The sequence below is a fragment of the Stigmatopora nigra genome, chromosome 16 (assembly GCF_051989575.1).
Source record: "Stigmatopora nigra isolate UIUO_SnigA chromosome 16, RoL_Snig_1.1, whole genome shotgun sequence".
In the NCBI taxonomy this organism is placed as follows: Eukaryota; Metazoa; Chordata; class Actinopteri; order Syngnathiformes; family Syngnathidae; genus Stigmatopora; species Stigmatopora nigra.
The window spans coordinates 8,896,296-9,140,088 of NC_135523.1; the positions used below are offsets into that span (position 1 = coordinate 8,896,296).

Below are 243,793 nucleotides of genomic sequence, written 5' to 3' on the forward strand. Positions count from 1 at the left end.
TTTGGATTAAATGTCACACATTAGCATGTGAACTTTTAAATGAGCTTGTTTGCTCTCAGTGGGGTGGGGCATGTAAATACCCATTTTAAGTGTGGAATGTGGTTTGCAAAGCAGGGATTTGCGTGGATGACAGGAAATAGGAAGAACTATGCTACTCTACCAATTAGGTCATGTCATTCTGATGGCTGATAATTGATAGGCACTGTCAAAGTAGTTCTTGTCTGAAAGTTTTCTACCCGATCTGGACGCAATAATCAGTATATAAAACTTTATGAATGAGATTTGAAATGATCTGTATCAACTAGAATTAGTAACAATTCTGATTGCCGCCTCATATCGGGAAACAAACGTTTCTGATATACTGGATGTTTCCAAAATAATGTGGCAAATTAGCAAATGCTATATTAAAAATAAAAACCTTATGTTGTACATACCTTCAAGATGAATCCCCAGGCCGCTTCCGCCATAGTTGGCTGGGATAGGCTCCGGTATCCCCCTTGACCCCTGTGAGGATAATTGGTATGGTAATGAATTTCTTTTCACAATTATTTTTTTTCCATATTTTATTCATTTTTTTACATTTTTGGGAATCTTTTTGGAGCCTAACCCTAACCCTTTTCTTTAAAGAGAATGCGCAGATGCCGGTTTCAACCAGTCAAGAATGTATTTAAAAACAATTCAAATATTGTGACAAGTTCATAGTCCTATTCATAATCGTTTCTTTATATCAAACTTTGCTTGAAAGAAAACAATATGGACTGCATATAGCGAACTCTGCATAGGTATATATGAATATCTGAGCCAAAAACAGTATTTTGCTGGCGACAAGCAGCACTCTCTAACGCGCACATTTTATTTTTCGTCATTGAATGCAATCCTCTTTGTTTTAAAATGCGGGTCCACGTATTTATTGTCACAATTTCCTCCCAGTGAAGGGCTTATGTCTGTAAAACACATTAAAATCATAATGCAATCTCGGCTAACCCGGGAGCAACGTTATTGTTCCATTAAACCTGGCGAACAACCCAGCAGCCCAGCCTGTTTATCAATCCAATATCTCATAATGTGCTCTCTGCCTGGTCATTTTGAATATAAAAATATCTTCAGGTATTATTGAACCATATTTCCTATATTTAGTATTAATCTCATGTTCTGACAAGAATCTGACAGATCCAATATGATATTTGATTATTTGGGCCTTTGTTAATGCTCTTTTTTTGCCTCCATAGTCTCTCTGTGGTATTGGATACATTACATGTGCAGAGCTGTTTTATCTAGGTATAAAAATGATTTAGTGTGTACTCGGCACACAGTGTCATTGACTAGCTTTAATTTCACTGCAGAGGTGGACTTTATTACTCTGCTACTCCTCGGACAAGCGCATGCGTGCGTGCTTCCATGTGTAAGTGTACTATTCCTGTGAGTATGTACATGCAAAATACAGTATATCCTATATTATACCCAACGGCAGAATCAACTTAACAAAAATTTAAAGCCCCCACATGGTCCGACTCAAGCGGCACTCGATTTGTTCCCAGATCTCCAGTTTTATTCACAATCTTTTGCCTTGACAAACCTTACTTCTGATCAAAAGCTACAGAGCAATAATCATGTTTGTGCTGCTGAATTCTTTAACCTTTCAATGACCCCGCTGAATGCCAGTGGCCCAATCACAGAACCTAATTGAATCTGCACGGCAGTAACCCCCAAACATAGCCCCCACCTCGGCAGCACCACCTCAAGCCCGCTCTCTCCCTGCTGTCTGACTGATGAAAAAATGAAATTGCAGGTGAAAAATGAATACTGCAGTGTGAGAATAAGCGAGTGAAATGGGTGTGAGGAGAAACTGGTGGTGGAGCCGCATTTGCCGGTGCATTACACATTTAGAAATACACACATAACGAACATTTTATTTTTTATTTTTTTTTAATTTCCATCCTGCGACAGGCTGGAAGAAAGAGTGATGTGGCACCAAGAGAAATCAAGGGATTGGGTGCGAGTTTCCCACTACCACATAAGGCCATTTGGAATTTATTTTCATAAAATAATCTAATTCATTTGAAATTTTCCTTTTAGTGGCTCATGATTAACATTCCCCTCTGTTATTAATATCAGATTCTACTTAGGAATTATACGTACTACTGAGTACTGCTTGGTAGCAACCAAGCTGTTTTCTGCAGGACTCTGGATTTTGTGACTTTGTGACAACACAAACGGAATTCATTTAAAGGAAAATGCTGCATAATTTTTATATAAAAAAAATAAAAAAAATGTGTCTCTACAGTTGTGTTGGGAGGCATATTTCTTTAGTCTGTATTTGTGTGTTTGTGCCTGTGGTGACAGTGTGATGGTCTCTTCTGATTGATAAGGTGTCTGTGCAGGCTGCAGATTGCTGTGGCTGATTGCTTCTGAGAGCTCTAGCTGATTTATAATCAGAGCAGGATAAAGGATTGAGCTTTGGATTGCTTATCTGTTTAGCCCCCATTGCAACATAAACGGACAAATTATCATGTGGGACACAAACAGACAGAAACACAACTGCACGCACACAACCACCCTCATACAAATACTAACAACTGACTACTCAGCCTATGATCAATGTCACTAATCAGTGCTGCCAGATTTCTGTGATGGGCCCCAAAAAACGCAATCAGTCCCACAATTTTGTTGTGAGAATTTGAAGAGCAAGAATATGGATAAATACATCTTAATATTTTTAAAAGAATGAAAACAAAGCAAGGAGACAATGGACTAAAGACGGCAACTAAATCATGCATTCAGGTCTTTTCCTGTTTGTTGAAATCAGTTTTGCATTGAATAATGCTCAATTGAAAGTGAATGTGGCGACACACTAATGGTAAAATTTTGTACACTTATAATTAAATATACTTAAGATAATGTTTTCACCCTACTTACTAAACCTATACCAAATACACTAGCTATATATATATATATATATATATATATATATATATATATATATATATATATATATATATATATATATATATATATATATATATATATATATATATATATATATATATATATATATATATATATATATATATATATATATATATATATATATATATATATATATATATATATATATGTATGTATGTATATATATACATATATATATATATATATATATATATATATATATATATATATATATATATATATATATATATATATATATATATATATATATATATATATATATATATATATATATATATATATATATATATATATATATATATATATATATATATATATATATATATATATATATATATATATATATATATATATATATATATATATATATATATATATATATATATATATATATATATATATATATATATATATATATATATATATATATATATATATATATATATATATAAATAATATAAATATAATATAATTATTCCTGGTGTAGAAGAGTACATAGTGTGTATTACATCCTGACAGACATGGCCTATGGCCCTGTGACAGCTCTTGTATATTTGAATGTTACCCTACTACATTCTTATGTGATTTCTTATAAATATGCAATGATGGAAACAAAATACACACATGCAAATCAAAGTAAAATATTTAGCGCTTGGAGTACTCTGTACTGACACACAGACTTACACCTACAGACGAATAGCAGCAATTAGTTTGGGAAGCCAAGCATGAGAGGACAGGAAAGCGCTGAGAGGGCTGCAACTGCACTGTGGAACGTGTTCGTGTGTGTTTGTGCATTTGTGTTATTTGTTTGTTGTGTTTTCAGTGATACTCATCCTTTCAATGCTTTATCTGTCTAAATATCAACACTGTCTCATATGTCATTGGTTAGTGGCTATTGGTAGGGGTGTCAGCATTGTCAGTCTAGAGCCAAATAGGGGAGAAAAGGCAATTACAACATTATCACTTGAGTTGACAAAAAATGAATTGCTCTTCAGAACCAAAGCCTTGATTAAAATCATTGTTTTTGCTTTAGTGATTATGGAAGTAGGGCAGAGAGGAAAGACTGGCATTGTTTTTATTTTTTTTGTTGTAACCACCAGTCCCTTGCAGTTTTTCCCAATATGATGTCCGGCGACGAAATGTCCGGCGACGAAGAGTCCGCTCAACGAACCGTCCGGGGACAAAGTGTCCGACGACGAACTGTCCGTCGATGAAATGTCCGGGTACCATTCGTCCCATCAGTGATGAAATTCTATACAACCGGCAATACTGGCTGATGTTTAGATCACTTCTCTGCCTATTCTGAAAATAATTACACTAGTGTTCCTGAACTAATCAATACAATTTCCAAACTGTTATTATTTGTATTACCTTATTTGTTTATATTTTGTCTATGTGGCGGTGACAGGTGAATTTTCTCCATGGGGGTGAAACAGACTATTCTCTCTCTCTCTCTCTCCCTCTATACACACATTGCAAGAGAAAGAATATTTGTATGTGTGACAAAAATGCCACAAGCCGACTCCAAGTGCCACATTTTGCTTATATTGGTAGTTTTTAAGCAATCTCGTACACAACAGATTAAAAAATAAAATTAAAATGATTAACACATCTAATAAATGTGGTCACCAAAACATTTCTGGAGTTATAAATGAGAGCGAGAATGGGTGTTTATTTCTTTCTGCCCTGGTCGGAAATCAATTCTAGTTATACCCACCTCTTGCCCACAGTCAGCTGGAATAAGCGAACCCTGTGACGAGATAAGTAAAGTGTGCTTACTCAAGGGTCATTGGATGCTGGAGAGTATCCCAGCCTAGAGAAGTAGTCGAACAACCTTAACTGGTTGCCAGTCAATTGTAGGACATCGATAGACAAAGAACAATTTACTGTTATTCAAACTTATAATTATATAATATTATATAATTTATTATTTCCATTCATTTTTGTCGTAAGCCTATGATCGACAGCAATACTATAGAGTATCCAATTAATCTATTGATTAATGGTTGGCCAGAAATCAAAGTTAAAGGCGTCACCTATCATGACAGTTTCTGGGACAATTGTCTCTACCACGTTCATGGTGTGTAAACGAGTCCAAATGTGCACACAAAAGCAAGGTATAAGGACCGTGTGTTTGTGTGTGTTTATTTCCTGCGCATGGGTGTACGTGTGGGCGGGTGTATATGTGCCCCCCTTTGCATGTAGTGGTCGCCTGTCTTGAATGAACCTATGATTAATGATTTACACTGGGCTGTTCAGTCATGCATGTTTCTTAGTATATTGTTTTATACTGTCTCCATAATTTGAGTGATGGTTTAAGGTCAGTGTCCATCAATAGGGGCCTTCAATGGCCTTTATGCACCCTAGATACGGAAGCCTCACATTGCTAATATATTATTTTTTCGGCACCATAACATTCCGTTTAAATGTGGTTGCAGATGTGCATGGGGTTATGCTTAATAATGTTCACTTGTCAAAGATAGCATCTCGTGCCAAACAAATGTATTTATTTGTCTTTGTTGCGATGCAAATATGTCTGTTTCAAAAGATGCAGGTATTTTAAACGGAGCAAGGCAAGCACATTTTTCTGCTATGTTTATGTGCTGCTTATGACTGAGTACTGTGTTGTAGCTAACTTTAAAGGCAAATATATATAAGTCAATAAATATTTTTGTTTCTTATGTATAACTCGGTAAACCTAGCCACAGCTGTGAGAAAAATTGAACTTTGGTTATCCAGAGCTTAAACCAGAAGCTGATTTGATATGCAGCAGTAGCCGGGTACACAAGGATAAGGCAACAAAAGACCATGTTTATGGAAAGGGGGCAGGTGTGAGGACGATAAATATGAGAAAATTAATCAGCAGTATCATCTCCATGGGAATTTAGCTAACCGTTGGGTCCAGTGTTTTAGTAAACCATGCAAGGGCCCTGCTGGCGTAACAACTGGCAGAGCAAAAAGCAAATGCACACATGCATGCACAGACATACACAGTCACAGCACCGTTTCACAAAATCAACTATATCACCAAGGCCACAAAATGTACAGCAACACAGAATACCAAATGAAATGAGTTTACAAGTTAGTATTCTGTTCCGTACCAATATTATTCCAAAATGTTTTTAACAAAATGGTGCCATTCTTCAATTGATATAAGTATAATACAACATGAATAAACGATAGAATTTAGACACAACACCCTTATTAGAAATTGCAAAGTTGGAACTTCAGAAGCACTTTCATTTCAATAGATGTTTTATATAGATTATCTTTATTGGTGGTGCCGTTGAGCTCAATCTAGTCCAACCACATCCAGATTTCTTTTTTCACTAGTTTTAGTGCATTGGTCTCCAAAGTGGTTCTCAAGAGACGCTGTAGCTCCCAGACGAAAGCCATCGGTCTTGTTATCCTGCAGTTACCCAAACTACCTTGGTCCAGGCTAAATTTGACCCAGTACCTTAGTGAGAATGAGCGGTACAGAAAACGAATGACTAGTACATTGAGTAAGAAAGACAAAATAAATAAAAATGCAAGAACTTTGCATACCATACTTTTCAGACTTTTTTATGAACCAGAGTATGAAGCTCATCACTAATGAATGCTTATTGTATTTTCCATTCGTTCTTATTTATGAACATTTTTATTATTGCTCATTTTTTTAAAATTTCAATTTAATTTCATACATACAACAAACTGGATTATAAGACGCACTCAACATTTTGGGAAAAATAGAATATTTTTTATGGTATATTTTTTATAGTTAGAAAATTATGCTAATTTTGATGTTTGAATGGATGAACATAATTTTGCACAATTTTGATTCTAGTATGCCAATGCTGGTGAAGCCTATTAAGCTGCAATTTATATTCCAAGGTCCAGAAGCCTATTGAAGATCACACTCTCAACATACAAAAGCACTGACACTCGATTTGCATATTATTCAGCTTTGAGTCAAATGGCTAGGTTGTTCCTGAGATTCACGGTAGAGTCAAATGGAACAACACCTGTAGAATTGTTCTCCATTTGTTTTGGACGCAGCTGTGAAATCTGCACCTGCTTAATTGAATTAGCTCTTTTAATGTATTCACACGGGCTGCCAAAAGCAGAGACATTAAATGAGCTTGTTAGCACAATTAGTTCATTAATTGTCTGAATGTCAGCCCCCTCAAAAAGGGCTGCTTCTACATTACATGATGACTGTGATTCTTGAATGAGGGAGGCTGATAAGTGCCTTCTGCTCGACTCTATGTAATACGTACCTATATATATATATATATATATATATATATATATATATATATATATATATATATATATATATATATATATATATATATATATATATATATATATATATATATATATATATATATATATATATATATATATATATATATATATATATATATATATATATATATATATATATATATATATATATATATATATATATATATATATATATATATATATATATATATATATATATATATATATATATATATATATATATATATATATATATATATATATATATATATATATATATATATATATATATATATATATATATATATATATATATATATATATATATATATATATATATATATATATATATATATATATATATATATATATATATATATATATATATATATATATATATATATATATATATATATATATATATATATATATATATATATATATATATATATATATATATATATATATATATATATATATATATATATATATATATATATATATATATATATATATATATATATATATATATATATATATATATATATATATATATATATATATATATATATATATATATATATATATATATATATATATATATATATATATATATATATATATATATATATATATATATATATATATATATATATATATATATATATATATATATATATATATATATATATATATATATATATATATATATATATATATATATATATATATATATATATATATATATATATATATATATATATATATATATATATATATATATATATATATATATATATATATATATATATATATATATATATATATATATATATATATATATATATATATATATATATATATATATATATATATATATATATATATATATATATATATATATATATATATATATATATATATATATATATATATATATATATATATATATATATATATATATATATATATATATATATATATATATATATATATATATATATATATATATATATATATATATATATATATATATATATATATATATATATATATATATATATATATATATATATATATATATATATATATATATATATATATATATATATATATATATATATATATATATATATATATATTATATATATTATATATATATATATATATATATATATATATATATATATATATATATATATATATATATATATATATATATATATATATATATATATATATATATATATATATATATATATATATATATATATATATATATATATATATATATATATATATATATATATATATATATATATATATATATATATATATATATATATATATATATATATATATATATATATATATATATATATATATATATATATATATATATATATATATATATATATATATATATATATATATATATATATATATATATATATAAATATATAAATATATATATTATATTTACATATATATTTATATTTACTTTTTGGGGCATTTCGTCACCTGAAAATGTCCCTGTATGTATGTGTATATTTCAGACAAGTGTATTGCACATTGTAATGTTCATCCATTAGTCTCCTAAGTATGGTAGCTAATGTCATTGGGCATATTGCAGGTTTATGTGTGTGTCATAGCTCCCACAGGTAGACATAGCTGTTAGTCCTCCCTTCCACTTTCTAATCTGTCTTTTATTAGAAGTTAATATATCACCTTCTCTTTCTCACTTTTCACTCCCACCTGCTTAGAAATGGCCCCTGCTCCATCTTTGTAATTCAATTATATTTTTCTGCACTCTCTCTCTGTTTCTTAGCCAATTCACTATCTGCCCTTACCTCTTGCAGTCCTCTCTCATTCTCCCTTTGGTCTTTTGTCCTTGAATGTTGCATTTCTATTTGTAATCCTTAATAGAAGCTGGAACTTGGCCAATCAAGGATTTGTTCAAAGCTACCCCCCACCTTTTTCAGGACAAAATATTATAAAGGTAGAGATAATAAAGGAAAGTTGCTGTGAAAGAATGAAGGAGTTGAATGGAGATCCAAAGGATATTGATTGCTAAAATAACAAGACTTGATCAGTTTGGGGTGTCACACTCAAAGGGGGGTTATGCTTATTAGGAATAGTCTAAGGCTTCAGTCCTCATTTAAAATTAAATCCCATATCTGGTATAATTTCTTCTGTAAGCCCAGCTATGGATAATTAGCTTCCCAAGAGCCCCATATAGGTGTTGTGAACAGCAAGCCATTATAAGCTGGATACATACACAACTCAGGATAGGAATCAAAATTTTTGATATATACGCAACTCAGGATAGGAATCGAAATTTTATTATTTATTTAACAAAAAGAGCTGGCCAAAAAAACACGAGTATCAAGAGGAGGAGGATGTCTTGTCATTGTCTTCAGTTTTGTTCTTCTTTTTGGCTTCTGCGTTAGTCTTCTCCGGTTCCTCCTTTTACCTAAAGTCCAGTTCCATAGTTTGCTGGGATAGGCTCCAGAATCCCCCCCCCCCTCCTCCGGGGAACCTTGTGAGGATAAACAATACATAAACGACTGAATAATATTCCGTTTCTATACAGTTTGTACCGATCATTCCCTGTTCAGTCTTCAATTTGAAAGCATTCACATGTACTGTAGTTCCTTCACAAAGCAGACTAATGAAGAGTGAAATAATGGGTTTTATGATATAGACTAAAAGGCGTCAAAAGGAGCATTGTGATGGGAAGTAAGTGCTGTTTTTGAAGTTCTGTTTTGTTCTGGGTTTCAAGGCTGTACTTGGTCCTTTTCACAGTCATGATTATGATCGTCAGAATAGCTTAACGATTTCCTCCTCCTTACCTTATTCATGCTATTTTGTTGCTCATTTCTTTTCTTGCCTTTATACTTTTTCACTTCATCCTCATAACCAGCCGCACCCCCAACTGTACAAATATTATTACACCCCCTCTTGTCGTCCGCTACCCTTCTTTTTTTCTACTTTCTTCTCTTTATCTTGTCATTGCCTGTCAGTAGGGATTCTGTCTGTGCTGTGTGTTGTGTGCGTGCATATTCGTGCAAACACACTGAGACCGAGATGCACTTAAGAGCTGATTGATTTAAAAATACCTTCGATATCGGCGGTCCCCTCCCGCCGATTCGTTCAGGAGCTTATCACGCACGTAGACACCCGCACGCAGAGATATGCATAAAGCAAAGCTCTTACTCCAAAGTTTCTGCTTAAACTTTGTGATTGACCTAGTTAGCGTGTCATTTTGACAAGGTGTCTGTTTTGACACAACATACTCTGGTGTTTATCAACATTCATTCTGCCTATCACACACTCACATTGGGAATTGTTGTGCTCATGCTCCTCAAAGATAAATGACAATGAGATTTGAAATTTGTCATTATATTTGCGGTATTTTAACACCATTGTTTTCTGTCAATATGTACTGTAAATGTCTCGATCATTGTTTCATTGGCTATCACTTACAAAACACTCCACATACATTACATAAAATGAATTGTGTTTGAAGTAATACATATAACGCCAAATGTATGTTTTTCTCATTAGTCCGCTGCAGTTAATGCAATTTCGTAAAAAGCGTGGTTGCTGACATTTAAAAGGTGAGAGGTCAAAGAGCCAAGTTAACTCCATCAATCCCCCTGGACAGTTACAAACGAGGGCTCATTTTGAGACATAACAATCCCTGGATTACGTCAAACCTGTAGGAGATGCAAAGTGGTAGGTAGCTAATAGGTCAGTTGATCACACATGACCATTTTGAAAGTTTTACAGAGAAGTGTTCTCTTAAACTAAATCTATACATTTGACCTCAACTTTTTATTGCAGCCATTATGATTTGGATGAAATGCATTCTATTTTCTTTAATTTATCTTATCATACATCCATCAATTCAATTTTCCTTATTTTCATCTGAAAGCTTGACAAACTCAAACGGTAGGTTCAAACGTATTTAAAATTCTCTTAAATAAAATTTTAAAAAGCTTTCCTGCAGCTATCCGACTATCTAGACACATATATCTTGATAACATTTGGAATACAGTGAATTCTGTAATGTGAAACAAAGAAATCAATGTTTTCCAGTAAAGTCAGATGTAGGCGGCCGTACACAAACCCACACATGCTGACACACCCACGGTGTCCTTCAGTAAAAGTGGGTAATCATGTAAGCTCACCAAGGAAAGAGACATCATGAAAGCAGGTGTCAGACACCCTGTATTTTAAGAACAGCATAAACACCAGTTTGCTTCACTATATTGTCCTCCATACGCGACAGTATTTATTTTAAAAGACAAATTAAATAATTTAGTATTTTAATTCATTGTGTCACATTTTCTTAACTATGTACCTTTTACCTTGCATAAAATAGAACCAACAGAAATTGGGAATGCTTATTATTTTTCAATTTTAAAAAAAAGGCAGCTAAAGATTCTTTCATAATTAATAATGTCAGTAAGAGTAAGAAAAGTATCTCTCAGGAAAAGGAAAATACCAAGTAGACTTTATCCTCCTCTAGCAATAATTGAGTGTAAAATCAATAGAAGGATGACTACTTTCAGAGGACGCTTCTTGAGGTAAGTTTAGACAATCTAATGAGAAAAGTGCTGCATCAAAATTTTGCATTTATTAGCTACTCCAATGTTTACATCTCTCTCATTTAATCTAATATATAATGGAATGCTGTTTCTCATACTGCAACCACAATAATACACATTGTTCATTAACTGAACATTGTTATCTTAGTATTGAAAGGCGGTGTTTTTTTATATTTGTTTTGATTTCTATACAAATAGCTTTATTTTGTGGAGATGTACCTAATTGCTTGTTTTTTCTGCTCCTTGCTGACCAAAGAGCCGTCTCTGGAGACACTTTGTTAGGAGAGGGATGATCTGAGAGCAACAATGTTGTACATGAACAGCGAAGATGTACTGGGGGCCGTTTTTGATCCATGCCAAGAAGAAGAACTACATGCATTTTCCTCGGAGGTACACATCTCATTATTTTTGTTTACATGTGCATGTTTGCATTCATCTTTGCCATTTTGGCGGAGTTTCCCCTTTTATTTCCGTCATGGTCAGGTATGACAACAAATTCTTCAATTATTGGAAAGATCGGAAATGAAGAGAGCTCCGTAGATTAATTTTTAAAATACCACAGCAGGGATGGCCAAATAATGTATTCTCTGTATTCAATGTAGTAGATGTTCAGCTATGTATTGTTTCTTTCTTTTTTGGTCCAGCCACGCTATGATAAGTTTTTCATCATTATGATTAACTTAACTGGAAAAAAATCTAGGACTGTCATGACTGCCCCACGTGCACAGTGAAGTCGAACCCCAGTATGCGGAAAGCAGGAAAAAGGTGACAAAAGTGCTAGTGCACAGCTTACGACTTTGAATGAAAAATAGTTAGAAAAAAACTGGGACAATAGTTACCAAAGTAACAACTAAACGGGGAAGGCGCATACTGAACGAAGATAATTGGCAATACTGCCACACCCTGCCACAAAACACTCACATTTAAATACACAGACAAGTGCTGATTACAAAATACACGCATCGACAAGAGAAAAAGAAAGCCCGGAGGGACAGAAGAGGTGAAACGCACTGAGGAAGTATTACAGAAGATAGGATATTGATAAATTCAGTTATACTATTAATTCATACATTTTCCCGCCTGCTTATCCTCACTAGTGTTGTTGTGGAGTGCTGGAGACTATCCCAGCCAACTATGGGAACCAGAGGGACACAACCTGAATTGTTGGCCAGCCAGTCGCAAGGCACAAGGCACTCGTACCTGGGGCAATTTAGTGTTCAACCAGCCTACCATGCAGGTTTTTGGGATGTGGGAGGAAACGACTACCCAGAAAAAAACCCACACACAGCCAGAGAGAACATGCAAACACCACACAAGAAGTTCAGAACACACCTTCGATGAAACCCTCGATCTCAGAACTGGGTAGCCGACGCGCTAACCACTCGCCCTCAGAGCCCCTTCAGTTTTAATAGATATCCATTTTTGTATTATTTTTTTAAATGTGTCACTTAAATTTAAAGTGTTATTACTACTTATTATTTGCCTCGCAAGAAAAAACACTTTTTTTAGTTTGAAAGTGAGTGTGTGTTAATTTAAATAATACTCTTTATTCAACAACGGGCTATCTTTCTTTATTTAAGTCACTATTTTAAAGCTCATCTAATACCTTTGTGCGGATGTTGGCTTTTTCTATCTGACATCGACCTGTTTTACACCTACACCGACCTTAGGGAGGTATATTTTTGTGAGCTGTTCCATTACAGCAGTAGGAGGCTCAGTGCCGATCCTTAAAAGTTGTGAGCTAAAGCAAAGGGAGTATTAGTCACTAGTTTTTCCTATGTCCACATTTTCTAGTCTTCTAGTGAGGCTAAACTGGGAAAAATATCAGACTCAAACTGGAAACATTGATTTTTAAGTTTCCTTGCTGCTCTCATTGCTGTATTTAAATTATTTATTACTCACAATTGTATTCCTATCCTCGTCATTTTACTTTACCTTTTTTTTTTTCTATATTGATAACTTCTTCACTCTAGAGCAACTCTGGTCCTCAAGGGTCACTATCCAGTCTGTTTTCCCTGTCCCCCTCCACCATCACACCTGAATCAAACAATCAGGATCATTAACAAGCATCTGGACAGCTTGCTGATGAGTTGATAATTTGATTCAGTTGTGGTGGAGCAGAGCAATATGAAAAACAGACTGGATAGGGGCCCTTGAGGTGTAGAGTCTGGCAACCCAGCTCTAGAGAGTGAACAACAAATATTTGACTAAAATGTCAATGGCCGCAAAGACTAAGCCTGTTGGCTTTAAAATTTAAAAGATTGAGCGCCGTGAAGAGGAGGAAAACAGAAAGTAATATTGACATAATTATTTTTTGTAGCAGACAAATAAACAAGTTCTGGTTATAGTTCATTAAAACATGAGTGCATTCACATGCCACTTATCAAAATCATAATATAATGATGAATCAAAATTATTATTATTATTATTCAATTAAGAAAACTGAGAAAACTTGATGATCACAGAATTAAAAACATCAGGTTGTTATGGTCAAAGTGATTTGTTTTCCATCTTGCATGAATGAAGCTTGTTTATATCCTAAAAAAAATCCTTCTGATTAGGATCACAAGACAGCCATGGTTCTCCCATTAAACCTAATTCCAAGGTTTTTCATCCAGAAATTAGGAAAGAGATATTTAACTAGCCACCCGAAGGTCCAGTGGTTTTTCCAGCTGACTTTGGTGTGGCCAGTTTGGGTTTGATTCCCACTTGGTGGCAGTGTGTTTGGTTGTTTGTCTTTGTGTGCATAACGATTGACTGGCGACCAGTCTAGGGTGAAGTCTGCCTTTCGCCCAAAGACAGTTGGGTTAGGCTACAGCAACACCCGTGACCTTTTCAAGGAGATATGTTATGGAATATGAATGAAAAAATGATATTTATCTAACCATTTCAACTGCACATAGTATTGATGTTATAATACGGAAAAACACACTATTTTAGAATAATAAAACAATACACTCCATGTAAAAACACAGTGTGCTTTAAAATTAACTGTCCAAATAAATTTGGCAGCCAACTACAAAAGGTTCCCTAAGTTCGTTCACTCTTTTTTCCTTTCTCTTTTTAGAGATTTAAAGTTAGTGGTGCACCAATTCTTCCTTCCTTCCAATTCGTGTGCAGGTTTTCTGTTAAGATGGACAGCAAATCATTTTAAAATGTGACTGAGCAAATCCACAGTTAAACCAGACTGTGATGGACCTCTGCAATCGAACTAGTTGGCTGTCATTAGTTGTAAACCACTAGGTTCTCATCCAGATTATAGTGGCATTAATAAGGATGAACTCGAGATGAGTGCACTGGAGCCGGTTTAACTTTCTCAACCTCGCCCCTCGAGAGGTGAGCTGTGGTGAGATTTTTGGTGTAACACCAGGATTAAGCTTGGTTTCACCTCCAGGATTCCCTTTTGTCATTATGACAGCAGTGGTTTGAGAGAAGCAGTGTCTGTAGTGTTTTAATTGCATTTTAAGGAACTCTGTCTGTAATCTATTGAGCCTAGTAGGCCACTTTATCAACTTGTACCTGTTCTACGTAATTACTGAACCAAGATTTGTACTCATTTGCATGCATGTTCCATTTGCTTTCAGTTTGCAACATCAGAGAATGATTTACAAAAGCAGCAAGTAGATCTAATTCCCCTCCACCAGCAGGTGAAAAGAATTCAAGAAGAATTAAAAGGAGACTGTTTGCAAGTAGAAGAACAAAGAGGAATGGCTTTGATTTATAAACAGAAATATACTGCAACAATGGAAAAGCTCCACAGTGTGCAAGGACAGGTGAAACATTTATCTGAGGAACTACGATATTCCCAGCAGCAGGTGGGATATGTTTGATTAGATTGTGATAGTATTATCATATTGTTGGTTTTCACATAAATCATTTCTAATGTGAAGCTAAGAGAGTCTCAACAAGCAACCCATTTAGTGAACGAAGAAGTAACAGAGTTGAAGCGCCGTCACCACGACAAAGTGGGCCAATGGGAGAGCTCGCAGGAGGCCCTAGAGCAATTGATGGATGAGCTTCATGTCGGTCAAAATCTGCTGAAAGAGAGTCAGCAAAAGGTGGAAAACTTGGAAAGCCTCGTATGTGGTCTAGAAGCACAGGTGGACACTCTGAAGCAGCAGGTGAGGCCATACAACCATCATGTGTCTTCCTACAAACTTTATTGATATGACTCTCCATCCATTATCTCCAGCGCTTGTCCTTTATATATAGTCATATTTGATTTGGAGCCTTTCCAACTATCTTTGGATGAAGAGAAGGGCACCTTGAACAATCTGGCAGGTTATTCCCGGGCACTAAGAGAGACCACTACACACACTCATTGTTCACGATATACATCACAGCCTTGCTACAGCACCCCTCTCTTACCCTTTTACCCAAACTTTTTGAGCCGGGGGCCACATTGACTTTAAAATTTTGATAGATGGGCGGGGTCAGCACAAGATATGATACATATAAAAAAACTACATCCGTTAACAGTACATATGAAACATAAACAGAAGAAAAAGGACTAAGGTGTGAACATCACTCATCATTAAAGTAAAAAGTATAAAGTACAAAGTAAATTAAAAAGGAATGTATTAAGAAATAATAAAATGTACTTTAAAAAAAGATAGAGGGGCTGTAAAACACTAAAAACAAATAGGAGTGTACAGAGCCACTGCCACTGGCTTCTGCATGACTGCGCCATCTTGGAAAAACAATATTTGGAAAACGTCGGCGGGCCGGATTAAAAGGCGTAGCGGGCTGGATGTGGCCCGCGGGCCGTAGTTCTTCCATGCTCCAGACTGCACGCAGACTGTACCCAAGTGCACCTCCATTTGTTCATGTGAACACTAGTACGTGTCACATGTTCTCCCTACTCTTTTTCTTATTTACTTAATTTCTTACTGTCTTGCTTGCTTTTGGGCTTTCTGTTTTGCTTTCTTTTCTTTTTTTAAAATATAACTACATCAAGTAATATATGAATCATCTTTATTATGGAGAAATTTAATTTGGATGAACTTAACTGCTGCTGCCAAGGTCAGACGGGAAGAATGTCATTTTAATCCAATCAACTTTAATCTGTTGGTTATAAAAGAGTTAGGTTGCTGAAGAATGGCTGTATCTCAGGCTCTTTATTATGCTGGTTAATGACTTTGATTGTGACGCGCCTTTCAAGAGGTTGGGAGTTCTAATGGAGCTTTTGCACATTGCTTATTCTCTTCACTGTTCTTGGCAGAGCCTGCCTTGTAATCAATGCTTAAATGTCAAAAATTACAATAGATGTGAAATCAAACGTACATTTAAAAAGAAATTAGTAGGATGTAAAAACACATCATATAGAAAATGGATAGGTCAATTAAACATGAAAAAGATGACAATGAAAAGTTAGGAATTGCAATACCTTTCAGTTGTTTTTTGATATTTTTACTGGTGATATTTCCTACATTCAAATCAACAAAAAATATTTCGACAGGGATTGTTTACTATTTAGCACAAGTCACAACAGATGCAATTAGTTTTTTAAGACACTATGCTTTCTAATAATACTCATGTATGTTAGAAGAGATATCTATCTTAGTGGTTAATTTGTTTGTTATAAATTGACTCTTGCATTTGCCTTTTTAATGTTATACGTGGTTGACTATACATAACAAATCAAAAAATAAATTCCATGAGTGTTTCAAATATACTTGGTCAATAAGGATCTGATTCTCATCATTTAAAATTAACAGGGCAGGTAACCCCAACCTCTGGCATGGTCAAACACTCCTATTCTGGATTAGGTGTTCACAACCATATAAATGTTTCTCCTTAATGGTGTACTTAATTTTTAATGTTAAAATATGTACCCTCATCTTGAAATATACAGATTGCATTTGTGGATTTGTGTTTTTCCATTCTTACATTACGACAATGACACCTATAGTGCCTGAACTTGTGGATGATCCAACATAGCACACTTGCAAGGGCAACAAAACATTGCTTTTTAGTGTAGTGATAAGCAACTCTTTGACATCTACTTAGAACGACTTTTCCTCCCACCTTTATCTCTGTTCTCCTCTGCATGTAGAAAGTCGTGTTGGAGTGTGACCTGCGACTTTATCAGCAGAGTCACTCTCACACAAATGAAGACTACCTGAGGCTGCAAAATTATAAGCAGCAGCTGCAGAAGGTAAGACCGCAGATTCCCAACACACTATCATTTTATTAAAATAATACACGTTTCATGTTTTGAGTGATGCCAAAATGAACAAATGCAGACATCTTTGTAGGTTGCAGCTGAGCCTGACAGTGACAAATATAGTCATGTACTTGTACTTGTGTATGTGTCTGTGTGCGCATGTGTGGGTTTTAGAGCTGCAGTGAGCAGGTGGGGCGCCTTGTGGAGTGTGAAAAGGTTATTCTACAGATGAAATCAGAGCTGGAGAGACAGTAATAACAGCATCTATATGAAAACTCTTTGCCGATTCCATTCCTGTACTTGTCCCTCTTCTGATGCCCTTCCAATGTTCCTCTACTGCTTCATCTCTGCTTCTGATTTGGTCTATTCTAATTACAAATGGCACATGATAGTGCATATTATAACTTGCAAAATGTCATCAATCATTTTATAGTGTTTGCACTGCTCCTCTCAGAAACCAAGAAAAGACCAATCTGAAGCAAAGTCTTGTCACTTCCTGCCATGCACACCTAAACCGACGTGGTCAACTGGAAAAGGAAGTGGCACATTTAAATAAGGAGGTTGCAAACCTACACCATGAGATTGAAAACAATCAAAAGGTATTTGTTCTGATGCACTGGGAATCAGATGAATTATATGTCTTCGAGGGCTGTGTCCACAGATCATTTATTTTCTCATTATTTTTCTTGATTACCAGTAATACGGGAAGTTTGCTGGACAACACAGTTTGAATGATATGACATGTATTCACGAGCATTTTTGGGGAATGAAGAGTGACAGCATTGTGGGAAAAGGGGAGCATTAGTAATTCCTCATTATTAATACACTCCAAGATTAACAGTGGTTCTATTACACTAGGCCAGTCTGTCCATGGTCGGCCCATTACTACATAAATTAGAGACACAAATGTCATTAATATTGACAGTATAATCCGGGAGGTCACAGGGCTATGGGGATGAACTTGATTTAAGAAATACAGTAGGTATGGACTTAACCAAACAATAAAGATAACCTGGGGGTAATAATTTTATTGCATAGGCTTCGGTGTAAAAGTGGCTTATAGCACATCTGATACGCCTACACTGACTGTGCGCACACCCACACTCAAATAACTCCAAAATCATGTGATTGCCGTACACTTGCCTGCCAGAAACAAATTGCCCTACCATTAATTAAAGCACCAAACAGAGCCAGAGCTGATAAAATTGACCCAGGAACAAATTGCCCTACCATTAATTAAAGCACCAAACAGAGCCAGAGCTGATAAAATTGACTCAAAATATCTGCTCAATAGGAAACTTAATATTTACGGTATATTGGTAAATACAGTTTTGGTGCACCTCTGTCTCAGCAGAAGTTGAACAAATGTACATTCAAACACTCATTCATCTTCACAATCATTCCAAAAGCATTTGTTAGGCTGTGTAATTCCCTATAATTATCTAATCTAATCTCATTTTCTCACCCGCTTTATCCTCATGAGGGTTGTGGGGGGTACTGGAGTCAATCCCAGCTGTCTAGAGGCCAGAGGCGGGGGCCACCCTGAATCGGTGTACAGCCGATCGCAAGGCACAAGGAGAGTGACAACCATGCAGACTCACACCCACACCTAGAGGCAACTAGAGTGTCCAATCAGCCTACCTTGCATGTTTTTAGAATGTGGGAAGAAACCAGAGTACCCGGAGGAAACCCACAACATGCAAACTCCACGCAGATGGATTGACCTGGACTTGACCCCAGAGCTGTGAAGCCGACACGCTAACCACTCGCTCCACCTCCCTATAATTAGTTTCAGTCTTAAGGGGTACATATATGAGGGCCAATATTTTTATATTGCATATAATTCTATGATTATTAATCATTACTAACATATGTAATTAGATAGGAGTGAAGTCCGTTTGCATGAGCCCATCATGCATACACACAAAAGTTATTATATATTCAAATAAAGCGAAATGGTGAATTTATTTGAAAAACATTTGCATACGGTGGCTTATCACATGACTGACATAGTAGGTCACTGTATAATTAACATACTTGAAAACAAGATCTTTATCAGGAATGAGTAATATGAAGTGTTTCTCAAGTGGAATGACTATGTAGGAGATTATCCTCAACCTTTCAATGAAAATTCACATACACATTCTTTACAATTTGTAGACAATAATTTTAAATAAAAAGATAATAAAATCTTGAGTTCCTGGACAGCGGAAGATTTATTTTTCCAGTAAAAACCTGGAGTTGATTGATAGAATTTGGGAATGCGTTCTCTGGCTTTTCATTTAAAGAGTGGGTATCATCAATCTAATTTTTAGAATCTTCAGCTTCAGTAAAAGTCTAATTGTCGGGATACTTAAGAGACTTTGCATTTTTTTTTCATTATTACACTCTACACTTTTAATGGGAACACTGTTGGTATCTGAACACTATACTCTACTCCAGGGTTACGTGACTCTCCTCCAACAATCAGATGAGGCTCTCCAGGAAGCCAAGCGGGAGGCTGCGAGGACTAGTATCGAGGTGAACGCTCAGAGAGAAGAGATGCAAAGACTGGAGAATGTGATAGACAAAGAGGAAGAGAACCTGAAGAGGGTTCACAGAGAGAAACAGAGGTTGAACACTCAAGTCACTCAGCTAACAATAAAGCTTGAGGAGCAGCATTGCAAACATCAGACAACAGGTAGTAATCTCACAATGCAAGGGTATAGTATATCTACTATGCTCTTGAGTGTGTGTACATGTTGCTATTCGGTACCAGGGGTCACCAACTTCAGTCTCAGAGGACACCCACCTGCCCAGTCTCTTTTCCAAGTTTCTCCGGTTAAAATTAACTGATTCAAATTGAATGTTTTCGAAGCCAAATCATTTAATACTTTTTTAGCCTTGGAGGTCTGCACTTTATTTCATTGTAGTTCATTATTGAGGGTTATTTTTATTCCATTTCTCCAATCCCTTAAATTTGGGACATTGTCATTGAGCAGAGTTCCAATGCTTGCAAAAGTAACCGAGCAGTTCTGCTTTCTGCTAGAGAACATGAGTCTTAGCTCAAATTAGCCAACAGTGTTACGGCCGTGCAATTTGGTTGCAAGCTGTCTGCACTTAAAGCCACACACACACACACACACACACACACACACACACACACACACACACACACACACACACAATGCACACAAACTCACTATGGCGAGAGGTTTTATTTAATGGCTTCTTTAGTGCATGGTAATGATGTGTGTGTGTGTGTGTGAGTGTGTGTGTGTACTTGCATCGCAGTGGCCTTTGTAGTGGAGTCATTGCAGGAATGGCGATGTCTGGGTTTTCTTCGGGCACAGAAACGTCTCATTAAGAATTAACGTACACATCTTCAGTCATGCCAAGCAAACACCTCTATCGTACATACGCACACATAAACACACGTGCGTAGCAGCCCTTTTTCCCCGACTCCTGCTGCTTTAATTAGCACATGCACACTCGGTCTCGAAGGTACAAACACAGACATCCACACAATCACCTATTGTCCGCCGAGAGATGAATCTGAGGTCTCTGTCTGTGGCAGAGGCTTGCTCGCTGAACACTGCTCATTAACAAGATCGAGGCAGAAAGACAACGCAGTGTGGCTTGGCCTTTGTCTGTGATCAAAACGCACAGACCGACTCTTCGATCAACACAAAACCGCATATTATTCCGCTTTTATCCTCCACAAACACAATCTAGCAATATCAGGCTCTTTTGTAATGACTTCAGAAGAATAAATATATAGTATTCTAACAAAATAGGAGGCATTGTTTACCTGGATATGTAGCACTGGTCTGAAAAGACTGGGTTGAAGAGTCAGCAGGAGAAATTACTGTCATGAACAAAACATCTATTTATTAACATGATGACTTTACCAAACTAGCTTCACTGGACTGTTATTAATGTCTTATTTTTCCTGATTAAATCAGTTTAGTCAGAACTTTGTGTGCAGGCCAAACCAGCATACATAAACATAAAATAATTTGCCTGTACCTTTGTCTTTATTCTCCCACAACTGCCCTGTTTTCTGCCAGTAATTCAGCAACAACAGCAAAGCTTTTGTTAAATATAGCAAATTGTGTGTTGGTCCATTTGTGGCCTTGTACATGATGTTGCTTTTTAACGTCCATGAATAAACATTTATTTTAATATTGTCGTGTGCGGTGAAAGTTTACAGATATGAAAGCTCTGGAACATTTTATATGCATAAATTAGGGTGATAACATGTATTATGTACTATACTGTCAGAAAAAGAAATCAAGGCTCCAAACCAGTATTTGTGGGAATTGCTAAATTACATATTTCATCCATCTCCAATAGAGTTTTATACATACAGTTTTGGTCAAAAGTTTACATACGCTTGTGATGAACAGATTGTCATGGCTCTCTTGAGTTTCCAGTTATTTCTACAACTCTGATTTTTCTCTGATAGAGTGATTGGAACAGATACTTCTTTGTCACAAAAAAACATTCAAAAATATCCATACAGGAGCGCCTATATTTGGTAACATGCCCCTTGGCCATTTTCACTTCAATTAGGTGCTTTTGTTAGCCATCCACAAGCTTCTGGGAATCTTCTGGTTGAATCTTTAACCACTTCTCTTGACAGAATTGGTGTAGTTTGGTTAAGGATGGCTTGGGAATGGGAAGACCATTTGAAAACCACAATTCTAGCCTGATCTAGCCATTCCATCACCACTTTTGATGTGTGTTTGGGGTCATTGTCCTGTTGGAACACGCAACTGATTCAATACCCAATCTTCGGGCTGATGACTTTAGGTCATCTTGAAGAATTAAAAGGTAATCCTCCTTCTTCAATATCCCATTTACTCTCTGTAAAACACCAGTTCCATTGGTAGCAAAACAGCCCCACAACACTATACTACCATAATACTACCACCGTGCTTGACGGTAGGCATGGTGTACTTAGGGTTAAAGGTCTTACCTTTTCTCCTCCAAACATATTGCTGGGCATTGTGGCCAAACAGCTCAATTTTTGTTTCGTCTGACCACAGAGTTTTCCTCCAGAAGGTCTTATCTTTGTCCATGTGATCAGCAGCAAACTTCAGTCAAGCCTTAAGGTGCCACTTTTGGAGCAAAAGCTTCCTTCTTGCACGGCACCTTTCAGTCCATGGAGATGCAAAGTATGCTTGACTGTGGACACTGACACCTGTGTTCCAGGATCTTCTAATTCTTTGCAGATTTGCTTTTTGGTAATTGTCGTTTGAATCTTCACCCCCTGATCAATTTTCTCTCAGCAGCAGGTGATAGCTTGCGTTTTCTTCCTGATCGTGGCAGTGACAAAACATTAGCATGCACTTTATACTTACAAACAATTTTTTCCAGTGTTGCTCTTTGGACCTGCAACTGCATTAAAATGGTTTCAAGTGACTTTCCTGACTTGTTCAAGTCAAGGATTTGCTTTTTCAGATCCATGCTGAGCTCATTTGACTTTCCCATTGTATAGTTTGTTGGTGTTTGCATCCAATGAGCCCTTTTTAAATGGCCTCAGAGAAGTCACCAGCTGTAGTCATTCATAATCACTCACAAAAAGTTAAGCGGCCATGTTATGAACCTCATTTCACTGACACAACTTTCTAAGTCACCAAAATTACTAATTCATGTTGCTGTATGTATATTTTTGAGCCAGCAGATTGGATCACTTTTTCTGTTAACCCATAGTAAAGTCACGAAAGAACCAAACTTCCTTAATGTGTTTTTGACAAATAAGTATCTGTTCCAATCACTCTATCAGAGAAAAATCAGTTTTAGAAATAACTGGAAAGTCAAGAGAACCATGACATTGTTCTTCACAAGTGTATATAAAACTTTTGACCACAACTGTATATATAAATATATATATGGTTTATTTTATATTACACAGGTCAGAAAAGTACAGTATAAATCTTACTTTTCATGAACCAGTTAAGGCTTTTAATTACTAAAAGGAAATTTATAAAACATAGTGAACTTGTAATGTTAGTAAAGAAAAATAATTGTGTCTTATTATTTAACCAAAAATCTTCATGTAACATATTCAAATAAATGAATGACATCCAAATAGCTAAGTAAATGTTGCTGCATGGTTGGCTTCTTTGTGAAATATATGTTTAATAACAATAATTACAATAACAGCAACAACAAAAAACAATAACTATATTTTCATACTTTTCACACAGAAATGTGATATCAGCTCCCTCCCCTCTGTGAATGTTACCAATTCGTATCTGCCTATAGATAATGAAATCCTGTTGGGGTGCATACAGTGAACATGTTTATGTACACTGTACTTCTTTCTGATCCCGATCCCTGGGCGCACATGTGCACATGCCTCTCTCCTTCAATTCACCTCTATTACTAGCTATAATCCCATTTCACACTCTATCGATCCCCAAAACTGTTGTTCACCGGAACCAGCAGCAAACACTGGAATTTCTCCCCATCATTTCACCACCATTGTTCTTTATTACACAAAGTGGACACCCATTTTGTGCACCAACCTTGCAGAAATATGAATTATAAATGTATAGCTAATAAAATTGAGGAAAAGGGGAGAGAGTCAGAGAGAGATGGGAAAAGAGCAAGATAGAGAGAAGTGGTTGGTAGAAACATCAGAGAAAATGACTCCTTTACAAGAGTCTATTGATCAGTTTCTATCAAAGGGGGATGTCAGACATGAGATTACCTGGCAGTTTGAGTATTAGGTGCCGTGTGTTATAGCCCCGGGCCCTTGTACCGCTGCCAGAGGATTGTAAATAAAACGGAGAGGAGAGAGCAAGAGGGGAATTTGTTGGGGCGGATGCTTGTGTGAGTTGTAGATTCTATGTGTGTGTGTGGGGGGGGGGGGGGGGGTGTTGTCTTTGACGGTGTTGTGTGCTCTCCAACTTTCGCTGTATTTGTGTGCATAACAGTGTGCGCACAGACACCTATTGGCTTATACCCAAAAGCGGTGTTGCAAGTCCATGAAACTTCTGAAACACAGCGAAAGAGTCTTGGGAGGCTTTGGGCTGTCTCACGGGAACACCTTATCCCACTAAGAATCCCACAACAAAGCCAAAGGAAGCTCCTATGAAGCCTTTTGAATCTTTTATGAAGGCCCAGCCCTGCCCAACCACTGACTCTAGGTCAGCTGGGGTTTCATCTCTGTCATGTTTAGCTCATGGAGTTTGGATATTGGACCATGGATCTGTTATGCTGCATTATGGACTTTGAAAATCAGACGGGAGTGATGCATTGCATTGTATCTTATGGTCTAATATCATACTTAAAGATGGGGAGCCCGAATAAAAAGGTCAAGAAGTGATAGCCTATAGAGGGCCAAGATAGAAAATTGGGGTCATATTTCATTAATAATACCCTGAAAACAGTTGGACAGTGGACTAGGTTTCAGGTCGCTTGGACATCCCTTTACTCTAAGTCACTGTTTGATAGTGAGTGTAATAGGTTGTCTGTCTCCCTCATCTAAATGAGATTTTCTTGTAAACATTGTCATGTTTTTGGACTTTTGCCCCAATGTCTGCTGTGATAGCTCTCCTATAAAACAAGTATGGATGGCATCGCAAGAGTAGCACAGATTGATACATGGGGCAAATCTCCAAGATCAATGGCCGCATATTCCTGACCGTAAAGACAATTCCTAAATGTTTGAGAGAAGTTTATTGTCTGCTGTGAGGATATTTATCCATTTCTTGACTTAGTTCACATATGAAACAATGACTTACTGAAATTGGGAAATATATCCCAAATATCCCTGAACATGGCCAAACTTTTACAGTCCCAAAGGCAGGCAAATGCAGATTTTGATGCAAAAACGTTATGAGAGACAGTCCAATTTTATTTTACCCGAGATGAAGAATTTAAATGACATTCACATAATGGATGCAGAAAAAGCAGGAATTCTGATTTATTAAGAAGTCTGTATGTTGTTGGCAATTCCTCATGGTTGAATCCACAACTATGAAGAAAACCTACTTGGATTGAAATTTTATTCAACTGAAATGCATGTAGTGTTGACCACTGACGTACGATAAACTCCTTGCTTTCAATGGTTTTTGGCAATACACAACTCGTCCACCACCTTGCTACAATGTGCCTTATTACATGAACCCCAAATAATATGGAATATGTTTATGGTAATTTTTGGCCTTCAAGGCTCACTCATAAAATCCTTTACTTCATCCCAAAAAATGGGAGTATGACTTATATTCAAGTTTTCCTTATGTAAGAATTCTGGTTGTACTTGACTTTAAATGTATTTTGTTGTAAAATAACTGCTTAATACTGCTCCAGTTAAGTGTTAAGTGTCCAAAATAACCAACCACGGTGTTCAGTACTTATTGTATCAAGTGGGAGGTTTATACTAGAAACCCAAGGATCTACTGATGTTGAAAGATCCCTCATTTAGGGCGAAGAAATAGTTAATCGCTAAAATTCACAAATTGGCACAATTTGTCTTCTTGGCATATATTTTAGCCTGTTATATTCAAACTTAAAGTAAGATACAAATCATGAAAATTAGTTTACAGGACCTTAAAGGAAAACAAATGCTCAGTACCGTTTTATTTTCTGTGCGGGTGTAGTATATTCTAACATTGAAATCACCAAATCCTGTATTTGACTGAAAGATTTCACCACATGTACTTTAGTGGTAGCATTTTATTATAAGCGGACCTCAATTTTCACTGCTCAGTTCGGTGTGGGTCAGTCACCAATAGCAAAAATGAACAATATACCATTGAAAAGTACCTGTGTTAAGTAAATGTGCATCAACTCACCTCCTCCTAAAGTACCTGTTGTATGATTTTATGATCCTAATTGCTCTGTCCAAAGCCTCATAGTGAGTTTCAAAAGGGAAACTCAACCCCACCCCCCATACACACGTACACACTGAACCCGGGTCTCAACCTCTCCACTTTATTGATTCTTAAGGCAGGCATTCACCTTGAGCTCAAATAATCAGTGAAACACGCATGCACTATTAAAAAACATATTTGTGAAACATAACATTAAAGATTTAGTAGTCATGCTTATATTTTGCCAATAATCCAATTTTGATGGTTTAAAATCTTCAGTTATAAATTAATAATTTATTTGAACTAAAGGTTATTGTCATTTTTCTTTATATGTTTTGAAATCTTAAATCAGTTCTGTTTGCCCATTGCTACATATTACCAAGCATCACAACAACGGCTCTTATCCTCATACTCTAATACACATTCATTTTCACAAAGTCAAGGTCCGGCCTGTAAATATTCTTCGTGCAAACACACACACCTCTGCATATAAAGTGCTCATTCCTCCTCAATATTCACCAGCCTTGGCCACTGATGGCTGACAGTTTATGTTCTGTTCAATGAATACTGAATTTAGTGAAAAGGTTTTAAAGTCCAATGAGGGAACATTGACTCACAAAAACGCATACACAACCGGCAAAGCGAAGGGTGTAAAAAAAAAGAAGTTCTAAAATTTCGGCTACAATTGAAAAAGGCCTTGTAAAGCAAAGGCAAGCAAACCAAGGAAGCTGACCGGTGGTTTATTATGCAGCCACTCAGTGTGCTGCACCACTAAGTGTGGGACAACGTTTTATTTTATTTTTTTTCTATTGCATGTAGACTTGAGGATGGAGCCCGAAAAGGAAAATGATTGAAGGGCTGCAGTAGGTGTGTGAGTACAAATAGTGTGCTTAGGGTAAAGATTGCCATCTATTGGCAAAGCAGGAAAACGCTTCTTTTGTGTAATTAAAGAAGACATTTCCTTTTCTTTTTTTGAAATGATTTGTCCCATTTTTAAAGAAATATATGCGTATATATATATATATATATATATATATATATATATATATATATATATATATATATATATATATATATATATATATATATATATATATATATATATATATATATATATATATATATATATATATATATATATATATATATATATATATATATATATATATATATATATATATATATATATATATATATATATATATATATATATATATATATATATATATATATATATATATATATATATATATATATATATATATATATATATATATATATATATATATATATATATATATATATATATATATATATATATATATATATATATATATATATATATATATATATATACATATATATACATATACATATACATATACATATACATATACATATACATATACATATACATATACATATACATATACATATACATATACATATACATATACATATACATATACATATACATATACATATACATATACATATACATATACATATACATATACATATACATATACATATATATATATATATATATATATATATATATATATATATATATATATATATATATATATACATATATATATATTTATACACATATATGAACATATATACATATATATACACTCATCTTGCCCCTCTACCTATTTTAGTGGAAATGTTGGCAGTCCGTTCACATGAGGCTGAGCGAATGGTGGTGTGCCTAAATGAAGCAAGGCAAGCACAAGACAAAACAAGGTAGGAGCCGAAAAGCTTCCTTTCTTCTCTTCTTTTCCCCTGTACATTCTTGGTAAACCAAAACATCAAGTTGTGTTATGTGCAGCACACAGTAGGCAGTTAAAGTGAACACGTGCTGAATAATCTTAACGAAACTAAATGGTTCAACATACAATTAATTCACTGTCAAATATCAGAATAGCTCACCATTACGTCTTGAACTAGCATCCATGGATTTGAATGTAACATGCTTGATGGGACACATTGGCTTTGAAGACGTGAGTGCATAGAGTTTGAAGTTCAGAGGTGAGACCTCTAGTTGACCCCTATGTCTAACCAAGAGCTGTGGTAGTGACATCAGCAAAATATGAATTGTGCGTGTGTAGATGTGTCATTGTGGTTGTGGCTTTGGCTTCGACATGACCTCTCTGCAACAAGAGTGCACGAGGAGCTTGTGGAACTTCTTTATTTAAAGTCAACCAACAATTCCAAAGTCACCATGGATTCTTTTTGGTTTTTGTGAATTATTACTCTTTCACAAGTTCCATGATTTTAGGTGCCATTCGGTGATATAATCGCTGTGTCTGCATAATACATTTATAAAATTGTGCTCTTTACAGTTAACTCAGTATTATCTAATAACTGCTAAGACATTAAAGTAACCCCCCTTTTAAGCAACAACATCATGCTAATGGTTTCCATCTGTGCAGTGGGAAATCCCCTTCTTTCTCCATGGGATGCCTCAGTCTCCTTTTCCTTCTCATTTTGACTCTTTTCTTCCTGTCATATGTTTTCTCCAAGGGCCAATCTATCAACCTTATGCTTTCCTTTTTTTTTTTTTTTTTTAAAGACTGCTCTGCTGTTGCTTTTACCACTGCATAATCCTACTGGTAACCCAATAATTTGTTATGTTGAAATCTGCATTAATACACGTTTCATTTTTTTGTGTTTGATCGGTGAAACAGCTGAAAGAAACATAGTGATATCTCTTTTAATACACTAACTGCCCATAACATTCTGGATTATTTGGTCCATGTCTTTCCGTGACAAGAAAACATAAAGAAATAATAACCTATCAGTATAGTGAGAGCATCGCTGTTTTTATATTTATTCAGAATTATTACATTAATACTTGACAGTGTTGAACATTGCTATCTTAATACTAAAAGAATAATTTCATTTATTCATTGGAGTTAAATTTGACAAATCCACTCGAAGTATTCAATGGTTGTACATGTCATTTCCCTCAATTTATTACATTTTCTAACTTCAGGGTAAACAATATAAAACAATGTACACCCCAACAGGTTTATATACTAAAGTTGTATCTGTCAAAAATACAAATAGAAACTAGCGGGCCGAGCCTACATTTATGTTTTATTTTAACTGAAAAATCCATAACAAAATAACTTCAGATAGCTGTCCCAAAGCTATTTAAACTCAGATACATATAATTCTTCACAATCTTGTTGTTTAAAAGTTAGATTAGGATGGCAGGAGGTTTGTTTTAGTGGATGTGCATTGGGTCTACATGTCGACGAAGGTGGGGGTTCGAGGCCCACTGATCGGCTGGACCTAGGCTGCAGAGGGAGGCTAGTGGAAATGGTAATCATTTGTTGTATTGATCCCGCTTTAGCCGGAGCAGCCGACAAATACACACACAATCTCTAGCTGACTCACATACAGACAGTTGGCTCGTAGTAGTGTGGCAGAAATGGACCCCTTCGTATTGATCCCCTTCACATTCTCTTAGCGCGACTGCCACACACAAACACTCGCACAAACATTCACATGAACACCGACATTCACATGTTCATGAGCAAGTGTTCACACAAACTTGTGGTGTGATTATGTAGTCTGTATTCTTCCGGTCAATACAAATGGGTTTTTAGAAAAACAAATTCCAAAAGTAATTAAATATATTGTGCACAATCCACTGGCATATTTTAATGTACACCAATTAGATATGCTCCTGATTGTATTTTGTTGTATGTTTGCTATTATTTTTTTTTTTTACATTTTAGACTCGCATAGTAGCACAGATTTCAAAACATGTTAGAAACAACTTGCATTATGAAGTAGTACAGTTATTGTGTACCTTTGCACAATACAAACAATAATGAATGCATTCAATTGTTTCTACTCTGTGACAGTGTCAAGTAAAGCTATCTAGTTGCCCACCATTTTCCATACAGTTTTTATGATTTGTTTCATGGGAGGCTGAAACCTAACTCAGGAAATAAACCCTGGAATGGTCACCACCAGTCAATTATAGAACTCATAAAGAGAGAAACAAGCATTCTTTTTGAGATTCACAATCACTTGCTCGGAACTCTCGGGATACTACTACACCACCAGTGACATTTATGAAAACTAAGTATCTGATAAATGCCCCATTAGTGTAAATCTCCGGCAAAGACAATGAAAAAGTGAATTGATTGTGCTCTTTGTAGTGTCATGGCTCGGAGACTGGAATTAGAGGTTGAAGAGATCAAGAGGAACCTTGAGCAGGCTGACACAGAAAAAAGAGATGCACAAGTTCTGGTAAGTTCCATTACCTTCTCTACTCACACATAAACCGCATTTGTCGGACAAAAAAATATGACGACTGAATTGAGCATATACGGCTTATATGCGCATAAAAGACGACATGTCTACGTGCAGGTATGATTGTACATTTGTGATTATGAATTAAACGAAATTCCGCTTTGATTTTTTTCTTTTTATTTCTTTTTTGTAAATGACAACTATTGCAGTAATATGAACCATCGAAAAAAAATCGAAATATTTCGACATTAAATGTAATTTGGACGCCACATCTTAAACTTCTACTAAGAAAATTGTAATCTATGTCATTAGAAAGCATCAGGTTCTCATCAACATAGACTACGACTGAATAATTTTATATTTTTTCTATTTACAAAGACAGGCATATTAACTTCCTTATGATATCGACCCTGATAATGTGCTTTTGATTCATACAGTATCTCAAAAATACCACTTTTTCTGAATATTTTCCCCTTCAAAATGACACATTAACACTCCCTATTAAAACCATGAACATGGAAGTAAAAATTGTGAATAAGGGTTCGACTTATACGTGAGAAATTGTAAAAGTCAACAATTTTAATGGTGCAGCTTATACACGGACAGGGGGTGCCTTATAGGAGAGTAAATATGGTAAATATGATATTTATAAAAAGGGTGCAAACCCATATATGATGTACTGTACTCATTGAAAACTAAATCAAACTCTTTGCAATGAAGTCAATTTAACGTGATGGTGTCTATTTTTGTACATTTGTATCTTTCCTCGCTTTTATCTCAAGGTCTCCCTCACCATACCTTTGCTCCTCCCTCTTTCTTTCTTTCGTTTTGATGATTAGTGGCATATATCCAGTGCTAAAGCAGGGATTATCTTGTCCAAAGGAGGGGGGGGGGGGGGTGCATGCCATGTGATTTGGAGAGTTAATTCCAGGCTGGAATATTCAGTGATATTCCCTAATGTTCTGACTGGAAGTAGGAACAATATCAGAGGGAGGGAGAAGTTGTCAAAGCTGAGCTGCTTTATCCAAAGGCAGAATGGATAATTAAGTGCAAAGTCAGAACAGGTGAAGCGATATTCATTAAGATTCAACAAACTTAATGTTCTGCCTTAAAATGTCATGAAACCTGCTCCTTGGAAGTTGATTTTACAATGGGTTCCATATCAATGAATTGGGGGTTGTCCTTTAGTTCCTGTTTCAACTTTCCTTTTGTGACTTTGTGAATATTGTTTTTATTTTTTGCCAGTAATACTTGTTCAGTCTTGAAAATATAAATAGCAAGAAAAACAAATATCTGTATTCTAATCTTTAATATTAAAACATTTATTGTTTTTAAAAATGTATATTTTAGTTTAGTTTTTGAGTTGCTTGATAGCACTATTGTTGTATTCAATAGCACACTATCTGGTACCAACATGCAAGCATGTAACAATGTTACAAGGCAGTGTAATTTTTGTTACTGTAGGTGTAACAAATAGGTCGCAATTTGTTAATCTACATTTTGATTGAAACATCTCCCAAATTGTCCGAAGGTTTGTTTACTAATTTGTTAGTGGGGAAAAAAGGACAATTTTACATCAAAGCAGCAAGCAGTTGGTGTTTTCTGGTGATAAATGTGGTTACGTTCTAGTATTAAAAATGTATAGAGTTGTCAAGTTGATGGATATACAATATTCCATTTCTATCCAAGACTGAGCCTGATTTCAATCTAAGGATATCTCTGGTAGGTCTATGCAATTTTCCTTTCCATTTACCTGGTAGGGTTTGAGTTTGTTGATTGTCTTGGTTCATTTGATGTTTGTGCCTTACCCCTAAAACCCACTTACTCCGAGTCCGGTTCGCTCATGTCTGCTCTGACCGACGTTGCCATTGTATTCAGAATGATTTGTCCCAAATGCTAAACTCGACTCAGCATCGATCCGTCCTCTCTGTAAAAAAATAGGGAGCAGGTCTATTTTCCGTTCGGTCAACATCCAGCCTAATCATGTCTCACAATTTAGCTTTCACCAAACAGGAATAGAACGGCAGCAATATATATTTGTTCTAAGCAAAATCATTACTAATAATACCATGCATGTCGTTATTTACTGTTTTATTAAAAATAGCAAAATAATAATGGATTACTAAAGGAAGTGAATTCCGTTCTAAATATATCATTTGTATGTGTTTACTTTTGGTGTGAAATTTTGTTGTCTTCCCTCGACATAATCTGCGGTTTAAGTATGCATTTCAATTGGACACCCTAAATTGGTAGCCATCCAATTGGAGGGCACAAGGAGACAACCATTCATGCACTCACAGCTAGTGGGCAATTTATAGTGTTCTACCATCCTACCATGTATTTTTGGGTATCTGGGAGGACACCAGAGTACCTGGAGATAACCCACACAAGCCCACAGAGAGCATGCAAACTCCATATAGGAAGATCCAAATCTGGGATTGAACCTTCGTTGCTAGAACTATGAGGCCGGTGCATTTAACAATCGCCCACCGGGCCGCCTACCTTGAATTTTCAGTTTCTAAAATAATGTTTGCATTCATTACTCATAGCCTTGATTTAATTCCATACTATGGCCGTCTGCCTTGCCCCCTTGTGTTTTTGGTCCTTTCTTCGTTCTCAACTGCTAATCTGCCTCTTCTCACATTACCACTATAATGACATCGGTGAAACAAAATCAAATGGTCTCACGGTGTACGTATATAGTATTGTACATTTGCATATACTGTACGCAGAGATACAAATTTAATAGGGTTACGTTCTCGTGAAACTTCCATTCAAAACCTTTGATGTTTGAACAATTAGCTGATAGTTTAAAGCCAGAAAAATACGGGAATGAGTCACCTATAATAAAAAAATGGGGAATAACTGCAGTTCATTTAATCAATGGCATGTTTCTCCTAATTCTTAAGGAAGCTACTTCTAAAGGGCAACTGTGTGTTTGTTTGTGTGTGTGTGCCTGTGAGTGCGAGGGTTTGTGCTTGTGCGTGCAAGTATGGCAAAATAGAGTAGAGAGAGAGAGAAGGGGTAGATTGTTGTTTTAATGCATTTCTGTGTTTGATGACTGCACCTGCACTCAAATACAGCTTCCTTTATCTCCTCTTATGTTTCCAATCTGCCTTTCATCATCTCAATGTAGGTGAGCTTTTTGCCGAATGTGCATTTGGAAAAACTGTGTTTAAACACTCTAATGATGGTTGTTGTGACTATGACTCCTTCATTAGGCTTCCAATCTTTTTTATTGACTTTGAGAAGATGAATTGTATACCAGTGTAAAAAAATAAAATAAAATAAAAGGGTTTGAAATAGTAAAAGCTCTACAGTGGCTTATAGAGAAAATCTATATTACAAATTGCTTCAGTGCACAGTAGCTGAACTTTAGATAGCTCTGTCCGTGTGTGTGTGTGTGTGTGTGTGTGTGTGTGTGTGTATGTGTGTGTGTGTGTGTGTGTGGTGGGGGTGCACTCTCGACTGTGCAGGGATTTGAGCACAAATTTGAGCTACAAAAATGGAAAAAATGTTCAAACTTTCTTGAAAAAGAAGGAACTATAAATGAGAGTGAACAGTTTATAAAAATATAGTATTATTTTTGGGGTATGTGTAAAAACACATTTCTATTTTAATACAGTTCCATTTAAAAAGTTTTGGCCCCCTTTGGCGTGTCAAAACCTTTGTATGCTGCTGTTTCTTTCCAGACATCACTGGCTGTGAATCAAACAGAGCAAAGAAAAGTTGGCTACCCCCTGGGTATGCACAAATTGCATGCCATAAGTAAAGTTAAATATGTATAAAGTATGTTTTGTAACTCCTGTCCCACACTCATTATCAATGGCATCCAAACTTATGCACACAAAAACACACATCATTAGTGTGGTCATGTAGACGTTTTGGGGCATTGCAAGCAGTCTTAATGAGAATTTAGGAAATTATTTCAATTGGGAAAAAGTTGATGAATGTCATAATTGCTTTTCCTAAAAACTTTGAAGTCACTGATGTGACCAGTGAAATTTATGTTTTTGTACAATTAGATGTTTGATCACACTGGGGAAGTGATGAGTAAGAAGCAAAGTGATTTGAGGGTGGAAAAAAATACATATTTTTAGTACTCAACACAAAATGTTCCATTAGACTGTTTGTGTTGTGGACTACTTGTTAACAGAGTTTATGACATCAATTGGGCAAGTCAAAAATTGGAGAATGTTTTCACCCATTTGTAAATTTTACTTTTTAATAGACTGGGCTGTTTAACGCACATATAAATCTCTACCCACTGTATCTTGGATTGCCCTGCAACAGTCATTTCCAATTCCTTATGTTAAGCTTGATGTGTTAATCATGGACTATTAATTGATTTCGAGATACTGGCTAACTGCCCATGTCTAACATTATAAACTGCCCAGCAAAGTGCCTTTCAGCTCGCCAGACTGCAAAACATGTCATGTGGTGGAGGTTACAGTGTGAGTCCCGGGTTCAAATCCAGTTGGGTCCACCTGTGTAGAGTTTGCATGTCCACTCTGGGTCTACGTGGGTTTTCTCTGGGTACTCCAGTTTCCTCCCACATTCCGAAGACTTGCATGGTAGGCTGATTGGACACTCTAAATTGCCCCTAGGTTTGAGTGAGAGCCTGAATAGTTGTCTGTCTCCTTGTGCCCTGCGATTGGCTGGCCAACGATTCAGGGTGTCCCTCGCTTCTGCCCTGAAGTCAGCAGGAATCGGGTGCAGCACCCCCCGTGACCCTAATGAGGATAAAGCAGTTCGGAAAATGAATGAATGAATGATTCTTTCCAGTTTTTGATAGTAGGTATTACAAAGCAGGTGAAGGAGTGAACATTTATGGCAGTAAGTGCAAATTGTCAAAGCAAAGTAATAACCAAAATTATCCTCAATTGCTTTGTGCAACAAAGGTTCGAGGTTCAGGATGTACAAAGGAAATCTGTATATTTCATCTCTATTCATTACACCATACTTCTGCAGTATTAATATACTACACATTCGAATTATTATATAACAAAATAATATAATACTAATATACAAAATAGTATAATAAGGATACAATATATAAATGCACTAGCTGTTATTTGGTGTGGCTTTAATAGTCTAATCATTTTGGCAAGGCTGTTTGAAAAGTACGATGCGAGGCAAAAAAAGTACACCTAATGCACGTTGTAGATAAGCATTCATTGTATAATCCCATTTATGGATGATTAATAGTCTTCAATTAAAAATGATTTGGGAAAATGGGCTACAGCACACGAAGAACATGCACATTTCTGACTGGTGTTGAGGCAGACTGGCTGATGTGCTCAATCATTAAACTTCTAGGGATGATACATCCAAATCAAATAAACCAAGAGCTGTTTTTAGTTAATATACTTTTCAGTCATTCATTCGATTGATTATCTGGTCAAGGAATGTAAAGGATAGTTTAACAATTTTTGTGGCTAAAATGTGTGGTTTTAATGTCACTTTACTCCTGGTTTACTATCATCTTTTGGTTGTGTACCAAACTTTTCCTAAACTCTGGTAAAGTTGCATCCCAGCAGGCAATACTCAAACCAACAGAGAGCTTTTTTAATGGTGGCCAGTGATAAACAAGTTGAAAGCACGTGCAGGGGAGTATTTAATGAAAGGACTGGGAAAGAGATTTGGGCCATACAGCTTCAGCAGACGACAATAATTAAAGAATCCATCAGAAGCATCATTAATATGCTAGATCTGGTGTGGTCCACTGACGAGTCTAATGGAGAACATGTCATCGTCATTCCCATTAGTAAGAGTAGGACACAGAAATGCACACACTTAAAGACTTAATGTTGTGTCATGCCATGATTATCACCATCAAGCCTAGAGTGCGAAGACCTGCTTTGGAATCCTTATTCTTATCTCACGATATTTACTGCATATAAAATGCAGGCACACACGGCATGGCCCTGTAGATCTTTAATTCAGACCCTGTGAGTGATAAGTATGCATATCTAAGTGATGTCGGGCCTGTTGGGTCTTTTAATTAGACAGAATGAATTAATGTTTTATAAAAATGTGTTTAACAATAAATGTATTCATTAATTTGATGAAAAGATATGCTCTGATGAGCATTGAGTTGAAAAGACTAATGACTGGTATTCGTCTCTGATGAATGCAACAGCCAGACGAATATCACTTTTTGCGTACTTAACTCTGGAATAAATTTGAAGGCTTTTTCTGGCCAGCCTTTAACGATGCAAATCCAGGTCGTTCCACTTGTGTGGAGTTTGCATTTTCTCGCCAAGCCTGCGTGGGTTTTCTCCGGGTACTCTGGTTTCCTCCCACATTCCAAAAACATGCATGGTAGGCTGATTGAGCACTCTAAATTGCCCGTAGGTATGGGTGTGAGCGTGAATGGATGTCCATCACCCCATGTTTTTCTATAGTAACAATATACCTGTTTTTTTCTTTTATTTGTTGATCATTTCTTTCAATATACATGATATAATCAATATAATATAAATAAATCTATGCGTTTTTTTATTTCATTTTTTCACTCGTAGCTGGGAGGTTATTTAAAAGTATAATGTGTAAATTCTCTTTTAAGGTGTTCAACTTTGGGGATACCACTCTAAGGTCAAGTTAAAAATCATATGAGCCTTCAGAATGAAATCCATCATTTTTCGTAAAAGCCTCGCTCTCTGCAATACCCATATTCAAAATGATGAATACTCCAGCAGCCTCGGCAGTCCAAATCCTCCACCAGTCAACTTATATTTTTAAGCATAAAAAACAGAGGAGCCATCACATCACCAGTCTTGCTTGTAAGAGTCCCAAATGCATTTCAGGGCCCGTTTTAGCCCCTATCATCAGCTAAAATATTTGTGCAACGAAACCAATCTAAATGTTAAGCAGATTTGCATCCTTCCATCAACCCCCGCCTGCAATCGCACCTCTTTTTGCCCCATTTTACCCTTTTCTCCTTCCTGAAGCGCACACACACAAGCACGCTAGCACATCCCCGAACTGCCTCCCTTGACAATGATGAAAACAGAATGATGGTGTGGAATTTAGTCCTAATCACAACATTAAATCGACGCTGCGATTTACATCCCTGCACCAGGCAACTTAGTCAGACAGTCAGGAGGGAGATCTTAATGTGAGACTACAGTAATTACAGTTATTAGCACACTAAATACTCATACTCCTCCTTGTGTTAGAGTCTGTGTGACTTACTGAGCATTGCTGTTTTATTATGTTTTTTGATTATTAGCTGTGTAACAAAAACAATTTGCGCCAGAAAATTGATTTTGATGTAACAGATGTGAGTGCCCTGCTACATGCGCTTATGAATCAATCTAAATATTGCTTGAATCAGCCCATGCCCTGAATAGAAAAGTTGGACATATATTTCAGCTGTTGAGAACTGCATTTTATGCATTTTTATTCTATAGATCATCTATATTGAAATTTGAGTTTGCTGCATTTTGATATACATAACATAAACATACATACACAGCAACATTAACTTTTTACACTCATTGCGTTATTGGAATTATAAAAACACCCCTCCCCAGACTTTAGTCAAAAGCTGTTTAAATCATGTTCTCTCCATGTTTCCAAGTCTTTGTAGTTAGAACATGTGCAATATCAAGGTGTTTTAGGGTGATAATACCAATGTGTCCCTTGGGTTTAGGCACCTAAAATGTCCTAAGTGATAAGCTGAATGAGAAAGTCAGCAGTTTTGGAATTCCATTCCTGTTAACCCCACACACCATCCTCGGTGTTGCTCTTAAGCACTGCCTAATACCATATCCTGCTGTTTATATATCTGTGTCAGCAAACAGCACCTTGTGTCATTTCTCACTATTACCCAAAGCATTTTACTGCATTCCCTTGTTCTTGGCATTCCCTTCCATCATCACTTTCTGCCTTAATTTTTTAAAAACTTTTCTATTAAACATTTCTATTGATTTTATGTATTTGATATTTTAAACACACTATAACCTACCACTATTCGATCTGGTCCCTACAGGTGACAATAAAATGTTACTGTTTGCAGGTTGACACACTTCAGTCGAAGCTGGCAGCATCACATTTAGAGAATGACAACCTTCGTCATGGAAGCCAGGTCGTTATGTCTAATCTCAAGCAATGGGTCGCTGAGCACAAGTATGAAATTGCAATGAAATTACACTGTACTTTTCATAGATCTAGAATTTGATGTTGCCAGTTGATTGGGTATTGCTGAGTCAACAGGATGTCTGCCACTTTGACTTTTCTTTCCAGAGGAGTGAGTGAGCAACTTGCACAGCAAATGAAGGCCCAAAGTCAAGTTTTACTCAATGTTACTGATGACAAAATGTGAGTATCCGAAGTCAGAAATAATTCAAGACCAAACACACTTCATTGTGGTGCCATTAGTGTGCATGGTGTAATAGTATACTACGTGTAAAATAATTTTGTACTGTTGTACACTATAAATGTACACATAAACCAGTAGAATTTACGTTTTCTTCTTTTTTCTTTTTAACTTTTTTCTTTTTCTTTCATTTGGGTTTTTGCGCTTAAAGCATTTTGGTTTATTCCCATACCTCAAGAACAAAAAAAAGGTAATTTTCTTTATGGTGTTTATAAGCTAGATTGTGAGTAAGATTTCTTTATTTTTTTTTTTAATAACTGCCCTGCAGCAGCCCCGGTGAACACATGGTTAGCGCGTCAGCCCAACAGTTCTGGGGGCAAGGTTTTGATCTTAGGTGGGACCTTACTCTGTGTAGTTTTCATGTTCTCCTCAGGGTTGTGTGGGTTTTCTCTGAGTACTCTGGTTTAGGCTGGTTGAATGCTCTAAACTGCCCCTAGGTATGAGTGTGATCATGATTTGATTTGGATTAGGTTTCAAAATCACTTTAAATGTTTCTTGTTATGCACCTACATTTGCGTGCATTTTTAGCCATTTATCGGATAAAGATTAGTAGTGTTTCTGTATGAACTAAATAAAGTAAAATTATATGTATCTCTTTTTTGTCAGCTATTCAACAAAATTTCATATCAATAGCCATAACTTAACAAGAAATTTCTGTGAACTAGATAGTTTACAGTCACAGACAATGTTCTGTTTTTGTGATGAATTAATCTTTTTATTTATACTAGTGCCTGTTAGTTTGACTGTACAATCTATTTGAACTGAATGCCTGCCTTTGGTTTGTCAGACATCTTCAGGAGGCTAATGACATGCTGAAGGCGGAGGTGATACGACTGAAAGAAATGGCAACAGGACACGAGAAAAGAATGGGACATGTCAAGGTGAAACAACCATGCAGAAAACTTGACAGTTATAAAAGAAATAAAACAATGTTGTTACATTGTTACATTCTCATGCAGGCCCAACTCAATGAACTGCGTGCACTGCAAAATGAGAAGACGTAAGTAAATATCAGTGTTGTAACTCTAAAGATGTAAAATACCATATATATATATATATATATATTTTTCTCTTGAAAATCCCCCCTCAATGCCACATTCATGTGATGTTTTCCAGTTGCAGTGGCAAAAAGTGTCCTCCAAAAATAGTGTGTAACCCATTAACTGCATTTGTCTAAATTTGTCTGTAGACTCTTTGACACACAGTTTTGCTGCCTACCCACATTCAACATGCACATTTCCCATTGTAACAGCATCCTGACTGAACAATTTCATTAATGACAATAACAGCATGAATACCAGGCTGTGAATGAAACACCCCGTGGGTTTGCCACCTGTGTGTGCATGTCATGCCACTTCTCTAATCTGAATATCTGATTCATGCTGGGCCTTTAACAATGATTACACTCCAACCAAGGGCCCATCCTCCTCTACTTGCCACCCCTTTGGCTGTCAAATTGCATTCATCAATGGCTGGGAGATATATTTATTACATTCATTAAGGCAATGAGAAATAATGTGGCACAGATGGGAGCAGGGTGGCAGTAAGGACCATTTGTTTGGGTGTGTATGTGTGTGAACACAAGGATGTTCGAGAGGACACCTGACTGCCACATATCACCCCTTACCCTATGTGTGACCCCTTCGCGTGCCGTTCCTTAACAATAAGCACCACAACCCTACCATCACTACCACACCCTGTTGTTAACCCGCCTCCTCCACCCCTTCTCCCTAATGAATCACCAGGCTGTGTTTCCAAAACGGATCAGATTTGTTTTGACTGGCACAAGTTCTCGTCACTATTCAAAGCTGTCAGTCATTTTAATGATATCATTAAGAGGCCACGACAGGAAGATGAATCGCTTTTCTTTGTCTTTTGCTTATAATTGAGAACGAGTGAGAGAGCAGAGCAAAAGAGGAGGCAGTTCATGTAGATGCAGGCATAAGAGGGTTTTGATTGAACGGATATAATAACATGGAAAGACATAAAAAAAATCAGTCCATGGAAACTTCCTTTGTATTGTCTCCCCTCACTTTATGATGAATCCTAATTCATTTCATCTCATTATCATAACCAGGACTCACATATATCCCAAATGCTGTATGTATTAAAATCCTAGATCTTTATGGCAATAGATATGTCATGTTATTTGCATGGCAGCCATATGCATTCTATGTATAAATCTTATTACTGTTGGCAAAAAGGGACATCAAAGTGTCTCTATCACTGACAGCAATCAGCGAAACGTGACCTTTTTTTCATTAGAAGGGCCTTTAATAAAGCAATGTATTATGATTATGTCGCTTGTGCTTTCAAGCGGCTGTGGTACAATGGCTTCATATCACCCGTGGCATTTACTGCTAGCTCTCACAGGTTAGAAAGGGTGATTTAGAATCAATAATTCAATTAATAGAAGTTTTGTTGAAAATAGAAAAGGTTTTTTCGCAAACAAAATATTCATCTTAGTCAAATTTGATTCATAATCCACTTCGTCATGTCATAATATTTATGTTGAAGCTTTCATTAATTGAATAAGACAGAAAAAATATGTATACATATTTCTATGTTACTTATGCACATATTCATATCTGATCCGATCATCCTCACAAGGGTTGCAGGTGTGTTGTTAGCCGATACCAGCCAACAATGAGCAGTAGTCATGTTACCCCGTGAATTGCTTTTCAGCCAATCGCAGGATACAAGGAGAAAAACAACCGCATTCTTTAATTTCTACCCCTAATTTTGAGGCACTTCTGCTTTGCAAATGAACTATTTTTTTTAGGTCCAAGTAAAAAATGAGGGCACCACAATATAAATCAACTCGTTAAGAAAATATTCCTATTTCATTCTTGTTGTCATTGAGCCATACTTCAACAGCTCATGCGGAATTATCACCAACAACTTATCTTAAAATCCCACTATCACATTTTTTACACACTAATTAAAAGATAGAATCTTTTTGAAAGACTTTTCAAAAATAAATTGTCAAGACTTTTGCAGATCTATATCTTTTGAAAATCTATGTTAAAATCATTTACATAAAGTCTACAGAGTTGAAAACCAATGATTTAAGGGAAGGGAAGGATCCAACAGAGGATCTATGGAAAACGAATAGGTGACTGAGTAAACCTGTGGAACGAGTTGGAATATGCAATTAAAACTCTGTTAAAGGAGGACGTAAGTCTGGAAGAACATGAGATTTTACCATACAATTTCAAAAAGGCAGCCGTATCATCGTAACACGGCGCATGGAAGCATAAGAGAGATAGAGGAAAGGCCAACACAGAAGCATTTTGGGTTTCATTAACAACGAATCTCATGTGCCTATTGAATAGGAAATATCTTACATTGAGACCTCTCAACTCCATTTAATAATATTAAAACCCCGTTTGTTGAGGATGGGGTCAACAACACTGGCTAAAGCCTCATTTTAACTACTATCAATTGGACACGTCATTTGTCACTTGGCCAATGCAGCCTTGAAGAAAATTATTAGATCAAAACAACAGAATGCAGTCATACCTCTATTTATGAATGTGCTAACGATCATCCCAACATACCAAAACAAGATCAGAATTACGAAATCCCCATAACGTAAATGCATTTTTATACACTTTATTTATTTATTGAGTTAAAATACTTTTTTTTCTGCATCTGATCTGTATTATCTTTTTTTAATGTACTAAAGCTAATTTTTGGTTTAACCTGAATGGAATATATAAGATTTTTAATTAACCAAATAATAAATTATAAAATCATTTACCCCATTCGGCATTTTCAGATATCACCTCGAATAATGAAAGAAAATAGTAGTTTCAAATTGATATGCAGGAGATGACGGAAGGCAAAGCTCTTTATTATTTACTCTTGGTACCACTGGCTCAGTGGCTGTGACACAACCTATCAGAGCGAAGCGCTCATCATGTGCACCCTGCTAACGATGTGCTTCCAATTAAGAGCACTCTGTGATCACAGCTGAGGATTTGTGTAAATAGAGAAGCGATGTGGCAGACAAACAGAGCGGGAGATAAGGAAGAGTCAGGCCTTGCATAAAATATACAGCCATGTGAAAGCAGCAAATAAGAAAGATGCAAGGAAGATTGGGCGATGAGTTTATTGCCTAGTTTAGAGAATATGGCGGCTAACCGCAGACACTAATGACTGTAATTATACACACACTGATTGGGTTAAGGAGCTAATTACACACATCCATGTTTGTGTTTAAACACAGGAACAGATGTTTACACAGGCGTTCCGCCAAGCATGGCTATGTTCTAATATAAATCTTGCACAGTTGTCTATGCTCCAGCTCTGTCTCATCATCTGCTCTAGACTAAATTATCATCTGTAAAGGACTTTGTATCATATGTTTTTTTTTGTGTTTGCACATCTGCAGATTTGACAAAGATGGACTTTAAGGAAGGCATTTTGTAAAGGCAATTTACGAGATCAAAGCAAAAATGGGCAATTTTGCTCCAGGCTGTTGGGTGTGGGATAATTATGGTGTGAAATTAAAAGATCTGGAAGGGTCAGAGTCAATTATTTTCTTTTTTATGAATGTCATTTCCAGAAAATGTGGTTTCGGCTTTCAAAACTATTTGCATTTGCCAGTGTAAATTAGTTATTTGCTTAAAGGAGACTAATTCAAATGACTTTGCGAAATGGTGCGAAAATGTTTTGTTTTTATCTTTTTTCCCCTCTGATATGGAAGTCCCTTTTCTCTGTGTATATGCCAAGACACATTTGAATTAAACGTAAATATTGGCACAGAATACAGAACTGACACCATCTTTAACCTTCTTTATATACTAAATTTTTAGAAATACATTACTTATCTTTATCAAGGGTTTTGACAGAGAGATGCATATTCCTTGAGAGTCATAATTAGAATTTAAAAGTAAAAGTACATGAATATTTGGGGATTTTTAGTCATTTTAACACTTATTAAGTACATTTTTTTTAATTCTTATGACAACATATTCACACTTTTGCTAATCAATGTATCAATCAGAGTATGCATGGAGAAGTCTAACTCTACTTTTGCTGTTTGTTAAAAACACTGGATACATATGGACAGAAGTCGGGTTGGATGCTGACTTTTTGGGGGTGTTGTATCTGTAAATCGTGAGGCCTTTCAGATTCAATTTGACATGTCCCCCCACGTTATGAAAAGATAAAAAGAGAAGTTAAGTGCAAGCATTTTTAAAGTATTTTATATGTATGCATTAAAGTCAATACTGATTTTTCTATTATTATACTGGCCTGTGTTGCACGTGTCACATGTAAAGTCATTTCCTACATTACTTTAATTACATCTCTTAGATCATTAAACTTCTTTTACATCAGTGATCATTTTAATGCTACCCTGCAAATAAACATTTTAATCCTGTTAACGCATCTTTTGTTTGTTAGTTTTGTGAACTTGTATGAACACCAATGTCATTTATCAACACTTCAATGAATTTGTGCATCTGCTCAAGTCATGCCAAAAGAGCCTTTTTTTTCGTGGCTTCAGCTCACAAAAATTCCGATCATGCTCCCTACCCCTACATTGACATAGGGGAGGTACAGCGGTACTTTAATGGCCTAAGAAATCTTTAATAAAGTATTTAAAAGGTTTCCCCCTCCCCCCAGCTCTCAATGCTAACTGGACAGGTTCATTGAGGCATGAAAGAAGGAGCGCAAAGCGTTAGCAACACGCGCTGCAGTCCGCACAGAACGCCATTATCTTCTCTCGTTAATTCAATGTACATTTATAAGTCCAAGTCTGGTTCTGGAAACAGCAGACTTTCACATATGTTTGTTCTTTTCAAAACCTATTAAACATATTTTTGTACTCGTAATGTTTTGCTGCAAATCTGCAATAGTGTTCATTTTGCCCTCGGTAACACTGTAGTATGACTTAATGATTCTAGAATTCATTTCCCCACTCATCTTTGGATTCGTTAATAAGGCCTGTGAAGGTTGTTATAATGACCAAAACGTCATAAACGACCAATTCTTTTCTTGCCTCAGATTAGGAAGATGCTTGACTGAACATGTTCTGCAAATGCACGCTTCAAAAGTTCGGGTTGTTCCATATAATGCAGGGGTGCTTCAAACATTTGCAGAAAGTGAGCTACTAATGATTGATGAAGTCAAAAAGATCTAGCAATATATGTATATATACTCTTGTAAGTTATGGTGATGGATTCTGCGTAGCCACAACCACGACTATTCATACTTAGGGGCTACATAGATTGTTTAACCAACCTAACCCAATGTTTTTGGGATATGGGGGAAAAATACACGCAAACACCATGTTTTGGCATATTTTATTATTACAAGGGTTTTTATATTAAAATATCTTTTACTTTCAGCCTAAATGAAGAAACTTCAATGGCCCTGAATTTGAGCAGACTGGCTGACATGCAGACCAAATTGCAGTGCAACGTGGACGCTATCTGTATGCTAAATCAACAGGTGAGGGAGTTCACGCATGCGCGCGCACACACAAAATAGTAATTCACAAAAATACTAAAACCCTGCTGCTGTTGAGCTTTAAAAGAAAACAACAGCATCCGTCTAACATGGATCAAAAAAAAGAAAAAAAAAAGACAGCCGTTTCCTCTTTCAATGATCGAAGGTGATGTTAAGGAGTGTGCTGTGTAGTGTTCGCAGGTGAAGGAAAAATGACAGCAAATGAAATTGGGGGAGAGCTATGACGTTTCTCTCTCCTCGTAAATGATTTCTCTTTGAAGAAAGTGAGATAGGGGTGTATATCAATACTGCTGTGCTGATCTCCACATGACAGCGTCGGAAGATGGCCCGCTGTGATAAAACAATGTGAGCGAAAGAGGGAGCACGTAGGAATATTCTGAGGAAAGAGCTTACTTTTTATTTCCACTGTGTTGAACTTCACAAGAGTCGACAAATCGCCAAAGAAGGACAAATCAAAAGTACTCCTCAGCCCACTCAGTTCTCCCCAAAAATACTTCAGAGTCCTGGGGAACGCTCTGCTAAGTTTAAGCGGCCAGCCCACTGATAAGAGTTGAACTACACGTTTCTGCTTCCACGCATATGTGCTGGAATTTGTGCACCGTGGAAAGGGGCTATCAAACAAGGTGTATTTTGGCATCCGTTATTCAGATTTGTGAATTGCCAGTACACTCACTAATTTCTACACACTTGCATGCTTATGTTCAGCTGCAATATGTAATAATAATAATAATTTGGACATAGGCTTTGTCGTCATCATCAACAACAAAAGCCTAATTGTAATCATACCCCGAAACTGCGTATGACAGAATTGGTAGTGCTTCTCCATAAGGTGTGTTTTCTCGGCAAAAGACCCAAATAAGTGATAATTGCGTACTCGTGATTTGGCATTCTGCCGTTATGGATCCCTCACATCACCTTGCTCAAGGTTTCTAACAGTTCATTGGTATTGAAACTCAGTGTGAAAGCATAAGACCGAAATCTATTTGTTCTAAGAAACATTTTTTGGTAAACAGTACTCTCTGATAGCTGATCAACGAAGAGTATTTATCCCCAAAATTATTTGGTTGCCTAATTTTACACTCAAGAGGGAGGTAGTCCAGAGACGGATACATGTTTGTATACAACCAGTGTGAGACAGTTTTCCTCAGTCTGCCTCCTTGATATGACGGCTAAAGGTGACTTAATATTAGTTTTACGGAAAAAAATGTAAAAGGGGTTGTTTTAGATAAAATGCTGCAAATAAATAAAAAATACTAAAATAGGTTCATAGCATGTGGTAATTTTCCATGTTTTCTATTCTGCATTTTGATATTTCAATGGAGTGTAACCACACTCCTTTTACACACCAGTCACCCCAGTATGAGTTCACACATTTTTTATGGGTGGGAAGCTGTGACATTTTCTTCTTTTTTAAAATCTCAACACCTAAGCAAGCTTTGCAATTAGTCATTATCAAAGATGAGGAAAAAAAAATAAGTGTCATTCCTTACCCTCTTTTTTCCCTACTTTCCCAAATTTGATTGGGTGTTTTCCTGCCAGGGCGACTAAATACTCTTTAATCGCCTTTAGCTTATTTTGGCACATCATGTCATTGGCTCCTCAAGGGGTAAGCCTGAAACCCATTTATTTTTAGTCGTCAGATTTGCATGTGTGTGTTAATATTAGCGGAACCTCACATGAATGTATTTCCCATCTTTCTACACGCATATTAACACAATTTACACACATTACACAGAGATGTGATTCCCTGGCACTTGTGTTTGGTTCTCTTTTCATTGAATTTCTTATTTTATGTTCTCAAAGCCCGAAAATACTTTTTTTCCACATTTTCTTTCTCTTTTATCTACCATTCTCCTGCCACATTAACAATGTAGTTAGCCTGCTCTTACCCAAAATACTAATTTCTGCACTTTTTAAATCTCTCATACCCCCAAGTGAATGGCTGGGTGTTTAAAAAAAAAAAAAAACCTTAATTCATTTTTTCTGTTCTTGTCTTATTTTTCAAGGCCTGCAATATATTGTCATTCTCCCCTTTTTTGTTATGGCTGTGTTGTGTTAAATTGTCCCCTCATGAATGCTCAAATGGGTTGGTTTCATGATGAAATTGACATCCTACTGTGACTTTCACCAGCATCGAAAAAGCGCTGTGAGCGCACACACACATACCCGTGCAATTTTCTCTTTATTTTTCCACATGCATGAAAGCAAGTGTGAAACCACAGTTATCAATATAAATGGGACGCTGGCAAGTTCCTAATCATGCTGTTTCTGACTTTGATTTTTACCGATACCTTTTACTAATTTGATTTTATTTGGTTGATTGGATTAAATTATTTAAACGAAACATCTCTCAGTGACGGCCCATGATCAAAGCTGAAATTGGTCCTCTCAAAATATTGGGATGGTCATGTCTTTCATTTTTTTAGAAACTCTCTTCTCTCCCCCTCTACAGTTAAAGGCTTTCAGTGAGGAGAACAAGCACTTACGTAGGCAGCTGGAAGAAAAGTGGTGCATATGCGCACAAGTGGAGTACCCCAGCCCTCATACTCCCACCAAAGTCCGCCTACCCATGAGTACAATCCCACCTTTCCCCTCCATCTCTCGTCCTGCATACCTTCCACCTCACTCATCTTCCTCCCAACCTGAAATAAGTGACAAGGTGTACTGAGTGGGATTTAAAACCCAAGGTGAGCCCAGTTGAGCGAAGCTAGCTAGGCCAAGTGAATCCCAAGCTTTGCCTCCTCGCCTCTGTACCCCAGGGGACCTCAAACCTGGGAAATAGCCGACAATATAAAAGCAGGAGAAGACTTTTGCCTGTCACGCCTTTTTGACCTCCAGCTCCTCACCTGGGAGCATGCTGTATATGTGGTTAATGTCCTGCAGGTCAGTCTAGTCCCATGTTGCCTATCACCTCAAGGAAATAGGGATAACTCTCATGACTTACCAGATAGTAGGATTCCCTTAAATCTTAAAAAGATTACCAAACCTTCGTTACTTCTTCAATTTAGACATCCCCTCTATGTTTGCACATCTATTATAGATTCGAATACTAGCCTTATTTTCACTTTAAAATGTTGAAAGCACTTGATGTAAAATCTCACATTTAAATCATTATCAATAAAAATAACAAGGCTTAAATTTCCACATCAAGTTGACAGCATACATTTAAAAGAAAATATTTTTGTTGTTGTTGCATTAATATTATTTTAATGCCAATTGTAATGGCTTCTTCCTTGTTCTATTATGCTCAATGAGCCATCTAAAATCTCTAGTGGAAATAAATAGAGGTTTTGTTAATCTGCCAACAAACAGACTGATCTGAATTAACATCAAAGCCTAATAATACAAAGTCATATAATATTAACATTTTTATATGACTTAGCTTTGCTTTATCTTTTAGTCTAAGGAATTAGCTAATTTTAGTACTCATAAATGTCTACCAAACTTGACATGAGTCTGTAGTACATCTAGAATAGCAACAGATGATATTACAGCCCAGCGACATTTGTCCTTTTACAGTGGTCACTGCGGCTGTGTGTTCTGTAATCATGACATTATGCGACCGCGTTATGCTGCCAAAAATGTAAACTCTTTGTGGCATGTGCAATTGCTGTTGAATGCTTGTTTTAGATTTACTTTTCTTTGAACAGAAATGTCTTGTTGGACATAACTACAGACAATTAAAGCGAATGCAATTGAAAGTTGCATTGCACTTTAACAATCTGTATCTACTAAAACAAGAGCTAACATTTTAGCGATTTGAAGTGGCGTTAGGCACACTTGACCTCTCTTTTTTCCCTTTCTGTCTTTTCCCATGGGTGTGCATTTGTTGTGTTATTTTGTTGTATATAATGTGTACATTGAGACAGGCAAGCCAAAGCAGGAGAGAGTAACATGCGTAAATCTGAACTTTTGCTAGGAAAATAACACCATTATAATGTAATAATGAGGTAGTTTAGGTAAAGCAAGTGCCAAGCCACAAATGCTGTCCGCATCTCACAGTCCACCTCCCCACACACATGCACACACACACCTGTCTTCCAAACACTTTTTTTCCATCCTTCATTGGTTCTGTACTACTTGTATAGCTAGTTATGACTTCCAGCATTTTAATGATTTCAAGCAGAACTTTGTCCTTGTTAGCTTGGTTTCCCCTCATTGCTATGTCACACTTAAAGAGAGAAAAAAACATGGTCTTCATTCCGTGAAAGCACAGTTAAGGTTTTGCACAAACACATGACAACACAGGGAAACAAATGGCTATGTCATTAAAAAATAAAAGCACAGGCTTGCGAGGGGTCCTCCCGAGGGGGCCCTCCCAGGACAGAGCGGTGTGTCAGTGCCACAGCAGGGAAAAGAGACCCCGTGGAAACAATGAGGGGAAAGATCATTTGTTGTTCTTGAAAACCCGGTGAGGTTTTGCAGAGGTTAAGCTTCTCTTTGATGTGTTTTAACTTGGTTCTGCTCTGCAGTCCGATTAGTCAGCCTCTCTTTCTCAAACGTAAATACATTTTTGGATTGCTCTCTTACTCTTAATTTTCATACCGTGCATTGCATAAAGACTCAAGCACAGAAAATTTGTTTCTTAACACATCCCATCATCCGCATAACCGAGGGTGTATTGCCGGGGAAATCGCTTCAGCAGGGAAGCCTAAACTTCCACCTTCCCAGCCACTTCACCCAGCTCTTCCAAGAGGATCCCATGGCCTTCCCGGGACAGCCGGGAAACAGGGTCTCTCTTCCGCGTCCTAAGTCGGACCTGCGGCATCCTCCCTGTGAGACCTGCCTGGAATCTCACCAGGGAGGTGTCCAGAGTGCATCCTAATCAGATGCCCGGGCCAACTAATCTGACTCCAGAGAAGCAATGGCTATATTCTGAGTCCCTCCCGGATGACCAAGCTTCTCATCTTATTTCTAAGGGAGAGTCTGGACACCCTGCAGGGTAACTCATTTTAGCCTTTTGTATCCGGGATTTTGTTCTTTCGGTCACGACCAACTGCTCGTGACAATAGATGAGGGTGTGAACGCCGATCGACCAGTACCTAGAGAGCTTACTCGTTTGGCTCTGCTCCTTCACCCTGATGGACTGATACAGAGTCTATAATACATCAGATGCTGCACCGATCCGGCTGTCAATCTCTCGCTCCATTCTACCCTCCCGTGTTCACAAGACTTCAAGATATTTAAATTCCTCCACTTGGGGAAGGAGTTCATCCCATGCCACTTTTTTTCCGACTGAGGACTTTGGAGGTGCAGATTTTCATCCCGACCGCTCCACACTCGGTTGCAAATCGTTCCAGTGAGAGTTGGGGATCATGGCTTGATGAAGCCAACAGAACTGCATGATCTCCAAAAAGCAGGGATGCAATACTGAGGCCACCAAAACTGGACCCACACAATGCCATGGCTGCGCCATGATATTCATTCATTCATTCCCTCATTCATCTTCCATACTTTGCATGCTCTATATTGCAGAGGTTGCTGGAGGCTAACCCAGCTAACTTTGGGCAAAAAGTAGATTAAACCCTAGACTGGTCACCAGTTAACTGTAGGGCACACAGAGAAAAACGACCATCCACCAGCGGGAATCGAGCCCACATCTGCCCCCACCAAAGTCAAGCGAGTTAACCTCTATACTACTGGGCAGCATGCCTAGATATTCTGTCCATAAAAGTTCTGAAGAGAATTTGTGATATAAGGCAGGCCTGGCGAAGTCCAAACCCCGCTTGTAATGAATCCAATTTACTGCCAGCTACGTGGAGCAGATTCTGACACAGTTCAGAAGTTGGGCATATGTTCATGTGCTATTTGTATTAATACATTAATAAACAAACTTCCACAGTGACTGTGTGGATTCAAACCTTGGATGGAGAAGGGGTAGAATAGGAAAGATTTTCTGGTTACTCATTTTTGCTGGAAAAACTGTTTAAAATGAAGTTATTTTATCACAGTTGGATTTAGTTTGACAGATTATTTTTTACTGTTTCCCTATTTTTAATAGTACAATTCTGCCAACCACAGCTTTCAGTATTTTACCATACATTTGTTTTTTGAACAATATTTTTTTCACAGTGCAGTGATTTCAATTGTAGTGTTTAAGATTAGAACTTGTGGATGTAGGTGGATGCTTTTTCCTTTAACTTAACCCAAAGTAAATATCATATCAGGCTCTCTACCAGCTGAGGATCTTCTAATTTAAAACACTGTCATTTGTAATTACTAGATATAGTCATTCTCATCAAATGTATTATCAATAGGAATCAAGGAAACCGACCTTACCCCACCAAAATTGATGCCCGTATATCCAAACAACTTCTGGTTCACGCTACATCAAGAAAAATAACCAAAATGACTATTAACTCGTAATAATATAATTTGAATATTGTAATATTACAATGGGGATTTATTGTTTGTTTTCCTTTAAATTTTAATATCAATCTCACAATATTACAATTTCCATTACAAAATATGATTTCCCGCAGCACACCTGACCATCAGTGTGCCGCGGCACATTACTTGAGAAACCCTGGGGATGTTTTGCCAATATATCAGTGATTGACTCCATCATTTTATTACACTGAACATCATGTGAATAATCCTTGACAATTTTGGGTAAAACTAAAATGTAATTGCAAAGCTGGCCATTGGTAGAATCAAGTAATCAATTTTGCAAAAAAACTGAACAGTCATGGAAAGTTATGGAGGGATACAAGCGTTCAAAGAAAAATACATTAGGGCATTATGGGTGCTGTAATTGACTTGTAGGAAAAGTTGATGAGAACTGAAGGGGAGGAAGTAGTATAGAAGTAGGATGAGATTGTGTATGCTTAGCGAAGGAACGCTGGGAAATGAGCTCAATGCGCAATGGAAAGGGTCGCAGAAGATTTGGAGTGTATGTGGAAGAGTAGCATATTGTCCTTATCGGCCTTCTCCAGAAAGCCTGCTCCCTAATGGCGCCTATGTGAAGGGGAAATGAGGGGTAGGCCTGATGCCAGCTGATTAGCCATCGACGCCCAACACCCATCAAAGGCTGGAAGGGAAGAAGGGCGGAGCACAATGTATACTGAAGGTGAGTCACCGTCATCTCTGGAATTGACTGTCACTTTCTCAACACAGGCATTGGCCATTTACTTTAACCTTGAAACGAAGGCCACTGAGAACAAAGATGCAGGGAGAGGGGAAGTAGAGGGAATTATGAGGGGATCATAGACCCCTCTCCCCCCACAAAAAAAGAGAGAGAGAGGCTGCAGGAGGTGTTGGGAGGAGGCGATGTCAAAAAGAGTCTTCACGCTCCTTATTAAATGAATAATGAAATTTGCCTTTTAGGTAATGACATTTCAAGACAGCTCCGTTACTTTGGGCATAATCGATTACAACAGCATCGCCCACATACTACTTGAAATCAACGTCACACGTGCGTACACCCGCACACAGGCATGCACACACCCACCTGGACAGAAGAACAAAACATTTAAAGTGAATGAAGGTAGTAAGGGGAGCTGCCAACCTCCATCGACCCCATTTCAGGAGTACCCTTGACCCATTTCCATAGTTTTTTTGGGAGTGAATGTGATTCACACAAATGATATAAAATGTAAAAAAAAGATGTAGGGCAATTCAAATAAAACTTATTGTCATGTTAACACACTAATTGAAATAATGTATTTTTGCAAACTTTTGAAAAAGTCCAGCATAATGAAAATAAGTTTATCCTTGTGTTTGGGTCCTTCACGTGCGTTTTACAGTCAGTAATTCCACCATTTGTTACGCTGAAGTTTCACATGCATGTGCAATGTGCAAATGTCGGTCCTTTTGGAGTTTGAGTTTCTTATTAGAAGTTTCATCCAAATTGCCATCCATTTTACATTGTGCAGTGCGCCTACTTCCTTTAGAACAGCCCTGGAAATGATAGAATTTGTCTCAAAACAAAACACTGGTGGTTTAGTCTAATGCTTACTTCCCGTATGAAAAAGGCAAAAACAAAAATGTTAAAGCGATAGAGGCTACTTATGCATTTGGAATTGATTGTCACGTTGAAGTCATACAAACCAAATCATTTGTCAGAACTTGTAACTTAAATGATTCACAATGTAGTCGTGTTACCGAATTCATCCGGTTTACAGTGCAGTTGTATCAAATCCGGAAGAAAGATGCGGAATCTGTAGCCAAGATGTGAATTTCTTTAAATTGGAAATGTGTTACTATTCTGAAATGGTTGATTCAAAGAAAATGACCTTTTTTTTACGAAGTTTAGGGAGGTTGTCCGGAGTTCCGGAGTTTCCGTTGCTTGTCGGGGTAAACTCCAGAAATTCCGGAGAAGTTGGCAGCTCTGGCAGTAAGGTTGTCCCATTTGAAATTCAACTAGTCTCAATGTCCTCTTTTTCCCTTTCCTCCAACCCTAATTTGTCATTGTCTATCTCTCTCTTACACAACCAAAGACACGTACACAAACACATTTATCATTTCATAGCTACATCACTTACCTTTCCTCTTAAAATTCTATCCTAGCTAGCCCCAAAAATAACCGGACATGACCTTCATTAGTCTGCTTTTGTTCCTTTCCCAGTCTATTATATTTGTTTTTATTCTCTCCTCACGTGCACAACATTTGCCCTCCCCCTTTTTGTTTCCACCTTTAAGTCTTTCAACCAAACCATCACACGCTTTGCATTCCTTTTTTTGCCTTTTCTCTCCATTTTCTCTTTGTCCCTTCTTTTGCGTTCATTTTTTTTATCTGCCACTCATTTCTCATTACGTCTCTTTCTTTTTTTTATTAGCATACAGAGTAAGAAGATGGCGCCGGAGGTAATCTGCGCGAGTCGTTGCTTCACAAAATGGAGGGCGTCATCAGAGGTCGCAGCGCTGTCACCAGCCGTCCACCCTTGGCTGATGGGTTGGCTGTCCCTCGTTCACGGCATTGAGGAGATAAAGTCGCTAACACGTACCCATAATCAGGTGTGACACATTATTGCTTAAATGCTCCAATCTAAACTGACAGCTTGTGCACACCGATTCGCCCGCAACACTCAGGCTGTAGAATCGTGAAAATAACATGCTTTGAAAGGTAGCTCAATGCAGAAATTTAATATGGATGGATTTTCTTATTGAAACAATGCATATACAAACAAAAATCTGTTTTACTTGGATGTCAGAGTTCAGATCATTTCAAGCAAAAAGCATTCATCGTGTTGCTGATATTCGTAAAAAGTGTTTTAAACAATTCAGCACAGATCTAAAATTTCTGAATTTTCCATCTTTCTAAGAGTTACCATCACGCATTGTATGCACATAACAAATTGAACCAATTTTGGTTTATAGTGAAGCAATTATCCTTCTGGGGGAATAAAGCAAGGGATCTAGAGGACACGAGGGATGAAGGGGGTCTGGTTGTAGAATGGGGGAGGTTGAAATTCGGCTGTCTCTGTGAACCACCTGTGATCAGGATCCATCTATTTATGTTTTTTTTCTCTTTTTTTACCATTTCAAAGGATAGATTCACTTCATTTTGGAGTTTGAATGCCAGGCTTGTGTGGGTTTTATCTGGGTAGTCCAGTTTCTTCCCACATTTCAAAAACAAAACCATGGTTAAACACTCTAAATTGTTCCTAGATATGAGTGTGAATGGTTGTCCGTTTCCTTGTGCCCTGCAATTCGCTGGCCACCAATTTAGGGTGTCGCCCGCCTCATGTCCGCCCTAAGTCAGCTCAGATAGGCTCTAGCACCCCATGCGATCCCTGTGAGCAGGTCCGAAAATGAATGAATGTTTGTTTTTATAGATATGTATTGTATAACTCCCTTAACTCCAATTGCAATGTAAATCTATTTTTTTTCACTTTGAAATATCTATGACTATTTCACATAGTAAAAACGATATTTAAGATTTAAGAAATCAAAAAGGTTGAATGTGCATAGTTAAATTTAGGTGAATTCATGATGTCTTGAAACAGTACAGGTCAAATTGTAAATATTTCAAGATAGAGTTGGCAACATCAGCAATGTCCACCTGGATGGAGATGTATGTTGGCAGAGGTCATTCATATGAGCATTTTTTGAATTGTTTGTACTTTGCCATTATTTTGAACCTCTGGTTTGGGTTGTATTAAGCATTTCCTCTGCCATCAAATCAAAGAACAGCCAGTTTGATCAGACCAAAAAGTAAACAGTGAAAATGTGTCAGGATTTAAGTTTGCTAAAGAAATTTAAAAAGATGCAAACAAAAATGCAATATCATAAAGAAGTAACAGTTATATCGTTCAATGTTAAGCAGAAGGGGAGGGGTGAGGGCAGCTACAGTGGGAGGAGAACCCAAAATCAAATTCTGCCTCGGGTTCTATAAAAGCTTGGGACACGAAATCAAATTCCTCAATATTTCCGCTTGCATGCCCCTTTGAGTGTCATGGTAGTTTAATGCTGCATATTTTTTTCTTTGTCTTGTATTTGCCTTCTCCCACTGCTTTTATTTGAATCTATTGTTTTTTTTCCAGGATACTTCTTCCTCACTACTCTAATGTGATCCCTAAACCACCCAGAAACAATATTTTTATTGTGGCTTTAAGCGTACTCAAAGCATGCCATGGCAGGATCAAAAATTGCAATTTGAACTTGTGCAGTTTAGCAAATGCAAACAAGGTTGATTTAATACGATTTAAAATATACAGAACGGTTGTTGAAAAGGGAGGATAAACAGCGAGTATATGCAGCATTAAATTGAAGTAAGTTGTGTGTGAGGTTGTCACTATTATTGTCTCCGCCATGCTCATGAGAGCCTCAAATACGTTGGTGTTAATAGACAGATTATTGGAAGAAGCCAAGCATGTCTCCAAATCCTCTTAGCATGACTTCACCCTTTTTACTTATATATCCTACCATATTCCTTTCTATTTTCCTCCTCTCACTCTCACTCGGTGGCCTTGGCATTGTCTAGTGTTTCATGTTTTGTCTGACGCTCGGCGGGTACTTTTGTCTCTCTCGCACTCTTTTGCTCCCCCTCCTCGCCTGTCTCACACGTTTTCAAAAGGCACTTTATTTATTGTCCCGCGGGAGTGCTACATTATGCATTAACCTGTTCAATTATGCATTCATTTATGCAGCCGTTGCCTTATGTAAATGCACTTTATGATTAAACAAATTGTTTCGCTGTTTGGCGGTGTGTTCCCTACATTGAGTGTTTGCCATTGACATTATGCTGTAGTAGCAAGAGACTCCACGCCTCAAGAGTCTGCTTTTTGTGTTTTGCCCCACTAAACAGCCTCATGTGAGCCTTCATAAGCAGGGGGGAAATTTTCCTTTTGGTGAAAAAGTAAAAAAATTATCAGTGTCTGACCAGTTAAGTTTTCACATGCAAAGAACCAAAACAATTAATTGTTCTGGTGACAAAAAAACAAGATAATTCCAGATTTTACTCCCTTTTGAATTAACAATAATTAGTATTAACTCTACTTAACTCATTCAATGGTTGTGCTAGAAATAGATGTAGAAATAATAAAGAGAGTGATCATATTTTCAGTGCTATTATCAGCGATAATCGTCCAAAAAAGTTTGAGATTGAAGAGACTCAAGACGGTTGGAATGTCAACAGTGAAATTATTCCATGAAAATGGGAATTCCCAAAGGTTTTCTTAAAACAAATACTTTTATCTTGGAGTAAGGCAGTCAAAGTGTATTGAAGGTAAACTGGGTCTCTCCACACAACCTAATCAACAACTATAAATATCACCTTTACCTTGACAAGAGAAATGAGCCGTCATTTGAGACAGATGAAGTGTATCCGAATTGGGGGTCGACTTATCTAAACTGCATCCGCACCTTTTGATCTACTGCGCAATCTCCCTTCGTTTTTCGTCAGGTACTTGCTATCTGATGTGGTGAGGAATAGTGGAGTGCAGGAGATGAATGGAATATGCATTGAGACACCTTGACTAACAGCCACTCTATTTTTCTGTCTTCCGACACCCTCATCGCCCTGCGTGGCTGTTGCTCAATCATGTGGCGCTAACGTTGCAAATGTATTTCTCTCCACCACTCTCTTTTCTCTAACCTCCTCTCATCACCCCCATTCTACCTATTTCAGATTCATCTCCGAGTGAGTGATGGAGTTTTGGTCGAGGCTGCGAGGGGCCCTCAATGTTTTTCTTTCTTCTAGAGTAGAGCCACAGTTTAGTCAGAGACTACTGACCCTCTGTAGATTTCAAATGCTCAATGAAGATGTTCTATTCATTAACTTTTACACCTGTGGAGGTTGGTGTGAGAAGATGTCATCTGTTTTTCTCCTGACATCTCTTTTTGTCTGGAGCTTTATTGATGGCACCATGTATGCTTCCGTTTGCAGTGGCATGTGCCTCTTCATAGGTCCCACATTTTTTGACGTCTCCTCATCTAAAAACAGTTTCAGTACTACTTGCTAGTGTCGTGTTCATTTTTCAGCATCTGCACGTTTATTAGCATCACAGTCTTAATATACAGACATCGGTCAGATGAAATAATCATAACATCCATCACTACTGCTTAACCATGAATAGATAAATTATTTATTTATTATTATGTCCTGTTAAGATGCTTGGACACGCAGAATGGTAAAAGTTTACTGTCCCACTGGGGAGTTTGTTATTCTCCCTTTGTGGTCATTCAGATCGTGTGATTTATTGAACAAAAATGCAGAGGGGCGGAAAAAGGTCTGATGGGAAAGAAAAAGAAGAACATATACATATAGAATACAATATTGTAGAATGGATATGAAATATTGATTGAATATTAATATGCTAACTAGCTATAAGTAGCATTGCAAGTTCTTTCACACTGTTCTTACTGATAGAACACCACATGGGCACACCTAGTAACCAATATGATAGGAAGAGTCAAGATTGGTCAGAAAGGGTAAGTGTGAAAGCAGTGTTTATAATATCTAGTGGGGAACTAATTAGGTATTACAATTTTTCTTAGTCGCTTTTCATAGTTCAGAATTGAAATTCTCAAAATTGTTAAATCTTGAACATTGTGTCTCATGTGCACATCAAAAAGTAATTTCACATTTCTTTGAACAATTTGCTAATGATTCTGTACAATGTTCTGCTCTTTGGATTTTCATTCATTCATCTTCGGTACCGCATATCAACATGAGTGCTGCGGCCGCCTATCCTAACTGACTTTTGGTGAACGGCAGAGTACATACACCCTGGACTGGTCATCAGTCAACCATGTTTTAAGTCAAGGGCAGGTCAAAGGTTCGAGCCAAAAGTTGGAAGAACAATTTAAATCACATTTTGAGGTTGTCTTTTTCTCCACTCTGCTAATCACAGTGCTGTATTTTTATTTATATATTGCAAACATATAGTCCATCAACAATTGCTTTATAAATATTATAAATGTAAACTGAAACTTGTCCAACCTCTTGCAATGGTGATTTTATATACAGTATACCCTTGTTTTTCACGATGGTTACATTCCAAAAAGAATCCATGACAGTCAAAATCCGTGAAGTAGAAACATTTATTTTTTTCATTATACAATTAAATACTCTAGCATACATTGAAAAGAACGAACAAACAATTTTACAGGCTCTATCATTTGTTTCACAAATAAAAGTACTGAACTTTAGAAATATTTTTTGAACAAATGACTTTTGTACTGTCAAATAATAATTAGAATTATCAATGTCAACAGAAGCGAGAAGGACGATTCATTAATTCCGTAAAGCCGACATATTACCCTTCCTTCTCATGTCCAGGAGTTTAACTCTATCTGCTATAAAAAGCTTCTTCTGCTGCGGCCGGGCCCAAAAAGTAGGTTCTTTTGTTGGTCCAGATCATTTTGTCAACATTATGGGTTTTCGAGAAACTCGAAATTGCAAGGGATTTGCATGTACATAAAGTAAATTGGACAAACTGTTTTACATACGTGTACATAATAAACTGCAACATTATAAACGCACAGGCAGAGAAGAAGCAAAGTGACCTTTTAGCCATCAGGATGCAGAACACAAATCACAATGCAAATCCGTGAAGTAGCAAAACCGTGTAAAGTATACCGTGTTATTGCGAGGGATCACCGTCAGAATTTCAAACCAGGAATGATTCCTCGTGGTATTGAAACTATGCAAGCATTGATGATAAAAGAATTTGATTTGACCATTGGACTAGAAGGAAGACTGAGTTGACTTTAAAGATGAGATAGTGTCTCTGATGATGATCTCTTCAACAGTAAACGCTGTACTTGCATTTCCGAGTTATAACTAAAGACATTTGAGATTACGTTACACTATGTTGAACATGAAGATAAATATTATTTTATTATCATGGACACATCATTTGGACATTCTTTCTGAAAGCAGAAAAAGTCGGACATCTCATTAAGAATTTTGGGGCATTGCACTTCTACTGATTCTTTGTACCAAAATATATTTTTACTATTATCAATTTTAGCTAAAATGGTTTTCTGATGGAAAAAGGTTGGTTTCGCTGTTCACCATGGTACATATTGCCTCAGGCTGTCCCACACACCATCCTCACTCCCTCGTGTGTGTGTGTGTATGTGTGTGTGTTTGTGTGTGTGTGTGTGTGTGTGTGTGTGTGTGTGTGTGTGTGTGTGTGTGTGTGTGTGTGTGTGTGTGTGTGTGTGTGTGTGTGTGTGTGTGTGTGTGTGTGTGTGTGTGTGTGTGTGTGTGTGTGTGTGTGTGTGTGTGTGTGTGTGTGTGTGTGTGTGTGTGCGTGCGTGTGTGTGTGCGTGCGTGTGTGTGTATAATGTGTGAATCCACAGATGTACAGCAGATACATATATCAATGCAAAAACATGCCTAAAGCTTGAATTTTAATTATGCTACTCTATTAAATAGTAATCACTGAAATGCTACATGGCATAATTTATTACATTTCTAATGAAGGACACAGTAGAAGTATACACATGCCACAATGTTGAAGCTGATTCCTTCACATTACATTTGGCTTACATATGTTTTGAACAGCTGTCGCTACAGAATAATTTATCAAAACTAATCCTCCATTTCATCACATTTCCATCACATTTCATTTCCATCACACTAAACACAGGCTCACCACAAGGCTGTGTACTGAGTCCTCTCCTGTACTCCCTGTACACATACGACTGCACACCAGCCCACCAGTCAAACTCTATCATCAAATTCGCCGATGACACCACTGTGATCGGACTCATCTCTGGCGGGGATGAGTCAGCTTACAGAGACGAGGTCGACAAACTGTCTTCTTGGTGCTCGGCGAACAATCTTACACTGAATACCGCAAAGACTAAAGAAATAATCTTGGACTTTCGCAAGCGCAGCACAGACCTGGCCCCACTCCTCATTAACGGAGTATGTGTAGACAGGGTCCAATCGTTCAAATTCCTGGGAGTCCACGTCACGGATAGGCTCTCCTGGTCCACAAACACCACAGTGTTAGTGAAGAAGGCCCAGAAACGACTCCACTTCCTCAGGGTACTGAGAAGGGACAAGTTGGACACCAAGCTTCTGGCAACCTTCTACAGAGCCACTGTGGAGAGCATCCTGACTTACGGCATCACAGTGTGGTATACCGGAAGCACGACAGCAGACAAAAAAGCCATACAGAGAGTGATAAACACTGCCCAGAAGATCGTCGGCTGCTCTCTGCCATCGCTAGAAGACATTGCCAACCCCCGATACCTCAGAAGAGCCGGGTCCATTGTTGGAGACCCATACCACCCTGGACACGGCCTGTTCCAGTTGCTTCCATCTGGCAGACGCTACAGGTCCTACAAAGCACGGACAAACAGGCTCAAGGACAGCTTCTTCCCAACTGCCATCAGGTCTCTGAACCTGCAGCAACACGTGACGTGACGACTACACATATCCCTACTATGAAATTAAGTCAAGTCGAATTGAAGAAACAGGAAGGTTGTTTGGTGCAGATCTACCTTCCACAGGATGACTGAGGGAGGGTAAGTATAAAGACAGAGGTAAGTGATCCATCTTATTCTTGTTGGCATCGGTGAGGCAACTTGTAGTCGCCGGAAAATGGCGCTCAAGGCGGAGAGCTAACAAGTATGAATATGTCATAAATAAATGTCATAAATGTGTCTGGCCTGGGAAGACGAACTTGTGGAGAAGCACTATACAATTTCGTCATACGCTGCTGAGGGTATGATGACTACTAGGCTTTTTTGTCAAGTCAATGATGACGACAATGCCTATGTCTGATTTTCATTTTTCATTTTTTCATTTTATGCTGTCCCCAATTAAATGTGACCATCACTAAATGATGCAATACCTACACATGTAATATGCATGAAATTATACTAATATGGAACACATATAAATCAATATGAGGGTGTACTGTAATACATTTTATTACTTATAGTTGCTAAGTATGGACAAATCAATGAGTCATCATTTTTTTTTACTGGATAAACACAAATGTAAAAGTGGTAAATATATGATGCAGTTGATCAGGACATCTAATAGTTATGGTTGGATTTGTTGTACATTATGAGACAATATAGTCATGTGAGTTTTATTTGATTGATGTGTGTTATAAGGGCGGCCCAGAGGATGAGTGGTTAGTGTGTCAACCTCACGGTTCTGGCGTCCTGGGTTCAAATCCAGGACGCCAGAACCGGAAGAGAGTTTGGATTTTCTCCCCGGGTAATCCGGTTTCCTCCCATATTCCAAAAACTTGTGGAATAGGCTCCAGCACCCCCACGACCCTAGTGAAAATAAGCGGTTCAGAAAATGAATGAATGAATGTGTGTAGTAACATGGAATGTTGGACTGTAACGACTAAAGCGCTTCTTAAAAAGACAATGCTTCTCACAAGTTTAGTCTTCTTGCTATTGCAGCACTTTTTTTTTTGTTTTTGTTTGTGCAAAATCTAGACCTAGGAGTTTCTGCATCAAGTTAATTGGCATTTTAAAACAGGTTTGACAAAAAGGAGAATTGGTTACCAGGCAGCATAGAGATGTGGTCCAATTTCAATAATAATCTGCACTGTAGTCTAGTGGATGCCCCAGATAAACCAAAGGTGAACTGAAATTAGTTCACCCTAGACAGAACTATACAGGAACAAAACATGATTTACCACTTTTAGCCCCTGCCCACCTAGCCCACATGTAACCCGTACTGGAATTAAGGTGGTTTGACCCATTATAACCCATGCTCACTTAGCTCATACACTCAGGCCATATACCCAGACATAGATGACCAGTTATAGGACATATACATTGTTGATGTTTTATAACCTATACCCACATTTGCCCATCTATAAGCATTTGGGTATATAGATTAAAAAAACAGTGTTAATGTTGTGTTTAGATGATGATAGGTCATTTAATTAAGTTAAACAATATGGCTCTAAGGCTGCCAGTTGGCCGATTGGTGAGCACGTCCGCCTCACGGTTCTGATATTGAGGGTTCAATCCCCAGTTGGGGTCCTGGGTTCAAATCTAGGTCGGTCTACCTTTGTGGAGTTTGCTTTTTCTCTCCAGGCTAGTGTGGGTTTTTCACGGGTACTGAAGATTCTTCCCACATCCCAAAAACATGCCTATTAGAGGCTGGTTGAACAGTAAATTGCCCGTAGTATAAGTGTGAGTGTGAATTCTTGTCCGTCTCTTTGTGCCCTACGATTGGCTGGCCACTGATTCATGGTGCCCCTGCTTGATTCCCGTAGTTTGCTGGGATAGGCTCCAGCACCCCAGCAACTCTTGTGAGGATAAGCACTACCGAAAATTAATGACTGAATAGGGCAATATAGTGTGGAAAACAAACTTTGTTCAACCAGATGCGAATGTCGCTAGTGAAATTGCTTTTTCCTCTTTATTGCAAGTATATGTTTATTTTTCCCCATCAGCCATTTCTGGAAACAAGCACACACTCACATCGCTCACACATTATCACCAACATATTATAAACAGTCAGTATGCTGGTGATAGCTCAGTAGTCGTGCGTGTGGTTATATATCTTTGATAATGGTGACTATGCTGATGATCTGGAGCTATTTACTCTAAATGGCCCATTATGAATAGAAGGCTCTACCTTGGGATGGCGATGAAGTCTCCAACAGATATATTGCCGAGCTGAAATAGATGGCGATGATGAGCCACAGGAGTGTACTACAATTCTCTGCTTTCATTCTCTCCTTGTGTCCCTGTGCCTCATTGTCACTTCACCTCTTTGTCCTCTGGTTGAAATTTCCAATCACAAGTCATGAGCAGTCAAGTGCTACCATTGCAGTGCAGCACACTGGCAGATGTTTAGGATGCCACGAATGAATTACTTGCTGAAAATGTCAGTTTGAGACCATCAATTATATGTATACAGTGCTACCTATACTTGGCAAATTAATTGGTTCCAGGACTTTTTAGTAACTTTGATTTTTCAAAACTTGCATATCTCCCAAGTAGAGCAGTACTTTATACGTAAATTATTTAATTCCTTCCGCAGTCATCAAAAATACTACCAACTTAACCCAGAGCTGACAACCTCCCTCGACCCCGTTTCAGGAGTCATTTTGTCCCATTTCCGTAGTATATCAATTCCGTCATACGCAGCTGGGTATGATGACAATTAGGCTTTTTGTCAGGTCAATGATGACGACAATGCCTATGTCTGATTTTATTTTATTTATTTATTTTTTTGTTTTAGTATATCCAGAGAGAATGCGATTCATGTAAAATTGATATGCGCTGAAGTCAAAATAAAATCATTCATCACAACTTGTAACTTGGATGATTCACAATACACTCGTGTTACCGAATTTTTCCAGTTTACTGTGTAGTTGATTCAACATGGCGGAAGCCATAGCAATGGTATACATTTCAAGGCATTTTCCGAAGTGGGTGCTTCCAAAAAAAATGAAAGTGACATTTTTTGGAGGATTTCTGGAGATTAGGGAGGTTGTCCGTAGTTTGCCTTGCATTTCCGAGTAAACTCCTTAAATTCCAGGGTAGTTGGCAGCTCTGTAAACCCTTTAAAAATGATCAATGATGCGGAAAAGAGACAAAATGAATTTGTACTTGTGTCCTTGTATTTTTGTTTAGGCGCGAAAACTTTGTATGATATGTAATAATAATAGTTTGCGGTTTTCCGATTATGTCGGCCATATGTGGACTATATTATCCACTCTATATACGTATATGTGGAAGTTTGATTGGATGTAGCACATTCAGTTAGGCCCTTGTTTTGCATGTTTTAAGATAGTGCAGCTCTTGAATGGGTGCCTCTTTGGGGAATAGGCGGCATGCAAAGTATACCGTGTGATGTGCCACTTTATACCAATCACACAGTCTTCAGTCTTCAAAGAAAAAATAAAATGTAACTTAACTTCATATTTGACACGCTGATAATGAAAGTCCTTAAAACTATAAAGTCCACACCAGTTCCACCCCATTTTCATAAGCCCAATTATCATGTGTTCCTATTAATTAGCAACTTGGTTTAATTCCACGTTTTGCATTTTATCACCAAACATTTACAAGCTCTGGGGTGATCATGTTCTTATTACCGAATTATGGGCTACATTCCCGAGGTTAATTAGGTTGTTCTTTTTAATTGGAATGTGACTATGAAAATTGGTGTTTTTTTGCAGACAAGACTCCTATAGTTAAGAGTGCAGACAACAGGGACCTCTAGACGTTGAAAAGAATACTGCATCTGATTAAACTTAAGGGTGTCTTAAGGAAAATAACCTAACACTGAATCATTTGATGAATTGCATGGAAATAGAGAATTAAGGGTGGCAATATGGAGGATGTGAAAACTATTGTGATCCCTGAAACTGACAACAATAGGATTAGGCGTAGGTTTAACTAAAAAGTGCAGTTGTGTAAATTTTTGGTCTTCATAATTCAAAAAAAAAAAAAAGCACAATACTTTTTTTTCATCAAGCTACCCTATAGTGGTTCATTTGCTTTATTCGGTCAAGCAAGCTTCAGATTGATTTACGCTTGGTGGCGGAATGATTGTGAGTGCAGGTGGTTGTCTGTCTCGATGTGTCCCCTTCGGCACCAGGTGTCCCGTTTTGGTTGTAGTCTGCCTTTCATCCAAAATTGGTTGGTATAGGCAAAAACTAGCAAAACCTATGAGGGTGTGCAGATGATGAATGAATAAATACTTTTTCATCATATATTTTTTTTTCATAATTAAACTGCATCTTTTTCTATTACAACTCTTATTATTTATTCATTTTCTATACTGCTTATCTTCACGAGGATCCTCACAACTGGATCTTTTTCTTTTACAACTGTTATTATTTATTCATTGTCTCTACTACTTATCCTTGCGAGACTCACAGAGGTTCTGGGACATATCTCAGCTCAGCACCCATGCAGAACCCACATAAGCACAGGGTAAAGAATGAATTATTTCAGGAAATGCTGCGAGTCACGTGATGATAGTGAAAATGTTATTAATCCCGTTATTTGGATGGTACGGTAATGAAAATTAACTGGATTGGGACTGCGTAAAGAGATGATTATTTTTATCATACAACCTATGGCACCCATGTGTCCATTTTTGTTGTTTTATTTATGTGGGCTAAGACTATGTGTACTACTGGAGCCAGGGTCGCAAGCAACACAACAAAATGGCAAACGGATGATATGGCAGATCGCAAAAGTGATCCATCGGTGAAATGTCCGTGCTTTTTCAAAAATTTAAATAGAGTGTAAAGTGACAGTGCCATTATGGCTTTACTTTCTTCTTTTTTCCATACTTCTTAAATGCCATGAAGATAAAAATAATAACCTTTTATTGTGAAAAGTTATTCTGCTTCCACTCATAACCCCTTTTGTTGCGGCTGGTCACTCATTTCTAAAAGCATCAAAAGCATCAATAGATTTTCACTGACCTGAGATACTACTTCCCACATTATTAAATCATCCTCATGCCATTCTAAAAGGGCTGGATCTTTCAATTGTCTTTTAAGGCATGTTTCTCTATCTAAACTATATTAAATTCATCAAAATAACAAATTAATAAGCGGTACAACCAGAGCAGGAACGCTATTTCACAATGCCTTGTGCAGAGAAAATCAAAACTCTTTGAACCTTTAACATTATTCCCAGTTTTACGTGAAATGTATTTGTTTCAACACCAAATGTATATTTTATCATAACAGAGAAGACTGCTTGGAAATATTTTAAGTGTCATTTTGAGGCTTGTTGTTGACCAACGATTTGAAAAACAAACTAAATCTTGCTCCTCGAACATCCGGGCTCCAAGTTCAACGTTCTTCATAATGTCCAAATAAAGCAAGACAGCGACATGCACAGGTTTTTGTGAATTACAGTACAGGTTCATAATTATATGACGTAATTAAAACACCTGTAGTCACATTTAATTCTAACCATTTAGGGAGGAGTCATTTTAACCCCATAACAAAGATTATATTAGCTATTTAAGAACCTTATTTAAATATAAAAAAACAGAGTAGAGTTTTCCAAATTGTCTTGGTTAAAATGAAAAGTCAAGATTTCCCTTCCAACCTGATCGCTGATAGATTCATTGATTCCTGAGTCTAGCCGAATTGCTTTTCTTTGTAAAGTCCACCTGTACGTGTTTCCCCTGAAATATCTCACTCATGAAGCACAGTCTGGTGGCTCCTCGACCGCCATCACTCCCTCACAGAGCAAACATAAGCAGGCCTCCGGTAAACACCACTATGTTTGAGCCAATCCTTCACATGGCAAACTGCAATTACAAACCCTACATGTCAGCCCACCATACCTCCTACATTACACACATTCATGAGACACTCACTACCGTCCTCTAGCATTCAAACACACTTTTCTCATCTTGCTTTCATTCCCTCCCCCTCCCTTGCTTGGCATGTCATTGTCCGTCAATCGCCTCGTGCAAAATTGCATTGAGGCAAGCTGCCACTGTAGTGAGGAATAGTGTCATATGCAGGCAATTTCCTCCCTAGGTGTCAGGTATACTTTACCTTAATATGTCTGCTGCAACTCTTAATAAAACAACCTGGCCTATATACATATCTCCTCTGCAGGCTTCCCTGTGCCATACTGCACACGGCCGGCTGTTAAATATTTACCTCTGCTGAATGTCAATAGAGGCAGAGAGGCTGAATCTTAAAAAATGTTTTCCACGCCTGGTTTCAGCTGTCTGGAACTGTTACTAGGCAGTTTTGAAGCTGTTCTTTTATCAACCACCTGAATGTTTTTAGATATCACTTCAACAATGTTGTGGGCTGCTGGAGGTTAATAAAATAAATGTATCTGGAATTGGAAAATAGTCATAAGTCAGTCTGGACAGAAGAAATATTTCGACCAAAATTTCCTCAGCCAGTCTGTGATGAAGTCCTGGTCTATTATCCTTGAGTACTATATCAGACTGTTGTCTTTCAATAATAATAATAATATTATTATTAATAGGCTCCAGCACCCCCCACAACCCTTCTGAAGAGAATTGGTCCAGAAAATGAATTAATGGAACAAATGAGCAAACAGAAAACTGTGGACAGGCACCTAACAATTATGTTGCTAAAAATAAAACTTATGAAAACCAATTGATTTGATTGATCAAGGCACTATTCCAAATAATTATTGTTTTTTTTTCTTCTTTTTGTTTTGCCAATGCCACTGCTCCTACAAGAAAGCCAACCTAGGCGACTGCCAATTTCCGCCATGTCATAAACTGCTACAGCGGTCTCCAAACTTCTCACTGCGGACCGTTAAAGCCATTTCTATTAATGGGAAGGGAAACAGCTTAACACAAAATTGTGTGGAAGGTGGAGTCTGTGCACAAACGATGTCCACACCGACAAACAAAATAATACAAGTCCCAACCATGTAGTACAAATTGGGAAAGTATCACATACTATATGTAAATCCTGCTCATCTGGTTGTCCTGTTCATAATTTTGAATGGAAAGGGATGCTCACATTTCCTTTAAGTTCACACCCAATACAATTCCTGACTCTGGAGGCAGAAATACTCAGTAAGGAAATTTGGAAGAGAAAGAGCAAGAGAGTCAAAAAAGAAGAAAAAGGAAAGAAAAACGGCTGCTCAGTTTTTAATGACTTTCTGCACATTAGAATAATCTGTCATTTCAATTAGTTGGATTGTCATCTGTGAGATGTCTCCCACTGTTCCCCACACATACCCACTGTGACACACACATTCACATAGCTATACCTCCAGGTTGTCATCTGCACCCCTCATGGGAGAGAAGTAGGGGTGTCAAAGCAACATTTCACGGCACACACACACATCCATACAGCAGCAATAACATACTAGCACACCCACATACACAGAGACACACACACACACAATCCTGAAAAAACAAAGCGAGGTTTCAAGGGAAATTGCTTGACAGCAGCTTAAAAGTCAGTCAGGAATAACTTATCAGGCGAGGGCTGCCATCATGCCTCGCGGGGTCATTTCATTACGATTACCTTACCCTCCTTAACTCAAAAAGAGTGACGAGAGAGAATGAGTAAGAGTAAGGCGAGGGGGTGGGGGAGTTGCAGGTGGTAGTGGTGCAGCTGATGATGGGAGGTTGTGGGGGGTAAACTCTTCAAGATAGATAGAAAGGAAGACGAAGTTTCAGGAAGTGCTTAACTTTTACTTTTCTTCTCTCTCATGCTCTGCCTTTTCAACTTGTCTCAGTAATGAGCTTACATCTTTTCTCTCTCCCTCCCTCCTCCTCTTCACTATATACATGTGTGTCATCTCCTCTTTCCTCTCTCCTGCGGCTATTATGAGTTGTTTCAGAAGCCGTATAGAGAATATGCTCCTCGTTAGAATGTATCAGATTTTTTTTCTTCCTACAGGACATAATGTGTTTGACCATGTATCATTGTTTAAATAGCTATATTTATTTTTACTTTCTTGTTGCCCCGTGATTTGAAATAAAGAAGATTTAAACTAAAATATAAAACTTTTGGATAGATTTTTTTTTTTGAAATATGTGTTTGACCTACTTGGCCTGATTATGAGTTTCATAGGTAAGCAAGAATACAAAAATATGTTTTTTTTTCTTCTCATTTGCTCCTCAAGGTTTAAGAGGCTTGCAAAAATAAGGCCATGTGGCACACATAAATGTTATGATTGCTAATTACACTTGGATGCGACCCTGAGAAATGCTCTGGCTTTTGTCTGGCCTTCTTTGTGAGGCCCAGATAATATTTATGAAATGTAGACATTCTTGGCATGAGTGAAGAGTCATTATAATGGAAGACAGATGGGATTCTGCTATGGATTTAGATAATTGTTTCAGCTATCTGTGGGAACACCTTTTTCTCCTTTTGGAATTTTTTTCCAGTTACTTTTAATTTTACCTTATAGGATGAAGCAGATCAAACATTTAAAGTATTCAGCTAATGGGGTCATATATTTCAAGACGTAACTAACCACAAATTATTCATTTTTATTGAAAAAATGATGGACTTCAGTGGAAAAAATAGACACTATTAATACATTTCATTTAATCATATTCCGTTCGGCTTATCCTCATAAAGGTACTTTCAAACAAAAACTGTGTTTTAACAACTTTTTTCTTTCTTTTTCCTAAACCGTATTTTTAAAAAAGACCAGTAAAAATATATAAAAGCAAAGGTTTTCGGTCATTTGTTAGTCACTTATTTTATTATCTTTTTGTCAATGTGTTTGATATCTTGAAAAGTTTTTCCATCTTTGTTTTCTGTGACTGACTAGCAAGGATTCTATTGTAGGTGTTGTCAATTTTTCGCTATCAATTAACCCGACATACTGTAGCTTCCAACTCTTCCTGACCCTGAACAATGCAAGAATGGATTATTGTATCGGTGTCATGCAGAAGACGCATTTATATCATTGTCCAGAACATGGTACTCATCAAAATTAGGACTAATCAGCCTTAGTGAATTTTAATTCTTTAAACTCTCTACAGCAAGGGTATCAGACTCGGGTTTGTTCGTGGGCCGCATTAACGTCAACTCGGTTTCATTTGGACCGGACCATTTTAGATATAATATTTAAATATTTGTGTTATGAATGGATTAAAAGAACTGGATCAAAATCCCTGAATATTCAATTTTTTATAGATCTAAAACAATGTTTATTTGAGCTTTTTTATATATATACTAAGATTTTACAAAATGCCTTTTGAACTTAAAACAGAAAAAAACTGATTAGAAAATTACAATTATTGATTTAAAAGGGGGAAAATCAGGAAATTTAACATACATCTCTACTCTTCATTTTAATTTGATCCTAAAACAGAAAGTCGGCACTCATGATTTACTTTCTCGGGCCGCACAAAATGACGAGGCGGGCCGGATTTGGCCCCCGGGCCGCCACTTTGACACCTATGCTCTACAGTATCTTTATCAATGCCAGAGAGCAGAGATTTCCTGCATTTATTTTTTATTATACGGTCAAATTTCCTCTAATATGCGAGTCAAACGCAACCTGGCACACAATAATGAATTGTTTATCTAATGACAATACCATCTGCACTAGGGCATTTTTCATTTTAAAATAATTCTAAGAAGGGGACAAATTCCATTGGTGCCTTTTGCCTAATCCATACACAATCTCCATTTGGCTGCATCCCCCAAGTGCCACATCATGGTTCTGCACCATTCCTTCTCGCTCTTTTTCGCTTATTTGGGATTTAATGTTCTGTCCCTGTCCTCTTCTCCCCATTTTCCTTCTTCCTTTCTGTTCCCCTTGTTTCTTTCTCTGTATATCTTGACGAGCCCTCCCTTCCCTGCAGAGCAATGGCTGACAGGATAAGAAACATCATTCAATAAGACAGAGCAGGAAGGAAGGATTGGGAGTGTACTGACACTGCATACACAGTATGTATGTACGCAACTAAATGCACATATGAGAGCCTTGTTCAATACACACATACCCATGCAAGATATATATGCCACTTTTTCAGCCAGAACAGACAGAAAATGAAGTTAAACTTGGCCGATTGCATTACTATTGAACAAGGCTCAGATTGGGCCAGTAAAATGCTCCCTGTGTGAAATACGGTAAATTCATAAAGACACTAACACTCCAGACTGGAGCAAAGGCAATCAATATTTGCAAAAATGAAGTGCGGGAAAACCCATTTGTTGTAAATTCGTTATGAATTCGAACAAAAGACACTGGAAATTTCCAAGTATAAGACACGTGTGCCAAATCTATCGTGCGAGTCTACTGCTTTGAATTAGCGACCTCTGAGAGGATAACGCAAGGGGGGTGTGGATGGCTAGATAGATAAATGGACAGATGGAGGATGGAATGTTTTTTTAAGTGTTAACAACGCACTTGTTCTCCTTTAATTGGCGGGTGGTATCTCAAAAAAAAAAAAAATTGCTCTCTATTATAATGTACTGTTGGGGCTTACCATATAATCTAATCCCAGAATGGGAGAAAAGTCCACATGAGTGCCATTGGTTACATGTTATTAAAAAGATGAGTAGAGCTAAATCCAATGGCACCTTCGTCTGAATTTGACACAGTTGGGTATAAACTAACAATGGAGGTGAATTGATTAACCGTGTTAAATAAGGAAGTTTAAATCTAAAAGAGAATGGCAATCTCTAGTGAAACTAAGTGGAGTATTTTTTTTACCAATACTGGGTCAGGTTTGACTAATTTTATTTCAACAACTATTTTCTTGCATCTTTTTCTGTAATATCAAAGTCTCAGAGCTTGCCATGTTTTCCCCCAAGTCCTCTTTTCCCATTTATTTTATTTCTTCTCACTCTCCACCCTATCTCCCTTGTCATTTGACATCTTTTGGCATGCACCCTCCCAACAATTGGGGTGAAAATGACATTTTAGCAAGAGAACATCTTATGTTGCAAAGCAGCAGCTTGCAAAATCATTTTTGCAGAGGTGCAAACATCACAATGCACTTCATGTATGTAAATCAGACCCTGTGAGGCTCACCCTCCAAAGCAGACTAGACGACGATGTGTTTAGACTGCTTAAAGAGAATGTTACAATGTTGCGATGTGTGTATGCGTGAGTGTGCACGTCTATGTGTGTTTGAAGACGCTCAGGCCTTAAGTGACAGCCTCAACATAAGCTGTGCTCGCACAACAGGCATGGTGGGATGATGCTTCAAAGCAAGTACCTGCTAACAGACATTAGTCCATGTAAACAGGGCATCCCCCACCTAAGCTCCGTGTGTATTTACACATTTGTTTCCATGCAATGTTGTACTCAGTTATAAAATGTTTGGGATGTCATATAAGAGTTGACTATTCAGAACAGTTTCTCCTGCCTGAGTGGTATATTTGCATTCAAGTTACTTCTACCATGGCAGGTTGTAATGAGGCAGTATCCCTGTTGGATTAAACATGAGTAAAAAAAAAAAAAAAAAGATGCCGACTGGGAATGGGCAGTTTCTGTTGGTGGAGTGTTGAGTTTATTTCAGCCGCATGATTATTTTCAGCGCTTTATGGCCTAGGACAACCATGTAATAAAGAAAGATGCATTTTTATATTTTTTCTGGGATTCATTTTACAGGTTTTCAACAGCCCCGCATGTAGTGAATCAGGCAAAACACACCATAAAATAACAACTACTACATCATAAGCGAAGTAGAAAGGAAATCATTCAGTGAGGTGTACAAACACTAGAAGCTTTAGAGTCCATATCCTGCATGTTTATAATGGGAAAGAAATTAAGGATCAAGATAAAGAATGGGAAACATGTTTTTGTTGTATTAGTCTAGCCAATAATGTATTACTTGTATTAATTCATTTTCTGAACCTCTTACCCTCACAAGGGCCGAGGGGGGTGCTGGAGCCTATGCCAGCCAACTACGGTCACTTTCCTAAATCATACTTACTCTATATTTGCTATCAAAACAACAACAACAACCACTCACAAATATATACAACTATAGATACTGCATTGGAACATCATGTGTTAAGGACGAATTATCGCGAAAAGAATATATATTGGGATTTTAAAACTGAAACTAATTAATAAATAGTATTTTAAAAATGTGGTAAAATTCCGTTAGTCAAATACTGTTATGTTTATTTGACATAATTAACAGAAAACATTTTAAAAGTGAAGTAATTTCTATCACTATATTAATTTGTTTCTACTAGTAATACAGTACGTCTTTTCACTCTGCTATGACCTTCAGGTACTCTTGGGACAATCATACTATGCTACATCAATTTGTTGTTAAAAATAGTTAAGTACACCTGATAAGTCATAGTTTTTTAGACCTCAGCATATTATTTTTTTATATTTCTGACAATCCCTCCCACTTCCAGTGTTATGGACCAGCCCCTTCAATGTATAGTCATAGTCACCTAACTTGCCCAAACCAGCCAATTCTTCACTCATTACAACACCAAAGATGATAGAAATGAAACAGACTCGAAGTTGTTACAAAAAAAAAATGAATGCAGTTTTTAATTCCCACGCACCAACCTTTTATAATGGATGGCCTTTTTGTTCGACTTCTATGCGACATACTTTTCCCACTTCCCCATAGTTTTTCTTCTTTTTGTGTCACTCCTTGGTTCCCTTGTCTTATCAATGCATGTTGAACACACTCTCAGGGACCGCCGTCTCTTTCCATGTCCTCCCTCTCTCTTTCTGGTTTCCCTGCAAAGACAATAGAATGGCACAGATAACCCCTTACTCTAAAATTAATTACCTGCCCCTTTAATTCTGGGTCCCACTGATTAGCTCTATGTAAAATGGAGTCAATATTAACATAATATTTGGCTATCTCCACTAAGTTGAGGTCCCTTGACCTTTCCAGCCTCCCCGCTCTCTCGCTCACCGTCCGTTTCAGTTTCTCACTCTTGCTCCCTCTCTCTGTCATCCTATACTCTCAGGAGGTACATGACAGTCCCAGCCTATGAATGTGATTTGAAGGGCTAAATTAGATTTTGCTTCTCTCGTTCCTTCTCTCAACATTTTCTCGAACCTCCGAACCCCCTGCCCCACCCCCCCTAACCACCATCACCACCTCACGCCTTTCTTTCTTATGAATGTGTATAAAACTAATGGCAGTTCATTTGGAGGCATGGATATAATTATGTGTGCTTTGACTGCTCTGATGGCGAGGCTGATATCCTGTGTTAATATAAACGTTTAGCCCAGTTATTATGAGCCACGAGAGTCGTAAAGGACAGCCAACCTGCACGCTAATTGTCTTCCATACTGAGAGTCCATTTTCATTGTCTGTGGCTTTTCTTTCCCTTTTATGGCCCATCTCTGCTTTTCTCTCTGCAGCACTATTTGTCATAAGGTGTGCCTTTGTTTATTTTAATTTGTACCCATCACAATAGGATACTATAATCTTCCAGTGGCCAAAAGTACCTTAAATTTATCTGCTAAGAATCAGGTAGGTTTCCGTACAAAATAACTATTAGCTGTGTCTATTACGAAACTGATGTTTCAATAAATAATATATCAACTGCAACTAATTATAATTAAACCTTAGATTACTCATATTGTAGACCAATTTTAGATCCAAGATAATGTGTAGGAGTGAAATGCTGAACTACCTCATGATTCCATTTGTGTTAAAATATTTGTCCCGTGACTCATTGCAGATAACAATGTTTTAGATTATCAAAATAATTTATTGTACCATTTAGATTAGTGTAACATCTAAACATGTCATATTTGAACAAAATTTTACAAAAATAATGATTAAACAACGAGTGGCCCGATGGACAAGTGGTTAGCACGTTGAGCTCCTAGTTCTGAGATTGAAGGTTCAATCTCAGATTTCCTCTACTCTATGTCCAATCAGGATGGGCGCAGAATACAAACATTACATGCAAACTGGGCATATGTGTTTGGTAGCAGAATAGTGCTTGTTTGTTACTGTTGTAGAACTCCATGGTCTTGTAAAAAAGAAACAAATGTAACTTAAATTTCTTTCATATCCTGAGGCAAAATGTTCCCATTGAGTAATTTCGTAACCTCACTATTTTGCATGTAGAGGCATTCGTATGAAGAGAAACCACTGTATTATAACCTCCAGAATTAAACAGTACCTTAAATAAAGTATTCATTAAATCATCATCCATACCGCGCATCTTTGCAAGGTTTGCAGAGATTGCTGGACCCTATCCCAGCGGATTTCGGGCGAAACGCAGACTAATCCCTAGAGTCAAGGGCCTAGACAGTCGCCAGTCAGCTGTGGGGCACACCTTAAATGAAGTATCACTTACTTAATTTGGTCGCCAATTGTTTGTATATCTCTTATCTCAAAGCTTAGCATATGTTTTAACTAACAGAAATGGGTCTTCAAAACCAATTTCATGTAAAAAAAAAAAAAAATTCAAGCCCCAGTGATCCAGAGGAAGTAAGTGTTTGACTATGAAATTGCTGTTGGTCATTCTTTATGATCAAATAGTATTTAGTAGCGAGCTCCTGTATCCAACAAACGTAATCTCACAGAAATGCCTACAATCTCATTACTCACATTGAATTAACATCACTTGCAATATCAGCATTAGAAATAGAACTTTAATTTGCTAAATGTGTGGGGATTGTCACAGTGCATTTATACACAACCTCCATTTTGAGCAAATAAACATAGGGACATAAGCTTCTTCAGTCTCATTCGCAAGTTTTAATTCCTATCGATCCATGTGGCATGCTGAGCACGGAGAGTCTACATTTATATGCAAGTATGCGTGTTTACTTGCGTCTCCTCCCATTTGGACTCCCGTATAAACCTTTCATGGTCAGGGTGTCTAAAACTGCAGCAAAGGTCAGCTCATAATCACTCTCTTTAGCCTGGCTCATGTTTTAATTGTTCCACACACTCACACACAGACACACCCTACGGCAGTTACACAAACACCCCTGTCATTATGGCGGGTATGGATCCCACTATGAATTGATGATGTCCTATTAGGAACCTAATCACTCTGCAAGACCTCGGGGAGCCTGAGCGATCCCTTTCCCACTACTACTCGAAAGAAAACCCGCATGCAGTGAGGCGCGCTTGATGAGAAGAAAATGAGCGTACCTACCTGCTTTAATATATCAGGAAAACGAATAGGAAATATTGAAAGTGGCATTGGGTGACGATAGTAGGCAGGCGTCAAGATTGGACTGACAGATGGAAGTCAAGCATTAATGATAGCACAAATTTAGAACAAATGCAGCACTGGGGCTTTGTTGCTTATGACAAGTAATCATAAGCAATGACAACAGTTAGGTTTGAGTTAACATGACAGAGAGACAAAATGAGGCCCGTAAATTGTCTTTGATCACTTTAACAGCGATTAGTTAGACCCATTGAGGGGAGATAAATGCAAATAAACATTCGCTAAATATGTGAGTCATATACTATACATCATCATAACAGATCAAAAGCTCTATGCTGGGCTTTATGTTTTATACACCTGGTGATTAAAGCTGATAACTTTTATCTCACAGGCAACTACTGTTTAAAGCCATCCCTTGTCGGTTAATTGTGTTGACGACTGATGAAAAACCACCATACTCATCATGCGACAGACAGATATAGATCAACCCGTGCAGCATTTTGTCTTTTCTGTAGTGACCACTCAACTTTGAAGTTTGGAGTCTCCATATATCAGCGCCTTCCTGCAATGCGTTTTGGCTGGATTTTTTTTCTATCTTATATTCTTCCACATCACAAATGCATGCATGGATGCATGTTCGATTTTTTTGCGGAATTTTCTGATTGACCGTAGCTGTTAGTGTGCCATTGGCTGGCAACCGATCCAAGGCATTGTACACCATCTTTGCACAAAATGAGTTAGAATAGGCGACTCTCGGAATCCCTAATGAGGACAAACTACATGAACGATGACTGGAGAACCATTCAATGGAAGTATACATTACAATGATGCAGGTCTTGCCCTCAACTCCAATATTTTTAGAATGGAAGATTTAACGGTTGACAGTTCACTATTCTAAAACCACGTCAATATTCAGTAAGATAACAATATATGTAGATACTAATATTACTAAATCAGGAGACTAAAACCAGTAGCTGTTTAGCTATATTCATGAGGCCCCAACTTGAAGTTTCGTTTTAATGTGGCCAATGTGTTGGTTGCAAAGTCATTCAGCTTTTTTTTTCATAACAGACTCGGTGCAAATTGTCTGCAAGTAAGCTAAAGTTAATAATTCAAGCAATGTAAATTACCTTACTTGGTTGAAGTGTAGAAATTCTGAGGTGGAAGGAATAGCCTATAACACAATGCAGGTTTTTTTTTTTTTTTAAAGTTGTCACAAAGAAAACTGTTACTAATGCAGCCAATTTCAAGAAAAGTGGGAAACTAAAACTCTTTTGCTGGAGCGCAAGGGCATTCTGATACCGCTTTTGTGCACAGAGGAAGTTGCTTTGATCAAGAAATACAAGGAAAGACATAATTTATCATCATTGGTCAACAACAACAATAATAAAATAGTTAAATAATGGGTCACCAATCTTATTCATGCTCTGAATAATGTTTCCATGTTCTGAAAATAAGTAGAATGCTACAATGATTTGGCATTTGGGATGTGTGGTTAGCACGTCCACCTCACAGCTCTTAGATCAAGGGTTCAATTCTGCACATTAACAAATCCAAAAACTATTTACAATGGCCCCCAGATATAGTAGACCAATCTGAGACCTGCTTCTCCCAGTACCTAGTCCTAGTATATTGGAAAGTGATGTGTCGTAAAAAAAAACTGACTTTAAAGTTAAAGTACATGAGTATATTGAGATATAAGCCACCCAAAGTGTCAATCTTTACTTTTTACAGACATATTGGTTAAGCGACCGACTATTAAGACACAGAAAATCGACTAATAAAACACTCCTAAAGGCTTCAATGGACCATTTGTTGAAAAATTAACCTGGTAACCTAGGTGATGACAGACAAACCCGTGCGCGCACATGCAGTGCGCGGGACAAACAAAAAGGCAAAAACACAGGTCTTCTTTTGTTTCAGCCTGCTGGAAGAAAAGAAAAGAAGGGTGTGAAAATGAGTGAGCAAGAGAAAAGAAGCTCTGTATGAAGTGTCTTATTCAGATTCACATCAGGGGGGCGAGGAAACCAGGAGTCTACTCATTGTCCACACATGCCATGCGCACATTCACGCATGATTGAGAACTACCAGGCTTTGCTGTAGTAAGGTCCAATATGTTACAGCATTCAACCTAGGAAAGTGAAAATGAGTGTTAAATTTAGGTTATTTTCTCAGGCTCTCGCGCGCTGCCTCACACATATCCAGTCACCTTTGGCCGTGATGGGTATTCATTCCACACCTCACTCTATAGTTATATGCCAGACCGTAGGAATACTCATCTGGAATTACTTTCCTCCCCAACTTGTTTAAATTTCTCATTCAAAGTTAGGGGTCATTCTTCAACTACACACCAAGATGGCCTAGAAAATGTGTGAAAATAGAGCACATTGAGATGGAATATTTTTTCTTCATCATCGCAAGGAACAATTTGACTTTTTAACTTAGTTAGAAATTGGCATTTTTTTTATGTTCCAAAGACATTTAAACATAAGCTTATGTCATTCTACATTCTATTTTTTGACATTAGTATTTCAAACAGTATCTCTGACCCTTGTGAAGATAAGCAGTATGGAAAATGAATGAATGAATCTCAAACAGTAGTTGATTGCATTGATTGATGTATCATCTTAGGAGAGGCAGTCTTAGCTTTGCTTTTGTGGTTGCTTATGCTCATTAAATAAGGACAATTCATCAATAAATATAGAGAAATATTCATTCATTTTCTAAACCCATATACTCAAGGGTTGCGCAGGATGCCAGAGCCTATCCCAGCTAACTACTGGAACCAGTCGGTGGACACCTTGAATCGGTGGCCAGCCATTCACAAGGCACAAGGAGTTGGACCAGCATTCACGCTCACACTCATACCTAGGGGCAATTCAGAGCGTTCAACCAACCTACCCTGCATGTTTTTAAGATGTGGGAGGAAACCAGAGTACCTGGAGAAATTCCACACAAGACTGGGAAAAAATGCAAACACCACACAGTGAGGACTGACTTAGGATAGAACCCCCAATCCCAAAGCTGTGAGGCCGACGCACTAACCACTCAGCTGCCAGACTGCCTAAGTAGAAATATCTCATCTCATTTTCTGAGCCGCTTTATCCTCACCAGGGTTGTAGGGTTTGCTGGACCCTCTCCCAGCTGACTTCGGGCCAGAGGTGGGGGACACCCTGAATTGGTGGCCAGCCAATCGCATGGCATAAGGAGACAAAAAATATGCATGCTCACACTCATACCTAGGAACAAATTAGTGTCCAATCAGCCTACCATTGATTAAATAATAAAGTTGCAAATTGACACATGGATTGTGTGCAACTGAATTGAATTAATAATTCAAGCCTAATTTATAAGATACAAGCAATGTTTATTCGTAAAACCCGGGCCCTAATTTTAGCTGTCTGCCGTCATGCATCATATTGTGAAAAAAGTCTCCCTTGTCGCTGCTATACCCAGGTACAAAGTGCTGACATGCAACACATCTGTTTTCTTTGAAAGGCAAAAGTTGATAAGGTTTGATAATGATACAAAGAGTGACTGTAGGTACTGCCATCATTTGTTTTTCATGTAGCACCTTACAGTCTCACAAATCAAAACTCCAAACTAGAGGCTCACCATTTTTCTTCAGGCATTTTGATCATTTTTCTTTATGTGTTTCAAAGGCAATACTATTAAAAAGTGTCACCGTAGCTTGGCAATTGTAGCACTTGGAAGAAGAAAATAGAAGCTATCATTTTTTGATGAAGGTTTTCATCGTTGTTGTAGTTTTTGTTCACATTTAATTTTTTTTATCTATATGCCAGGTGGTCATCACTTAAGGAGGTGAATAGATTTTGTAAATGCTAACTTTTATAAGGTAAGAAGTGAACCAAAAAAATACAAATAAAGCAGAAACCATCATTAAAATAGAAGCCGACACCCAACAGTAATTTATTGTCTATGTCTTAAAATTGTTTTAAATGCACATTTCTAAATCTATGACGTCCATTGCCATGCTCACCTTTGATAGTAACTTAAGAACGTATTGAGTAATACCCCATCCCCCACACCCAAACATTTTCCACCAGGGAAACAAAACTAAATCTTACAGCCAATGCATACCAACTGTGTGTTTACATATGGCACAACGAAACCTGGTTGTTTAGCACATTATACCCTCGACTCTAAAGCTGTGAGGCCGACGCTTATAACCACCACCCGAGCCGCTTAGGTTTTTTATTTTTTGTTCCAGCAATAAATCACAATCCCTTTCCGATAGAAATCAGATCATAGTAACAAACCTGCAAACATTCAAGAAGCTGAGTGATTTTAAAACAAAGAGTAGGAAATGCACAATCTGACATGAAGAAACGTACAAATACATGAAATGTTTCCAAGAAAAAAACAGATATGCCTTTATTAGTGCACAAGATTTCTCGTTAGTTTAATTTTTTTTAAGTTACATGTAAATTAAACAAACAAACAATTACATTTCTAATAATTTCTGAGGAGCCAGTAATGGTGAATAGGATTTTGCTCTGCATAAAAATATAGTCCTATCATTATATTTGGGTTAATTTTTTAACGATGGATACAGAGATTGAAACATCACATTATAGAAAAAATAAAATGTAACTACTACAACTGAGTTCTTATTATGTCACGTCACGACCATCACTATAAATATGATGCACCGCTTTTGGCTGGGCAAATGTTCCATGTTATGCTTCAATATAATGTGTTCATTATGGGCTGATTTGTGAGCGATGGAAATTAGAAAAGGGACTCATTTTCAAAATGCAGACAGGAAAAATGGTCACGTCAATCTTATCTTTATTGTCAGGAATACGTAAAAAGTGAGTGAGAATGCACACACGTGAGAGACCGTGCTTAATTCTGAACATCCGCACATTTCATTACAAAACTTAAGTATGTTGGTGCTGCATGCCGACTAAAGCGCCTCGATGATAGATGCTGAAGCCGCTCCTGTTGGAGTGAGTGGCATCTGAACTTTAACCTTGAAATCTCCAGTCAGGTTTAATGATCCAGTGCTTTCACACCCCAGAATACGTTACCGTGGAAACATAGCCTTCCCCCACCACCCTCACTGCAACTATAATAATGCAAGATAGTTCTCTATCCATGTCTAATTCAGTCTCTAACCAAGCCAACGACCTCTGAAATGTTTGCAATGTGATCGCTTTGGTCCCATATGAACTGTTTTTCTCCTTGGAGCTCGTGTTGGGACTCCAGGTTAAATAGAACACTGCATGAGCCAGTTCACTTTAGTACACAATATTAATGCATTTTTATGTAAATGTAGTTGCTCGGCTCATTTGTTTACATGAGTGAATATACTTCCACACTCCGGAGAACATGCCATCTTTTAAAGTAAAAGGGTGCATTGGCTTATGAAAGTGATCCATTCGTTGTCCTAAAATGCTCCCTGCCGTAATGAATTGCATTTAAGAAGACATTGGTGATCATAATCATAATGCTAATTCCCAGCGCTGCATAACTTTTTATTTGCATATTACAGCCATTCATATTATATTCCACATTAAGATAGAGGCCATTAAAGCCAAGGCAAAACTAAATGCTGGCGAGATAGAGTTAACAGTGTATGGATTGTTCATGTCCAGCTATTGGTAGGGAGGAAGCAATGGTCCCTTTTAATCAATGTGAGTAATATTTGTGGCCGTGAGTTGGGGACCAGCCACATTATCATGTCAAGTTACAAATTAAAATGCCTGGCCGCTAACAGGCTGGGGATTTAAATGAGCCATCATGGCCATCTAAGTGTCCTAATGACATTTTTTTTGCCCTGCCAGACAATTAATTCTATCATTCTGCATAACCTTTCCCAAAGCTCACCAACCAATGGCATTTTGATGGTTCAAAATGAATGGAATCCGGCGACAATAGTATGCAGAGGCAATCATTGCATTATTTAACAAATGCATAATTGGATTTTGATGCCTGGGTGTCTGCCTCTAGAGCACCAGCTCGAGCTAATTCAATAGGCTAAATGTAATCACTAGAAACACTCTGCAATCATGGTTGCATTCAAATGCTCATGGCTGTCATATAAACAGTGCTTTCTGCTTTTTGCCGTTTATCTGCAAGCTTCTCTGTGTCTGCTTCCCCTTTATTTCCATCACTGCTCAAGACATTCGTCCATGCGCCGTTTAATGAAAGTTGAGGTTGAGTTCCGATTTGGACCTCGAGTGAATTCACCAAAAGCAATTTGGCAGAAAGCTAGCACTTCTAGACACATGAACTGCTCGCCTCTTCGCTTTTCATATATTACGGGTGGAGGGCTTCCATCAGACAGGCTCTCTGAGGGATTGAGAAGGTGCTAAGCGCATCTGCCTTCAAGGATGGTGAAAGAAAAAAACAGACTAATTCATTAAGCATTGATCACCTCAAATGACAGCAAAGTGCTTCAACATTTAGTGGACCAATAACTGACAAATTGGCACGCTGATTTTGTACATTTCCAACTCTTTAATGGCTAAAGTACAGAGCAAAAAGGCAATAAAACTCTTTGCAGACAAGACGATGAACCCACAGCCAGCCCATTACGCTGACCACTCCTTGCGACTAAATACACTTAATGTCTTAAACTGCAGGAAAGGGCTCCTCTAATGCTGCATTTTGGTGAGTGTTTCTTACTTTTTCACAGAAATTACATGTCTTATTTGATTCTCTTAAATGCAGTTTGTAATAGGAGCCCCATTATGCAGTGTTACAATGAAGCCATTACCAAGGGTCATGCTCAAAGTACCTGAGTATGTGTTTGAGTAAATGTGCTTAATCTAGGAAGGCCTAATATCATTTCGATCAACATTGCACCATCTTCCCGATAGTGAGATGAATACTGCCCTGACCTCATTATTGTATTATCATGCCTTGGACTGCAGGACCGAGCATCACACAAGTGTATCAAATACGTATATGCCTTACACAAACATTCTAGACATTTGATTCCAGAGTGTTTATTTTTAACATGTTAAGCTTTTGTCAGCAAATCATCCTTGAGAGCAAATCCTGCACCTTCATCATATTCTATTATTGGAGGCAGGGAAATGCCTCTGATGCTTTCTGTCTCTCTACATCTTTTTCTTTTTGGTATGTCTGTAATGTCCACATTCCTTTTCCAATGTTGGCAACCATCGTTTTGGGTTTCTCAAACTCAAGCCCATCTGATTGGCTTTGATCAGTGTGAAGCCCTGATAGTAGAACAAAACGATTACAAAAAATACTTCTTAAAGCACCTGCTCAGTAGAGCTGGTAATGATTTACAATTTATGGAGACTCAAGAACTCATGGTCTTGCGCATATTTAATTTTCTCATGTCATAGCTACAGTTGGACTGATGCCCATGGCCTCTTTGTGAAGCCAATGCAGTTTTACCTACTTTTCCATATTTTGTAGCAAGTTGGAGTTGATTTTTTAAAATTGTTATTATTATTATTATTAGTAGTAGTAGTAGTAGTAGTAGTAGTAGTGGTAGTAGTAGTAGTGGTAGTAGTGGTAGTAATAGTTGTATTAGTAGGAGTACTATTACTAGTATTATTATTTTTCGTATTATTATTCGTAGTAGTAGTATTCGTATTATTATTCATAGTAGTATTATTCGTATTATTATTATTCATATTATTATTATTCATATGATTATTATTAGTATTATTAGTAGTGGTATTATTTGTAATATTATTATTAGAAGTATTAATAGTATTATTATTTTATTATTATTATTATTTTAAAGATAGGTAACCTGATTCTTAGTCAATATCACCCTTTTGAATGTGAGCCACTTTTACATGCGAAACTGGGATTCACAGTGTAAGGCAGGGAGAATAAGGCATAATTGCTAGTCTTGCAATCATCAGCAGTTAATTATTTTTTTATGTGCACAGATGGTAAAATGTTGTGGTGAAATTTAAAAAAAAAAAAATTAAGTAACTGGCATGGAAGTCCAAAAGCTGAGAGCAATTGAGACGTGGAATGGCTTTTTATCTAGGTCTACATTGTCTTTTCCTGTGTCTCTGATTGCTAATGCTACAAACGGAATTTCCTGAATATGGGATGAATAAATGTTACTAATCTAATCCCACTGGCCTGGCACTGCCAAGGCAATCACAGAATGGATTCCCGGCCGCTTGCATGGCACCACCATTGCAGTAGAGATGGGGGGTCCCGGCTGCTGGCATGGGGCCACCAGAATAGTCCAGGCGTGATGTTGCAGTCACTTGTCTAGCATCGCTGAAACAGGAGGGCCTCGGATGGTGACCGCTGGGCCCACGCTGCGAGACCAGGAAGAGTGTTAGATGGCAGCCCTTGGTCTAACGCCCCTGGACTTGGAAGCTCCGAGGGGTGGCTGTGGAGCTGGTGCTGCCACAGCTGTAGCGTTGAGGGGGGCAGCAGCATGGAATTAATGCCATCAGAGCAAAAGCATATGGCCCCCCGACACTCCGCCACTGAGCACGTCAGATGTCTCTCCTGCTCCAGCCGTGTGTGCCCTATGGATGCCCTCACACATCATGAAATTAGGTTGCAAAAAGATTACTGTATTTTCTCGTATTTACGGCGTATTTGTCGCTAAAAAATTATTATCTATTGTCTCCTTGTGCCCTGCGATTGCTTGGTCACCAGTTCAGGGTGTCTGGCCCGAAGTCAGCTTGGATGAGCTCCACCACCCCACCCCTAGTGAGGATAGAGCGATTCAGAAAATGAGAAGAGATAATTAAGTAATGCTCAAATATCAGATTTTTGAAAAAAACTTGATGCATCAACTCATTTCAACACTCCCTTCCACTTGGAACCTCCAGTGTTCGCCCCAGTGCAGCATAGGTGGAAAAGAGCTTTGAAGAGTTACTTTGAGAAATGTAATGGCACTTGGAGGGTGTTTTAACAAAACATTGTTGACACCATGTCAAAAGTAGACTGTCAAAAGACAATGTTGCAACTGAAATCCCAAATGTTCTTGCTCTAAATGACGCAAATAAGACAGACAGGAATGATTAATATGATTGCATGAGAAATGATTGCAAGATTGACTGATGTTTGGCCTTTTATTATTTTCGGGGGGGATCATTTTGACAAATAATATATTTTGCGTCACAAGCAAAGGGGGCAGAAAAAAAGTAAAAGTTTGAGAGAAAAGCACCCGAAGAAATTGGTGCAATATTCGCTGTGCCATGTGTGATGTGTGTGACTTCAAGGCTACAATTACTTTGAGATTTTTTTTTTTTTGTAGACTGATGCCGGCTCATGTTAAGAGCAGCGTCTTACCTCCGGAGAGGAAGAATTCATATTTTGTGAAACTAACGGATTGGGCAAACTATGTAGAACTACACACCTTCAAAGAGAGATAGAGAGCTATTCTCCTTTATGAAACAATAGAATATTTACCTTCTTATTCATTTCATGGAGATTTAATTCCTTTATTGTATGACAGGCCCCACTGTGTAGGCCTAAGAGGCTTTTTGGACCCCACCGGACATTCTTAAATAGGAACCGATCAGAATGCATAATAAAAAGCTAAGTACTCATTCCAGAACAGCAGGGATTTGGTATCAAGCATCTCCCATCTTCACAGAGTCTTATAGACATCCTGGATGTTTCACGAGAGGCCATTTTGTGCACCGCAACTGATTCCTTCCATATCCTAAATGACAACTTTGCTGTCGCCATTAACATGCATACCACTGAAGCAAGTATTATAGTTTAATTCCTACCATGAAAAGCTTCCAGAAGCCATAAAAACTAAGGCACGCTACAGAAGACCGGGTGCAATGGCAAGACAAGCTCCGGAGGCCTCATTGCTTGTGTCGTGCGTCGACTTAATGGCAAATGGATGTAATTCGAATTTCAGGCGAGGCAGCAAGATCTTATCTCGTAGATAAATGAATTAATATTTTACACTTCAGCTGGAAATTTCTACCCCCTTCCTTCAACAAGAAGGCTAAAGTTGAAGGGAGAGTCAAGTAAATTAAAAAAAAGAGAGAATAAAAAGGAAATAAGGGCTCGGGATGTGAACTTGCCTAATGTTATTCAGAAGCAGCGAGTCATGTAAGAGAAAAGGATCTTTTCTTGTACCAGTCAAGGACATTATCTTCTTCTGCTAGCAGTTATTAGCATTAGCATTTATATATGCAATGCAATTTTGAGGTCTGATGATACTCAGAGGGGTCAGGAGAGAAAAGCGAAATGAGGGAGCAAGGATATAAAAAGGTCTGTTCTCTGTGCGCAGTTGGCACTAAGCGGGACAGAATAAGCAATGAGGTAGAACACAAGGACATTTCGTGCTGGAAATCAGAGCTCCAATTCGCCCCATAAAGAGGGAAAACCTTAGAACAAAGACAGAATTGCCTTTATGCGATAAATAATCCAAAATTACCTGCTGAATGAAAAGATGCCTCTGTGAGTATGACTCTCATATTAGGTGTACTATATAATGTATGAGCCTATATGTGGATTCACAGGTTTAAATAATTGAAACATGGTCATTTAATTGTATTATCCATGAAAAGAGGGGACTGCGTAGGTGTAGGCAAGTATATCAATGGAATACCCTGCGGGGACAGCAGATCAAAAGTCATTTGCCGTGGCACTGCATTTGAAGCCTTCAAATCAAAAAAGGAAATAAAAGACAATAGCAATGGATGCATCCTTGTTTACAATCTGGACTTGTTGAGTTGAGAGCATATTCAAGGGGGGTAAACTGGACGATAATCTTTTAAAATTTTTATTGCAATTTTTCCTTCAAGGGCCACACACTGAAAAACTAAATGATGCAAAAAATTTTCAACTTTAATTGAATATGCTAAAGACTGTTTGTACTTCCCAAAACGAACAGTGCCCATGTCTTTGAAAGATCTCGAGCTATGTGGCCGACGTCCTAACCACTTAAGATGCCAGGCCGCCCCATTTTTTAATTTCGTAAACTAAAATTGTGTTTTATTTTCAAATTCTCTCAGCAAAGTGAGATTTATATTAATGTCTTATTGGACAGTCTTAATTGCCCCTAGGTATGAGTGTGAGCGTGAATAGTTCTCCCTCTCCTCGTGCCCTGTGATTGGCTGGCCAGTGATTTAGGGTTTGGCCCAAAATCAGCTGGATGGGCTCCAGCGCTCCCTGTGGCCCTATAGACAATAAAACGGTTCAGAAAATTCATGAATCTACACATTGTCAGTGAAGAAGCATTGAATAGATGTAGATATACCCTGACATGTATACAGGCCCAGTATGAACAGGTGTTAATGGATTAGATTTGGGAGTTGGTCTCTGGAGGGATAATGTTGAATGACTGCAAGAATGAAAATGGTCAAAAGTTTTGAACATCTTCATTTTTTTTTAATTTGTTTACTCTTAAATACCTACTTAAGATAGGCAGCAATGTATTCACAACTTGCGAAAGAATAAACAACAATCTGTGTGACCCTCATGGATATGTGTGCCGTTAGATTGGCATGGCGATTGTTTTCATCAGAATTCAAAGTTAGCCTGATAAAGCCATAATTTTACTTTTCTGTCTATGAAAACTAAAAAAACACCTGGCTGCTATCACCATATTACTACTGGAAGTATTGAAATGAACACTACATCGAATTCCGTTGAAATTGCAGTCTTATTTGAACAGATTTTGACATAAAGTTGTAGTGGGGCATACTGTTAGTCAATTGTTTGTTGTATTTCTCCAAATGCTATCTTTTAACTGTATTCAAATGTAGTCTTTCTTTTGCGATTTCGACAATAATGATTTTTTCGTAAGTGTTGTATTCTGTTCATATTTTCCATTTGTGCACAACAAGTTTTGGGAATGACTGAGACATGACAGGTGGCATCTTTAGATATCTATTCCACTTTCTGTTACTTCAAAACTGCATTGTAATTAAATGACTAATGTGCATAACTTTTTATTTGAACTTTGAGATTGTTAAGAGACAAGAAACGAATGTGGAATTTCGATTACTTTTAAAAAGTAACACACCACAATATATATGACAACGCTGTAGCTAATGACTCAATTTTATTTCTTGTTTGATGGTTATCCTCACGGTTTTCTCATAATTTTCCTCCTCTATTTATTATTTTACAATGGATGAAAAAAAAATCCCAATGTTCAACTTTGTGGCTCTCTTCTCTATTTGTGCATCTAATTGTCTTTGCAGAAGTGAGATAGAGGTCTCTGGCTAATTGTAACAATTTGCACGCAAACTATTGTCCTAGCCAGTCAGTGTGCAGTTAAATGGTAGGGGGCAAAGGAGAAGAGGATGGAACACAGCAAGGGAAAGAGACATAGAGGGGGAGGCAAGTTCCCTCTCTACCAAGGCTGACTTTGAGATTGTTATTATCATTTTCAAAGCATCAAAAGCTTTCTCGGGCGCTTTCTCTCACTCTCCCGCCATCCAAGCTTAAAGAGATGAAAGTTTGCCTTTGTTCCATCCCCTGCTACATTACCTCTATGCATTAGGCCTCCTCTTTATCCGTGAAATTACCTTTTAGCTTTCTCATTCAGCACAGGCAGCCTGCATGCGACGAGATGGCTCGCACTTTTCCCCACCACATCACCACCTCCCTCTTGCCTATGCACTACTTGCGCACCTTTCCTGACAAAGATCGTTACATTTGCAGTTTGATTTTTGTTTTGCACATATCCCTCTCGCTGCAATACAGTATTTATCTCCCTCTGTGTAAGGTCTATCTGTGGCTTCATTATATTGTTGATGCCCATCTTTTCTTGTTCGCTCTATCTCCAAAGCAAACATGAGAGTCTGTGTTTTTGGCACGATCGTGCCGAGATGCTTTGCAGGTGCCTACTGATACTCAGAGAGACACTTAGCCCCTCTTGAGGCTTCTTTGAGGCTGACAGAAACACTCAACATGATATTGCCCCTCTATTCATCTGTCTGTCCATCCATCCGTCCTTCCATCTATCCATCAACCGACCGATATCCTGTCTGTTTGTCCATCTGTCTGTTCACCACCAATCCAGCTTTCCCTCCATTTATAAAACTTTAATTACTTCATTACCCATAAATTCCATGGTCCATTTTCAAGCATCAGTGAACCCTCGATCCATGGTCCAGACCTTCCTGTGAGGAGTTTATATATTCTCCTTGCGTTTGCATGGGTTTTCTCCTGGTACTGCGGTTTCCTTCAACATCCCAAAAACATGCAGCGTAGGCTGTTTAAACACTGCAGATTATCCCTAGGTATGAGTATGTGCGTGAATGGTTGCCTGTTTGTGGCCCGCGATTGGCTTTCGATCAATTCAGTATGTCTTCTGTCTGGTGCCCTAAGTGAGATGGGTTGGCTCCAGAACCCCCAAATGAATGACTGCGATCGGCTGGCCACCGATTCAGGGTGTCCCCCGCCTCTGGTCCAGAGTCAGCTGGGATAAGGTTATGTTTATATATTTATGTACATAAATATATTTGTTTATATATATATATATATATATATATATATATATATATATATATATATATATATATATATATATATATATATATATATATATATATATATATATATATATATATATATATATATATATATATATATATATATATATATATATATATATATATATATATATATATATATATATATATATATATATATATATATATATATATATATATACATATATACATATATACATATATACATATATACATATATATATATATATATATATATATATATATATATATATATATATATATATATATATATATATATACACATATATACATATATACATATATATATATATATATATATATATATATATATATATGTGTTTTTTTTTTTAAATTTATTTTTTTAATTTATATAAGAAGAGGATCTGGGGATGGTTTATTTTTTACTATGGACAAAGGAGATCCAGCACTCTGAATGATAAGTGTCTCAGACACCGCAGGTTATAGGAAGTTCAAACAAACAAATGAGTCCCATTTTCCAGAGGCGAGGGAACACAATTACACAATTGAGATGGGGGTGTTTGCAAGTAAGGGACGCGTTCGGTTTGCTTTTATATCGTTCCATCTGCATTGAGGAAATGTTTACCTATATACTTGTCCAATTTTTTCATTGCACTTCAACCAGAGGACCTTCAATCCAAAGCACATTAGAGACCCTGCAGTGTCACGACAACTTTAAATTACTACAGCCTTGGATACTCATTCAATATGACTTAATGTATGCCCGAATGGGTTCATGAAGGTGGGCTGCATTTGTACAATAAGAGCTGATATATACATTTATAATGATGCTTAGGTTGGGCACTGTTTATACAATAAACAAAATGTAAAATAAAAAATAAATGAGTGTGATACTTACACAGAGGTGTAAAATTAGATCAGTTTAGGGCATCCAAAACCTTCTCTCAATACTGTGACTGACAATCAAAGTAGATTGGCATAACCCTGGATTGTCCATTTTCCATGTTGAGCAATCAAGCAGAAATCCATCAGTGGATCAGCGGAAAATGCAATTTTTTCGTTGATAGGTACATCAAAAAGCCATAATGTAATCATGCAATTGCAAGACAGCCCCAGTAGGTATATTTATTCCTTCATTTTCTGAACCAATTCTCCTCACCAGGTTCATGAGGTGTGCTGGAGCCTATCCCAGCTAACTATGGGCACCACCTGAATCAATGGCCAGCCAATCACTGGGAACAAGGAGACAGACAACCATACGCGCTCATACTTATAGAATTTTCAAACAGCCTACCCTATATATCTATACATCTATAAATATTACTGTTTCTGAGAATGTGTGTGTGTGTGTGTGTGTGTGAATGCGTTAGTGTCTTTGTCCGTTTACATCGGACAAAATGGAAACTACACCATGCATCCGATTTGAATGGGATTTTAAAAAACAAATGTAAAGCTCTAGGTCCTAGAGCCTTACATTTGTTTTTTAAAATCCCATCAAAATGAGCATTGTAACATCCTAGAGTCTAGGATGTTACAATGCTCATTTTTTTTAATTTGGGCCCAGTTTTACAAAAAAAATGATTATATCTGAGAATGTTTGTGTGTGTTAGTGTGTTTGGCCATTAACAACGGACAAAATGGAGACAACTTCGTACATCCAATTTGAATGCAGTTTTAAACAAGCAATTGCAAATGTACGGCCCTGTGATTTTAGAATGCTCGGGCTGCATGGGTTTTCTTCGGGTTCTCCGGATTCTTCCCACATTCCAAAGACATGCTTTGTAGGCTGATTGGGCAGTCTGAATTGCGATTGATTGTCTCCTTGTGGCCTGCAATTGCCTGGCTACCAATACAAGGTGTCCCCTGTCTGGTGCCTTAGCTATGATAGACTCCAGCACACTCTGTGACCCTTGTGAGGATAAAGCGGCTCAGGAAATGAGATGAGATGAAATTTAGATATTAATACATTATAGTCTTTCCATATGCCTGTAACTGTTATATTCAATAAAACACTTCTTGATAATTGCACTTGTGTAGATGTATTTTCGTATAGGCGCGAAAACATGTATGGTATGTAGAAATAATAGGGGTGATCCTACTTCATGATTTTTTTTCGATTAGCGTGGCCATATCTGTTATACATTATCTGCGAAAAACGAGGGATTGGTGTATACTGAAAATTTATGAATTTACTACACATGACAATCTATCCCAATCAAATGCTTTCACAACTTCTATTTGAACGACACACATGAGTGAGTCCTTCAGTAGGATACCTTCACTCTCTTTGAAGAAACAGTGTGTGCATTCATGTGCACTTTCTCACAAAGGCTCCCCAACCCCTGCAGTGGAGTGGTAAAAGATATTAGGCACCAATTGTAAAACGATTGCAAAAAGTGACATCCCTAATGGAGAAAGATTACGATGTGCTACATGACTTTGATTTGAGTAGCATACATTTATTTTTCCAGCTCATGTTCATGGACAGCTCTGAATTTGGCACTCTTCTCCATGTTGCCCTTTGTGTTTGTGTGGGTAAATGCAAATTTATGTTAACACAAATTGATAAATTTTTGAATACATGTGAGTGAGACACAAAATGTCCTTTGTGGCAATTATTTTTGACTGCTGCTTTTATTATTGTATTACTCCTGTCAGCTTTCAGAGAAATGACTGAAATTTTTCTTACATTTGGCTGAGAGGCTCATTTGAAAATGTTTACAGAACTCATGAAACAAATGAAACACACCTTAAAAAGCTATCTTTACTGAAGAAGTGCTGATAGAACCGTTATGTCAAGTGCAGGGCTAGACGGGTGGGTGGATGCACCTGTCAACCAATCACAGGTCCAGCACCAGAAAGGTCAAGCAACACCAGGTGTAACTCCTCACTATCACTGACTTATTTAAGCCACCCAGAGCCTTATCACGAAAGGTAGCAAATGTCTGATCTCATCTCATTTTCTGAACCACTTTATCCTCATTAGTTTTGTAGGGGGGGCTGGAGTCTATCCCAGCTGAGAGGTGGTCCTTGGTGGCCAGCCAATCTCGGGGCACAAGGAGAAAAACGACAAATTCACACTCACAATCATGCTTAGGGGCAATTAAGAGTGTCCAATCAGCCTAGCATGCATCTCTTTGGAATGTGGGAGGAAACCGGAGTACCTGGAGAAAACCCACAAAGGCACGGGGAGGAGATGAAAACTCCACACAGGTGGATGTGACCTGGATTTGAACTCAGCACCCCAGAGCTGTGACGCGCTAATCACTTGCGCTGCCCTGTAGCATGTGTATGAAAAATAAAAAATAATCGGCTGTTAACTCATATAACAGTAAAGAAAGTAAAGAAAATAAAATAAAAGACCCATTGACAGACACTCATCATATTCACATTGACAGAAAACAGAGGCTTCATTTAGCCTTAGTAATTTTTTGGGGGGTGGGGGGGGGCTGTTTTTAATGTGAGGCATAAGAGCAAATCAAATTGATTAGAATTTTTTAAAATCAGATTTAGAACTGGCCCAGCATCAACAAAGGTTGCATATTTACAGCTGCTATAAATATATTTACTTTGAAGGGTCATATATTGTAGTCGGGATGTATTTATATTTAGTGCAAAAATAATCCCAATGGAAAAATTTCTGATCGTGTTACATTTATTGGATTCTTTCCTTTCCACAACATCAATGCTGTTAAAACGGTCTTCTCAGTGAGAATAAATCTTTGTGCTACCCAGGTGAAGAATCTAATAATTTCTCATTAAAATGACAAAATCATGTATAGATCAGAGTAGGCTGAGAAATAAACCCGCTGGGTGAAAGTGAATCAAAGCTTTATCTCTCATTAAAAATATAATGAAATAAATAAAGTCACCATCAAAACAGACTTCTTTTTCAACAGTATCCCATTTAGTGCAGTACCAAGGGAAGAGATGTCAAAATAACAGTCCTCTGCCTCAGGTCAAAGTATTTTTAAATCCCAAAAGTGGACTATTATAATAAATCAGAAATAAAGTTTGTGAGCAGGACCAAAGCACGTCGTAGGTCCTTTATTTAGCTAATCCTCCTCCAATTTGAGATGTACATATTTCTTCAGTGCTTTGATAAGGCCTCAGGGACACGCGTGTTTTAATTAGACCTGAGCAGCCTGGTTGAACAGTTCATAGACAACTTTGAACATTTTCGCAGAGAGTCTCTGTCACTCTGTGACAGCCGCTGCGTAATTAGTGGCATATGTGCATTTGCATATGCGCACCCGGTGACATGTTGCATCCTATTTGAATAAGTAGACATGTTTCAACATGATATCCCCTGAAGTGAATACATGAATATGAGCCGCTAATTATACCAATCTTGCAAATAATCTATTTAAATATTAATCTGGCTGCATTTTGCATTGTTTTGCTGCAAGCTCTTTTCCGTCGTCAATGAGCTAACGTGTTTGTTTGTGTCAGCTCCACCTAAGCGGCATTGTGTATTGCCCTCTGAGCTGAGCATGTCTCAGCATGGCTTTTTATGTGCACATATGTTCACGTCTTCGTCTAGATACATGGTCTCCAGTGGTCCTGGGAAATGTGTCAATTGTCAATTATACACGCACAAAATGAAAGCCAATCATTGGGGCCACTGTATATGTCAGATTCTGGAACAGGGGAAAAACATGTATTTGATTCAAACTCAAACCTTATCTGAACGTGTGCACGAGACGAGAATGTGTTTGATATGTTAGTTTTTTGTCATTGTTTTTTTTTTTGTCCTTTACTCATTATCACTTTCTGCTTAACAGAAACACAGCAAAATATCTGTTTAGGACTTTGTGTTATGTACAGAATTATGAAAGATGCTGATTACTGTCTTTTTGCTTGTAACAACATAATCAGATTTGCAAAATCTGCCCAGTTAATAATATTATATTATAAAATATGTGAATGCAACTTGGACTTGAAGATATGCCGAGTCGTTAAAAGCCAAATTACATTTAAAGTGTAGTTTTGACAACAGATTAAATTGACAATATTATCATTTTTATCCACCAATGAATTGAAACTCATTTGCCTTTAGGGTACCTTTCACCTTGTAGTCTGATAAAACCTGGTACTCTTGATAAAATGAATAAATCTCCTCATTAGCATTACATTGAACCCATTTACAAAGAAGTCAATGAGGCCAGAATACACTTCTATTACTATTTTACATACCCAAAATATGAAGTACTTCTTGAACGTTCTTTTTTTGTTCAAATTGGGTCACTTGGCGCCACATCCAGACCTAAATGAACTACCTACATTTGTAACAGGATTCAATAAGGAATTGCAGCCAGATGAAGTTCCACATCACAAATTGTCGATCCAAATGGAGCCTTACAAATGTGTCATTTAATAGTGACTTTGTTGAAGACAGGAATGTTAATTTTTTAAGCAGCTCACAATGTTATTAGCATGTTTAAGGTATTGACCAAGCCATGATTTTTTTTTCAGAGCACTAAAACAATGCACTGTAATTGTCTCTTTCAATCATGGTTATTGCTAAGTGCATTGAACAATGGAAATGTTCTGTGCAAAGCCAAGCTTGATGAACACTACTTATTCCTAATTGCATGCCAGTTTTGATGTAAGGCAATCATGCGGTCATCTGTTTTAAGTGGCTGGCCACGTTTGATCCATCTTTGTGTAGAGTCTTATCATCAACTACCTGGTGTGATTAAGTCAAATTTGAAGGAAGCCGGGATGTGCAAAATGTGCTTTTAATGTTTCTCTAGATAGAACAGAAAAGCTGTCTGGCCTTGAACTGTGTTTCTGGTCCTTGTCAATCAATCAAGATAGTCCAAACAACAAGACAGTGTTTCTTCATACTCATTCAAATAAGCATACGGGAATACACAAATATATCGCCTTTGCAAATTAAATTGGTGGTCCTAATTGTTTTCGTGTTTGAAGGCTTTTTACCAACTTCAGAAGGCATTTGTTGTCGCTTGATGTATGCTTGCAGTGCCTCGGGCAATGCTTTTTTTATGACCATTATTATTCAAATGAGTTGAAAATGTGTTTTGGAAGTCCTAAATCATTGGGCATGAATGGCTACGCTGGGTATTTATACATGACTTTCCACACAAGCAAACATCCGCCTACATGTGTTACTTTGATTAGCTCATTTTTGACCATTTGAGTTCAGTCAACAGAATTTGTGATATAGTGTCGGTTAGTGTGCCACATTGTGTGGAAGGTTACTCCGATTTTTCAGTTTCACAAAATGCTTTAGAGAAAGTGGTTTCAGTGTGTGGGCTACTTTTCTGACTCCATAATGTCAGTCATTGAAGGTTATAAGTCTAAAATACTTTTTTTTTGAATGCACAGATAAAAGCAGGTGTTCACAAACACTATAGAAACTGATTGACTTCTTCACCTTATGTCCAAACTGGCATGAGACAAGTGTCTCCTTTTTGTTTTAATTATTAGAATTAGCAATATTATCAGTACTCTTGAGACCATTTACTGTAGTTTGAAAATTCGGCAGTGTCTCCAAGAGCAATAAACAAAAAACACCCATTTAAAAAAAAAAATCATGATGCTGCACCCTCTTTTTTTCCAAATTTGTGATGTTTTTCTGACACTTGCAAAAAAAAAAGAAAATCTTTAACATTTTATTATTGTTCAACTGTTCATTTTTTCGTTAAATGCAACACATGCATCTATTTTCTCTGTATTATTCCATGTGTGGAGGGGTGAATGAGTCGAATCAAATTAAATTGAATAAAATACTACACTAATTTACACACTAATTTAATTATAGACTTGAGGAATCATGCCAAAGAACATTTAAAAAATACATTTTCAAGACTCACACAGGTCATTAACTATTTATTCACAATAAAATCAATTCACGTAACGTTATGCCTCTGCATTGTAGAAAGCGATGACGCTAGGGATGATAAGGCTGTGGCATTCAATGGAAAACGAGAAAGTAGACGAGAAGACTGTCTTTATCGTCCGACGAGTTGGAATACAAAATTGAAAGTGGGTCAGAGCAGGAAGTAAATCCAGAAGAAAATAATTCCATTTTATACAAGTTCAATCCGGAGTCAGAATCACCATAAAATGCCCCACATAAATAAGAGAAAAAAGCGAGACAGAAGAAAGCCCCTCATGTAAGCATCTTTACATCGGAACTTGGACAAAGACTGGGTGGTAAATATCTTACATTTACGGTCATCGACTTCACCAAATAAGCTTCGTAATCGAAACACTATTAATTCATCCTCTGAAATTATTAAAATCAGGACTTTTTAAAAGTTTACTTTTTGTGTCGGTTCCCAAATCATTGTTAAGAACCATTCATTAGCCACACGTGATTTGTCACTTTCTTGTAGTAGTCTTCAGTAAAATGGTCTGATCAAAACAACAAACTAAACGAATAACCAGCTCGTCCACTTAGATTTATGTGCTCAATCCACTCAACTCACTGCTAGGACGGATGGAAAAAAATCTTTAAAACTTCAGCTCTTTGTCTTTCCTGTACAATTGCAAAGTATAACTCTGCTTTTAAAAGTATTATCTTTGGAGTAATTGCTTCTGTTTCTTCTTCTAACAATTCTGCAGGTTTTCCGGTCATGTTGTAAAGTACTTATTTCACCATGGATGACAAAACACCACCATCTTCATAAGGTCAGCTGCTTTTGTTCCTTGGTTGATATGGGCAATTTAGATTAAGACATGTTTCTAACTGAGACGCAGAACCTGCCTGCTTCCTGAGCAGTATTGCAGCTGTTCCCGTAGTGTTCATACTTGCATAATTGTTTAAGCGCATGATCTGGCACTTTCATGCATCTAGAAATTTAATTCAAACATGAACCATACATGGCTTTTTATATCATGTATATAAACCTCTGGTTTCCACTGTAGGTTTCTACATGTACATTTAATATTCTGACACTTCTCCAATATGATATAGATATTTCAGGTGGACAATTATTGTTTTAAACAGTGAAAAAAATGCCTGTTTATTTATCATACACATATTTGAAGAGAATATGTGTCAACGGAGAATCCATCCTTTCAAAAAGTTCAGTCCATAACACAAAAACTGATCAATCTCTTGGAAAATGTTATTCTTTTTAGAGATTATCACGCTATTCCAAAACAGAAAGTTAAATCAGAAATAATTCTTATCTCTAATGAGAAGATATGTAGTGTAGATATTTTTAAATCAGCAAAAAAGTGTTTAGAAACAATGTACCACACACACCCATACATACGCATGCATGTGGAAAAGCTCGGAGGCCAATGTTCAGACACACACAGCCACATCTTGATTAGGTTTTCATAAAGTCTGGAACTATGCTGAGTCTGTAATTGACTTTGACAGCAGAAGCCTGCATGTCCTATGGCTATGTTAAACGAACAATTTACATCTTCATTTCAAATTCTACATGGATAAAAAGCTATTAATTACATTAGTCTGCAAGAGTCATTCCGGCTGTGTGGAATATATGTGTGTATCTCTGTCTGTGCGGATCTCCACTGCCCCTACAAATATACACTTCTGCTCGTTTATATATTAATTCTATCCTGAGGCAAAGCTATGGCCACAGTAAGTAATTCTCAGGAGATGAGTTTATGAACATAGAAACTTCATTCATGTATGCAGCTCTGCAAACATAACGGTTAGTTTTAAAATTTTTATTTTCTACAGAAAATACATTTATTGGAAAATGTGTTCTGTTAAAAATTTTGAGTGATTTAAAAAAATGATGCAATTTAATTTAACAATATTTTGTCAACTACGGCAAATAAACACATCTCATCTTTACCGAGCTTAGATAAAATATTGTCTGCTTTGTATAAGATAATATTGCACAAAACTAATAACCGTATCACTAACTTTTGAGAGAGGTTTGACATAGACAAAGAAATAATGTATTCACAAATATTTTAGTACCGATCTAGATAACAATACCAACATACATAGTATTTTCCCCTTGAATTTGATGATCGAAATTTGTGCTCTGGAAATCTATTATATTTGATTTACCAGAAACATGTATACATTTCTCCTATTCTCTATTTTTTTTCATAAATATGCAGAGATAATAAAATATTTGTCCATGGTCAAAGGCCATACACTCTTCCTATATGTAAATAATATCCCATCTATTTTTTCTCATGCTGTAGTGCCTTCTATACAAGTAGCCATCATTTTCAATATTTTTCACTTGCTCCCTTAATCCCACTTTCCCCCCATGCTTTTCCATTTCAACTCCCACCATCCCCCTCTCCAATCTCCTTCCCCATGTAATCTCAGGGTGCACAGGATTGTTTTCATTATGGCACCACTCATTTTATCGTTCACCCTGTCATCTCCTCTATCTCCTGTCTTTTTTTTATGCCTTTATTCAAACAAGTCTGCGTCTGGGAAGCCGGCAGCGGTCCACCCCTTTTTTCATTTCCCTAATGTTCCCCACCAGACACACCCTAACCCCTAATTTCATTCCACTAACCTGGTCGCCATCATCATCATGATGTACAGCGCACAAACCCAAGAGACCCTCCCTTCCAGCCACCCCCTTCCCCTCACTGGTTTATGTGTTTCGATACTATCCTTGGTTTGCACTATATCTATAGGAAAAACAGGGTTAAAAAAAATAAAAAAAGAGGATAAAGATGGACAGAAAAAGAGGATGGCGTTGTAGGGCCGAGGTGAGCCCTGAATCTTCCTGCTTCCCTTAATCCCTCATTTATGTGAACTCAGCTTTGGAAATGAAGCTGTCACTGTATTTTACTTCCTTTCAACCAACCGCTAGTACGTATAATCACAAACCACGCACACACACACACACACACACACACACATGCACAAGCCAACCATCACACACACACAAAATCACGAAGGATAGGTGGAAATTCATTCCAGAGGTAAAGGCAGGAGGCTCACCTTGTCTCCTGCACAGGGAATCTTCAGATATGTTGGAGACAGAGAGGATTTATGGGTAAATGCACTGGTGAAGAATGATAGGCTACAATCTTTGACTTTAATCTGAGTTTGCTGACACGTGCCATTCATTTTAGACCATTACTTTGCAGGGGTAGCCTTGGTAGTATTTGTACTCATATTAAAATGTAAACACTATGTACATATTGATACTAAAAGAAAGATGCACCCTTTCCTGTTTAATTACCAAGGATTTAAATATAGTCATCATTTTAGCAAAGACTCAAACATAATCATTTTTTGAAACATTATTTGTTTGCATTTGCATACAATTGTTGTCTTTCGGATCATGAAATTTGAGTACATTCCTAATATTCCTATTTTTTAAATGTATTATTTAATTAATTATTTGCCATTATTTTAATATTTGACCCAGAATGTCAAAAATAAAAATATCGTGAATGACAACGGACAACATAATATTGTGGTATCTAGTGGAGCAAAGACTTGTACTGCCATCTACTGGATACAAATAGTATAATTATGCCACACAAGACTCCAACGTATGAACTTAAATTGCAAAGGCATTTTTTTATCATTATAAACCATTTAACATTATTTTATGATAACCCTTTTAGACAGTACACTTAATCATTATTGTTTAACGTTGTAAGGGAACTCAGTTGCTACAATGCACTCAAAAAAAACCTACATATTGCTAAATTAAAACTCACTTGACAAAGAACCAATATTATCTTCCAAATTACAGTCTTATTTGATTTGAGTTGCATGTAAATATAATGCCATGGAATATTTTCCAAGGAAAGAGTAAACAAAACCAATATTTCCTTTTAAATATCTCTCTAATAACAATTGAACATTGTGTTGAATAGAATAGACATGTATGTATTACTCCTTCGAGGTGGAATAATGCAAACTTCACAGGCACCTTAAAATAATTATATTTTTTAATGAACAGTTCAGTCAATTTTATATTCCCCTATCCATATATCTTGCCAGCCTCCCACGTCACCCTACTCATATGAGGCCACCATCACTGTTGTGTGTAACAGTGTGCCGTCGGAGGTGTAAGGAAGAGGCTTTCAGATGAGAAATGTGACTGGCATGCTAACAAACAGTTTTATCTGAGGAAGAACGACATGGCCCCCGTGTCTCCGCACTGTGCCTTTGATTAAAGTTCCCCGGGTATACGCTATTCCAAAAACACACAGCGTGTACTCATGCACCAGCACACATAAATAAATTGTGGCCAGGCTCATACACACAGACAGCATAGAGATCCATACATACTGGGTCCCATTGCGGCTTGGTGTTATTTTGACCTGAGCCAGCCAGCGTGTCCTTTATGGAGTTGATAGGTGGATTTGGCCAATGTTGATTCTCGATGACCATAAATAACTTGAGTGTTTTTTGTCTGAGTCACGCAACAATATATAGAGATATGGAGCTTTGTTTTACTCCCTGGGCTCTTTCACAACATGCAAAAGCACACAAAAACACAGCGTATACTAGTACAATAGGATTGTGAGTAACTCTATGCAAACATATTTGAAAGTACAGCTTGTACTGTCCAGCTCAGTTCCAGCAGGAATTATTTTTTTACATTATCGCTTGGCTTTAGGTTTAGGCCCTCGCCTCAATTTCTGTTCAAATGAATGATGGAGAGGAATGAGGTTTTATGAACAGGATCATCCAGGAGTGAATTTTTAATACCCTCAGAATTAAATGCATTACCCTAAATGGCGGAAGTATGAGAAGAATGCTAACTTTCTTTGTAAGTAGGCAAACTTGTCTTCACATTATTGAACACAAAAATACATAACAAATTTGTTTTCCTTTCATGTGGTTTCTTTCTATGAATTTTTTTCATGTCAGAACAAAACTAAAGAAACAAAAAATATTTGTATTTTATTTTGTGAACAACATTAATATTTCTCGTGAGAAGAAAAGATCTTATAAAACAAGTTTTGCCCTGCAAACTCATTTTCTTTTATTTGGAAAAGAAATGTCAAACATTGGTACACTTTATGTATTAATAAACATAGCAAACCTATAAATTAAGCAGACACCTAATTTAATATAAACTCCATTACAATAACTGTACCAATAAGGCCAATCAAACAACAATATATAGTTTGTCAGTGCTATAATGAATTATGTTCATTGTGACTTATTGTGATGAAGTGCTGCATCATACCAAGACCAATTTAAAAAAGGAAACCAAAATATTTGGAAAAAAAATTCAGTGTGACAATGTTATATAGCAGTAGTTGACACCAAACAACTGTCAGGTCAACCCCTAAACGCAGAGAAGCAGGCAAAGGACAGGCAGTAGAGTGCACTCAGAAAAACTTTAATAAACGTGGTGAGGTTTTACAAAAATAACAAAATGAATAAAATTTAAATCAAATAACAGAATCAAAAATGACGGAGAGGACCTGAGCATAATTAATGCAGGTGATCTGACAAGAACTCACAATTACACAGGGTTTAAATAGACAGACATAGGTTGATAAGACAATCAAAAACACCTGGGTCACACAAGAGGCAGCAAGCAGGTGACACACCAGGGGCGGGGAAATGGCAGGTGAACTCAATGGGCAATCACAGGGACAGGTTACATAGGGGGAAAAAAACATAATAAAACCAATTGCTCACAAAAAAACCTGCATGAGAACTATTGTTTTAGTTTTCTTTTTTATTAAATATGCATTTTTATTGTCTTATAGTTTATGTCCATGAATGGATTGCTTTCCAGGAAGTAAATAATTAATTTTAATGTTAATTGAAGTGATTTAAACATTTCTATTAATCAACATCTTAATAAATTGTTAACTGATAAACTATTAAACTATTTACATAACCGCACAATTTTGGAAATATGCAAAAAAATGCATACAATATCTAAAAAATATTAACATATTTTAAGTCTTTATTATTTTAGACTGTTTTCTTTGTACAGTTTATATACTATTCCTTCTTTTGATAGTAAGGTCGTTTAGCAGTGGTTGGGCTTATACATTGTATAGGTATTTCTAGTATATTGATTCATTCATTTTCCATATTGCTTATATTTATAAGGGCTGCGGGGGTGCTGGAGCCAATACCACCCAACTGTGGGCAACAGGCAGGGGACAGCCTGCATTGGTGGCCAGCCAATCAAAGGGTACAAGGAGACAGACAACCATTCATGCTCATACACATACCTAGATGCAATTTAGTGATAATTCAGCCTCCCAAGGATGATATTGTGATGGAAACCTGGGTAACCAGGATGTCCAAACTAGGGATTACATCTACGATCTCAGAACTGTGAGATAAATGTGCCAACTACTCATTCACCAGGCTACCATTTTTAATTATATTAAAGCGTTACATGGTGATTATCGCGTCGGCCTCCCCTGTAAGACCTGGGTTCAAATCTAGATCGATCCACCTGTGTGGAGTTTGCATGTTCTCCACGGTCATGTTGCTCCCACATTCCAAAAACATGCATGGTAGGCTGATTGGACACTCTAAATTGCCCTTAGGTATGGGTGTGAGAGTGCATGGTTATCCGTCTCCTTGTGCTTTGCGATCGGCTGTCCACCAATTCAGGGTGTCCCCCGTCTTTGGCCCGGAGACAGCTGGGATTGGCTCCAGCACGCCCCGTGACCCTAATGAGGATAAAGTGGTTCAGAAAATGAGATGAGATGAGAAATGAAGTTACATTATTATTTATTTATTTTTTAAACTGCCGAATGAAATATTTTTGCTTGGCCCTGAACTTGAATAGAATGAAGTTAATCTTGCAACATTTTAGATCATTGCCTCCAATTGAAAAATGAATGAATGAATTTAAAAATTTTAAAAAAATGCAAGTTTGATTAAGACTAGGAGGCATGATGGAATATAAGACAGTGGTCCCATGTCAGGGGTCTGTCTGTGTTGTGGGACTGGCTGGAGAACAAATGGTCTGGGGAAAATGTTTATATATCTCAGAGGCTTGACCTTGTGGAGGTGATGGGATGGGAGTGTCTGGTGAGGCTGTAGGAAGAACACAAATGAGCGATTTTTTTCAAATGACAACTCATATTTTTTCCACTATAATATTTTTTGCTCTTCTGTGTGAATCATCTATACCTATCTGCTGATTGTGTGTAAAAGGCATGGTGCTGATGAGCAAAGTCTGTCCAGTTAAAGGGTCCTGAGTCATCTGTGTGTGTACTGGATGGTGCAGGTGTGTGTTCTCCGACGTTAATCCTAAACAGAAAATAAACAATAAACTCATATTGCAACCCCAGGAGGGATTAACGATTGTAACATATTTTATTATAATTTGATTTTAACTAGAAATTATACTACGTTCTGGGATTTGGGATGTTTGATGTCACCAAATCCCAATGGATTTATGTACAATCAGCATCGTCATATTGTTATGAAATAGGTGGTCTACAATTCACTTAAATATTGTTTTTATGGGCGGGATTTGAATTTTAATTTTTGTCCTTTCCCATGTTCTGAAATTTTCCCACTGGTGCTATTATTTTTCTTTTCCTTATTATACAAGGAAAAATAAACTACATCCACCATTGTGAAATAGTTACATTTTCAGTCTAGTACTAGATCAGGGGTAGGGAACCTATGGTTCGGGAGCCACATATGGCTCCTTCCAAGGGTGCATATGGCTCTCTACTAACCTGTGAGGTAAAATATGGAAACTGTGACCCTACTTCTACCAGCTCTTTAATCATAATGTTTTTTTATTATTCTTCTAGGTGTATGATATCCCTGATACTGATTTATTAGCAACGGCATAACAATGTTGTCAAAAGAATTCTGAGACTTTTTGTACTTTATAAGTGGTGGAATCCCAAAAAAATCACACATTTTCATGTATTTTTACCATTCAAAACTGAGAATGGCTCTCAAGAAATAACATTAGAAAATATTAACTGTTTATGGCTCTCTCTGCCAAAAAGGTTCCCGACCCCTGTACTAGATCATCGTTTTATGTCAACATCCAGTTTTACCTCCTAGCAGCATCTCATGCAGTAAGTTGTCTATTTTGGCGAGACCACAGAGCTTTATGAACTGAAGTTGTTCAATCATTTGCCAGGTGATGCTCTGTAGGGTGGGTAGAAGGAGTAACAGCTCTCCAAAACGACCCCGCGAGTCATATTGGCGATCATTAATGTAGTCTTCCAAACCCATCTGAACCTGCAAACAACAAGACAAAATGTCTTTTTAGGATGAATATTGCATTGTGAACAAAAAGAAAATGCAAAGTTGCAGGTGGTTTGTGTGGTATTTTTAAAATAAAAACCTAAATGATTGTTTTTGGTTGCACTTACTTGCAGACGTATAGCTTTGATCTTAGAAGGGTCCCGCAATGACTTTGCATCTAAAGATTGAGGGAGAGTATTAAAAAAAAAATGATAACAATTCAAAAGAAAAAGAAGAAATAAAGGTTTTTTTAAATATAAAGTACTGAATTGGGCATACAAGGGGAAGTAATTATGTGATTCATTCTGGACAAAAACCAGAATTAAGGTTTAATTTATGAATGGGATATGCATATGTGGTTTTATGCATATTTTAGTGTGCCAGAACTTTTTATTATTTAATTTGTTATACTTTAATATCAGTGTCATGCATGCTACCCCTAAGTCAAATGATTAGTAAAGTCCTTCTTACACTGACAGACCTACAGAATTTTGTATATATATGGCTAGTATGGACGGATTGCTAAGTAACAAGGCAAAAATCAATGCTCCGGTCAACACCAAAACCAACCAGCGACATCCCAGAAAGTCACACATGCAGAAATGTTCTTCTGCCTTTTCCTTGCAAAGCACAATATCCCATTTTTTGGCTGCAGAGCATTTCTTTGACTTGGTGCTTTTCATTGATTAAAGAGATTTATAAAGTTCTACTCTGCCTTACTCACTCTAACCTGACAGCGGGAGAGTTTTCAACCAGGTGAGTAAAATACATAGAGTATAGGAAGACAATGGGAGCTGATACTCTGACTACATTGTTGCAAATTAAACTAATTTGTGACAGTTTCTGTCACAGAGTAAAACTATCTTTACAACAGATTAAGCCGGGGAAATCCTACACTGCCACTTATGATAAGCAACACTAAATTTAGTGCAAGAGGGAAAGAATTGTTTGTTGGTTAGTTGGTCAATAAAATACTTTGTTTACACAGTTATCTTTGTTTTTATTCTACATTGTCTGTCTTGCATTGAGTAAATAGGTGCCCCGTTTGTAAAGTTTATCATCGCAAAATAAGTGTAAGTGCCATCATTTGTAAGGGGAGCTATTGGCTGAGGATTATGTAGGCCTCACAGTTCATGAGTCCAGGGTTCAATCCTCACTGACTGGAGTTTGCATGTTCTTCCCAGGCTTGTGTGGGTTATCCAGTTTCCTTCCACTTCCCAAAAAGTGAAGGGTAGGCTGGTTGATCACTCTAAATTGCCCTTAGTGTGAATGGTTCTATGTCTCCTTGTGCTGGCCATCAATTCGGGGTGTCCCCATTCTGCTGTCCATTGTTAGCTGCGATAGGCCGTAGAAACCACAAAATAATCTCTTACATATAGAGAAGGTTGTGTTTACTAATCTGGAGCAAAGACCAAAGCCCAATCCTTGCTTTTGCCATTTTTTTGCAGTATAGTAGGTTTCTAAAGGATTGCAAGACAAGGAGAAAGTATTTGATATACAGATGCAGGATGTGAATTTAGATATGCAGGGTGTTTGCTGGTTCTGATCAATTAGTACCAAGAATATTAAGGGTTATGTTTTCCAACAATATTACCTCTGATATCACGGTGGTTCCCATACTGAATAATTTATCTGTCATAATAACTTAAAATAAAAGTAGAAATTAAAAAAATTCTGACTGACTACAGTGGAGGCAGTATGTGTTTATTTCTCACTCGGTGATGGTCTGATTGTGAGTTGTTGACTGCTTTATGGTGTTGCCTAAGATTGCCTCGCAACCAATGCAGTTGGCTGGGATAGGCCTCAGCACCCTCTGTGAGCCTTGTACAGATAAGTGGCACGGAAGATGAATGAATGAAAATAATCTCATCTCATTTTCTGAACCACTTTATCCTCATTAGGGTCGCGGGGGTGCTGGAGCCTATCCCAGCAGACTCCGGGCCTGAGACGGAGGACACCCTGAATCGGTGGCCAGTCAATCGCAGGGCACGAGGAGACAGACAGCCACGCGCACACTCATACCTAGGGGCAATTTGAAGTGTCCAATAAGCCTACCTTGCATGTTTTTGGGATGTGGAAGGAAACCACAGTACCCGGAAGAAACCCACACAGGAGAACATGAAAACTCCACACAGATGGACATGACCTGAATTTGAACCCAAAGCTGTGAGGCTGACGAGCTAAGCACTTGCCCCACCAGGTTGCCCAATGAATAAAATAAGTACGTATAGTAAATCCTATTAAATTACCGGGATCAAAGAAGACAATGGCCTTGAGTGCAGCGTACTCATTGTCATCGATTTGAATATCTTGAAAAGGTGTGACCAGTTCATCCAGGACTCGGTTAGCGACCCGGCAGATCTCTGGCTCTTGAGTGTTTCTGTGTATCACACAACCATTTCCTACACAAACACACACAGATACACACATTCAGGAAGTTTAGAGGTACTAAATTATGCAGGGTTGGGGATATTTTTAACAATTCCAGGAATGGCCATGGCTAGGGCTCAAATATTGGAGGAGAAATAACTATGTGATTTTCTAAAGTCTCCATGTAAAATTAATAATTTGGGGAATAAAGTTTTAGCATACCTTCAAAACATTTAAGGTATGATGATGATGGAAAAACACTATACATAAATTGTAAGGTTGTGATATATTTTTTGCTAATTGTTTCTTTGAAGCAGCAAATGACACTTCTTCCCATATGTCTGCATATGATCTGCTATTGTCATCTTTGGTACCTATAATGTTTGTCTCTGCTTTAACATAAGTGATTATTGATCATTTGATACTTTAAATTTTTACACACCACAAAGATCTCTGCTTCTGCTAAGATGTTCAATCTGCAATGTTAAAAATAATGCCTAAAGTTATATTTACTGACTCTCTGCATAATCAGTAGCTACTGCAGCTTCAACTCTGTTTTTGTTTCAATTTCTCAATTGACTGTTTTTGTTTTTAATTGTGTCCTGTGCTTTTTAAAATTATTTAATTACGTCGATTAACAAGACTTGTGTTGAAATGTACTTGTGCCTTGACTTACATTGCCTTACCCAGACAAATAAATGACTTAACACAACGTATACTAAGATTGTCAAGAGTATATGAAAAATAAATGTGGGCCTTTGGTACATGTTGTCTAAAATCACAATTTCAATTTAAAACTGATCGAGTATTAGTCATAAGGTCAAAGAGAGGAGTAGAGAAATGGTATTTAGTGTGCTTCAAAGTAGTTGGTGACTAATCTGTTTAAGGTATGATGCTGCCACACACCCCAGCAATTCAACCTTTTGAAGTCATAAAGAGAGAGAGAGCCCTTTTTAGTAAATCATTCCTCAGTAAACTCAATATTGAATCAGTCATCACATTTCAGCGCTAAATCACGTGAATGCAGCACCTTTAGAATAAGATGTCTTTCTGGTGGCCACATACCTAAGAGCAGGACGTCCTTGAACGGTATTGACCTTTTGGCCACTCCCAGTAAGAGGTGCTCACCTGCATGTGCCCTGAGCAAGCTCACCTGGAGAAAATGTTTAAAAGAAAGAAAGAACTATTCAAACACAAACAATGCAACAATATACAAGTGTGGTTCTTACATTAGTAACGTCTGGAAAATATCTAGGGTAGAGTGCACAGTGTATGTATACTAATAACTCTCTGGTTAAGCATTACTTGCAATATTACTTAGTTTCCAGTACTTGACACATGAGGATCTTACAAGCAATTGGTGTTTAGTTGAGCTACATTAGCTCATTCTGTAAAGTCTTTTGTGAAAATTTAGAGTTCTGTGAATAGTTCACGTATTTTTTTTGTGTAGGGTTTGCAGCATTAACAATTTTAGGGGCTTTTCTTCTTTTTCCTATTGACAGGCACATTTCTGCCTAATTGAGTACAGTTAGTATATCATAAAATCAATAGGACTTTTGATTACTGGAATATGTGAAAATCTGTCTTACACAATCACAGGACATTGTAGGTCCCACCCATCAAACTTTAATGACCAAATGCAGGGTACTACTGTGCGCTCGTGACCGGACATTTGGTCGACGGACGTTTGGTCGACGGACGTTTGGTCGACGGACGTTTGGTCAACGGACGTTTGGTCGACGGACGTTTGGTCGACGGACGTTTGGTCGACGGACGTTTGGTCGACGGACGTTTGGTCGACGGACGTTTGGTCGACGGACGTTTGGTCGACGGATGTTTGGTCCCCGGACGTTTCGTCGAACAGACGTTTGCTCGCAGGATCTGCTCGCTCTCAGAATTATAATAATGAAAGAGAGAGAGAGAGAGTTTACTGTTGAAAACGATGAACCAGGTAATCTCTCGCTCTCAAAATTATAATCAAGAGAGAGAGAGAGAACTGTCCGTCGACCAAACATCCGGGCACCCTCTGTGCTACATACACCCAAAGAATTTTAACAAAAACAGTTCATACTGTGAGTATAGTTATGGAGCTTATGCTTGAGATGACCAGCATTCAGATGAAATTTCTTGAGAAAATGAAAATGACAACCAGTTTATGTGAATGTTTCCATTAATTGAGAGGAAGGTGATAGACATTGGAAAGATCATACCTGGTCATCCAGTGGTAGTTCTCCAAAGGAGGGAATGTATTTGGCCCATTCAACCAAAACCAGTAGCTGCTGTCTCATAGAGTCACATACATCTCCAATAGTGGCAGATTTCTGGTCTCTTATGTCTTCTATTCCAATTGGAGTGGTGATCTGGATAGATACAGGAATTGACAACAGATTAGATTATCTCTTTCGTCATGACCTTTTAAATGGCGTAACCACCTGTTGGGACAGTGATTCAGCTTGAGCCAAAACTGTGATGGGTGGAAGGTCTTGAGGATCAGGAATACTTCTTCTAGAGCTGATCCGATCCCTTTCATTCTGCACAGCTAAAACAGATCACTCAGTATGAGATATGACTAAATAAGCAATTGCAGAACTTCTTTTTGTGTCGATGGGCCATACTGTAGATACAATCAAATAGCAGGTTGGGCAGTTAATATTTAGGAGAATAGTCATCAAGGCTTACATCAGCAAGAGGAGTCAAACATTAACCTGTTGCAATCCAGAACAACAGCTTTGAATAACCCATGATTAGGGGTCATAAAACACCCTGCCAAGGTTATAACCCTCATAAACGTACTCATACACACACACATGGATATAATCAGCTATTTTACAGCCTTAAAAATTCAACAATTTTGATGCAGATTTTAGCATTGGGCCCATTTTAGTTCATCGCATTTGAATTATACATTTATTTGTAATATTTGACTACATTTCATCATGAGGATCTTAATTGGGGTTAGATTATTGTGCCATGCAATGTCATATAAAATAAAATGCAACATGTTTACCTTCCTTTTTCATGCCCGCTCGGAAGCATTTGTTGAGTCTGCAGAAACGACACTGGTTCCTTTTATCTTTGTCAACCACACACTGTCTGTTGAACCTGCGCAGAGCAAGAATTTAGCTTTGCAAGCAAAAGAAAGGACGCATGCGGTATTGTGTATGCTAGAAATGTTCAAATACCTATTTTCAGTTATTCTGAATTCACCTGCATATACTGTTTATAGATGTTGCAAACGTTGCCTTTTGTGTACCTGCAAGTGTAGACATGGCTCTTGCGTATGGAGCGCCTGAAGAAACCTTTGCAACCGTCACAGCTGGAGGCACCGTAGTGTTTTCCCGTGGCTTTGTCTCCGCAGATGGCACAGTTACTGTTGACCCCATTCGAACAAGATAGGTTGGATTCTGTTGGCATGCTCTCTGAAATAGACATAACACAGGGAAATATTTTATATTCAAATGCATGTATGCAAATTCACTAGTTCCATATACTATGGTAGGTTTCTAAGGTTTATAGTATTTACTGCATAAGTCAAAATATGCACACTGAAGAGAAAACAACACTTAAGTCGCACCAGTCACATATTATACAAAAAATAATAATAATAATTTGAACCAACAACTAAAAAATAATGGAAGGCATTTATATTGATTAAATTGTGTCCTATCATCGCATAGTACACACAATGAGCTAATCTAAGGCAGTCATATTAGATTAACAAAATACAATTTAGTATTGCTTACATGATAATTGAGTGTATCATGGACTAAATTGTCAAATATTCAACTCACAAAATTTTACAGAGATCGTTTTTTATTACTTCATTTTCTAAACTTTTTATCCTCAGAGACAAACACTAAAAAATCCATCAACGGCTTTCACAAACACAGGCGCTCTTCATAATATTTTACTTTGAAATTTATAGATTGACCTTAGTGATCACACTGCATTTAAAATGTAACACTATTTCGAGTTTTCTGTGAAACAATTCAACCGCAAAACGAAAAAAGGATTTTTAGGACTCATTTTTTTCAATCATTTTCTCTACCGCTTGTCCTCACAAAGACTGCAAGGGGAGCCTTTTCCAGGGCATAAGGAGACAGACAACTATTCACACTCACACTCATACCTAGCGGCAATTACCAGTGTTTAACCAACCTACCACGCATGTTTTTGGAATGTGGGAGGAATCCGTAGTACTCGGAGAAAACCCACCCAACCCTGGGTGAACATGGAAACTCCACATTGTAAGAACCGACCTGGGAACGAACCCACGACCTCTGAACTATGACGACGTACTAACCACTGACCTGCCTGGCTGCCTCAACCGAGATTCATTCATCCACTTTCTGATCCGCTTATCCTACCAAGGGCCACGGGGGGTGCTGTAGCCTAGCCAAGCTAAGTTCAGGCCGGAAGCACCCTCATCACAGGGCATGAGACAGACAATCATTCACACTCATGCTCAGGGGCAATTTAGAGTGTCCAATCACCCTACCATGCATCTTTTTGGCATGAGGGGAGAAACCGAAGTACCCAGAGAAAACCCATGCAGGATCAGGGAGAACATGCAAACTCCACATAGGTGGATCAACCAACCCAGGACACCAGAACTGTCAGGCCAACGTGTTAACCACCCAGTCACCAGACCGCCCTTCTTCAACAGAGATGTATTGGAAAATTTACAGTGACAACTTCTGACTAATAACAATTGGTTATTGCAGGCACTTATGTAGATTTGTTCCATACTTTTGAAATCCTAAACACTGTAAAATACTTTTAGAAATTCCACACGAAATCAAACTTGTTATTTAAGAAATTAATCAATTACTGAGAAAATGTTAAAGTCTATACATTTGCCTTTCTTGGACATGTAACATGACACCCAGTGATGGAAGAATATCATTGTATTGCTTACCAACATATACAGCCTTACATGTTTTATACATTTATAGATATATACAGTATACCAGAGAGTGTTCTGATAAAGGAAATAGCAAAGTGGATTCCTTAAAAAGATTGGAATTACTTAGTGGCCTAATAAACTTTATTGTTGATATCCTTTTTTCCACTATCATTTTGCTTACCATGATAGCCAATGGCACTTTGTTACCATATCCATCATCATTATATGGCTATCTGCCAGCCTAATTAAAACATTAAAAGACGTCATTTTTTCTCCTTTTCATCAATCATATGCTAGAGTAACACAAGGAAGAAAGTCACTAGTAAATAAAATTGTTATTCTTTATACATGCTTTTACTACTTAACTCTTTTCAGCTTTATTAACATCCACATTTTTATTTTTCTTCCCTTTTCTCTTATCTTCTCATCATGTTTGCAAACTTAATTCATAACAACAAACTATGACAATAGTTTTACATGCACAACATGAAAAGTAAGCAGTTTTTTTCCATCATCAATAATGTAAAAGTCTTCTTTCATTTAATAAATGTGCTGTACAACCTACCATTTTGCTTCCATTTCATAAATCACACCTTACACATAACTTTTCTTCTGCACTTTGCATACTACATATCCCCATTTGTTTTGCTAAATTTCCACTTGGTGTTTTCTCTTCAACCTTCTAATGTTAAAATAATGATAATATAAAAATATGTATCTGACTGAATTCTTTCTAAAGTCACATTTACTGTTGTATCCAAATCAGAAGCATGTTATTATTAGTATATATTGGCACAATACATATAAATTGTTCATGCAAAAAAAAAAAAGTTTTCCATTATCAAAGAACTTTTATCTGGTTGCAATCAGCAAATACAATTGTATTCAAGCCCTTTCAACTTCACAATTAACCACAAATGTATTGTTTGAAAAAAAAAAGTGCATTTCTCGATTCCTGGACAGAACATTTAATTAGTACCTTGTTATGCAGCATTGACACGTGGCCTTGAATGCAATATATCTGGTCTATGCAGGCTTTAAGGCCCTAAAATGTTCTACCACCTACTGTACAGTACACAAACTACTTTTCTGAATGAGGATTACATCTCGAGGGGCAGAAATGTACTGCCCCTCATTTCAAACAAAGTATCGCAGTTCCATTGTCTGTACACACTTACCTCCGCTTCCATAAAGTACATCAGCATTGTCAAAGCCCAATGTGCTGTATGAAGGGTCCAAACAGTCACAATAGTTGGCAACTTCCATATCTAGTAAACATTTACTCTGAGCAACAGCTGGATATTCACATGTTACTTTCACACAGGGTTTCTTCATTTGTCCTTTGTTTCCTTCTAGTTGCTTGTCACCACTTTATCAAATATCTCAGAGATGACATCGGAGATCCCTTAATAAAAGATCTACGATCTCTGGTGATTGGTCCGTGAACAAGGTGAGAAGGAGGAGCTGAGATAAACACTTTACACTTTATTGTACAATACTTATCTCTCCGCTCAATTCCACTTGTAACGAAAAGGGAACAGAACATTTTTTTCCAAAAGTATAGAATGGATTTCATTTGATTTTAGTTTCCTTTGCTCAAATTTTGAATGTTTACAAAATATGTTCAAAGGCATGAAGATATGCATAGGTTTATTGATAGTGTAATATGTTGGGTGAGTGTGTGCTCCAAACCTAATCTAATCGATAGTGGAGTAATACCTGCACCACCTCAGCAGATATGATCTATAAAGGAACTCTTTGAACGAGACAAACACTGATAAGTCCATTAAAGCTTTTCACATACACACTCACACTTCATAAAATGTTACTTTGAACACAGATTTACCCTAGTGATTACACTCCATCTAAATTTTATTTGCTGGTTGCCTATCCCAGTTAACTTTGGGCACCAGAAAGGGAAACATATATAAGTCACACTTGAGTATTAGTTGCAGAATTTCCAAACTATGAGAGTAAGTGTGATTTATAGTCCGGAAAATTAAGTAATTTACTTCTAAAACTTGTTCAATAGATGATATTGACAAGATATTATAATATTTAGATTATAAAATGTGCTGTTAGAACACAATATTCTACAGTACAGTGGTAAGGGAGCTCAACTAAATTCTAAAATAAAAGGACAAACGAAAAAGCAAAAATCACAAAGCAGATCAAACACAATATGGGCGAATACTCAATATAAATCATGAACCTTTACTGACTTTGTGGTCCTAGAGGTAACATTTTAAGGTTCTTTAAAATACAAAACAACAACCACGATCAGAAGTGTGACCGGGAGGACGGAAAGTGGGGTGCTTTAATTTTCCCCACTTTAAACAATTATGGTAAAGTTTTCATTTGTGCTCCGGCTTAGCTGAAGAAAATTAAATTGTGTTTCAAAGGTGTATTTTTAAGAACACAAATGAAAGAACTCCAAAATCTGGAGGGAAATTAATAAAATAGTTATAGAAAAAAGAAAAAAAGTGGGTGTCTTGGAACTTAAAGAAAGATAATAACATCTTGTTTTTATTATTATTTCATAAGGTATGCCTCAACTGAGAGAACAGAATCTAATTATGTTCAGGATGAGCGCCAAAATTGGTATTGTTGTAATGCTTACTTGTAAAATCCAGAAACGGTAATGAAATTAAGTAGTTTAACGAAAAAGTGAGAATATATATACATATATATATATATATATATATATATATATATATATATATATATATATATATATATATATATATATATATATATATATATATATATATATATATATATATATATATATATATATATATATATATATATATATATATATATATATATATATATATATATATATATATATATATATATATATATATATATATATATATATATATATATATATATATATATATATATATATATATATATATATATATATATTTATTTTCTCACTCACTATAATATATATAATACTAACCACTCGTGCGCCATGCCGCCTCAACAGAGATTCATTCATTTATTTTCTGAACCATTTATCCTCAGAAGGGTTGAGGGGGGTGCTGGAGCCTATCCTAGCTGACTTCAGGCAGGGGGTATTCTGGATTGGTGCGCAGCCACCTGCATGGCAAGAGGAGACAACCATGCACGCTCAACAGTCATACCAGGGTGCGATTTAGAGTCTCCAATCAGCCTACCATGCATGTTTTTGGAACGTGGGAGGAAACCCACCCAGGCCCAATGGAGAACATGCAAACTTCAAACAGGTGGATCAACCTGGATTCAAACCCAGGACCCCAGAAATATCAGGTCTATGTACTAACCACACACCTGCTGGGCCCCCAGGTGCAAATGGATCTGAATTCATATTTCATACAAGGTAAGGTATGTGTAAAGTATTATTGCTTGCTTACAATAAGCAGCTCTAACCTAGTGAGAGGTGACAGACGGGTGTGGATTACATTTTAACCTGGATTTAGGTTCAGTCATCCGGTCCTCCTGACTCATCACATTTGTGGAGAGTAAAAATGTACTCTTTGGCATTATATTAAGTCCACTACATTTAAAGGAATCAGGATTTACCCATGTTACTACTGCATGTTCAGATTTTAACTTACATTTTTCTTTCATAGTTTGTTTTTAGTTTCTCCGGCGCAACTTATATATGAGCATTAATGGAGAAAGATCCATGCCTCAATTCCATCATCATAATTTAAAACACCACATACGTAGAATGTGTTTGCGGTACAAGAATGTGTTTTATGCATTTATGAGTTATTTTTTTGGTTTTTGGTTTGCAATTCTGATAAGGTATTTTCAGTCCAAGTGGCTCGTCGGATAGAGTGGTTAGCAGGTCAGCCTCACAGCTCTCGGGTCCTTGGTTAAAACCCAGGTCTGTCCACCTGTGTGGAGTTTGCATGTTCTCCCCGGTTCTGCGTGAGTTTTCTCCTTGTACTGCGGTTTCGTCCCATATTCCAAAAACATGCATGGTAGGCTGATTGGATACTCTAAATTGCTCCTAGATGTGGGTGTGAGTGAGCGTGGTTGTCTGTCTCCTTGTGCCTGCGATTGGCTGGCCACCGATTCAGGGTGTCTGGCCTGGAGACAGCTGGGATTAGCTCCCGCGACCCTAATGAGGATGAAGCGGTTGAGAAAATGAGAATGAGAATACATTTTTGCAGACATTTGGTAATGCTGGCATTCTGCACCATATATACTAATTAAAGAAAGGCACAATACATTAGATGCAACAAGCTACATATGGGCGATCACATAGAAGTCAATATGGACAATAACATAGAAGTCAACAGGAATCTGATGGGAAACCTTGTTTTGGTTGCATTAACTCTTTTGTTAGACACAATTCACACTTGAAATGTTCATCATTTTAGTGTCTTAAATTGTCCATATCTTTTAATCTGGTACGAGTGTGTTTGCATTGATAATACCTAGTGGCCCCAAAAATCCTGGTTTTATTGGACATTTGATTAATAAATACCATTTCATTATTTCCTGAGCTAATTCTGTCACTGCTGCAGACATAGTAGTTCCAGTATTTCCACGTAGAAAGCATTTTACAAGGCTTCATGATGGACAGCAAATCCACTTGCTTGTTTTCCCTGTGCCTGCGTGGGTTTTCTCCTACATCCCAAAACATGCATGGTTGACTGATTGAATTCTCCAACACTGTTCCCTATATGGTTAAGGCGTAAATGGATGTTTATATCACTGTGCCCCGGCAACCCATTCACGGTCTACTCAACCTCCTACTCATAGTTGGTTAGCAAAGGCTCCGGCACCCTCACTATGGTAAGCCGTGGAGGAATTGAATGAATATTCTTTAATTAAAAAAAAAAAATCCTCTTTTATCTGTGTGCATTTTTTAGTGCTCATAGTTCGTAACATTAGCGTGCTGTAGCGCGTGCAATAATTTCCATACCACTTATCCTTATAAGGATCATGGGGGGTGCTGGAGCCTATCCTAGCAAACTACAAGCAGCTGACAGGGAACACCCTGAAATGGTTTGCAGTCAATTGCTGTACATGCAATAGTGATAATAAAAAAAACACACATAATAATGAAAATATTTTGTTTGTGTGTTCACCATTCAAGCCAGAAATAGAAAAAATAATAATGTGAATTATCATGAAAACAAATAATTAAATTTGTGTAAGGTAATGCAAATTTTGATAGACCTGCACATAAATTCTAGTAAAAATGCTAAATATATTTGACCTTAATATCAAATATCCTCAAAAAGGTCACAAGAGTGCTGGAGCCTAACCCATCCAACTTTGGGCAGTAAGTGGCGGACACCCTGAATAGTTAGTCAGCCAATCACAGGGCACATCCCTTATGGTTGTTGCTGTTTGCAGCAATGCCCATTCAGCCCATAATACAGTTATCACTACTTCCAATATTTTGATGAAAAGAACACAATATGAGAAGCATCTCTCATAATTATTATTAACCAGATCCTATTCAATTGTGTGGTTAGAACAATGCATATAATTCTATAAAACACTTTCAAAAATTAAGTCATAAATTATTTACTAATCCCCTGTTGCTTAAAAATCTGTATATTCTCAAGCGAGTACAAAAGTAAGATATCATTTGCATTTTAAAGCACACACTGTTCATCTGTTTGGTTTTGCAAAAGAAAAATACAAACAGCATCGCCCCGCTAAACGTGAAAACGTCAAGGTGAAGATTTTAAGTGACCATCATTGTCTATTACCAACTATTAATTACAAAATCACACTACCTAGGATATAATTCAGAATTATATGCACCTCTTTTGATTTCCTTCAATGTTTTGACTTATTTTTGTAAGTGTCACTTACCTGTATTTCTATTCCTGTTTGGGATGTGCATTTATCCAAGCTTGTACTTTGTCGGTGAGCAAATCCAACTAAAAGAGGCTGACCGTGTAGAGTGTACATAAACTTTAGAAAGTGAAGTTTGGAGAGACGACTAGACTATAATTCATGGAGCGACTCATTGAATGGCGCCACTATAGCCCAGCCATTAGATCGATTTACTAAACAAACTCAAAGATGGGTGGGGATGTTAAACAGTAACCCAAGCGCCATAAAATCTAAAAGGAGAGGGATCACCTGTTGTGGGTGTTTGTGTGCATGCGCGGGAGTCAAGCAAAGCCTCCAAGGTAAGAGAGCCCAAATGAGTTGAGGTAATGTTTCACATGGTAATAGTGAAAAAGTAACAATTTTTTTCTCATTCTCAAGAGTGTCAAGCTCCTTTTATTTTTTTAAGACAGCCTGCTGTTCATTGGTTTCATTTTTTTAGTACATATTGAATATACCAGCTGTGTGGTGGCAGTCAAAACTGTAACTTATGATACATTACCTTTAAACACAAATAAACCTAAATATATATTGAGATAATGCCTGCTGGGTTGCTTGATTGAGTTTATTCTGTGACAGCACATCAGTACTTCCATACATAAAATACAGCAATATCAATACAGGTAAGAATACCATAAACATATACTCATTTCCATTGTGGTCCTTAAAACAAAAAAAAACATACATATATGTAACAAGACATGCTAGTTGAACATGAAGACAATGGATTATCAGAAGAACAATATAAATCAAATAGAAAAAAAACTATTATATAAATAGGAGACCATATTACAAAGTCTCCAATCAGCATACAATGAATGTCGTGGGAATGTGGGAGGAAAGCGGAGTACAAGAAGAAAACCCACGCAGGCCCAGGGAGAACATGCAAACTCCACACAGGCGGACCAAGCTGGACTTGAACCCATGTATCTTGCTGTGAGGCCGAACGCACTAACCATCCAGCGATATTGTGCATACAAAAAAGAACTAAAATTGTTGAGGGCTCTTTTTGAAGTAGCCTAGAAAACAATAGTTTGTGTGAAAAGAATGATTTGTGCATAAAATGTCTAATATCATAAAAATTCGGGACAATATGATATGTATCAGATCCTCAGAAAAAGTTGTAATGGTCAAGAAACTTATCATTACTTAAGTAAACATGCTGGTAAACTAATGAATATTTAAAATAACATAGTTTAGATGCAAGAAAGAAGCAGGTCACAAACATTCTTGATCTCATTCATGTTCACAACTGTTATTCTTATTAGATAAAACAATTTGAGTACAAGTGTAGCTGCAACATTTCAGATATTGGTTTCAACACATGAGGCAAGAGAAAAAAAGCCGCAATAGCGGACATTTCTCCATTAACTTCTCTTTGCACTTTAGTCAGCATTTACAAAATGTTTTCATAACTGACTGTGTGAATGCCCAAAGTGACAAGATTTTGAAAGATTTTTTTTGAACAACTATACAAGTGTAATAATCAGAAAATTGCAAAATAAAATAAAATAATAGTAAAATGAAGACATAAGCATATTTTTTATCCTTTTGTTTTCTTAATTGCAATATATACTGTTCAAGTAACTTAATTGTGTCGATTTTTCTGTCGACTTTTAAAGGCAATCTATTTAATATTTGAATTAAATTTATATGTAATCAATTGTATTAATTTGTTTCTATTCCACAACATGTTTACATTTTTACCTTATACCCAAACATTGCCGTCACGCTTACTCTTCTGTGAGGCTGTCCGAAAAACAAAAACCTAAATCACCAAATTTGGGACTTTACTCTCCCCCTGGGCTTTTATTATGTTGTGTCGTGTGACCTTAAAAAACAACTTTTTTCAAAACTGTAGAATATTTACCAACGCAAATTTGTATGTACCCTGATAACACCAATCCATGGACTGCGATTCGGACAAGAAACATAACAAATTAGGAGGTAAACTGAAGGTTAGACGCATACAAAAGAGGAACTGATTATCTTATTAACCTTTTTTTTTAATTTGGCGGATATGTGATTAAATAGCCTTTCCTGGGAAGCACACTAACAATGTCCTCCTACCAAAAAATGTGAGCATATCTACACAATTAAAGGTGGTTAAGCTCAAAAACACTTCATTGAGATTTTGCAGTTCAGGGTGTTGCAAGTAATACAGTCGAAATATGTGATATGGAATAAAGCACACCACCATGATGAGAGCGAAGTTCAGACTCTTCTGTTGAGCCCCAAACTCCTGCTGTACTGTGCAACACTGATGATGCTTCCTGTATAGAAGCCACAAGACATTGGCTTGGAGACCAGTCAGTAAAATGGCCACTGTTATGAACAAAGTACTGACGACGTAGTTAATCACCCTGGAAATATGATTGAGGTCATTGCCAAATTTGAAACACTGTTGATGATTGTACACAGTTTCACGTTCCTTGTTAGAATTACCATAGGTCAGAGTGATTATGCAGGTGACAATGGTAAGCACAATCAACCATACAACAGCACTAGCAACTTGCGGGTAAATCCTGCGCGGAGATGCTAGCTGCTCTGAATTGCGGTAAAAAACCAAGAGGCGCGTGATGAGGATGACTACATATATGCCAAAAGATATGTACATGTGAATGTGGACCATGCTGCTGACAACTTTGCAAAAGGCCATGCCAATTCTCCAGTGCCCAGTCACATGATAATAGATCCTAAATGGCACAGTGAGAAGGAAGATTAAGTGTGCAAAAATGAGGTTGATAACAGCAATGGAGGTGGAGGATGATGTCCTCAACTTCATGAAGTAGAGAGTAATACTGAAGCTAGCTGTGCCAATAATCAAAACAGCTGTATAGATGATAGTCAGGAGAGTATGGTACTCCTTCTCCTCAAAATCAGCCTTGCCCATGCTTTTATTTTGGGCAGGTGTGGTTACAGTGGAATTCGTGTTTATTGGTGTTGAATCCATCTGAGAAAGGATAGAAGGGGGATAAAGATTAGTGGCAAAAGATAGATGTCAAGTACACAAGATATGGGTAACTTTAATAACAGTGTACTGGAATAAAGGCCTTTGTCTAATTTGGACCAAAGTGAAAATCATTTACTTCTTCAGGCAAACTGGTCATAACAACAATGGCATTTAATTTATTGTTGATCTGTCTAGAAAATTGTGTTAAATAATGTTTTGGAGGCCAACAAAAACTTGGCTACAACATGAAAACAGACAGTAACTAAAGCCAAGAAAACAGGTCAATTTAAAAAAAAAAAGACCAAATTGTGGAGCATCATACTTATATTTGGAGGGTATTTTTACTCCATGAGAAAAAAAAGAACAGAATTATAGATGTAACGTGCATAAGATATACATTCCTGATCAAATTGAACTCTACAATGTAAAAATAAAGTCCTCTGGCTAAGTATTTCTATACAGATGATTTGCATAAATATTCAATTGTTTGGATTATCAATCAAAAAAGAGTTTTTAAGTTGTGTTGTTTTGAATACTTCAGCAAAATGAATAAGAAACAAGAACAGCATTTTTTTGTTATTAACGTATTTACACTCAATTAGATATTGCATATGACAAATCTTGAATGCACTGATTCCTGAATCCAGCAGTTCATAATTTAGATCCGAAATTGAATTATACATAACATTACATATAAGTTACCAGTTACGCTGTTATAAACATATGAATAAACATTCTGCTGTGTAGTTTAATTTACACTCACAAATGCATTTTTATCATTTGTGAGTAGAATAAAAAAATATACCTTTTGTTACATCGGGGATTAAAGCACTAGGTGTCCGTGTTTTGTATCCTCCGTCGCTCGAATAAAATGAGCGCTCGCCTGTTATAACAAAGAAGATATAACAGAGAATTGTTTTTCTTTTCTGGTTTTGTGGTCTGTCTGTTTCATTACAACCACCGCAATCCAAAAACTGACAGCTTCCTCCTCCACAGAGCAGAGCAAAATGTCACATCTACTCCTACAGTAAATGCAAGGTGTAAAAGAACTATCATTTAATAGAGGCTCTTTATTTGCATGATTTCTTTATAGCAAAATTAAATTATTGAATTTTATTTTTTTGTGCCATCAATAGCTGACAATCAAAATACATATAAAATTGTGCATTATTTGCATTTCAGCTAAAAATATAAAATGGGTGAGGAATATGTTCTATCTCTGGTAATCATTTATTCTCCTTGGTCACCCTGACATGATTTTTGTGTGAAAGTGTTCTTATGATTCCTCAGGTGTACGTTCTATAGAAATAATCCAAGGCACATCTAAAATAAATAAGTAAAATAAAGGAAGTCGAGGAAGTCAGAGGTGCTTTTCGAAAGTAAGTCAAAACAGAAGTGAGAAATGTGGTAAGATGACTGGCAATTGGACAAACAGTAAGAATGCTGCTAATTGTATTGCCAGGATTAAAACACTTTATTGAAATTGGATTGGATAACTTTTTTCATCCCTTATTCGGGAAATTTCATTGTGACAGTATCAAGAAGGGGGGAAGGGAATGGAGATACAGAATAAAAAACAACCACATAGTTACAAGTTAGACAGTACAGTCGCAAAGGCCGCACAACAACAAAGCAAAAGCACAAAGTACAAAGCAAAGTAAAGTAATTAGGATGCTTTAAGTATCACCAAATCAAATCATTAAGACAGAAAAGCAGCAAAAACACAAAACGAACAAGAGTGGACGGAGCTTCCGCCACTGGCTGCCACTTGAACGCCATCTTGGTTGCGATAGCAAAAAACGGATACACTCATGAAAAAGACGTTGTAAAGTTGGATAAAACTAGAACCATTAAATTGCATGCAAATTAATGAAATATAATGTGTGTTTGGCAATGTTACACATTACGCATTCCCGTTTCAATAACATTTTCTAACATGTTAATATTTTTTTTAGATTTTTAATGCCATCCCATCATTCACTTTGTCTGATTCAAATTAAGCCTGAAAATCAGGTACTTTTAGATATCAAGGTTTTTGACCTTGAACTAGAAATTCATCAGAAATTGGGTCTTAATGCACAATGGAACCTAATGCCTCTTGCACATGGACTGATGCTCAGTAAAATGTATTTTAAATGTTTACTATAATTATCGGCGGCCTGGTGGATGAGTGGTTAGTGTGTTGCCCTCACAGTTCTGTGGTCCTGGGTTCAAATCTAATTATGTCCACCTGTGTAGAGTTTGCATGTTATTTGCCTGAGTGGGTTTCCTTCGGGTCCTCCGGTTTCCTCCCACATTCCAAAGACATTGAAGACTCTAAATTACCCCTAGGTATGAGTGTGAGCGTGAATTGTTTAGATTCTAAGGGGACACTGCGACTTGAGGTTTTTGAATGCATTCTTAAAAACTGGCCGTTATGAACCCATCTAAAAGCTATTCATTCTTCATATGTTATGAGGGAAAAAAAACTCGTTATAGCTTGTCTCTTTTTATACCGACAAAAATAGATGGGGCCTGTTTTTTTTTCACCATGAACTAAATAAATCATGTTCATGGTTGACCTAATTAGTTTTACTAATTGGTATTCCACCAATTTGTTTTGTTAATTTCACTTGTCTATCTTCTTTTCGCAAAATGTGCCAACTGTTTTTTGACATTTGAAAAAGAATCCCAATATTGCTGTAATCCAGTTTGTATAAAATCAAACCCTGACCAGACACACTGATCTCATAAATTAAGAATGATCTGGTAATTCACTGTGTTGCATGTGATTTGTATTAGTACTGTGCAATACTACATTTTATCATTGAAGTGAAACGATATAAGTAAATATGGACCTGTCTTACTGATATATCTGTGTGCTAAATTTTTATTACTTTTCATGACTCTTAGCATTTTCGTGGTGTCCATTTTTATTTTAAAATAGTTAAAAACCAAACAGAGATAAGACAGTTTTTAATTAAATAGAAAATTCTTTATTTGCAAAGCACCCCACAAAAGATAAATTAAAAATTATACATAAATCAGTTAAAACATTAGAATTAGCAACTGTTGAGAAGGTATAATACAAAAACAAAATAAAAATTCTCAACCACAAAAACAACACCTGGAGAAAATATAAATATGTAAACAATTTAAATCTAAAAGCCTCAAGTTAGTCTGTGCAGTGCAAAGTATTTGGCTCCAGGTTTTTGTTCAGGATCATAGTGGCTTCCTTTGAGACCCATTAACTGCACTGCTTTTGGTGTCGCTGGTGGTGGTCATGCAGATTCATCGACCACTACTTTTTATTCAGGTAAAATGTGTCTTATGTCTCTTCCACAGAACAAGTCTTTGGGAGGTAAGGATGTGTGTGACAACACTGAGCAACATCAGAAAGATGGTCATTGACATCACGATCACATAGTGGCTGATGCTATGCAATACAAAAAAGACAGTGAGTTTAGCCTGTGTCAGTACAGTATACGTGCACCTTGCATTCACAGTGTCTTATTAGCTCATGCTCTGTAATACAGTAATCCCTCGATTATCGCAAATTGCGATTTTTTTACGCTATTAATTTTTAAACACAGAAAACATTTTTTCAAGTTGATAAAAAATGTAAAAATTCACGCCAAACTCGTAAGCGGAAGTCACTTTTGCGCTACGACTCAGCACTAAAGAAAAAATATATGTTTTTAAAGTACATAAAAGTGTAAATAATCTATGCTGACACCGAAAGTAGAAGCCATTCTTTCTTCTATGACTCAATACTGAAGGGAAAAAAATAAGTTAGAATAGGGGTGTCCCTACTTCGCGATTTTTTTATTATCGCGGCAATGTCTGTCTACATTAACTGCGATATTTGAGGGATTACTGTCATAATATTGTTCCAAAAATTCTAACATTTTTGATCAGAAGCATAAACGTAAGGCAAGAAATCTTAGATGTAGTTAGGCAAACCCAAGATTTACTTGGTATATTGCAGATTACAGTAGTTAATTGTGTTAATTTACCTTGTACCAATGTCCAACCATGTGCCATAGTCTTGTACTAGGAAAAAAAAGTGCTGTAGGATAGAAATAAATAGTTCATGTTTAACTTCCACTAAAACAGAAATATATAGATTAAACAGTACAAATGAAGATAGAATGGGGCAAGAGAATGTTGATTTAAAAATTTGACATGTTTTGACATAACCTTTCTTTCATAGTAGAAATGTACAGATTATGATAAAAAGACTTTAGGAAAGATTTTAAGTGTGAAAACAATCAGGGGCTGACTAAATAGTTATTTGTGTTACGTAAAACTAAGGCTTTACCAGAGCCATCACGTCAGAGATGACCAACACGATCAGAAACAAGCTGCAGATAGAGAATAATTTCACATTATATTGGGATTTCTATAAATCAGACATCATGTTGTGGTTAAAATAATGTATTAATTACCTTCTTGATGAGAGCTGTGTTGTAACTTGGATAGTCTCAAAGGTGCACATTACAACTATGAATGGAATGATGACCTAGAAGACGAAAAAAGGGAGATACAGAAGTACTTCTTGGTGACTATTGACAAGACAAGGACTTAAAAAGTTCCTACATCTGTATTTTACCTTCCACATCATTAACCCTCCCATGATGAACGGGTTGAAGACGGTGAGGAAACAATACACAGATGTTGGGTCAAAACTGGGGAAAAAAAACAAATGGGAAAAAAAGGAGTGGGGTCAGACTAATATTTATTCATTTAGTGCTAAAGCACTTCAATAAAGCACACTTTGAAGGATTGCATATAACATTTTTTTTACATGAATTGACTTGTGTATGAAATGGAAGAGCAACATTTCAGATTAAAGGTCAAATGGACATTTGAGTTTTAACACCCTAATAAGGGTTAGTGTGTGTGTGTGTGTGTGTCTGTGTGTGTGTACACAGTTTGTAAATACCTGTTAATAGAGGCTATATTTCCTGTCCCAAAAAAAGCTGTTATTATGAAAAATACCTGAGCAAAAGATGAGGTCAAGGAGAATTTTTGTTTTATTTGTTGCTTGTTTTCTTAGTAGCAAATGACATTAAGGATACAAAGAAATATGATCGTCGGATGTCATCCAACTTCAGCTCACGAATCTTGGAGATGTCAATGTTGGCAGAAAAATCAATAGCGGAGAGCTGTAACAGAGTTTGGACACAGATTTTACCCTTACGTACAGAGAAATGTTGTCACTATTCAGCATAAATCTTTCAAAATTAAAAGTACCAATGTCATGTAAAAGGGTACTATACTGAATTAAATGGATTGGACTTCACTAACCAAACATTTACTTTTTTGTTTGTCAAAGGGTACCCCATTTAATCTAAAATTTTGTGTGTTTGGCCACCAATGTCAGCCTTTACCAGAAGTGGCATTTGGAAAGAAAGCTGCCTCGATCTAAATCCATAATAGACGTTATTTAATCAACATTATAGTAAATTGCTTTTTTTTTTTTAAAGCAATTTAGTTTTTGTTTGTTTGTTTGTTTTGCACCAAAACATTGGTTACTTAGTGTTGTGTAGGTTCTCGAGAAGCATAAAATAGGATATTTACAAAAATGTAAATACTATACTTGTTCAGAAACCATTTGTAACTGTAATCTTATACAGGTGAACAGTGTTATACCTCTTGCCTTCCAGAAATTCCCTGAGCAATCATGGCTTCCTGCTCAATGTTGATCCACACAAACATCACCCAAGATAACACCGGAGGAAACAAGGCCTCAGTCCTAGATTAGAAGTAATAAGTATCATGTGATGATTAATTCCCTCAAGATTCGCAATACAGTTGTACTTAGCTTTTCAATGCATAACATAGTTGATGATTTCAAGTAAATGTTTCTGGTTGCTTAAATAATAATGTAGGATACGTAATATATGCTTTCTTACCCGGTACTAAGCAGAAGGTATGTGGCTGTCAGTGAGAGGAATATGCTGAGGAGGCGATGAAACAGGCGTGTAGAGCTCATCAATGGAACAACTATAGAAGATGCTAAGGGAAAGCGTATGGTAAATATCTTGTTTGTTTTCTGTTTGTGAACATACTTATCCACTTATATGCCACCTACCTAATGTGACCCAACTAAGGATCTGATTGTGGAGAGGCAGACCCTGTTTCTGCTGCAGGCTTGAGTGAGTTAGGAATGGCACGAACGCACATATGGCCACATGCAGCAGCTGTACAATGACACCGATTACAGTGTAAGTCATGATGGGAAATACAGTAGCATTCCCACAAAGGTTACTACGTTTAAATGCAGTCAAAACTATTTCATAATTAGTTTTTTTTGTCAGTAACCATTATACAAGGCCATGCTAACACATTTAAAAACCTATACAGGTTGTGACTTTTGGATTGGCTCCTATGGAAGTAGCATTTTGTCCAAGATCCATTTGTAGATTTTATTTTTAGTTGAAGATATAATTGTTGCTCCATAATACATTACACGTTTTGAATTTTGATGCTTATGCGGTGTAGTGAAAGACTGTAATAAGTCTCTTACTAGCAGTAGGAAGTACCAGGAAAACAAAATTCAAAATAATGCATGCAAGAATTCAGTAGTTCGGCAGAATGTGCAATTGACGGGATTTGCGAGGGCGGACGTTTCCACGCTCCACTACCCTTAGAGGAATATGTCAATTCGGAACAACAATGTATGCATGTAACAGGAATACCCCAATGTCTCAAAAATACTGTTACTGACCTAAACCAAGTATTGGCCACATGTAAAATAAATTAGGGATCATAATCATTAATGTTACTAAGGTATGGTTTTGATTCTTTGAGTGATATATTTCTTAATATTACAATTCTGCCACTAGTGAATTCAAATGTGTTTGAGCAAGGAAAAGGACCATTTTATTAACCAAGCAGCATATCTAAAATATGACAATGTTGATTTATGATTTCAATCAGATATTTGCTTAACCAAATGATGTATAAATCCAGATTGTATCCAAACATCATGTACTGAACAGAATTATATAGTTATTATACGTAGTCACCTGTATGATAAACTGATGTTTATCACTTTGGTGCAATGTTGTTTTGTTCCATGAAGACCAGAGGAAACAGGACGATATAAAGAGAGTGAGCATACCTGCACACATGCTGAGGAAATAAATTGAAATACACAATTACACAATTTTACAACAAAAAAATATTACTGCATTATGATTATTATCAGAAAAGTATTGATTCAACATCATGTTTTGTAATGTGGGGGTAGTTTAATACACTCACACCAGATTTAAGTTGGGCTCTCTTCCAACAACAGGCATTAGAGGGAAAACAGCCAAGAAGAGGCAACCTAGAAACCAGCTCATTGAATGGCCCTAGAAAATGTTAAAAATGGATAAAACTTCAGTCAGAGAAGTACAATTCAGTTTTCTTGGGATATTAAAATCAGTGTGTTGAAAAAAAACATACATCAATTTCTACTAATAATTCAATTTGATTACAGAATGGAAATGTCCATGTTGTTTCTATCTTTCCTACCTTAGCCTTGTGAAAAAGACATGACTGCAGCGGCCAGATTGACAGGACAGCCAGAATAATCGTTAACATGGCTCGATGGAAAAAACTCACCACCTGGAGGCAGCAGAGACATTAAACAGTATCCATGCATAACACCTATTGGCAGTTAAAATATACAAATATACTTGTAAAAGCTACCAGAAGCTCAATTCCAAATGCTACCAGCAGAAAGTAACCACAGCATTTCCAAAACGGCAGGCATGGACCTGAGTGAATCGAGTCTTTTACAATGTTGGACCTGAAAATGTAAAATAGAATGAATTTAATAATGACTTTGTAAAATAAACATGACAAAGCGAGCACAGCAAGAATCTATTCCATCCATCACCTTGTTAGTGTACTCATCTTCGAATAATCAAACTAACATTGATACATTCTCCCAAATTAGATTCACTCACTAAAATCTTAGATGTTAGGAACCCATTTACTGCAGATATATTTTCATTCTTTCGCAAAAAATTTAGCTAGAATAAGCTCAAAGTAAGCTGTTTGTAATTTATTTTAATAATCACATCAAAATTCGTATACGAAGACCACTCACTCTTTAATAACTGAGTACCATATGGGCACAGGCAGCAAGCAGTAAACATAATATGTGAATGGACTCTTCTGGATGAACAGGAACAAGCTTATTAGCATTGCGACACACCAACTCAGCCATACTAGAGTGTGATCAAATTTCTGTGGATACAGAACCCATTAATATAACCTAAATGTGAGACAAAAACTTGGTGAATTCATGCAATTGATTTGAATCATACCTGTTTAAAGAGGCCGGGTCGCATATTAAGGCCCGTATGGGTCTTCAGAATAACGAGGACAACATATGATGTCCAGCCCACAAATCCCAGCACCACGCTGCAACCCAAGAAAAACCTGTCATAGTTGTGGTAGTAAATTAAGCCTTCAAGGGAAGAGGATATCAAAGCCTGGCAGAGCAATATCTACAACAAAAACAATAAAGGCATAAAAAAATGATTAGCTTAATTTAACCAGTTGGATTTTTAGCATAGACAATGTCCTAATTGCAGTATTTCATTTCATGACAATTACCAATGAATTTCCTCGCCATACTCACAGAATCTTCATATTTTTCCAGCTGAATTAGTGTTCTTGCTTTCTGCATGAATTCTGCTTGCTTAGGCTCAGTCAGTTGTCTGAAAAACAGAGACTTTATCATGTTCTTGAAATTATATTCTAAACAGAGCCAGATGTACTACGGGCAACATTCAAAATACAATAGGAATGAGGAAAAATAATGTAGTCTAATAGGTTGCTCTACACATTTGACTGTAGTGAGCGTTTGCCCTGCAGAGCATAACAATTGTATATCTATGTAAGTTAATCTAAACAAAATGGTACTCACTTGTATGGGGTAAAGAGACAAGAAAGTGTGGTCTCTTTTTTTTGCTTCATTTTCACCTAAGAAAATGTAAGTCCATAAATGATCATCGCATTTGTTGTGTTCATTCAAAAAAAGTCACACTAACCTTAGCAATGATTACTCACTTAGGTATGTAAAGGTGTTTTTAATGCTAACAAATGTAAATAGTTTTAACACTAGATGTGCACACTGCAAAGTCTCACCTTGAACTGCTCCAATATTTGAATAGCATTAGTATACATGCACTCTGCTTTGAACTGATCACTTTGGTTCAAGTAAAGTAGAGGTAATATTCCCTAAGGTCACACACACAAGAATAAAATTAGGGGAGGTATTACAAAACTATATCTTTACTTTGAATATTATTATCATTATTTTAGTCGCACGACTGTTCTGAGTGAAAAAGCAATACTCACAACAGAGTTGACAGGAATAGGAACACCAATTAGAGATGACATGAGTGGAGCAATGTCAGCCTGCAGAGTTTGAAGCCAGCAAACTTTTGAACATTGTAGCAATACTTTTCAAATGGATTTTTATTTTAATTGAACGATCCATACCTGATTGAGATCAACTCTTCTGAGGTGCTCAAGTTTCCAGTCTATGGTCAAGAAAGAAATCAGGAAACAACAAATGCATTAGCCCACTCAAACCATAAAGCACATTCTGAACATTTCTTAAACTAATAGGCATTTAAATATTTGTACAAATGCACCTTCCAAGTAAGTATCTTTGTAAAATTGTTTTTCCATCACTTTTTGGGGTTTCTGTACGCCAGCTCCCCAAGCTACAAAAGGGGTCAGAGTCTCTGAGGGGTGACCAGCACCATGAGAACCTAGACATCCACATTTTGGATTTAGTACATAACATTTGAGTAGATAACCTGTGAATTTAAAAACATATATTAAATGTGCTACCCCAATTAGTCATGCCATGATCAGAAGTGAAAACAAAGGCTGTCCTTTCGTCATTGCTGAAGAACTCTTCGATTATAGATACCATTTCAGATACTCCAGTGTCCACCAGGCCAATATTGTTTAGATACTCACTGTGTGACAGGTAAATAAAAAGTCAAATATGCAGTGCATTATATTGATAAGTGAATTATAATAGAAAAGAAAACTTACTGTGAAGCTGGTCTATGGGCATGTCCATTTGTGTCCAGGCCCAGTAAATGCAGAAAGAAAACATTCTTATCCTTGCGGAGGCTGGACATCAATGTAGAGTTGGACTTGGCCGAATTAAAAAATGACTGGCAGGGAAGACAAAAATAAATTAAATTATGTCTAATCCTGGATGCTGCTAGGAAAAAAAACAATCGAAGAGTAGTAGGTAGCATACTTTTACTTGTGTGAACACCCAGCTGTCTAACTTGGAAGCATCTGTAGAGGCAAAATCCTCTTCTGTTGCTGGATAAGTATGTGTGAAGACATGGTCTCCACTTGCACCTGCAAGTGAGTGATGGATAAAAGGTTTATTGTGTCATGCCTTTGAGACGAACAAAAAATAGAAACTTTGATAACATGACCCTCCCCTGTAGCTCAATAAAGTCACTTAACTGTATAGTATTATGGTTTTACAGGTGTAGAATGTGATATCTCAGACTATTCTCACAATTTTTTTGACGCTAGAGTTAAAGTTGTAACACACTCAGTTTTTCTAAAAAATCCATCAAATGCCAATGTTTTACCATGAAAATTAGGACTAAACTTAAGTCGAGCTACAGAATAGGATCGGTCTGTAATGTGTGAATCCTGCATGTGGCTTAAACAGTCTGTACACTACCTTTGGCAAACATAGGCAGAATATCAGGGCTCCCCCAGCACCAAGTATTTGTACTCTCATTAAACACAGAGTCAAACTCCACAGGATTCTCCTTCCAACCTGATCAAAGATACCCACAATGACATGAACTGTGAACACTCAAGAGGTATCACCGAAACTGATGAATTCTTTGAGTTGTGTGTTGCACACCTTTAGCAACAGCACTAACATCCTCATAGAAGCCAGCAATAAGAGCAACATGACCTGGGCGAGACTCAGTGGGAACACGTGTGTGGGAGACACCCCAGGTACCAGTCTCCTCAATGACACTTCTGTTAGCAGGGACAGCAGATAATATGAGACTTACAAGTAATATGTATACATAGACAAATAAATATATATCTATATGTTTCAATACTTTCTTGTTACCCACCTCAAGTAAGGCGCCATAGACGATCCATTTGGAAGTAAGGAGAAGAAGCTGTCTGCTCTTAGGCCATCGGCAACAATCAGCACCAGTCTGGATGCGGGTGGAGTTAGAGGTGTGGCCATGGGTGTCATGCCATGTACCAGAGGAGAAGTGAAGTAGATATCAAAGATTGAAAGAAAGAAGATTACATGGACTGTGAGTCCCACCACTAAAAAGGTTATTATCCTCATCTTGCGCAGTGATTGTCAGCAAAAGAAGTCTGCAATGCAAGAGGAAAACAAGAGATTTGATATTATTCACTTATTACCTTATTAATAACCTATATGGTATAAACAGTGTAAGAGTAAAGGTGTTTCTCAGACGTTTTAAACTAAGTGCCACCTGTAATCTACTGAATTCAAATTGAATTTTAAAGATGGTAATAGTATAAGTACAGTTGTACCTCTACTGACAATTGCTTCTACATACAACATATACAGGTTACGAAGCCCTTTAGTATGCACATTATGATTAGATGGGATGTAGCGACAAAGCTTCACGTGCAGGGGTCGGTTGACTGGAAAGTCCTTAACCCAGGAGCAGGTGAAAGATGGGAGCCCCAGGTTGGCCAATTTGGGGATAAGAATGTCCGGTGTTAATGTGTTAAAGGCTGAGCTGTAGTCAATGACTACACCTGCACACACTGCACACTACATGCACTTGCATGAATGTTTTTGCATAGTACTTGTTATAAAATTTAATACTTTGTCAAATCAATTTCTTATCGTTTATTCTAATTTGTGTGAGTTACTCACATCTTTCATCCAAAATGAGGTCACTATGATCGCTTTTGATCACATATTTATACATAAAATATGGCTCTATTTCCTGAAAAATCAAAGTTACGAAACAAGTTCTGGAACCAATTAATTTTGTCAGTAGAGGTACCACTCAACTTTATTATTACTATTATTATTATAATGTATTACATACATTCAATATTAAGAAGTTTGGTAACCATCCCACATATTTCCAAACACTTAAAACTGGCGTTTTGTGTTTAGGAGTGTGGTAAAAGACTGATCATGTGCAGAGATTGAAATCTGCGATGCACATGCAGCTTTGTCTTTAACATTTGTGTTTCTTTCATTATGTTTTTATCATGATTTATCATTCATTCATTCATTCATTTTCCGGCTTATCCTTACACGGGGCGGGAGAGGTGCTGGAGTCTATCCCAGGCTTTGTAACAAGAGCTAGTATGTCACGAAAAAAATGTCACTACAAACAACCTGTACCAATCACGTGAAATGTTACGTATTCTGGAAAAAGATAAAAAATACAAAAGCTCTCCGTGTTTATTCCGAACTCACCCAAGGTGTGCACTGACCATACACCATTGCAATATGAAGGGAGCAGGGGTAGAGCTCCGGAATCAGAATGCGCACAGGGCAGGTGTACAGAAGACGAAATGACAAAAATGCGAATATCGAAATATGTGTGGAAAATAAGTCAAAAAAGTGTAAAATATGACATTTCTCGTAGGATCGTGTTCTGTTGCAAATGAAGCAGGAAGTAGGAAGTTCGACCAAATACAAATACTCAATTACAACTATTACACTAGATAAGTAAAGGTACGGTGAGCGGCGTAAAGAGAGAAACGACCATGTTGCGTCAGAAAACTTGGTGGGCTCAAATCCGACGGACGTAATGGGAGCGATTTTCTCCTGAAAATCCTCTTAATTTACAGCATTATTGACGGGTTTTTAAACGATTCAGTTTACGGTAAAAAATCAGTTTTACTCTGCCTAATTAAGATTTGATATAGATTTTGATTATTTTTTACTACGTGATTAGTGTTTCTGATATTCAACCATATTTTAGGTAGACCTGCCCAAATGAGAGTTGTGTCTTTACAATTAACTTCTAAAGTTTAAGAATTTGTGGGTTTGAGAGGAAACGATTGATTATATTTTTAAGTTTTGTCGTGATAATTTGTCAACAAACGTCATGTGACACTGTGCAGAGTCGATCGCGCGAGACTCCAATCCCAGAACCCAGCTTGCTCGACACCCATTCAGGAAGCAGCTCTGATTAGCTTAGCTTTTCAAGCTAAAAAAAACAAACAAACAAAAAACTAACAGAAACAACAACATCTATTTATTGCAAACATGGCATCGGTGAACCCGTTTAATATGAGTGACTCTGAAGAGGAGAGTGAACGACGACCTAACGAGACGATTGACAGCGAGTGTAGCCCGAGTGACGGGGCGCCGGGGCCGCCGCCGGGCAATCTCTTTTCCCCACCCGCAGACGTCGAGCACCCGCCTCTGTTGCTCCCCAGCAACCGAACGAGCCCAAACGGCGACGGCATCTCGTTCTCTTCTGCGGCCACAGCCGCTATGACAGGCAACGCAGAGACGCGAGTTTCGGTGGATGTCATTGCATCTCAGCTATTGCGTGATCAATATATCCTCACGGCCCTGGAGTTTCACACAGAACTGTTGGAAGCGGGAAGGGAGCTCCCGAGGTTGAGGGATTATTTCTCCAACCCGGGGAATTTCGAACGGCAGAGCGGCACGCCACCTGCCAAAGATCAAGCTATTGGACCCGGTGGACCTTTGAGTGAGTAACTGCTCTTGTGCATTTGACAAAAACAAACCAATATCTGGCGACATAGTCATTCCTCTACTTACGAATGCCTCTAGGTACAAAATTTCCAGGTTACGATTTTTTAAATATGCAAATGAGTGACCCGAGATACGAATAAGATCCAAATCACGAAATCCCCCAAAAAGTTAATGCATTTCATTATTCTGTTCCTTATACTATTTTTTATTTTAATACCCGCGGGTCGGGTCGGGCTGTATTTTTTTCAGTCCGATCTTACCTCTAGTGCATATGGCTCCCCGCTAACTTGTGAGGTAAAATATGGAAACCACTGATGAGAGGGCTCAGTCCCGAACGCACCAATAGGAGCGTCACGTCAGTACTGTGGAGTTGACACCACCTATAGTGCCTCAACAGTTTAACCATATTGTCCAATGAATTCAGTCTTTTGATACATTAAAAGGGCTAGAGGTGAATCGGTGGCCAGCCAATCGGAGGGCACAGGGAGACAAACAGACATTCACGCTCACACTCATAACTAGGTGCAATTTAGAGTGTTCAATCACCCCACCATGCATGTCTTTGGAATGTGGGCGAAAACCGGAGTACCCGGAGAAAACCTACACAGGTCTGGGGAGAACCTCAAACTCCACACAGGTGGACCGACCTGGATTTGAACCCAGGACCCCAGTGCTGTGAGGTCGACAAGCTAACCACCCAAGCCGCCGGACATTTTTTTTAAGTCCTAGTCAAAGATCTTAATTTTCACTGCTGTCTTTCTCTTTATTTTTATGTGAATATAGATCGAGCAGGCAGCATCAGCACCTTGGACTCTCTGGACTTTGCACGATACTCGGATGACGGCAATCGAGAATCAGATGAGCGGTTAGCGGGTAAGATAAACATCTTCTGCCAGGACTTTGATTAAAAAGCCACAATTCGAGTGGGAAAAATATCAGTAAAAACACGGGAAGTAGCTGAATCAATACAGAATACAGTGGTACCTCTACATACGAGCTTAATTCAGGGGCCTGCCCACAGCTGTCTGACTCGGGGTCCACTGGCTTTTACCTGATGTTGATCAAGCCTCACTTGACAATGCTGGACAAGTCACTTCATCCTGACTAGTTTTCTGTGTCATTATTATCCCCCTTTCTTCTGGATTGAATTTTGTTTTTATTTTTGATTGCATCCTGTGCACTCATCTGCAAGCATGGAAGGTATTACTAAAATGTTATATACTCTATTGCATTCGTAAGTATACTAAGCAATCCATATATTAGATCTAGTACAGAAGTAGATTCAAAGTTATTCAAAATATATATAGTGTAATCATTGGAGAAGATCAGTGCACAAAAATGCAATTTTATTTTTCTGCTCCATTGCTTTGACCTTTTCTTTTATCAAAACAACCTTTTGTGTTTTGACCCACACTAAAAAATGTTATTAACACAGGCCTAGTCTGTAGTATATATGCAATATGGTTCAAATACATGTACATGTATAAATTCATGTACATGTATAAACACACACACACACAAATCCATATGTATATGTTTGCACACATAAGTGAATAGTTTTTAACCGTACTGCCTATATATATATATATATATATATATATATATATATATATATATATATATATATATATATATATATATATATATATATATATATATATATATATATATATATATATATATATATATATATATATATATATATATATATATATATATATATATATATATATATATATATATATATATATATATATATATATATATATATATATATATATATATATATATATATATATATATATATATATATATATATATATATATATATATATATATATATATATATATATATATATATATATATATATATATATATATATATATATATATATATATATATATATATATATATATATATATATATATATATATATATATATATATACATACATACATACATACATACATACATACATACATACATACATACATACATACATACATACATACATACATATATATATATATATATATATAATAAACATTTATATACATATATATAATATATTATATATGGCGGCACAAATGGTTAGGACGTTGGCCTCACAGCTCTGGGGTCTTGGGTTCAAATCCAGGTCAGTCCACCTGTGTGAGTTTTCTCCGCATACTCCGATTTCCTCCTACAAGTTGAATTGAACTGATTGGACACTCTAAATTGCCCCTAGGTATGAGTGTGAGTGTAAATTGTTCTTTCTTCTCCTTGTGCCCTGCGATTGGCTGGACCTCGATTCAGGGTGTTACCTGCCTCTGGCGCGAAGTCAGCTGGGATAGGCTCCAGCACCCCTTTCTACCCTAATGAGGATGTGTTCCTCGGATCCATGATTTGCATGCCTACCCTCTTGTGTTGTTTTATTTTTAGACTCTCAATATCTTTGCTGTGTTTTTCACTACCATCTTTATTTTATTTGTTTGTTCCCTGTCTTTGTTTGATTGCGCTTCTTGTGTATGTGTGCGTGATCGTGTGTGTGTGTGTGTGTGTGTGTGCGTTTGTGTGTGCGTGTGTGTGTGTGTGTGTGCGGGCGCGCTGTCACTCTCTGTCCAGTGCTGGAGTTTGAGCTACGGAAAGCAAAGGAGACCATTCAGGCTCTGCGCGCCAACTTGACTCAGGCAGCAGGTGTGGCGCTTTTTAAACTTCTCCCCCCGAGTTTCTGTCACATTCTCTCCTAAAACAAATTCCGAGCAAGTCCCATCTGAACTCATCCCCTATTTTTGTACCCCCCTTTATTATTTCTATTGACAGAGAATGCAGTGCCTTCTCAAGAAAGAAAGAACTTCAAGTCAGGGCCTGAAATTCAGGTGGGCTGTGAGTGTTGGAAAGGTTCAAATCATCTGGTCTGTTAACAGTGACAAACTGGCTACATCTTTTACATCCTTCAGGGGTACAAAACACACACAATGTTTTATAGATTCTTTCATGTGTGCCGCAGGAGCCGATACGCCCACTAGAGAAGCGAGCCTTAAACTTCCTTGTGAATGAATATCTTTTGAAGAATGAATACAAACTCACATCCATCACCTTCTCAGATGAAAATGATGATCAGGTAAAGTTATTTGTGCACCGTAACCATTTATTTAATTCAAAATTACTTATTCAGTCTTTAGTATGTACATATTATAATGAGACTTCTATTTTAATTGTTGATTTCTCAATTAAATTTCAATGGCATCCAACCCATGGTGTGCCCAGCCACTTGCATACAGTTAGCTGAATGAGCCTCCATTTCACCTGTAGTGATAATATATTGGAATAGAAATACTGTACGATACAAAATAAACCAATATATAGTATACCACAATTTAAAGACATTTCAATACTTTATAAATTTTCAGCATTACATTTTCATGAAACTTTTTATCAAAATTGGTTTATTGTTGTACAGTTGTACATTTAAAGATAACAAATAACTATATATTTTTTATGTCTTTCCAGGATTTTGAGCTATGGGATGATGTTGGTCTCAACATTCCAAAGCCTCCTGACCTGTTGCAGCTCTACAGAAATCGTGGTTCCTCTCCTTCTCCAAGGAGAGATATGGTTGATGTAGAAGTCGGAACAGATTTTGTAGATCTCACTGTACACTGTGCTGGGCAAGATCCCTCTAGGAAGCCTGACCTTTTACAACAGGTTTTTTTTTTGTTTCCCTCTACTATTTAAATGAGTTGAGGAAAAATGTCGACTGTTTAAACAAAAAAAGTACACTTTTTTTATTTAAAGGTACATAGCCATTAAAACTACATTAATTTAAAGTTATGTTGTTTTCATTCCTTCCTTACAGCAACAGGCAGAGGTCGTTGAAGAGTTGGAGTACCAAATCAGCCTACTCAATAATGAGAAGGAGAATTTAGCTGAACAGATAAAGAAGCTTCAGAGGTTTGTCAGTCTGTATATGTTTGTGATATGACCAGTCTGGTTTATATATATATATATAAACATTTTTTAAATGGATTCTCAACCATTTGCATGTATACATACGGACTATATAGAGTCATTAATTAACCGACTGTCCTTCTAATGTCAGAGATAACCATTCATTCAATCATTTTCTGAACCGCTTATCCTCACAAGGGTCGCGTGGGGTCCTGGACCCTATGTCAGCTATCTATGGACATCAGGTGGGGGACAACCTGAATCGGGGGCCAGTCAGTCGACATGCACAAGGAGACATACAATCATTCACGCACACATTCATACCAAGGGGCAATTACATGTTTTTGGGATGTGGGGAGAAATCGGAGTATCTGGAAAAAATCCACACAAGCCCGGGGAGAATATGCAACCTCCACACAGTTAGGACCAACAAGGGATCAAAACCCATGACCCCATAATTGTGAGGCCGACGTGTTAACCACTCGGCTACTGGGCCAGAGATAAGATGATTAAATTTACTGACTATAAGCTTATACCTTTCCTCTCATCATATATTCAAAAACACACTTTTCTTCTAAGGTTTTGTGTCTGCTGCTTATTGTAAGTTGTGCCTGACAGTCCAAAATTTGTGGTAGTATGAATGTTACTCGTAGGACGTAGCTCTGGCATTAAATTGCACAACAAGATCTGCTCAGTTCTCGTACCTTTACAATTATTTTCAATGGACAATTATAAGAAGTGTCTCCTAATGGAGGCAAATGTAGGCAAGCTGTCTGCCATTAACCTTTAGAAACAATTAATTAAACATTGGCATTTTCTTAGACTTAATCTACTTATTTCCAAACTTATTGTTGTCTTCTACATGTTTGAATAGGTGTCTAAACTCTTTAATGTGGTTCTCATTGCAAAGCAGTCTAATTTGGAATGACCATGATTAACAGTATCCATTAAAGCCGGCAGTTGTCTAATAGTGGTTTTATCTGTGTCCATTTATACTCTCCCTAATACTACCACATTAGAAAGAAGGCTCTTTGTCAGTGACAAAATAAACATATACCTCTTTAACATGGATGATTGCATAGTCTAGGATTACATTGCAGTACGACTCTTTTGTGGTTATTCTCATTTTTCTATTTGTAAAATCGACATTCGTATGAATTTAAGAAGAGTGGTAGTGGTCTATGTTTAACATTTCTAAATATTATTTTACTGTTGCAACCATTTTTTTTTCATTGCATTTGCAAAGTGTGTTTTTTATGTAAGTAAACTATAATTTCTTATTTCCCCCACAGCGAGATTCAGACAATGAAGCAGACGGTCTCTAACCTGCCACCAGTCGCCCTTGACTGTAGCTCCCAGAATACTTCTGATACATCATTTTGCACTGCTATCACTTCGTCTGCTGACCCGCTCTCTGTGGTAAAATCATGAAGGCTTGTGGGGTGTTAGTATATTTTACATTACAGTGGTTGCAACCAACTGGATGTGTTGTGTATATATTCTGTCCTCAGTCTCGCCCAGATAAGGGACAGTACAATGACATCCAGGGTGTTTCGGAGCTTCAAAGTGAGTCAGCCTCTACACAGAACACAGCACAGTCTCATAATAAGCTTAAAAGTCAGCCTCCTGTGCATTCTGACCAGCCAAACAGGTAGGTGATCATCAATATAACAAGGACAAAACTTCATAATGTCAATCAATGCAGTTGATACGGTCATTTATTTCAAAATGAAGAAAAGATAAACAGATAAAGCACTTGACAAAATTTATTTTGACCTTATGAATGAAATTCAAGAAGAAAAAAAACTTATTTTTTATTACATTTTAATATATCTTTATACATTCCTTTTTACTTTACTTTGTTCTTTATACTTTTTACTTTAATGATGCGTTATGAGTGTGTTAATACTTTAGTCCTTTTTTCTGTTTAGGTTTCATATGTACTGTTAACGGGTGCAGTTTTTTTTATATGTATTGTATCTTGTGCTGACCCGGCCCATCTGTCAAAATTTTGAAGTCAATGTGGCCCCGGGGCCGAAAAGTTTGCCTAGCCCTGCTCTACGCAGTTCATTTATTAGATGCTACTCCTCTTGGCTAGCCACTAGATGGCGGCAGGTTGTTGTATGTATTCTTAGGCTCAACCTGAATTTAGCACAGTCAAGTAATTCAAGACAGTCATTATTAATGGTTTATGTGTTATACAGACTCAAGAAAGCGTTTTTTTTTGTCAAAGCAGGAAATTATCCCCAGCTTTCCAGCAAGCCCTGCTATCCTTCTGCAGAATGTCCTCAGACAGCCGCCTTGGAGCAGAGGTTAATATATACATCTTGATTCACAATTTCAAAAAACAAATATTATCTGACAGAGTGCAACATTCTTCTTTCGTCTTCAGGTTTCTCGTATAGCAGATAGTGAAGAAAGTGTGATGTTAATGCTGGGTCGCTGTCTCCCTCATATTGTCCCAAATGTCCTCCTAGCTAAAAGAGAGGTAAATAATTTTCTCTACTCAATCATCACAACACCATTCATCATTTACTATTCAATAGATAGGGACGCAGCAACAAATATGTTTGATGTTAATTATGTATTTTGAGCTGAATTAAGTGAACAGATGACCGACATTGTTCTCTCTGTCACCACCCACCGCTTGTGACTATCGCAGAGGGTAGGAACATAGATCGACCGATAAATAGAGAGCTTTACCTTTCAACTCAGGTTCAAAACCAGAGATACTTAACTCATCCACTTTTGGAACGACATCATACTTCACCTGAAGAGGTCTTTCTACCTTTTCTGCCTAAAGACCTTGGGTTTCAGATTTGTAGTAGCTGATTCACACACTTTTTCGCACTCTGTTGCAAACCATTTCTGTATTAGTTGTAGATTGTGGCTTGATGAAGCCAAAGAAAGTGCAAAAAGCAGAGATGCAACTCTGAGGTGAATATACTAGACCCTCTGAATGCTTGGGATGCGCCTAGATGTTATGTCTATAAAAGTTATGAACAGAACACATGACACAAACAGGGCAGCTTGTTGAAGTCCAACCCTCACTGGAAATGGGTTTGACTTACTCCAAGCTATCTTGACTCAATGACGCATATCAGGGGTACGGTTACCCGATAATACAAAGCACTTTTGGATAAACCCCATATCCAGTACCCTTGATTGAACCTTTCCAGGGAGGCTGTGGAGTGTAATTTCCAAATAATTGGAACATGCTCTCTGGCCACACTTTTTTAGCTACATCCTTCAAATAGGCGCCTCAAGCATAACTATTATAATTGATTAAAGCCAAAATAATTGAAGTACAGACTATTGCATCTATACAAATACACTTGCTGTTGTGTGTCCATCTATTAATTGTCTATCGTCCCTACTCACCAGCGATCATGCAGCCTCAAATGTGTTGTCTGCCACTCATGTTTAAGCTCTGTTTGCCTTCACTGGCTTTATTTTTCTTCTTCTCTTTTCGTCTCACTCATTTTCTCACTCACGCATGCCTCTCTTCTAGAGAATGGTTGCACATCTTTGCCAGGTGAGTCCTTCAAACGCTCATTTGCATGGTTCCTCACACAAGCCCAAACACGCTGTATTGCATGCTTGTCTGCTACACTTGTAGTCTGGCCAGTGAATTGTGTATTTTCTCCCCAACATGAATCCCCGTTGATACCATAACTCACACGTGTATATAATTCATTTACTGACCTAGTTTGCAACACAAATCACTTAAATGAAATTACACTTTGCCAATTTAATTAATCCAGTAATCCATCCGGTGTATAAAACCACCATAAGTCTTCATCATGTTTTTAATGCACAAAATAATAATAATAATAATAATAATAATAGCAATATAAAATTAGAAGCATGAACAAGTAAAAGGTTAGAAAAAAATGATAATTCTAGTATAATAATGTAATACATTGAATGTATTTTATAGTTAAGTTGTTTTCTGACGTGCACAGTAATTAAATAAGGGCAACATACAATTGCAAAGTGTAGTAGATTTGGTTTTTGAGTTTAGAATATCACATTTGAGTCCATTTTTGTCTGGAACGGAAAGCAAAAATAAAATTGACTCAATGAATGCTCACTTCCTTGTAACTCAAAAAAAACCTGTATATTGAGGCACTTGTAAGTCAAGTTACCATATTTTGGCATGAGTTGAAGTCTATGTAAAATCTGATAAGAATACAGAATTTTACTATGAGGAACTGCTATCAGTTTAAGGATTTATTTTAAACATATAAAAACATACTTTATTCTCCTTTTTAGGCATAAATGCACTGCCCACCTCTCCTTTGCTACTCAGTTTTTTTTTTGTTGGGGTGGGGGGGGGGGTGTTGATGGCGCAGTGGTTTATTAGCCTTGGCTTTGCTGGTGGCAGCGTGGGATCGATGTCCACAGCAGTGTAATTGTGAGTGTGAATGGTTGTCTGTCCCTGTGTATATCCTTCGACTGATTTCAGTTTACCGTTCGCCTAAGATCAGCTGGGATAGGCTCCAGCCCGCAGCGAGGCTAACAAGGATAAGTGGTTTTTAGATTGAATGGCATTTTTGGGAGTTTTGCAATCGATTAGAGGATTGTTCCAGCCATTTGAGAGCTACTGTGAAAATTGTTCACCCATAATAAATCTGATCTATCCTAAACTTTCATTCACCTCCAGTCTAATGAAATACTTCAAAACTACTCGTGTATTTCCATTCTGTATTTTAGCATGAGGATACCATAACACATTTTATGCATCAATTTTATGTCTCTGTAGAGTGAAATAATTGGAAATCAATTTTCATAGTGCAAGATTTTGGAATTTTCAAAAGCACCCATGCTGGTTGTGGTCACTAAGTTAATTGTGTGTGGTATATAGTGTAACCTGATAGGAGGTAAGTCTTGTCTGAGTTGTTCATACTCACCCTGCTTTGCATACGTTGCCATGGTCATGTTGTTTTAGTTAACCACCTACAGTTAAAGGAAATTTAATCTCTTTGTGAAATAAAACAAAGCAAGCTAAAGTGCAAGAATGCACAAAAAACACGCCACAAAACACTGAGGGCTGTTTTGAGAAATTCAGATTTTGTACTAAGTCACACAATTGTGAGCTGCAACTTGAATCTCCTACCATTATGAACGAGTAGACACACCTTCGTTTGTTAGATAGTGATACTTTAGAACAAGAGGTGTTTCAAACGGCCGAACGATATTTTGAAATGCTGCCTGCCACCTGGCTACACTATCAGTCAGGGTAAATTATTAATTTAGCTAAGCAATAGCTTATTGTTTTCCAACATGTCATTATTGTCCCAATACAATGTTTGCCCTATTATGCTTTTTAGGCTACTATAATGTGCTTTTTTTGTCCGTTTAAACAAAGTGCTAAAAAAAACCTTAGAGCTGGGGTCTAGGTATAATTTTCATGTTCCAGGATTCAAGGTATTACAGAAAAATGCAGCACAAACATAATGAAAGGACTGAGATGAAAGCAAATTTTGTGCTAAATCAGTGAAAGGTTTACTTCAATTAAACTAATCTTGGTAGGTATATATGTTATACCCTTTACTGGAAATATGTTTACCGTGTTTTCCGGACTACACGTTGCTGCCGATTTAGACTGCAGTGCAAGTTATGTGAAATTAGAATATATCGATTTCGGCATATACTCAAAGTAGCTTCCACACAGACGATAATGTTATTATGAGACATAATAAACCTTTGCCGTCTAAAAGTGATGGAAGACATTTTACTAATGTCACCCTTGTTAATCTTGGTAGACCGAACGGTAGACTCTGTATGTATCTTAAGATTCTCTCACTACGTTTGTCCAAATCTTGCAATGTGGAGAGTTGAATTTTTTTTATGTTGGCCAGAAACCGCTGTCGGATCCTAATAGATGAGTGATTGAACTTCTTCACCTTCTGTGTATAAACTCAACTTTTATTTGTTACAACTGAAAGCAGGGTTGATGTAGGAATCGTTGTTTTTACATGATGTGCCCTCAACTCACCGCGTGGCTGATTGGTCCGCCAGCGAGTTTCTAGGTGCTTCCCGGAACACTTTGTTTTCCTGTCGTGACGGGAGTTATAAAACATCTACCCATCCATAAATCACGCTTAATCTATTCCTTAATCCTTATAAAATGTGATGTATGGATGGATGGATGTGTGTGTGTGTGTGCACCTGGAACTCACTGGCGGAAATTATTCCAAAATAACGTTTGTAAATGACGTGGAAAGGCATATAGTGTCAGCGCATCCAGCACCATCGTTTCTCGCCGAGTCTTTCCGTCACGACAGGAAAAAAAAAAAGTTTCGGGAAGCAGGAATAGATAAACCGTGATTTATGGATGGGTGGGTGTTTTATGTTAACATTTTCACGCTAGTTTTGTCCAAACCCTGCATTGTAGAGAGTTGACATTATGGTGGCCAGAAACGGCTGTCAATTACTTTACCTTCTCTAAGTGTGTAAACTTAAGCTTTGAGCATTTGTAAGTATTATTGATGTATGCCTGAGCTGAAATATTTTAGCTTGCTGCTGTCTTGTTTTCAAAATTACACACTGAGACGATTCCAAATCCGTACTTTCTTCAATGTGCACTGGAGTGTTACTAGAACCTAGGCTGTGGGTAGAGGTGAGCCAGAATTTAGTTGGACCTTCTGAAGTGCACGCATCAATTTAGGTCCCTTTCCGACCGGAGAGGTGACCTTGTCCCCTCCCACAAGTTGTGACCTCTTAGGCCTTTCCTGGCCCCATGGGTGCATACCAGACCCTCGGGCGCTCATTGTGCCCAACTGCAGGGTTGAATTTAAAGTTTATTTGCAATTTTATCAAGTCATTTCTCCCTAACACTTAAGATAAAATAAATATTTCGACTTTTTATAAGTGTGCTCTTACTGGGCTGGGTCGGTGTGACTCATCACAGTCTATCTTTACCCAGAAACTCTCCTTTAGCCCAAAAGGGTGTTGAGGTTTTCTTATGCTCTTCAAGCGCTGGAGCAGGGAAAAAGACTACAAAAACATTCATAATTCGGTATGAACTCTCTAATTTGAGCCTGTATGAAAGTATACTTGTGTGTGCGTGTGTTTGTGGCAGGAATGTTGGTTTTACCAGAGTTGGGCCAAGAAACCCTTGTATCAAAAATCCATCTGTTTGTACTCTGACTGAACCCTTAAACAAGGGAAAATATTTTAACCAAGGAAATGAATGTGTTACTTGTCGTGCTATATACTACATTATTGACCACATTATATTCCTTCTCCATTTGTATCCCACAGGAGCTGATCCCTCTTATTTTGTGTACTGCCTGCCTTCATCCAAAGTCCAAAGAAAGAGACGACCTTCTCCATATCCTTTTTAACTTAATCAAGAGACCGGATGATGAACAGAGGTAAGCATACTCTGACACTAATGCAACTTGTTCACAATGTGTCAGTCTATGAATTTAACGCAGAATTCTTCGTTTATTAAAGACAAATGATCTTGACTGGATGTGTTGCGTTTGCGAGGCACGTGGGTCCCAGGAGAGTTGAGGAAGAACTTCTTCCTCAGTGCTGGGAACAGGTACACTATACATGGCCAACTAAACCCTCTTTTCTCCACCTCTTTCCTCTCAGCAGTCCTGTGTGTAAGGCATTAGTGGTTGATCTGGAGCTGAACTCCACATAACATTTTGCCAGCTTTTTATATATGCAGTGTGAAACGCTTATTAGCAGCCCTGAAACACTACCACCTACAACCTGTGTTAGGTTCTGCTTAGGAGCAATATTTACATGAATAACCATGTGCCCTGTGACTCTTGTGAGGATATGAACGAATGTATTATTTTAATTAAAAAATAGAACAATTTTGAAAAAAAAAGTAAAGCTTGAAGGAACACTTTCAAGCTATTGATTGAAAGTCGGATTCCATGGAATCAACTGCTGACCATTTTGGGGGTTTTAGAATCTGCCCAGAAACACAACTAGTTTTTTCCACAGGGTCAGCATGTAGATGTTAGTTGCCTTGTTTCCATTCTGTGGCAGCTGCTTGTCTGTCTCTTTTGCTGTTTTGGCATTCTCATCGTCTCTGTCACAATTTTACACTCTTACACCCTCCCTTTTCAGATTAACCACAAATATCCAGAGAGAAGACTCCTTGTGGCAGAGTCTTGTGGAGCCTTAGCACCATACTTTCCTGTGAGTTAATTAAAAAGAAAATGTTGGCCTGTTGGGGAAAAAAAATCGATATTGACAAAATGTCTGGTTTTGATTCTTTTCCTACAGAAGGAAATTCGAAGCTCACTAGTTTTGTCCATGCTGCAGCAGATGCTGGCTGAGGACAAGGCTGACATGGTCAGAGAAGCTGTGGTCAAAAGTCTTGGGATTATCATGGCTTACATAGATGATGCTGATAAATACTCTCAGGTAATTATTTAGAGGGTAAAATTCAAAGCTTTACTTTTCACAAACTCCACATTTCCTCTCAGCATTGGGTAATATACAGTACATCACTCTCTTACTAACTGATTATACCTAGTAGTATTTTTATTTAGTTTTTTTTATGATTTATTGCTTTGGCGCACTAGGCCCACACACATTTCTCAAACTATTAACGGAAGATGCATAAATGTCTCCATTCATCTCAAGTGACTTTCTCGTAGGTTTTCAGTGTGAGAACTTTCAGACAGTTTGTCCTGGAGCAAATTTGTCAATTCTAAAGTCACTAATAATGAACCAGAAAGCTTCTTTGTTTATGCGAGGCTGACTGTGAGTGTGAGCCAGTGAAACTTAAGGCCTTGCTGCTGTGGGCTGCAATCCTGCTGGCCTGCTAAAGGGTTTTCCTAGAATTGTTCCCACAAATTGGACCAAAATGCCTCCAAAAGAAGGAAAATTAAGTGAAACTACGAACTCAGTGTAGCACCCTGCTTGACGGTTCGGATAACTGATTGTTGTTAATCTGTGTTCAAAATTCATTACATTCTGTTTTGCGTTAGGGTTTTGAGCTGATGCTGCTGGCATTGGGTGACCCTTCAGAAAGGGTAGTCAGTGCTGTTCACCAGGTCTTCATCCCTGCATTTGCTGCCTGGACAACAGAATTGGGAACACTTTATACTTCTCTCATCCCTTCTCTCTTGGCACGTATAGAGAAGCTCCTCTTGGTGCGTTTTAACATTGCAACTTGTTTTTTGAACTCCATTAGTCCTGATTTGATACTTGACACATCTTGATTTTGTAGCAGGGGGAGCATGGCCTGGATGAGCACAAGCTGCACATGTTTCTGTCAGCACTTCAGAGTCTGATACCCCCGCTGTTCGCTGTAGTGCTGCAAAATGCACCTTTCACCAGCCGAGCCAAACTGCAGGGAGACATACCTGCAATAGAGGGTATACTGATGAGTGCAGAAGAAGCCTCAGTGTTCCCAACTGTAGATTTATTGGTTATTATGTACTGTGTTTGTCCTTGCAGTTACCCGCTTCCCCAGGCCAGCTTCTCCCCTCCAGGATATGGCTACCATCATTGGAAGCAGGGAGATGCTGAGTGCCCTGCTGCTTCTTTACGACCACCAACTGGAGCACGAAGGAACCACCGGCTGGGAAAGCCTACTTTGGGTGGTCAACCAGCTGTGAGAAACAGACACATTGAAAATGAGTACATATATTAAGCCTGATCTATTTCATATTTTCTCATATCTATGTGAAGGCTTCCTCAGCTCATTGAGATTGTGGGCCGCATCAATGTGACCTCTTCCACCTGCGTTCATGAGTTCTCTCGCTTTTTTTGGAGATTTTGTCGAACCTTTGGAAAGATTTTCACTAACACCAAGGTAAATCAAACCTTCATATAAAATGGGTGTCAAAAGCACTATCTTAGTTGTGGTTTCCCTTTGAGGGCCATTGTCTGCCAGCATCAATTGACAACTAATTGATTATCCAATTAAAGAAATGTTTTGATAGTTGGTGAAGCTAAAAATGGTCCAAATCCTGTTTCCTAGAAAAACGGACAAAAAACTTTAATTTTTTAATTGTTTTTTCATCTGTTTGTTTTTCTTATAAAAACAAATAAGGCAACAGTGAATATTGTCTCCCTGTTTTTTGGAATAAATGTTTAGTTATTTATGGTTTATTTATTTTAAAAAGATAAAATAACTTTTATTATTTCCATCATCTTCAATCTTTCATTGAGGACTGCGAAAATAGTGTGTACATTTTATTTCAGTGAGAACCATAAAGTCAAAGCTCATCATTTACTTTCACAGGCCACAAATTGATGTCACAGGCCTAATTTGGCTCCCGAGCCTTGAGTTTTGCACCTGTGATTGTAGCACTTAGGCTGAATGTTAAAGCCTGTGAATTTAATTCATGCCACCCTTATTCTCAGCATACATTTCATCAATAAAATTGTTATTTTGTTCATCGGAAATATATTTTGCAGGTTAAACCTCAATTCCAAGAGATTCTTCGTCTGTCTGAAGAGAATTTCGGTGAGTTTGGAACACTTGAACAATACATGTCCTTTCAAAGAAAATGTCGCTTTTTATTTGCTGTCTTGTTTTTAAATACTTATCGACTTGAATTTTTCGTTTATAGATGCTTCATCGGGGAATGGTATTCTTACCAAAGCCACCGTCCCTATCTATGCCACAGGTGTATTGACGTGTTATAACCAGGTAACAGCAATATTTTCCACTTGTTTTTTTTCCAGATACAACATATACACCTAATTTTTGCATGCTGTAGTCTTTTTTCAGCTTTTTATTTTAGAGTTATGGATCAATAATGTTTTTTTTTTCCTGTCTCTCTGAAGGAGGATGATCGCAAGCTGTTAGTGGGTTTCTTAGAGGATGTTATGACAACACTGTCTTTGTCCCATGCACCTCTCGATAGCCTGAAAGCTTCTTTTATAGAGCTGGGGTGAGACGAGTACACAAACAGATAACATACCCAAAGGTTACACAATGGTTAAACAAGTGTCTGACATCTGTCTATCTTTTTTAGTGCCAATCCAGTCTACCATGAGTTACTGCTCACTGTTTTGTGGTATGGAGTGGTACACACCTCTGCCCTTGTTCGATGTACATCAGCACGGATGTTTGAGGTACAGTAGAGGAAATTACAACAAATTTTCGTTAAACAAACCGTTGATCATTTTTGACATAAAAAAATATATTTATGTTTTGCTTTACATAAAAAAAAACCTAAGTATAAAATTAATGTTGATTCATTGTTGTAGTTGAAATGTTTAATTTGTAACTCAAATGTAACCCATTTTACTGCGCTGTGTTAGCTTTGCTTGGGTTATCTGCTGTGTAATCTGTGTGTCATGTTAAACTCCAAATGTAAACCCTGTAAATCAGATTTAGGTCTGATAGCCAAAAATAAGTGCCTGAATCAGCACCCCCATTTCAATCAGGCTTTTTACAAGTTTCAAACCTCACCACATAATTATCTGTAGATGTCTCACTAAAATGCTTTAGTCAGCAAACATTTTTGGAAGTTTAATTTAATTGTACATAAGTTCTTCATTATTTCAGTCATTCTGGTCATTCGGGAAATATAATACTGAGATGCAGCTTACCTCTTTTTCCCCCTGTTGCTGTTGAGCAGTTTTTTTGCAGGGCTCCAGGCAACAAAGTGCTGACTAATGCAATATAAATAAACCGTAAAAAAATATATCATTCTTTCCAACAAGCTGTGTCCACACATTTAAGAAGTTTTTTTTTTTTGTAACGTTATACTATATTGTCCTAACTGGTCTTTCTTAATTGAATTGTGTAAGGAGGAGTGCTCAGCTGAATTCATGACCCGCTCTTTTATTTTTTTATTTTTACTTCCCGTTTTCCACACACACGCCTCTCTGTCACCATTCCATAGTGTGTAGCTGCCCACCATTTTCCACATAACTACTGAATGAAATGTTGTGGTTCACCACTGATCCTGGATCAGATTCATTAATTGTTCACTATTTTGGAATGAAAAGTGGGTTCAATGTGATTTGGAGTTTTTGTGCGTAGATCCCACAGATAGGATAACAGTCTTTGTGCTCTACTTTGCCATGTTGTGTGTTGGTTGTTAATTGTATATCTGGAAAGCATAGCTTGCTTTCCATTTATTGCTCCTTATTTTTATGTTCTCCCTCCTTTCTTTCTTTGCATTATTTCACAATTTTATTTATTATTTTCTTTCTATCTATTGGCGGTGTCGCTCACTCTTGTCCAATGCACCGCCCTCCTCTGTGACATCACGTCTGGCTCTGTCCCACCCGATCAGCTGCTGGTGAAGGGGGTGAATGAGACGCTGGTTGCTCAGAGAGTGGTGCCGGCTCTCATCACACTGTCCTCCGACCCTGAAATGTAAGTGGATCAATATTAACAACAGTAATAGTCACCTGCGCAGCGTCTCTCCCCCCCTTCTCTTTGCCGCTTGATAGTCATCACACTATAGCAGTCAACCTATCTAGAGCAACTACATCACTCCAGTGTTTTCCAATGATGCTGTTGGTTATTATTACTTGAATTAATTTGCAGTGGTTGGATGGAGTTGCACTTGTATAGGATCAGGCTAAACATCACATCTGTCCGTCATCGTCCTGTCAGTTTACGTCTCGCGTCAATGTTTGCACACTGTCTACATTGCTCAACCCAAGCATGCAGCTCCCTTTCATTTTGACCGATCCATTGAGGCTGATGCCCTCCTCCTGACCAAACCCTCAGCTAGTGGCTGGTTCTCACCCCCAATTCTGTCCATTTTTTCTCCCTTTTTTGTGTCCTATAATATCCCTGCTACCTTCTGTTATCACCCCTTCTTCTGTCCGTCCTCTCCTCTCTCATCCCGCTCTGTGGTGGGTTTGCAGTTGATTCTCCGAGGCATGAGTGAAGCATTAGTAGATCGCCGGGCGGCCCCGGCGCTTATAACGCTATGCAATGGCCCTGAATTGTGAGTCAATCGACGAATGAACAACTCTTTGTGAACAACACATCTTGCTGGCTGCATTTTAACAGTGTCAAATAGCTATAATGAGCTAAGGTGAACATTAATTTAATGTGTCGTTGCCCTGTCTTATTAGAATAATTTAGTGGCTTGAATATTGAGGGGGCTTTGCAGAACTGAAATATTAATTGGCTCTAGGATGACTTCAACAATTTACTGTGCTCTCCACATCTACATTCTTAAAAAAAATTGATGAGGAAATAGGCAGTAACACTCTTGGAATGCAGCTAGATTTCACCACATCATTCTCTCTCAGTCGGTCTTTTTAACCAAGAAATTAAACAACATTAAATATTTAGTTTGTAATACGTTTGTCATATATAAAACTTTGATTTAATTAATTTGGAATCCCTTAATGCATTGAAGTATTAGTATTAGTCATAGTAAACATGTTATACAATATAAATGTAAATCTTTGCTTCTAGCGCCTGTCCTTTGCTAAATTAATCGGATACGACAACAAATAAGATAAATAAAATTAACCGAACGATTTTTGTTCTGCCGCTAAACTTAGTGTATAGTACTAAGTGTTAATGCATGGTTGTATTTTTTATTTTTTGAAGATTATTTTCCTTTTATGATATGGCAAGGATTCCTTTGAAATGACACATTTAGATATTTTCTTTTTCCTTTATTTTGTGTTTATTTTTATTTTAGAACTTATTATTTAAAATGAACATTGTGTAAGTTATAGTTCTTTTTTTTACACTTCAATGCCCTACAAATTCTATTATTATTTTTTGATTATTTAATTACATAAATTCCAGCCAATATCGCACTCTTATTGCCTTTTTGATACTACAACAGCTTAATTATTTTTTTAAATCTGTTCTCATGACGTAATGGCATTTTTTCTGATGAAAGTTATATAGTGTCACCATACACTTTTTTTTTTTTAAACATTAATTTTCTGCTTTGTTTAGCTCTGTGAGGATATCCACAATTCCTGCCTTTGGTACAATAATGGAGACAGTGACACAAAAAGAGGTATGGTGTCCAGAAACATCTCCAGAATTCTGCAAAAGTGAAATGTCCTGTTACAATTCAGAAAATGTTACCTGTGTTTTAGCTACAAGAACGTGTCAAGATGCAGTTGGCTGCCTTTCTAGAGGACCCTCAGTATCAAGATCAGCACTCTTTGCACATGGAAATAATCAGGACGTTCGGACGGGTCGGGCCCAATGCGGAGCCTCGCTTTAGAGATGAGTGTATGCAAAATGAGAACAACAGAAAAACATCTTTTTATTGCCGCCGACACTGGCTCACCTGACATTTCTCCTCCTTGGTCCAGTCGTATTGCCACACCTACATAAGCTGGCACAGGCTAACAACAGTCAAGCAGTGGACAACAAGAGAATCGACATTGCCACACAGCTGTTTGAGGCCTACAGCGCCCTCTCCTGCTGTTGTATCCTTTTTCTGTCACTGGGTGTTTGGGGTCACTTCACATTGAGCTGCTCTAGTGCTACCCTTGATGTGTATCTTGAGTAGCCCCTAGCTTGCGGTTCACTTCTGTGTGTGTCTTGGCAGAGTTCTTCTGTCGTTTGGCAGGGAGCAAAAGAAGAAAAAAGTTCATCCCCTACTTTTTGGGGGGAGGACTAGACATAATTACAAGGTTGGTTAAGTAAAAGAGAGCGTGAGAGAAAAAACAAGTGAACATTAGCTTCAGTGCTTGGTTCTCTTTGCCCAGAATAGCTTTTTCAGCCCTCTTTCCGTTGGTACATCTTTTAGCTTCACACGCTTTTCTTTCTGCTTTGCGTCTCCTGGGAGCTCCACCCTCTTCCACATGTATATCGGTAGCGTCGCCGGTCAGTGGTTCATTCCTGTGGTTCATCGTCAGGCTGTCATTTCAAAGTACAGTACAGCTCTGGATGAAAGGGGTGGCACTAACCTCCAATGCTTGACCTCCCACGAAACTATCCTCTTCTCATCAGCGCCACAGGTCCCAATATTAAACACTCACATAACAATGTTGATTGGCTTTTTCTGCCTCTTATAATGTGTAAATGGCTCAGAGATGTGCGCATGACAATGGAATGTTTGGTTTTATTGTAAAAAATCTGCCACATCTAGCATTCCTGCAGATTTTGGAAATAACTTGACATTTTGATGAGCCGGAGGGTAGGCTAGTTGAACACTCTAAATTACCCCTAGGAATGAGAGTGAATAAGTTACTGGTCTCCTTGTGCCCTGCAATTGGCTGGCCATCATTTCTGGGTGTCCCCCACTTAGTGCCCATAGTTGCCCTGGATACACTCCAGCACCACCCACAACCCTAGTGAGGATAAGAATTATGGAAAATGAATGGAGGTTCAGAATAATGGGCCTACTGGTTTAGGCAATCATCAAGATTTGTTTGCAAAAGTAGGATTTACCCCCCCCCCCCCCCCCCCCCCCCATATATTTTATTATTATGTCAGTCTTCTGAAAAATGTATAGATCTGCAGGTTGGAAGATCCTCGGATTTCCCACAAAGTTGTGGCAGAGATTCAAGTCCTAAAAGATTCTTACTGTGTACCTCCAAATGAGATTCACTTTGTTATACACAATTAAATAATTGAACTCATAAAATAGGCTTTTCGTAATATACATATACATTCATGGAATTGAGCTGTTTCTACCCCCTTGACCTGACATGCATAGTCATTTCTGAGGAGGTGATGGTCAACCACTTCCTGCCTGGCCTCAGGTGTCTACGGGCCGACATGGAGCAGCTCTCACCAGAGCACGAGGTGAGATAATTGCTCACTGTCCACCCAAAGTACTTAAAACCTCCTATTGCTTTTATCTGTGTCTCTAAATCTCACGCGACCTGTTTTCATGTGAGCATTTTTCCCAAGGTGACTAACAATCAGCCGACTCTCTGGAATCTGTTTCCAGACTGTCGGCCTATTAAGGAACCAATTCCTTCTTAACGTCATCGTTGTGTTTAGCTGTCATTTTTCCCCCGCAGGGGATTCTGAGCTCAATGGTCAAAGAATGTGAGATAAAGGTGGAAAACAGAGGAATGGGAGATCCCCAAGGGTGAGAATAATGACTTTCTTGTCTTATTTTAATTATTTTAAGTATATACTCTGTTGAGCATACATATTACAATAAAAACATGCCACCAAGGTACATTTCAGACAACGCACAGGTGCAAACGATATTTCATTAAATTCATTAGTACTTTGCACAGTGGTACAGAAATTCATTTTAGTGCTAGTTCAGTTACCAATGCTTCATTTTTTTTCTAATTTAATGCTAATTTAGTCTAGGTCCGTGATAGTGCTTTAGAAAGAACCGTTGTGGAAGACGTATTCTGGCAACATCAATGATGTCTGTTAGTGCTGTGCTAAGTCACATTCAGTGCAAAAAGCACTTCCAACTACAGTCATACCTCTACTCACGAATGCCCTTATATACGAAATTTTCAGGTCACAACATTTTTTATATGCAAATGGGTAACTCGAGTTATGAAAAAAAATTACAAAATCCCCCAAAAAGTAAATGCATTTCCTTATCCGTTATTTTATTCTGAATTTCCCTTATTAAGCAATTAAAAACTACAAATGCAACATGGTACATATTTTCACACAAGTACACACACATAGAGCACACGTAAAAGTCTAAAATGTACTACAAAGTGGATCGCTTTCGGCCCTGGTAGAACGGGCTCTCTGCGCCATTTAACGGACAAACAGTAGTATTAAATCTATAACGGCCGCATAGGAATATATTTCGGTGGCACGGGACAAATTTTCATATGCTTTATTTATTTTAAGACATTATTAAACCATTTCCTTATAATTTCCTCACATCGTTCATACTAAATTAGGACACTTTGACCAATTTTGGAGGGTTTATTAGGTAGTTGTTTGCGGACCGTGTTACAAATTAGAGAATTTACATATACAGTACACCTGCTTACGAAATTTTCAAGTTACGAAAAAGTCTTGGCACCAATTAATTTCGTAAGTAGAGGTACGACTGTGTAGAGTCTGTTGGTCAGGTGTTCTCAAGGAATATGTTTACTATATTTATGGCTCTGTTGTGTTTGAGTTTGGTTGAGTAATACAAAATCACAACCATTTAGGTTTATTGTCTTGTGTGTCGTTTTGTTGAGCAAAGCAGAAGCTTGTAACTAACTGCACACTTTAAAGGGGAAGTCTTGGAGCCGTTTAACCGTAAAACATCTGGTTGGGAATGTACTAGCCAAAGAACGTCCTATTAGCAACTCATGCCTGCATTCCTGTGGACAAGACTAGACTGAAATTTCAATTATACTTATGCATAAGTAACAATATTGTACATCAAGGTGAAAATGTAAGAAAGAGAAGCTTCACTTTGATTTGCTATCTTATTCATTGATATTTTTGGTCATAGCTCAATTTCCATCGCATCCAGTTTGGTGGGTGAGGATGCGAAGACCAAGTTCCTGAGCAAGATGGGGCAACTGACCACGTCGGGCGCTATGCTGGCCAACGTTTTCCAAAGGAAGAAATGAACGGTGTTCAACAATCTCACGTGACTAAACTGAGACAACTGGTAACCATTCCCATCGGCTGTGGTTCAAGTAAATGACCATTGAAATGTGATTTACATTTTAAACAAATGAGAAGCTAGCATTGACTTGTTTTTTTTTCTCAGTCAGTGTTTGTTTGACATCTTTATATGTGAAAAGTAGATGGGACTCCAATATTCCGTGATAATGGAATAGTGAGTAGGGTTTTGATTGGATATTTCAGAACTTTAAAACATCGCTGAAACACTATGAACTATTTTACATCGGTGGAAGAAACAGTTGTGCTACCTACACCAGATCAACTCTGATTTTTACTGGTGATCATTTTGGGGCAAACACTTAATGAACAGCCTGTGATATTAACAAAATGTTGGCAGTGGAGGCTTCAATCCTTAAAGTGACCAGACTACGAATGCTTGTGCGCACGCTCGTGTTGATCTGTGTGTGGCTGTGTGTGTGTGTGTGTGTGTGTGTGTGTGTGTGTGTGTGTGTGTGTGTGTGTGTGTGTGTGTGTGTGTGTGTGTGTGTGTGTGTGTGTGTGTGTGTGTGTGTGTGTGTGTGTGTGTGTGTGTGTGTGTGTGTGTGTGCGTGCGTGTGTGCGAGTGTGCGAGTGTGTGTGTGCGAGTGTGTGTGTGTGTGTGTGCGAGTGTGTGTGCGTGCGAGTGTGTGTGTGCGTGCGAGTGTGTGTGTGCGTGCGAGTGTGTGTGTGCGCGCGAGTGTGTGTGTGTGCGTGCGAGTGTGTGTGTGCGAGTGTGTATGTGTGTATGTAGTTCTTATTCACCTACTTGAATTAAAAATAATCATCTTGCCTTTGTTTCCTTAAGTCTGTCTCTGCTCTTTGTTTTGACAGCTTCTATTTTATAACTTATTTATATATTACTGAAAACATAATTTCCAACCTCCAAAGAATTTTGCACTTCATCATTTTTAGTTTTAACTTTATGTTCTTATGCACATTCAAAATGTTCACTGCTGTTGTTGTTTTTGTTTGTTTTTTTATTTGGGTCCATTAAGACTTATGTGATTGGTTAGTATAATTTTTGTTCTGATTTTGGGTATGGGTTCCAAGAAAAAAATTGACAACGCAAATAGCTATCAATACTTTGACCTGAGTGGTTGGCACTTGTGTACATTTGGAATCTGTGTTATGGTGTAATAAAAGGTTATTACGTATTTGCGTGTGCACTTGTCAGTTACGCATTGACATGCAATGAAAAAAAGTACTTTATGGTTCAAAATGCCGACAGGTGCCAAAGGCACTAAAACTAAAATCAATTATCAGACAAACACACAACTGTGGTAGAAGCCCCACCCCTCACTTTGATGTTCTCCAAACCAAAGTCCATTTTATGGGGAATTCCCAACTGTTTACTAAAGGCTAATTCTTAATAGTACGTATTGTGGTATCTAATCTCAAATGCAACACTTTTTTAACGGTTCGGAATGTGAATTTAGTCTACGTTGGTTTATTACGTTGATGTACCTGTCTGCGCTCTTTAATTTTTTCATTTTCTGAACAACTTATCCTCACAAAGGTCGTGGGGTGGTAGCCTATCCGAGCTAACTATGGGCACCAGGTGGAGGACACCCTGAATCGATGGCAGCCAATCGCAGGGCACAGGTAGACGGAGAACCATTCACGGCCACCCTTCATACCTAAGGGCAATTTTGATTGTGTGCGAGGGTAGAGGCGGAGTACCCGCTGGAAATCCACGCAATCCCGGGGAGAACATGCAAACTCCACATAGGTGGATCGACCCCATAACTCCGGTAACCAACAGGCCGCGTCTGCGGACCCATCTTCCTTAAAATGGTGTGTCAAAATTTCATATGGGGGCTTAAGGCAAATTTATAGACCAGCCAGGATTCCTATATTGGTCAAATCTCCAAGGTCTTTTTAATAGTGGTGTAGATGAATGGATCCCCATTGTTTGGACTTCGTAACACCTCCAATAAGCATAAATCCTCCTTGCATCGGGCAGCCAAAGTCCTTAGGTGGTATTGCAAATCAAGTTAATATGTATCACCCAAAAAAGACCAAAATGCTACACAAACAAAATTTGTCTAAAATTGTAAAATTAATGATTCATACTGATCTAATTACAAAAAAATATTAAAAATACGAATGCATTTTTAATCATTTTTTTTTACATTATGTTCAAATTTGGTGTTCAGTTTTAGCTTTGTTTATATTCTTGTTCCTTCTAGTATAAGTAACATTTGTATTGCGATGAATCAATCAAGAAAAATAAGTTAGGAGCAATCATATTACAAATGATTCCAATTTTTGGTTCAGGAATGTTACCCAACAATTTTGTTTTGTTTTTTAATTCTACTTGCGTAAACATTTTTGCACACTTAGGGATTTTTCTCAAGCAAATTGCCATTATTTGCCATTGAGGAAATATTTGCATATGTAAGCTAATATTCAACTATTCTTTCTGAATAAAGTACAGCTGAACAAATAAATGATATGAATCAGTAATGAGAGTGTGCTTGAAGAAGTTTTATCTGTTCCATCACGTTCCAATTTGGTTGACCATATTTCTTGATCTCAAGTTTTTCTGTGTTTGCCAGAAGAGGCATGGCTATGCAAATATTGTATGTTGATTTTTTTTTTATTTTTTAGGTGCATTTAGAAGTGAAGCTCAGTCGGCAGCTCTTACTCACAGCAGTGACATCGGTGACTCAGGTCATGTATGTTTCCATAACAAGCGGAAGCAATAGGCCTGGAAGGTAACTCACTGAAAGCTCAGATTTCTTTAATGGCAGCAATACTGCATTAATATGCAGCGTTTGCATTTTTATAACCTTTTGATTATTGGGCCAAAACTAAGTTGACCACATATGCTTACAGAGCTAAATATGGTGTGTTTTTTTCCAGGTCATTTAGAAGTGAGAAGCTCATTAAACAACATGCCATTTGTTCCCAGTTAGTTTACATTTTCTACAGCAAAACAAGCTACTCTTTGATTTCTGTGCAGCTTGAGTCTTATTGGAACAGGCGGGGGGAAAGAATATTTGTTGTGCATTCAGAGACCATTTATTACCTAAGGTTGCTTGAAAAAATGTAATATCTGGATCTTAATTGCCACGGTGTAAGCTCCAGATGCTCCACCACAAAACAGCAGCATCTGTCAGCATTTTTTTTGGGTGGGGAAACTGTGTGTTTGGGAACTTAGCTATAGTTAAAATATTTGCCATTATTGCACGTTCAACAAATGTTCAGTAATCCTCTGCATAATGGTTTGTAAAAGAAATGTACTGTTTTTAAAAGCTCTGCATTTAGATTACCCATTTTATCCTTTGACATGCTTTTATTATTTGCATAACTGTCATCTCCATTTGTCTAAAGTCTTGGCACACCAAAAGCGAGCTGTAAGCAGTTAGACATGCAAATTAGGTGGTGAATACAATTTTTTAATCGGTACTAGTGTATATAGACCGACAAGTTGCCACTGACTTTATTGGGACAGTGACATAATTAATTGATTTCTGCACATTTTATGAATATATAGCTTAGTGGGTAACCGGTGCAAGTTTAATTCTCAGACGATACCCTACAGCTAACTTAATTCTGTCTGTTTGTTTCAGAAAGAGCATCAACATGTGGTAATCATTAACTCAGCAACCAAAAAGTCTTCACATTGTGATGGGGGTTCCTTGAGAAAGTCCAACAATTGCTGACCACTACAAACATTCACTACTGTGAACAATTCAAAATCTAAGTGATACTATTAATGAAATATTGGTGCAGGTAACAGAAGAAAACATGCAAAGGTACACAAGATGGCTAAAGCTCCTATTTGAACAATAAATCTCAGAATTGTGAGGCAGACATGCTAAGCACAAGTATAGTTTTCTTATGTATTATATTTTACTTTCGTATTGGATCGATTGATTGGTTATACCTAATGTCACTGGAGTCATTTTCAGGTCAAAAAAGGGCAAAAATGTTTAAGGGTAGATGAAGGGAGGGAGGGATTCAGTTCTTAACATTATGACATTCTGTGGGAGGAGTTTCTTCTCTCTCTCTCTCTCTCTCTCTCTCTCTCTCTCTCTCTCTCTCTCTCTCTCTCTCTCTCTCTCTCTCTCTCTCTCTCTCTCTCTCTCTCTCTCTCTCTCTCTCTCTCTCTCTCTCTCTCTCTCTTCCCATTTTCAAGTTTTTGCTTGCATGCTCCTACAGAAGGCGTGGGTGACTGTAGAAGGAAGGAGAGGGAAGCGGCGAAAAGAAGGCCGAAGAATGACCTGTGGCACAGAGTACACGTTTGGATGCACTCTCCCACGTGAGGAGTGATTTACTGGGAAGTTTGTCTCACGGAGGTTCTGATCAGACCGCAGATATGGGGTTAAATCTTCCCCCATGGATATTCCCATGCTGGGTGGTGTGCATCCTGGTTGCTGTCTATGCACAGGTAAGTTTCAAAGTTCGCAATAAGAATTGAACTGTTTGAGAAGTGAGTTTTTTAGTCACTTGTCTCTGCGGCAGTTTTTTTTTTTTTTGTATTTTGTTTGGGTTGTGGGGCAAAGACAAAATATGGATTTTTTTCATTCAACTGTTGCTAGTTATTTAAAAGATGAGGTTGCTAGGCACCGCTTAGTTATCTGTCACGGCTTGTGTTCCAGTAAGTATAATCATCATGACTAGAATGTGACCACAATTTCTTTCCGTTTTTCCTTCTCCAAAATATTTTTGGAGGACAGTTCTTGAACAAGTTAGTTGTAGAGGGTATCCTTGAGGGGAAAATAGTTCTAATGTGGCAAATGGGTTTAGGAGAGGTGTTTTCGCCTGTGTTTTGCAGTGAGTCTGCAAATCTTTGGCTTTGGTTTTGTTCTCACCATCATCGTGCAATCACTGACTCACAGGATCCCTGAAGAATTCCCCTCCGTTTTCTCGGGTTTTAACCCACTACGGACATATTGTTCCATATTCACTTGAAGCCGCCCTGTATCGCCAGGGCCATTGCCAAATGACCTCAAACTGTGGAGGGTAATTATAGTGAATGACAGGAGCTGTAATTAGACTTATTTATGCATGCGCCTTGTGACTTTTACGAGGCATCTGTTCATCATCTGCTTTCCAGATTTTTGCTGTTTTCAATTGAATAAAACTAATTCATTGAATAAAGATATCATTTTAAACAAGCATTTTTTTTTTAATTCCAAATTTGCCAACAAGAATAGTGGATGTTCGCTGAACAAAACCTGATTATGCCACTTTGACATTACTGTTTTGAGAAAAAAAACTACTGTGCACAGTAGGAGGTCCAAATAAGTCTAAAAGGATTGATTTCGGTAAATGTTTTTGTTTTAACCAATCTTGGACGGACAGTTTGGTGAAAAGCTGTCCACTTGATTTGTTGTAATGAATGATGTACCTACGCTCTGAAGTTAAATTATTTGAATACCCTTGATTTAGAAGATCCATAAAATTATTCTGTTGTTAATAGCTGACTTTTGGGTGAAATTCTGGTACAACGTGGCATGACGCTAATAGCCCAAAAAAAAACTTTGAACAATTTTGTGTTATATACTTCCTAACATAAAATTTTAGAAATTGAGAAAAAGCTAAGGGAGAAAAAGCACATAAATGAGAACATGCAAACGCTTCACGGAATTATCAGTGCAGACATTTGAACCAGTAAGCCCACTACATTATACTCTATGTAAAGCACTGAAAGACAAATATGAGTTTTCTTCTTCTTCTGAATCCACACAAAATGACTCATGCCAGCTATTTCAAAGTGTTGATTTTCATGCACCCTCATGAATCTCACAACGTCGCAAAAGACCAAAAAGTCAAATGGTGTTTTTATTGGCTCCTTGCCTTTGGCTGCTGAGGTCGTTATGCAAATCTTCTTGGAACACTCCAAAGCTGACAGCTTCTAAAGGAAACTGGCGAAAAGGTGTTCGATGTGTCATTTTTACAGCGTAAAAGGAATCTCTTTACCCAATTCTTCACCCGTCTGAACTTTTTTTCCCTCCTCATTATCCCTGCAACAGCCTCAGAGTGTGACCACACTGAGGATAAAGTTAGCTTTGGGGTCAGCCCTATAAATGTCACCAGTAATCATATGGGCTGGACAAACAGCACTTTGTATATCTTATATTTACTCTGTCCACACATACGGTACATAGCCACTTTTAATAGGTGATCTCCATCAATGTCTAGCCAGCTACTGTATACAGTCAGTATGCATTCCTATCTGTCTGTAAACGTGTCACTACTTCCTTCCTTTAATTTTCTTTTTATATTCTTGTTTCCTTCCATATTTAGATTTTGCACTCCTTCTCTCACTGCCTTTGTTTCTTCCTTTTTCTCACTCATTCCCTACTTTATTCAATCTCTGCTTTCTTCATTCCACCTTTATTCTTTGAGTTTTATCTTGCCTACCTTCATTCCATCTCTCACTCCTTTTCTTACTTCAATATACCAAATTTTCTCACATACTGATAGCCACTTCTTATAGGCCATACACTTAAAATTGAATTAAAATTGTTGAATTTTATGATTTTTCTCGTTTAAGATGCCCCCTGATTCACAATTGTCACCTCCATATTCATGGTTTTAATAGGGAGTAGAAATGTGTTACTTTGAAGGGAAAATCTTGAGAAAAATCCTCGCACGTAGTATTTCTGAGATACTGTATGAATCAAAAGGATCGTCCGCTGGATTGCACATTCCGAAAAGGTGTTGCTTGCACGTGGACAGTTTCAAAAAGGAAGTCAAGTGAGCAGTACAGCCAGAAGTTTTGTCATACCACCAGGTCTCTAGATGCAATAGCATGAGATACAAATTAGGCAGGTATCAAAGCTGATATTTTAATGATCGACTGCAACACCTTAGATCAGCCTTAACAACTATTGGAATGTGCTGACATGGTAAACACTATGAACACATGCATCAATGCTACTCACGTTTGACCAGTTAGAGCATGTTTAATTTAAGGTAAGATGGCGGTACCCCGAGCGAGCAATGGCAGGCACAAGTGAGTATTTTCACATTTGTCTTGCGTTATGCCGTTGCATCTTTGTCACCTTGTAGTTTTGCGCGTGTTTAGTCTAATTTTTGCAAATATACGCCGTATCCTTGATTCAGCCATCATTTTTTTGTGGCAAATACAGCTTTTATGCGAGAAAATACGTTTTTTGTCCAACCGCCTCTTTTTTCGTCATTTTCCACCTCCCTTCTTTTCTTGAGTCCTCTTTCTGCACGAGATTCTGTTTTCATTCGTCCCCTAACTTACCCCTAGTTTTCTTACTATCATTGTGTGCTTTTCTCACCCATTTTTGTCTTCTTCCAATTCTGCCTTCCATCGTTTTAGCCAACTGTCCATCCACCCTGCCATTCTTCATTCTACCTTCTTTCATTACAAACTGCTTCACAACTACTCTGCAGGTGCTTGGCAGCAAGATAAAGGGACAATAGATGGAAAAATCAATGCTTGCATCAATTTTATATTTTTAAATGCCAGTTTCTACAAGAGAGACTTCATTCGAAATGTTTTTTGTTTTATTTTTTTTTACCCAAGAGGCTGATTATGTAGACCTGTAGGTTATATTTTTCTACATTTAGATGAGACTTTGTGGTTTTGGCAATGGGTCTGTCATAACAGACAAACTCACTGCTTCAGCAATGTGGCACCGAATTCACTACTCGTGTGCGTTTTCTTCTGTGTGCGAATTTGTGTGTGTAGGCCCCCATGTTCTGTTCCCACTTATCCCCTTTTTGAATCCTTCAATGAACTAATCTTTTATGCTGCTATAAAATGACAGAGAACAAAGATGTGTCAGGATTCAATGCATTTTGGGGAAAGACACCAATAAGTTCATGCCAAATTGTAAATGAATCTGTGTGCTGAAAGTCGACTGGAACATGGCTCAGTATGTGTTTTTGCAGATTCCTCTAGCTTCTCGCTCCCACAAATTGTTAACAGTTCACCTCAAATATGGCTGTGAACTCATTGGAGGTGCCAAAAGTAGATATCAATGTTCTCTGCTATAATATGGTTGAATTCTCACCTCAATTAATGACCCCTTGTTCCACTTCAACTGATGATCACCACACTGTAAAAGACTCATATTTAAATGAAGTGGCACGACTTAACGAATGCTTACGTTAGACACACATTGGTGGCAAGTAACAGACAAATCCCTCTTAGTCATTATTTGTTGTATGATGTGGTACAACAAAACCCCTTGCAAATTTTCATTATTTTCATTTGAGGAAAAAGTGGTTGTTTGGATAAGCAGCTTTGTTCTGTTTATGGAATATGCAAAATAATGTTGTATTTTTTGGTGATTATCCGCATATTTATTTATTTTGGCGTGACGTTTCTGGCATTAAGAATTGTGTTTGTTTTCTTGTATCTAGACAATATGTTTTATAACTCTGGCAATTGACAGTTAAAATGTTGGAGCATTCTCCTTAAGAATGATGTTGAACAATGTTTTTGTCCAATCATTTTAGAGGTATTTTAAAGTCCCCAGGGTTCCATTATTCACTTAAAATAGAAACACATATTAGATCTATATACTACGTAGATTGCGTATGCCATAATCCTTTCACCAATTTAAGTTAAATTGAGGTTTTTGTCCAGATGGCTCCACTAAGCGGATGCCACTAGAGTTGGGTTTGATGGTCTGGATTCTGGTCAGGTACTTCTGAGCTAGCGGAAATAATTCCGCAGCACGTCTCGGAAAAAAACTTTTGTCCTCTTCCTCTCATTACTCACCAACATATCAAATGATCACATGGATATGGTGAAAGGGAGAAAGAGGCTGTTAAAAGATATAGGCTCTCTTCAGTATTATTCTTCATTTTACGGCTTAAAATGTCTAGACAGAATTATGGAAAAACTGGTATTTTTGCTTTTTAACCTTTTAGAGTACAGTATCAAAGGCTCTTCAATGTGGCGCACAGCAGTACATGAAATCCTCAAGATGCTGTGATAAGTGTAAACCAGGTAAAACTCTTTAAACCCTCATTGTTTTCCTTTTTGTTCTGCTGAATTAACATAAACACTCTATTCTAGATGTGACTGTGCCTTTCTATTTGCCTTCCCAATATAGGTTCACATGTATTTGCCGACTGCACTGAATTCCATCAGACTAAATGTGTTAAATGCGCTCATGGAGAGTACCAGCCATACTGGACACAAGAAACACGCTGTCTACAACAGAGAATATGTGATGCAGGTCAGGAAATCCGAAACGTGTCCATCAAAATCTTCTGCGGTGGGATGTATATACGCAATAATTTTGCCATGGGGTACCTTTAAAAGAAAAAGAAACAACTACATTTTAAAATGCATAATAAAGTTACAAGATTATGTTGCTCATGATTGCTGTTGGTTTGCCAGGTTACAGCACATGTAAATTCTCCATTTCACTTATACTTTGTTAGGCACACAGAAGATGTATGTTATCAATACAAGTAACCCCTCAAATATCGCGGTTAATGTAGACCAGACATGGCCGCGATAATTGAAAAATCCCGAAGTAATCAAAAAACTGCAAAGTAGGGTCACCCCTCTTATAACTACCTTTTTTGTCTCTTCAGTGATGAGTCCTAGTAGCAAGCGGAAGACGGGAGTGGCGAGTTTCAGCGTGGATTTTTACATTTTTATGAACTTGGGGGGGGGGGGGGGGGGGGGAGAATCTTTTTTTTAAAATAATTAATAGCCGAAAAAATCGTGAAGTGAATTCGTGATAACTGAAGTCGCGATAATCGAGGAAAGACTGTATTTTGTCTTTACGTGGAGTAATAAAGATAAAGACAACACATGGTATACCTACATTTATCCTACATGACTGTTATTCAAAGTATTTACGTAGGCAAATAACAAATGTATTAGACATCTGCCAATGTATATAACAAAACATGACACCATTGCTGTCACAAAGACGTTGCTCATAAAAGCTGATAGACTCGAACTAGGGGGTAAAGATCACTGTTAAATAATTGGCCCACACTCTTTGTAGTTACTCTACCTGTTCAGTCTGACATGGCTCCTTTTTCATTTTTTTTTTTATCCTACAACAACATCTGCATACAACTACTATTTAGGTCACTTAAAATGTTCATTCTCTGTATCCGCTGGATACAATGAGCATGACTGATGTAGTCTAGGATACTTGTATTTGATTGTCTTAATAGTGCAGCGTTAATCAAATGTCTGCCCGCACTAAGAGCAGCCAGCTCTGTCAAATACTATTGACTTTTATGTATGTTTTCTTCACTATTGTGGATTAGAAAGATTGAACTCTGGATGTTTGATTTAAAAAATATCTATAAATTAAACAAGATTATTTTTACTGAGATGCACTCAATAAAGATATTGTCATCTCCTTCAAGAAAAAATATTTTATAACCAACCATCCGACATCCAAAACATGAAACATTTTGACATTGGCGTCCTTGTGCTTCTGCTCTTTCAAGGTAAAGGTTTCATGTCCCGACCTGAAAATCTGGAGGCAGAAGAGCCTTGTCGCTGCCTTCCCAATTTCCAGTGTTCTCTTATTAATTGTGAGTTTTGTGAGAAGATTCCTCTTTGCCGATCCGGATATGGACTTGAGGTGGAGCTCGGTGAGACTAACTTCTCCCGTAAAGGAGACTAACATTAAAAAAATAATAATAAAAGTGACAAAATGTATTATATAATTCACTGCAGAGTCGTTAAATGGAAGGAAGGTTTGTGTCCCATGTAAGAAAGGATTCTTTTCTGCAGAGAATGACACCGAACAGTGCAAAAAGTGGACGAAGTAAGTATGCCAGATCCATTTTAGTTTGAAGTTATGTAGGGGAAAAAGTTGGTGGGTTGTTGTGCTTACTATTTGCCAGCTGCGATGAGTAACATACTCATGCAAACACACACTGCTTCCTTTGGAACCAAGGATCACTCACATCACTTTCCATTTGTGCTCCTGTCCAAATCTAAAGGAGGGAGAAACATTTTCCCTTCATTAATCTTTGCACAGCTGCCTTGTTATACACAGTGACACATTGAGTACAAGTGGGATTCAGGTTCCTGCCCATACTCTTTGTTTTAATATTACCTTCAGTTACATTGTTTGGCAGCCAATCGCAGGCCGCATGGAAACAAACAACCATTCATGCTTACACTCATACCTAGGAACAATTTAGCCTGCGATTAGCCTAGATGCATGTTTTTGCAATGTTGGTGGAATCCAGCGGTACAGGGATTGAACCCTCGATCTCAGAACTGTGAGCCGGATGTGCTAACCTCTTTCCATGGTGCTGCCAATACAAATATGTTGAGCTATGTTGGCTGGGGATTTGTATCATTGGCAGGGGCCCTCTTGGCAAAGAACACCAGAGAATTGGTTCATAAGGTTTTACTGTCATGTATTCTGTAGAATAGTAGTAGAGTAGTATTAATTGCACAGTACCATTACTGTTTTTGTTTATTTATTTTTTCCTTAAAAAAAAAATGAGTGGAGTGGGTCGCCCAGTGGTTAGCGCGTCGGCCTCACAGGGGGGACCTGGGTTCAAATCCAGGTCAGTCCATCTTTGTGGAGTTTGCATGTTCTGCCCGGGCCTGTGTGGGTTTTCTCCGGGTACTCCCAAATTCCAAAGACATCCATGATAGGCTCATTGGACACTCAAAATTTCCCTTAGGTTTGAGTATGAGTGTAAATGGTTATTTGTCTCCTTGTGCCCTGTGATTGGCTGGCCACCAAATTTGGGTGTCCCCCGCCTCTAGCCCGAGGTCAGCTTGGCTAGGCTCCAGCACCTTCCCCCGTCGACCGTAGTGAGGATAAAGCGGTTCAGAAAATTAGCTGAAAGCTCATTGAGACTTTGTAAATGTTGAATTCAAATGTGGTATACAACTAAATTTGAATATTCTAATACATTTTTGTTGTTCTTGACCATGTAGATTATTTTTATGAGTTTTTCATATTTCCTTCTCTCAGTTGTAAGGCAGAGGGCAGGAGTGAGACACGACCTGGCAGCGCTCAAGCAGATGCCGTTTGTGGACCGCATGTCTCCGGTAAGGAAAATCATATCAGTTCAAAAAAGAAAAAATACCTGGCTAAATTTTCAACTTACATTAGGGGTTTCCAACACCAGTCCTCGAGGGTCCCTCAGAGTCTGTTTTCCATGTCTCCTTCCACCAACACACCCCGATCAAATAGTCTGGATCATGATCAAGCTCCAAGATAACTTGCTGATTAGTTGATCATTTGACTCAGGTTTGGTAGAGGAGGCCGACATGGACAACAGACTGGATATGGGCTCTTGAGGACCGGAGACCCCTTACTTAAATCATTCTGATGTCATTATATCTGTAGGCGCTGCCCCCTCCTGGGTGATTGTGTCTTTGCTGCTTGCAATAACAGTCCTGTGTCTCCTCATCCTACTCCTTTTCTGTTACAAAGACAAACTCAAGTTACTCTCTGGTAAATTTAAACTGGATGGGTTTGGGCATGATGGTATCTACTGCAATGTGCCAAATGTAACTGTGTAACTGTCTGTTTTTATTCAGTTAATCTGCGATCGTGTGTTCAGAATTTAAAGAGGACAAGAATACAACAGGTAAGATTTTAAAGAAAGGTTCTCTATTCATAACCACTTAGATAAACTTACGCTATTACAAACCTAAACTCAGGTCAAAACAGCATTTTGGGGAACAAATACAGCATATAATGGTAAACAGTACGTACATATTGGGACAAATATAGTTTTTTGTGGGCTAAATATAGATGTCGCATTTTCGAGTTGTGTTCTTATAATTAAATGTTTTTTTTTTTGTTTATTCCCAATGCACACCAAAAATATTTATGATACTGGTTCGTAGTTTTTGCACGAACACAAAAAAAACTGGAAAATAAATCTCTCTTTTTGGTTTAGGAGACTTTGGCCCCTCTCTACAACAGTGGAGCAGCAGGAGGTCTCAAATATGTCCCATGTGAGACAACAAAGCTCTTCAGCCAAGCCCCTGAACCCTCATGTACCTCACTCCCTTGCACTCCGGGTGCTGTAGTCTCTCTCCCTCAGACCCAAGAAACGACCACAAATGAAGGCCCTCAGAAAGAGGGAATGACAAAGCAGCAGAGCAAAGGCTCAAGTGGTCCTGAGGAGGTGTCCGAAGAAGACGAACTCACCAGCATCTCACCCCCACTGCCGGGTTACTGCATTTGTAGTGTTCAGGTTCGGGAGCCCCTGGAAGTCGGAGAGAATGAGGACTGTAGCCAGGCTGTTAGCTCTAGGACTCTCTGGACTTGTTCCTGTGGTGGTCTAAGGGCTGAAGAGAAGCCAGAGGAGAAGAAAAGTGGACGAGTCCAAGCTGGGAGTATGACCAAGAGTGAAACGAGCATAGCATCTCTCGTTTCCTTTTCGCCCCCTCTTCTCCGCTCTTCCTCGGTCACTCCTCCTTCCACATCAGTTACTGAGCTATGCACGCCTTTGAGCAAAGCTAGGTCAAGAACAGAATTCAAAGGTCACCTGAAAGACGTGTCGCCAGTTAAGCAGAAGGGATATTACAGACTGGAAAGCACAGACTCTTCCTACGCAGACAACTGCGGGCCCTCTGAGATGACCCCAGTTGGCCCTTTGAAAACTTCCTCATCGATTGGGGATCTCTACTCAGAAAAGCCTCAAGAAATTCTCAGTCATGAACAAAGCCATGCATCGCGCTGGGAAGACAGCAAGGGAAAAACGCTTCTATCTGCAAACACAGAGCTTGAGTGCCCACCTGGGTGCCTACAGAGTGGGCTTGCAGAACCAACTCTTACCTCAGGTGAACTTTTTAAAAAAAATTATAGTCATCCCTCAAATATCGCGGTTAATGTAGACCAGACAAGGCCGCTATAATCGAAAAATCGGGAAGTAACGTCACCCGTATTATAACTTTTTTTTCTTGTTCATTACTGAGTCCTAGTAGCAAAAGTAGCTTCCGAATGCCAGTGTCGATTTTCACATTTTTGTGAATTAAAAAAATAAAAGAATTCTTAACAGTGGGAAAAAATCGCCAAGTAGTGAATTTGCGATAATTGACGACGCTATAATCGACTCAAGAAAAAACATTCATGTGGTTATGTCCGTGCAAGCTAGCCAGGTGCTTCCATGGCACTGTGTGTGTAGGCCACCTTACAGTTCTGCCACACACCAATGCTCATACTCAGTTTTACGCTAACGTGCATGGGTTTCCACAGAAATGTTGTAAGGTGTCTACCAAGAATAACAAGCAAAAAATGTATGTCAGGATTTACTGGAAAGTTGCAGCGTCACATGGCTCATTTGTCAAATATTTCTCACACAAGCCAAAAAAAAAGAGGAGCCTCCCTGAATTACATTCATCCACAGCGACTTTTATCTGTAGCCGTATTAGAGTTTGGCTTTCTAGTTGGATTCACCACTTAGAGTTAAATATATCACTTGTTGCTACTGCATTAAAGAGTGTAGCGATAAGATCCAAACCAATGTATATATGTGCTAGAACTAACACTACTTCTTAATGTGAAAAATATTTTTAAACCAATATTTTCAGACGACATTAAAGTTGTCTTTTTGAAGAGCACTTTTCCAAACAACGGTATTAAAATGATGAAAATAAGTTGCCATTCAAAATACTTGCAGGCTATTATTAATTGGGTTCTAAGGGGATAATATCACAAACTCACAGGCAATAAAACATAGTAAAGGACAGCCTAGAATAGAGTAAAGTTACCAAATTGCTTCTGAAAACATACGGTAAACTAATTTCATATGTTTTGGACCACACAGGGTAAAATAAAAAAAGGAATCGGATACCTGTCTTTTTTTCTTTAACATTTAACCACCATAACTACAGTTAGGAACACAAAGTTATGTGTGTGTGTGTCTGTGCGCTTTCAGTGTGAGCCATGCCATTGACAGAGTTCCTGTTTACCCAGAAATTCATTGGCTTGCGCAAAGTGACCACATCTTTAATTGAAACAAGATGTGCACAGCTAGAGTAATACTTTTATAACCCCATCCATCCAACACACACGCGCAAATCTGTGAAACTCCCACTGATGACGATACTCCATAATTACACAGTTGAAATGAATGCCATTCCCATCCTACGTAAATTAGACTGAATTCCCGCAAATACCATTTAAGGTTCAAGGTCACCTGTCTGCTTCATATATAATTTAATAAACAATGCTATTAAGGAATTAAATAACAAAGTCCACAGCATAAAGATGTTCTGTCAGTGTTCAGTTTAGTTTAAAATTACAGCACTCTATGTTGCTGTTGTTGGGCATCCAGAGAAATCATTCAGATATTGGAAAAGATGACGAGAAGTACATTCCAGAGGGTTTTGTTTTGAAACTTGTGGTAAGAGGACATATTTTCAAGTTAGACCTTTCGTGCTGTTATTCCAGGAAAAAGACATTGTTTACCTCCCTCTACTGTGGCGTCGTTTCTGTGTTTTTTTGTCAATGTGTTGGCCTGCTTGCTTTCATCTTATGCTCCGTGTGTTCGTGTACAAAAGGGCAATTGGGCAACAAATTTAGATGGAAGGTTAAGTTAAGGGTTATGGAAAGCAGCGGCCTTAAAGTGGGAAAAACAGACTCCCCAATAGAAATATTTAAGTGGGTCTGCTTGGATGCAACTATTGCTATAAAGGAATATGATTTGTACTGTAGCTCAACCAAAAGGAGTTTAACAGACGGTTTCGGCATCCCGTGAGACTCAATTCGTAACTACAAAACATTAGCCAATGTTTCCCTGATGGTGGTGTAAAGTTTCCTTAGCTAGAAGATGGAGATCATTAAAAGTCAAAGAGGCCCTACGTGTCCCTTTCCAACAATTTGATAAATAATGTAACCAATGTATCCCTGTGAGATTTAGTAAATTTCACATTCCAAGTCATTCTAAATAATATTTCAATTATTTATATGTTTTAATCAGTCACATGATCATTGAAATTGTATCTGACTAAAATGATATTAACAACATTAACATTTGGTGTACAAGTGTTACCCAAAATGTGACATACACATATATAGGAGGTCTAATTCTTTACTGTCTACACCTCTGGTTCCAAAAAGGCAATTTCATTATTTATTTCCATATTTCCTGAAGTTGCTACCGTATTTTCACGACTATAAGACGCACTTAAAAGTCTTAAATTTTCTCCAAAATAGACAGTGCGCCTTATAATCCAGTGCGCCTTATATATGGAAAAAAAACAGAAAACCAAAAATAAAAAACCACGACTGTCGGATATTAAAAAAACACAAACGCCTGAACTGAAACAATACTGTTAAATATGCAGATGCCATCTTAGTTTCCAAAATCTTCCGTCATATAGCTCCTCCCCACTGCAAGATTTTATACAAAAAAATCCAAAACATCAACAATGGCTGGCTCTAGAGGTGACTGTGTAGTGAGTGCTTCATACCTGGAAGTCAATAGCAATTACCGTATTTTCACGACTATAAGGCGCACTTAAAAGTCTTAAATTTTCTCCAAAATAGACAGTGCACCTTATATATGGAAAAAATGTAATTCATTGAGGGTGCGCCTTATAGTCGTGAAAATACGGTAATTGTGTTTTTATCCTTTTCTGAAACTAAAACTAACATAGTGCAATGAGGTTTTTTCCTCTTTAATGAAACAATACTTCTAGTCACCCACTAAAAGGGAGCATCATTATTTAGCATCAACATACCAACGGGATATTTTATCGAAAGTTTCAGGATGTGGCAGACATCTAAATTATCATGTGTTTGCTATGTACTGTGTCTTTACCATGAAGCAATTTCACTGAGTCACAACCATTCCCCATAAACAATGCTGTGGGAATATTCAAGTTGTTGTTTTTTCTGGGCAGCCTGGTGGACGAGCGGTTAGCATGTCAGCCTCACAGCTATGGGGTCGAAGCTTCGATCCCACGTGGGTCACTTTGCGGAGTTTGTATGTTCTTCACGGGCTTGCGTGGGTTCTCTCTTTGTACTCCGGTTTCCTCCCACATCCCTAAAACAAGCATGGTAGGCTAGTTAAACATACTAAATGGCCCCTATGAATGAGTGAAAGCCCAAATGGTGCCCTGCAATTGACTGGCCACCAATTCAGGGTTAGTTGGGATAGGCTCCAGCACCCCCCATGACCCCTGTGAGGATAAGCGGTTCAGAAAATGAATGAATGTTTTTTTCAGATTTTTCTCATAAATTCAATAACTCTTCTTTATTTAATTATGCTTTGAATTGCAATGAAATTGCAGTTGTACTTGCGAAATAATTTGGTTTCAGAAGTTGTTTTGTGGTTTTCTTTAGTAGAAAAATAATGAAATTATATGTAACGTGAAAATAATTTATTAGGCCATTTATACTCAAAATATGCTAACACATTTTCTAATGGGGTGTAATTTAGAGTGGCAGTTGGAAGTCGAGAAAACGCTGTATTTTTACTCAAAAAGGGGGCGCATTTTGAATTGTCATTATTTATAACATGTTTAAGGTCCTGTAACTCAAAGTATAAATTAATAGATTGTTGGATTGGGTGAAAGTAAAGACTGTGGTAACCACTATTTTACAACATTGAATAAACATCGATAAAGAATGAGTATATAAATCAATGCATGTCTTGTTTTAGGTTTTAAAAGCCTTATATCAGTACTCATTTTTTAGAATTTAATTCAAATTTGTTTGTAACAACAGTATTTCTTTTCACCCACTCCAACAATGTATTCATTTTAAAATGTCTTTTACAGGGCCTTTTTTATCAGACTTTTCTTCTCCTGCTCACATTATCATGTCTCTATTATTAGGTCATGTTTCGGGAAACCACAACACCACCTTCATATCCAGTGGTCAAGTGGTGAATTTCAGCGGGGATGTCATTGTTGTGTACGTCGGTCCGACGTCTCTTGGAAGTGATGATGCGCCGTTGGATGATGACTTTGCCAGTCCCGTCCAAGAGCAGGCCAGTGTGACCGCTACGTTTTTTCAGAGTAGTGAGAGGTCTGAGGGGGACTGTTTGAACAAAAAAGCATTAAGCGCCCAAACTCAACAAATTGGTGCATAGTTTTCCCAATTGGAACCAAAACAATAGTGCAAAAGAGTTGTCTTTACACATTTTTTTTTTACTGTTTTTAACTAGTATTCAACCCAATGTCAATCTCTCCAGTTTCTATTGTGCTTCTCTTTTTTTGGATCGAGGGTGAGTTGGAACCTATGCAAGTCTGGATTGGTCACCAGCCAATAAAAAATCAAGGTTTTTGCTAAAAGGTAATTCGATTTCTGAGCGGCAGACTCAAGTACAATCCAATTTTACTGGTAAAAAAAATCCTTAGAGAATGTGGGAAGAAAAGTTTCCAATGTGAAAGCTTTATACAATCATACAATGGAAGTAAATATTTGATTGAAGGGAGTGTAACTTGTTCATTTCCTTAAACATAGGAAGTCAAAATGTGTTAAACAAAAGCAAAAAAAATGCCTTTTCAGATTAATTTTCTGAGATTGACAGTTGGATTAATTTTTTTAAATGTGTACTTAAACGAATTTAGTTCTCTTCTGTATGATTTTTTTCCATACTGCATCAATTTGTGCAGATTTTCTTGGTAAAATGCTATGCATTTGATAAGCCATTTTATTTTTTAGTATGATTTAACATGCAGGCTTTTTAAAGAAAATGAATGAAAAGTGAGTGTTTTAATTAATTAGCTGAATCCAAATTTACAAAGTTCCATTGTTTGTTATTATTCATCTTTTGTTCTCCAAAATTGTTGCCAAAAAGCATACTGTACATATGTAAAAACTGAATATGCCAATAAGAATTACAATATGTAGGAAATGAATATTTTGACAAAAATTAAAAAGTTTTGCATCTCATTCCCTTAAGGGATGGCTGACGCCCATTCCCCCGTCTTGTGGCCTCTCTGTGAGCTTTTCTATTTTGGTTTGGGGCAAATTACAGCCAAAGGTCCACTTATGATGGTGATTCTTTTTAAGGCACACTTAATTACACATCTGGTCTCTTCGTTCTCGCCAAGAGAATTTCATTTGACAGTGGAGAGGGCACCACAAGAGAACAAAGTAAGGCCAAACTACTTTTTTTTTTCTTCCTTTCATTTTTACAAATAAGTACCTTGACTCATTTTATTTGAAGACTGGGAAACTAAAGACTTAGCAAAACTCTTCTTTAATCTTGTTGTGATAGTAGTACTTCACCAGAATGTAGTATAGTATACTGCCGCCACATCACATGTATATTGAATATGACTAATGAGAGGATTTACCATATGGTCTCTTTCCTTTTAATGGTGTATAACACTCAAGAGTGGTACATCACTTAACTTGACATAACGCGTTAAATTGAGCTTCCTTTGGTGGAAAGCACCTGAAAATCTACTTTGGTGGAGCACTTAAATTCTTACCTGTGGATGTGAGATATTAAATTTCCCTATTCAGCTTTGACCTTATACGTAATGTAAAACATAGACTCTGAAACTCACAAATGACAAAGGACAATGAACTTTACATAATGTATTTTTTTTTTAAAGCACTTACCATCCGGTCCTTTACATAAATGCTACTGAAATTGAAGACGTGTAGAAGAAGTGTATTTTAAAAACATTGATTGACAATAATTTTCAGTCCTTTACGTCAGCAATAAAAAGCTCTAAATTACACTTAATGAACTGAAATGCAATTACTACTAACTAGTAGAACTAATTACAACTTTATAGTTGTGTTACTTCTAGATTTCTACACTAATGACATGTGAGACCGTGACTTGGCTCATTTATCCCTAAAATCTGGTTTTGGTGATTTGATTATGGAATGCAGTTGACAAACTGATTAAAGAAAAATACCACAATGACAACTTCAGTCATTAGTGATATCCAAATGTAGATTGTTTACTAATGTCGTGCAAACTGTAGCCGCAAGTTTTCGAATTCAGCGAATTAAGAGTTTTTGGAACTTTTCAATAGCTCAAATAGTTAATGGTTCTGACCATATCCAACCTAGCATACTAGATTGATCTGATATGAATATATTACAACGATCAACATGGACAAAATGGAACCTTTGAAAAATATACGGCTGCTGATTGGATGATGACTTCGTCACACATGCAAAAACAATGTTTACAATTAAAAAGCTTTTAGTGATGTCCACTCTTCCTCTCTCCTTATGGAAATTAAATGTATTGCCGACATTCATTCATTCCTTCATTACCTGATCTGCTTATCCTAACAAGGGTCGAAGGGGGTGTTGGAGCCTATTCCAGCAAACTACAGGCATCAGGCGGAGGACACCCCAGCCAATCGCAGGGCACAAGGAGACTGACCACCATTCATCCTCCCACTCATTCGTAGCGGCAATTCAGAGTGTTCAACCAGCCTATCCTGTATGTACTTGGGACAAGGGGGGAAACTGGAGTACACAGAAGAAAACCCTCGAGGAGAACATGCAAACTCTCAAACCCAGAACTGTGAAGCCGACGTGCTAACCACTTCTCCACCGTGCTGCCTCCTTAATAGTAACAGGGAAATGAATTTCAACATTCTGTGATGCAGACGTATCAATGATTTTGATGCATGAACATCAAGTGTGAAAGTGGGGAACCAGATTACTACATGCCAGTAACTTTCCTGGAACACTGTGTATGCATTCAAATTCAGTTGGGCATTTTTGGGGTCTTGAGGCGAACACCATCTAACACCACATCTGTTCTATTCATCAATATCCCTGATGAACCCTCCATATTTGTTCCTGCAAATGTTCTACCTTTTCGTAACCTCAAGTTAGTGTCAGCATGAGCCCTTCACAAGACTCCAATGTATGCCTGAATTGTTCTGTTTGTTGGTCTTTTTGTCCAAAAGGGCAGCTCATGTGATCCTTCTCGATGTGCTGTTTAAATCGATTAGCTACAATCAACACAGAGCAGCTTTTGGAAATTTAAAACCACTGTACACATTCATTTCTACATCGTTCCTGTTCTTACATTCTTGCTTTAACATTCTGAAGGACATAACTGCATATCCAGAGCACCAAGATGCAAGCTATCCGGTAAGATATTCACAATCTCCAAACTCATATGCTACCATAAAATCATCTGGTGTTTCTTTTATACTTTTGAGGATTTCTGGGTTATTACACAAGTGTGCAAAACATATTTTTGTCCTTTGTTCCTGATTCACCAGGTCTCTGTTCATCCCCAAATGGTCCTCAGATGTGCGTTTAGATGGGAAGACAGCTGTCATAACTGGTGCCAACGTAGGGATAGGCAAAGAGACGGCAAAGGATCTGGCTGCCCGAGGCAGGCTACTTTAGATATATCAATTGAGTGTTGTGGTGATTTCTGAATTTAGGCTGATAACTTCCACTAATTGTCTCATCTAACCTTACTCAGATTTGGAAATACACTTATATGATTTTGCCTCTTGTAACCTGTCCAGGTGCAAGAGTGATTCTGGGTTGCAGGGATATGGCAAAGGGAGAACAAGCCGCCCGAGACATCATGAGAGAGGTGTCATGTGCCAAAGTTGTCGCCAGGCATTTGGATCTGGCCGACACCAAATCCATTTGCCAGTTTGCTGAGAACATCTACAACAGTAGGTGGTCATGCATGCACCCGTCTTGCAAAAAAAGTCAAAATCTTGATGAAATTCATTTCAATTGCAGCCGAGAAAGGTCTGCATTACTTGATTAATAATGCCGGTGTGGCTATTTGCGATTACTCTACCACTGTGGATGGATTTGAGACACAGTTTGGCGTCAATCACCTGGGTATGAAAATTCTAATTTCTTTTATTATTATCCCATTTCCCCAATATATACAATGCTAATATTGTTTGTGCACTCACCCTGCCCTATCCTCTTGGTGAGCAGTCGTAATAAAGAGCGTGTAATGCTACTTACAGCTCAACAGCATGTTCCCTTAAACAATTTCTGTCCAAAAAACATAACATAGAAAACCACAGAGGTGTATATATATATATATATATATATATATATATATATATATATATATATATATATATATATATATATATATATATATATATATATATATATATATATATATATATATATATATATATATATATATATATATATATATATATATATATATATATATATATATATATATATATATATATATATGTATATGTCTATGTATATGTATATGTCTATGTCTATATATATATGTATATATATATATATGTATATATATATATATGTATATATATATATATATATATATATATATATATATATATATATATATATATATATATATATATAAAAATATATATATAAATATATAAATATATAAAAATATAAATATATATATACATATATCCATATATATATATATATATATATATATATATATATATATATATATATATATATATATATATATATATATATATATATATATATATATATATATATATATATATATATATATATATATATATATATATATATATATATATATATATATATATATATATATATATATATATATATATATATATATATATATATATATATATATATATATATATATATATGTTACTTAGGGGTTAATACAATAGAGAGATATTTTTTAATGAGATATTTTATTTGTAGTTGATTAACATTCGCGACCCTTGTGAGGGCAAAACAGTTCAGAAAATGAATCAATCAATGAATTTTCAGACATTATGGAGATGCTTTGAGAAAAATAACCCTCAACTGCTTCCATTACAATTTTTTTTTACATGTGACAAATATTTGGACTATTTCAAGCAATTTGAACCAGGCACTCTTTTTCTGACTCTAATCCAGTTACGTGTTGCGGCGACCACAGACTACACCCTAAACTGGTCACAAGTTAATCTTAAACCACAGGTTTGAGTCACTGTAGCCTTGAATAAATATAATCTCTCGCTCCACAGTCAAATAGCCTTTTATTTTCCTTCAAAAGTCAGAGAAAAACAAACACAAATTCAGTGATCTTACACCATATAAACTGTTTTGTCACCTTTTGCATGGTGACATTTTACAATTTTTATATTTGTATCTTTGTAGGTCATTTTTTCCTTACCTTCCTACTACTGGACTTGCTGAAGCACTCAGCTCCTTCCCGGGTCATCACCCTGTCCTCGATTGCTCACACCATGGGCAGAATCCAGTTTGATGACCTGAGTGGTGAAAACAACTACCACCCTGTGCGGGCTTATGCACAGAGCAAGTTGGCAAATGTTCTGTTCACCAGAGAGCTGGCCAAGAGGACTGAGGGTATGATTTGTTTTTGAGTCTCTACGCTTTTTGGCATTATTGTCCACTGAGCAGAAAATAAAATCCAGTGTGAGAGTCTCATGCTTGAACCACAAGAGCTTTTGGTGCTCTAAAGAGAAGGAATTACACTTGCTTGACCAAACAATGTTTGTCTTTGAGAGACAACATTATGAATATGCTATTCCCTTAAGCAAATCATGTGTTTCAAAAGTTTTTTTCCTGTTTATATACGATAAGGGAGAGGAGAGAAGTGTGATAGAAGATGAGATAAACCTCTATTGTTCAATAGAAGGACAATTTAAGTGACACAACTGACACAAACGACAAATCCATTGAAGACAGTCTGAACTCCAATGGCAGACCTTACAACAAGTATCGGGGACGTTGCCTTTGGATTGGCTCACTGAGGTGGTGGTCCCCATTTTTAACCAGTATTTTGCAAGATATGCATTAGAGTTGTTAGCCATTCGTTCATTTTCCTTATCACTTAGCCTCACAAGGGTGGTATTTGGAGCTGGCGCTAACTACATACATCAGTTGGGGGATACCCTGAATTGGGGGCCCAGGCCAGCCAATTGCAGGGCACAAGGAGACACACAACCATTCATGCACTCATAGCTATGAGGCAATATAGGGTGTTCAACTAGCCTGTGATGCATATTTTGGGGATGTGGGAGGAAACCAGAGTAGTCAGAGAACATGCAAACTCCACAGAGTGAGGACCGGCCTGGGATCGAACCCTCGACCACAGAACTGTGAGGCCGACACCCTAATCATGTGTCCGCCCCATAATACATTAATTCAATATAATATGTTACATTGGAGAGCTTTTTTTATTTTAATTCCGGAAATGAGTTCTAATTTAAAAATAGCGGTATAATGTATTCCTCTCCATGTTCTTCAAGATAAATAATCATTAACGCACTTAAATTTTATTTACATGTTGCCAATGTGTTAAAAGAAAATACCATTTCAATGAAAAATGAGAATCAAACCTCGTACTTTGAGACATTAATAATAAACCATTGTAACACTGAAAAAATAGAATGTAAAGTCCAAGCACAGATATTAAAATCCTTGTAAAAAGATTGTTCTAAAATATGTTGTTTGAAGGATATTTATGAAAGGTTGAAAAAAGTGACAACCATCTCCTACTTCTTCTTTTCAGAATTAGGAGTGATGGCCTTCTCTGTTGACCCTGGTGCTGTCAACACAGAGATAACCAGACACATCAGTAGGCCTATAAAAGATTTTATCCAAATATTCTCTTCAATGATCAAAACTTCAGCAGAGGGTGCCTACACAACCATCTACTGTGTTGTTACTCCCGAGAACGAGATGCAGAACGGGGGCCACTACAAGTGAGTCTGTGAAGTTCACATATCCTTTGTTTCTTGCTCTGATCCTTTGTATAGTAGTATATGAGTTTCTAGTCCAGGGGTGGGCAAACTTTTCGGCGCGGAGGCAACATTGACTTTAAAAATTTGGCAGATGGACCGGGTCAGAACAAGATATGATACATATAAAAAACTGCATCCGATAACAGTACATATGAAACATAAACAGAAAAAAGGGAGTACAGTATTAACATACTCATCACTCATTAATAAAGTAAAAAGTACAAAGTAAAGTGAAAAGGAATGAATTAAGAAATATTAAAATGTAATTTAAAAAAAGATAGAGGGGCTGTAAAACACGAAAAACAAGTAAGAGTGGACAGAACTACTGCCACTGGCGTCCGCTTGACGGCGCCATTTTGGGTAAAAAAACATTATTTGGACAACATCGGCGGGCCGGATTAAAAAGCCTATGTGGCCCGCGGGCCGTAGTTTTCCCAAGTCTGATCTAGTCCCTCATTGGGGTGCTAAAGAGTCCCTAAAGTGAACCCCAGCACTTTTGAAGTTGGAGATATGTTTTTGGAGGGGTATCTATTTCCTATTGAAATAACCCAAAAATGTGTGGGTCAGTCTAGATTTCGCTACATTCTGGCTCCAAGTAAACATTCACTGTTCTGATTTACTGCAGCATTCAGCAATAATAGTTGATAAAAAAAATCAATAACTTGGTTAGCTCATCTTACAAATCAATTGAAAAAAAATATTGAGTGATTTATTTTGTATTTGGTGGTATAAACCACAATAACAGGGTGTCAATGCTGTTACAGTTTTTATCTAGCTGTTACTACTGACTAAGCAAACACATTTACTTAGGTAAATATGATCCTAATTATTTATTTTTTTATTCAACATTACCATGACCCTCTACAATTTGAATGGTTTAAAGTCCTACGGGTGTTTTTCGAAAAAAAAGTTATGCATGAAATTATACAAGCAGGTTGTATACATAACGTATTTTCTTTCATATTAGCTGCCTCTGCGTATAAGGCGTGCCCTTAAAATTGCTTTAGAATTGTTTAATTTGACAATTTCCCTCGTATAAGATGCCCCCTGATTCACAATTTGACATATCCATATTCATGGTTGTAATAGGGAGTACAAATGTGAAGGGAAAATCTTAAGAAAAATCATCGTACATTGTATTTCTGAGATACTGTATGAATCGAGAGGATCGTCTCCTGGATTGCACATTCCGATAGGGTGTTACCTGCACGTAGACAAATTCAAAAAGGAAGTCATGTGAGCAGTACAACCAGGAAGTGTCTGTAGCAGTCTAGTTTGTCATCCCTAGGTAAGATGGTGGCAGACTGAGTGAGCAATGGCAGACAATGAATTTTTTGACATTTGATGCAAGTTCCATTTTTTTTCTTGAATTTCCTCCCTAGATGTCAAAATAAATTTTGTTTAGCGTTTTCTGTTTATCTTTTCTCTATTTTGAAATACTAAATGACCATATCGGCCACATTGTCTTGCGTTATTGTGCATGCCAATTCTAATTTGTGCGCATATAAGCCGTACCCTCAATTCAGTCATATTTTTTTTGTGTGACAAATATGGCGTATTTGCGAGTAAATACGGTATCTATAGCTGAACATCCAAAACCTTTGTTCTGCACTCAATTCCTTTCAGGGACTGTGCCTATTCCAAGGGTTGCTGGGCGGGCCAAGACGATGGCACTGCTTTAAAGCTGTGGGCTGCTAGCTGCCACCTGCTGGGAATTCGCTGGAGATGAATACACTTAGTCATGAAGTGATTATCACGCCCAATGCTTCAGTGCTAAAAACATGAAGAGCAGAACATTGGCGAAGGACGTCACAGAAAATGACTCAAATGATTAAAAGATACAAATGATACAGAGTTTAATGGTTGTCCGTCTATTTGTATATCTAGTTTCACATTATTCAGCCAGACTTTTCTATCTCATGCGCTTTACCCACTGCTGTATGCAGTAGTAAAACATGTTTTTTTTTAACCCCAACCTCTCAACACATGGTAAGTTTTACTTTGTGTTGCTGGAATGTCATTATATATGTGACAGGCTAAAGTGTGTAAGTAATTAATGATAGAGTGTGACATGCTAAAGTGTTTAAGTTATAAATGATGGCATGTATGATGTAAAACTAGTTTTGGATTGGATGGTTATCAATGTTCGATTATTGATGCCTTCAGCCAAATAGCAAGAGTAATATGTTAAAGTATGTATCGGTGTTCGATTATTAATGTCTGAGTGTAAATAGTTTGAAACATGGGAGCTTTACTGTCATTACAGTAAAAGTTGGTTTGAACACAACAACAACTGACCACTGTATGATTATTTCTCCCTGTGTTTAAAGCAATAAGAAAATGCAGGGTGCAACATAAACAGTGAAAAAACAGAAATATACATTTAAAAATAAATGGCTATTATGAAGCAGTCCGGCGGCCGAGTGGTTAGCGCGTCGGCTTCAGAGTTCTGGGGTCGACTTTTCCTCTCTGTGTGGAGTTTGCATTGTCACTGGGTAGCTCCCAATCCACAAAGCATTGCAGGCAGGGTCCTCTGGTTGAACCCTCTTAATTGCCCCCTTGCTATGAGGGTGAGCGTGAATGGTTGTCCTTGTGCCATGTGGTTGGCTGGCCAGCAATCAGGGTGTCCCCTGCCATAGTTAGCCTAGATAGGCTCCAGCACCCCCAATGACCCTTGTGAGGATAAGCAATTCGGAAAATGAACAATCTGTATTCAAAGTGCCCAAAATGCCATTTCAAGCTAGTTTTGGAACTTGATATTGTTCTTCAATAACACCAAGCTTCACTATTTCCCAATAATACAAAAATAAAATATTCAACATGTATGAACTCCCCCATAAAACCTTTATTTTATGCTTTGTATGTTAGTTGTACATAAACTGAGTAAAGTTGACTGTATATTTGGACGGTCGGGAGTCAATGTGAGGAAAATCACGTCTTTTCATCTGACTAATTATTTCATAATAATACAGAGTTTTGCATTACATTGCGTACATAGTTTAAGTGCTGTAATTATTTTAAATTGATTTTCTTATAACTGTTTTACTCAGTGTCCCAGTGGAAAGTGGTTAGTGCGTCGGCCTCACAGTACTGAGGTCATGGGTTTGATCCCAGTTCGGTCCTCCTGTGTGGAGTTTGCCTGTTCTCCCTGGGTTTTCACCGGGTACTTCGGTTTCCTCCCACATACCAAAAACATGCATGTTAGGTGGCTGGTCTAACACTCCAAAAGTACCCCAAGATATGAGTGTCAGCGCGAATGGTCGTCCTTCTCCTCGTGCCGTGTGATTGGCTGGCCACCAATTGAGGGTGTCGATCGCCTGATGCATAAAGTCAGCTAGGATATGCTCTAGCACCCCCCGGGAACCTTGTCAGGATTAGCGGTTCAGAAAATGAATCAACAATTGTTTTATTTCTGTGTCGTCTGTCAAACGTTCTCTTTCTGTAGACAGCTATCATCAACACTGTAAATTTGGTCGAGGAGGACCTCTTGCGGCCAGAAATCAATACTACAGCAAAGTCACTCACTGCAGTAACCTTCATCAAAACCTCAATAAAAATAAAAACATAACATTGCATCTTGTATTACTCACATTTGAATGGCGGGAATAACTTTACCTGCTCGCGTTGAATAACACCACTAACCTGTGCCCGGCTGTAGAATGTGTATTGATAATCTGGAAATTGCGAATCAATTATGTGCCTGCTCACACCTTATTGGCCATGCTTTGATGATGCAGGAGCAAAGTGGGCGGAGCTATTCAGAGTGACGATGATGGTGATGAGGTTGCAAACTGTAAAGAGACTGATTGTTCCCATCCTTAAGTGGCGTCAACCGGTGTTTCGTGAAGAGGGAATTTGGAGCTGTGGGGGAAAGATGAACTGCAGGTATGACCATGTGTTGAAAGCAACGCGTTTGTCGACACAAAGAAAATTAGAACAGAGAAAAGAATGTTGAAATGTATAAGGTGATTAATGTTCCAGATCCTTGGCGGTTTAAATGCTTACTACACTTGTTTTCTTGCCAAGTCTTGAAAGTCAGTAATACATTGAGGAGGCTGTATTTCATAGTTTTGAGAGACCAGCAAATAAAGTTTACTAAAGATTGAGTAGTAATTTAACAAATTTATCTGGGCCCTCTTTGCATTTGTTTGTGTTTCAGGGGTCTGTGCTGCTACCGGTGGTCATCTGAAGAGAGGCTGGACACCAAAACAGTCCTCATTACTGGAGCGAACACTGGTATAGGCAAGGAAACAGCCAAAGACCTAGCAGCAAGAGGTACTACAATCTTTATTTGTATTTCCTTAGATTTTTGTAATTATTCTATAACATAGTAACATACTTTGCTCCTTGATCTCATCTCATCTCATTTTCTGAACTGCTCCATTCTCACTAAGGTCGTGGGGGGTGCTGGAGCCTGTCCCAGCTGACTTCAAGTCAGAAAGCAGGGGACACCATGAATTGGTGGCCAGTCAATCACAGGGCACAAAGAGACAAGCAACCATTCACGCTCACACTTATACCTAGGGGCAATTTAGAGTGTCCAATCAGCCTATCAGTCATGTCTTTGGAATGTGGAAGGAAACCGGAGTACCTGGAAAAATCCCATTCAGGCCTCTACACTGTTGTTGCTACTTGTAGAAATAGAACATGCAAACTCCACACAGGTGGACCGACCTGGATTTGAACCCAGGTCCCCCATTGTGAGGCCGACACACTAATCACTCATGGCACCAGGGTGCCCTGTTTCTTGATGCTTTTAAAATCATATATAAATCAATAAACACATCTTTAATATTTATTTTTGTGTTACTACTACTCCTACTGCAACCACTACTACTGCTACTACTACTACTGCAACTTATACTACTACTGCAACTACTACTACTGCAACTTATACTACTATTGCAACTACTACTACTGCAACTACTACTACTGCTGCAACTACTACTACTACTACTGCAACTACTACTACTGCTGCAACTACTACTACTACTACTGCAACTACTACTAATACTACTACTACTCTGCTACTACTCAGCTACTACTACTCTGCTACTACTCAGCTACTACTACTACTAATACTACTACTACTCAGCTACTACTAATACTAATACTAATACTACTGCTACTACTAGGCTACTACTACTACTACTACTACGAAAGCTTATTAGATGAATATTGTAATAATGGTTGGTAAGCTGATTGGACACTCTAAATTGCCCATAGGTATGGATGTGAGTGTTTATGGTTGTCCGTCTTCTTGTGCCCTGCAATTGGTTGGCCACCAATTCGGGGCTCCAGCCCCCCCCCCCCCCCCCCCCCCCCCGTGACACTTCAGAAATGAATGAATGTTACTATCACTAGTATTGATACAAATACTATAATTACCACTACATCTACACATGTACTTGCTAGTATCAATACTATTGTCTATCATTTATATAGTTAGTACTCGGCCACTGTAAATAGATCTATAGATCAATCTATAGATTACAACCATTGCTACGGCAACTAAAGCTAACGTTGCTTATTGCAGTTATACAGTAATGGTACACCCATTGCAAATGCTCCAGTTGAAAATCAACCATTTATCTTTATAGCTAGTGGTTATTAGCTACACCCATAATCATTTCTTCCCACTTTCCATGTGTGACTTCCACATTCCAGTCATGAATTGAGTTGCAAGACATAAGAAGATTTAAAGCTAAAGAGCATGACACCCCCTCACATGTTCAGGAACCCACCAAATAACAAAGTTTAATATACTCTCTCAACCACCTATATGGAGTTGGCATGTTCTCCCCGGGCTTGCATGGGTTTTCTCCAGGTACTACGGTTTTCTCCCACATTCCAAAGACATGCATGGTAGTCTGATTGGACACTCTAAATTGCCCCTAAGTATGAGTGTGTGCATGGTTGTTTGTCTCCTTATGCCCTGCGATTGGCTGGCCACCAGTTCAGGGTGTCCCACGCCTCTGGCCCAAAGTCAGCTAGGATAGGCTCCAGCACCCCCCGCAAGCCTAGTGAGGATAAAGTGTTTCAGAAAATGAGATGAAATGAGATCCTCTCTCAAATATTATTATTTAATATTTATAAATGATTTATTCTCAAGGTCCATTTTGCACCATAAAAGAACATGAGATCATGTATAAAGAAACCAAGCTTTTAACTTAACACTTGACCAGTCCAGTGACAGAACACAGCTGATGCGTCAAAAGGAGGTCAGGGGGGACATTATGAGGGGGCTGCTTTCTTCCGGAGCCAGCCAGGAAACAAAAGATGAAAGGGAGAATGCACCAAAAACGTATACACACACAAATTTCAACCTTTTTTCTGAACAATGTTGATTTATACAATTTATTTTCACATGTGAATACATTGAAAAAGCAACATTATTATTATGATTTGCAGCAAAAGTATTCTTATTTTAAAATTTGAATGCAAATCACATTGCAGTTGTATTTCATTCATATTTGGAATAAAAAGGGTTGAATGAAAATGACCATAATGTACGTAAAATATCAGCACACTTTTTTGGTGAATTCCCTGCTAAGATACAAAAGCCAAACCAATTCATTAGTCTTTGAATATTGAGCCCTTGGTGCCATTTAGCACATTGACAACAGCTTGTTGTCTACTTTATTTTAATGAAGTGAACTTGGCCTTTGTGCCAAATGGGAGTAACTAGGTTTTCCCACATCCCACAGGCAAAAGAAAAACAAAGGCAGCCAAAGAGTAATCACTCTCCTCTACTATAATTGCTGGCCGCTGAACCTATTGTTTCTTTATGTGTGACTGTGTGTGTGCGTGCACAGAGTATACTGTACTATACGTGTCCTCAAAACAGCTCATTAAAGAGAAAGCCCCATCATTTGTGTCCCAGTAGAATGAAGATGTTGTTTCCAAGGCTTTAACAAGCAAATAACAATTCAGTGACTTTTTGCACGTTACGTTACATTCTCGTTGCTTATCTATTTTTTTATTCACAAAAACTGACCATAAATTAATTAGAATGACTTGCAAGGCATCAAGTAAATAAAATGGAAATAATATAGAGTCAGAATAAATCAAAATATCCATGTTTTTTGATGGCAATAACATTTGGGGAGGCTTTGGTAGGTCTTTCAAAAGCCTGTGTCTCTCTGCTAAGGGTTCAATTCCAGGTCTGGACCTTCTTGCAGGGAGTTTGCATGTCTGGTAAATGCAAAAACTAGGAATGCATGAGAAAAGAGAGGCAACAACAGAGAAAGAGAGAAAACATTTTTCAGAAGCAAAAGGACAGATGGCACAAGTGAGAAAATTTGGGATCGAAAACAAATGTCTTGCCAGCAAAAATGTTATAAAGGGAATTTTAAACATTGCAAGTTTAACTTTTCATTTGCATTTGTTTTTTTTTTATTTTGCTTCAAGTCTTATCATTTGAAGATTTGGAAGAGATATCTGATTACATTGCTACAAAATTCGTAAATAGAGTTACGTAAAAAAAAAACGTTAAAGCATTGGGGAATACAGAATAGTGGTTTTGAGAATATCGTTTCATTTTTGTTATATTATCTTTAGGTGCCCGCATCATTATGGCATGCAGGGACTTGGAAAGAGCAGAGGAGGCGAGATCAGAGATTTTGGAAGAAACTGGTAATGAGAATTTAGTTGTCAGAAAACTGGATCTTTCTGACACCAGGTCCATTCGAGCCTTTGCTGAGCGTATCATTAAAGGTAAGTTGTGTTGGCTTACTGCTACATTTTTAACTGTTCAAACATGGACATTTTTGTTCAGCTTCAGAGACAGACAACACCTGGTTTAAATGACTTTCATGTAAAAGACAGTTCCTCAAAGCTAATTTGTTCCAGACATTTTTTCGTACCTTTTTTTCATAAGTAGGGCGATACTTAAGATGTAAATTTTGTAATTCGTTCCATGGTCCTAAAAAAAACCTACCAACGAAATCATTTAAAAATGATCAGTGTCCTACTTTTGTATGAAAGATGTGAGTAACAAAACAAAAAATATATAATTCAATTATTTATTAATGTGTTAAAATGAATAACAATAATGCAAAAGCATGTTATATTTGTGCAGTACAGTACAGTACAGTAAGGAGGAAGCTAACGTTAGGACACGAACAAATGCACCTTAGCACACATCAAAACAACTTCAAATTATTAAAACAACTTTGCATTAAAAATAACCCAAAAGGCTAAAAAGTCTTGTCGTACAGTACATAGAGGCCAAGCCAAGGAGTCTTCGCTATTAATGATTCCTTCTGCTTAAATAGCATAGCGATGGTAGTACAGTGTTCCCTCGGTTATTGCGGTTAATGGGGACCGGGACCACCCGCGATAAGTGAATTTCCCCTTCCCCTTCAAAAATGCTTAATTTGAATTTAATTAAAAAAAACATTTTTTTATTTTTATTTTATTTTATTTTTTACCCCCCTGTATACAGTACACCATATAGAATACGGGTAGAGAGAGTGAAATTCATGTTATAACAAAAAAAACTGTAAAATATGTTGTTTCAATCTAATATTTGTACTATTATTTTTTTCCAAAAAAAAATCCGCGAGTTGGTGTAGTGGGTTGCACACTTGCCTTTGCACGGAGAGAACGTGAGTTCGCTTCCCGGTGTCGGCAGTTGACTGACCAAGCAAGCGGTCGAGAGTCGGCCAAAGGCCGACTCTAGAACGCGACACAGACCCTGCCCCTCCAACTGTCTGCCGAAGGCAGTTCGGAATATAACCTTTTACTGAAAAGTATGACTAAGTGTTTAATATAAATTAAAAAGGTTTTTCTTTTTTTTTTCTTCTTATTCCATTTACTGAACTACATGGTGTAGTGATCAGCCAAATGACAATGGGAATCGAACCCCGGTCTCCCAGACAGGAGTCCACTGATCTAACCTCTGCGCCATCAAGTGACTACACTTTCCTTTGTAATCATTTGAGTGTCTTGATTGCAAGAACACAGAAACAACTAAGTGAAAATGTGTCCCAACTGGGATTTGAACCCAGGCCTCCCAGACAGGAGTCCAGTGAGTTAACCACTATTCCACCAAGCAGCTACACTTTCCATTGTAATCATTTGAGTGTCTTGATTGCAAGAACACAGAAACAACTAAGTGAAAATGTTTCGCAACCGGGATTTGAACCCAGGTCTCCCAGACAGGAGTCCAGTGAGTTAACCACTACGCCACCAAGTAGCTACACTTTCTATTGTAATCATTTGAGTGTCTTGATTGCAAGACCACAGAAACAACTAAGTGAAAATGTGTCCCAACCAGGATTTGAATCCACGTCTCCCATATGGGAGTCAAGTGACTTAACCTCTACACCACAATTTGGCCACACTTTCTTTTGTCATTAATGGAAGGTCTTGACTACAACTATATAGAAACAACTAAGGTAAAATGGTTCCCATCTGGGAATCGAACCCCAGCCTCTCACATGGGAATCACACGAGTTATCCTCTACACCACGAATCAGTCACACTTTATTTATTTCATTATTGGAAGGTCTCGACTACAAATATATAGAAAGGTCTTTAAAAAAAGAGCCTTATTATACATGGTCATTTTAAAAACAAAGCCATATTATACATGGTGATATTTTTTTTAAAAAGCCTTACTTTATATGGTCATTTTTTATAAAAAAAAATCCATTACTATACTTGGTCATTTTTAAGATAAAAAGCCTTACTATACAATGTATAGTAAGGCTTTTTTTTCTTAGAAATGACCTAGTAAGGGATTTTTTTAAAATAACCATGTCTAGTAAGGCTTTTAAAATGTGTTATAACAAAAAAAAACTGTAAAATATGTTGTTTCAATGTAATATTTGTATTTTTTTCCCCCCCAAAAAACGCAAAGCTCTGAGTCCGTAATAGCTGAACCGTGAAGTAGCGAGGGAACACTGTAGTTGCCATTCCAGTCAACTAGACACCACTTGCTTATCCACAGTTTTTTAATGAATAACAGGGCCCACTTATTCATTTCATTCACACAAATAATTTTAAATAAAGAACTCAGTGATGGCAAACTGTTGAAGTTCTATCACATTGTGAGAGGTTCCAAGTAGAAGTAAAGCAGGACGCAATGTTACCGGGATAATTTCAAAATAAAATTACGGGTCCCGGAAATGCATTTGGGTTTTGGGGGATTTGGTAACTTGCATTTTGTTTACGTATGTTGGGACGGTCATTTGCATTTTGAAAGGATTCGTAACCTGAAAAAGTGTTAACTCAAATATTTAAAACAATTGGCTGGGTGACCACTTTTCATCATCCAGTTATTGTGTATCAATTTCTAGAGGAGAAACAAGTCAACATTTTAATAAACAACGCTGGCATTATGATGTGTCCATACTCCAAGACCACTGATGGCTTTGAAATGCAGTTTGGAGTCAACCATTTGGGTGAGTTTCTGAAAAAAGATATCAAAATGATTCGAAAAATTGTCTTCTTTTCACTATTTATTGAAATATTGTTTTCCGCTAAAAGAAAACGTATTGAAGTTTTTCATTATTTAATAGTACGTCATGGACCCATGACCAGGATGATTATTACTGTGCTAGTGCACCTAAACTATATATATCTCAACCACCTGTATGGAGTTTGCATGTTCTCCCGGGGCCTACATGGGTTTTCTCCGGGTACTACAGTTTCCTCCCACATTCCAAAGACATGCATTGTAGTCTGATTTGACACTCTAAATTGCCCCCAGGTATGGGTGTGAGTGTGCATGGTTTGTTTGTCTCCTTGTGCCCTGCGATTGGCTGACCACCAGTTCAGGGTGTCCCCCGCCTCTAGCCCGAAGTCAGCTGGGATAAGCTCCAGCACCCCCCGCGACCCTAGTGAAGATAATATGTCTCAGAAAATGAGATGAAATGAGATGAGATCCTCTCTCAAATATTATTCTTTAATATGATATATTCTCAAGGTCCATTTTTTTTCCACATGTCATGGACCCATGACCAGGATGATTATTACTGTGCTAGTGCACCTAAACTACATATGCATCATATAGTGCATGTACTATGGCACCCCTCCAACATAATTTTGTAGTTGGTATTTTTAGCCCAAACTGACAGAAGCCAGAACATGGTGTGCTCACACGCGCCACAAGACAGCCCACACACATCTTCAGACATATACAGCAATACAGACACTCCAGGCTATGGCTTCTGTTTCATACAAATGTATTTAAATGTAAATGTAGACTACCCTTTCAAAATGGCATTATAATCAATCACCTGGAAACACATATAGATATTTTTTCCTGTTTAAATTTGAGTCTATGTGTATAGAAAGCTCATTGCCACTCCAGGTTCATACATGATTATTTGTTTAGCAGTTGCGAAGATGGTGGAGCAGTTGGTAATCACCCCCTGAAGAGTGCAATTTCACATTTTTTTTCTCAATTCTATTTTTGTTCTATAATAATGCGTCAGAATTTGTCAGTCCAAATTCAGTGATACATTTTTCCTTGAGCAGATACGCTGTATTTGTAATTACAGGTCATTTCTTGTTGACGTACTTACTGCTGGACCTGATCAAGTTTTCAGCACCTGCTAGGATTATTGTTGTAGCATCAGTGGCACATACCTGGACCAACCTTCGACTGGATGATCTGAACAGCGAGAGCAACTATGACACCATGAAGGCCTATGGCCAGAGCAAATTAGCCAATGTCCTCTTTGCCCGAGCTCTTGCCACAAAGTTAACAGGTAACAGTGTGGTAACTGAATACAACAGTAAGTAAAACCCCTAGTAAGAATTGTCGTCTCACCAGTTTCAGAAGTTGTTTACTTGAGCTATTTCCAATGGAAAATTACTGCGTTATGAAACATGTGATAAATGTAGTCATCACTGGTAATCACTGATAGTTAGTTTATCAAAGCAAATTTCCGATGGAAAAATATTGCATAAATCATACCTGTCAACCTCTGCCGATAACTGCCCATATAAATGATTATAATTCCCCGTACAAACCCCCTAAAAAACGTACAAACACCGTACGACGCATGTTTACTCGCGGTAACTCGTTTCTTACTAGGTGGCTCCTCCATGCTTGCTTCCACGATATTTACTCTATGTATATCTACGCATGTGCATGTCATCCTTTATCGATATTGACGTACGCACCGCTAAAAAAATACATACAATTGAGGATAATTTTTGCTGATATACCGTGACAATAGTAACGATCGATGACAGTAGCGTCGTTGGCTACCAGCCTACGAGACTATCTGGATTTTAGCCAAAACGGTCTTGTTGAGATCGGTTTTCATAAATATTGGCGATTAAAAAAAATAAAAAATCACCGTACAAAAGTTGGTGTATGGCGTACATGATTTGAAATGGTAAAAATTTTTATAAAATACGTGTAAAACGTACAAGTTGACAGGTATGCATAAATGGAAGCTTGACCATCTCAAGTGACACATTCACCAAATAAGGTAAAATTTAAGTCAAGATTTGTGTATATTCTAGTGACATTTATTTCAATGTTTTATTCATAGATAATAATCATTACATTTTATTATAACTAGATCATGTATGGGTAGTAGAAATGCACCTGCTTATGGTGTGTGCGCATACCTAGCCTTTTTGATATTGTTCACACTGGTCCTCAGTGTGGTCAGGGAGTTTGCATGTTTTCCTCAGGCTTTCAGGGGTTTTCTCCAGTTACTCTGGTTTCCTCCCACATCCCAAGAACATGCATAATAGGCTGGTTGAACACTCCAAATTGCCCTTAGGTATGTGTGTGAGCATGAATGGTTGTCCGTCTCTTAGTACCCTGGAATTGGCTGGCTACCGATTCATCAATCCAGCACCCCTGTGACTATTGTGAGGATAAGCAGTACGTAAAATGAATGAATGAATGTTTGACAGTCATTAAATTACCTCATTATAAAAGCATAGGTGGTGCATATAATTACTAGTTATGTGTTTGCTTTTATCATTTCACATAATTTATTCAGAATTGAGTGATTCTATCATTTTACCCTCAACTTAGTAAAGGTAACTGACTACCTTAATTGTCTTATACCTCTGATTTGTTTTTTGTTTTTTTATAATAAAACAACTGCCTGAAAATCCACCAAGTGATTTGATAATTCTTTTGACAGAGGTTTGTTTACAAGAATGACTGAGGATAGACATGTTGCTTATATTGCCTCAATCCAAAGGGAATAACAGAAATGATTCCTTACCTTCTTACATGTACCACAGGATCAGGCGTAAGTGTGTTTTCGCTCCACCCTGGTGTGGTGCAGTCGGACCTGTGGAGGCACCAGCACCAATGTATCCAGGTGGCTGTGAAGATCTTCAGGATCTTCACAAAGACACCGGTGGAGGGGGCTCAGACCACCATCTACTGTGCTGTGCAGCCCGGGCTGGAGAGTCAAAGTGGATTCTACTATAGGTATACTAAACTCCCTCCATCGTTGTAGAATGTCCTCCTGGGCATTGCCATTACCTGCAGAAAAACAACGTACCATTTAATTTTTGTTTTAGTGACTGCGCCCCTGCAACATGCTCTAGAAGTGCCTCAGATGACGATTTGGCCAAGAAGTTGTGGGAGAGAAGCTGCAACATGCTTGGCATCACTTGGCAATAAAAAAAATGTCAAATAAACAATGTTGTGAAAGATTTTGCATTCATTCATCTTCAGTACTGTGCATCCTCGTAAGAGCTGCAGGGGTTAATGGAGCCTATCCCAGATGACTTTGGATGAAAGGCAGACTCCCCCCTAGACTGGTCGCCAGTCAGTCGTAGTGTACAGAAGAGAGACAGACTACCATTTACAATCACCACCCAGAATGATAACGGTAATCAAGCCCATACCTGTCCACACCGAAAACAGGCGAGTGAACCTCTACCCCATGGGTGTCAAACCCGGTTTGGTTCTAACATCAACTCGATTTCATGTGGACCGGACCATTTTAGATATATAGATTTTTTTTTCTAAATCGGTTCAAAAGAAATGGGGCAAATGCCCTAAATATTCAGTTTAAAAAAAAATCTAAAACAATGTTTACTTGAGCTTTTTTCTCATATTAAGGGAAATCGTCTTTTAATCATTATTTTTTTTTAATCTCAATTTTTTAAAATTATATTCACTATTAAAGTGGGAAACAGAAAATATTTTTATATACAATACAAAAAAAAATTGAACTAAAAACTAAAGGAAAAAACATTGATTAGATTAAAAAAAATTAATTAATTGAAACAATTATTGATTTACAAAGGGGAAAATCAGAAAATATAATATACATCTATAATCTTCATTTTAATTTTATCCTAAAACAGAAAGTCGGCACTCATGATTTACTTTCACGGGCCGCACAAAATATGCGGTGGGCCAGATTTGGCACCCGGGCTACCACTTTGACACCTGTGCTCTACACCATCAGGCCACTGTGTGAAAGACAATTCACTAATTACTATTCTGTAACCATTTTGTTAGGGTCATTAATATTGCTGTCTTTGTGGACTGTATGTACTATCATCAACTCATTTGGGAGATGATCACAAGTGTTCTATATATTTGGGGTTGATTTTTCCCAGGATGTAGACTGAAACACTTTAAATATAGCTGGTATTTACAGAAGTGCACAATGGATAGTGAAGAAAAAAAAGTTCTAATCTAAATCACATGAGAGGTTTTTAACACCCCTACGGAATGTGTTACTGGCTTATTGAGTTGCCGCAGTAAGAGGACAGAGTTTATTGAAACAATATGGTAATAGAATGCCGTTAGATGATAATTGAAAGGAAATCACACGATTTCAATTATGTAGGTAAAAAGGTGATTATATTTTCTCATTCATTCATTTTTTTGAACCACGTATCCTCACAAGTGTTTCAGGGGGTTCTGGAGCCTATCCATGTGGGCTGCGAGCACCATGTAGGGGCCACTCTCAATCGCTTGGCCAGCCAATCGCAGGGCATGAGGAAACGGACAACTGGTCACACTCATACCTAGGGGATATCTAGAATGTTTAATCAGCCTACCATGTTTTTGGAATGTGGGAGGACAAAACCCTCCCAAGCCCAGCATTAACATGCAAATTCCGCACAGGAGAACCGACCTGGGATCGAACCCAGGATCCCAAAACTGTGAGGCAGATGATTCACACCTAGCAATTCATTAAAATTGCAACGAACAAAATATGCACATTTTATGTTGGAAAACATGAAATCTCCACAAAGACAGACCAATTTGCAATTAAAAAATGTACAAACATGTGTAGGCCAAGTGGGGCAAAAGACAAAAAAATGACATGCTATATGCCTTCTGAACAGCAAAAAGCTATTCCAAAATCACTTTTACTGAAAACATTATAATGAAAAAATGTGCATAGGTTATAAATAAAAAGAAGTGAACTAACTAGAATTTATAGGAACACCAAAAAGGATACCGCTCCTAGCCGATAGATGTCAGTGTGAACATTGGTTCACATTGAGGATAGAAACGAGGAAGAATCGACGCGCATGCGCAAGTTAAGTCTACGTCATCTCTTCTGTCAAATACACAGAGCTACGTGGCTTAAGTCCTTTCCACTCGCCACTCACAAAACAATATCACGGATAAGGTAGGAAACACGAAACAAACCGTCCTTTTATAATAAACAATTGGCAGCTTCGCATATTGTATTGTTTTTGAAAAATGTATTTCTAATTTTAGAAATATGTGCATTTGGTTTTACCTTCCGCCTACATTATAGGGTCTCTTCACCGTGTTGGACAAGCCAATACTTTTCCATTAACCTAACTGTAGTACAATCTTAATGTTGGTGTTTTTAAATGGTGTTCATTGTGTCTGATTTTTTTAATGTATTATTTAGTTATTCAATAGTGTGTTGCTTACGTGGTTTCCACCTTTGTCCTCAGTGAAAATGGATCAAGTAATGCAATTCGTCGAGCCCAGTCGGCAGTTTGTTAAAGACTCCATCAGGCTGGTAAAGAGATGCACAAAACCCGACAGAAAAGGTATTAGTACATTCCTAATTTTGTCTAGAACACTTATTCCATCATTGAAAACTGGATGCACCTAAATATTTATTTTCACCTTCCCAGAATTCCAGAAAATTGCAATGGCAACAGCAATTGGGTTCGCCATTATGGGTTTCATTGGATTTTTCGTCAAATTGATCCACATCCCCATCAACAATATCATTGTGTAAGTTACATTTTTTTGTGTACACACCTATTTAAAAGTCTGATATTGTAGCTTTGTTATTGTAGAAAATTGTTTTCTAAATAATTATGCATTGTTCTCAATTTGTCTTGCAGTGGTGGCTAGATGGCTGACCTTAAGGACCAGAAGATGAAATTGCGAAAAATTGAATTGGAAAGGATTGAAAGGATGATCTTTTTATGTTCCGTTGACTTTTTTTGTCGCTCTCTGTAAATAAAACAATGGGAACTGTTTTTATTCTGTGTTGGGTTTTTTTTTAAATTGAAATAGTTGGCTTTAGAGGCTTTTCCTTCTATGTTGCTTATAAAGTATCATAGTTTCTTGCATAAAAGCAGTATTTTTAAACTAAAAAAATGTTGACTGAATCAAGGGTAAGGACGTCTTGTACATACACAAGACTTACAGCGTTGCTATATTCTCACCAATAGATGTCGGCAAATAAATGCTTACTATTTGTTGATTATTCCCTGTTTTACAGTAAAAAAAAAATAGCCATTACTGGATGAATTATACTAACCTTATGAAATAAACCCTAATAATGTGCTTTTAATTCATATAGTACCTCAAAAATACCACATGGGATGATATATTTAAGATATACCCTTCAAAGTAACACATTTCCTATTAAAACCACAAATATGAAGGTGACATTTTTGAATTGGAATGGCTTATACATGACAAATTGTAAAATTTAATGATATTAAGACTAATTAATTTATTTCTAATTTTGCTTACATGCGAGGATGTGTTATTCCACTTGTTGTCGGCTGAGTGGTCAGAGTGCAGGCCTCACAATTCAGGGATCCCGCGTTCAAATCCAGATTGGTCCTACTGTGTGGAGTTTGCATGGTCTCACCCAGTTTGCGTGGGTTTTTCCCAGGTGCTCTGGTTTCCTCCCACATTCCTAAAACACACATGGTAGTCTGGTTGGACACGAAATTGCCCCAACATATGATTGTGAACTTAAACTTGTCGTCTCCTCATGCCCTGTGATTGGATGACCAACAATTCAAGGTGCCTTGTTCCTGAAAGCCAGCTGGGATTGTCTCCAGCACCCCTTGTGACCCTTGTCAGGTTGAAGCGGTTCAGAAAATGAATGAACTCGTTATCTGGCACTCAGGTTGATGAGTTTCTAATTTGTTTGAAATGGCACTAAGCTAACTCTGAAATAGGTGGTTTGACAGTGAATAATGATTATTACCGGAGTTCCTGTGCCCACCATACATTGATCAGAAATATAAATGCACTTGGGTTTTTTAAAGGATCGAATTTATAAAACATTTCCAACATCCGCATGGAGGGAGGGAAAAACCATTTAAAGCTTCCGACCTGGAATAGGGAGAAAAATGACTGTCCCCATTGTTAACCTATAAAATAATGAAGTGTGTTTTAGAAAGCTGAAGTCAAACATATTCAGCCATAATGTACACTATCATTTTGCAATATATCAAACAAACAATCAAGTGGTAATTACCTTTTTATAGCAATACGATCACAAATATTAAGGTTTAAATATGTTCTGTCTAATCACCCTCTTGCTACTGTTACAATGAAATTTACCGAATACGGGATGAATAAAGTTATCCATCCATCCATCCATGTAAATCGCCAGAGGTAACGAAAGAACAGCATCAGTTTGTTGAATTTCATCTGAGCAGAAAACACAAAATGACAGGGTATACAGTGAAATATCCTTGCAATAAAGTATTTTGCCCTTGTAATACAAGTAAATTGTCAAAATTTTGGTTAATGAACTAAGTTGTTACTTTGCTAAGAACTATACTGGTCTCGTTGGTACAGAAACCAGTAGAATCTCGATTTAGGGGGTCTTTATACTGCTCCAAAATAAGTTTGAATCACCAAAAAGTTTACACCCTTGATATTTTATTGTTTTTTTTTGTGATATTTCTGTGCATTCAAATTAAATTTGCAACACTGCTGAACATTAGTTTCTGTATTTGCATGCCGCTTGTGACACCTGACATTGTTTTTTATTAGTTTGTCTTCTTTTTCTGTCATTTTCATGTTTAGTGTTAATTTAAATAACTGTCATTTCTCTTACTGTTCAATAAAGAATTACTAAAAAAAATAAAAAACATCCTTAATAATCTCAGTAATGACTTCAAAGACTCCTCAATTTCTTTTTGTGGAATGAAAGGGTAAGTATCTTACTAAAATTACTTCATAATATTATGCTGCATATGCTATAACATTTTGCTCAACCCACTTCTTTATCGCCGGGTAGGACAGTATACAGAGAATGAAGAATAGTGACATATACTCATACCAGATTTTGTTTTATTTACCTTATTAGTGGCTGGCAGATGGAACACAATCAATGTAAGAATGAGGAATGTCTCCTCAAAGATGTGGACAGCAAGGTGGTTAGTCTTATTTTGGTGTTCCTCTTCCTGACGGTCATCCTAATTTTACTAAGCATGTAAGGAAAAACACAATTGAAACAAGTTAAGAGATTTACTGCATTGTTTGATTGTATATATTAACATCGTGCCTTTATGATGACATGTCAAGATTTTGGGAGCAGCTACAAATAAAGGTATGTACCATTTTTTTTATTACTGTTTAATAGAGAATTCACTGCATAAGAGTATCAACTGCAATTATTGATATCAAGCTGTACTACCTGTTAAAGGCTTGTCGAGCTATGGTGGAAATTTTGTACTTGCTAATTTTATTTATATAAGTATATGTGGAAAAAAAACAAAAGGAGTAAAGGAACAGCCCAGATGAAAGGCCAAAGAGACAACAGCCCTTTCCAAACGTAATGGAACAACAAGACTAACTGAAGCCAGTACAAATAATGTTCAAATGTTCTGAATTCCAGCTATTATTTAATCTTATTTGTCTAGATCAGGAATGTCAAAGTGGCGGCCCGGGGCCAAATCTGGCCCGCCACATCATTTTGTGTGGCCCGGGAAAGTAAATTATGAGTGCCGACTTTCTGTTTTATGATCAAATTAAAATGAAGATGATATATGTATATTATATTTTCTGATTTTGCCCCTTTTAAATCAATAATTGTAATTTTTTAATCATTTTTTCTGTGTTTTTTAGTTCAAAAATCATTTGGTAAAATCGAAAAATATTTATAAATATTTTCTGTTTTCCACTTTTAATGGAAAATAATGATTAAAAGATTTTCCTTTATTAAGAAAAAAACCCCTCAAATAAACATTGTTTTAGATCTATAAAAAAATGGAATAGTTAGGGCTTTAGATCCAGTTCTTTTAATCAATTTATAAAAAAATATATAAATATTATATCTAAAATAGTCTGGCCCCCATCAAATCTAGTCTGCCTCCTTTGTCCTAGAAGTAAACATAACTGTACTGACTTGACTAGGCTTTTATAGTCATCATTATACAATAAAGAAAATACCTTCCCAGCCCTTTGCAGCAGCTACTAAGCTCATGTTGCCATTTTTTGTCTTTATCATTAGAACATTTTGCAATGAAAATGGGCACTTGTCATGTTAGTATATTTATTGCAACTCTTGTTTGTCCACATGTACTGTAGATTCCTATTATAAAGCGTAATGGAGATATGCAACCTGGTAGGAGGCAATTGGCTTTCTCATTGAGAGAGATACTGTAGGTGAGGACACAAATATTTTTTGCAAATAGACTACTGGAAGATTTATTTTCCAATCTATGATTTTCCTAAAGTGATACGTACTTTAATTTTTTGTTTGTAATTATTTTTTGTAACCTTTCCTTTTTCAGGTAGCCTGAATGACAAGTCAGAAAGTCAGCTCATCTGAAGATCAATGACAACCAACAGCAAAAATAATATATATGGAATAGAATCATTCATTTTTGTTCTTATTAATGAAAATTAGGGGTTGCCTAGAAACCCACAAGGAGCCCCAAATGTTGCCTAGGAAAACAGATTACTGTATTTTTAGACTACTATAAGTCACACCCAAAAATGCACAATGAAAGGGAAAAACATAGTATAAGTCACACTGGCGTAAAAGTCACATTTTGAGGGTAATTTTATTTGATTCAGAATCCAAACAGAGAACAGACATTTCACCTTGTCATAATAAAATTAGAGGCAACAAAAGGCTGGATGTAATGTTTTACAAAAAAGTAAAAAGTCATTTTCGAATTTTTTCCCCCATAAGTTGCAGGCAATTAATTATATGGGTTCCATGTGGCAAACTCAGGTGGGATAAGTCAAGTCCACCGACCACCAATGTGAAATTATCAACACAGGCTTAGAGCATCCTCTTGCAGTTTAGTGTACAATAACATCTCATCTCATTTTCTGAACCGCTTTATCCTCATTAGGGTCACGGAGGTTGCTGGACCCTATCCCAGCTGACTTCAGCGGGGGACACCCTGAATTGGTGGCCAGCCAATCGTATGGGCACAAGGAGACAAACAACCATTCATACTCACACTCATACCTAGGGGCAATTTAGAGTGTCCAATCAGACTACCCTGCATGTGTTGGGAATGTGGGAGGAAATTGGAGTACCCAGAGAAAACCCATGCAGGCCCAGGGAGAACATGCAAACTCCATACAGGTAGACATGACCCAGATTTGAACCCAGGACCCCAGAGCTATGAGGCCGACGCGCTAACCACTCGCGCAAGTGGGCCACCCAGCTATGTTGTGATAAATGACAAAAGGATCTGAAAGACATTAATGAATTTGCATCAATGGAGTGTCATTGCCATCTTGTGGTAATGTACATAAATGCTAAGGTAAGGAATGAATCAAATACGTATTAAATGAAGACAAGCAGCAAAGAAAATGTCTGATTGGATAGTATATTCTAAAACAGAACTTGAGTTTTGGCAGAATTGACTGTTGATCCACTGGTCACTCAGGACACAAGGGTTTTGAGATGACAGTCAGAGATGGAAAAATTGCAGAGGATTTCTCAAAGATTGACAGCGCAGAAGATTTGTAAGCCACTTTGTCGTGAGTCTAATTTAGGTTTACTAATAATTTAGGGTAAATGTTAGCGGACATCACAAAAAAGACACAGACAAATTGCAAGGCACTTATGGGCAATAATACACTTAAAATGTACAATTCTGCAACCTAAAATCCCACCTCCACCTCAGGGAGCAAGTACTGTTTTCCATTAAGTCATGCACCCTCTGCCGGATCCTTACTTTTTAAAATAATATTGGTTTCAAGTAGTATGCAAATGCAAACTGCTTACCTGTCAACTTATAGGTTTTTCCCCGTATTTAATGTTTTTTTATTGTTTCAAATTGTGTACGCCGTATAACATCGTTTGTACAGGATTCTTTTAAGGATGTTTTTTTGTAAACTGATCTCGTTTTACCCATTTCAGATATAAGCCGGATCGTCTCGAAACGTCATTGTTGGCCGCTAATAGTATTGTCATGCTTTAAGCATGATATGTGGACCATTCCCCTTTCACCCGTCTGACTTTTCACTATATAAACATAGCGCATCAGAAAGCCGTCCACTTTGGGGAACATTTTAGGCTTTTATGTGCGCCCGTGTAAGTAAAATATGTGCCGCGTTGCATTTTTAGGTATTTTTTTTAATAAGTCGCTCAATAAGGGGAATTGCAATCATTAATATGGGGGGCAATTGGCTGACGTTGACAGTTATGAATCTGTTACATATACAGTTATATTTCTACTTACGAATTCTTCTACATATGAAAGTTCCAGGTTACCATTTAATATGCAAATTACTTTTTCTGTACTGTTACTTTCAATCATAAGTGATTGGGTAATTCATCCATCACCCTCCAAGCCAACAAACATAACTTGGCCCCTGATTCGTTAAGTCCTGATCAATAAATGAGCTAGCTTGTTGGAGAGATCGGAAATTCTGAATGGCTAGTAAGAGGAGAGTTACTTTTTTGTTGCCGATGTGTACATAACAGTCTTGAAAACAGAAAAGAGGAAGTGTGTTGATGTACAGTACTTATTTAATTAAATTAAACAGAAAATGTTTCCCTTCGTCCAAAGTAATTCAAAGTACACAATACACACCACAAAAAAATGTAAATTACTTTGAAACGGTTCAATCAGTTTATCCATTAACGGTTGTAATGGTTTGTTAGGAAAATATAGCTTTAATTATCGAAATCACTTTAAATTTACAATTTGAAAAATATATCCGAGGTCCTAATCTAAAACATCATAGCAATCATCTAAGGATACCCATGCTCCAGAGCAGAGGCTGGTCAGTACTGATTGTTACACACTTCCTGGGCTGTCCTGGAGAAACCGACTCATAAGTGTTGGAGGTGCTCACCAATTTCCCAAACTGCAGCACCTGATTATCTGGACAAAAGACATGAGTAAAAAAAATGCAGCAGATGTCAGAATCAGATGGTGATTCATTGTCAATGAGCTAAAATAAACTATAACATGTTAATCAGAGCTCCTTTGTTTTATTTCAAATTGACTATGACAATGTAAATGTAAAGAAATTAAGGCAAAATGTCACGTAACTAAATACATACTATTACGAATTGAATTAGGTACAAAATCTTCAATAGCTTGTCATCATTTTACATCATAATCCTAAAATTTAGAAGAGGCTATTTTCAGCAAGAAATGAAATCAGTCAGTCAAGCGGTCACAATCTTACAAAATTTTGAATTTAGTGCATAAACAAGGCGCACCGATTGATTAGGCACACCATCCATTTTAGAGAAAAAAAAATTCTTTTAAGTGTGCCCTATAAGTGTGAAAATACGGCAATTTCTAGAAACGAAAATAAAATTTATATGCATCGTGTAAAGTCATTCCCTATCATTGTTTAATACAAAACTTTGACTTCTGGATATAAATTTAAGAAGCTTGACAACGTAGTGGCCACCTGATGGCATACCTGTCAACTTACACATTTTCCCCAAATATTTTATAATTTTTTTTGATAATTTCAAATTGTGTCTAACAACTTTTGTTTGGCATTTATTTAAGTGCATTTTTTTTTTTTTGTAAAAATCTCGTTTTACCCATTTCGGCTCTAATCCGGACCGCCTCGATCACTGGTAGCAGATGAAAATGTCATCGTAGACTGCTATTAGCATTTCATTTAGGGTTTCATTTGTTCATACATCATTTCCCTTGAGGAAGTTGAGCGGAAAACCACCCTGAAAGTGGATGTGTTGGACTGTGTCTAATAGAACAAGGGCAAAACTTGTGAGGCAGAGATAAGACAATCTCTTTCATTTGCTTTTCATCACAGGGGACTGCTCTTGCATGTTATGTCAGTGTGCAGCAAATTAGATGTCAAATAAATAACTTAGAAGCAATTTTTGACCGATAGTTCTGCTATTGACTCAATTTAAATGTTGGGCTCTGAAGGTGTTTAGTTAGGCTTAGTGGTCCAAATGATTCAGTGCTGTACAGTTGCTCCAGCGATGGCCCATGAATTCTGTACCCTCGCCTTCAGAAAAGATTTGGCAAACCTAATCCGCTTTATAATAGCACTACTGTCACAGCAATTATAAACTAGTCAAACACACACGCACACACACACATATATATAAAATTCCATGTCTAGCTTTTCTAGAAAAATTATCAGAAAGGACGTTTTTTGAAGAAATATGCAATCCACATCCATTAAAAAACACAATAAATCAAATGTGCATTCCCTAGAAAGGTTGAATGACTGGTTGATTGGCCCAATTGCCTCGTTACATTAACTGATACCTAGGGGAGACATTTGGCCTCCCCTAAAACACAATATTAGATCAATAATTGATAGATTTTTAGCATCACTAAAACAATTCTCACCTGTCTGAATTCATTAACTGCTATTGATGGTGATTGAAAAATTATACCTGCTCTAAAACTGAACTGTTGAACATTTGATCACACAGTAATTTTTCTATTTATAACTCTAAAATTAATAAATCATATCAACAACCTTCATATTGTTTTAATGGCTTTTATGTTACCTTTTTGGCTTTTGTCATTTACAAAGATGAAGATGAATTGCCAACCAAAAGTTGATCAAAACACCCCGAGGCAGTATTTTATTGTTAAAATATACTCTAGTTTCCTCCCACATTCCAAAACATACATCGTAGGCTGATTTAACACACCCAATTGCCCCTACGTATGAGTATGAATGGTTGTTTGTCTCCTTATGCCCTGCAATCAGCTGACCACCGGTTCAGTAACGAGAGTTCCCCGCCTCTGGCCTGAAGTCAGCTAGAATAAGATCCAGCAACCCCTGCAACCCTTGTGAGGATAAATCTTTTGTAATTGGTATGGTAATTAGGACTCATTCTGAGGATATTATGCATATAAATCATAACAGAGGACTTAACAATTAACATGACATTACTCCTTCTCCAACAAGTTGATTAACCGCAAATATTCAACTCATTAACTGCCATTGCAAAGTGCATTCATTTCCCTCTACAAGTCAAAATTAATTTTGTTTTCAATGTCAGCCAGTGAATTGATTGAGTGCCCTAGAAATAGTTAAAATCAATGCTTAAAAATTGCATGATTTCCACCTCCAAGAAAAGCATTACAATACACATTGTTCAAATGAACCCACCGGTGTTGCTCCTTCAATACAAGGAAAAAAATTCCACAAGAGAACAAAAGGCGGGGAAAAAAATTAAAGACAATCACTGTCCATGGATGTCTGCAGACATAAAAACCAAAAAAAAGGAGCTGCTTCTGCTTAAAAGGATTCAACAACCATTGTAATACAGAAGACAAAAAACACAAAGGAAAAGCCGCTGAAGGATAAAATGTGAAGAGAGCCCTAACTGCAAGTGTAGGCGGAGAAATATTAAACAGGAGTGAAACATGTAATATTCAAAAAGAACAAGTGCATCTTTACAAGTCCAACTTGTACATAAAGTACATGTACTAACTAAGCACATATGTATAGAAAAAAAGCATTTACGCTTAGGGATGCTGCATTAGTAATCCTCCTAATCAAATAGGATACCATTCAATAGCTGCCCCCCTAGTGTCACACCCTCCAGTGATAACAATGGGGATGTTTGCTGCCTGTAATTGCTTTTCCAGCATGCTACAGCTGAAAAGGCCCGTTAGTTGTAGAGGGAGGGTGTCTATTTACACACCAAATTACCCCGAGGAGAGATGCCCAACTCAAAGACACTCTTGTGAAAAGGCGGACAAGATATATATAGTGGTGCCTCTACTTAGGAAAATAAGTGCTTCCAGAACTTCTTTTGTAACTTGTATTTTTTTGTAAATAGATCAATACTATTTTATATGTATAAATTCTCTAATTCCATCCACGGCCCTAAAACCAACAACTATACTGTTTAAATATAATAAAAGTGTCCTGATTGTTATATAAAAAATGTGAGAAGCACACAAAAATGAGCGAAAACAAATTAATCAACGTATTAAAATGAATAACAAGAATGCAAAAACATGGTCCATTAATGTAGGTGCATAACTGTAAAGAGGGAGCTAATGTTAGGCTACAGACAAAGCACAAGAGCTTATGCACATTACCACCCATGTAAAAAACTTAAAATTTGAATTTATACCAACTTAGCATTAAATAGAACTTGCAATATCCGTAATGGATGGATAGAGACCAGCTTCTTCATCTCATTAACACCAGTAATTTAAAATAAAGAACAAAGTTGCTTTAGCCACCCTCAAAAAATACATAAATAAATAAACAAAACAAAATTATGAAGGGAGACGGCCTCTGGGAGGGCTAACGGAGAATAGGGAGATTCTCGATAGTCAAGCAGAACGCAACACTACTGCGACCAATTCAAAATATAATAACGGATACAGAAAAAGTATTTTAATTTTAGGGCCTTTCACATAGATCTAGTTTTCGCATATTGGAACAGTAATTTGCGAATTAACAGGTTTGATAACATGAACATATCGTGTGTAAAAGCATTCGTAAGTAGGGGTACCACTTGTTTTTTTTTTTAAAGGATGGAGGTGCTTTTCACCTTCTGCTGCTGGCCTGGTTGTGTTTTACTTTCAAGGCTCAGGTGTGGGGGTACATAGACTGCCTCATGTCACACCTGCGCCACCATCTTGTCAGTATTTACATGCAGGCGATCCAACAGAAGCTGGCTGCTGAGCTCTCTTGTGCAGCCAACACCTCCGCACTGGTCAAAAAGGAGCAACAGAGGCTCAATTTCCTGAGAGTGCTCAGGAAAGAGGAACTCAACACCAATCTGCTGGTGACCTTCTACCAGCTAGCCATTGAGAGGATGCTGACCATTGCTGTGTCAGTGTGCCACTCAAGCTCCACAATAGAGAACAGGAAAAGACACCAGAGAGTGATCAACATAGCACAAAAGATCATCAGGTGCCCGCAAACTTTCCTGCCCACCATCTACAAATCCCGCTGCCTAGAGAAGGCAAAGTGCATCATGAAAGATAATACATATCCTAGCTTCCACCTCTTTAACCTGTTGCCCCCTGGTAGGTGCTACAGGACCATACCAGCAAGACTCAGGGACAGTTTCTTTCCAGGAGCCGTCACCATACTCAAGTGGAATTTTAAACTGAGGAACTAATCCAGACTAAATTAAGATCTATCACTGTACTATAAAACGTCATGAGAATACCAGATGCATATCAATAAATGATGTTGTAAGACATTTACTTTTAGCACTACTCATGTTCATCTTGCACTTGACTACTTGTGCTAAAACACCATGTCTCTATCACATGCTCCTAACCGCTATTGTCATATCTCTATTTACGGAATTTTCAGGTTACGAAAGCTTTTACATGCAAATGAGTGGCTCAAGATGCGGAAAAAAATCCAAGTTACGAAATCCCCCAAAAGGTAAATGCATTTCCTTGTCCATTATTTTATTTTGAAAATATTGTCGCATATACATTGATTCTCACTTTAGAACCTTGCTACACTCTACTACACGTGTCAAAGTGGCGGCCCGGGGGGCCAAATCTGGCCCGCCGCATCATTTTGTGTGGCCCGGGAAAGTAAATCATGAGTGCCGACTTTCTGATTTATGATGACATTCAAATCAAGATTGTAAATAATTTCCTGTTTCCTCATTTTAAATTAATAATAGCAAAAAAATGTACTATTTGAATGTCCAAAACTGATCTATCGATTAGCACGATCGAGAAAGCTGTCAATTTGTTAATCGTTTAATTTTGACAGCCCGGTTGGAAACTACCATGTGGCCCGTGACAAAAAATTAGTTTGACACCCCTGCTCTACTACAATTTTTTAAGGGTCATTCAAAGACTCAAAGACATCCAATGTCATATTCATGTGATAGTGGATGACTCCACTTCCACTTAAATGTGGGGTATATGAAGGGCAATGGAATTCAAAATGAGAAATAAAATGAGGCAGAGAAAAGCTTATTTTGCAAATAAATTGGCAGGGGTCTAAAAGTGTTAGTGCAGGCAGGGCCAATTAAACAAGCAGAGAGGCATGCGAGAATCGCTGTGTGGGTTCATGGCCATGGTCTCGACTAATCAAGTGTGCAGATAACTCAGCTAGAGTTGGCATATTCATTGGCATTAGCAGGCAAATGCGAGCTACAGAGTATTTGAATTCGGTCATTAAGACCTGAAATATTCCTATTCAACGTGGGCTCTAATACAGTAAATAGAATTTCAAACCTTGTGAATAAATGAATGAAACTTACAATCCAAATTAAAATATGAATATGTATATTTTAAACTTTTATTGATTACTTAGTAATTTGTTCGGTACTGCTATTGCTTAAAAAAATCAATAAAATTAAAGATGGACAGGGCTTCAGGGTGAATTTGAATTAAACATGGTGAAGATAAAATGGGGGTGGACTAGGCAAGTTGTTTTACTTATTTCTACGCTTTTCGAAAATAATTTTGTTTGAAAAGATTGCTGGTAGTGGAATAAAATTACAGCCCCAGAAAAATTTAGTTGAGTTTGCATGATCTCCCTGTGCCTGTGTAGGATTTCTCTGGCTACTCCGGTTTCCTGCTAAATCCCAAAAACATGATAGAATAGGCCAGTGATTTTCAACCACTGTGCCGTGGCACACTAGTGTGCCGTGAGAGATCGTCAGGTGTGCCGTGAGAAATTATCCAATATACTTTTTTTTTTAAATTAACATTTATTAATAATTTTCTGCAAATATGATGTCATTGTCCAGTGTCCGTGCTGTAGTAAATATACTATACAGAGTGTCATTTTGTAAAATTTTTGGTTAGTGGTGTGCCACAAATTTTTCCAATGTAACAAATGTGCCGTGGCTCAAAAAAGGTTGAAAAACACTGGAATAGGCTACATAACCCTCGCAAACCTTGAGGATAAGCAGTACAAAAAAATAATTATTGAAAGTAAGGACAACAGTGTTTTAGTGACTTATCTTGTGTATTTGAGTAACTCGTCCTATTAAGTTTACACCATTAGTAACTTGACAAAATTAGTTGTGCTAACTACTTTCATTCATTCATTTTTCATACCGGCACCGCTCATCCTCAAAATAGTCTTGGGGGTGCTGTAGCCTATCCCATTCGACTATGAGCACCCTTAATGAGTATCAGAACTGGCATTTTGCATCCTCCAACGGTATCCCCTTGGTTCATTATATGTTCTATGTCCAATCTAACTCTGCAACGATATGAATTATTAAAGAGATATGTCAAAATGTGAACATGATAGAATTATTCTGAGCTGAGAGTACTTCGGCTCCTCATGCACTTTACCCTGGGGTGGCAACTACTTGAAAAATGGGATTTCTGTTAGAATCATCTTACATTATAACTTTGACTCAAAACAATATGATCTAATCTTGAACCTTATGTTCTTATAGCAAGCATTTTAATGAGCTCTTGATACAAGTGGGCATAATGTCTCCAAGGGACCAACAAAGCTGTGATGAGCAACCTAAGAGCCATTATGCATTTTTAATCATTTGGGCTTTGAACTAATGTTTGAGGGTATTCACAATGGGGATTTTATGTCTTTGTGTCATGCATGAGTGTCATAGACTCTATTGCATAGAGAGCCCTAACCAAACAACTAAGACGCATATGATATGATTTATTGAGTGAAATGATTGGTTGTTGTCTTGCCATAACTAAACGGGGCATTTTTTGGCATATATTAGTTTTAGTATATCATTCTACTACAAACGAATGTTTCAACTTGCGAAATATTCAGGTTATGAAACACCAATGAAAATCATTGTTCCAATATAGAATAATTTGTTCAAGATACAAAATGTGAATAGGTATATCCTAAATATATCAAGGAAATGATGCAACGCATGCTGAAGAATTCATTTTTTACAAGCCAAACTGCTTTTTTTCACTCATTTATCCCACTTCACAAGACTTTTACGCTCATGGTGCGGTGCAAACCCATCAGTCCTTGCACCTGTGAATGCACCACGAGGAGCATCACGTTGCCACATGGCACCAATGTGAGTGACGAGTGAGGGAGCGAGAAAGAGAGAGATTTGAGCAAGACCAACCCCTTCAGAGATTGCATGTTTGAACTGAGTCGCTTTTTAAATTATTTATTGGTTCTGTGTCGTGGCGTCATTTTAATTGCCTATTAAATGGGTTGCTTATATTTTGCTTTGTTTTTGCATACATAGATACATTTACATACATCTTTAACCCAAAATTGGTATAACTTTAGCTTTTTTTTAGAGTTTCTAGCGGCTAGGATTAAATAGTGCAGAATGAATTATGCTAATTCAGTGAAAAATGCTGCTCTACTAAAATCCAAGTTACGCACCAAGTTCTGGAACCAATTAATTTCGTAAGTAGAGGTACCACTGTATTTCTGTAAGGACTAGGATGTTCTGGAACATTTCTGGTTCAGCGTTACCTGATTGCATATGAGATGAACTGTCACTTACACACAAAAAAATACTGATTTAACGAGGTTGCAAATTTAACAATAGCCCACTTTAAGGATACATTTTCTTTAAACTGAGTGTTCTGTTCTGATTGCAACACAACAACAATATGGAATGCCGTGTAGAAATGAGACTGTGCATACGACCAGATCACAACAACAAAATCTTGCCTTAAAAGTGAGATAGAGCGACTTGCAAGATCAAATCAACAATGGCAGACTGAGTTGTCAAAATGTTCAGAAAATATTCACGTGTTTGCAAAAAAAAAAGATCGATTATATGTAAATATTTTCATTTACAAAAACGCTGCATCTGAGGATGGATGCACCATAGTTTGAAAATGAGTCTGTCAAAAATCATGTGCCTATTATGCAGGGACACAGACAAAAAAGAGCTCTGCCTGTGTATCGAAAATTATATTTCCTCTTTTACATTGTGTAAAATTATTACATTAAAAAAAGCCACCCTGTATTCCTCTGACTTGTATCCTGCCCAGGCGCCAAGTGTTAGCTAAACTGAAGCTTGTCTTGAGGGAGATGAGGAGCACGTGTATGTGTTTGGGAAAAAATTATGCAGTAAAGTCAAATTGGACTCACAATTAAATATACAGCTTAGAGCTAAAACACGATATCGGGACGATCATTCTACAAAAAAATGAACAAAAATAGAAGCTTTACTACCCCCGCACACTCAAACACGTTTAAAAACATATCAAGAACAATAACAGTATATTTAGTCAAGTGAATAAACTCTCAGAAACATGCACATAATGTGAATGGATGTCCACCAAGTTGTAGACACAGAATCCTTCCTGACAGACGGTCCAGCTTCCTCTTGGGAAGAAGTCAGCTTTGTTGGTGCCAACTCATTAAGAAACCAGCTGGTTATGAGGCTAGGTTTGGGCATGAGACCACAGGGTTGCTCAGATGAATTGATTGTTTGTTAACATTCCAGACTATGTTAGCACAAGCAACCTTTTGCATTCAGCATTTATTTGGTGGGCACATTGTTGATTAGGTTTCTATGTATGCATTCAGATATCACTAGCCCAATTTTCTTTGTAGTCTTGACATGCCAAGATGCTGTTGATTTTGCAGTAAACTCAAATATCACGCGTAATGTAGACAAGACATGGACGCCATAATTAAAAAACAAAGCAAAATAGGATCATCATCTATTATTATCACATACCATACTACATGTTTTCGTGCCTATACAAAAGTACATAAGTACAATTATCAAAAAGCGCATTTATAAGAATATTACAGTTGTAGGCATATGAAAAGACTCCAATGTATTAATATCTAAATATAACGGTACTTGCAAGTTTGGTCGCCGGACGTTTGGTCGCCCGGATGTTTGGTCGCCGGACGTTTGGTCGCCGGACGTTTGGTCGCCGAGTATAACATAGCCTATCATAACATACGCTGACATAGTGTCATGCTAGCACCGGTAGTGCTGAAGCCCCTTATCTATGGGCAGAAAGCAGAATATACACCCGCAACTGACGGCGCCCTTTCATGTGATGTTTCCTATAGTTGAAATAATATGGTACTTTAATTTTTTTTAATGAAAGTATTAACTCATTGGGTGCCATTAAGGCAATTGGTTTGATTGCTACCAGGGCCCCAGTCAAAATGGTTGGACATCCATCGCCAGGAATGTGGGTGAACAATAACTAAATGCCAGCTGTCCTGTTGAAATTGATTCAACTGAGTAGGAGGCTGAATTTTGGACACCACTGCAATACTATATAAGTTTGACTTTTTACTCACTCAGGTTCCATTTGAGTCCTGTTGTGGTTGTTAGGCAGGGTCCTCCAACTGGGATGAGGCTGCACCAATCACCCTCCAGGCCTGTGTTCACCCTGAGTGTGTGTTTGCCCTGCAGACAAAATTCAAATTATGCACTCATGTATTACATGCATGTGGCTTTACTGTATACTGTACTGAATCAAGTCAGATAGAGTAGACACTAGGGATGGGAAGATACACTCAAACAATATGACGTACCACGATATGCCAAGGTCATGATACAATACATTACGATTTGAAACTTGTTTATTGTATATTTGTCATATAGTGCAGGAGTGCAGCCGTGAAAACGGGATGAACCAAATCACAGGGAAAACGGGAAGCCAGGAATGGTGGTATACTCAATCAATTATAGATGGATGCCTGGGCTCAAGTGTAGACCAGCACTGTTGTTCGAGCTTTTACCTATCAATAAGGGAAACTCACTTAGTTTTGCTCATGTTGCCTTTAAAAAACACGCTATCATAACATATGTTAGCATAGTGTCATGCTAGCACCCTTTGGGGCAAAGCACCTTATTTATGGGCAAAAAACAGAACAAACACCCACAACTGAGACGGCGCCCTTCCAGGCTGTGCGTGACCTATAGGTGTGAAAATATGGTAGGTTTGTATAAGTGTGCCACCCTCCAATTTCCACCAGATTGTCGGTGTGCAAGATCAATGTCAATGTTGGAGTTATGACTCGGATATTGCTAAAATTGTAGCATTGCAATTTCCAGTCTTCAAAACACGATCCATTTTTTTTCAAACTCGCGAATCATGACATATTGTATTGCGATCTATTGGCAAATGATGTTTTTCCCCAAATCTAGCAGACACTGAAACAACGTATGAGAAAACAGGATAACAGAGGTAGGAGCTTTTCTTTTTTCTAACTGTTTCATGCATGCCACCTCGTAGTGTAGAGGTTCACTGGCCTGACTTCGGTGCGGGCCTGACTTCGGTGCGGGCAGGCGCATGCTTGATTCGCGCTGGAGCATGATTGTGAGTGTGGATGGTCGTTTGTCTCTCTGAGTGCCCTATGGCTGACTGGCGACCGGTCTAGAGTGTAGTCTGCCTTTCGCCCCGAGTCAGCTGGGTTAGATACTACAAAAACCTCAACAACCCTTTCGAGAATGCGCGGTAAGGAAGATGAATGAATGAATACATATTTTAGGCAAAGGAAATGTGAGAATTCCCCTCGTTTAAATGTGTTATCTGTGTTCTTTCTTTCATTGAAATCACAAACTGAAATCATTCTGCAGATGGTAGCTTTTGAAACTGGGCATAGTGTGACGTCACAACGTGGCTTACACAAGTACCTGCCCTTTTTGTTCTTCCTCCAACCTCACTAAAATTAGCAGGGCTGAGAAAAGGCACTTCTGGTTCTTGGTTCTAAAATGTGCTACAAAAGATTAAATTTTATAAATAAACATTGATCAAATATACATAAAGTGTATAAATAAAGCATCGTTTGAATATTCATACACACAGACAGAAAATAAAAATTGCTTGTAGGTAATACGTTCACGTAAGGTGAGCCTATTTACACATCCTTCCATAATTACTAACTCTTAAGAGTACAGTGGCATACTTGATTTTGAGACCAACCTGAACATCTAGTCACATGGAAAAATGTGGGCAACAAGGGTATGCAAAAAAAAAATTCTTGCTACTGGAAGAGAATCATGGGGTTCGATAAAAAAAAGTTATTATCTGTATGTTAAGTGGATCACTTAAAACAACGTGTGTATGCTTTTGAACACTAAATCTAAAGAAAAAATTGAAAGCAAAGCAAGCCATATGGGTGTGATTGTAGAGTGGTGAGTTTATCAAGTTACAAGTTTCATTACAAATATAACCCACACAAACGGATCTTCAAAGGTCGCATTCACCTTCATGTACAGGCATATGCGTTCATCAGTCACTGGAAAATTGGTGCTGTGTTGACAAACGGGCCTAATTTACTCTTACTGAAGTAAGATTAATTTGAGGTGTCGAGGTATAAAGAAACAAATAACAACACGCCTTTGGAATAATGACAACAAAAAGCGATGGAGCGCATGAGATTGCTTCAACGATTATATGGTTTCACCAGGAAGGATGTCACCCTCCCATGAAGATCTTGAAAATAAACAAAACAGGAGAAAATGGAGAAAGCACAGAGGCAAACAAAAGGGAAGTGTTCCCCAAATGTCGGCTCCAAAGCCCACTTGTAAAGTCAATCAACGGAGGGAGGGGAGGACGTGTCTGGCATTGAGGAAATTCAATTCGGGGGTCATCAAACAAGGCTCTCTTTATCTTAGACAGAACAGCAAATTGGGGCACCGTAAGGGCGCACAAGTGTGAATATGCTTGATTATTCAAGAGAGCGAGGATGGCGGAAGCTTACAGTGAGGCAGAAAGGTTTTGGGGGAAGCAGTCAACTTGCACATGTGCATGCATGTCTTACCGTTTAGTTTTGTGAAAGCATGTGGCGGTCTCAAACTAGAAATTAGTTTAATTTGCTAAAACTTTACTTAATAGTGGTGAAATAATTGGAAAAAAAACGGCATCTGTTTTAAAGATGAGAACAACTTATTTTGCAGGTACAAATAGGAACAGAATAAAAAAAGTTAATGACTCACAGATCTGAGCATAAAGGCCAGGTTTGTCCCCTGGATGACTAACAGCGGAAGCTGTGTCATAGACAGAGCATGATGGAGCGTCTCAACAGTCGCCATTGTCTGGTCAAATCTGCCCCCTAACCCGCCTAATGTCACAATGGCATCCACCTGCAAATACAGTGTTGATTATTACAAAGAACAACATTGTTTAAGGGTACTCTAAAGTCAATTATTGTTTTTTTTCTCCAAATACTGTCATCCCTTGCCACATTCCAATTTCAGACTACCACAGTATCTAATATAATAAAAAATCATAAGAATCTAAAAATTCGAGCTGAAATGCTCAAGCAGAAAGCAGCTTAGACGCTTGACGCTGTAGCCTTCTCTAAGAAAAAAAAACAACGGAAAAAGCCCAGAAGAGGCGTATTAAACGGCGCAGAAGTCTGGTCTACATTGTCCACAAAATTGGAAGGAAGCCTGTACATCTGTTTGAAGATAAGTGCTGAAAAAATGGGCACAAGCTGAGAACATGTGAGTGCTGAATCTTTTAGTAATAGGCTGACTCATTTGTTCAGAGGAGCACAAGACCAGTGTTGTCATTGCTTTCTGGCCTGCTAATTTTGAAAATGATAAATTACTGTACCATTCTGCTCCAGAATAGACGCGCTCAGAAAGAAACACTGTGCCTACAGAATTTTATTGTGGCTTGGATTTTTCAAACCAGTACAATTGTGTTGATAGTGGAAACATGCTTAACCACACAATCCTAGCAAATGCGGGTAGTAAGATTGACAGTCAGGATGGACAGGCCTAAAGATTCTCAGGCCATACCTAGCAGGGCTTTTGAAAAATTAATATGTTGTCCCCTCTGTCACAAAAAAATGTCTACGTCCACACCACCTCAATATAAGTCACACACAAACGCATAGGTGTATTTTTATGCCGATTTCACCAATGTGCCAGACCTTTGATACCTGATATTTTATTATAAAAATCGGAGCTATATCGGGAGATAAAGAGAGAGAGAATATAATTTGCAGTTGTTCAAGTAGCATGTAGTCCAAATTTAAAGAGAACTCTTGGATTATTGTAAAATAACTGACAATTTCTTTCTGATCTTTTTCCAGAAGTCTACATTAGATGCAAAACATAAATGAACTTCGTGTTGAAAATTCATCATGTCTACTATGCAAAATTCAGATTCATTGTCTTTTTTAGGTATGCATATAAAAAAAACAACAGCCACAAAAACCAATAGCACTAATTATTCCAGTTAGTCCTCAATGTTCAACACACAAACATGCTTAGGCAGTGATTTCTCTGTCTGGAGTAAAATCAGACAGACAACTTTTAATCAACATTGATTAATCCATTTTCTGACTTTAGAAAAAGAAGCAATAAAACGTTAACCATTTACCATTTGAATGAGGAGAGAAACATGAAAGAACTTGAATGCTTGCCATACATTATGTAAAACAGCCATGTGCAAATCTTAATACATTTAATCTGGATACTCAAGAGGAAAACACAAATTCAAATATGCACAATAATCCTCCGCTTCCACCGCTTAGCACTGAATGTAACACAATTTAAAATGAATTGTAAAAATCTGGGGCAAAGCTCTGAGAAGGGAAACATTCCATAGCTAATACGATGAAGCCTTTACCAGCACAAATAGGAGCACAATATTCGGCGACTTGCAAATTACCCCATTATGATTGCACCTTTGCCTTTAAGCAATTTTAACAAGCTGCATGGATGGAAAATAAAACCTTTGTTTTAATGTAGCTTTGTCCTAGTTGCAGATTGTTGAAGGGGAAATTAGTTCAGTAAGCAGAGGATACACTGAATTGGTTGGGGCACAATTAGATCAACAACCGTTAACGCTCACACTCATAATTAGGGGCAATTGAGATTTTTCCGCCAGCCTACCATGCATGTTTTTGGGATGTGGGAGGAAAACGGAATACCCGGAGAAAACTCACGCAGCCACGAGGGCAACATGCAAATGTGGATATGGTGAAGATTAAAATCTTGACAAACAACAAAAGGGTTTGATATCAATAACTGAAGAGCTAAAAAAAATGGTTAGGGTGCTATCTCTACAAAACAGAAGGATAGGCAAACACACAAAACAGATTAAAAAGCAGGTTTAAATATCAGCCAGTTTATGAATAAAGAGTCTGAAGAAAGAATGGTAGAAGTGCATTCAGATTAAAGCCTGACATCTAAGAACAAACAGAACAAAAAATTTATCCACCTACACACAAACAGGATGGTGTATACATTTTTGAAGCTGAGAGTTGGTGACATCCAACGTGGATTGGACCAACAGTCATGCAACACTGACTGCTTGAAATGCAAAGCAAAGAATCATAGGATTTTTTTCTCCTTCCATTAGACTGAACTTGTGTGAGAAACAAAGCTATCCAGTTGTGGCAACTGACAATAAAACCTCATGAATGTTACCTGACAAATTACATTACATCAATTTATAAGTCCAATTTAATTTAATTCATTAACCAGACACAAATCTTATAATTTGATTGACAGCTTATGTATTCTGTTTTGACAGAAATAACAACTGTAATCACAAACGAAAACAAATCGGACTATTGTTGGAACTCTAATTTTCTCGTTAAATTTGTTTAGAGGATCTGACAAATGATTTACATCTGAATAAGTACCAGTAAATCAAACATTGTATTTGTAATTACTATAACACCCAAAACTGGAGCAAAACTAATTGATCATCGCTTATCCGTCTGTATACGATAGGCTCACTAGAGATCAAATGTCGACAGAGTACACTAACCCGGGATTTTGAAATACATGCAGAAAAGACTGAGCCAAAATTGCGTAAAAAAGTAATTACAGTATCAATTGAGCTATACTAATAATGTGCAGATACATATGATACATTTCATTCATTCAGACCAAAAAAATAAATAAATCTTGTGACTTTAACTTAATGTTAGCAAGAGTGAAACTCTCACCTGCAAATTTCTCTGTTTAATTTCATCCAACATGATGAGAAGACATTTCATGTAATCAGTGAAATCCTGGTCACTTGTTTCTATCAGACGACATCCCTAGGTACAAATAGAAAAATGCAGGGATTTGAGTTGAAACAAAAATAAAAAAGATATGAAGAAATGTTCTGACAAAAGTGAATGAGGAGTGGGATGTGAACACAGCATATTCCTTGATATTTTTCAATTTATTTTCTCATTTTTCCAAACGTATGCAGTGGGAAGAAGATGGTTTTAAATTGAGATCACACAACCCATATCCGTATTTTCATATTGCTCAATCAATTCACCTAGATACTGTTGCTACGGTCAAGCTTTGTGACTGCCGGTAAAGTTCCTGGTAAGCGTATATCAAATTATGCAAAAATACAGGCAGCTAGCTAAGAATTGATTGGTGCTGAGTGCGACAAAAAAGGTGCAACATTTGGGGTGGCGCCAGCTGTTAACCCTCAGCCTAAGTATATCGGTAATGTCTTCAAACTTAAAGGGCAAGGGAAAGTGGATTATATTTTTTCTGCTCGTAAGTGAAGTGACCTGATATTTAAAAGTACAGATTTATTTTTCATATTTCTTGAAATTTGGTTGGTGTGGCTCATCGTCAATTATGGTACAAATGATGGTAATTGTATTTAAAATATCGCGTAGCATTGCCTATTATTGGTGTATGTGGGTGGCAGTCTTTAGATTTAAGTGCCACCACATCTAAAGCTGTTTTACAACTGGCATCAAATACAAATTCAGCAACATGATTATGTAAAGTATAAGAATCAAATAAAGTATATTGTTCATACATTTCAGGCATGCAATATGGGCAAAAGTTATATTAAGAATATTAAGAAAATCTAAATAAAGTAAGTTCACAGGTGGCAATATTGTATAAACTGGCTGGTAGTTAATCCCTTTGGGGTTCAAACTCAACCCTTAGCGACTATTGATCAAGAGGTGTTTGCCAATACACAACAATGTGGATCTGTGTGTTTCTTGTAATTTTCACTCACCTTTTCTGCATAGAATGCTTTCACTTCAGCAGTAATGGAATCAAAATCACCACTGATATAGTCTGGGAGGAAGCTGGATTGAAGGACAGCAAGGAAACATGAGTGAGAGAGGAAGAATGGTTGTAAGAATTGAAAGACAAAGGGAGACAGTAAAGTTGCAGCAGTGAAAGAAATACAGAAGAGAAAGGAGATCAGGTCATTTGTTAGTACTTTGATATGAGCTGTGAGGCAGAGGGGGGATTCACCATGGGAAGAAAGACAGAGAAGTCTGCGCCTGCATTTTTCACATATTATTGCTTTTATTTATCGTATTTATTCGAGTATAACGTGCAAAATTTTGTGCGAGAACTTCGCTTTTATGACCAAATCCCGGTGAAAAACTGCTCTCCACCAGTGTAAAAGTTCCCTCTGCAGCCGTTATATTGGGAGACGTAAAACCCATCTTTGTCCGCCAGATGGTGCAGGGACCAAAAAAGGCAAATTCTACCTTCTTTTACAAAAGCCAGCCATCTCCAAATAGCCTTTGGCAAGTTTATAGGATAGAGATAAAAAAAAGTAGGGCATCCGCTCACTCGAGTCTGCCCAGGGCATGCTATCTTCGATCAGGAAGAATGGAATAAATTGTTTGGTGAATCTGATGATGATGAATCAGCCTTTGAAATGTTTTATTCCAAATGGTAAATTCCAATTGAGAATTGTGTTAAAAATGGTAGTTTGTTTTTGCAAGTTTCCGTACCATATGTTGTGAATAAATGTTTTGTCATTCAGCTTTAGCCAGTTACCAGCATTGGTCCAATCTGTGGTGTGAGCTGAGAAAAAGTAAAAATAAAATTACACCAATTTTTAGTCACAAATTATGGGTACACATTATACACGGGTGCACGTTATACTCAAATAAATACAGTAACAAATACACATAATAATACATTTAATTATTTATTCATGGGAATACTCAGGGTCTGTTAAGTACAGCTTTGGCATTTCACAGAGCTGCCTCTGTCCAACATGAATGCGATCATGCAAAATCGATATAAAATGTAAAAAAAAAAAAACAGGACCACTGATGACGCTATCGCCATAGCTCTACACACATCACTGAGCCACCTGGGAATTGCGTGAGGATGCTTTTCATTGACTGTAGCTCACCCTTCAACACTATAAAACCGGACATTCTGACTGACAAACTCTTCCGCCTTGGACTATCCTCTTCCATCTCCTGCTGGATAAAGAACTCCTGAACCAACCGACCACAAACTGTTAGACTTGGTCCCCAACTCTCTACCTGGAAGATATTGCCAGCCCTCGTTACCTCAGCAGAGCCAGGAACATTGCCGGGGACCTATACCATCTTGGTCACAACCTGTTCCAGCTGCTGCCCTCTGGCAGACGCTATGGGTCTCACAAAGTACGGACAAATAGGCTTAAGGACAGTTTTTTCCCCCCACATCCATCAGGACTCTAAACTTGCGGTAGCACGACACACAATCCCTTCTGTGTAATAACTTCGGGCTGAGGTAACATGAAAAGATGTTGGGCGGTGATCTGCCTCCCACTGGCTGACTGAAGGTAAGTGAAGGAGACAGTGAAAGGTAAGTGATCCGCTTGGGGATGATGCGATGTATCCATCACGGCAGAATGCCAACGAGTCTGAAATTATCGCTTATTTGGGCCTTTTGCCAGGAAAGCGCACCTTATGGAAAAGCACTACCAATTTCATCGTATGCAGAGATGGGTATGATGACAATTAGGCTATTGTCGAGTCAATGATGATGACAAAGCCTATGTCCGATTATTATTATTATTATAAAGAAATTATATTATTATTAAATATATTCCATTACAACACTCGCTTGCCACCTGATTGAGGTTTACAGGATTGGTTGCCTAGCAACTTAGCACTGCATATACTAAGCATGATGGTTTGTATCTGTAAACAATTTTAATTTGCTATAAAAAGCCTTTTTAATGTTGACCAAATTATCTTTAGCTATAGCCTACGTATTCCAATTCTTCCAGGGAATTTAAGATCTCAAGGTGTTTAAAATAAAAAATCATATTAGAAAAGAAGAATAGTCCAACTACTAGCAGCCCAATAACATTCAGCCAAAATTTATACCTCTTCACTCAACTCTTGACTTTTTATTCTCACGCTGATGATTTGATTAGATGCTCTAATTATACGAATGTCATTTTCCAATTAGAAATAGAAGCGGATACAAAGCCTGAATTAGATAAGCACCAGGGATATTAACGGGGCTGTTCAACAAACACCTGAGGCCCCATGAAAATTAGGATATCGTAACAATTAGCCAGTTGATGATACTGAGAAAATTTGTTTAGTGTACATTGCAATCGTTTATGACACGCAAGCGTAAACTTTTGGAGGGCTTTCAATGACTGATCATTCACTTTCAATTAAATGTAACTATCTTCAATTTCGAGCAGCTCTACAACATTATAGAGCAAGTCTTTGAGCAACTGTGGTGATAGGAAAAATATTAAAAAAGAAACAACAGTATTGGATTGGATTAGTTTGTATTTACTCAGAAAAAGTCACATTTAAATCACATTGGCAGAATTAGTACACTGAGCGGGCTGATTCTGAATAATACAAAGGTAGATGAAGTAGATGAGAAAAGCTCGGATGGTTGACTACAAAAACAGGTTGACATGAATCTCTGTGCAAAGGGTCTTCCAGATGCGTCTTGTTTGTCTTAAAAAATAACTAAAAAGCTCCCAATAATGGTGATAAAAGTCCAATACATTTGTGGGGGTAGGGCTAGCAGCATATGAATGAATGTTCATTGTACTAATCTACGTGTATCAAACTAATTAAAATTCACAGCAAAAAGATGAAAAGGACCTAAAGATATAATGTTTAGGGACTGAAACGATATGATTGACTAGTACTCAGTTATTTTCTTGAGATTGTTTTACATCTAAGCTTTATTCAAAGATTGGCACAGGTCATTACTTTAGGAAATAGGGCCACTACCAGCTCATGCAAGCATTTAGAGACGCAGCATGTCTGGCTAGAATGAAACCCTAAATCCAGTGATACCAAATCCGGTCATCAAAGGCCAGTCTGTTTTCAATGTGTCCCTTCACAAACTCACCGAAATCAAATGATCAACTCTTCAGGAATCTCACCCGAAGCCTGACAACGAGCCTGGTTATGTGATTCAGGTGTGTTAGAAAAGGGAAATATGGAAAACAGACTGGATAGGGGTCAAGTTGTGAGAGAGCAGAGGAATGGACAAAAATGCAGAGAAGCAGGCTGACAGCGGTGTGTGGGGTGCACTAAAGAAACCAGGGAATAAGTGAAAAAGGTAAAAACAAACTGGGCAAATGTCAACAGACAATCGGATCTTACGAAGACAAGCTGGATTAAACAAGGGAAGGCACAACACCAGGTGTGGGAATCAACAGGTGAAATCAATGGGTAATGACAAGGACAAGTCATACAAAAGGGAAATATACACACACAAAAAAACATAACTAACAATAGTAGCCCTGGAGTGACGGAGTTGATGACTCCTGCCCTAAATGATAAAAGACGGCAGTAAAATACAGTCAGGAGGGATTACACCACAAAATGTAAAACGGCAAAAATATAATCATAAAATCCAAGTACAAGTTTGAAAACTGTTTATATTTCACAAAAAGCGCAATCACTCAATTGAGCCATACTGTTAGATACAAACAACCGTTGGATGATTCTTCATGAGGGTTTTGCCTTTAAAGAAAAGTTACCCTCTTTTGCATTTCACAAAAATATCCAATTTATGTTTGTCCTTCAAAACGCAATCTTGCAGGTGCAGTATCACAGTGGGCAATTGGAATGCAATAACTTCAATAAAAATGTGTCATGACTTCTATTATCCCTCACATGAATGCAGCACTTCTAACTACTTTGCTGCCCTTTATTCAGGCAGCATCATTTGTCAGCCATTCACTTGCTTACTTGGCTTCAGTGGACGAATGTCCAATGTCATGGTTTGTGTGCAAGGTAAACTTTAGTATAATGCACTGATCTGCATGCCTAGGACACAAATGAAGTACAGTATTCATTCGAGTCTAACGTGCACCCATGTATAACGCACACCCATAATTTGTGACTAAAAATTATTTTAATTTTTCTTTTCATTTTTTCTCAGCCCACACCAAGGATTGCACCGGTACTGGTAACTGGCAAATGCTGAACACATGTCAACATGACAAAACTTTTATTCATAAAATATGGTACAGAAACCAGGTAAAACTAACTATTACCAGTATGAACACAATGTTTCCCTGAAGCAACTTTTTAATTTTTTTCCACTTTTTACCCCATAAATTTGCCAAAGACTATTTGGAGAGGGCTGGCTTTTATAAAAGAAGTTAGATTATCGCGATCTGGTGGACAAAGACAGATTTTACGACTCCCATAATAACGGCTGCGTATAGGACTTTTCCACCAGCGGAGGGCAGTTTTTCACTGGGATTCGTGTATAATGCGTGTCTGAACTTTTCTTCAGTTTTTTGGTACAAAATTTAGTGTATTGTCAAATAAATACGGTACATTATTTTCTGTGTAGATTAGTACCTATTGATTTCAAGTTTAGATAAAAATTAGGGGTAAAACATGTATGCAGCAACACAAACCAATCTTCATTTGGTGTTTTTCTTTATCATTTGAGATGCCGTGTTCTGAAATTAGTCTATTGGTCCACATTGTTGCTAAATCTATTTTACCTGTGCAATAGAAATATCAGTAAAGCCAGGACTCTCGGAGAAGAATATTGAACTGGACGATTGAATTGAGGATGACATCTTGTGGGATTTTGTTTTAAACCGACCTTGACTACTAAAATACACCTCGACCTTGCTAATGTTCCATAAGGGATGTAGGGAATTAGAGGTTAAACACTCATTTTTATTGACAGCCTTTGAAGAACACACACTCATGGTGGCACTTTTAAGTGTTAATGTGAAAGCTGGAATGCTTCTGGGACCACATAGGCCCCGGGTCCATCTCAGTGTTAACAGTGGCTTCCCATTAGCCAAAAAAAAAAAAAACATTTGCAAAATCAACCCCGGTCTGGATTTTTTATGTTTTTAATACATATACTGTACAGAACACTAATGGGACAGAAGGTGGCATTTTTTTCAACCGCAAAATAAGAAAGAGTTTGAACCACTAAACCACAATAAGGTTTGAAACACATGGTAAGATTTAAATTTTATTTTCATTCACCGACTTGCCTAAGTCGCTCCTCTCGTGCCATTGCCTCGGCTTCTGCCGAGTACCAGAGCTCTCACCCTATACGCGCCGATTCACTGTCCTAACTAAGCCGTTCCTCTAGTACATTTGCCTCAGCCTCTGCTAAGGACACCACAGCACTCAACCTCCATGCTACGATTCACCGACCTGCTTAAGCCGCTCTCCTCGTAGGTTCACTCAGTCTTGGTACATCCAAATAAAGAGATATCGCCACTGTCAGAGATTGTTATCTGTGCCTGCTTCAAGCCTATCTGCACACAAATGTAACAGCACGACCCAGCCACGAACCCGGCAGGCAAGGGCCATATACCTCCGCACCTACCAGCGCTTCTCATGGAACAACACAGGCAGTCTATTCACTAACTCCTCAACGAGGTATCAAACATTTCACAATCGATATTATCTCTGCAAGCACAACTCACACCGCTGCCTCATGTACAACGCACCAAGATACCCCAACATGCAACAACTCCTGTCGTAGCCTATGCGCAGCTGAATCACAAACCAACCAATGGTACCGTCACCTGCCCCATATGACGGTGACCTTGGTACAAGCCAAGCATTCCTGGTAAAATTAGACTTGGGTGATAAAACGGAAATGATAATTGACGTAGTGTAATTTTTGTGAACAAGAATAATAAACAAGTTTGAAAAATTTGGTAGACAGGTAATTTCATTTTTTTTTTTTAATCGACAACATTTTTGTTATATCGCCTAGTTCTAGCTACAATACATTTTGGTGTTTGAACAACAAATCATGTATACCACAGACCAAGCCAAGATAACTTCATCGGTTGTTTTCGCAGCAAGGCGTTTGATCGGTACCCGGACGTTTTGTCGACGGACACTTCGTCCCCGGACATTTCGCCGAACGGACAATTCGTCGCTGGATTCATTCGCCCTCAAAATTTTGTGGTCTCAGAATGTACTTTAAAAAGTGGTTTAATATTAAAGCAAGGGTGGGCAATTAATTTCACAAGGGGAATTAACCTGTGGCTATAATCTTACATATTTACATGTATATGTTCATTAATATGTATAGTCCCTTTATCCAATAAATCTAACTCAAACTCAAGTGCAGTTCAAATGCAGTTCCCAGACGACCAATCCTTTTAAGTGGAACCTCTGGTCCTGTTGAAAAGGGCAGTGAATGAATGGGCTCTTTAACTGCCAATCGCCCAATGAAAATGGATTGGACGCCTATACCGTTAATGGCAGAATATGAGTTAACCATACACACTGACTTGTCTAAGCTTTTCTGTGGAATTTTGTCTATTCGATACTGGCAGACAAAATAAGGAACTGGGCCGGGGTGTTACGACGCAAAGTGATCGACTCTGAACAAACCAATGGTGATAAACACATGGACATCATGTTGTAGTAGCAGCTCTGGTTTATACAATTATTTAACTTTGCGTCTCTGTGTATGAGTATAAGTAATTGAATAAAATTGGCAGACTCACCTGTCATTTTGTCCAGAAGTAATGTTGTGCAGATGATTGGCAGCTCCATCAGCACATGCCGTCAAAACAGCTATGAAGAGACAGAAAGATAAAGATGAAGGGAATGTAAAAAATGATAAATTGATGTGAACAGGACACGGTGTGTCACAATATGACATATAGTTAATGTCACAATTAGTACACTGGATGGTAAAATACCCTGCATAGTAAGGTGTAGCAGATATGGAAAAGATTGTTTAGAGGGCAGTATTTATATACACATCATTCTAATCCACCAAATTGTAATACTAACCATATTTATTTAAATATTTTATATATTGAATATTATAATAATATTTTTAAATAAATATGGCTAGTATTACAATTTGGTGGATTAGAATGATGCTGTAAGGTTTGACATAATTGATTAATTTATATCAAACTTAAGTTATGATCCCTGATAAGTTAGCTTTTGCTTTTAACCTAAATCTGTTCCCAAAAAAACATGCGAACATGAAAAGAGGGGTGGGAGGCTGGAGTCATCATTAAGACCAATCAGAAGAGATGTGAGAGACAATTATGAGAGGGAACCTGGTATGTTGGCAAACTGGTCAATTTGGCTGATCAACTGATAATACAATTAATAGGATCTCCCAATTGCTTTTCAATACCCACACAACTCCCAATTCGAAAGTCACTGATTGGTTCACAACCCTATCTATCCAAGAGAATAGACCACCTGCTTTCCCTGATAAAAACTGCACATTTTTCTGCTGTTTATTTATTGAAACTGTTCTTCAGTGAAAATAACAATACACTACAATTGATTCATCAAGGAGGCTATGTCAATGAGCTTATAGTAAAAAAAAAAAGAAAGGCCGGAGAAAATGCTTCCATATTAAGGAAAAATTGTGAATGTATCCTCAGCACAGGTTTTTCCTTCTTTACTGTTGCCAGTGTTTACATTGCATCCCAAGGCTAACATTAATAACACACTGCTATCTAGATCTGATCAGGTAGCTGAATTGAAACAGTACACACAGTATTGCTCCTTATCATACATGGTGGGTTCAACACAGCAAAACTCAAACTATAAGCAAAAGGATGTCGACTGCAACCTAATGATGAAAAGACTCATATTGTTCTGTTCTCTGCGCAAGTTAGAGTTAATTTGATCACTGTTTAACCCACATAATACCAATATACTAGCCTCTGGTATTAAAAAAAAAGACAAAGATAAGGTTCAAAATCTAAAGAAAAATAGGAATTAAAACTACTATTGGTTTGCTTTTGAAATTATACATTTTATATGGCACCCAACATAACATATTTTTAAGATGTGTGCACAAAACATGATGTTCCACACATTTAAATCAACAAGATGCACCTGAGTATTCTGGAATCCATTTACATGCTGTGTCTATCTATGCTTTAGATGTACTTGCCGTTTCTATTTTTTAGAGTTAATTTTTACATTTTACTTTTTATCTTCACAGCTCTAATTTGTCTAGCTCTGACTTTTCACAGTATCTGCTGAATCGCATTGTCTCTGTCCGATGCCTCAGGTCCAATGACCAACTGTTTCTTAAGGTTCAGAATTCAAAGCAGATGCTACGAATAGATTTTTCATTTGCTGGTTGAAAATGACAACCACCCTGTGCACATAAGTGTCTTACTCTATCACTCATTTCCTCTCTAAAAACTAACTCAAAGCACATTTGTATTCCTTGGCTTTTACCACAGCTTCAGTTCCTCCTACAAGTCTTGTTTTTTTGGTCATCTTCAGCAGCAGAGACAAAGGTTAGTCACAAATCAAAGCCAAAAATTCTGACAATTGAAAACTAATATACATAAGAGAATCCATATAGCTATGAGCCAAAAATCTGCAGATGACTTTGCATCTGAACATGGGTGGGAAGAATAACAAGCTCTTAGGAAATGAAGAAAAATTCCTTACAAGTATAAAAAAGCTGAGTTGACCTCAATGTCTTCCATTGGTATTTGAAAGAAAATACACAAACTACAACAACTTAAAGCCATTAAATACCTTAATTGCATCACTGCTGATGGACATTACAATAAATCATTTGTTAAAAAGAGAAAGGTATCTCCTACAGCAGTGTTTTTCAACCTTTTTTGAGCCACGGCACATTTTTTTACATTGGAAAAATTTGTGGCACACCACTAACCAAAAATTTTACAAAATGACACTCTGTATAGTATATTTAATTACAATATAATTTCTCAATTTATTTATACTCAGTCAGTGTGAAACCTGGGCCTGTTTAGATGAACACAAAGCCGATATCCTGGCAGGAATAGAAGAAAGACACACACGAAGCTCTTCTTCAACAGCTCTCAGTCTCTGTCTGTTTTTAGTTTTTATAGCAGTTAGGCTTGAAAAGCTCAGCTCACACAGATATGTTGTGGAAAATGGGAGCAATGTCAGAACAGCTTTGTTGGCCAGAATGGGGAACTCCTTGGCAGCAGTCAACCAAAAACTGTCCAAAGGAAGATCAGCAAATCTTAGTTTTAAACCACGATCCTGTTTCAGTTCAGTTAGTTCCTCCTGCTCTTGTAAAGTCATGTCCTTTCCAACAACTGATGCCGAGCTGTATGGGTCCCTAACCCAGTCAAAGCATTCAGTGGAGGCTGAAGAGAAATAAAATGACAACTTCTCCTCAAGACTTTTCAAATGTTTACCTATTACCTCAGACAGTGCAGCAGTGTTGCTTTGCTGTTTGTCTGTGAGTGGGAACATCTCCAGGTTGGCACGTTGCACATGTTGCCAGAGGTGCACCTTTAAACGGAATCCATTTATTTTATCTGTGCTTGTAAGCAGGTTTTCATTTCGGCCCTGCATCCTTGTGTTCAGTTCATTAAGATGATGAAATATATCAGCCAGGTATGCCAACTTTGCGCACCACTCATCACTTGAAAACAGATTTGAGTAATCAGACCTCTCATTTGTCAGAAACATTTTAAGTTCCTCTCGCAGCTCATACACACGGGTCAGCCCCTTACCGCGCGACAACCATCGGACCTCCGTATGGAGCAATAAGGCTTTATGCTCCGCTCCCATTTCCTCACACAGAGATGCGAATATACGGCTTTTCAGAGGTCGTGTCTTCACAAAGTTCACTATGCGCACCACATCGTCCAACACAGGAACCAGTTCTACTGGTAAAGTCTTCGCAACGAGGGCCTCACGGTGCAAAAAACAGTGCGTAATAATCAGATCTGGGTTTTTTTCCTTCACTCTACTCACGAAGCCTTTGGTGCGCCCGACCATGGCTGCAGCTCCAACAGTGCACACACTTGTGCAGTTTTCCCACGTAAGTCCTCCCTGGTCAAGATATTCCGATGTGACCCGAAAAATTTCCTCTCCAGTTGTTTTTTCTGGCAGTGTCTTGCAAAATAGGAAGTTTTCTCTAATGGCATCACCATCCACAAAACGCACATTGGCCAAGAGCTGAGAATGTCCACTAATATCCGTAGACTCGTCAACTTGCAACGCAAATTTCCTACTGATGCGTATCTTTTCCAAAACATGGCTTTCGATGTCTGTAGACATGTCATCAATACGCCTGGCAATTGTGTTATCAGAGAGCGGGACTTTATCTATGTCTTTAGCCGCACCAGGGCCGAGCATCTCGTTGGCAATGGCTTTACAGGCAGGTAGTATTAATGTCTCTGCCACAGTGTGCGGCTTTTTTGATTTAGCAACAAGTTCGGCGACTAGGTAACTAGCTTTGAGCGCTTTCTCATTTACCTTTGTGGTTTTTCTCATAAACGTTGCCTGTTTCTCTGTGTTTACATGCAGGCGAACAAAATAGTCTATCGGCTTGTTTTGAAGCGACGGGTGTTTCGTTTGGAGATGGCGTTTAAGCTTGCTTGGCACCATGGCGCTGTTGGATAGCTTCTCGCCACACACCAGGCATAACGGAATAGGTGTCTCATCCCCGGTGAAAGTAAATCCAAACGAAAGATAGCTTTTACTATATTGCCTTGAGCTCACCGTCTTTGCTTTGTTTTCTCCACCACTCATACTAGGGCCTTTATCCGGGTCAGAATCTTGTCCAGGGCGCAGTTCGGAGTTTGCAGTTGTCCTTTTTAAAAACTTCTCCATGACTGTCACCACGGTGCATCACTAATTTTCTTGGCGGAACGTGTCAATCAACTACGTGTTGCCACACGGACAAATATTACATTACGCTGCCAGCCTTTGCAGCACGGACATTGGACAATGACATCATATTTGCAGAAATCTATTAATAAATGTTAATTTAAAAAAAAGGATATTGGATAATTTCTCACGGCACACCTGAGGATCTCTCACGGCACACTAGTGTGCCGCGGCACAGTGGTGTGCCGCGGCACAGTGGTTGAAAATCACTGTCCTACAGCAATAAGTGATGGATGACATGTTTTCCAGATCTATGGAAGTGACTGGAGTTTGAGCTTATTTTAAACTCTGCACTGTTATTTGAGTTGCCAACGATAGAAAGTATTTGTGCTTTGGATCCGTGGCCGTGTGCCGTTTTCCTTTAATGCAGCTTCGTGCCCTCTTAAACGATCTTTTTTTCTTGCCTAAGAACATTTAGCCATTGCAACGGCGTTTGGCAGATTCACAAAAACTTGATTTAGTAATTATCAATCAATCATCTTATCAATGATCAGAGCAATTTAGAGGACAATGCAGTTATCAAAGTTAGGAAATATTGTGAAACAATATCATGTCATTTACTTAAGCCAGGTTTTTTGTAGAGGTTTTCAAATGTGGGGGCTCTGAAAATGTGTTAGTTTTGCAACAATAAGACCCACGGGAGTCCAGAATACAGCAACTTTTAAATTAACAAAGCATCATCACAAATCACTAGCTTTGATGTAAACACTTGTAAAATACATGATCAATGTTTGGGGATTTTGCTTGTTTAATTTTATATAAAACCAGAGTGACTATACAGGTTCATTCTCTTAGTGGTTAGAATCTTCAAATACAATGAAAAAGGAAGAAGCCACGCCACATTAGGATTTCTGAGGACTGGGTGCTGCTTCACTCGGAACTCAGTAAAAGCTTCATTGCTATTTTAATGGAAAATTTTATTTGGTAAGAACGCAGACATAAAGTAAAACACACCTTTTTGCTGTTGAAAAAAAGAAAGAACATTTTTATCATGTGGGAAAATGAAGATGTTATTTGTTGTTTACTATATACCTATTTTTTAATTAATGATATGCAGTTTTTCAAAATGAGATGCAAACTATTTGCAAATGTATTCCCTCTCATGGCTTCTATTCAATTCAAATTGAACAGGAAGACATTTTTTAACAGCCTTTTATGTTTGGAGCTGTTAGGGTGCACACATGGGAAAGACTTCAAAGATTTTGCACTGTCTTTTCGTCTTATACCTTGAGCAAGTAACTATTGAGTGCACCAGAGAGACAGCAAACACATCTGTCATTTTTTGGGGAGGGGGTCATTAGCATGTGTTTGCCGGTGGGAGCACATTGCGGTGGTGGTAGGGGGCTTCTAGATGAGTGGGTGGCGGTGGTTAGTTGCACGTCTACGACTAACGATTCGCCTACACTGCTCCTTTTGTGCCTTTGCCGTCTTTTGGACACTTTCAATAAATAGAAAGTTCCACATCCAGCTTGCTGCATTTGCCTGCTTTGGGGTCCTCCGCTACGACCCTAACAATAAAACAGCCAAAACGAGTGCTTATGAGATGCAGGGCAACACCGAGCCTTACCACTTGCGGCTTCAGTACATTGTGTTTTTTTTTCTCAAGTATAAAAAAAAAATTCAAAATTAACGTTGAAACTCACAAGCGGGTACTGACACTCAACTGACCAATGAGTAAAAAAAAATGGCGGGTAGCGGGTGGTGGCTGTGGATGCAATCTTTTTTTGCCGAATCTCTTTCGTGTATAAGAGATATCTGAGAGCACTGGGTGGAGCGTTGCATTTCTTTCAGTGTTTTTTTTCCGTCACTCAGCGCGAACGGCGGAGCGATCGCTAGTACGAAGAGTATATATTAACTCTAATTGGCTGCTCATAAGAACATCAGGGGCACTAGCTATCTCCCCGCAACTTTCTCGTGTAATGTCTCTGGTCACAACTCCCTCTTGGTAACGTCTCCGCGAGCACTGGGCGGAGCGTTGCATTTTTTCAGTGTTTTTTTTCCCTTTAGCATGTTAGCTCCCGTTGGTGAAGCGATCGCTAATACAAGACTACTTCTCGTTGGCAAGTGGCCGTGCGTTATCCTATTGTGATGGCATTTGTGTGCGTCATTTCGGAATATTTTGAAGGGAATACAAGAGCAAACAGCCCATTGATAGTGAAAGCCAGGGTGGAGGCATGGCAAACAGCCAACTCGGCTGGGAGCAGAAAGGTATCAAACTTTAAAACAAAATTAGAACTAGGTTTAGTGTAAGGATAGATTAAACTTATTTTTGAGTGTGTCTGCGTCATAATCCAAGTTCTTTTAAATTTGTTTGTTATTAAACAAGCGTGTTGCCGTGCAAAAAGCCAAGCGACGGTTTCATCGACCATTTCTATCTTGATTTTAATCATCTCCCTTGACTGACAAATGTAAGATAAGACCCTGTCAAGCTGTTTTACATCAACAATGTATCATATGAAGCACTTGGGTGGTAAACGCATGCAGAATGTATAACTGATACACAGCATCATCTGCCCAAATTGCCAGTCTAAATTGTTGTACCGCATCTGAGTGCAAGTAAGTCGATGGATGAGTGATTGAAGGAGAAAGTGGGTGCATGATAGAGTGGATGTGGGTGAGAGGGTGTGTGAGTGAGATAAGCAGCTTGTTTCCACTCCACAACATCACACACGGCACCTGTTTAGAGTTCCCCTTTGATCAGTATTCTGCTGTCTACCATCCCGTAGCTTTTTGGCACCCTGCTGCTCAACCTCTCCCTGGGGTGAGAAAGGCAGTCCACGGGCATCACATCACAAGGATAAGGGGCACTCGATGACGGCGTGTGTGTGAGTCATTGGGTCGATAAAGGTAGGAGCTGGGCTGCACTGCCACCATGTGAAACACAACCTTAGGGGTTGCATGCACACGCTAACATCTGCTTAGCCCATAAACATTATTAAAAAAAAACGTTTAAACGTTAGAGGTTTTTGCTTTCAAGCGTCGAGAGATCTATGAGTTGTCATTGTGGCAGCAGAGTCGTCTCATCAGACCGTCTTATAGTACCAGAAGCAAGCATGAGTCATGAGCAAATTTGATAAGGAAAGCACTTGTCAATCCGACCCAAACATTCCCTCAAACTTTATTTGAAAAGATTTCTTATCAATGCAAGAAGAAATGCCAAAACTTGCCACATCCAATCACCAAACTGCATTACATATCTGACGAGTCTGTAATCTGTCAGTATATAAAGTTGGTGCATGTGTGTCTGACTTTTTTTTTAAATTGCTTTGGGTCTTCGCTCGATTTGCGAGTTCCAAAAATACCAGCAAGGCAGAAATTGAAGAATTAAAGAATCGAGAATCTAATGTGTGAGTGGTTCTTTTATATAATGGAGAACTATAAGACTCAGATTTTTAATGAACAAACTCATATTAGTCTTCAGCCCATTAATTTTAATCATTTATGAGGCATACCGCAAAAATACTGTTTTATTTTTGCGCTGGTGAAGTAATCGTTTTGGATAAAAAGGGTGCTGCATAATTTGAGAAAGCTGGTAGATCTATGATCTAGGATTCCAGAACCCCTTATATGAGGGGTCCGGTCCCTTTTATGACCCGTGTCAGAGCCTGGCCCGTGTAACCGGCTGTAAGTTGGATACATTTCCAGTAGGGGTTGGACTCCACCAGTATGTTACCGAGTACAAAGCGGTCGTAATGAGAATCAGCACCTCCAAATCTGAGACCATGGTCCTCAGTCGGAAAAAGGTGGCATGCCGTCTCTGCGTCAGGGATCAGGTCTTTCCCCTGGTAGAGGAGTTTACGTATCTTGGGGTTTTGTTCACGAGTGAGGGAAGAATGGAGTAGGAGATTGACAGGTGGATCAGTGCAGCGGCTGCAGTGATGCATCAGTCCGCCATGCTGAAGAAGAAGCTGAGCCAAAGGGGGAGGCTCTCTATTTATCTGTCGATCTACATTTCCACCCTCAACTCATGGCCATGAGCTGTGGGTCGAGACCAAAAGAACAAGGCTGAAATGAGTTTCCTCTGCAGGATGTTCGGACTCTCCCTTAGAGATAAGGTGAGAAGCTCGGTCATCAGGGAAGGGCTCGGAGGGGAGCCACTGCTCCTCCAGATTGAGAGGAACCAGATGAGTTAGCTGGTGCATCTGATCAGAATGGCCCCTGGATGCCTCCCTCGGGAATTGTTCTAGCCACGTCCCACTAGGAGGAGGCCAGAAGGCCGACCTCAGATACGCTAGGAAGACTATGTCTCCCGGCTAACCCGGGAACACCAAGGGTTCCTCCTGGAAGAGCTGGATGAAGTGGCTGGGGGGAGGGAAGTCTGGCATTCTCGAATGAGGTTGCTGTCCCGCGGCACGACGTCGGATAAAGTGGAAAAACATGAGATGAGACATTGTAGCAAAGCGAAAGTAAAGAAGTTTACCTTTACTCCAAAGCATGTAAAGGCTGTCTTCATCCAAAGGCTGGTTAAGGATGATTAAACCGATCTTGTGTTTGCCTGCAATCAGACACAAAAGAGTTATGATGTAAAGAATGGTGTTCTTTAAGCCATTTTTCCACAACACAATAAGGAATGAAAAGTTTGTTTGTTTTTAAATGGGAGAGATGGTTGGGTTGCTGAAATATTCAATGCTGTTGACACTACCACAATCCCAAACTAGAACATTGTACAAAAATGGAATATATGGATAAGACTCCGGTGGCCTAAAAGCAAGATAGTTGAGACTTACCGACTTAGAAATACTTTAAATGGCACACTATCTGTGACTACATCACAACCTGACATGTTCTAAGGAACAGAAAACAACAACATAAATAATAAATAAAAATTCATAAACATTTTAGGGCACCTGATGGTGGAGTGCTTCACTCGCCTGACTTTGGTGCCGTCAAGCGTGGGATCAATTCCTGCTAGCTGGTGCTATAATTGTGATTGCGAAAGGTTGTCTTTCTCTCTGCTCTCCCTAAGGGTCACTGCCGAACAGTCATGGTGTAGTCTGTCCTTCGACTGATGTAAACTGGGTTATGGTCCAGCAACCCCCACATGCATGATACAGATGATGAATGAATGAAAAATAAACATTTTGTGTCATTATTTCCATTCATCCTGTTCAAGTTAAACCATGCTTCACTGTCAAAGTCCCTGTCCTAGCATGAATTGATCCAGAAATCTAGTTTGTCTCCGCTCTCAAAATCCATCCATCTTGCTACCATTTTTTTGTCATTCATTTCCTTAACTGCTAATGCAGATCCTCTGGCTGCTATTTTGCGATTGCCCTTTTTCTTTCTGCAGGAGAGTAAAGAAAATATGAGAAAGTAAATGTAAAACTAGAGCTGCTTCAATAGCAATAATAGGCAGAAGATTATCTACTTCTTAGCCCCCTCACCTTCACACTGTATTCCATTTATCTTCCACTCTTGTTTGCCTTCTTGTTTCCCTTTTCAAGAATATTTATTGTTAAGCCATTTTGCTACTGCAAAAATGTCTGAACTTAATTTCACGAGTATTTTAAAATATTTTTAAATTTTGTATTCTATTGTATTTTGAAATTGAAATCCTGAACGTCAAGTCCTTTTACTATTGGTTAATGGATGCATATTATGCATTTAAATTTAAAACAACAGTCTTAAGGTGTATTGACACCTGCCCAGTTTGGTCCGGAAGTATAATAAATTTAAAACATTCTTCCGTAGCATCCTGTATGTAATATGAAATTGCCGAGATAGAGTTACTCTTCATTGGCTTTTAGCAAGTTAGTGGCCACTGGCAGAGTATGAACGAGACTGTCCGACCAAAAGTCCCCCATTCCAGGTATGACTTTTTGTGCTTAAAGTACCTTTAATCTTTGCTTTTCATTATCGTCCGAGTGAATAATCACATCGCTGGACAATGAATGGCTTGCACATTTTAGGAAAATTATAAAAACGTGCCAAAAGCAATATTCTTTGGATTGATATATCACTAAACAATTTCATTTGTTAAGTTATGCTCTCACGGTTGTGTCACATGTATGATTACTGCCAAATGTTTGCCTTGCTCATCCACCCAAATGGCAAATGTTTTTGCATCTCATAAATTTTAATAGCTTAATAAATAATTTTATTTTGTTTCGCTCATTTAATACACCATGTGTATGTATACAGTTATACCCTGAGTTACGATCTTAATGCGTTCCATTACTGAACTCGTATGCCGATTTACTCATCTCAAATCAACATTTCCCGTAGAAATGAACTAAATACAAATTAATTTGTTCCCACCCTCTGAAAAAAAAACACCAAAAAACAGGATATTACAATGGAAAACATTTTTATTGGTTGTAATTCACCATCTTCAAACAGAGTAACAAAGAACTTGTGGTTATGGTGTTTAATAATGAAATGAAGCATTATTGAATACAACGGGGAGTTTGTGGATGTGAGGGGGAGATGAAGAGAAAGTGTGAGAGCGAGAGAGACTTGACTGTTGCACTCGTGACGTAACACAAACTTAAAATTTTACTTAAACAAACTTAGATTCCTATACACACGAAGTTTTAATCTTATGTTACACTAAATTTAAATCTTTTGTACAATTACCAAGGCAAAGAAAGAGGTTAATGTATTCCACGGCAGCTTTCGAGGAAAAGTTCCTGCTTGTCCATGCGGATTGGCGAGCCAGCTTAGTCACGCGTATACTACTTGTATACTACTCGTGTTATCATTTCGTGCTTAATATCGATTGTCATCATACGGCTTTTCTTCACGCTACCCTTCATTGCACCGGCTTGCTCTGGATCCATTGTGTTTCCCATCATTTTGCTCTGACTAACTAAAAAAAAATTAGGAACAAAATTCAACGCTTCTTTTGGCCCAGATTTATTAATTTGTTTTGTCATCTCATTTGGTATATTTTTATAAATAAGTTATTTTGGTTTTCTATGTGATTACTTACATCTTGAAGCTTGTTGTTTCCAAAACATGTATAAATTCTGGTTTAAATTTTCTTCTATACCAGAAATCCAAATTTGCAATTCAGGTTACAATGTAACAATTACTTCATTAAAATTGATGACTCAATCAAACATCGAGTCTCTAAACACGGTACTAAAACAAATACTAAAAGATGAGCAATTAATTTCGAGGAACTCTCTGTAATATCTGTGTTGATTTTTCTCAGTTTGAAAATATACTCTCAGAGGATGCAAAAATAAATAAATAAATAAAAAGCTCAAATCCCCGCTTTCTTACAAATATGGAAAGTTAAGTGTGTTAATTATCGTTGCATGTGATTAAGATGTGTGAAAATTCCTTTGACACTCTCTCACAAAGGCACTTTCTTTCCCTCTTGGTCTCTTCTGCACGCTCTATCTCTCTCTCACTCTCCCTCAATCTCTTTTTCTCTATAAACTTGATTGAGACATTACTCTAAATAGAAAGTATTTCTGTTGCTTGCTTCATCTAATTTCTCAGAGGAAATTATTGAGACTCCTGGCAGAGAATATAAAACAAGCCTGTGAGTGCATTTTAAAACCCTGGTGAGCAGAGATATACTTCTAAATTCTGAAAAGTTGGTACAAATGCTAATTCCAGAGGTATTTGTGTCAGCAGTATGGGATTGGTATTTTAGGTATTTATGCTGTTTATGTCATAAAGTGTTCCTCCTTGTGCATATATGTTTACATGGTGTTGTTGGAAAATATGTTGCTGATTAAGTTCTTACTATAGTCGTACCTCTACTTACCTTTTTTTTTTTTTGGTACCAGAACTCGTTTTCTTGCGATCGGCTAGCCACCAATTCAGGGTGTCCCCTGCCTGTGGCTCGTAGTTAGCTGGGATAGGTTCCAGCACCCCCCCCCCCCCCCACAACTCTAATGAAGATAAAGAAATTCAGAAAACTAGATGTGCTGAGAACTTGTTTTGTTTCTTAGATTTTTCTTAAGTAGAGTAGGACTTCATTTGTAGATTCTTTAATTTATTCCACAGTCCTCAAAAAACTTACAAAGTCAAGCTATTAAAAATGATCAGTGTCCCATGTTTATATGAAAGATGAGAGAAACACAAAAATTTGATAAAACAATAAGAAAATTATTCATTATTGCATTAAAACGAATAAAAAGCATGCGAAGACATTTGTGCAGGATTACAAGAAAGTGTAAGGAAGAAGATAACATTAGCACACCAAAAAATGCATAGTTACACATCTAAACAACTTCAAATTATGAATTCAAAACAACTTAGCATTAAATAGATCTCCCAAAAAATAAGTCTCCAGTCTCTCCATTTCTTTGTACAGTACAAAGAGGCCATATCAAGGAGTCGTGGCTTTTAATTCTTCTTTCTGCTTCAATTGGCTAGCAGTGCTATAGGGTGGCTTGCAATGCCAGTCTGTCGCACGCCACTTTCTTATGTTCAGTTTTTTTCTCGGTTGATGGCGCGCACCAAATTAGTGTGTTCGCCGTCATACTGGGTGTATTAACAAAATAACTATATATCTCAGCAGTCACTGCGCATTCCTTTTTCTACGTGGAAAATAGTAGAGTCGGGGGCTGCTTGCCGTAGTTGTGAGAGCCGTAGAGGATGGTGTACCCTATCGACTGATTTATTCTATTTTATCGTGATAACAATTTTAGTATTGGTCCATATATAAAGTGCACTGGATTTTAAGGCGCCCTGTCTATTTTGGAGAAAATTTAAGACTTTAAAGTGCGCCTTATAGTCGTGAAAATACGGTAGTTGCATATATGACATCATTTTTTTGTGTTTGAGTTGCATAGATAGGCCACATTTTACTGGTTTTTGGTAGACTGAGCACATGTACTTCCACCATAGGGATGAAAGTTTGAAAGAAAGTACCTGAGGGCAGCAGGCAGTCCAAAGGTGACAGCTCTTCATCCATGACTGCAAAAGCCAGTCTTCAAACGGGTAATTCACCAGGGACTGAGGACAGAAAGTAGAGTTCCTTAAAAACAAAGTCTTGACTTTGTCACATTACTTTTTGGCCCTTTTTTAGGTTTCTCACATCCCTAAGTTTGAATTGATATCAACATCATGTTGCGCAGGAATAACCAATGCTTATAGGTAGAGGTATAACTGTTTTTATAAATCTCAGAAAATATCAACACTAGAGTACTAATAACATGAAAATAACTTTCTTGTGTGGGCTTCCTATGGCATAATGTCTGAAATCAAAACATATACAAATATATGGATATTTATAATTTACTCATACAGTGACGTACCCATTGGAAAATATTGGAATGATGGCCCCACTATTCATGATTTCAACCCATTCAATACCAGAAACTTCAAAACAGTTTTCTGTAATGTTCCCTCCCTGGTAAACTTGAATGATTGAGCCGGAAGGCAAATTTTTTTTTTTTCACAAACTTACTTAACCTGGTTGGTTTGTAATTAATAATTGCACTTAAACATTGAACACTGAACTTTGACCAACACTACTGTCGCGAACTGCAGTGTTGATATGATTATCCGCCACAACCACCATCCACACGCCACCAAAAAAGATAAATCAATTGTGTGACAAGTTTAAAAAATACCGGTTCAATGAAAACATAAGAAAACCGGTTTAAATGTAAGTATTATGTGGTTATTTCGCGATTAACTTACTGAATGGAGATATTTCCGCCATTGCCGACGTAAACAGTCAACAAGGACTAAACAGGAAGCACCTTGGTTGGAAGAAAAAAGGGAGTGATTATGCTACAGGGACATCTAGAGGCCAAAAGAAGTAGTGTGGAAATAGGTGTCATGTCTCTGCGCAAATACATGAATAAAATATTGGGGCGGCATGACAGTTGAGTGGATAGCGCGCCGGCCTCACAGTTCTGGGGATCTGGTTTCGCATCCAGGTTAGTCCACCTGTGTGTACTTTCTATGGGATGGGAGGGTTTATTCTGGAGACTCCAGGTTTCTTCCCATATTCCAAAAAAGCATGGTACCAACATTCCTTCGAAGATGTGCAATTGCGCAGTGATTGCATACTCTCAGTGCACACGAAGACATATACAGCACAGTGTAAACAATGCATTAGATACATACAGTAATACCTTGGCATACAAATGACCCAACATATGAGAAATTTGAGATATGAGGAAAATTCGGAGCAAATTTTTGCTTTGAGATGTGAGCATACTAGATGGTTCCCGATGCGGCCGTCCAGGTGGTCGAGTATGTGAGAGGCTTCTTATGGGAGCAATTTTTGATTTAGTTTGAGATTAGTATTTTTTACTATCAAATGTACATGAAATAATAATGACAGATGTTGTCTGGTCGAACAGCAAATAAGTACAACAAGAGATAAGACTCCACAAACGCATTTATTCTCACCATAACTTCCAGTGTACTCCCCAACTCGGCAAAATTGTACTCACACGTGTAAACAGACAGTAGGACATCGGCACTGTAGTGATGGTGCACACATCAGATACAGTGAGACTGCAGGAGAAGATTCATCTCAAGGTGAATCCACTGCAGGGGCTCGTTAAAATAAACTCGCTCTCTTCAATCAGCCCTTCTCCGGACGTTCTGGCACACTGCACATAGGGGTAATCCACATACACACTAGTGTTATGTGCAGATTTACAAGAAGTTATTCATCCTTTACGCATGCATTATACATTCATCTATGAATAAATTCCCATCTGACAGCATCAGTCATTGGAAATAATGTTTGTTTTTTTTCCTAAATTTACCCTCTGGGGATATTAGATCTCGTATCTGGCTCCTCCCTGTCATTGTGTGCCCATGATTTACAAATAATAACAGTGTTGCTTTTCTTTTTCCTCAGCATCTTTACATTCAGAAAAATTCAAGAGCTAAAATACAACTAAACAAATTAAACAAAATGTGTTTTTTTTATTTAAAAATATATATATTTAATTTCAATCAAAGCCACCCTCCCAATTATACAATAACCTTGAAGAAGCCTCAGCAATCAATTGAGGCACTAGACATTCAAATGATCCTCCCACAGTTTTAAAGAATGCACATCCTTCAATCCGACTTCAGGATTATTTTTTTATTTAAATACTCACTAATCTTGTAATCATTCAGCATGTCTGTATCAGAATGAAGGAGGGACGTCAGCGTCAAAATTCTACACTTGTGAAGCCCATATTGCCATGGCTCTTTCCAGTTATTTCTCCAACTCTGATTTTTCTCTGATAAAATGATCAGAAAAGATACTTCTATGTCACAAAAACATTCATGAAGTTTGGTTCTTTTATGATTTTTTTATGGGTTAACAGAAAAAGTGATCAGATCTGCTGGGTCAAAAATATACGTACAGCACCACGAATTAACACTTTTGGTGGGTTAGAAAGTTGTGTCAGCGAAAGGAGCTTCATAGCATGGCCTCTTAACTTCTTTTGAGTGATTATGAGTGACTACAGCTGGTGATTTCTCTGAGGGCATTTAAATAGGGCTCATTGGATGCAAACACCCACCAATGCTACAATGGGAAAGTCAAAGGAGCTCAGCATAGATCTGAAAAAGTGAATCCTTGACTTGAACAAGTCAAGAAAGTCATTTGGAGCCATTTCAAAGCAGATGCAGGTCCCAAGAGCAAGAGTAAGTATTAAGTGCATGGTCACTGCCAGGGTCATGAAGAAAACGCAAGCTATCACCTGCTGCTGAAAGAAAATTGATCAGAAGATTCAACCGAGAATCACCAAAAAGTAGATCTGCCAAGAATTATACGCTGCTGAAACACAGGTGTGTGTGTCCACAGTTAAGCGTGTTTTGCATCTCCATGGACCGAGAGGCTGACATACAAGAAGGAAGCCCTTGCTCCAAAAGCGGCACCTTAAGGCCCGACGGAGGTTTCCTGCTAAACACATGGACAAGGATTAGACCTTCTGGAGGAAAGTTCTCCGGTCCGATGAAACAAAAATTGAGCTGTTTGGCCACAATGTCCAGCAATATGTTTGGAAGAGAAAATATACAGTATGCGGAATTAGCAATGTTCTAGCCCCAAAGTTTCGTTTTTTCTACCTGGCTCTGATGGTCTGTTGATAGTAAATTCCAAAAAGTAATACTTTAAACAAACAACACCTGGGGGACTATTTTCGTAATTGCATAGACATGAAAGAAAACTATAGTGGTGCAGTGAAGTGTGCCCTTGCAGACAGGCCTGGTGCAAGTGACAATTTTGTGGACGAAAGGTGCACTTTTATTACGCTGGTGAAGAGGTGGTCAAAGAAACCGCACTCTGGTAAACCTGCAGTTGAGACATTGACAGAAAAATACTCAACTTTAAATCAGGTTCATTTCCATAGTCCAGATTTCCCTGGCCAACTTCACATAATTAATCTGTGAGGTCATCTTCTACCTAATCTAATTTGTATTGTTGCAACATTTTTTTCCAACCAATTTTAGTTCCTGTCACAACATTTTCGAGTAGTTATGACCCATTTTTGTTTGACTTGAATATTAGTTTTCATCCGCCCCGTGCAAAGTATAGTGTTTGGAGGGCAATTTCTGTCTCAAATCTCACAAATAGTCCACCATTGAAAGAGACAGTAGCAAAATTACTCTGGGTATACCTGAGGACTCTAAAATTGTTCATAAGATCAAAGACAGAGTAATAAATATGATTGACTAAGGGACATTGACATGGATGTGACTGGTCTTTTACCCTATGAAAGGGGCATTGGAATAATCATATACATATTCCCTGTGATTTCCTCGTAAGATTGCTGTTGGACATTCAAGAACTTTCAATGGGGTCAAACAAAATGACTTGGGCTCTGTCCCTCATTTGTCCAGCAGTAGGAGTGCAGTCTGACCTTGATGAGTCCAAGAGCGTCACAAATGTGGTGAGTTCGTCATCTGACTGCTGGACTCTAATCTCAGGGTAAGATTTATTATTCACCTGCTTCTCTGGCTCCATACCAAGGGCCTGGCTCCAACTGAGTTCACATTAGTGAATGGGGCAATATAGTGTGTATAAATCAAAGTGAGGCAAGAGAAGGTAACAAGAAAATAAATGCTGTCCACATTAGAGCATGGGGGGGGGGGGGGGGGGGTCACTGAAGGTCTGTACCATTTTGCAAATCAGGCCATTGTAATG

At 37.7% G+C, this 243,793-nt stretch overlaps 11 protein-coding genes and 2 long non-coding RNA genes across 21 annotated transcripts in view; 8 read left to right on the forward strand and 5 right to left on the reverse strand.

The window, feature by feature from the left end:
* The window catches only part of LOC144209964 (uncharacterized), a 73,790-nt gene extending 22,394 nt beyond the window's left edge, over nucleotides 1–51,396 (forward strand). For both annotated transcript variants that reach the window (XM_077736546.1, XM_077736547.1), the window contains 15 exons: nucleotides 12,106–12,239; nucleotides 15,434–15,664; nucleotides 15,740–15,970; nucleotides 17,905–18,006; nucleotides 18,190–18,266; nucleotides 18,470–18,614; nucleotides 20,458–20,695; nucleotides 28,490–28,574; nucleotides 31,007–31,097; nucleotides 39,124–39,233; nucleotides 39,351–39,425; nucleotides 40,271–40,364; nucleotides 40,443–40,483; nucleotides 45,843–45,945; nucleotides 48,416–51,396. In XM_077736546.1, the coding sequence (XP_077592672.1) occupies nucleotides 12,156–12,239; nucleotides 15,434–15,664; nucleotides 15,740–15,970; nucleotides 17,905–18,006; nucleotides 18,190–18,266; nucleotides 18,470–18,614; nucleotides 20,458–20,695; nucleotides 28,490–28,574; nucleotides 31,007–31,097; nucleotides 39,124–39,233; nucleotides 39,351–39,425; nucleotides 40,271–40,364; nucleotides 40,443–40,483; nucleotides 45,843–45,945; nucleotides 48,416–48,631 (1,923 nt within the window). In that variant the 5' untranslated portion in view covers nucleotides 12,106–12,155 and the 3' untranslated portion in view covers nucleotides 48,632–51,396. The remainder of the gene's footprint in view (nucleotides 1–12,105; nucleotides 12,240–15,433; nucleotides 15,665–15,739; nucleotides 15,971–17,904; nucleotides 18,007–18,189; nucleotides 18,267–18,469; nucleotides 18,615–20,457; nucleotides 20,696–28,489; nucleotides 28,575–31,006; nucleotides 31,098–39,123; nucleotides 39,234–39,350; nucleotides 39,426–40,270; nucleotides 40,365–40,442; nucleotides 40,484–45,842; nucleotides 45,946–48,415) is intronic.
* Nucleotides 51,397–74,303: 22,907 nt separating this feature from the next.
* Nucleotides 74,304–77,181, reverse strand: LOC144209766 (uncharacterized). The gene is made up of 2 exons (XR_013329232.1): nucleotides 76,914–77,181; nucleotides 74,304–74,517 (listed from the first exon to the last, which is right to left on the reverse strand). It is a non-coding gene; the product is annotated as an uncharacterized LOC144209766 (long non-coding RNA).
* A 25,425-nt stretch (nucleotides 77,182–102,606) lies between these two features.
* Nucleotides 102,607–118,807, reverse strand: hnf4g (hepatocyte nuclear factor 4, gamma). Its single transcript, XM_077735952.1, has 11 exons — nucleotides 118,624–118,807; nucleotides 111,139–111,304; nucleotides 110,893–110,987; nucleotides 110,318–110,424; nucleotides 110,096–110,245; nucleotides 108,951–109,038; nucleotides 107,765–107,917; nucleotides 105,644–105,693; nucleotides 105,323–105,509; nucleotides 104,433–104,552; nucleotides 102,607–104,336 (listed from the first exon to the last, which is right to left on the reverse strand). The coding sequence occupies exons 1-11, from the start codon at nucleotides 118,652–118,654 to the stop codon at nucleotides 104,221–104,223; spliced, it is 1,263 nt and encodes a 420-aa protein (XP_077592078.1). The 5' UTR covers nucleotides 118,655–118,807; the 3' UTR covers nucleotides 102,607–104,220.
* Nucleotides 118,808–120,190: 1,383 nt separating this feature from the next.
* gpr141 (G protein-coupled receptor 141) lies at nucleotides 120,191–122,481 on the reverse strand. Its single transcript, XM_077736123.1, has 2 exons — nucleotides 122,403–122,481; nucleotides 120,191–121,597 (listed from the first exon to the last, which is right to left on the reverse strand). Exon 2 carries the CDS (start codon nucleotides 121,595–121,597, stop codon nucleotides 120,671–120,673), a length of 927 nt encoding a protein of 308 aa, XP_077592249.1. The 5' UTR covers nucleotides 122,403–122,481; the 3' UTR covers nucleotides 120,191–120,670.
* Nucleotides 122,482–124,558: 2,077 nt separating this feature from the next.
* On the reverse strand, nucleotides 124,559–134,322 carry pign (phosphatidylinositol glycan anchor biosynthesis, class N). 2 transcript variants are annotated; one of them, XM_077735885.1, is made up of 30 exons: nucleotides 134,073–134,322; nucleotides 132,927–132,979; nucleotides 132,724–132,810; nucleotides 132,501–132,622; nucleotides 132,312–132,410; nucleotides 131,868–131,974; nucleotides 131,654–131,778; nucleotides 131,444–131,574; nucleotides 131,242–131,361; nucleotides 131,087–131,127; nucleotides 130,943–131,002; nucleotides 130,730–130,822; nucleotides 130,509–130,564; nucleotides 130,221–130,299; nucleotides 129,904–130,086; nucleotides 129,684–129,823; nucleotides 129,281–129,380; nucleotides 129,104–129,196; nucleotides 128,849–128,940; nucleotides 128,611–128,716; nucleotides 127,674–127,782; nucleotides 127,495–127,597; nucleotides 127,232–127,334; nucleotides 126,658–126,744; nucleotides 126,522–126,577; nucleotides 126,189–126,264; nucleotides 126,025–126,098; nucleotides 125,898–125,940; nucleotides 125,593–125,645; nucleotides 124,559–125,012 (listed from the first exon to the last, which is right to left on the reverse strand). In XM_077735885.1, exons 3-30 carry the CDS (start codon nucleotides 132,738–132,740, stop codon nucleotides 124,889–124,891), a joined length of 2,592 nt encoding a protein of 863 aa, XP_077592011.1. In that variant the 5' UTR covers nucleotides 132,741–132,810; nucleotides 132,927–132,979; nucleotides 134,073–134,322; the 3' UTR covers nucleotides 124,559–124,888. The 2 variants fall into 2 exon arrangements, with proteins under 2 accessions (XP_077592011.1, XP_077592009.1); XM_077735883.1 differs by having other exon boundaries at nucleotides 132,724–132,979.
* A 58-nt stretch (nucleotides 134,323–134,380) lies between these two features.
* On the forward strand, nucleotides 134,381–157,142 carry relch (RAB11 binding and LisH domain, coiled-coil and HEAT repeat containing). 6 transcript variants are annotated; one of them, XM_077735878.1, is made up of 31 exons: nucleotides 134,381–135,324; nucleotides 136,113–136,202; nucleotides 137,935–138,006; nucleotides 138,133–138,188; nucleotides 138,320–138,433; nucleotides 138,823–139,017; nucleotides 139,169–139,263; nucleotides 140,553–140,679; nucleotides 140,772–140,911; nucleotides 141,497–141,572; nucleotides 141,653–141,748; nucleotides 142,772–142,795; nucleotides 146,530–146,642; nucleotides 146,725–146,815; nucleotides 147,358–147,429; nucleotides 147,517–147,657; nucleotides 148,227–148,391; nucleotides 148,469–148,616; nucleotides 148,699–148,855; nucleotides 148,933–149,056; nucleotides 149,665–149,713; nucleotides 149,820–149,899; nucleotides 150,037–150,143; nucleotides 150,228–150,327; nucleotides 152,083–152,165; nucleotides 153,143–153,206; nucleotides 153,289–153,427; nucleotides 153,511–153,627; nucleotides 154,863–154,951; nucleotides 155,173–155,243; nucleotides 156,585–157,142. In XM_077735878.1, the coding sequence occupies exons 1-31, from the start codon at nucleotides 134,871–134,873 to the stop codon at nucleotides 156,703–156,705; spliced, it is 3,570 nt and encodes a 1,189-aa protein (XP_077592004.1). In that variant the 5' UTR covers nucleotides 134,381–134,870; the 3' UTR covers nucleotides 156,706–157,142. The 6 variants fall into 6 exon arrangements, with proteins under 6 accessions (XP_077592004.1, XP_077592003.1, XP_077592005.1 ...); XM_077735877.1 differs by lacking the exon at nucleotides 152,083–152,165 and adding an exon at nucleotides 151,500–151,582 and having other exon boundaries at nucleotides 134,382–135,324; XM_077735879.1 differs by lacking the exons at nucleotides 142,772–142,795; nucleotides 152,083–152,165 and adding an exon at nucleotides 151,500–151,582 and having other exon boundaries at nucleotides 134,382–135,324.
* On the forward strand, nucleotides 157,139–160,094 carry LOC144209519 (uncharacterized). Its single transcript, XM_077735886.1, has 3 exons — nucleotides 157,139–158,344; nucleotides 159,353–159,459; nucleotides 159,608–160,094. The coding sequence occupies exons 1-3, from the start codon at nucleotides 158,321–158,323 to the stop codon at nucleotides 159,795–159,797; spliced, it is 321 nt and encodes a 106-aa protein (XP_077592012.1). The 5' UTR covers nucleotides 157,139–158,320; the 3' UTR covers nucleotides 159,798–160,094.
* A 777-nt stretch (nucleotides 160,095–160,871) lies between these two features.
* On the forward strand, nucleotides 160,872–175,855 carry tnfrsf11a (tumor necrosis factor receptor superfamily, member 11a, NFKB activator). 2 transcript variants are annotated; one of them, XR_013329292.1, is made up of 11 exons: nucleotides 160,872–161,138; nucleotides 165,611–165,689; nucleotides 165,796–165,921; nucleotides 167,165–167,311; nucleotides 167,397–167,487; nucleotides 168,661–168,737; nucleotides 169,039–169,146; nucleotides 169,233–169,282; nucleotides 169,598–170,486; nucleotides 174,489–174,948; nucleotides 175,672–175,855. XR_013329292.1 is itself a non-coding variant. In XM_077736557.1 (10 exons), the coding sequence occupies exons 1-10, from the start codon at nucleotides 161,067–161,069 to the stop codon at nucleotides 174,743–174,745; spliced, it is 1,896 nt and encodes a 631-aa protein (XP_077592683.1). In that variant the 5' UTR covers nucleotides 160,872–161,066; the 3' UTR covers nucleotides 174,746–175,629. The 2 variants fall into 2 exon arrangements, 1 of the variants encoding a protein (XP_077592683.1); XM_077736557.1 differs by lacking the exon at nucleotides 175,672–175,855 and having other exon boundaries at nucleotides 174,489–175,629.
* A 1,769-nt stretch (nucleotides 175,856–177,624) lies between these two features.
* Nucleotides 177,625–183,565, forward strand: LOC144209979 (retinol dehydrogenase 11-like). The gene is made up of 7 exons (XM_077736561.1): nucleotides 177,625–177,735; nucleotides 177,870–177,985; nucleotides 178,125–178,280; nucleotides 178,351–178,455; nucleotides 179,749–179,958; nucleotides 181,127–181,319; nucleotides 182,985–183,565. Exons 1-7 carry the CDS (start codon nucleotides 177,722–177,724, stop codon nucleotides 183,085–183,087), a joined length of 897 nt encoding a protein of 298 aa, XP_077592687.1. The 5' UTR covers nucleotides 177,625–177,721; the 3' UTR covers nucleotides 183,088–183,565.
* A 1,527-nt stretch (nucleotides 183,566–185,092) lies between these two features.
* On the forward strand, nucleotides 185,093–195,003 carry LOC144209976 (retinol dehydrogenase 12-like). Its single transcript, XM_077736558.1, has 7 exons — nucleotides 185,093–185,243; nucleotides 185,518–185,633; nucleotides 188,919–189,074; nucleotides 191,663–191,767; nucleotides 192,869–193,078; nucleotides 194,586–194,778; nucleotides 194,871–195,003. Exons 1-7 carry the CDS (start codon nucleotides 185,128–185,130, stop codon nucleotides 194,971–194,973), a joined length of 999 nt encoding a protein of 332 aa, XP_077592684.1. The 5' UTR covers nucleotides 185,093–185,127; the 3' UTR covers nucleotides 194,974–195,003.
* Nucleotides 195,004–196,787: 1,784 nt separating this feature from the next.
* On the forward strand, nucleotides 196,788–197,789 carry sec61g (SEC61 translocon subunit gamma). Its single transcript, XM_077736112.1, has 4 exons — nucleotides 196,788–196,951; nucleotides 197,250–197,348; nucleotides 197,436–197,538; nucleotides 197,652–197,789. Exons 2-4 carry the CDS (start codon nucleotides 197,255–197,257, stop codon nucleotides 197,659–197,661), a joined length of 207 nt encoding a protein of 68 aa, XP_077592238.1. The 5' UTR covers nucleotides 196,788–196,951; nucleotides 197,250–197,254; the 3' UTR covers nucleotides 197,662–197,789.
* Nucleotides 197,790–199,668: 1,879 nt separating this feature from the next.
* LOC144209978 (uncharacterized) lies at nucleotides 199,669–201,642 on the forward strand. The gene is made up of 5 exons (XR_013329293.1): nucleotides 199,669–199,715; nucleotides 199,871–199,996; nucleotides 200,089–200,113; nucleotides 201,094–201,171; nucleotides 201,300–201,642. It is a non-coding gene; the product is annotated as an uncharacterized LOC144209978 (long non-coding RNA).
* Nucleotides 201,554–240,410, reverse strand: tpk1 (thiamin pyrophosphokinase 1). The gene is made up of 9 exons (XM_077736559.1): nucleotides 240,331–240,410; nucleotides 239,557–239,640; nucleotides 235,145–235,219; nucleotides 226,560–226,629; nucleotides 219,834–219,906; nucleotides 218,800–218,895; nucleotides 215,825–215,971; nucleotides 213,178–213,286; nucleotides 201,554–203,861 (listed from the first exon to the last, which is right to left on the reverse strand). The coding sequence occupies exons 2-9, from the start codon at nucleotides 239,597–239,599 to the stop codon at nucleotides 203,725–203,727; spliced, it is 750 nt and encodes a 249-aa protein (XP_077592685.1). The 5' UTR covers nucleotides 239,600–239,640; nucleotides 240,331–240,410; the 3' UTR covers nucleotides 201,554–203,724.
* Between the last annotated feature and the right edge of the window lie 3,383 nt (nucleotides 240,411–243,793).

Bases quoted from the DNA above. Each gene is read 5' to 3' on its own strand.
- hnf4g (XM_077735952.1), bottom strand. From the start codon at position 118,654: ATGCACATCCCAAACAGGAATAGAAATACAG. The intron at 107,918-108,950 runs GTATGTGGCCAC...GTGTTTGTGTAG, and splicing joins CAAGGACGTCCTGCTCTTAG to GAAATGGTTGTGTGATACAC. The intron at 105,510-105,643 runs GTAAGTGCAACC...TGTTGTTTGCAG, and splicing joins TCAAAGCTATACGTCTGCAA to GTTCAGATGGGTTTGGAAGA.
- tpk1 (XM_077736559.1), bottom strand. From the start codon at position 239,599: ATGGATGAAGAGCTGTCACCTTTGGACTGCCTGCTGCCCTCAG. The intron at 226,630-235,144 runs GTAAACTTCTTT...GTCTCTTCATAG, and splicing joins TTACATGCTTTGGAGTAAAG to CTGTTTTGACGGCATGTGCT. The intron at 219,907-226,559 runs GTGAGTCTGCCA...CCTTCAATCCAG, and splicing joins ACTTCTGGACAAAATGACAG to CTTCCTCCCAGACTATATCA.
- LOC144209519 (XM_077735886.1), top strand. From the start codon at position 158,321: ATGGCAGCCAATCGCAGGGCACAG. The intron at 158,345-159,352 runs GTAGACGGAGAA...TTTATTTTTTAG, and splicing joins CAGCCAATCGCAGGGCACAG to GTGCATTTAGAAGTGAAGCT. The intron at 159,460-159,607 runs GTAACTCACTGA...GTTTTTTTCCAG, and splicing joins GGAAGCAATAGGCCTGGAAG to GTCATTTAGAAGTGAGAAGC.
- tnfrsf11a (XM_077736557.1), top strand. From the start codon at position 161,067: ATGGGGTTAAATCTTCCCCCATGGATATTCCCATGCTGGGTGGTGTGC. The intron at 165,690-165,795 runs GTAAAACTCTTT...TTCCCAATATAG, and splicing joins CTGTGATAAGTGTAAACCAG to GTTCACATGTATTTGCCGAC. The intron at 169,283-169,597 runs GTAAGATTTTAA...TTTTTGGTTTAG, and splicing joins AGAGGACAAGAATACAACAG to GAGACTTTGGCCCCTCTCTA.
- gpr141 (XM_077736123.1), bottom strand. From the start codon at position 121,597: ATGGATTCAACACCAATAAACACGAATTCCACTGTAACCACACCTGCC.
- LOC144209976 (XM_077736558.1), top strand. From the start codon at position 185,128: ATGATGGTGATGAGGTTGCAAACTGTAAAGAGACTGATTGTTCCCATC. The intron at 191,768-192,868 runs GTGAGTTTCTGA...TTGTAATTACAG, and splicing joins GTTTGGAGTCAACCATTTGG to GTCATTTCTTGTTGACGTAC. The intron at 194,779-194,870 runs GTATACTAAACT...TTTTTGTTTTAG, and splicing joins CAAAGTGGATTCTACTATAG to TGACTGCGCCCCTGCAACAT.
- pign (XM_077735883.1), bottom strand. From the start codon at position 132,950: ATGAGGATAATAACCTTTTTAGTGGTGGGACTCACAGTCCATGTAATC. The intron at 131,975-132,311 runs GTAGTGTACAGA...ACTCACTTGCAG, and splicing joins TCTGCCTATGTTTGCCAAAG to GTGCAAGTGGAGACCATGTC. The intron at 129,824-129,903 runs GTATGATTCAAA...CTGTATCCACAG, and splicing joins GACCCGGCCTCTTTAAACAG to AAATTTGATCACACTCTAGT.
- LOC144209979 (XM_077736561.1), top strand. The intron at 177,986-178,124 runs GCAGGCTACTTT...TAACCTGTCCAG, and splicing joins AAAGGATCTGGCTGCCCGAG to GTGCAAGAGTGATTCTGGGT. The intron at 179,959-181,126 runs GTATGATTTGTT...TCTTCTTTTCAG, and splicing joins GCTGGCCAAGAGGACTGAGG to AATTAGGAGTGATGGCCTTC.
- relch (XM_077735878.1), top strand. From the start codon at position 134,871: ATGGCATCGGTGAACCCGTTTAATATGAGTGACTCTGAAGAGGAGAGT. The intron at 147,658-148,226 runs GTAATTATTTAG...GTTTTGCGTTAG, and splicing joins ATGCTGATAAATACTCTCAG to GGTTTTGAGCTGATGCTGCT. The intron at 148,617-148,698 runs GTATACTGATGA...TTGTCCTTGCAG, and splicing joins AGACATACCTGCAATAGAGG to TTACCCGCTTCCCCAGGCCA.
- sec61g (XM_077736112.1), top strand. From the start codon at position 197,255: ATGGATCAAGTAATGCAATTCGTCGAGCCCAGTCGGCAGTTTGTTAAA. The intron at 197,349-197,435 runs GTATTAGTACAT...TCACCTTCCCAG, and splicing joins CACAAAACCCGACAGAAAAG to AATTCCAGAAAATTGCAATG.